We start from the raw sequence: 238,685 nt of genomic DNA, 5'->3' as shown, positions 1-238,685 counted from the left end.
TTATTTGCATAGACACCCTGGAAATCTTTTGGGACACCATCAAACTTTGAGTCAAACAGTCAGGGTCTGTTTATACATCAGCAGAGAGGAAATGTACATTCTCGCAGTTATTTAGATGATACTGCAATGCTTTGAGTAATTGATCTCCACGTGCATGTGCACCACAGTCCCTCTGCAGATCTGAGATAGCTGTGAAACACATTTTAAATGATCCACCTGCTTTGCTCATTACCGCGGGCCCCCTCAAGGCCTAGACACACACACACACACACACACACATTGAGATAGTGACTCAGATTTGCTAAGTGGGGAGATATGCATTTTTCCTTAAAATACAATTTGGGAATGTCAAGGTTTCATTGCCACAGGGACATATGAGCCCATTTAAGAATACCTTTAGGATTTTCAACCTTTCTCGCTCAATCGAAATCACAGCATGCTTTATGTCTGGAGCGCTTTTTTTCTTCTTCTTTCAAATCAGTGGAAAAGTCTTCAATCTTTATATATAATTTCAGAACTAATTAGAAAGTATTTATTAATGAATGCATTTATTATTATTGTCTGTCTAAGAGTCTGAAACCACTGAAAATCCGGACCTTTTTTTCCTTGGAAAGTTTTATAAACGGCTCTTTTGCGTCTCTGATTTTTTTAGTATTTTAATGTTCTTTGAGATTCACTTACAATGTTAAAAAAGTTTTTTGCACAAAAAAAAATTATATGCAAAAAAATGATTATTTTCAACCTTCATTCTGACCCTCTGACTGAAATGATCTGTTTCAGTCCTAAGGCTTGTCAGTAAATGGGCTCTGTTATGATTGGCTGACGTCATTGCATAGGAAACGGTATCAACGCCCACTCGCTATTACACGTGAGTAAGTGTTTTGAAAACATTATCCATGTAAAACCATAATTTAGAGCATTATGAAATTACTTGCGGTTTGTGATGCAGCTGCTGTCAGATCCAGTATGCTGTTTCATTTATCAACAAAAGTTTATTTGTGAACTCTCCATTACACTGTGCCTCATTTACAAAACAAAATGCTCCGAACAAACATATAATCTGGGATGGCATTAATAAAAACCATCCACTTGTTCCCGACGCTGGGATCCTTCTGAAGTCTGCACTGTAAAAAAATATATAATCATGACAACATATGTTTTTACATAAGCAATTTTCTACTTTTTTTACAAGATTCAACTAATTTATTAAAGTCAGTTTAATGTAATTTAAGTTGAAATGACTTAAACATTCAAGTCGATTGTACTTAAAAAATTTAAGACAGCAACTTTTAGTTTTTTACAGTGTGGACAGAGACGCCGTTTAAATTGGACACATCAAAGTGAATGTTCTTTCACTCTTCCATTTGCCCTGTTGTTGACAGACTCAAGTGTATGAAGCATGTCAGAAACTGAATGTGTAATTGTGTACAGTATCCAGCGTAGAGAGCATCAGTGATCATAATGGGTTCTGTCTGCGTTTGAACGTGACGCTAGGCAAATGTCAGCTGTTAAGTGCCGTAATGCCTGTGGGTAAGGCCTATATGCACCATGATGCATATCTATTCGTCGATGTCTTGCTCAGGAGGCAGGGATATGCAAATACGTTTGCCTGTGTGATGCCATAGACCCTGCAATATCAAAACGAGCTGTTTTTGGAGCTTGATTAAATGCTTTGTTTATAATGAGGAGGATGTTTTAAGCTATGAAACTTGCAAGATGTTTTAATGGTACAAAAAAAGGCGCACAATTTGATTTCTCATGTCATGACCCTTTAAAAAAAAAAGGTATGTTGTTTTGAAATAATGTAAGTAATTGAGAAATATTTCAGATTCTGCTCTACTTCTTGGTTGCTAATCAAATAAGTAAAGTAGTGACGTTGATCAAATGACTTCTTGCTCTTTTGAAAGATCATGTTATGTAATTTCTGGAATCCATGTCATTTTGTTACTCTGATAACATTTACGGCAAACACATGGTGAAAATGTGTGTCAGAACTATTGTAGAGAAAACTTGGCTCTCTGGACTGCTTGCATTAGCATTAGCAAACATCACAGCTGACATCTGTAAATGGATTACATTCTTTTATAATTCACATCATAAGTTGACTACACAATATAATAATGTTGACCTACGGGAAAAAAATACATCCTACGGTGGAGCAAGTAAACCCATTTTTTAAGAAAGGAAGAGGAGCAGCAAATGCTTTTTGATTATTAATTGCATTGCCATGCTAACTGTATGACAGAGAAAATAAGAGCATAAGAAGAGAAGCTTCCTCTGTAATTCTACAAAAAGAGTGCCAGAGTGTCTATTATACATGTGTAAAAAATGGACTTCACAAATCAGTAATTTTATTTTATTTTGGATCTTTTTGTCTATGAAGCATTTTTAGTTGATTTCTTCTTGATGAAGAAATATTTGGCCTGCGTTTAAGTCAAATTTTGTATGCCCTTCCCTTGCTAACTTCCCTCTGTCTCGTTCTCTCGGATGCACAATAGTTTGCGTTGCACTAGTGCCCACTACTGACGGAACCCTTGCAATGTGTTTAAACGCCCTAAGCCCTTGATCACTTGTAGGTGAATTAAGTGCGAGCACTGTGAGTTGCTGTTTTGACGTCACAATCGTGTTACATTGTGGGTCTATGGAGGTGAATGCCTGAAGTGAGCAGACTCGGTCAAAATCGAGGGGTCGTTGAGGGTCTGTCCAAATAAACACCCCTTGTCCACTTGACGAAGGTGAACGCACTTCAAAATGGTGGCTGGGATTCAACAGAGGGGAATTTTTTTTTTTTTATATATTTGTTTTATTATAGTATGCAGTGTATTATTAAAAAGACTTTAAGAAGTGTCCCCAAGGCCAAATTTGCAAACTGTGCTTTAAAATCAATTACTCAAACTAGAAATGACACCCATTCACCAGTGTAGATTTTTGTGCTTTCTAACGCTACATTAAATTGACAGCTTACTGTAAATGTACTTATTGCGTTTACATCAATCATGACTCAGACTTTCCTCTAGGCCAGCCCAGGCCAATCAGTAGGGCAAACAGGCCATGTTTGCCCAAGTTCAGAGCTCTTAGACGGGCCACCTGTGCCCACACGGCCCTGTGAACCTGAAACTAACCTTAGCACCAACATCACAACTGCACCTCTCATTACCCTGCAGTGTTTGTGCAAGAGCTTGTGTGTGTGGGGGGGGGGGGGGGGGGGGGGGGGGGGGGGGGGGCAGGAGCTGCACCAACACTCACTACAATTCTCAGTCACTATACAAGACGTCATATTCACTGGAACTGTGAAGTCATGACAATGGTTGTGAATTACAATGTGCTTATAATCTATTATGTGCTTCAAAGACCGCATGTACTTTTTGATGACTAAGAAACGTCCTCTGTTCAAACAAACTGCGATACAGATCAATTCCTGAGATGGATCAAAAAAACTACACAGTGCTGTTTACTTTAAAAGTCTGCATTTTGTTATGAATAACATATGACATTTACACGCATCTCATTGCATTCAAAAAATTATTTGCGAATGTTTAGTACGACAACTAAACCGTAACAGCGCTTGCCTGTCAGGGTCCAGTCTGTTGCATAGTCGTCCATTTGCTTTTCCTTCGTCGAAATCAAAGCAAGCAGCAGCAGAGCTCTTGGGCACCAGCAGACACCCCGGACCAAGGCCATGCAACAGCACAGAACCCGTCCTGAAAGCTGGAGGAGAGGGCTAAACTATCTGCATCATGTTAAACAAACCAAAATGCTTCAAGCTGCTACATACTCCCTAATGAAACATTTATGAAGGGCCTCTAATGCAGTTTTAGAAACAACTTGTAACCCGGGCTGCTAGAGAACACAGTCAATGTGGATGAATGAGAGGCCAAACTGTGTTAGAGTACGAGTTAACGCTGCAGGGGTGCAATGCTCATTCCACTATAGGAAAGCATTTACATTTTACAAGGACAGTTTAAACCTTCTGCTGGGGATCATGTTGTGAATATCTTACAATATTAATTACCATTTATTTATTTTAACGACCTCACCAAATTGTGCCACCTCTGAAACAGTGAGGTTTAAAGTGCTTTAAGTGAACAATAAAATAAATGATTAATTTACTTAAGTCACATACATTTAAAAATGTGACTCAGTTATTATTGGTAGTCAATTATTAATAATGGTTATTATTCTTATCTATATTTAAAAATGTTTCCAGATTAATATTTTTGTGGAAAACGTGATTTCCAGTTATTCCAGTATAGAAATTCTTTGAAATAGAAGTCTTTTATAACATTATAAATGTCTTTATTGTCACCCCAAACCTTTGAACGGTAGTGTATCAGTTTACATAAAAATATTATGCAGCAAAACTGAATCAAATATTGATTTATAAAGGATCATGTGACACTAAAGACTGGAGTAATGATGCTGAAAATTCACCTTTGCATCACAGGAATAAGTTACATTTTAAAATATATTAATATAGAAAATAGTACTGCTTTTAGTCTGCTTTTACTGTATTTTCCATCAAATAAATGCAGCCTTGTTCTAGTGAGCAAGAGACTTAAAATTACAGTGTTCCAAACATTTGACTTGTAGTGCACTTGTGCAAATACATATTGAGGCCATTGCATTTTTTTTTTTAAATTAAGAATATTAAAATGTAATAACCTATCTTAAGAATGCTTGCATGAAGTTCATGACTCTGCAAGTGCAAACGAAGAGATTATCCATGCAAACGTCAATGTTTGTAGGAACATGTTTGCATTGTTGGTTCACCAAGTCATGCCATCTTCACACCACAGAGTGAGCACAGAGTGAGGAGCAAGGCATCTGTTGATCCTCAGACACTTGCTGAAAAGATAAAGGGATTCGTAATAGAAAAGCCCATTTTGGAGGTTAAATTTTTTACAAGTGTCGTGTCATTTCCAGTAGCAGCAGCAGTCTGACTGCACTTTCAGTAAAAGACGTTGCACTGATATCATGAAAAACAGCTGTGTGTGTGTGTGTGTTTCATCTTGGCATCGCACACATTTTGGACGCATTGACTGGCCAAGACGGATATATATGCATTGATATATGTGTGCCCTTTCCAGAACAGGGAAGAAAATGCAGTCACAGATTGGGTTCATCTGTGCTGGTTTTGTGAGGCTGAACTTTATCACCTTCATCAGGGCTATAATATTCATCACATCTCTAAGATTGTCTTACAGATCCCCACAATTCTTCCTAGAACATATCTAATCAATTAACATTTCGCATGTCACACCCGGTGAGGTTTCTTTTATTCACTCGCTAAAAGTGTAAAAGCCGCCAGACCGTCTCCCGCGTGGCTTTTCTATTTGTTTCTGAATCTGAAATCAGCCTGCAAACATCTGCAGGTTGATGTGACAGTCTGCTGCAGAAAGGATTTCAGCTTATTAAAGAGTTCCAGGCCATGTGGAGCTGATTTAGAAGCGTCAAAGAGATATACAGTAAACACGTCATCTTAGCAGAGTGAAATATGGCACGGCATATCTTTGATCTGATGTGGGTCATCTCCAGAACCTGCCGGCTGGGTCAGACGGTACCAGATCTGCCCCTGCTGGGGCCTTCCTAGAAATCGAAACGGTATTATTGAGTGTATATACCTGTAAGTCACGAGAGCTCGTGATCCGGAGAGGCTTCGCTGTGCCGCTGGGCCATATGGAGTCTATCTGAAGCAGCGGAGTTGATGGAGCGGGTCAGGCTACAGGGAAGCAGGCTTCAAAGTTGGGCACATGTCAATGTCTCTCTTATCCTTTCACTATGAGTTACAGGACAGAAGATATTCATTCTTCACAATCGCCTGATCCTTCATGCTGCTGGAAAATCCCAAAAGTGTTTATCAAAGGCAGGTACTTCAAGAGATAGTTCACCCCAAAAATAAAAATGAGGTCATATACACTCACCTTCATGTCGTTCCAAACCTGTGTGAAACGCAAAAGGTCGATATCTTGAATATGCCATTTCAGAATTTTATGGTTTTATGTATTTTTTGGAGCTTGACAGCCCCAGTTATCATTTACTGTCATTATATGGAAAATAGCAGACCGATAATCTTCACAAACTCATCTTTTGTGTTGTATGGAAGAATAAAAGGCATACGGTTTTGGTCATAAATGGTAAGTCTAGGGCTGTCCCCGACTATGGATTTTCATAGTCGAATCAGAATCGTCATGTCTTGCCTATAGTCGACTAATAGTCGAATCATGTGTATGGGGGCGGGGCTTTAACGTTTCAACGATGTACAGAAAATCACACAAAGATATAGAAGAAAATGTAAAAACATTTTGGATCAATAAAACTAAGAAATAACATAAATAACTCCAGAAAGGCCACACTGCAGACAGGATTTGCATTTCACATGCAAATCAAATTAAATCGGCTAAATTACATGTGCGAGCAGGCCAGCCTACAGCACAACATCCATGCACCGAAAAAATAAACAATTCATTTACTCAATTAAATTAGAACAGAATATACCTTTCTAATAAATAAAAATACAAAATGAAATAAATCAGAATCAAGTCACAAGATGAGGAGCAAATGTGTGCAAAATGCCTAAAGTGCAGGGGAACATATATTCAAAACACAAGCCACAAATAGTTAGATTAGATAACCCTGACAGATTAATAAATAAAATAAAAATAAAGAAATTATTAAAATAACGATAGTAGCCAGAATTTTCAACTTTGTCTTTTTAACTGCAGAAACAACAATAAATGCTAAACTGGAGAGTCTTTTTAGCTAAAAATGTTCACAGCGTCCAAAAATCAAATTAGAACCGGCTGAAAAGTTTTGAAATCACTTGTACCCTAACGTTACCTGATCGAGAGAACAAATCCAGTCTTTCACTCTGTCTGTGTCCGTTGGAGTCTTTTCAAATTGTGCGCGCGGATAAAATACATTTTAACGTGAAACCCAGTCTATGCGTGAAACGTGTTAACGTTGGCCGGCAGAAGTGCGATAATGGTTTTCCTGATGCTAAATCCAGCCTTGAAGAATATCCTTTCTGATGGTGTACATTCACACTTTAGATTTTCTTATCCCAGACATTGTTAAAGATTTAAATCGAAGACGAAGCGAAGACGCTCCTCTGTCGGTCACGGATTGAAAGTGAAACTTAAATCTGTCACGGGGTGTTTGGATTTATTCACGGACCTTAAAAAATATTTATTAAAAGTTTCTTTCTTTGCACATTTTTATATACAGCATTATCATACTAGGCTGAATATTAACGTATTGACATAAAAGCTAGTTCTATGTGTAATAGACTTGTGTATTGACAGGTGATACACCACACTATGTGAAATCAGACATTGAGCGCCCTCATATAGCCAAAGGGGCATGATCCTCGTTTCATAACTCCTCCGCGAAGATTCGACCGTGAGATCGGTAGTCGAATCAGGCTCCTCCTATCGAAGCATCGAATCTTCGACTATTCGGGGTCACCCCTAGGTAAGTCAATTATGAATTTTCATTTTTGGATCACCTATTCCTTTAATTCAGTCTGTTAGCGTATAACAGAGGAGATAAAGCAGAAAATTCTATTTGAGATTCGATCTACATTAGGACGTTTTTGAGTTTTATCACTGTTGCGGTTTTTACGTTGTTCATTATCTGAAAGTGCAAAAGCGGGCTGACACATTCAACAATTTTCTAGTTTCTTTATATTAGAGATGCTGTAGCATGTATAACTATAATTGCTTCAAGCTCTTTGATTAAGAAGCATTCATGTTGCATTATCTTGAAGCTCTAAAACCATAAACATCCCTCACTGAAAACCCTTTCAGAACGTCCATGTTTTAACCAGAATGGACATGGAGATCATCTGAGCATCCTCGGGGCTATTCTCGCTGGCTTCGTCCCATGTGTCAGTCATCCGTTCACATGTGGATTACATACATAAATCAAAGGGAAACAAATCTTCTTTCTGAAATAAGGCATAATTTACAATTGAAAACCTTACAAATATGACCAAACTGCTGCCTTATACAAAACATCCCAAAGCCTCTTTTGAACACTGGACACTGGTAAAAGAAATCTGACATGCATTATTATTGTCTTATTCAAAGAGACAGTCCAGGCCTGTGTAAGAGGAAAAAGCCTGTGAGGTTTTGCCAAAAGTTCTTCAAAAAAAGGCTGACTCCTACATGTGTTTAGGGTATTGTGAAACCTTGGACTTATTCTGGAAAACAATAGGGAAAGGTCTTTCATCTGACTTGAAAGAATGGCGTGAAGAGAAGTCTGCAAATTCATCTACTGTGTGCCACATCTGAAAGAGGTGAGAGGCTTTTTGTGGCATTTTAATAACCATGAAAAAAAAAAAAAATATGACCTTAAACATTAACGGGGGACGTACAACAATTTAATACATAATGCGCAGCTTTCAGTCATAAAATCAATCATAGCAGCAATTGCTAATTATGAATTTAAAAGAAAAAACAAACAAAAAACATTTGGACATTTTTGTAAATTCTGACCAACAATATATATATATATTGTGTTTAAACATATATATATACACATATATATATAGTTGTTTTGACAACTAGCCCCGATGACCCTTAAAAAATAATTAAAAAGGCATAAATAAATAAAACTGATAACAATCAGATATTATTATTATTTTATTTAAATAAAATGTAAACAAATGTGTAATACAAGCAATTCTGAAAATTTCTTTTCCTCATAAATTATAAGGAGATTCATACTTTTTTACAAATAAAAAACAATTTCAACAATATTTTACCATATTACACACTGCCTACATTGTAATATTTAAAATGTGAGATAATTATAAAACATTTGTGTAAGTACAATGCACACTATTTTACACTATATATATATATATAAAATATATCTTATAACTTATAATAATTTTTTTTTTAACATAGACTTGACCCGTTTGTACTGCGCCACTTTACATTCCTTTTCCATTAAAATGTCGTTTTTACAGTGTGAGATTGAAACAATGTCTAAAACTGAGAGCATCGAACTAATAGTGTGGTATAATTTGAGTGGCAGCCAGTGGAGAGGTGCAGTGTAACTTAAGACTGGTCCTCCTAGTTTATTAGTCCACCAATCAGAGAGCAGCGCTTCCTCCCCCTCCAGTCACACTAGTATTTAGCATCAGAGACTAGGATAAAGTTTCCCAAAAAATTAGGAAAAAACTTCCTGCGGGAGGAAAACTCAGCCAAGCTCTACTTCTGGAAGTAGAGGCGCAGTCTCGGAACTTTAGGAGGACAGACGAACCCCCCGAAAACCGCACGGATATAACGGTCTAACCACGGATTCAAAGGTGGAGAGCGCGTTTTATCCTCGACCTTCACATTTCTTTAAAAAAGAAATGGAAGAGAGTTCAAGCTCTCCCGTCTCCCCAGTGGACAGCCTGGTGACCAGCGAGGAGGAGTTGGACAGACAACAGAAAAGGTTCGGGAAGAAGAGGAGACACAGTAAAAAGTCGAGCGACGACAGCAGCAGCAGCCCGAGCTCCGTGAATAAACGGAACAAAAAGCCGAGCCCGAGCAGCACTCAGTCGTTCGAGGAGCTGCAGAACCAGCGCGTTCTGGCGAACGTCAGGGAGAGGCAACGGACTCAGTCGCTGAACGAAGCGTTCGCGTCTTTGCGCAAAATCATCCCCACGCTCCCCTCGGATAAACTCAGCAAGATACAGACGCTCAAGCTCGCCTCCAGGTACATTGATTTCCTCTACCAAGTGTTGCAGAGCGACGAGATGGACAACAAGATGTCGAGCTGCAGTTACGTCGCGCACGAGAGACTCAGTTACGCGTTTTCCGTGTGGAGGATGGAGGGCGCGTGGTCGATGTCTGCGTCTCACTAGCAGAGACTCGTCCATATCATGCCAAACGGGTGGGTAGAGAGATGCCAAGACCTATACAATTACTATAGCCTCGAGATGAGTTACTATATAAAGTTAGTGTCGAGATGTGTAGAGTGGATGTGTGACGGCAGTAACCTGCTTTTAGAGAAACCCCAGCTGTTCTGGACCACTGACACTGACAGTTCATTGCAGGAATGCAACACTATATCCTCGTGACACCCCCAAAATTGTCATTTAGATTTGTTTAGATAAAGTATTAGAATTCTTTAAAACGTTATTGTATATATGTTTTACACGTGCAGTAATTCATAGTTTTCTCATATTATTACTACAGATACATGGATGTGTGTAACCTGCAGTAACCAATTCCACTTAAGGAATGTCTATATATCCTCCTCACTGTAAAAAGTTATGACGGCATGTCTTTTTTTTTTTCATTGCTTTAACTCATTAAAACAAAGTAAAAATGTAATCTTTTTTATAAGTTATACAAGATTCGACTCGTTTTTCTGAGTCAGTTTAATGTAATTTGCTTAAATTACTTAAACGTAGTTGTTTGTACTTTTTTTGCCCTCAGGTGAGGCCACGAACACAAAAAAAAGCATTTTTAATATTTTACTTCTTTAAAAAAAAAAAAATAATATACCTTTTTTGTAATAATGATTTTATGCTATGGACTAAGCCCTATTTTTTTATTTAGCATCGTTATAAAATGTCTTCATGATATTAACATAAATGTTCACTATAGGCGACATAGGCCAGGTATCACGAGGATATTCAAATTATTATTATTATTATTATTTGGTTATTATTATGGCCACACCCCCACAAATCTGGTGTCACAGAAAAGGCCAGAAAGTTCCCTTGAAGGAACATCAGGACATAAACCAATGGCATATGATCTCAGAGATTATTATAGAAATGTTCTCTATACAGTGGACAAAATGCTAGGCGTCACGAGGATATCCCGAGGAAATTAATATGGGAACGTGTTCTAATTATTGTATTATGCTATGAAGACAAATGCATCGTAAAGCCCTCTAAAAACAACAGAATCTCGCGCATTTACAGTAAGAAAATGAACGTACAGCACAAAAACAATGAGAATCGGCTGATTCCTCGACTGCTAAAGCAAATATTTCTAGTAAAATCCAAATAGAGACATGGTGAGAACTAGAGCACGAAAAGCTGTGGTATGCAGACTGTATTTGTCAGAAATAACATGGAAACAAACGATGAATTTGAGTTTTTCTCAGTATTTGCGAATATTATCCAGTAGCCTAAACAAATAAACATTCTCATTATATCGTCGATGTTTATGAAACGAATAACGACCCAGCCGTGAGAAGGAAAAATGTAGCCTACCTCTCGTGAATAAAACTCACATTTCAGCGGGGTTTAAACTTATGAAGTTACAGACCACATTCGTAAACGTTAAGCTAAAAAAAAAAAAAAAAAAAAAGAGAGACAGAGAGAAATGGAAAAGAATTATGATCCTGAAATTAAAGCACCTGTGTGTGGAACTATAGTTCTATGGAACGAAAAGATTCTGCTACACGACATCGGGATGTGAAGTCCTTTTTGTCCTAACATGAACCTTTATTTTTAAGAGTGAAGGTGAGCTGCAACCATAAACCATGTTTATGCTTGTGAAATAACAACACAAAAAAAACAACTCTTTAAGATCTTTAAGGCAAGAATGAAATCTTTCAGGCTAAATATGTGTACAATATTACCTTAATTATTTGTAATTATTATTTACGTTTTATTTAATAAGCTAAATTATGCATGGAGTTCTCTTTCCTTGATGACAAAATAAAGTAATATCCTGTGGTGAAAAGAAAGAAGATTTCCTAAATGAACCTGCACACCTATAAATGAATACGGTCCTAGTTTAAATAACTAATTAGCTAATAAAAATGATGAAGTGAAATTAAAGAAGATATCATAATGCATTAACCAGTTGGATAAATCTCTCTTCCTATGCGCCGGATTAGGCCTCTATCAACCAAGACAACACACAGCTGTCATAAAAATGTTCAACACTTGTTACAATATTAGTTGTTTGTCTAATTGATTCTTCTCAATTTATTTGAATAAAGTAATATGTGCTACTGAGAAATTCCAAAGGAAGGCAGGTGTACGGCTTCGGATTTCAAACCAAATGACCTCTTAAAACAGTTATTTTCCAGTGACGTAATTCCACCTGGGATTTGTGTAACATGATTGAACCAAGCCTTTTCCTGTGTAAGCATGTGCTCCCACTCATCATTAATAGCTTCCCATTTTTCTTCAACCTGCAGACAAACCTTGAAGTTTAAGGTCTTCGTTGAAAAGTTTGAGAAGCAGATTTTTTAACCTAAATGTTTCTTCTTCCGCAGACTGTTTACTTCCACTAATTTTGAAGACACCAAAGGATTTATTGATGAACCTCTAAACCTCAAAGACGTGGCCAAGGGACATTCGGTGGATACACCTATACATCCTCATGAAGGACACAACAAAAGGAACTTTTTATATACTTAGAGAAAAAGTAGATGACGTCTCCTGTGTCGTCAAATACATTTAATCTTTTTCACAAGTTATTCTTAAATGTCGCTGTGGTGATAGTACAGGAAGGCCATCTGTTATCTGTATGGAAACTATATTTCGTGTTTGTCTCTGAACAGAAGAGTTTATATATATATATATGTATGAACAAAAAAACTATTGTACATAGGCTACCTGTGAGTGTTGTCAGCTTTTTTTAAAGGGACCAATGCAATTTAGAGCAATACTTTCTTGAAGTATGCTGCATGGATGAACGCATACGTTAGAATTTTTTTCTATGCAACATTTTCGATTTCCATCCATTGTACATTTTGCTTATTTATTAAAACATATTTTTGAACATTTAGGGTGAACACAGTGATTTGCATACGTCCACATCGTCGCTGCAGAAAAAGAGCATTCAGATTTTCCCCTTCTTTTGTGCAGGTTCATTAGCCGAAAAGAAAGTCCAGCCAGCTTTACCCCAAAGCTTATAAAAAAGCCTGTCCGCTCTAATAAGAAGAAATCACTGAATCCAGACGGCTGGAGGCAAATTCTTTAACAACTGCAGATAACCGCAGCATTTAAATACCGGACCCCTACCAGACCTTTTCATTTCTCCTCTAAATCTACACCAACGCTCGCAAATCATTTAATTGTTTACATCTCATTTTCCCAGGCTTAGCTTGATAAAATCTAAAAGAAACGACTCCACTGCTGAGGCATTAATGCTTGGCCTGTTCAAGACTAATTCAACTCTGCTTTTTTATGATATTTTGGAGCTTTAAATAATAAAGGCAAGAACCTTTACATCAGATAGGCATATGTCCTGTATATGAGTCAACATGCTACTGATGATTAAAAGAGAATAGTTATAATAGTAAAACTTGTTATAGGTTTCATACATTTTCAACAACAACAACAAATGATTTTATGACTCCAACAATGTGGGGGTGTTTATGGTTTTCTTATCACATGACTAAACAAATCACTTCCTTTATACTGGTTATGCAACACTTCCTTTGATTTCCCAGACAAGAGTGGCTATATTTTAAATGTCAGTGTATTAAAACATAATTGCTTCACTGCTTTTTTTTTTTTTTTAAGGTAATAGCAATAAAAGATTGTGCCAGAGCACAATCTTCTGATGAAGAGCTGGAATCGAAACCTCACCTGTGGTGAAACCATGAAATAAATATTTTTCTATTCTTTTGGAGCTGTGGTGTGCCAAATTTACCTTCCTTTTTGTAGTTGAGCACCCCATTGAGCTTTTTTGCCCGTTAGATGTACGAGTTCAATATGCCAACATCTTATTATAGCCTATCTCAGGACAGTTAGGCCACCATCACATGAAGTTTTTATCTCCCACAAAAATCTAAATCAAAAACTGAAAACAGGCTAGAAAAGGTAGCAAAACGAAACTGACCCAAAGAGATACACTTACGAGAAAACAGCTGCAGTATAAAGATAACAGTTCTTAAATATGTGGTGATGGGGAAGCCCACAGAAAGAAAAAAACTGCGGTGAAGAGTGAGAACCAGCCTGTTATATACACACCTCTCTCTTTATTCTGTGCACCTGCGCAAATCTCTGCAACCGCAACGGTCTCGAGAACGACTATTTGACGTCGAGACGCGACGCAACTGAGAAAGACGTCCTTCTGACACAAAAATAATTAGCGTAGGGCCTATACGGAAAGCAAGAACATTTACAGTATGTAAGCTATAGGCCTACAATAAAATAAAACAAGTTCACACGTCTGTCAATCGCCCACTCTCAACAAACATATTTTGGTTTCTTATAGCCTACCTACATTTTTAAAATTTCAGTTAGCGATGTCCGATTCGTGGAGGGCTCGTTCTTATGAGTCGGATCTTTAATGGAACAGGTCAAACTTGTTCACAAAATGATTCGTTAAGGAATTGTATAGGCTACTTAAAGGGATAGTTCACCCCAAAATTAAAATGTTGTCCTCATTTACTCACTCTCGTGTTGTTCCAAACCTGCATGAGTTTCTTTCTTCTGTTGAATGAGATAGCCATTTAAAAAGAATGTTGGTAACTAGACAGCTGACAGTGGCTTTGACTTCCAGTAGGAAAAAAATACCTTGGAAGTCAATGGGTGACTTCTGTGTTCAACAGAAGAAAGAAACTCATACAGGTTTGGAACAACATAAGGGTGAGTAGGCCTAAATGTTGACAGAAATTAATTTTTTGGGTGAACTATCCCCGTTCACTAATCTATTGACTTTAACGAATCTGACTGAATCAGTAAGGACAGTTCTCGAATCCGATTGAATCTTTCGAAATAGCCAATGTCCAACTCGTTATAGGCCGAGAAATGAGTGAGCCTGTGAGCTTGAGTGGACCGATAATTTTACTGATGGGGCAAAAAAAATATGTTTAATATTTTTTTTATTTAACACATCAATTCGAAACGTTGGTTTTAATAAATAGCATTTAATTAAATAATTTAAATATTCAGTCGAGTGATGTAAATTGTTTAATGTGAAACGCAAATTATATTTAGGTTCAAAATAACTGTTTTTATGAGCTGAAGTCTGGCAGGAACGAAATTACAATAAATAAACAATCTTATTAATAAACTTTTCTCAGGAAAAATGAAATAAACATCAACGTGTTTCTACATAAGGCTTTATTAGGCATGTACATGCAATGGCAATGCAATTATATCATGGAGGTGTGATTAAATAATTACGTCATGACGTAAAATCACTGAATCTTTTTTTTACTGATTCTAAAGAGCCGATTCACGTAAAAGAGTAATTATTAATAAACGTTTTAAAACGATGTGAGAGGCACATGGATTTAAAAATAAATCAAATAAAAGGTTGTGTGTTGAGGGAAAGTGCGTATCCATCAGCAGCATGTTTGATAATGTCTCATTATTCCCGCCTTCCTTCTGAGCCAGAATGCCGCGGGCCACAGTTACGGAGTGGTGCAAGCCCCAGATGTTTCCCGTAAAATGAGACGGAAAAAGCAACAAAATTTTAATTTGCAGTAAAACGGATAAAGTAAAGGTTTACGCTGCATGCGCCGCAGAAAGGATTTCATGTTCAAGCTAATGCCAAGGTTACATTACACTGTGGGGGTGGGCCCTGGCAGGACACACATTTCCTTCTGCTAACCTAGAATCAGATTTGTAGGCTACCACCCTAGTGGCTTACTTTTACCTTCTGTGTTGATAGTAGGCCTAAACTAGAGCAACTAAAAGACCACAGCTAACTCTAACTTCAGGCTAACTTGATGAGGAGCCACGCTAAAACTGTTGTAAAATGCTGATAAACACAACACACCTGTGACCTCAAATTGATATTAACGCACTAAATTACACTGTAAACAGTTTACAGTGAGCCTAATGAATTATATTAGCATTCTTGGCGGAATAAGTTTTTTCAAATCATTAATGTCTGCTATTAAACTTAAAAGTATAGTTTACCCAAAAAAGAAAATTCTGTCAATTTACTCACACTTGTGGAATTCCAACACTGTATGACTTTCTTCAGTGGATCATAAAATAAGATATGCCTCAGTGTCCATACAATACAATTCAATAGGGTCCACTGATGTTTAGACACCAATATTCTATAATTACCCATGATTTGAGTGGCTTATTGGATTAATATTTAAGATTTTTATAATAGCTTCTAAGAGCTTTACAAAAGTTGGCCATTTTTAGCTAGAATATAATAAAGTACATTCTTGTGATGGAACTCAAATGATCTCTCCGGATGACAATAAGTGGAATCGAGATGAGTAACAATTTGATCCCATAACACTCATAAGGGGCTGATACTGGCCTTCTTGCCCTAAAATAGCTCCACGTGTACAATATACGAACCCGCAGGACCGGATCCGAGCTCAAGGGTAGATGACGTGGCAATGCAGCACATGTTTGGCCTTAGATCGCATACAAACGTCTGCGCTGAATCACCGACCAGCAGATCAAATCAGGACATGGCTGAAGGACGGTGGATTCAGACATGCGTTCTGGGACAGGACATCTACAGCGCAGGTGTGTTCCTCCTGCACAGGTGGAGGGCTGTATACTGAGAGCGTTTCATCTGGGAACAATAGGTGGAGATGCTTACATTTAGTATAAACAATCCAAAAAGCCAAGAGGGGAAGGGATTATGGTGAACAAGAATAGTTCTGGAACGCTCTGGACCTTCAGTACACAGAAAGAAGACACTAAAAAAGTACTGGGAGGTAAGATCAGGACATGCAGGGGCCTGCTGACATCTTCAGAAGACCTGGATGAACTAACTAACTGCATTTTCAAAGACTCTAATGGATTATTCTAACTGCTGAAAATGTCAAAGACCTTAATGGATGTTTACTTACTAACTAACTAACTAACTAACTAACTCACTAACTCACTCACTCACATTTGACCCTAATGGAGGTTTTCTATCTAACTAACAAAAATTTCAAAGACTGTAATGGATTATTCTAACTAACTGCTGAAAATGTCAAGGACCCTAATGGATGTTGGTAACACTTTACTTTACAGTGTCCTTGTTACATGTACTTACCATACTAATAACAGTAAATTATGCATAATTACATGCCTAACCCTCAACCAAATTCTAATCCTACCCTAACCCTAAGTACATGTACAGTAGTTAATAATTTTACTCAATACTTAAATATCTATTACACTGTAACAATGACACCTTAAAATAAAGGGTTACACTTTATTTTAAGGTGACATTGTTACAGTGTAATTCTATATTTAAGTACTGAGTAATATTAATTAACTACATGTATACTATAGGGTTAGGGTAGGATTAGGATTTGGTTGAGGGTTAGGCATGTAATTATGCATCATTTACTGTTATTACTATGGTAAGTACATGTAACAAGGACACTGTAAAGTGTTACCATGTCTGGCTGTCTAACAACTAACAAACCAACCAACCAACCAACCATGTAACTAGCTATCTGTCTGTCTGCCTAACAAACTACTAGCAACCACTCAGTACACCCTAGCACTGCATAGCAACACCTTAGCAACCATCCAAAGTACACATAGCCTAAATAATCTTCAAACATAAAGACACTGCGCTATTGTAAACTTTCAGAGAAAGGTTGTCCAGCCATTATTTAAAGTTTGAAAAACTCTACTCATAGTTTTCATTCATTTTCATTACTGAGCGTAATTTCTGAATTTCTTGAATGAATGTGCCTGTAATTTCACTTTGAAATGACCTTGAGCTTTGGGGGGGAAAGCACTATACAAAATCATACTTATTTTATTATCATCCATTAACCGTGAGAAGGAACAGACTTTCAGTCTTCCACTGCCAGCAACACCACCTCTCCCCTCATCCTGGGAAGCACCAAAAACACTTCTCAGCCACAATCATTCCAAAAGCACCCCCCTCCCCTAAAATTCCAGTCTTTACACCGCTGGAGAGATTTCCGCTGCTCTTGGAGGCAAAATCAAACTGGACAAGAAAATGGCTTAAAACACTAAAGTGGCTGTAAAAGCTGGTGTGGAGAACACATGCAGACCAGGCTATGGAAATTACCTGTGGACGGATGTGGCACTCAGTGAACTCAATGTTCATCAATGGTTTTACATAATTCTGTATTATGATTCACCAGCATCTCTATTCAGTCTCAGGCTTATTTGCTCAAAGTGTTTGAGAGATGTATAACATAGGCAGCTGTGAAACTAAAATAATGTTCTTAAACAGGACTTTCAAGAGCTAAAAGAGCAGAAATTCTTCACCTTAACTGGATCAGGCAACTTGCAATAACGTTCAGTGGTTAAACAAAGGTGCGCTCGGCTGCAGAAACCTGATCCCGTCTCGTCTGTGGGTTCATACTGCGGCACACTCGCACACCAGACCACTTTCCTCTTCATTAGAAGAAAGGTCACACCAGGCCACTGAGGTGAGGAGCTGTTATTCTCTCCGTTTCACCAAACTATGAAACAAACCAGCGTTACGCCACGTCCTAACCAAGCACGGCACTGGTTTCCAACAAGTAATTTGGTAATCTACACTGAAAGTGAATATGTTGTTTAACTCGATACAGAACATATTTGATATTTAATATACATCTAAGTAGAGCATTTGGACCAATGAGATTTCACTGTGGGCGGGGCTATTAACACCATCAAATCTCATTGCGTTGTACAGCATTTTCACTTTCAGAATGAACAAAAATTACTTCGAAACCAGTCAAACCACAAAGTGTCAAGCTGCTTTTTGGTTGTCTTAGTCATGGCTGGTTAAGGCAAAAACTCTTTTTTTTTTCATAAATTTTTTCCCACAGGGATTTTAAAATAGTCTTTGTTATCTCTAAGCCACCGCCAACGTTTTTGACCATTTTCACAAAAATTTCATGGCCTCCAGAATATTTTGTTGAATGAATATCTGAACTGCAAATATATACAAAGAAAGATTTATTCTTGCTTCATACGTTGTTTTTGATCAAAAATGATCAAAACATAGATGGAGTAGATTGAGTCCATCAACACCCCCAAAGCTTCACAGTCCTATAGCTTGTCCTCGGTCGACATTTCATTCAGTAACATTAGGCCGTTTTGATTTATATGCTGTTGGTCATCGTGTTATTTTACATATACATATGATTACATATGTGACCCTGGATGACAAAACCAGTCACATGGGTAAATTTTATGCAATTGAGATATATGCATCATCTGAAAGCTGAATAAATAATCTTCCCATTGATGTATGGTTTGTTAGGATATGACAATATTTGGTCGAGGAGATACAACTATTTGAAAATCTGGAATCTGAGGGTGCAAAAAAAATCGAAACATTGAGAAAATCGCCTTTAAAGTTGTCCATTTATATTCGCGATTGTGCTGCATTCACTCACAAAAATAAATGTTTTATATATTTAAGGTAGGAAATTTACTAAATATCTTCATGGAACATGATCTTTACTTAATATCCTAATGATTTTTGGCATAAAAGAAAAATCGATAATTTTGACCCAGACAATGTATTGTTGGCTATTGCCACAAATATACCCGTGCGACTTGTGACTGGTTTTGTGGTCCAGGGTCACATATGATATAGCTTGTGTTTGCATCTTCTTCGCATGTTTTGATCAAAAGATTTAGTAGGCCTACTCTTTCAGAAGATGCGTAGCGACCCCTCCGTATAACAGTGAAAACACGGAAAGCCGGAAATGTCCGTCAAATAGCGTCGTCTCATAGGCCTAAATGACGGAAATAGAGTTAAAGTTAAGAGTTGTAATCCATGAACCAAGCCAATCAGCTGCAAGGTGAATCATAACACTACAAACTTTGATTTGAAGCAAAAGATGTTTTCGAAAATCGGACGAAAAGACATTATATACAAAAAATATATTAGGATTAATTTAGTTTAGCATGCTTATCATGCTTTTTGTGTGCTTGTTCTCACAGTGAAAGCTCTCCTCTACAGTCTGGTGAATGTGCGTCAACTGAGTGGCACACTCTGTTAAGCCACAGGCCCGAACGTTTCACATGCCCAGACTGCAAACGGGTACCGTGGCCAGAAATGGTGCAAAAGTTGCTTCTGTTCCAAACATTGTTGCTTTCTAAGAATAATCTCATCTGGGTACAAAATGCAGTGCATTTTTTGTACAAATTCTTCATTTTGAGTAATTCTAAAACTATAGAACTTCGGTATCTGTGTCAACACGTGTTTTTCCAGTGGTGCAACGAGCTGAGTGAAAGGCACCTGAGCCCGAGATTGTGGGTTCGATTCCCGTGTAGTACACCTTTATAAAATTGAGCGCTATAAATTATGTTTTTACATTTCGATTACTTAAATATGCAGGTTTTGCTCTTCTTGGCCACGTATCGCAGCTTGCAGTTATACTTCTCTGTATTTTTGTTGTTGTGCTGTTGGTGGAAGAAACACCGGCTGAGGGAGATTACAGAGCAGAGATGCACGGAGATGTTAATGACTTCCTCATGTGAAGCCAGCGGGATAAAACACACAGTCCCCTTTACACGGTTAGCGCAGCCGCGGGGGAATTGCGGTGTGAACGATTTGAAGGGGGGGGCTGAAATTAAACTTGCTCCGAGGGGGTAGATTCCGTCCCGCTCCATTTTTGATCTCATAGAGCCGGAAGGGGATAGGTCACCTGTGTAATTTGGACTAACACAACAGGCATAAATTGGTGTGGGTTGTGTTTGTGTGCTCTCTTAAAAAGTTGTGTGAGCTCTTAATGAGAAAAATATGTCAGGGCCCTCGAGAGCCACCTTTCCCCCGCTCTCTTTTCTGTGACGATAAACATTTATGACAGTCCTGTCTTCGCATGCAAAGTAGAATCAAACAGTGAGGCGCTTTATGTCAATATTGAAAATGATCAAGTAGGAAAACGGAGAGTGTGAACCCAGCGGCGTTTGTTTCCTCTCAGGGCCGCAGCACCTGCAGTGCAGTGACGGGTCAGTACACAGATATCTCCTCCCTGTAGCCTCTCGGGACGGGCACCGGGTTTTAGACTAAACACGGCAAAGACAAGCAAACAGCACACAGCTCTCAAAACACAGCACACGCGAGACTGAAGATGACAGTCGACGCGGAGGACAAGCGTACAGTTTCTGAAAATATTTGAGCATAAAACAAACTCGGCACATTACAAGTGCCATCAACATCCTCGTCTTCAGACAAAATATTATCAAATAGCTGAACAGATGATCAAATAAAACAATAAGCCTTGAGAAGCCATGTGTTGCAGCACACGTCAAAAAGCAGACTGCTTAAATCTCCCGTGGTAAAATCACGGTAGAGCATGCCCTCAAATGGCTTATTGCTTCTTTTTTCAGAAAAAACGTCAATATGACACAAAAATAAAAAGCTCAAGGGATAGGTCACCTAAAAATAAAAATAAAAAATAGGTTAGTTCACCTAAAGAGAAATAAAAAAGAAGAGGAAAATTCTCTCTCACCCAACATGCCGTTCCAAACCTTTATGATTGCCTTTCTTCTGCAGAACACAAAAGAAAATAATTTGAAGAATTTTGGACCAAACTGTTTTGGTTACCAATTGACTTTCATTGAATGGACAAACAAACAGAAATAAAAAACTGAAATGAACAGTAACTGCAATAGTAGGCCTATAGTATTATACATTATTAAATATAGGATAATTATTAGTAAAACATGAATTCAAAATTGATTTGACATTCTAAATGGATGTTCCAGTCCTTATTGTGCACAATTCATTGTTGAATACAGTAAAAAAATATATATATAAAAAAAAAGTACAACAAGGTTCAATTTATTACCATTAGTAAATGCATTAAGTATCATGAACTGCATTTTATTTTACAACATGTGTTAATCTAGTTTAATTTTATAAACCTACTTTTTTTGTTGATTTGTGTTTGTTCACAATAGATTAACTAAAGTTAATTTATTCAACTTGAAATGCTAATACATTTTCATGTGTAGAAATGAACAAACAGATTAATAAATGCTGTTAAAATATGCTTTATTGTTAGTTCATGATGCCTAATTGAACCTTGTTGTAAAGCGTTAGCAAAACTGTTTTTCTTTATAATCTTTCAAAATTCAACTTATTTCACCCCTGATTCGTCTGACTTTTTCATTTTTCCAATCAATTCTCAACGGATTAACTTTTTTCTCATATACGCTGTTTTACTTCGAAATATGACAGATTATTAAACGTGCTTATCGACTATTATACAGTGGCTTTAAAGGGATAGTTCACCCAAAAACTGTTGTTCCAAGCCTGTATGAATTTCTTTCTTCTGCTGAACACAAAAGACTGTTGGTAACCAGACTGTTGATTTGCCCCCATTGACTTCCATAGTAGGAAAAAAACACTATGGAAGTCAATGGGTTCCATCAACTGTCTGGTTACCAACATTCTTCAAAAGATCTTTTGTGTTCAGCAGAAGAAAGAAACTCATACAGGTTTGGAACAACTTGAGGGTGAGTAAATGATGACAATTTTCATTTTTTGGGCAAACTATCCCTTTAAATGTGGCTCATCCAATCTGAATTTACAGTCTGCACTATCTGCTTCACAATATGTGATTTACAGTCTATATTGAGGAGAAGCTCTCTTGAGTAACGCTGGTCGGGATGATGTCCACACCCAGTGGGTGAAGCTCAGGTCTTCCGCCTTGTGTCATATCACTCGGGCTCTGCAAGGCTGATCTGTAATTTGGCTCTGAGATGCAGCTGGCTTCATCCACCACCTCAGAGCCACAATTAAAAACTGCAGAGAAGTGGCGAGCGACGCTCTGGAAGGAGGACCTTCTCTAATATAAGAGACCATAATGACAGACTGAGCCACCTCAATGAGGATGAGCAGAGGGATGGCGGGGAAAAAAGAGAGATAGAGAGAGAACAACATTGAATTGTGTGACCGCAGACCAAATAGCTAGGAACTAGCTAGAGGTTTTTCATCTGATGTGTCAAGCTTGTGTTCTCCGAGACGGGTTTATTGTGGGAACGGAGAGCATGTAGGGACCCCGATTGGGATCAAATGTGGAGACCGCACTGGGTTTACCCGACCCCGAGCGACAGGGCAAAGGTCACGGGGTTCAGCGACCTGATCAACAGTTCCACTGACAGTCTCTAAACGTTTCACCTCGATTTGACTCCCGAGGAGCTCGATACGTGAACACATTCCTGGGGATCACGTCACCTTTGTGCTCGCCATGTTGTTTGGAGACGATCTTTTGTCGACCTGCGAGACGGTAAATATTGTCTCTTGCGTCTCCTTTCACACTATTAGCTTATCCGCGCCACACGTCCCAGGGGTGTCAGATTTATGAATATTCAAATGCCTGCTTTGTGACGTGTTAAATTGTTTTCTACTTCATGGCCTAAAGAGTCAATTCAGCAGCGCTGGACTGGAATTAGCCGGTTGTTTGTTTGACTGGCGCTTAGCAAGCAGCAGGGTGATGTTTTTGTTTGCTTTGGTCAATCCGCTGGATTTCTGTCGCTCTAACTTGCCCCTGTATATTTGGACAGACGTCTGACCCTTGTCTCCTGTAAATGAGCTGCTAATCCCTGTCGTGACTACTGTAAGCTGTTGCCCTCCCCTGGACAGAGGGGGCAGTGCTCCAAACACAAGCACTGGCTCCAACAAACCTTCACCAGAGTACCATAGTATTCATGTACCATGGTATTTACATGGAACGAATTAAAAAACAAAAAAACAGTAATGTCATGGCACATTTTTTTAGCAGTAATTTAAAAATATATTCATAATCATCATTTTTGCGACATCTGTCAATACTTATTTAAATGAATAAATAATAAACAAAATATGCCTCATTAATTCATGTTCTTTGTGCATGATTCAGAGGCCGGCTTTTAACAATACAATCAAATCCAGATTGATAAAATCAGGTCCTACTCAACATTTTTCATTGGGAAATGCAACAGATTATGACTTTAACACAATAGTTCCATTCCCCATTACTGTATCTAGACTACCGTTCAAAAGGTTAGGTATGATTTTTTTATGTTTTTGAAAAAATCTCTTCACCAAGGCTGTATTTATTCAATTAAGAATACAGCAAAAACAGTAATATTGTGAAATATTATTACAATTTTAAATAACTGTTTTGCTGGCAAAGCTGAATTTTCAGCATCATTACTCCAGTGTCACATGATTTGAATATGCTGATTTGATGCTCACAGTTGAAAACCGTTGTGCTGCTTAATATTTTTGTGGAAACGGTTATGCATTTTTCAGGATTCTTTGATGAATAGAAAGTTCAAAAGAACAGCGTTAATTTGAATATATATATACATATATATATATATATATATATATATTGTAAGAATGTATGTCTTTACTGTCAATTTTGATTAATTTAACTTTTGCTGAATAAAAGTATTAAATTCTTTAATAAATTGTAAAAATACTAATATAAATTTTTTATAAAAAAATATGATTTGCACAACAATGTGAATTAAAATAAATTAACATGAATTTCTTGAGTTTTAATAAGAACATCAAAGAGTCACATGATCTATTCCACTCATTTACTTATTTGATTAGTGAATTTAATTTTTTTTATTAAAATATAAATATAAGAATATTTAAATATAAGCTATAAAATGTTTCTTTTTCATTTTTATACATACATTTTCCTTTTTTTCCCCCAAAACGGTCCATTTAAATAAAATAAAATAAAAATAAATAAATAAAAAACATCTTTCCTGGAACATCAGAAAAGATCTCTAATATCTGCTTTATAGGGCAGGTAACATCCAAGCACAAACACTGTAAAAAGTGAACAGTTGGATCAACTTAAAAAAAATTACTTCAATTGGTAACACCTAAAGAAATTAAGTTCTCAACTTAAATTATCACGTTTTTCACGATAAAATTTGATAATTTAAGTTGAGAAAACTTAATTTCTTTAGGTGTTACCAATTGAAGTAATTTTTTTAAGTTGATCCAACTGTTCACTTTTTACAGTGAAGATCTACATTTAATCTATCTCTCTCTCTATATATTCTCACAGACTAAATGCTAAAGTTCTGCGCTCCAGGCAAACTGACGGGAACTGACGCTTGTGACAATAAACCACAGTCCTTAAACACACTGTGGGGACATCTGAACATCCCGGCCCTTCTCTCCCCGCAAACAATTCATCTCCACGAGTTTTCCATAGAACATTACTTGTGGTGCACTGTTGTTTGCTACATAATAGATTTACAAAAAGTCCCTGTCGCCCAAGAGCACACCACAGAATTACAGTGTAAAATGATGAGAAAAGTTCAACGTTCACTACCAGACAGGCCATTAGACCCTTCACAATGTGACGAGAACACTTACGGCGGTCAGATTAACAAGGACTGTAACTTCCTACTGAAACGATTGAGGTTTAACAGCAGCAGACTCCCGTTCTTTTGATTGAAAAGTATTTAACATGTACAGTGCAGATTTTGAGGGGAGAAATCTACAGAAATGTCTTAATAAATGAATCCTAAATATTCAGACAAACACACAATGGATGAGCGACAGGCATTCCAATCATGCAGATATCTGGACCTGCTTATCAGTATCAATATTGTATATATTTACTAGTGTTCAGTAAAAATACATTTATCAACAAATGGTTAAACAATTGTAATTTAGGTATTTAAACACACACATACATATACATATATATAATGTATTATTTATTTAAGATAAATATAATTTATTTGCCAAAAGATGGCAGGTAAAGGAGTCGAGAGTTATTAAAAAAATGCACCCCGACCAATCATTTTCTTTGCCTGGTTCGTTTAGTTTTTTTGTATGAGAGCACATGTACTACAAGATATATGACAGTGATTAATAAACCTAAAATTATGATAAAATATACAAAACATGAAGTCATAGAGAAAGCAGAAAACTATATATATATATATATAAAAAAATCTTCAATTAAATGATCTTAGTAGGAAATATGACATTTAATGAATTTAGTGATTCTACTATTATAATAATTAGAGCCCCTTCCTCATAGCATTATGCGAATCCATCGAGTGATAACGTGCTCGGAAATAAAAACAAGACAGTGTGGTATTCAAAAACAAGGTACTTTATAGTTGATGTCAAAGACAAACATTAGAGCAAAGGTCCCAAGAAAAGTTCTATTGTAACAATGGAAAAACAAAGTGACAAAAATAATATGCATTTCTTACATTTTGTAAACCTAGAACTGTTCTCGAGCCACAGTGGTCACAGGTATTACTGGCTGATAAGTGTGTGTGTTTTTTTTTTTTTTTTCTCCTTTTGGACAAACTGAAGATATTTCTGACAAACATCTGGAAAAAAAGCCCTTTGATGATTCCAGATGTTTCTAAAGGAATGACCCTAATCTTTTCCTAGTCTTCCTCCAGTCTCAAAAACAAATCCTTAGGAAGAGTAGAAAAAAAGAAACCGAGAAAAGAAAGCAAAAGAAGTCACACAAACAGTCTAAAGTGTGACGTAGTGTGTAGTTCACCTAAAACAATGCTCTACATAAATACGATAAAGTCTATAGTCTGTATGTCACAAGTGCTAGATAACTTTCTTCTTCTTGTTGTTGTAAAATATTCAAAAGTCATTTTTCTTTCATTCCTTTTTTAAACGAGTAAAAAGCACATCCGTCGGACACCAAGAGCATCATTCCGTCTGCGAACTGACCAGAAACAGAGGAGGAAAGAAGAGCTTCCATCCCATGCGTTCTCCAAAGCCTCAACCCTCCCGTGTTCCTCCTTTGTGCAAATATGTTACAAGGACAGACAGGCATGCTGACGCACAAACCATGCAGAAATCTACAGCTGTGAAGGAAAGAGAATGAAAGAAACTTCACCCTGGCCTTCAAATAAACAATTGCTCAGGCCAGACCTCATGGCAAATTAGCAGGAATGACAAGAAAGGTAAAAAACAAAACAAATGGAATGCAGTTGGTTTTCTTTTATACAAAACAAGAGCAAAGAAAATGCCCATCCGGATGAACCAGACAGAGACGTCCCTTTGACGAGGCTTTCGACAGGCTGCCGTTTGTATTATTGCAAAGTGGTCTGTGAGTTTGATGGCTGTCCGGTGTGAGTATTACTATCATCATGTCGCTTTACATTTCCAGGACACTTTCAAATCAATGTCAGCCTTCGCACTTCGTTCTTGAAAGTATATTAGATGAGATTTGATGGACTTTTAAAAAAAAAAAGAGAAAATGCCCAAAATAGCTCGGAAAGAGTAACAAGACGCAGATTTTACAAAACATAAGAGTCCAGAGAGTGACCGCATATAAATAAAACGCTTACATTTTCACAAAGTCATGTCCAGGTTGCATTTCACCCTAAAATCAAGAGGAGGTAAATAAGAAAATGCTTATTTAAAAAGACTATTAAGCATATTTCACCCCAATTCTCATGATCGGAATTTTTCGTTGCTTTTTGTAAATTCTCACTATAATTTTTTTAATCATTTAAATGATTTTATATTTCACAAAGCTGAATTGTGTAATTATTATTATTATTATTTTCAAACACTTCTTTTGGAAACTCCCCCGTCTGCCATTGGTCGAATCAAAACCAAACTCACGCTATTGGCTGAGCCAGTGTTGCTTGATTTCTTACATTTTTTCCTTTGATTTTAGGGTGAAATATGACCCGGATGTGTTCTTGATAGGTTAAAATAATTCAAACGAAAATGAAATGAAATCCATTTTGGATCACTGTCAGTATCTAACTCTACTCGGTCTATCCAAATGGACTTTCACCAATGGAAATGTACAGTGTCAGTCAATAATATTTTTTCACGGGACTTTCGTATGAGAGTTTAGAGAGCACTCTGTCAAACTGAAGCCTGGAACCACAAAGATCCGTTTGATCAAGAGTTTACGGTGCCAGAGTAATGCTACTGTGAATGCATGAAACCAATAAACAGTGCCTTCAGTGGAACCAGCGACGGCCGAAGCCAGACCATGTACTGAAATATATCACTTTGCAATCTTTATAATATATAATATATCTATAGATCTTTGAAATATAAATCTACTATGAACAGAACGTAGTAAATACACAATTGTCGTAATCATTATACAAAGTAAAAGCATCTCCCTCCCACCGCATACAAAAAAACAAATAAAAAAAAGGCTTGTTACTCTCTAAAACAAGAAACTAAAGACTTGAGCATGTAAAACACATTGTCAACTACATAAAGACTGACAAATGAACAAGTACATAATCCAAAAAGTACAAAAAAATTAAACGGGACAAATGAGCTCACAAGGCAAAAAAAGAGAGAAAATAACGGGCACGAACCCAAAGTGGAGTAGTCATACGTGACAGGCATATATAAAAATGAAGTCGAGGAACAATGGCAACGGTGAGTCAAATCTCCCGCCTTAATGAGTCTCATATTGAACATGACACACAGAAAAAGAATGCCAAAGGTAGTTGCCGAGAGGCTAAACACGAGTCAGGGGTTGTCAAACAAATCATCGCCTCTTCATCAGTCCAGAATCGAATAAAATTCAATGTACAATCAAAGTCAAGCCAAATGATCTACTGTCAGCATGCATAATTGCGTATATATACAATTCTATGTGCCATTTCGAAGCGTCGGCGACTATGTCAATGTCCCATGCAGATTGTCTGAGTATCACAGTCTTCTCAGAGGCGTTTACGATTGTTTTCTGAGTGGAAGCTGGTGGTCCCGCTACTTCCTGGATTGTGTCATGTGACGAGCACATGTTCAGTAGCACCTGCCCCTAGTGAAAGGCCCGTAACCCTCCTCGCTCAGGCCTGTCGGCAGGAAACCAGCGCTAAATCTCACCAGGTGGCACGTCTGAAGGCTCAGTGGTACATTTAAAATCGGTAACCAGCCCTTTTCCGCTTGTTTCAAAGGTGTCAATAAAACTGACCATCTGCTGAGTAGAATAATAGTAGTGATACGCTAGTGCCCTTTGATTAACTGTAAAGTAACCGGAAAACTAGACATTCATAGCTATATAAAAGTACAACATGTCGAGAGAAGGAAAAATAGAAAGTTTGTCTCGAACTACAAATCGTGTGACGCGTGGTCATCGCAGCCCTATCCTATATGCTCGCAGCTAGTGGGTCGACAGCAAACTCATGCTCGTTTGGCGCTGTCAATCTACGACGGTTGAATTCCTAACTTGGCAGATGGAAAGCTGCATGCTGGTCAACCTTTCTTCGGAGGAGGAGGAAGAGGTGCGTATTTGGTCATTAGAGTTGAAATGAGTCGCTACATTGGCTTGCCTTCTAAAGCGTTGGAGAATTCAACTAAATTTTGCCCTTGGATGGCTGGCAGGCAACTACCTTAAAGTTCGCTTGTCAGTGACACTTAAAGTCATGTAACATCCAACACAAGCACAGTAAAAAAAAAAAATGAAGGAACATAAAACAGGTCATAATGCGTGTGAAACATGAAGATATCTGCAGGGAGTTTCCTGGTAAACATGCTGAGGGTTTCTCGATTCTTTAGGCCAGCCTTTGGCCGTCGCGACAAGAAAAACCGAGGCGGCGAAACGTCTTCCCCTCCTGTAACTAGTTTAAGGCAATGTTCTTCTCGATCCGTCACGGGAACTCTTTTTGAAAAAGGCACAAACTCAAATTGTCACTCTCATGGCTCTCTTGTCGGGGCTTCCCAGAATCCTTCGCCCTCTCTCACGGTCACATCGTCCACCCTTGCGGGTCTCTCGTCGTGAATGTCAGAAGCGTTAACTCGGATGGAGAATGGAACGAGTCACTTTTTTTTTCTCCCCCCCCCCCCCACAAAAAAAGAAAGAAAAACAGACAAACAACAAATAAAAAGACGTAGGCCGCAACGAGACCCCACAGCCGAAATCAATCATGTGGACTATAGTGGCTCTGGAAAATATTGAAAAAAAGTTCATGTCGAAAGCACCAGCTCTCACATCTAACAATGAAACATGAGTCTATGTCCTGCTCGAATGTTAAATGTCCCTGTGGACAGACCAGGATGCACAATCCTGGACTTGCTGCCACGGACAGAGACTAACACGGCTGAGACGTTTGTCGCACTCTGGGTGTCACGGAGATTTCTTCAGGCCGTTTCGGATCCCGTGCTCAAAGTGCGCACATCGCGGGACAAAAAATGAAACGGATGGAGAGAGTAGAGTGACGTCAGAGGCCTTGAAGAGGCTCTGAGCTGAGAGGGTCACCAAGGCATTCGAGCGGACCTTCTACAATGGAGGTTCCTCTTCCATAGGCTCCTCCTCTGTCCTGTGGGGCGACACACACAAACCTTCTGAGTTACATCATACATGAGAGCTTTTTTTTTTTTACTTCAAGACATTCGCGACATTAAAATCACGATTAAATATAATCACCAACTAAATATTTCAGAGTCGAAAGTGGGTACAAATTCATCTATATTCACCATGAATGTTCATGACTTAAAGATTATAATTTTTTTTTTTTTCTCGACCTGGGAATCGCAATTTTAAAATTCCAAAATATTTCCAGGTTTCCTTGCCTCTGGGAACCCTGTACATGCGCACGCACACACACACACACACACACACACACACACACACACACACACACACACACACACACACACGCACACTGATTTAGTGATTTTATTTAGCGTTCATTTTTTTCAGGCTTAGACATTTTAGTTCTTGAAGTTACAATGATTTCGGTTAGTTTCCGAGGAAACGTCTAATTTTCATCTAATATTCATATTTTATATCATTTCAACTTTATTTCAATGAATAAAAATCATTTTTAAAACACTTACACAAATTACTCAAAAATAATGTTTAAAAAAAGACCCATATTACTTCAGTAAGGAGATGCTAATACAGTTATCTATTTAAATATATATAAATATTATATAAATATATAATTATGGAGCCATTCACCTCAGTGACATTCCCATTGAACAATCAGTTTATGTGTTGATGTTAAGAGCAGATTTGACCTAGTATTTGACCTGTAGGTGGCACTGTAATTGAATTTATATAGTATTCCTAGGGAATTTATATGGCATTCCATTGACAGCAGTGTGTACAAACTCATTTCAGAGATAAATCATCACTTCCTGTTTAGTGTCAAATTTGCTGGTATTACTTGAGAATAGTGTAAGACATAAAAACAACACTCAGTCACTTACACTTGTCTTGGTCTGAATATAATCTGAACCAGTTTTGTAGGAGAAGTAGCATAAAAAAAAGGATGCAAATTCATTTAAAATGACAGAATGGTGCATGCCATGGTGGAGATTTACAAAATTTGAATATTCTATGTGAGAATTTTGGAAGAAATCCGGAGGAAATTGAAACAACCAGATTCATGGTACTTTCAAAGGATCTAGAGAGGAAAAAATTATTTTGTTTAAAAAGTTATTAGCTGTTGTCTGGTGGCGCTACAGTGTTTGAGAGACCAACTCCAAAATTGGCACCAGAGTTTTGGAGCTTCCACAATCAAGTGCGGCTGCCACAGACACCAAGCCAGAAAACAGAAAAGAGGAAAATAAAGTTAAAATAGGTGTCAATGCATTTTCGGCATTTGGCCCCTAATAGGAATAACAGGAAATAATGTGAGTTTGAACCTGTGCTGGGCACATGTATATACACATGTGAGAGTGTAAGAGTGTGAGCGTGTAAGGAAGGTCCAGCATCTGTGCTCAATGTTTCCTGAGTGTTTTTAATTAGGACTCTGGCAGTGTGTGTCTCTCAGAAGCCTGATGCTGCTGGACGTCTGCCCCGAACCAGCCGCCTGCCTATCACGGCTCATGCACACACTTGTCCTGTACCTCTGGACCCCCTCACACAACCATAAATACACATGGGGGTCACATAAACAGACACACACAGGAGGCCTGCTATGAGCAAATGTATGACACATTCCAGGAATAAGGTAACAATTACAGGCTGAAACTCATTTTTAAGCAAATTCAATGAAAGGATTCAATTATAATTTATATTTTAACCTTAAAATATTTTTTCTTTTTTGTACAGTAAAAAGTATTTTATAAATAATAAAATAAATATTGATAATTATAGGTAAAACTGTTGTCTGGTGGATCCAAAAACTTGTGTGCCTTAACTGTTTTTTATTTTTTATTTTTTTTAAGTAACGGGACCCAAACCGTATTTGTGGAATGTGCCATATGTCCAACACAAGCACGCATACAAACTCAAATATAACTGCACCTCTTCCCCATGTGCTTGTTGGCCACAGACAGGGAGGCCATGGCGGTCACCGTCTCTGCCTCTTCAGTTTCACATCTCTGAGCCTCCAGCAGAGAGTAGCCCAGAGTCGAGGCAGATCGCTCCAGCGAGCGCCAGTATTTACCTAGGCACAAAACAAGGTCAAAGCTCAGCCTTAAATATGACTAAAAGCTTTATGTACAGGTGTAAGCTGTCAAATACAAATAGCATGTAAAGAGATCACATGCATGCCAGAGTTATGACTAAACAGAAGTCTAGTCCATATTGCAGAATATTCTCACCAAAAACTGCCCACTCGAAGAGGAAGACACCTTATGATATGCGACCAATCACAATTTGTTTTGTTTTTACACATTGTTCAGGGGCAAGTTTATCTAATAGACTATACACTACAAACACAAAAACAAATCTTTTTTGAATGGTGTGTACAATATGCATCAGTCCATCAGTGAATGCATCGTGAAAGTGTGTTTGCACTCACTCTGGACTTCCAGAACTTTCTCCATGGAGTGAATGGCATTGGGGTTCGGCCTCTCTTGAAGCACGTCTTCAGGAAGAGGATCCAACTGGAGGGAAGATCACAGATTTAAGATTAAACAATAGACTGGACAAAGATGCCTTTAAATTAAATAATTGATAAAAAACTCAATGCTTATATATATTATACGTATATCATACGTATGTATGTATGTATGTATATGTATATATATATATATATATAAAAAAGCATTGAGTTTTTTATCATAAATATATAATTGAGTATTTCTATCCTCAATGTTTAGTCACCATGAAATTGACAAATCTTATTTTTTTATGGAATATTGTAGTATTAATTATACATGATTTATCTGTATGCATTTTGTTTTATTCATGTGCCTTCATAATTTTAAATAACTTTTGCAGTGACATCTCTTCTCTGATTACGAGTTTTCTGGAGTGAGGGCGGGGCAACCTGTCACTCACATGAGATCGACCAATAACCACAACCATCAAATCAATTCCCCACAGAAAAAAAGCAAATCCCATCATACATTTTTTCTCGTCTGAGAAGCCATTTCAATCGGATACCCATCACAATAGGAAAGAAAAGGTGATAACTTTTCATGCTAACTTTAACACAAAACTATGTGATTTTGGAGAATATATACAACAAATCCACATCTTCATCAGGTTATTTATGGAAGCAGACCTTGCTAGTCATTGTTTTCAGGGACCACCGATGTCTACCTGTCAATAAATGTATTAACAGCAAGGTTGTGTTTACGCTCTAACGGCGGCTCACAGATGTGCTGAATGCTGTGCTTTAAAGCTAGCCAACAATGCAGGGCTTTGTGCTTTGTCGCAGCGCGTGGGCAACGAGACCTCATGCTCCGGCAAACCCTCACGACAGCTCAGGGACCAGCGAGACCACGGCCCAGAGGAAACAGCCAGTGTGCGACGCTGCATTCCTCATGTGGAATGATTCCATTTCCCCTTGGCTCTCGGCTGCATTTTTTCACCCCCACGCAAAAAAATAATGAAAATCTACAGCCAAGCGTTTCATATGCAAACATTAAAGATGAAGAAAAGGGCATGCGTCCTGTCATTCATCCTTCATAAACCATTTACATGAAAAGGAAAAGAAAAGAAAAAGAAAAAACACATGAAAACAGGGTGGAGTGATTTTGAAATATTATCAAGTGTAGAGAATGAAAGAAGGAGGGAGAGATCATTCTCTACTCCTGGCCGAGCTGGAAGCTTTGGTTTAATTAAAACAAATAAGAGGAGGGCAGGAGGACTGGAGGCGTTGGGAAAGGCCGTCTGAGGAGACTTTAATCCTGCTGTGGCACGACATATCAAACCCCCAGTACCAAAATATTAGAAAACACACAGTGTAAGCAAACTCTTTTTATTTATATGAGTTATGTACATTTTATTTATATAGCACCTTTTAGAGAAAATCTATCCATCCATCCATACATTTATGTATATATAAAGTGTTCATATGAATATTGTATTTGAAATTTGATTTGAATCTTGGTGTTTCCATCCAACATTTTTTGTGTAAAAACTATATGGATGCAGGCCGGCTAACGAAAGCATAAATATGCTCAATATCAATTTGCATCCGCCATAATTCTTCAAACGACACGTTGCCAGCTCAGAAAGTCCGGCCTCAAAGAAAATCCAGATTTTCCCACAGGTACAACATTGCGGTGGTGTTCATCTCGTAAATATGATCGTTCCGACATGACTTTAAGGCCAGCAGTCCCATATGGAGGGGTGAAAAGTCTGCGTGTGTGTGAGGCCAGCTGGTCATTCATTCACACTTTCCCGCTGTGCAGTGTGACTGTAGGTCAACACTCGTCCCCCCGGTACGCTCCCATAGGAATCCTCCCAGTTCAGCCCGGCCCCTCTCAGCTCTCCAGTCCCGCTGCGGTCGCGACCCTGTCCTGCCCTGGCACTGGCCGTGGGGGAGGGGGGCGACCTGTCCGTCATCGTGATGGACGGCCCTGCTGCACGTCTATAAACTTTAATAGGTCTTGTCAGCGCACGCCAAGCTGCTTGGCAGGTATGAAACACATGCCAGTTGCCGGCATCCACCATGACAGTGGGATTTATTTGATTTTCCCTCTCGCCCTCGCCCGCGGCCGCGGCCTGAGTGTGTGAGGACCTTCACATTCTCCAGGAAAAAGAAAAGCTTTTGTTAGGATGGTTTCTGTCAACCTGCCTGCAGCAATATAAATTCTGACTGTTTGAGAACGGGGCACGTCCTTCAAATATGGATGAAGCCAAGCGAACTGCGAACTTCATGCAAAACAGGGTTACCAAAAGAACATGCAATAGTGCAGAGAAGCAAAAAAAATAAAGCTTGATAGTTTGCAATACATTAAGGCAGTGGTTTTCAATATTTTGGGCGATGTGCCACTAAAACCATTTAGTTAGCACTTTCCGATTTATATATTTTTCGGATAAATAATGGAACAGTTTTATCGGTAAAATCAATGAAAACTATATTTTTTCCTCCAAGTCTTCTGTTTACTTTGAATGAAAACAGACAGAAATGATTCACTCACAATTCTGCAGTCAGATCTGCATACTCATCACCAGAGAAGAAGGTGGCGAGAACCCCACTGGTTCTTGTGTGTATTGTCAACATGGAATTTTTATGTATTAATTGCTTTTTGTATTTTGCACTGCAAAAACTTAAAAAACGAGACCTTCCCCCGACTTCCCAGGTTGTCTATGAAAGCCTGTATTTTTATAGCCTGGCTAACGTCAGACCAAGTCTCATTTGAGAACCACGTGTTCATTTTCTCGTATTTGAGGCGTGGTTTACGAATGCCCAGAGCCGTTTATTGGGCGCTATGAATGTCTATCAAATGCGCCTGTACGTAGCTCATAACCAATCGCTTCAATTATACCAGATGACGTATGTAGAGTGACAGAAATTCAACGAGGAAAAAGACGATGGGTCAAAGATTTATTTGTGCACAATGGCGTTTAGCGAATATTACCGTTTGTGCAAGATAAACTTGAGGGTAGAAGGTAACGTCGAGTCTGATGCCATGTTGGATTCATAGATATAAACAAACTGCTTCGGTGTCGTCATCGTCTTGCTGCTCCCTCCCCGTTCTGTGATTGGTTCCCTTTTTCAGGGGAAAATCTGGTCCATGGTGTCCAGACTGCTTAGCAACGTGAATAAAATCGTGCTTCGAGCAAGGCAGTATGGGGAAACCCAGGCTAGTATTTTTATATTTTGGGTCGAAAACCCAAAGAATGTTTCGTTCTATGACACACAAATGAATGCTTATACAATGTTCAGTATAATGCCAAAAGTAATGTCAAAGTCATGTAAAGAAAAGGGATTTATTCAAACTATAGTCTCACATAGCCAGATCTACATATAGTCTATAGTCTCAAACATACTTTATATTCAAACTATCAAAACAGTGTAATTATAATTACTTCATCTGTCGACATGATGCTGGTGAATGATCAGATGCTTTCTTAACAGCTGTGATTTTTTGTTGGGTTTATTTTGTAATTGGATGGAAAGCTCGCAGCTCATATTTAAGTATTCATGTTAATTATTCAGCAGTGTGGTCTGGATGTTCGTTAACAGTATATCGCTGCAAAGGTATTTCCAACTTCTTTTTACTTCTAAGCAATGAACGAAAAGAAACTTCGCCGTGAGTATATCGGGGCACTGAATCAAGTTCAGTCTCTTGTACGTTCCGCTGACACGTTCCGTGAACTGCTGACTGCAGTTCACTTAAAGGCCACCGGTGTCGCTAATAACAAGGGTTTTTGAATTCTACATATAGCCCCTTTAAATGTGTTAAAGTGAACATGATATGGGAACTAGGGCAGTCTTTTGTAACTATAATGTACCACTGCATTAATGCATTGAAAATGATTTTACTAGAAGGACATTCATGACCAGCCCTGACAGAGCTGATTACAGTTTATTTTGAAATTGCTAATTTGATTGCAGTGACCTAACAAACAGTCCTTTACAGGACAGAAAATTCTGGAAATCAAGCCCAGGTCACATAGGTTAAAGCTTGCATGTTTACTGTAGCTGTTGGGTAAACACAGAGAAAAACCTCATGGTGACTGGCAACAATTAGCTTATTAGGACGTTGTTTATCATATAATTGCTAATGACCACAATTTGAGAACAACATCTGCTTGCACACATCCATCAATGAGTCATGGATTCAAGGCTGAATGACGTCAGAGTCGAAGCATCATTCATGAGCTATTTAACCAGCGAAACCTTTGGTTACTCACGGATAACAGTGAGAGAACTGATCATCAGAACCGCCCCTGATCTGACTTATTTTCAAAGGAAACACAATCCTCATTATAACAGCGCCTCTTTCTCTTTACCTGCCTTTAAACAAGAGGAAGTATATTTCACACACACCAGCCCAGGCAGTAAAACGCTCAATATAATGACCACAGTCACACAGGAGGCTGCTGCGCTGTAAAGCGGCTCAATCGTTCACTCTCTCGCTCCATGAACAGCAGGGAACCCGGATAGTGTCAGTGCGGTTCGCTTATAACAATTTGTGTAACGCCAAATATTTTTGGTCTTTATAGGAAACTGTACTTAGGTTTAGATGACATGTACAAAAACACCATAAGATTGCTTGTGATTGATAAATGATATTCAAATGATATTTAAAGACTATATTGCTTTATGTGTAATCATTCTAAATATTATATTATATTTAAATATAAAATAAATATTATGGAGTAGAATATTCCTTAAAATATTATTGAATTATAATGATCATATATATATATATATATATATATATATATATATATATATATATATATATATATATATATATATATATATATATATATATATGATTTTATATTTTTAACAACATATCTTTATATTATTTACATAACACTATAATCTACGATTGGGAATGGATAATGCAGCCAATGCTATCAGAAGATTCTCAATTAATCCTTCTGTAATGATGAACATGATTCATTGTTTTAACTTCATTTGCAAACAACTGCCTTTTATTATGTAGTGTGTTCAGTTTTACTGTAATCATTTTCTCTTTTAAACTACAGAACACACAACATGTAAAAAAAAAAAAAAGGTCTTATTGATTCCTAAAATAAATAAATTGGTTTAGTTTTGAGTGAAAGCACTCTATTGAGCTTGATTTACCTTTCAATTTATAGACGAGCGAATGAGCAAACCAGGCGGAGTGGAGGTTCGGGTAGCTGGAGCACCTGTTATCCCATGAGTCTCTAGTTCAAACACACTCAAACACGCTCTCGAAAGCTCTCAGACTCTATCGACATCATCTACTCACTGCCCTGAACTTCACCTCCGCTACAATGTGGGCTTGAATGCAATGATAAAACACCTGCTTCCTGCAATACTGATTACAGTCTGTGCTCTCGTTTCTTAATATCTGCTATCTGGCCTGCGCTTCTCTTCTCGGGGCATTTGAGACATCTTGCACGGGTCATCAAATGACAGTGTGGTTGAACTGCCCCTTTTGAAAACCCCCTGAATGGGTGCCATGAAAAACATGCATGAATCTAAACAAGGCCTCCAATTTTCATTCTTGGACAAATAAGGCCAATGAACTCTTTGCATATTAAAACAACATGCACTGGAGAGGGCATAAGTTGTTCTGTGTCCAGTGCTCATGGGATAGTCAGTCCTTCCACTCTCGAGCTTTATGACATACGCTTCCTCTGTACTTTGTGCTTCCTAATTTCCTTTGATTACTTTAAGTCTGCATGTGTGTCTCTCCGGTCTGCGAGAGGTGTGAAGATAACTGCTTTCAGATGGGCCGCTGGTAGCGTCTGTAAGCTGAAAGGGAAGAGAGCGAGCGTGAGATACTCCGAGCCCCCCCTGAACATCCCTCCAGGGAGTGCACTCGATAGGCAGCTGAAACGGGCCCTTACTGAGCAGTTTTGCTTGCTCAATGCCTCCGTCTCCTTTATCCTTTTCCTGCTATGACAACTAACCTTCCCATGGGGCAAACTGGAGATGAAGGCAGCGTCAGGCGGGCCTGCAGACTCGCTGTCTGCCACCGACCGAATGCTGGCGCAGGTAAACCGATTATGATTATTGCATTAGGACTGCTAGTATGTGGTTCTACTCTAAAAGCAAACAGGTCCAGATCAGTTAGTGCATTTATTTTCTGACAAGCCTGTGACTGTGGAGACACACAGTGCCTTGTGGGTAAGAGAAAAAGTTCATTCCTATCCCATGCACATGTACAGGTCACACTAGCTTTCTTTCTTTTTCTTTCTTTCTTTCTTTCTTTGATGATGCTGATTTAAAAATATATATATTAATCTTAAATTGTTATAATATTTTATAATGTTACTGCATTTACTGTTATAACATCTGAAATATCTGTAGCATACCAAAAGTGTCAAATAGTGACAGAACTAACTACATAAGTCTAATTTCTGGTGCAGAAGTCAAGGAGAGCACACAAGCACTCTCACCTTGTTTTATTATCCTGTTTATTTTCCTCTCATCCCCAGAAATGGAGTGGAGACAGCTCACTTTTACTGTTCCAGGAATGTATTTACAGGCTTGTCTCTAGAGCTTCAATAACACCAGGAATGAGGCCCGTCCTCTCAGCTGACCGTAAGAGTGGCAAAATGATTGAGCCCGGCTCTGAACACTAACTCCCAGTGCTCAGCTAAGCTAGCCTCTGGGAAGCCGTATAAACTCAGCACAAGTGTAAATGTCGGGATCCACATGGGCTGGGATCGTATTTTAGAGGCTCAATGGGTCTGCATGGATGGTTTCAACAGGTTCTCTCCTTAACCAATATTAGTTAACTCTGTAAGGATGTGCCACATCGTCACTCTCTCAAAATACACACAATTTCTGATGTCCGAAGGCCTGTCAATTCACTTAAACCTATTTTTGTATGCAATTCTGTCAAACGAATCATAGACAAAATATGACTATTTTTATGAAGTCAACATCAGAGCTCTATTAATTCTTGAGAATAAAACATATTTAAAGCATGTATTAAACGAAACAAAAACTGTTTCACACATGGAGCTGCAGTAGTCCCTGTTATCTGTCCTTTGTTTTCTAATTCTATTTCTTTAATCTCAATTTTTTAAAGGGCTCATATCATGAAGGATCAAATTTTGACTTTCAGGATTTAACATTAATGCTTTACTACCTACATATACACGTCAATGCCACTCCTGCATGATCAGAAACCCAAGGTGAGCCTATTAAGAAGGAAGTAGGATATATTGTATTATCCCTAAATAGCAGAAGCAACATAATAACCATGTTTACCAGTCAGAGACCATGTTCACACAGCAGCAGTGTACAGTTGTCAGTCCTGTATTTGAGTCCTTAAAGGGATATGTCACCGTTGGAAAGATGAATGTGTATTTAAACTGGGTCATTTATGTCGTAGAAATGTGAAATTATTTTAGAAGTTGGTGCCTTCTAGACTGAGAAAAGCCAGAAAATGACAACTCCTCCCAGAATGCACTTGCTTCGCTGCAGTACGAGGCCACTCCCAAACCACGCCTACCGGTTACAGAGGGCAGTATCGGAAGAAATGATACAACTAGGCTACTAGTTGACTCGAAACTGAAAAGACGCCGTTTTATCGTGAGATCCCCCTATGGGCGAGTTGAAAACATGCGGAACTAGCTCCTCCTACTGGCTGTAGTCTCTCGCCTCTGGCCAAAAAAGCCTCAGATGAAGCTAAATGACGATTTTTGCGTCATCTGAGGTTTTTTTCCAGACACACAATACAGAAATCTCTCATTTCAGGGGGACATGAGGGAGGGAAGCACGGTCATTTGAAAATACTACCGGGTTTCTACTGATACAAAGCTTAATGCTAATCGGTGAAGTATCCCTTTAATACGGTTACATTCACACACAGTACGGTTATTTACGGGAGTGACAACTGCATTCTTTAAACAAACTCACACCAATACATTTTCAGAATTAACCGCACCCTCAAAAAACCTGTGCCGAGTGAAAGGAGAAAGGAACCAGACTGGACAACTAGTTGTCTGTCACGTCAAATGGTGCGAGAGAGCCTCTCTGGAAGAGACAGAGAACACAAAATCTCCAAGAAAGAATGGAGATAGTGAGCTGCCAACACAGGCAACATTTCAAGGCATCACAGCAGGTCCAACATTTGGTTGTGCTATGTAGTTTTAGCTGATTAGAGTATCACATCTTTAGCTTAGCAACATGCCGATGTCAAATGCCATTGAAATCAATTGAGGATGGATGCAATACGTTGATGTCTATGTACAGTGATCCAAATCACTTATGAGGTTCATTTAGGCTGCTGTTTAGACAGCAAAGCAGAGCCAAAATGAGAATGTATTTGATTTAGAAAGAGAAAGGAAAGGCCCTGAATAAAGAAGATGAAGAGAAAGAATAGCAGTGAAGATGAGAGATGGGAGCATAAAAGAAATTATTCTTCCTCTGACACAGAGACAAGTGGATAAATGACGCCCCGAAGCTTCATTTGTCTTGTTTCTCCATGTGCGGACAGTGAACCGTTCGCTATTCTTTCACTCCCACCCTCAGACTGGACTTTGACTGTGTCAGCTAAACCTTGGTGGCTGGCCAGCACAAAGGGAGTGCTGTTAAACACACACCCTGACAAACATCTAGTCTGTGACACCCTATACAAAAGCTGGGTGGGAGGACAGAGGACAGGGCTTGAGAACAAGGCCCAGGGCCAGTAAAAGAAAGAGCTTCAGCTCAGCTGATGGAACATTCACTTGTCCAGTTTGGCCAGTTATCAGTATGCAGAACTGCTATGCAGAAGACTTGCTCTTAAAGTCAGCTAGAAGACACATGATGGGATTCTTTTGTAAAACTCAAACTTTTTGTCACTTAACACAACATCCATGAAGTGTGACACTGTAAAAACAGCGAGAAAAGATGCAACGGCTAAAGATGTCACCCTGACTCAACACAATGTCCAGCATAGACCGACTGTTAACGCTTAAAATTGGTTATTTAACTAAATAATAATTGTATAAAATTCGTTATTTGGTGTAAATGTGTCAAAAAAACAAATGTATAATATTATTTGAGTATATATACTATTTCTTGTAGGAAAGTGGAGTTTAGTTACTATTTCATTTATTATTGTTATTATTATTATTAATTTAATAATAAAAATAAATAAATTACACACTCTACATTCCAGTTTCCTGTAAAAAATAAATTCTATATGAAATAAATAAAACTTTCAGATAGATAGATAAATAAAATCTATCTATCTATATATATATATATATATATATATATATGTGTGTGTGTGTGTCTGTGTAAACTGTATACATACACACACACATACAGTATATATATGTGTGTGTGTATGTATACAGTTTACACAGACACACACACACACATATATATATATATATATATATATATATATATAGATAGATAGATAGATAGATAGATATATACATACACACAAATATTATATAAACATACTTTTATGTTAGATGCGATTAATCACATTTAATTAATTTGACACATATATATATATATATATACACACTGGAGTGTAGATATGTTGAGTTTGTAATGTCTGTTATCATTGTAATGTCCGCATCATTGATAACATCATTTGTTTAAATAATGTGGTGATCGAGGTGGAACTAACTGTTTGTCCAATTAATGAAAGAGTTGAAACTGTTTGAAACTAGAACAGCCATTATTTCTCCAGTTCTGTTCAGTGTCATTAGTACTGCAGAAATAACTTCACCTTTAAAACTATAAATTTTTCTCTCAAGACAAGTACAACTTGAAAAGCTGGCTCATCTGGATATAAAATCCATATTATTGAACACTGGAGGATGTTGTCATTCTGTAAAATCCCTTCATGTTTTCCTCCATTCATAAAGCCCCGTCCATCCCTGAGTCACCCTTCCCCGTCTGATCTCCAGTCTGCTCTTACCTCGATTCCAAGTAAAGCAGAAACGCATGCTTCGGAGGCATCGCAAATGGCGGTGAGGTCGTGACCCCCCTCCAGCGCGAGCACCAGCCGGCCGCCGGCCAGTCCCATCAGCTGCTTGGTCAGGTAGCCAAAACCTGCCAAAGGAAATACAAGAGAGGGTTATAAGAAACCGGTGGCTGGCCTTTGATCAAAGGAATCAGAGATGAAGAAAAAAATGAAGAGGGAAAAGAAAGACAGTATTACATCACATTCTCTCCGTTAAAAAGACGACACTCTGGATTTACTGGGACTAAACATGTAATCCGAGGCAGGTTTAATTTTAATAAATGTGGCTTAGTTTTTTGGCTCCAGGCGTCTTTTGATCTTTGTTTGAATATATGTATCCGACTATACCTCCCTTTCCCAAAGAATCACATTCAAGGCCATCCTAGATTAATTTATTTAGTTTTAATTCTTTACTGGCATGACATGGTCCAATGGGATGTTCTTCAACACGTCTGCAGTCCATAAGAGAAGGAACCGTCCAGTACAGCTCAACCACTGAGAACCTGATACAAACTTTATGCAACATATCAAATGCAACACAAATTGCACCAGAACCGCAGCTACTCTGAATAATGATGCGCATAATGTGCTTGTGCACATCATTCTTAAAGGAATGGTACTCCCAACACAAACAAATATGTTATTATTTATGCACCCTCGTGACGTTCCAAACTTTTATGCTGTTATTTTGTATGGGAAGACAAAAGGAGACATGTGGAGAATGTTTACGCTGCTCTTTCCCATACAACGACAATTCATCGTGACCACGTCCACCCCAAAAAGCATTGTAAAAGAAGTCTGTACAAAGTTTTTCAATAGCTTTGTTAGATGCGATTCACCGAAAAACCTAATTCTTCTCCAAATCAGTTATGACATGCAAGAACTAATGGCGTTTGCTGTCAATGTTGAAAAAAACGTGGCGTATAATTTGAACCTGAAATTTGTGAGTTCTGGTAGAGAGGAATATTATCAGTCATCCTTGTGGCGTTATTTTTGAATTTGGAGAATATTTACGAAGCTCTTGTCCACACAATGAAAGTTCACGGTGACTAAGTCCACTCCATAAACCATCATAAAAGTAGACTGTACGACACGTGGACTTTATATTTCAAGTCTCCTGAAGTCATATGATAGCTTTGTGTGGGGAAACAAAACCGTTATTTATGACTCCATTTCATGAAAAAAAGTCCATGCTCAGTTATGGCAAACAAAAACCAATGGTGTTTGCAGTCAATGATGCCAAACTTGGTGAAACTAGTCTAATTTGAATTTCACCATATTCACCATATTTTAATTTGAGACTTTTATGAGCTCTTGCAGAAAGGAAGATAAGCCAATAAAAATGTGTTTCATTCAGACTTGACATATGGCGTACAAATAATGTGGCCTTGTTTCTTCGTCCTTGTTAAACGAGACAAAACCACGTACAAATTTTGAAACGACAATAGGGTGAGAGCATAACGTCAGAAATATTTATTGGGTGACTTGTTCCTTTAAGTTAAGCGGAAAAATGAAAAACAAACGCCGGCACAGATCGAATCATTCTTAGATCAGCAGATGGAATGAATCTGATTTAAAGTTCACTTTTAGCTGCAAGAATGGTGCAAATTCAGACCTTTCTTTAGACTCTGGGCAAATGTTTTAAGCGAACAGTGTTTCTACTTTGCGTTTCCAGCACTGACATGACCAGGAGATGTAATCTACAAGAGCTGGCCTTATGATCCCTCTAACAGGATAAAAGCAGCCTTTTGGACCCCAATAGCAAGTGCTGCATAATCATTAAATGTTTGATTTAGAAACAAGCCTGGAATGCTTTCTTGATATTATGCACACATGGGGGGAAAAAATAAAGGAAAAACATCAGGGATCTGGAAGTATGAGACAGGATGACTGGTACAATCCCTCCCTTCAGGGATTAGACTTTGCACACAAGAGTGTGGTCTCTTGTTTTTGTGGTATTAGCACATGATAAATTTGCCTGAAATGAAAGCTTTTAGACATGAGAAATGAGCGAGAGAGAGAGGAGCGGGACAAAGGCTGACTTCCACGTCAATGACTCATCTTTCTGCTCTGAACCGCTTCATTCCACGAGAATGTTCCTAAGTACAAGGAAACGCAGAACGCTTACATTTAGCCGTGAGTTTGTATCCTCCCAGAGGTGGCTGGTGCCCCTCCACAGCGTCGAAGCCTGAAGAAACCAGCACCACGTCCGGAGCGAACTCATTCGCAATAGGCATCACCACCGTCCTTTAAAAAAAAAAAAGACAAAAACAAGACCACATGAGTTTCGGAAAGGAATAGTTCAGCCAAAAACGAACGTCGTTATTTATTCACCGCCATTTTTTCCCAGCTCTTTATTATTTACTTTCTTTGGTGGAGATATTTTTAGATGGTTTTTCAACTATGGGCACTTTTGTCCCTCTGGACATAGAAAATAATAACAATGTCCATTAGTGGATAATATGAATCACATGTGAACTTTTTAATTGAAAAATATATAAATACCACCACAGTGCTATTTCCACCCTCTCACTTTTTATGTATTGTTTTTAACATGGAATTGGTGGTGGAAATGACATTTTAACCAAATCATCTGTCTTGCTAAGACTAATTAGCATTTATTATTTTATGTCTTCTATATACAGACAATTAAATAATATTTTCACTGTCCTTGCATAATTTGACAAAATTGCAGCTTGACTGGAAATCAAATCTTGACTGGTATTTATATTTTATATATATTTTTTTTCAATTGAACAGTTCAGAAGTGATATCTACCTTGCTTAAAACTTCATTAGGGGAAACATTGTTCAGTGTGGTGGAAATAACAAAATGTGCCAATAAATTTGAATTGTTTTTTTGACAATTACAATAGTTTTAAATGTACAAAACATATTTTTATGATGGATTTTCATGTTTTAAGACTGGAAGTCTGTGTTCGGGACAAGGGTAATACAATAAAGTCTATAAATAAAAGGCATCTGAAAAGTAGAAACAATAAATTATGAGTACATGGTATAACGTTTCCAAGACTAAAGTTTTTAACATGACCTTCATTTAACAAATCCCTGGAACGTAAAAGTCGAAGAAACACCCTTATAGCAGAATGTTACAGCTGCATTCCCCCAATACAATTACAGTGAATGGTGACCAAGACATTTTAAGCAAAATTATCAGTGTCTTAATTCTCAGTCAAAGCTATTGTATGACTTAACAAGTCTTTGAAAACAATGTATTCATATGGACTACTTTAGGGAGCTTTTTTTGATGCTTTTTTGGAGGCTAGCAGGTCCTGGTTGACATTTCCTCAAATTGCATTGAAGAAAGCAGCATGAACATTTTGCAAATCGTTTTTTTGTGTGTTTCAAAGCAGGAATAAAATAATACAGGTTTTGAATGACGTAAACGACCATTTTTTTGTGTGACCAACCCAAAGATGATGAAGCAGTGCAATTGTATGTTAAACATAGTCCAAACTCCCCCAAAACACCAGTTGCCATCATGGGAGACATTTAAATTCAAAGAAACAAGACTAGATGCAGTATGATTCATGGGACGAATGTGGTTTTAACGGCTCATTCTGTGGTAAAGTCGCGATTTCTAAACCAAGACTGGCTGTTGCAAAGACAGCCGTTGGACTCAGCAGAGGTCGTAAGACAACATGACTGGGGTGTGTGCATGGCGTGAAAACAATCCCAGCCGTTCTGTCTGTAAGGCACATAACACACACATCCATGCATATACACACGCACACACACCCTCCGATTGCGTTTGTCTTGGCAATGGCGATCGGACTGTAAGGGCCATCAAAGCTCACGTCGGATGAAGACGACACGCACATTGATTAGGCGGAGGATATTCTGACTTTGAGTTTATGACTGCGGCCAGGCCCTGCATTCCTTCTGGGCTCACAGCTGTGAGGCTATATTAAGACGACAGATTTCTCTTTCTGAACTGCAGCTGGAGAAATTGGATATATAACTGGGCTTGGTGGGGCGGGAGGCTTGGCGCTCTGCGCTCAAGTGTAGGTGTAGTTGACGTTACAGACTTGATTTGTGTAAGTCTTCATATCCATGGCTGTTAATAAAGATTCGATGCAGTAGAGGTTTATGGTGTGAGGGAGAGTGGGGTAAGATGTGTCATCTGCCTGATTTAACAGTCTGTGTCATGTGACCATACTGTATTTAGAAAGCTTAAAAGATGCACACGAGAAAAGCGATTATGCTAAAAACTAAGTAAATTTATATGCTGAACACTGTTCAAGATCTTTTATATAATACAGCCAGGAAATAATTTAATATTCAGAGTATTTGATTGCATTGAAATAATGTTCCGATTTTTGAATAACATTATTTGTAATTTCCTGTACTTTATTGTTGATTTCCTGCATTATTAATTGATTGAACCACTGGCACAACTTACCCCAAAGTAATTTACAACAGATGCCTTTTTGGGAAAACGTTTCACTCATTAATTCAGTGGTAATCTTAAGCAATGCATATATTATGTTTTATATATTATATATATATATATTCAATAAAAGTTCATTTTAATTGTATAATTTAATCTATATAATATATACTTTTTTTATTTGTTATATTATATAAAATGTTAGTTGTTCAAATATTCCTCAATAATTCAACATAGCCCTTCACATGATACAGCTTACCAAAATTCAAAATTCCTTAAAAAATAAAAATCAATTATTAGACATGACTCATGTATGCTCCTAGCAGGGAGGTTTCTTTCACACGCATTGCATTAACTGTAGTGCCCAGTTGCACAATATACTTGGTCTCTGGTTGGATGTGGTTGGAACTTCACTGGCCTCTGGAATATGGCACTTGTCCTCTTGCCGAAGGTGGGCAAAAGGCCCAACTCCTAAGATGGCCAAAGTCCACAACTGTGCGTCATATTTTCCATCTTAAAGTACCTAACCTCACCTCAATTAAACCCTGCGCCCCACACCGAGCCCAGCTGACTGCACTGCCTGACTTACTGGAGGTCTAAAGGCTTCAGAAAGGATGACAGAAGGCTTTGAGAGTCCAACAGGGTTTGCGTCACAGAAAAGCGGCTGAAATGCCATCGCACGGCTGCAACGGGAACGCAGTGTTTTCAGTGTTGTCTGGGAAAGCGCAGTGGTGTCTGTGTGGTCAGCTGCTAAGTGAAAACAAGCTTGCTTGATACTATTTTGAGAGTCAACAGTGACTCGTGTTGGTGCATGCTGAGATCCTTAAAACAGTGGTTGAAAATAAAAACTTGCAAGATCAAGTAATAATAAAAAAAAGATGCGTAGAGGTTAGGCATGCACCGATATTACAATTCTGGCTGACATAACAGGCCAAACATAATAATTTTCATTCCATGTTTTGGTGGAACTGTCAACATTAAATTAATTATTAAAATGCTTAAATATGAAAGAAACCCAGAACATTAAAATCAATCATTTTAAATGCTACAAGCAAATTTAGGCATCTTAGCATTAAAATGAACTGGATGGAAAATGGATATTCATTTTGCAATTAGCTAAAGATTACATTTAACAGACTTATTAAATTATTTCCCTAAAAAACAAACAAAAATATTGATATATACTGTCAATGTTAAAATTCTATACTATTTTGTCTAAATAAACAAAAACAACAACAACCCCAGCTCCCCCCCACTAAAATCAATCATTTTAAACGCTAGAAGTGAATTTAGGCGTCACAACATTATAATGCATAGGATGAAAGGATATTCATTTCACTATTTGCTAAAGATTACATTTAAAAGTGTTATAAAATTATTAGAATAAAGTAAATAAATAACTAAAATAAAGATGAACTTTAAGTGAGTGTTAACTGGGAAAATTGAATCACAATGTAAAAAAGGGAAATCAGTACGAACAATTAAATATTTAATATTGTTGAATATAGATGAAACACACACACACACACACACACACACAAAAACTACTAAACTCTCATATTAGCCTATAATCGATATGGCACCAATATATTGTGCATCCCTTTAAAAAAAAACGATTCACATCACCCACTGCTGCTGCTTCTGCAAAATGCAAAAGGAGGCATTTTAATGAATATCCAGTTTAGGGAATTCAATATAATGGAAGCACATAGTGACTCGCAAAAAAGTCTCACTGAACATTGTCCAAGTGCTTTGACAAGTGACAACCCAATATTTAAGCGGCCGTCCAGTAAAAGTGTGCAGGTTGCTGCCGCTCTCCAGCGCTTCATGCTTCTGTCCAGTAGGTGGTGGAAAATTTCACCTGCTTCCTCCATGCAACAAAGTAAAAGGGACATTTCCGGCACAATTTTACTGTGTAAATGTTGAAATATCTGGTTGTCACGGAACACCTGGAAAATGATCAGTGAGCTGTATATATCTAAAAAAAAATTGAGGCTTTTATTAATTCCACTGAAAATAATATTGATTAAACCTGCAAAAAAGTGTTCTGCAAAAGAAAGAAAATCAAACATGTTTTGGAACAACATGATTGTGAGCAAATGAATGAATTTTCATTTTTGGCTGATCTATCCCTTTAAGGGCAAGATCTCAGGCTAGAACGTCTATTAATGAGACCTTTATTCACTAACACAGCAAGAAGAAAAAAAAAAGGCTGAGCTTTGCTCAACGGTCACACTTTCCATCACAGGTGACACCTCACATCGAGAGCCTCCTAGCCCGCCAGAAACAGCAGTGGTGCGCCCACATAAAGCCTTCCTCCAGTCTAGCCCTGGGCAAATCAAAGCTCCACGCAGGCCACAGGCACTCACAGGGCAGCCACAGACTCACAGAGGGGTCCTCGGTACGACAGCAGCAGAGCGGGCGAGCGGCCAGAACCTTCCGTTCTCCACTTTGATGTTCAGAGACGAGCAAGCTTCAGGCGCCCGCCAAAACTGCTCGCATCATCACATTCCCCCCGCCACAAAAAACGCGCCTCTTCTCTAAAAACCGCACGATCAATTATCAAGCCCGCGTGGAAAAGTCTTCTTTAAAGCCCGTGCGCTCATGAATCAGACAGCGTTGATGCGGAGATGAAAAAGAGCTTTACTAATTAGGCCATGGATGCTGAGATTTACGAGCTACGTAGAGGCATCCTGCTCCGAGTGGGAGCCTTCCAAACTCCTGTCTCTGCTGACTGTCAGCTTATTTGGCTGCTTTATGGCCGCTTCTGCTGACGGATATGATCATTCCTGCATTTCAATCCAATTGCCACAAAAAAAGCAGGATTAATCACTGGCGAGACCACACAGACACACAACGAACACAAATCAAATCACACCACGCCACTTTGAAGACCAACAGCATCGCTGAACCAGCGAGTGGCCCCTCTCTCTTAAACCTCACTCGTTTCTGCAGGTCTTATGGGATGTTTTCCTCATGGAGCTCCCGTGTGAGTCTTCCTGAGACCCGGCGTCAGGCTCCAGAGCAGGACACGCAGATGAGAAGCCGAGGGCTCATTTCTCACAAGATGATAGGGCCTCTGCCAGATCCCTTTGACCTTTGATGGGCTTGCTCCAGACTTGGACTGTTACGCCTAACTCTCACACACTCGCAGACACGCAAATACAAGTATCTAGATTCATTCGGCTGCCATTTTAAAGTCTTTTCTTCACCTCTCTTCTCTGTTGCCCATTCAGGGTTCCCACACTTGTTGACTAAAGAATTGCCATGATCTTTTCATAATCATTGGATTGACATCTGATGTAAAAATGCAGACTGATAGTAATTTCATGGCCGAGAACCAATAATTGGCTGATCATACAGTTGTGTATATATATATATATATATATATAAAGACAGCTTTGATGAACTTTTTTGATCCACTTCAAATGTTGACTACTGTATATGCATTTATATAAACACACACATTTATATTTAAGCTTTAAATGGCATGTTTTAAAAGTGAAATTAGGAATCACAACATAATAAAAAAGGACATTCAAAAATGTATAATTTCTGAGGTTTGTTAAAGATGACATCAGTGTTATCAAATAATTGTTTTTTTTTTGTGTGTGTGTGTGTGAGAATTTTAAGACTGCAAAGGTAATCTAAATGCAAAAATATGCAGAAATTAAATATCCGATACCAGCAAACCTGCTAACCATATAAACTACACTAAAAAGTCAAAATTCCTCCCCAAAAGGCTCATTGTGAATGTGAACAATACAGAAGGCTTTTTACTGATTTATATGACTTTACAAGGCCTGGAAAACACCAATTTAAAATTCATATATTTCCATGACCGTAGAACCCCTGTCCATAAATACAGCGAGTGCAGTCCTTCACAAATACTGATCATGCATCATACGCTGCACCTCTCATCAGCCATGAGCTCACCCTTCACAGACAGGTCCGCTGGGAAATGTTCATGGCCTCACACACCGCACCTGAACACAGTATCACATTCCTCCAGAACTCGCATGTAGAGGCCCCTTCAGATCCAGCGGACCATCCGTTTGACAGTCAGATCAGTAAATGACAACACACAGAGAGGATCTCTGCTGCCTGCGGTTTGGGCTCTACATTCACTAATGACACAAGTGAAAAAAAAGAGCAAAGATCTGGATTCTCTCACTATCGCTGCAGTTGAAATTCAAGGGCGAAATAGGAGGAGAGATACTTAAAGTTATGCTGTCAAATAGAACGTTTTTAGAAATTTGCAAGCAGACGTAACGTAATTCAAAACAGAGAGAGATATTGGCCAGGCTGAATATTTTTAGCCAATTTGAGATTATCAGCTTTGGCAGCTAATATGGCTGCACCATGGACGATTAACAAAAATGTTAGTTCCTTCTTGTATCAAATATGCAGGGCTTGACATTAACTTTTTTGCTCACCAGACACTGAGGCTAGTGGTTTTCCAGAGTTATCAGCCACTCAGTATTTTCACTGGCCACAATTTTGACATCGATACCATGGGGGGAAAGCTGCTATATAGATATCTTTAATATCATCTCATAATTTGGCAGCAGGTATATTAGGCTGCTGTCACTTTAAGACCTGACACACAGGCCCATTAACTGTTACACAAGCGTTTTCTTTCTCAACTGTTTACGTTAATTTAAAACAGAACTGAATGCGTTTACGTGAACACTCGCCAAGATGGGCATTTTGACATTATTTTGTGTGTATTTGACAGTTTACGCGCAATAAGCAGCAGAAAATAACTGAATTTAGTACTGAGAGGCGGCTTTATGTGCGCGCACTTTGGGTGTGAGCAAAAAAATCGGCAGGAATGAGACAAATTATGCACAATGTATGCAATCCCACGGCAAAATGTAAGCCCTGTAACACCAACAATATTCAATATTCATCAATACAAAATTAGTATTGGAAGCGTTTCAGATACATATCGATATCACTACACTGCACTTAGTTTATTTTTTCAGATGCCTTTTTAAAAGGCTACAATTTAAAAAAGTTAAAAAAAAGAAATTCACTGCTGAAATCCTCCCGCATTTGGCGGGTGTTAATGTCAAGCCCCACAAATATGTACGTGTTTCTACTGTTCTGGACAATCACTAAATATGACATTTTTTACATTAATTCAGAGGCATTACTATTGCTAAGTGCTACTTTTTTTGTGGTAACATCAGGCCTATACCCAGACCCAGAGGTTGTGTTGTGGAGTCCATTTGATGTGAACTGTTTTTTACTAAGATGCGCAACAGGAAACTGCACCTGAGCCTGCGCCTGCGCCTGCTTGAAACGGTGGCCTGGGGTTCGTTCATGTGAACTCACAATTTGTGTGAGAGCAATCATGATTAACTTGAAGTTAACTGCTATTGATGAAGAAAAAAGAAAGGAAGAAACAAAAGGCGGAATGAATAAACAAGAAAGGAAGAAAGGAAGGAGGGAAGAACAAAAACAAATGAAAGGAACAAAGAAACAAAAAAACAGAACAAACAAACAAGCAAAAGAAAGACAGACATCAACAAACGATAAAATTTGGATTCATGTGAACTCAAAGATGGTACACAATTTGTCAAACTGTGGTTCGGACCAAATAATCAAACCAAGTGTGAAAACAGCCTTAGAGTCTCAGGAACACAAGGCTACAGAGCGTGAGAAGGTCTTCATCATCCTCCTCCTCCTCTTCTCCCCAGTGGCAGCCCATCTGCCTCGCTGTGGGGTCTGTGGGAAGACAGCGGAGCTTGGCATGAGAGTACAGGACCGCGTGTCTGGGATATACAATGTTGCGAGCACTTTATCTTTCCGTCTCACACACAAACACTCTGGAAACGTCTTTGTCCCATGGCATGAGCAAGACAAACGTCGACCTCCATCTCTCTGCTCATCCGCCTTACCCGAAACTCACTGGCTATGAATCCTCTTACAAAAGCTTATTCAGGGAAACTTTCTGTCATGTTTGCCAGGGGGGCACACAGAGAACGGATCCACAGACGAGGAAGACTCAACCATGACGTGCAAGATGAGGCAAGGATTTATGACTGGTAATTAGCATTAGCCTGCGCAAATTTCCTTGCAATGGACTGAGACAAATTACATGGACTGGAACCACAAGGCTCTCGAAAACCGATCCCACCTCACGGGTCCACCAAATCCCAGAGCTGGAACATGCCAAGAGTGGTTTGGAACAGAAGGATCATGCACTTGTAAAACCAAAAAAAAAAAAAGGGCAGTGAAGGGTTAATGCTAGTCATGGCTATCCATCAGTCTCAAAGGCTTTTCCAATCGCTCCCCCGTCCAAAAAAAAAAAACGAGAATGCAAAGAGTAAAGGCGGCGGGGAGGGGGGCACTTCAAAGCCTTGTCATCTGGCATTGCGAAGAGCTGGTTTGAATTAACTTCAATTCTCCTTTCTGTTTCCAAGTTCATGGTGAGAGTGCCTGGGCTTCTGGTTTTCATTAGAGCCAATTTTCTTATCTTTTTTCTCCCTACTTTCTTCATCCTAGGGTTGATCCCCAGTAAATGCAACGTGGCACTGGCTGGGTCTAAATAAGAAGGTGCTGCCCGTAAGGCATGTATTGTCTCGAGAGGCCCACAAAACATCGCTGAGGAGGGGGGGAAAGAGTGAGGAGGAAAAAAAAGATGAGGGTAACCAGGAAAAAGACATGCATAAAAGAGGGAAAGTGAGAAGTGAGAAGAAAGGAAGAAAGAAAAAAAGTCAGAAAGAAAGGTAAAGAAGAAACAAACAAAAGAAAGAAATCCAGAACAAAAGTAAGGTGAAAAAAGAAAGAACAAACAAATAAAATAAAGATACCAAAGGAACAAACAAAGAAAAGACAGAAAAGCAAAATAACACCAAAAGAACACACAACTGAAAAATAGAAAGAACAAAGCAAAAAGGAAAGAAAGAACAAACAATCAAAAGAAGGATACAGAGGGAACAAAGCAAAAATAATAAAATATCAAAAGACAAAATAATGAACAAAATTACAAAGACAAACTGAAGAAAGATACAAACAAAAGAAATAAACAGAAAAACAATCGAATAAAAGAAAGAATAAATGAACAATCAAATGAGAAAGATGAGATAAACAAAAAAGAGAAAGATAAACAAGACAAAAAAAGACAATGAAAGAAATAAACAAACAATGAAAACAAAATATAATAATAACAAAAACAAATAAATAAATAAATGATAAATAAAATCAAAAACAAAGAAAACAAAAACAAAATAAAAGAAAAATAAGTGACAGAAATCATAGAGAACAGGAAGGAAGGAAAGAAAGAAAGAAAGAATGAATGGCGTGAGCAGGAAGGCAGTAGACAGAAATATATGAACTGTTATGTTCTCCCTCCGCAGTCTCGAGGGATCATTCAATCAAACGCTGAGAAACGTTTGTAAAGAGCAGCTGATGACAGAAAACGAGAGAGAGAGAGAGAGAGCAGTGGGAGTGAGACACGTCTCCTCATCTGGGTGGATCATGGGTGGACGCAGGACAGATAACTAAACTATGAACACAACCCGATTACAGATCATTTAAAGGTTGAGTCACTTAACATGGAGTTTCCTTTGACTCAGAATGAATCATGAGCAGATTTGCATGTAATTCGATTAACATAATGGCTCAGGTGCCCCTGTAACTCAAACAGTAGAGCATTACATATGTACTGAGTTACACGCATACTCTCGCGTATGAGGCAAACGCTGACGCAAATATGGTTTGGGTCATTCCACAACTGTGGTGGCATTTTCAACAGAATTTTATTCAAAAATGAAACTCATCCATACAACATTACTGTATTAAAATAACCTTTCTGCATTATACCCTCTTTTTACAATGTTATTAAAGGTCACACTATATAATTGCAATAAATAATCAATAATAATAATAATTAATTATAATAAACGACCACATGACCTTTAACCTAAGAAACAACTTTTTAATCAAATTTACATTGTCATTTAGCAGCAAGCATTTTTCATAAATTTTTTAATTTTTCGTAATTTAAATATAGATAAAATATAGTACATTTCACATTTGAAATAATTAGCGACAACTGCTTTTATGTAAATTATTAAAAATCTTTTGAACAATTTAACTTTTTACTGTGCTTATACATTTCTTAGATGCTATGTTTCACAACAAATCTCTTATTTTTTGGCTAATTTTATTACTGTATTTGAAGTGACAAAATTGTCTCTAATCAGCTGAATAATGAATGGGTGACATGCATATTTTTCAAAATCAAAATAATTGTAAATATTTATTAGGTCATATAATTTATGCCAAGTTGCAGTTAAAAGGTGTTTTTTAAAACTAAAATATGATTTTCAATAGGAATTGTGTGCATAGCAGTATCTGTCAGGGCAACTGTAGAATGACTGGTTACCACTAGTACAGCAGCCGTCTCTACTGGAGGATGAATCAGAATGAATGGACTGATAGAGTGAAGGTGTACATCAGGGTATGAGTACAGCAGCTGGCAACCAATGAGTCTCTGGGCCCTATTTTAACGATCTGAAACGCAAGTATCAAGCGCGAAACGCAAGTAACTTTGTGGGCGGATCTCGGATCCGCAAATCTAAAATGGGTTGGTCTGAAGTAGCTTCATTATTCATAGGTGTGGTTTGGGCGTAACGTGAAATCAACCAATCAGAGCGTCATCTCACATTCCCTTTAAGAGCAGGCGCGCTTGTTCCATGGCGGATTGCTATTATAACGGCGGATTTGCCAGGTGCGCGCCAGGAGCGGTTCACAGCCGAGGAGACCGACGTTCTCGTCAGGGCCATAAAACACAGAGAAGTGACGTTGGGGATGGAGAAACCCACCCAAATTAGCTTCGGTTAAACAGGCGTATAATAATTTGGGTAAATGTGTAAGCTAGATTTATGCCTATTTTTTCACATCTTCACGGACACAACAATGATTTCCCTCGTGTGTTAATATTGTTCCTTGTAATAATGTATGGTTTTCTACAAATGAGAACTGCTGCGTCAGTGTGTAGGCTAGATGAGATAAGCAAAGTGCATGCGCGTTGTGCACACACTACATTGATTACGGCCAAGCATGCGCCCTTAAAATAGCATATGAATAACATGCGCAACGCACCACTGACTTTAGACTAGGTTTTTCCTGGTCAGTGGCGGAATTGTTTTCTAAACCTGCAAAATAGCATCAGGGAATGTTTGTGCCGGAACACGGCTCCTCTTTGCGCTGAACCGCCCCCGGGAGCGCAAGTGTATTTCTTAGTTAACCGACGTGGGTCTGTGGAGGGAAAAGTCCGCTGTGCGCGGGCGAAATAGGAATGATACATGCGTCGGTGTACAAAGTCAATTGTGCTGGGTGCAAGATAGGGCCCTCTGAGTGATACGGCAACGTAAAGCGAGTCAAAGTCTTTACAAAGGTAGATCTCTACAAAACTTATCCGACTGATTCTCAATGGCCAAACTGGAGCATCTTAACATGGGTGCTGATGCAGATGAGATCAGGGGGAGCTTTGGGTCAGACTCAGCTGGCATCACTTAGCGTGAGGAAAAGCCGCTGAAGAGAGGTGCAGCGAATTTATCGAAGACGTGTTGGGGAGAGATTTACGACAACGGCCGGACAGACGGGCTGATTGGGTCAAAGAGAGGGAGGTGGTCTGCTTTTAAAAAAACAGGGATGAGCGAGGACTATCCTGTCTTATCATCGCCCTGCAGCGGGCCATATTTTAGCCATCTACCTGTCGAAGCAGCCTGAACGCGTTGGGCACGGAGGCCCCTCTTCAAAGAGCATCCCGAATCGGCCGTGCGCCCGTGCTGTGAGGGAAGGGGTTATTAATAGCCCCAAACACCAATGCTAATGGGGCTCAGCTTTACTGGCTCACCATCAAAGACTCCCATCAGCCCCTGCTACAGATAAAAGGGACAGTTCAACGGATGAGCAGAGCTTATACAAATTGTTACAAGACACCATTCTCCCACCGATTCTCCAACAAACCACCTACCGTTCATGAAAATCCCTGTGAAAATGGGGCTTTGCCTGGGGCTTTTCACACTGTTTGGCTGTCATATGGGTGTGTTAGTAGGCAATATTAAACCGGTGAGTTGGTTTGGCTCTGTTTTAAAACCTAGTGAGCTGCCTTCTTTTTAAGGGAGCATGAAAATAACTCAAATGGCAAAAAAGTAGGCAGAATAATTCAAACATGTCTTATTTTGACCAAATTTTAAGGGAGTATCGTGTATTCTTTACAGATGAGACAAGTTAGTGAAAAACGACATCCAAGATGGCAGACGATGCTAAAGGAATGTCAGTGATAAAATATAAAACAAAAAATACCGGGAACTGTTATTAAAATGTGTCACAGGGGACCTAATATGGCTTTTTTCAGTCTTGATTTTGTTTTTGAGGTCTCCTGGAATAGGTTTTCATGCTTGAATGTTAAAAAAACCCAAGATTTTTACATTGTTGCAGCACCTCTTTTCCCAGTCCAGCAATAATGCTCTTTTTATTTCCGGTCTCTATGAAGCCCCTCCTTCCGAAAATCGCAATGTGCTCTGATTGGTCAGCTGGAGCAGTGTGTTGTGATTGGTCAACTGCTTCGAGTACGTTTCGGAAATGTCACACTTACCATAACCGCGAGCTTCAACACACTACTAACGCAACTCAACCTGGCCTCGTCCTCTTTATTTGCAGATGCCTTGGGTGGGAATTATTCAAATGAATAATATTGTGATGTAAATGTTCCCGAAAGACAACTCAAGACTACAATCGAGGCGTTTCAGGACGTTCAGAAATAGTGCTTACTGATATAGAGAATAACCTCATTTGGACAGGACCTTGCGGTTTGTAACTTTACAGACTTTTTTCATGATCGAACAGCAACAGCTCACCAGGTTTTTGAAACAGAGCCCTTCTCTTTGAAATAGTTTTTAATGTCTTTCCTGCCAAAAAAAGAAAAGGTTCATTAATCCAGCTGATCAAACTGAAGTGTGTTTAACTTTCAGCTCTTAAGAGTCTGTTAGACTCTTCCAGCATTCTCAATCATCACATCCTATTCTGAGTTAAACTCAGTGGTGAAATACAGTCCTTCTACTGGCTGTGAGGTCACTGGGGTAGCCCATGCCCATCCAATAAAAGGACATTGCCTTGCGATAAATTCAGCCCTGAACAGGCACTCTCAGCCACATGTGCCCACATGAAATCTCTGACTGTGCAGCTGGTGGTAATATAAATAGTTTGAGGGAGTAAATAGCTATTCAAAGAAATAAATATATAATAAGCTCAGTAAGGCAAATTTATCGGTGCATTAGTTATAAGTGCGTCTTTAATCAATATGATGTCGCTGCTCAACCTGGACTGATTCTGCATGTTTCCCAAAAAAAGAGAGAGAGAGAAAAAAAATAATAATATATATATTTTTTTAATTCGACTTTTTGATTGTTTTTCATTACATTTTTTTACAATCCTTAAAACAATCCTTTAAAGCAAAACTTTACTTGTGAAGAAACACTAGTGTTGTTATTGTCAACTAAAACGGTTAAAAATCAGTTTCTGTAATTAAAATAATACAAATGTTATATTAAAAACGTAAAATAAAATAAAAACTTTATTGAAAACTACTAATGTTGGCAACAAACTGAAATAAATAAGTTTAAGTACTAAAATTCCTAAAACTACAACTGAAATAAAAAAAGGCACGTAACAAAATGAAATTAAAACTAAAAACTGAAAAAATAAAAATAAAGCTAATTCAAAATATCAATAAATACTATAACAGTATATAAACAATACTTAAATGACTGCATAATGTATTAAAATTTGTTTTAAGTATAAATGTATTTTCTCAGTTGATTATAAGTTATTTTTATGATTAAAACAAATGTAAAAATCTGTCAGTGCACGAAGACAAAATACACTAATTTTAAAGATACAATCAATTAAAATAAGTCTTAATATCTTATGCAGTGCTGTTTCTGAAATTTCTTGTTTTAAGGATTTTTTTGTCATTTAACTGGAAAATTTGACAAAAATAACATTATAATCAAAAAAGTTGATGTGATACACATGCAGTTGGCAGACACTACAAATCTACAGTTCTCCACACACTTTTGTCTATGTGTCAGTTTAAAATAACTTCCCAGTTTTAAATACATTGAATATTTGGTCCCATTACGTCTGACGCCAACACCAAAGCATCATGGCATAAAGATGCTGAGAGACATTAACAGTTTTATACTTGTAAACAAAGACTGCAATACACTTATGTAGACCGTCCTGCTTGTTTTGGTGTAAAAGAGGTGTATGTGTGACGACGTTACCTGAATGCTGCCAGATACTCAGTGTCCCCCATGGGCGGCTCCAGACCTCCGGTGAATGCCATGTTCACGTTAAAGCCCACGCCTGGACCGATGCCCACCTATACACAGACAAAAACAAGCCACAAATACAATTCTATGAAATATGTGGTGTAGAACTAAGTCTACTAAGCTCCCAGCACAGGTCTTACTGGAGCAGATGAGCAAGTGTTATTATGAATCATGCACATTCAAACATCCTCGGGAAAAGCGCTGATGTCACAGAGCCAATGAAGGACAAATCCCAACAATTACGACCAGAGTTAAACTGTAATGAGGTCTTATTTGAAAGCCAAATGGACTTTGACTAATACCAGAATTTAGGGGTACAACTGAGTCAATTCAATTTCAATCCCCTCATTAGTTCAGAGGCAGGAGCTGACTTATCGGATTAATGATAATGAGCATTAATTATAACCGAGAGAAACTGGAGTCAAATAAGGGGAAAAAGAAGAACACAACTGTCTTTACCATACAGTGCATATATTAGGGAGGCAACGCAATTTGAAAACGGCTGAAAATATATGGCACCCTGCCACGCGCCTCAGTGTTCAGCGCTCAGGTTACACTCTCGCTCTAGCCGTTATCACTGCGCCGTGTGGTGCTTTGCTCAATATTCTGCTTTATGCACGTGCGGAGCTCAGCTGCTCACGGCCTATGCGAACGCTCCACTCATGTACCGCTCATGCTTATCGGAACAGCAAAGTCTCGCTCAAATAACGCGCCAACATGACATTTCTATGTAGTAGCGTATATTTGTTGCTGTTTGCAATAGCCGTATTGCCCTAAAATAATTTTGGGTTTTCGGCCAAGTGCATCCAGAATTTTTCAGCTTCGGTTCCTGATCATGTTCTCCAGAGTGATTTGAGAATTATTCAAAGAGCATCTGCATCTGATCGTCTATGCAAACAACTCGCACGATAAACGTCACAAATTTTCTTAGTAACCTTGAAACAGTGCTGCATATTAAGCACATTTTCCATGTTTTCTCAGTTTTATATTTTACAAAATCCCCAAAACTGTTTATTTTCAGGTTTAAACCTGATTTTGTATCTTTGAATCATTGTATGCCTTGTATTTTGATTTTATATCAAAATTATAGTTAAATTAGGGTTTCTCTTACTGGAAAAAAGTTGTATTTTTTAAGCTGCTTCAAAAGAAATGCATACATAGTGTGATATACAGTACAATTCAAAAGTTTGTGGTCAGTAAGATTTTTTTTCTTAGAGAAAATAATACTTTCATTCAGCATCAAATTGACCAAAAGTGACTTTTCTGTTCAGGTTTTTTTTTTTTATCAAATAAATACAGCCTTGGGAAGCATAAAAGCATTTTGACCGTATATTAGTGTATATCAAATACTGTAAAAAGGCACATGAAACTCACCTCATCGGGGGCTCCGCTTCCGGGGAAGAAGTTCCCATCATCGTAGCGATGGAGAGACAGATACAGGACATTCGGATCACTGTAGAAGGCCTGTTGAGTCCCGTTGCCATGGTGAACATCCTAATGCACAACAGTACAAACAATTCACGTCATCTGTTCTATCCTAAAGTGATCATTAATCTACTCAAAACAACAACATTTGGTTAAGCAATGTAAAAATCAGATGCCGTTAAAAAGACATGCCGTCACTCTGGTGTATTCGCACTGGAATGAAACGCGTGTAAAAATCTATTCTGAGCCGTCAGTGATGCAGGAGGACAGTTTAAGAGTTGATTTCTTTTCATGTCTGCCACAACATGTCACGGTCAGCTTCCCCGTAAACAGCAGGTCTGTCAGAAGAGCCGTGTCACAGAGACGAGGAAATGAAAGCCATTTTAAAAGGCATCCAGAAACCCTAATGACCCCAGCAGAGTCTGCCTTGACGCCACTTGTCATTTTAAGCTACCGCTGGCCCAGGATGAGACAGAGACTGTCCCGCATACCATAAACTCGCAGAGTTTTTAATATATATATATATATATATATATATATATATATAAAGGCAGTTTATTAAATATTTATAAAATATATAAAAATACATCTAAACATGTATTTTGCCACTGGTTATGTTAGCATTATAAATATTTAATTTATTAAATTAAAAAAAATTTGACCTCTGACCCGATGTATGAAAACTCAAGCTCTTCTTCTCTTATCGAAATCCTCTGACATTTTTCTTTAAAACTTCTCGTTTTAGACTTCTAATTCGCGACAAGTGTTTTGTTTTGCATCTGCGTTCGTCAATTTCAGAAGGCATTTATGAACTCACTGGAGTCGTGTGGTACTTTTATGATGGATGCGCTTTTTGGAGTTTCAAATCCATTACAAAGCTACTGTAGGAAGATCCAGGATATTATTTGATATAACTCCGATTGTGTTCGGCTGAAAGAATAAAGTCATACAGTATACAGATAGGATGGCTTGAGGGTGAGGCAATTATGGGATAATTTTCATTTTTATTTGAACTATTCCTTTACATACATATTTACATATTCTCTCTCTCTCTCTCTCTCTCTCTCTCTCTATATATATATATACATATATAATTTATAGTAAAATATTGAAATATTTAATATTAAATATTAAAATTATACATAACTTTTTTTCCTCCACTTTCATGGCACTGGTTATGTTAGCAGAAAAGACAACTGTTGCCCATGCACATTTACTGAAAAAAATGTGTGTAATTTTTTAAATGGTATATGCCTCAACGGCGCCAGTTACCGTACGTGTCCGGATATCAGTTTAAAAATGTTAACTATTTGTGTAATTCAGTTTGGTGACTCTAGTGACAAAGAAATAGGAAAAAGATATTTATGAAGAAAGAACATATGAATTCATGGAATAAAACAAAAATACATCCAATCTGATTGAGCGTACACTTACCCAGTCAACAATGAGAATCTTACTGACGTTGAGTCTCTGCTGTAGGAGTTTGGCTGCAATGGCGACCGAGTTGAAATAGCAAAATCCCCTGTTTTTCGTGTCAAAAACAAAAGCAAAAAAAACTGCACGTGAGAGAGAACACAGAACCAGGGAAGTCAGCTGGTGTGTGTGATCTTGTGATCGTGTGCGTTTCTGAAGTGGACCTCCTGGCCTGATGGATTGTCTCATTTCGCTAATGACACGATTCACCCACTGCGTCCTGGCCTGACATCAGAGCGTAAGAACAGGGCCTGGCCCGCGGCCCACGGCAGAGGCACCAAACCTCAGTCGACTCCCCAAACACGGCATTGATGGAACAATCCTTTTATTTAACCTTTCACCATAGAGACTGAGGAACACTCGTTTAATTTAACCTTTCTGTAATGAGGGAGACGCACTGGGAATAAAGATGGGAGGAGCGGCTGTGATCCTTGAGCCTTTTAGAGCAGCAAAACTCATCAATTTGAGGGAATTTAGTCCCACATTAACGATACCTGACATTCATTTGCACAAACCATCAAGCTTCAAGATAATTAAAATTGCATCCAAGTTGCCTGAGCTTAACAGTGAGAACATCGTGTACCCAAACATCTCAAAACAGTCAGAAGTATGCCAGATCGGGAATAAATGGCACTTTTTATGAATAAAGTACAAAGTATGGGGCTGAAACTCTTACAAAATGAATCATGTAATCATGTTTCAGGGTTTGGTCAGTAAAAGGAAGCACTAAATGTTGAATGACAATGTTGAGGGCAAACTAATGGTCACTTTATGTGAGTTGTGCATTTTTTTCTTTAAACTTTGCTACCACAATTTGAGGAATGTCTAAATAGTTTTTTTTCTGTGATTATTATTTTCTACTAATATAAACAAAACATCAAAATGAAGTAGAAAAAAAAAAAAAAAAAAAAAAAACCCTAGCTATTTTGGGACAAAATGTTAGTTTGTAGATACTGATATACTGAAACATAATTAGCCCATAAATGAAAGAATCATTATTATTATTTTATCATTATTGTTCCTTACATTATCTTGGGTAACAGGGTTGAATGGTTGAATTTGACAATGCGTAAAAATTTAGAAAATTAGTTCGGTAAACAAGTCACAATTTAAGTGGTAACAAAGTTGTGTGCAAAACTTGCCACAGCTACCCAGCTAATAATAATAATAATTGAATTAATGAAATATTTAATTAACAATTTTCATTTATATATTGAATATAAAATCAACACATTATGTCAAAATTATTTGCTGTAATATTTTACATTTAAATGTATGTATTTTTTTTTTAGTTTGTGTGATCCCTGGAAATCAAAACTCGAACTAAAGTCGAGCTACAGGAACCTCTTTAATTCCTGGATCCAGAAAAGACATACCAAAGTCTACCGTACTCCTGAAAAAATGCCGTTTACAACACATGCTAGTCTTTCCAAATAAAACTGGCGTGAGTCTGTCTGGAGATAAGACTGGCCTACTGTGCTGAATTCACCTCACCGACAATTTGCATTACTGTACTGAAGCCAGCGAGAGCGCTGGAAGTCCTGCAGTCTTGGCCAGGCGATCCACTGCAGAGCTGGAATTCATTTATGTGAGAGGAGAGTGTGTATAACACTGATTTATGATGCTGTGCGTGTGTTTGAAGTGGATGCTGATATCGGCTGTGGGGTTTATTTTGAGATCACAGAGATACAGTGAGAACGTACATGGGAGTGCTCTCCTCAGCGTGGTGTCCTGGAGGTCGAACCACAGCAAAGCCGTTCTGTGAACACAAACACACACGATGTCTGAGACCTTAGAAGTGAGAAATGCAGAAGAACCTTAACACAGCAGGGGCATCCCAATTTGCGTGGTTATGCACTATTCTATGCGGTTTCGTAGTATAAATTGTGAGAGTAGTGTGTTCACGCTGAGAATCACAAATAGAAAAAGTTAACTTTAAATACCCGAATGATGCACTTAAAGGGACAGTTCACCCAAAAATTAAAATTCTGTCATTTACTCACCCTCAAGTTGTTCCAATCTTCTGCTGAACACCAAAAATAAGATATTTTTGAAGAAAATGAGTAACCAGACAATTGATGGACCCCATTGACTTCAATAGTATGAATAAAAAAAATAAAAAAAACCTATGGAAGTCAATGGGGCCCATCACCTGTTTGGTTTGGAACAACATGAGGGTGAGTAAATTATGACAGAATTTTCATTTTGGGGTAAACTATCCCTTTAAGTGCATCATCCGGGTATTTAAAGTGTACTTTTTCCGTTTGGAATTTTTTGGGTGAACTATCCCTTTAATTTACCAAAAAAAACAAACAAAAAAAACAATTGTGGAATGTTTGACACTTCATGCATTATGATGTTGAATGACAAAACAACTTATAACATTCATACACTACAAAATTGAGTACATAGTGCATAAGTTCATAGTGTAAAGTGCATCATTTGGGACACAACTAGATTGTTAAACTAATTAATGAGTGTATAATTTTATTAGAAATATAATTTAAAAACAATAAATTAACAATAATACAAATCAATATTTCAAAATAATTATTGAGTTGTTTTTAACTGGGAGTTTGATGAAATAAAGTTTAATTTATTTAGTTTAATCTTACATTACTGTATTTGTTATACAAAAAAAAAAAAAAAAGAATAAACAAGATAAAAAAAAGTCATATTTCAAGATTTCACTTTATTATTCAGTTCTAATTTATTGTAGCATTTTTTAAGTAGCTATCATCACAATGACAGTTGTTTTGGCGGACAGTAATAATTTTTAGATTAGCTGTTATTTTGTCATTTGATGCAGTGGTTCACATTCAGTGAGGACTCAACACTGGAACTTGTTGCATTGCGTCTGGCTTTGGACACAGTATAACGGAGGTATGCTAATGAATGTGGGTTCATTTACAAAAACATAATTCCAAAGTGACTTTGGGAAACGCCACTCAGACTTTCTGTCCCGTCTCTCCTTGACTCCTCACAGATAATGTCTTTTCCATTCAGGCTGATGGACAATAAAGCTCAGTGGATGCTACTATGTGGCTGGGTGTCACCGCGTGGCTATTGAGAGCAAGAGGACTTTAAGTCTGCCAGTGTGTGATACTACTTTACCTCAGGTTTCACACACTGGGCCGCCTGCAGCTGCCTGATTTTATTATCCTTCCTCAATACAGAGGATATTATTTTATGCAGAGATAGAGTGGGAAACAGAGAAAAAAAAGCTAGTGCATTATGTAGGTGTATAGTGTTTTTCTGGGCATGCTGAGGCATGGTTTTGAGCCATGTCATTTTTGAGTGTGTTATGCTGAGATTTCAGTGTGTTATGCTGTTATTTCGGGTGGGCGGGAGCTGAGGGGAAATCATTTGTGAAACGCATAATTCAGCCTCTAAATACTGACTGGAAGTGCATTAAACATGCATCTGTGACCATCAAGTGTGCGAGAGAGTGTCAGTCTTACCCTCAACTCTCCCGAAGCCACCTTGAAGACCAGATCCACTACAGAGCCCACAGCCAGACGAGCAGCACTGGACGAGTGAACTTCATTCCAGATAGTGTCACTGTCAACCTGTTGACACACACAAACACATGTCTGTTGCATTTAGGGTGGAGATGATCCAATACTGGGAATGCTATCAAGTTAATAAAAATTAAACATAAATTAAAGACACACACATACACACACACACACACACACACACACACACACACACACACACACATATATATATATAAATAAAAGCATTAAAATTTATAAAAATTGTAGTGTACATAAAAACATTATAATAAAAAGTGATCTGTGTTTACTACACTAATTAGGCCAACTGATATGATTTATATATCTTTTGTATCTTTTATCCAATACATTCTTGTATTTGAATGTTTTTTATTTTTTTATAAAAAATATATAATGTGATTAAATATATTAAATATCAAAACTATATAAGTTAAAATAAAATAAAATGGTTGACAAAAAGGGAAAAAAAAAACTAATTAAAAAAATTATATATTATATATATATATTAAAAAATTAATAATATATATATGTATAAAATGTTTAACAACATTAAATCTAAAAACAAACGATAAAAATAGTTTGGTGCATTTGATGTTATTAATAGTTATCGTTTCATGACAATTCATACTTTGCTACCCACAAATCATTAGTCCCATTTTAGTTAGCCCTGTTGTAGTGCACTTAAATGTATCACAAACAGCAATTTCTAGTCAATGAAATGATAAATAATGAAAATGGTATGGCATCCTAATTTAGCGAACAATACTCAGCAGTTCTATAAGATGTCTCTCCTCAAGAACCCATGCATACGATGAAAGCAGTGTTTTCTCACTGCTGACAGACTACACAGGACAGAAGTGAGACGTTTACTCAAGCGGACAGCAAACAGAGCCAGAGAGGCTTCATACACACGAGGCCCGAACACCCAACCGTTCCCAAACATCCTCTTATGTACCATTCCCATTCTCACAGAGATGCTTGATTGCCCAGCAAGCAGAAAGAGAAAACGCCACACCGAGATTTACACACAAACCAACAACATGGTCACAAAGAAGACAGAGACCTGTGTGACACCTAATGAACAACCCAAAGGACACGGGCATGCTGGGAGTTTAGGGCAGACAGGCTAAGAGAACGCAAGTTTATTCTGTGACATGAAGGCAAACAGTGGCAGGAGAGACCTGGCTCGGGAAGGGGGGCATTCCCAGAATGCTTAGAGACAGAAAACAGCCATTCATCAGGCACTACTGATTATGCTCACACACGTCTGCCCTACAGCCTGCAATTACTGCACAAATGAACACACACACATACACAGGAACACACACACTAATCCTTAAGCACAGTGCACTTAAATGGGGTCATGGGTAAAACAGGGAATAATTCATGAGGTGTAAACTACTGGCTCTCCAGATCAACAGGTGCTCGAAGTGCAGAATAACATCTCTCACACTGAGAGTTTGACAAGAAGTGCCATTATTAATTAATAGTGTTTAGCTTATGACAAGCATCACTACTACTATTGCTCGTAAATGGGGATAGGGAACAAAACTTCGGCATGAATGAGACTTGGGGACAGTCGCAGACACTTAGCCACTATGTTAAGACTTTGTCTTAAGAACTAGTTTGACCAACAATAAGTTAACCAATGGGTAATCAGTCTTACTTTTCTGATTCAGATGAGACCGATATAACTTTTTATGTAACTGACTTAGAGTTATGAACAGCCTTAAAGAAAAAAAAATGTGATGACTAACTTGTAAGACTAGCCTTAGCAGTTTATGCAACCGGGCCCTGGAATCCATATATATATAGAGAGAGACCAGAATATCATAAAAAACTTGAGCCATTAATCAACCACCATAACCACAATATCTCTTCTATTGCTCATATTTTGTTCAGAAAACATAAAAAAAAAATATTTTTTTATATTTTAAATATTATTTTGTTGCTGTTTTTTTACATACAAAATTATACACAAATATTATTTTAAATAAAATGATAAATTATTGTTTTTTAATATATATTTAATAATAATACATATAAAATCAAATAAATAAATTATATATTATAAATTATAACAATAACTTATAGATTAAAATAAATGTAATATAAAATAAATGTTAAAATACAATAAAATATTATTTTTTTTAAATATTTTTTACTCTGGTTTTCTGTAGTCCAATGTGTATTTGTTCAGAAAACAAATATCTAGTGTCTGTTTTATTTTTATAAAAAAAATTTAGCAGTTTTTTTACATTTAAAATTATGATTTTAAATGATACAATTATACAAATTTAATTATAATTATTTTATTATAATAATTTACTATAATATATAAAAATACTGTTTAAATAAAAACAGTATCCAATATTACAAAAAAGTGTCTGGTTCATATTTTAGTTGCTGTTTTTTATATTTAAAATGATATAAAATGATTATTTTAAATAATAAAATTATATATTTTTTTATTATAAATTCTTTAATAATAATAATTTACTATAATATATGATATACAAAAAATACTATTTAAATAAATAAAATTAATTTAAATGATTTAATATTACAAATATATATATATATATATATATATATATATATATATATATATATATTTACCTAACTTTTAAATAAAAGGGAGAAAAACAGTTTTTACCTTTTGTCTTTCTGTAATCCAATGTGCATTGTACAGAAAAATAGCTTAATGATATAATAAAAATAAAAAAATTAATAAAAAAATAAAAAAAATTATATATATATATATATATATATATATATTTAACCATACAATGTATTTGAACTAGTAAAAGAGATGCGTTTGAAATGGTGAAAAATTGTGCAAATTACAAAATCTTGTCTTGTCTTGAACATCTCTAACAGACAGCCAATAAAACATCTTTCTCTTCCACGCCATCATCACGCTCTACTTCCAGTATGGCTTTCCAATAAACCTGCGACCACTGAAGTCATTTCTGTTAAAGTGCTGGAAACTTCTTAGAGGAAGGAATATTAGGACAGTCTGCGTCTCTGCAACAGCATGAGGAGGAGAGGGCTGAAATAAGCACTTAATGAAACAACGACGAGAAGGAAGTGAGAAATCTGGAGAACCGCTGAGGCGCTCAGAAGGGGTTTACCAACCCTGGGTTTCCCTCTCAGCGCACATATCCTCCATCCATTTATGAATTCAGCTTTTCAATGGCATGAGCGCTCAAGGGCAACGTAAAAAACCTCCGGTCTTTTCAAGCTCCGCCAAGAACGACTTTGTCACGAATTACGAGCCTGTTGTGCATTTTAAAACGAACGAACGAACGAAAAAAAGAATAATAATTTGATTCAGGGAACAGTGAGAGAAAGCTAGGGAACTGAGAGAGAGCGAGCTATTGAAAGAGAGCAAGAGTGCATGATGAAGGAATAGAGTGTAGAAATAAACGAGAGCGAGAGAGCAAAAGGATGTGAACTATAGACGTGACTTCTAGGGTCATTCCAGGATATTCTTTGAGTCTGGAGTGCAACTATGATGCCTTAAAATACTGCCTACATTAGCAGCTCATTAAGTTTAGGAACAGAGCCACTATGAAACACTTTCAAACAAATAATAATGAAAATAAATAATACAAAAAAAAACAGAGAAGAGTCATTTTTATGAAGTGAATCTTTCAATATTATTAGCGTTCAAATTAAAGCTGCAGTCCGCAGTTTTCCCTCTTCGTCGCCATCTCTGTTCTAAATCTGCAATTGCAGTTATTCGTGGAATTATCAACTTTACGTGCGTTGTGCCTCGGCACGGCACAGCGCGGATGAATCCAATGTTTTGAGGAGAATGTGCGGCTGTCAATCAACGCGCTGGTGGTGTGGATACTGTCATTCGCTATCACTGATTCTACTTTTTGGAAGTATGACCAACATAAGAATTTTCACCGGAAAATGTCGTCTGAACAAGTAAGTAAACATCCACTTTTGTTCTGACCAACTAAGGGGAAAAAAGCATTGCAGTAAATCATGCCGATTAAATCTAATGATCGCTTATCATATCATGTCAAACCGTGCAAATTATACTTTGTTCTCAAATTGTTCATGTTAACAACATCAGCATTGCGTGACTACCTTTAATGCCCTTCCGATATTTATCCTTGTTTTCGCATGGGCCCGGTTGCAGTCCGAAGTCTTTTGCATTTTACAACGGGTGAAACTCCAGTTGTCACTGGTGATTGTCGTTTGAACCTTTCTGGATTCGCCATCAAATTGATAAGTTTAATGATATCAAGTGCTGTGAGAAAAGGCTATAAATCTCCACCTCCAACATCCTCACACGCAATATAGCCTACTAGCCGAAACACCTTCTTTATGTGTACAGATGTGACGTAATGATGCAAAGACATGCTCGAATTTCCCACGGAAATCCACCAGTACCACTGGAATTAAAAACATTATTACAAGCTTACCGTTTTGAATCGAGCTAAGGCAAGCAGATAGGTTTGAACACTGACTGGTTATGTACTTGCTCAAAAATGTATTTTGGATAATTTTTAACCCAAAAAACCTACGGACTGCAGCTTTAAAACCACTAAGCCTTAGTGCGCATTTAACACTATTTATGTAGTTTAAAGCAAACGAACAAACAAAAAACTTGGTGAAAGACATCTAAACACTTCAGGCTTCAGCCCCAGGAGCCCGCCGCAGCGTGACCCGTGGTGTAAAGGCAGGTCTCAGGCAGGCCTGGGGAGCGTGTTGGAATGAACAAGCACAGTTTATCTTCACCCTGACAGGCTAATTTTTGCTCTAGAGATGCAGGAAGACAACAATTTTGTTCCATTTCCATAAAAGAGTCCAGAGCCCTTCTGTTTCTCACCATTCAGCTCAAAGACTGTGACTTCAGCCAGACGGGACCGCCTGCCATTTATCAGAACCCCCCGCTCCGCCCCCCTCAACAGCCCTGCCTGAGGACCCTCCATTACACACACACACACACACACACACACACACACACACACACACACACACACACACACACACAAAGTTTGGAGATATTACAATTTTATGTTTTTCAAAGAAGTCTCTTATGCTCGCCAAGGCTGCATTTATTTAATAACGAATACAGTAAAAACAGTAATATTGTGAAATATTATTACAATTTAAACTAATTGTTTTCTATTTGAATATATTTTAAAATGTAATTTATTCCTGTGATGGCAAAGCTGAATTTTCAGCATCATTACTCCAGTCTTCAAACAGAAAGCAGTTATTTTGAAATGTAATAATATTTCAGAATATTACTGTTTTTACTGTATTTTTGATCAAATAAATGCAGCCTTGGTGAACATACTGTAAGAGAATACTTTCAAAAACATATATTTTTTTAATGTTTCCATACTTTTGACAGGTAATGTATACACACAAACTACCATTCAAATGTTTGAAGTTTCTTACAGGAAATACAGTAAAAACAGTAATATTGTGAAATATTATTACAATTTAAAAGATGTGTTTTATATTAAAATATATTTGAAAATGTAATTTATCCCTGTGATGCAAAGCTGAATCTTCAGCATCATTACTCCAGTCTTCAGTGTCACATGATCCTTCAGAAATCATTCTAATATGATTATTTGCTGCTCAAGAAACATTTCTGATTATTATCAATGTTGAAAACAGTTGTGCTGCTTAATATTTTTGTGAAAACCATTTGATATAATAAATAGGCATATAGTTTTATCATTTTGATTATTATTATTTAATAAAAATAAGAGTTTTATTATGTACTGTAACAGTAAAATATTTCTGTTTTATTTTGATCACTTTCAAGTGTCGTTTCCAGGTGATCCGATTAAATTGTCTTTTGATCCAATATGCGCTTCCTCTTCTATGACATTTTGCATCATTAGATTTGTATAGCAGCTAAAAATATATGAAACTAGTTCAATATTTAAACAAAGTCTAGTGCACTTATAAGCAACAGCGGCTTCAAAGCGAGTCACGATCATTGCACTTCATGAGTTTGTTAGAAGCGCTCACACAACATAATACATGCATATTAAATGCATATTTCACATATTTTTTATCTTCTTTTAAAATGTCCTTAATTACATGGTAAAATTAACACAGTATCCTTGTAGCTCAAACAATAGAGCATGCTACAGCAAAGCGATGGGTTCAAATCCCAGGGAATGCATGAACTAACAAAATGCATATTTTGAATGCAATGTAAATTGAATGATCATATTATCCTAAATAGTTATGATTAGGTCCTATAGTTGCAACGGGCTAAGAGAAAAGAATAATTTCCCTTTGACGTATGAATATATCAACAACAACACACAATCACATGAATGACTGAACCATCTCTCCATTCATTACAAGAAACCATTCATGGTCCATCTGAATCATTGACCTAATCCAGGAGGGGAGGGTATGAGTAGAATGAGAGAAGTGAGGATGAGTACTTCCTGTTCCAGAGCTGTGAAAGAGTGTGGCTGACACTGTCCACTCAGCACTGAAGAACAAGTCTATCCATTCATTCATCATCATCAGAGAATACACACACAGCTTGTTTATAGAAAACATCTGGACACAATTACCCGCTCTGCAGAAAGGAGAGCAACAGTTTTTGTTGCCGCTGGAGTTCAGGGGAGGGAGAACAAACAGGGCTGTTATTTACACACGGGAAAGAAAGAGAAACTCACCCCGATTCCTCCGCACGGCAGTCTCACGAACATGGGTGTCACTGAACCTAGAGAGAGAGAGAGAGAGAGAGAGAGAGAGAGAGAGAGAGAGAGAGAGAGAGAGAGAGAGAGAGAGAGAGAGAGAGAGAGAGAGTTGTGTGAGCTCCACAAAATCACTGATCTATGTAATCATCTTCTTCACATGAATATCAAGATGTGTGTACTGTACATGAGTTATTTCAGGCCAGAATTATTTATTTATTTATTTTTTCAGCTGAATCTGGAGCACCACGGTGAAAGAGCTAATTTTTTGGTTGTTAACTTGCAGTTTGATAAGGCAAAAATGATGTCAACACAAGATATATTTGTTTTGCTGGCTGCACAAACATAGAGCATGACTAGTGTAGTTTGATTCATGTATGATACTTATGAGCTCTTTGTAGTGAATTAAAAACATGGTGCAACCAGTGCCATTTGATTTATGAACTAATGGATTCTCATGCGCTGATTCTTTTAGGTGAATTTAAAAACATACAGTGCAACCGATGTCATCCGATTCACAAACTAATGAATCTTATGAGCTGGTTCTTTTTAGTGAATCAAAAACATAGAGTGAAACCAGTGTCATTTGATTAAAAAAACGAATGACTCTTATAAGCCGGTTCTTTTTAGTGAAACCAAAAAAATAGTGCAACCCGTCTCATTTGATTCATAAACCAATGACTCTTGTGAGCCAGCTCTTTTAAATGAAATCGAAAACATAGTGCAAACAATGTCATTTGATTCACAAACAAATGACTCTTATGAGATGATTCTTTTAAAAATGATCAAAAACACCACCGTAGTTTGATTCACAAACAAATGACTCTTACGAGCCCACTATTTTTAGCGAACCAAAAACGTATACAGTAGTGCAACCAATAAGATCTAATTCATGAACCAACCAATGACTCTTGTGAGCCGGTTCTTTTCATGAATTGATCAAAAAGACACACAAACCGTTCGGATTGAATCAGTCTGACGCATATTTCACTACATGAACTCAGTAAATCCATCAGATTGGTTACTGAATTAAAAGAAAAATACTTCTGAGTGTGTATCAGAAGAGGCTCGATGGTGTTTTTAGCCCCCAATGGCTCCTTCCAGGCAGCTAACCCTAACCTCAACCTTAAACCTACCCATCCCCTCGCTGCCTGGAAGGCGCCGTTGGGGGCTAAAAACACCAAACACCTCAGAAGAGTAGACAAGCTTTGGGACACACTACTTCGCCATAACCGCGTCTTTAACGGATAGCTCTGTTGCTTTGTAACATGCACCCCGTCACCGAATAAACTGCCCTGTCAATCATCTTGTCATAGCTCAAATCCTCCACGTTCAATTTAATTTAATTTCCCACTGTTTCGGAGAGAAATATAGTAGCACGTTGATCTGCCAGTCATATGTTTGCAATTTGCATAATGCTGCATTTAAAAGTTAATGACCAAACGTATCATTATGTTTCAAACGTATCAAAATTCACAACGCTGTTGCAGATGAAATATAATGTGGATAAAACTGAATAAACATCTTTTCGTCAGGTTAGATACTGATTTTTAATCACTCAAACCGCTTTATCTAAACCATCCGCCATGTTTGTAGTTTTTCGAACATTTTTTTATTCATGTTTGTATTTCTAATCGAATCCTCGTTCAACGCGCAATGGGTTGTGGGCAATATATTAGATGTAGAGTGTGCACGGATCTGCACCTCAGATCTTTGGGATACTCATTTCAACATACTATGATATGGGACACACCAAATCTAATTTCCAATAGTATTTAGGACGGATAGTATGCGAATTGGGACGCAGAAATATTTCTTAAAAATATGTTGTGCAAGAAAACGCCATTAGTAAACTGAGATGCAATGCAATATCTAAAGACGTCCCTTTGACGCACATAGACCAACAATAAAAAATCTGCACAGATGGACCACCAACTGCAAGTACTCAAAATGACCACATTGACCATCCCTACTTATTAGTGCACAAACACACATGCAATAATCCAACATTTCTCAATGAGGCAAAGCACCTATTGATTAAAATTGCCCTATTTTTCAAATCAACTGTGCTTCTAAAGCAACACATTGTAGCAACTAACATCAAAAGTCTGTTAATCAGATTGTAGAGACGGAAACTGTGAAAAAGTCTAAACTGCGATGTCGTCTCTGTGCCCGACGAGTGTGAAATATCCATGCGTGTGCACGCGTGTGTGTGTGTGTGTAAGCGGGCATGTCGTTTAAGCATGCGTGTGATCGCTGCGCGAGGGGGCCGGAGCTGAAGTCATGGAAAACTGCATGTGTGGTTGTTATTGGCAGAGAGGTGACGGCCCTGACGGACAGCTCAGGGGCAGACTCAGATCAAGGCCGTGACTGATGAAAGCGGAGAGTGAGCTGACAGGGGCGAACAACACGGGGAGGGAACAACAACGGGCCAAAAAAAGAAATGAAACCAATTGCAGCATTTAGGAAACATGCTGTAAGGCGGATCTGGCTGCAGGAGCGTAAATAATGTGGATAATTGCAGAAGTCCAGACGCAGTGCTTCACGGGCTAATAACTGAGAAGGCCATCGGAGGCTCCAACTGTCGCAGATACAACAATGCGCTCATTCACAAAACTCATTCAGATTCAGCCTGTGGTGTAGTCAGGTGTGTGTGTGTTCTCTTACTGTCCAGTTTTTGTCTGAGTGGGTTGGTTCCATAAAGCAGCACATGGGCTTCAGAGTGGACCGTCTGTAGCTCCTCCAGAGTGGCTTTCCTGCCTCGAATACACTGCAAAAAATCAACCATAGAGTTAAGATCTGAGTATTTCATTTGACATGGATGATGGTTCTATCTGTTACACTAGTAGCGACATGAAACAAACATACTGAAATTAATCTGCTGAAATATAGTATTTTCTTCAGATTTTAATGCAACTTTTTTGTGAATTTTGTTACTATTGAAATACAACAATTTTGTGTTTATTTCATGTTCTTAAATTGAACTTTCAACAGTTTAGGGTCGGTAAGATTGTTTGCCAAACGGTACATTCATCTTACCCAGATAAACGTTGGTCATAAACAAAAGATACAAACTGCCATACAAACCATCTAAACTGAACTGCATTTATGCATTTGGCAGAAGTGACTTGCATTGCATTCAAGCTACACATGTTTTCAATTCAATTCCTGGGAATCGGACCCATGACCATTGTGTTGCAAGCACTATTCTATACTGTTTAAGCTACCGTTTACATTTTTAGAGCCTCAAAATTCTGATTTTAACGGTTTAAATTATTTTATGAAATTAAAACACATTTTAACAGGTCGCAAATGCTTTGAGTTTACATTACACAAGACGATTCTGTCCAAAAATATGGATTTTTATAAAACGCATTATCATGTGCACTTATTCAGAGGACAAATACTTTTTCTAAACAACAACCGATGAGTAGTATATGTAACAAGAAAAGAGTTATTTTTTTCTCTCATACGTCGAAAGGCTATGGAATATCTTTGCACTACACATTCTGTGTTTATCTTTGGTTTTGGTTCAGATTTCTTCCGTTTTATTTAAAAAGGCTGTGAAATTGTGCACTACACATTCTATGTTTGTTCATATGTGTATTATCCACTCAAAAAAAACGGCCTCTTGTCTCCTTCCCTGCGTACCGACAAAGCCGAAGCGTTAGCATTAGCCGTTATGCTTTTTTGGCTAAAGGTTGCGGGCTTGCCTTCCAGTGGCTTTGACATAATATAATCAGCCGCTTTCACAACCTTGTTGTGTTTATAATTAACAATTATAACTTGAACTTTCAGGGAAAACGTTTTTAAACAAAGACTGAAAGAGTTGTCGGAAGACATTGAGGTCATGCGACCGCCGTGTAGTTCGTTTAACGGCGATTGTATTTACGCTTCACAGTTGTGTTAAATTGTGAAGATTATCATGATGAACAAAATGTGTAAGAATCATAAGTTGTCACAGAGCCTCTTTTCTGCAAAAATCCAATGGAAAAATCCTATTGGGTTTTTGTCGAGGGAACCAGGGTGACGCTAACTCCGGGATGGCCTGCAAAAATACATCATCCCTGCAAAACTCTATACGCCGACTAAAGTCTTTAGCTGTCATAGCAGAGCTGAAACAGGCCCGCTGTCCACCTCCCACTCCAAACTGGGCCCCACATGCCTGTAGAACAAAGCCACCGGCCCTCGGAGCTGCTTTTCCCTCGTTTAATAGCTCCGGCCATCCGAGAGGGAGGCGGACCTGCCCACCTGTGGAAGCGCTCTGGGGAGGGTTCTGCCGAGGTGACACCTGCAACAGGACGTACTACCTCTCGGATTTAACAGCATGTGCAGTTAAAGAGGGGCCCGCGGGGGCCCGGTGCTGGCTGGCGGCAGCTTAAAACAACCCTACACTCTTTAAGGGCCCCCCTGCTGTAGATTAGGGGGTATTAGAGTCATGACTGCCTTTAATTGAGGCCCAATTCACTGTTTCCATCTCCCAGAACAATAAACATCCCCACCAAGGAGCGAATGTAGGCGAGAGAGCAGACGCGCGGCCGTGCCATTGTGGTGCTTGTTTACTTGTTTGTTTGGAGGAAAACAGAGACTGCAGCTATGCGACTGCCTCGAACAGGCCTGACGCAATGGAGCCAGCGTGGCAGGAGAGATTAGATCCAGCGAGAGCCATTAGGCACCAGCGATCAGGACTCCAGATGATGAGGAGAGAGCTCAGGAATTGCCCTCAGCAGGTGGAGGCAGAGATAAGCAAGCACACACTGCTTTTCTGCGCTAACTTGCAGGGGGAAAATGTGGGAAAGGGAGTAAAATCATGTTATTTATAGCTCAAAGCATACTGTACTGTATTTAGTAAACAAACCGTGTGGAGTTTTGTGTGGGCCCACACACACACACAAAAAAAGTGATAAACTAAGTGATTTAGAATTAAATGAAGAAATACACAATCGTTCAAAAGTTTTTATTTTAATGGAAGTAATACTTTTATTCAGCAAGGATGCATTATATTAAACAAAAGTGGCAGTTAAGTCTTTTACATTGTTACATGCAGCGTTGGGTAAGTTACTCTAAAAAAGTAATTAATTGCTAGTTAATGATTACATCTTCAGCTGTGTAATTAGATTACTGTACTAATTACTCTCTCTACAAAGAATTGCATTACTTATTAATCATTATTTTCAAAATCACATATCAACCTCTACCTGCCTCTTTAATTCTTAAAAAAAAAAAAAAAAATTGCATAATTTATTATTGAACTGACCAAAGCAATTAAACTTAATTTACATTATAAATCTACTTTTTTTTCTTTAGACGTTAAATTTTGAATACAGTACTGACGTAGATATATACTGTATTTAGTGCAATTACATCAGAAGTAACTAATTCAATTAAAGAAAAATTAAAAGTAATCCCTTACTGTACTTTTTCAAGGGAAAACTAATTCAATTACAGTAATTATTACTTAATAATGCATTACACCGAACACTGGATTTCTATTTCAAACAAATGCAATTTTTTTTTTTTTTACTTTATATTCATCAAAGGATCCCAAAAAAAGTATCACGGTTTCCACAAAAATATTAAGCAGCACAACTGTTTTCAACATTGATAATAAGCAGCAAATCATCATATTAGAATGATTTCTGAAGGATCATGTGACACTGAAGACTGGAGTAATGATGCTGAAAATTCAGCTTTGCATCACAAATTTAAAATTTATTCTTTAAAAAAGAAAAGTTATTTTAAATTGCAGTAATATTTCACAATATATACTGTGTGTATATATATATACTGTTTTACTGTGTGTTTGATCAAATAAATACAGCCTTGGTAAGCAGAAACTAATTTTTAGGTTACTAATCTCATTAAAATGGAAAATGTTACTCATCAGTGCAAAGGCCAGATGCGGCTGCTTCCACTGAAACATTAGATGCTCTATGGCTCATTCTCAGATCACGCTGGAGAACATGATCATCAGGGTCTGAGCAAACCTGTAGCGTTCACGCAGCTAAAGTGCTACTGTCGTTATAGGAACAAGTGGAACAAACCAAATACTAAGACTCTTTTTTTTTTTTTTTTTTTTTGTAATGAAAAATTGTGTATTAAATTGAAGTATTTTCACAAGTGGTCTCAGACATTTGGACCCCCTGCAGTAATTCACCAGCACTTCCTCTGCTCTGAACGTTTTATGCCTCTTTTTCTCTCCCGGCTCATTTTTTTTCCTCGAACACACTCAAATCAATCTCGCTCCCCCCTTTTCCGCAGAGTAAAACTCTTTGGTTTATTCATAAAGTTTCATCAAAGAGAGTGTGTGGCTGAGTTAGTGATGGCTGAACAGCGCCCTCTACAGATCGAAAAAATATCCTTCACCTTGATAAAGTTACCAGCAGGAGGCTGAAGCTAAAGACGACATAAATATGTTTAGTGCTGAAACATCATAAAAAAGCAGATAGATGATATCACAAATGGACAGATGTGAGCAAACGAATTACCTCGCACTGGCCGCGCAGTCCCGTCTCCTGCAGTCGAGACCAGATGCTCTGGATGCGTCCGGCGTGCTCGGGGTGGATGTTACTGTTTCCACACATGCACTGGTGTTTCTGCATCAGGGTGTCGTACACCAGACCTGTAGGGGCACAAATACTTATTTTAAGGAGGGATACAACCTAATATGAATATACTTAATATCCAGATGCTTAGTTGTTTTCCTTAGTTGTTTAGTTGGTAATCCCATGGCAATGATATCTAATCCAGTGACTGACCGGTGGTAAAGCGCGGTTTGGCTGCTGGTTCCTGGACCACAATGGGAAAGGTCGCGGAGGCTGGGGACGATTGTGCCCTGGACAGGGGCCGATGGCCTGGGAAGGTCACAGACAGTCCGGCCGCCTCCATAGACGCCTGATAGTTCCTCAGCTGATGGATCCTCTGTTGCTCCAACAGGAGAGCTTGCTGCTCAGAGACAACAACAGAAGTTTTCTCTTGAAATAAATGTGAAACTTTGCAAGTGAATTTGTGGAAACAAACAGGCTTCATCCTTCATACAGATGAAAACCAAGCGCTTTAGGCGTCCTGCAGCTACACAAATAACCAGCAGGTGGCACTCAATACATTGAAAAACACAGACAAGAGCGTTTTAAGCCGAAAATGCTTCATATTTTGAAAATCAAGGAGAAAGACTTCACTTATTATGCTAATTAAGGTGAGAGTGTTTCAAACTACACTTAACATATTCACAATGCTTTGCATCCAGCTGTTCGAGACTAAATTTAGGCTGTCCAAAAAGTGAAGAATGCTGCTTTCTAAGGCAGTATATGAAGGTCTGAGGACAGATAAGTGCATTTGGTCAAGGTAGTTTGTTTAAAGAATAAAAATTGCATTTGGGTTGGAAGATGAAAATGATTTGTAATTATGCAAAAAAATATATATATTTCCATTACCATTCAAAATGTTGGGGTTTGCAAGATTTCTCTTATGCTCACCAAGGCTGCATTGATATAAATATAAAGAAATATTGTGATATATTATTACAATCTAAAATAAATGTTTATGCTTTGAATATACTTTAAAATGCAATTTATTCCTGTGATGCAAAGCTGAATTTTCAGCATCATTACTCCAGTCTTCAATGTCACATGATCCTAATATGCTGATTTGCTGTTCAAGAAACATCCTTTTATTATCGATGTAAATTTTTTTTTTTTCATGATTCTCTGATGAATAAAAAGTTCAAAAGAACAGCATTTACTTGAATTAGAAATATTTTATAACATTATATATTTGCTCTACATTTAATGCATTTTAGCTGAATAAAATTATTAATTTCCAAAAAGCAAAAATCTTACTGACCCCAAAAATTTGAACAGTGTAGTGTAAATTTCAATTTATACTAAGAGACGACGCAATTTTTTCCGTGATCACTGTACAGTATGTAATGTTATGGTTCCTTGAAGCTGGTCTGAAACCTCAGGAAGTTCTTCATACATAAGCTCTGCCTGTTAATTGGCAGCTATCCTCAGTTACGGACACAGCTTTAGCTGATGAATATTTCATGATTGCAGGAACACGCAGAGGGTTTCAAACCCCCGCTGCCCATTAAGAAGAAAAAGAGCTGGACCTAAAGGATCTCGTCGAGCACAAGTGCACACCTCCTGTTCATTTTAAAAAGCGGTGATTAAGCACTCAGGACCTGTGGTTGCAGTTTACAGTTAATGCGTTAAAAAGGATTGCACAAACAAACTCACATTAAGCATTTTTATGTTAATAAAAAACACTTTTATTAAACTATTCTTCTGGCACGTTACTGTTTGCACAGCTGCTTAGCTAGTAATTGCTCTTTTTGTATTTGACATAAACTCCCATTGTTTTTTGGCAGCTTTAAGTAAAACAGACGCATGTCTTCAGCTGAGTAAGTGCTAGGACACACTGGCTGCGTCCGAAATCGCATACTCTCTTGAGTAGATTCTCAAGGTATTTTGAATAAGTAATTTATATGATATGTGTTATTTATATTATACGTTATATATGAATGTGTGTAGTATGAATGTAAACCGGACGTCCTACATTATCATGTGACCAACCAGCGTCAGTTACATCGCTTCACTGCCATTCATAAATCCTGTCCCGTGGCCTCATGGGAGAGTTAAGTGTCCATCGCATGTAGATTTTAGAATCTCACCGGAAGTAGTAGGTCATCCGGTACTTTTTGTGAATTCTGATATACTTCTTTTGTCACATACTGTTTGTTTTGCTGTTGTAAGTATGTGATTTCGAATGCAGTTTCTTGTAGCTACAGATCATTCTTGATGGTTAATAAGCACTTGTTCCACCGACAGGACACTTGTTTCCTCATAGGAGCCTGTTGCTGCCCTCTTCTGGTGCTCAACGTGTCTGTGGTTCATTCTGTGCCATTCAAAGAAACACCATTTATTTTGCAATTCTACATTCTCAAGAGCGACGGACAAAGCCTTATATTTTATTTTATATATCTATATCTTTTTATATCCCCCATTTTACGGGAAAGTCACGAAATTGAGAGCTTTGTCCCGCGTCCTTCAAGACGTACGCTGTATCCTGCATATCGAATATGTCTGTATTATCTAGTTTTAAATATGTAATAGTGCATATATTGAGCAAAATGCCACTCTTGAGAATTATTTTTTCTAGCTTACTATCGAGCTATGGACATTGAATAGCTTTTCTGAGGTAAATGTAGAGTTCTGTGACATTGATCACAAGCCGTTTTATTGACTTCTTTCTGCGGTTAAAACACTGATTGAGCGACTACATGAGACATGATGCATTTGTGGCTACAACTTTCTGTCACGACACATTAACCCTCTGGGCTGTTGGGTCATTTTTGACCAAACAATTGTATGTTTATTTTTATTTTATTTTATTTTTTTACTTCACAGGAATGGTACGAAACTTTGTAAAGGTTTTGGCAATACCTGTGTGAACTCCCACACATACACACACACACACACACACACACACACACAAAAATCATGGACATGATTCGAAAAGGTTAAATGGTCCTGGGAACCATTTACTAAAAAAATATAGTAACATATTGTTTGCGGTCTAAAATTACAGCATTGGAAACAAATGGGAGACGAATTTCATCTAGTGAAAGTGCGCTGCTGCACTCAAACTAAATTTTACTGAAAGCTCATTTTTCAGTTATCAACCTCAAATTTGGAACACAGCTTGTTTAGATATATGGCTTTGATTTTCTCACAGTTTTAGAGTAAAACATGTTTAAAATATATATAATCATTAAAAAATAAAAATCACAAAATAAATATATCTTTCATATCAAAAAGTAACAAAGCACAGAACTTGCTGCGATTTATTGGATGTGAAGAAAGCTACAAATAATGTTAGTGAAGTTGTTCACGCATCAACTGAAAAAAAAGCATAGACCAAGAAAATTATTCTTAAGATATTGGTTCATCAAAATGAGAATCGATTAAGAATTGAGAAAACAATATTTTCAACTCAGCCCTAAAGTTCATTTTATTTAGTAAACTGAATAAACGACATTGTACAGGGTTCCCACACCTTAGTTAACTTCAAATTCAAGGACCTTTCAAGGACTTTCCAGGTCCAATACTCTCAACTTCAAGGACTTAATGTGGGGACAGATTTCAAGTGAGAGCAAGGTTATATCTTGTTACCTTATAAGATACATTGTTACAGTTTTGCGCGCGTGAACGTCATGGCAACGTACAACACAAAGTACCTTACGCGGGAAACACTTAGCGTAATGCGTAAATGCGGGTAACTAAGGTAAATCAAGCAAGCTAATATGGCCACGAAGTGTTGACGAAATAACACATTAGCGGACCGGAATAATATGGAATTTTTTCCAGAAAACTTCTTGCACAAAATAAATTCAAGCACTTTCAAGGGCCTGTATCTATGAGTGTTTATTTTCAAAAACTTTCCAGGGCCTTGAATTTTTTTTGTCAGATTCACAAACTTTCAAGGATTTCAAGGACCCGTGGGAACCCTGATTGTATCACTCGAAGCTGAGTGCCAGTCACAGAGCCAATGGTTACAATTAACAAAGCTTACTGGCGATTTAAAGCATGTTATCACCGAGAAAATAGGCTTTCCTACTAATGGAAATCAATATTTACATAGTCTAAAAGTATTGAATTTGTCTCTCTCCCATGCGAGACAATAATCAGGTGGTCAGCCTGATCCTCACCTGTCTGAAGAGCAGCTCTTCCTCAACTTGTCTGTCTCTCTGCTGGAACTCTTCGTCCTGTTCATCCAGAGGTTCCTGTTTGATGATGACCCCGTGAGGAAGACCCTCCGAGGAGTCTCCCAGCCCCTGGTGCTCCCGCAGCTCCTCTTCCGTCTCCTCCGGGTGGCTCTCGTGCTGTCGGCCCGGCTCGTTCGGCTTAGCCATCATCTGAGAGAGGTGGAGAAACACATCATCACTTCGTCTGATCAATCAGACTTCTACACGTACAAATGAATCATTTTATTAGAGAGTACAATAGGAATGTGTATTCAACAGTGTCTGGGAATAACTAAAATTAGCAATGCTACTAAATTATGCACTAATGCTCAAAAGTTTGGGGTTAGTAACATCTTTTTTCCTTTTTTTGAAGAAAAGCAAGTATCTATTAAACTGCAACAGTTAAGACATTTATAATGTTACAAAGTTTAATTTCAAATAAATTATTTCGTCTGAAGGTTCAATTCATCAAAGAATCCTGAGGGAAAAAACGAGATGTATCAAGGTTTCCACAAAAATATTAAGCAGCACAACTGTTTTCAACATTGATAATAATAAGAAGAAATGTTTCTTGAGTATCAAGTCATCATATTAAAATGATTTCTGAAGGATCATGTGACACTGAAGACTGGAGCAATGATGCTGACAATTCAGCTTTGAATCACAGGAATAAATTACAGTTTTAAATCTATTCAAATAGAAAACTTTAAAACTGTAATAATATTTCACAATATTGCTGATCAAATAAATTCAGCCTTGGTGAGCAGAAGAAACTTCTATTAAAACATTAAAAAAATTGTACCGAGCCCGAGCTCATGAAATGGTAGTGTATTTTTCCGAAGGGTAAAATACAAATATATCTTATTATTATTATTTTAAAAAAGGAAAAATGTCAAAATGATCAGATTTTTTTGTTTTGTTTTTGTGATCAAAAGCATAAGCCCTTACAGTCAGCATAAAATTGACCCTATTTAATTTATTAATACACCTTTTTTAAACATCAAATAGCCTGTTTCATTTAGAAATACATTCCTTAATGGAAGTAAAACAGGTTGTGAAATTTGAACAACAGAAAAGGAATTCATAAGAGGATGACTTCAGAACACATCTGCAACACACAAAGATCTTCAGAGTCAAAGCTACAGTTGCATTAAATAACATTCCTGGAACAACAGGAACAAAAGAAACTGTCCTCTTGGCTCAAGTTCATGCTGTGACAGCTGTGTCTAACCCTATCACCGTGGCAATGACAGCTCTAGCCACGCCCTCACCCCTGCACACACACACACACACTGGAGTCGGGTAAAAACACGGGCCCCTGGCACTGTGCCAAGGGAACATAATTGACGTCAGAGCGCTCTGCAATTGCCTCATCTGTGTGCTTCATTCCAAACAAGCTTTTCTTTTTTCATATTCTCCTTTGTTTTCCTCCCCCCTTCCTCGCCACAACTACATCTCTCCCTTCAGCTTAGTGAACATGTTCATGTCATTTCTTTGGAAAAGGAATCAGCCAAAGCCAAAATGACAGGAATAATCCAAAATTTGGGGACAAACATCATAAATTTCCTCACGAGGATGACATGCTTTTAAACGTCTAGTTGCCACAGATACTAGATACCATTTGAAAGCTTAAAAACTTTCCAAAAACATCTCAACAAAAACATCTCCCAGGCCTTTTTGTCATAAAAGTTCAGTAATTTTCAGAAAAAAGTTTAAGCTAGACCTTCTGTCAGTGTTAGCAGCTCAGCACACAAACGTTGGCAGGTATGGCTCGGGTCATGAATATTAATTAAGTTACTTGAATTTTGTCATTATTTATCCATTCTCGTGTCGTTCTGTTGGTAAACAATGGTAAGCAAAGGCTGTCAAGCTCAAGAAGTGACAATAAAGCACCACAAAGGTAGTCTTGAGTAGTATATTTCTGAAACCAAACGATAGCTTGAATGAAAAGAAATGAAGACATTATTCACTGTATAGCTGTCAAACAAAAATAGAGCAAATCACCTTTTGAAAATAAATTGACCCTTCAAAGATAAATATTGTTTCAATTATATCATTACGCCTCTAGATGGCGACAAGTGACCGTTAAAAAAAATGAACCAGTCATTGAATCATTCATTCAAGTGATTCGTTCAAAAATGCTCATTCGTCCAGTAATTGAGTGAGTCATTGAATCATTCCATCTCCATACGAAACAAAAAAAAAGGTGATTCTCAATTTATCCAGAATTGTGCGGCTCTAATTCTCTTAAATCTCATTCATGGACTATTAAGTTTCACACATGAGAAATAGGCCAAAAAGCTCACATGAATTTATTGTCCAGAGGCCACACATATAAAGTGCAAAAGTGCAAGGAGCGCGAAACGTTTTCGTGCACCTTGCACTTTATTTGTGGCCTCTAAACAATACATTCATATGAGTTTTTTGGCCTATTTCTCGTGTGTGAAACTTCTTTAGTAGTTTCAAAACATTTTTTTTAGCAATTTTTTAATCTGATTCTATTCATTCCAATGCATTCTCATCCTAGGGCGTCATATACTGACGCTTTTGACATTTCGTCTACATCCAACGCACATGGCACCCTTTAGCGTCAATATGAGACGCAGATAGCTTTGTTCGGTTATGGGTAGGTTTAGGTCTGGGGTAGGGTTAGGGTTAGACCGCTAGGAGGCGCCTTCTGGCCCATATCCATCTGCGTCTCATATTGACGCTAAAGGGTGCCATGTGCGTTCGATGTAGACGAAATGTCAAAAGCGTCAGTATATGACGCCTTGGGATGAGAACGGGCTGTTCATTCACCTGTTTTGGACTAATGTCTGGCGCTACGCTTTTCCGTTCTATTAAGTTTAACATTTTACCATGTTTAAATCTATTTCGCATATATTTTCCTAAATGCATTGTATAAAATGCACAAATCAAGGCCACAGATGTCATGCACTGGACCTACTTTGATATGCAGAAAACCACATGCACAGATTCACAACATATGCCTTCTCACATCTCCACAGCAAACTTCTAAAATATAGGAACGGACTGAAATCTAAAACAAGCGTATGCATTGCTTGGGAAGCATTAAATCCTCTGACATCTGCTGAGCAAAGAGGCCGTATTCCCGGAAGCCCCGAGTGTAGCGCTGAGGTGATCCACACCCAGTGATCTCATTCCGACATGTTTGTGTGCAGGCATGGATTACCACCATAACTAATCTATAATGCACATTTGCAGTGGTGGGTGGGGGGGAAGAGCACAGGCATTAGAAACAAACCAAAAACCCTGTAGGATAATGAGCCAACACTAGTAATCTCTACGGACTTCACCACACACTCCGTGAGCAAACATGAGGAGGAATAAAATGGGGAGGTTGTAGTTTTCCAAATTCATTCTTGTCCCATAGGGATTTAAAATCCTTCAATGAAAAGTTCACGAAGCAAATCAACAAGACTTCATTCATTACAACATTGCAAACTTCGTTCCGAATCAAAAATGCAGACATTTAGTTTAGGAAAGAATTAACTGCTCATCCCATCAAGCATTTTAATAAAAAATAAAAAAAGATGGTACAATACAAAAAATACTGATTTATAGTTACTGAATAATGCTTTTTTTTTTTTTTTACATTTATTTGCACAATACTTTGTTATATACAATTATATAAGAAGCTTAAGCACAAAGGTAGACAAGCCATATGCATCCATAATTTTCCAGCAAAACATTAGGAAGAATTTTTTTTTTGTGCAAAACACACTTCAGTTCAAAAGTCTGCGGTCAGTTTAAAAAAAATAAATTAATACTTTTATTCAGCAAGGACACATTAAATTGATCAAAAGTGAGTTTTGTAATGTTATATAAATAATAAATGCTGTTCTTTCAAATCTTCTATTTAACAAAGAATCCTGAAAATATCCTATCACGGTTTCCACAAAAATATTAAGCAAAACAACTGTTTTCAACATTGATAATAATAAGAAATGTTTCTTGAGTATCAAATAATCATATTAGAATGATTTCTGAAGGATCATGTGACACTGAAGACTGGAGTAATGATGCTGAAAATTCAGCTTTGATCACAGGAATAAATTACATTTTAAAATATATTCAAATAGAAAATGATTTTAAAATATATGACTGTTTTTACTTTATTTTGGATCAAATAAATGCAGCCTTGGTGAGCATAAGAGACTTCTTTCAAAAATAAGTAGTGGTCGTGCATATATTTTGTGTATTAATTTTTTTTTACATTTCTTTTTATAAAATGCGAAGGAATTTTTATTGTAATTTTTCTAAAACTTCAAAAATACAAATCTTTTAAGGTGGGACCAGCAGACAAAATAGTTACTTAAACCCAATTTAACGTAATTAATTTAACAGAACTCTGCATTTCGCCCAAAATTCAGCACCGAAATTGCGCTTCCAAGCATGGATTCAGTCTGGGTCCGCAATGACTGCAGTCCCACGTACACACAAACACACTAGCAGAGTGCTTCCGTTCTGACCATATAAGGACTGCACATCCTGCTGGTTGCCATGGTGATTAAGGGAGCTAAAGACAGACAGAATGCTGTACCTTGCTGATGTGAAGCTGCTGCTGCTGGAACTGTTGCTTGTGTTTTTCCAGGAACTGCTGGTGTTGCTGTTGAACCACCAGCTGCTGCAGCGCCTGGGCGTTCTGGGGCAGGGGGGCCGACTGTGTGCGTCCGAGGGGCCGATGCTGCCGGAGCTTATGGATGGGATGGGACTGCAGGGGCACGCCACCCAGGCCTGGGGACACAACACATGGGCTTTAGGTTACACAGCAGATTCTAGTTAGCACTTAGCCCAGAACTAATTAACACCTTTGCCCGCTTTTGCTCTCGGAGGTGGGGGGGGGGGGGGGGGGGGGGGTGAAGTTTCATGAATACACGCACGACTGAAGATTTAAGCGCATCTCCGTCTCAGTTTTAGGCGACATGCCCACGGGTCGCTTGTGAAACATCTAGTGCACACAAAACTGGCAAGATCCTTCGTAAAAGTCATTCAAAAATGCTACAGAATGGAACAGAACACAGACCTTGAGGTGAGATTTTAAAGTGTAACGATTTCAAACTTAACATACCGTCCTAAATATGTGCAACAAAAAGAATATAGATAACATGACATAATACACATGATAAAATACAAACATTGTATATAATAAAATAAAATTGAATATTTATATAGTAAAATATAAAAACTGCGTATGTATTTATGTATATTTATATTTATTTATATATATATATACACTCCGTTAGACTAAACTGGGAAGGGTCACAACACTTTTTGTTATCTATTTTTAGTTTAATTGCTCCTGTTGCTCTCACCATTTGAAAGTCGCTTGGGATAAAAGTGTCTGCTAAATGATTAAATGTAAATGTAAATGTAAATATAAATATATATATATACACACTGAACGATGGATCACCGGAACAAAATCTATTCAGTCAGAAAACGTTTATTTTTTTTTCATACATTTTTTTAATTGCCATTATTGCGCCACTCCGCTTCAGACACACTCTCCGTCCCTCCCAGGGGCTTGACACTTCCTGTTTGTACACTTCCTGTGCACTGCATTTGCTCATCTCCCTGACAACAGTGGCTGGAGAAAAGGTTAGCTCTTTAACGTGATGGTCTATGATGGCACAAATCATTAGTCAGAATTGACTGCGCCAGTGAGGCGTCCCTCTCTCTCATCCTCAGGATAAGTATTGACCTCTCCTTATTGCCAGCCTCCCTCTCCCGTCTCTCGTGAAGCCGTTCCTGGCACATCAGGAGGCTAATTAACACCGCCTATGATTAATTTGATTAAAATGAGCCTTCTTTAGTGCGTATCGGAGGAAATTGAATCCAATTTATAAAGGACGCTGCATAACCTATGCTGGACTAATTACAACCAATAAATGCATGACAACCGCAGGGAGAACGGAGCGCGACGCATTAAGATCCCGCGAGGCCCCGGGGCACCTGCCTGTTTGGAGGCCCCCCTTTGCTGCAATTTTGAGATATAATGTGCAAATAATGGGAAATTATGTCACAAATGTGAGAAATGTCTGTGTATTACGAGAATCAACGAACCATGCGAATAATACATTTGAGTAATACAACACTCGCAAAGATTAATGATTAAATCTAACGTTTTTCCCAAAATGGAAGCAGTGGTGTAAAGTGTGTCAGATGCTTTAGGGTAAGCTGTGCCAATGTGAACCTGCTGAACATTTTTAAGTGGGACCAAACTTCCTTCCTTTCAAAGAAAATAAGACATTTCCTTTACTGAGGAGCTACATCAGAAACAGAGTCTGGAGAACTGCAACATTTCATATTTCCCTACAACCAAAAACATCAACTGAAATCTAAAATAATGCCATAATCTGTTCAATAAATAATAACTTAAGCATAACTCCCCACCCCCTCTTCTTTTGTTAATGTTTAAAACATAATAACTACAAACAAACAAATACATGAATCAAAATGAACATATTTTGAATATTAAACTTTATATGGCTGGTTTACGGATATATTTAAGAAAATGTAAATAATAGCTAATAAAAAAAAAAATGCATTTTTATGTTTTATCATTTTTATATTGCACGTCTCATGCCTAGTTTACAGATATTTAAGAAAAGGTGAATAATGACAAGAAAAATTAAACTTTGAAACATAATAGCACATTGTCATATTGTATTTTTTATATAAACAAATTGAAAGTAAAAAAAATAATTAAACTTTACATGCTTCGTTTACAGATACCTTTAAGAAAATATGAAAAATTTAAATTAAATTAAAATTAAACTTTGAAACATAATAGTGCATTCTTATATTGTATTTTTAATATAATATAATATAAGAAACTGTGAATAATTAAATGTAAAATAAAACATTGAAACATAATAGTGGATATATTGTATTTCTAAGATAGATAGATAGATAGTATTTGAGTAATAATATAATATAATATAATATAATATTAAAGTACCAAGGATTCAATTTACAAGGCAATATATTCTATGGTAATATGTTCTAGACATTCTCTTCTCATTTCAGTTGTCAGCTGATGTTTTGAAAAATAATGCATACATTTTTTCTTTCTTTTACCAGAGACAACAGTCAGCGCTCACCCCATCTCTGCAGGTAAAAGGTGTCCTGGTAACATCAATATTGGTTATTATGACTGAGACTGACCTGCGACCATGGAGTTCTGAGCGGCTGACTGCTCCAGAAGCACCATATGCTGGAGGAGTGTGTTGTGTGCCGAGCCGCTCTCCCGCTCTAAGGAGGAGGCAGTCAGGTAAGACGGCAGGTGGGCTCCTGGCATGAACGGAGTGGTTATGGGTATTCCTGGCACTGCCATTCTGTCACCATCCTGCTGGCCAGATGCCATCTATGTGAATAGAGAGAGAGAGAGATCATAAGCCAAAAAGAATCCAGGGCAAAGAAGAGAGGACATTCCCCCGTAAATAATTCTTGTGTGAGGATATTGCTTGCGTCAGTAAGCTGTGGTCAGCCATTGTCTCTCAAAAGGCTCTTTTTGAAATGCCACTGGTGCTGAAAAGCCACATGTGGCAACCTGACGGTCCAGACAATGGAGTCTCTATGAGCGCACGCAAGAGGGCCGGCCCCCCGATGGAGAAAAAGAAAGATGGACTCACGCTGGAAGGGCCGGTGGCTGGCAGGCCAAGGGTGATGTTGGGAAGGGAGGGCGATGTGTACAGAGACAGCTGGCTAACAGGACCCTCTCTGCCGGCGAGTCTGTGTGCCAAAGATGGCTGGAACGACACACACACACACACACACACACACACACACACACACAAACATATGCACAGATAAATAAACCCCACCGATAAAAACAAACAGCTCTGTCTGGTCGCTCTCCGGACCCCTGCGGGACGCGTCTACAGAAGGAGACTGTCGACGTCTGAAAAACATGCATGGAAACAGCCAGGAAAATTGCAGGACACTTCCCAAAGCAACATGACAAGTGTGACCACCAATAAAACGGAGCTAAAACTAAAAAGTAAAGAGATTTACAGGTCCATTTAAGAATACTCCAATAAGCCAAAAGAAAGATGCCATGTGTTGCAGATATGTAATGCTAATTAAGAGGCTTAAGGCACAATGAAGGAAAGTGTGAAAAATAATTAAAAACAAATCATTTAAAAAGGGCTTTTATAAAACGGTGGCAAAGATACCATAGCACATTCATCTGTATAATAATGCTAATGTAATTTCTAGTTATTTTTTTAATCATCAATCTATTTATAAAGTATATATAAATATGAATGAATGTGATTATATATATATATATATTTCAATTATTATATCAATAATTTATATATAGATATTTATATAGATATATATAAATCTATATCATATGAATAATAATAGTTTATGACTGTATTTATTTTAAAATTATTGATTAGCTTTTTATCAACTTACGAACACCCTGGCAAACCCCAGTTTGGGAAAGTTTACCATGATAATAACTTTACTCACTGCAAACGTCTACATGCTATCGTGATCTTAACCAGTTGTGGTCATAGCTTCATCACCCAAAAAGTCAGAGTCACACTACAGCTGGTGATGTATACCGTGCTCTGTACCTCCATTGGACTGTTGGAGATGGATCCAGCGATGCCATTCTCATTGGTAATGTTGTTTGAACTGTTGTTGGGTGAACTTGGACCGGAACCAGGAGCACTGCTACATGCCGATTCTGAGGGAAAATGGGTGTGGAAAAACGCGCTTAATTTGGTGTCAGTCAAATCTGCACGGATGTTGGAATCATGGCCTAGCAGTCAGGTCATTGATCTGTGGTGAGCATTGCAGGAGACACAACTTCCCCACTCTTCTGCCAATCATTTTTTGACATGTCTCTACTTTCACTATGAATAAAACATGAACTATGTTCAAGATGTATGCTCTCACCTGCCATGTCCAGAGAGCGTTTCTTTGCAGTGGTGACCTGCCCATCCTTCCGCCGAAGCAACGGGCTACTCCTGCGCTCCGTAACTTTCTGCTTCAGCCTGGATCGTAACTTCAGGTTAGGCTCAGATGCTAATGGGAAACGGAAAGAGGACAGTCATTAAAATAAAGCAAGAACAGGATAGATATTTAATCCTGCAACAGTGCTTTCAAATAGCAGGATGTGTGACATTACAACTAAATGGAGAACACACACTTAGGCTTTGTTCCAAAACTGCCTTTTTGTCAACCGCATACCTTTCCTTAGAATGAGCCCTAAAGCCATCTTATCACCTATTACAACTAGAAATGTTTCTCAGTGGAGAATTGGGATGTTTTGGTTGTAGATGGATTTTTATTCATTCATTTTATGTATGAATGAATGTATGTATTTAAATTTGTAATTATTTAATTATATATGTTTTTTTCTAATTCATTATAATTGAAAAATAGATAAAACATTGATTATTTTACATAGTATTTGATGCTTTATGCTTAAGCTCACTATTTGTATATACAATTTACTGTATGACACAAAGTTTTTTAAATCAGTCATTGGTATGTATGTATGTATGTATGTACAGGCATGTATGCATTTATGGATGGAAAACTTAAAAATCCTGATTCTCCACTGAGAAAGATTTCTGCTCATAAGCAGTGAAAAGATGATTCTGCGAAATACAACTGTTAAAAAAGCAAGTAGTTTGAAACTAGCTTGACCTGAACCAAGCAACTAATTAATCCTTATAAAAGAGGCCATCTCTGGTCACTCATTATGTTTGTGAATTCAGATTCCAGTTGAAAAACAATGGTGCAATCCAGCATTTGAACAACTTCCAGCCTGGCACAGCAACTTGCCCAAAAGTTTAATCAAGTCTGTCTAAGTGTAAACACTGTAAATGAATACCCTTGGTTCCGAGTGCTTTCAGTCAAACAGTTTGCAAACACATGCTCTAGGGAGTGCGACATAGCGTGTCAGAACAGGCCTGCCACTGAGGCCACGCACAGGCCTGGCCAGCAATTAATAAAATGAAAGCTCACCGAGAGGGTCATGCCTATTTGAAGCTGTCATCCAGGCACTGACGTTTCTCCCATTAGCCACGGCTGACATTTTCACCTGCTCACATACTCCAACAAAGACCTCTCGATCGCTCTCTTGCCCCAATTGTGCTTTGGCGCTTGATCCTTGCTTTGTTTGTGACCCATTGCCAAAATATGCATGGCCCAGAAATGAGAGCACGCAAAGTTCATAAGGACCAATGCACTCAATAGTAATTTAGAACATAACCTCATCTGCAGACACTAACAAAAGCCATGAATAAACCTGTCAAAGTGTTCAAATCATACACACAGATCTGCCCTGAGTGTTAAGGGGCACGCTTTTCCAGCCATTGAAAAGATATATATATATTTTTTTTCACACACCATTTAATACCCCAAGTATTTAAGCATAAACCTAACAATTTATTTAAACATTTCTGCTTAAAACGGGAATGGGTAAGATATAAATGGGCTAAGAAACTAAAACTTATATATAATTAATATATATTATATCTGGGTAAAACTTATATTAAATGTTGTACAAGATCATATTATTTAATGAATAGCAACAAGTTATATATATATAGAGGGAGGCAGTAACTAAAAAAAAAATTGGATGAGAAAATAATCCATATTACAAAAATAAAACAACACAAATATTACAAAATCTGACATAATTTTTTTTATAAATCACTCGTTTTCTAAAGTAACAGTGTCCAACAGCGACACCAACAGGGAAAGTTACAGCGGGACGCCGCGACTCTCTTGCCTCCCCTGAGCCCATTGACTTTTAACAGACCCCCTAAAGTGTGAGCTGGGTTTGGAGGGGGGTAATTGAGAATGAATGGGGGAAAGTCACGTGAGAGGAGGCAATGCCTCCATCGTGCTATGACTGGATATGATTGGTTTTGATTGGATATGATTGGTTTGTGCGATAAATCCTGCCTCGTTTTGGTGCGCGTTTGCAAATAGGTCTGAATGAAAAACATTACGGTGTTAATGGGAAGACTTATTCAAAAGTAAACAACTCACCCACATATCACTGCTTTGTCACGTAAAACCAAACTCGAAATGGCCTGAAAACATGATGATTGTGGGGTTTTTAAGTGAGCAATCAGTTTGCTGAAATTAAAGTTAGGCCTAGTGTTTGTGACCAGTGTTTATCAAGCTTGATGACTGATGATCTGAAAAATAAGTTAACCATAAAAAGAACAGCTGAACATTAGTTCACAAATCAAATATATTGTTTCAATTGTTACTTCATTTAAAAATGCTTAAAAACACAAACTTTTCAATAAATAGAACATGAATTGCATTGTTAATGTAAAAATACAATATAAAATTGTATTTGGTTTGGCAAAAAATTCGGATTATTTCTTCTTTTTTTGGGATATGAAATGCTGCATTGACCGCTACTGGGTTCGAAAACTCATGCAAGTGATGTTGAACTATTAATGATGCTTATAAAAGTTAACAGCGCAATGTTTCTGCATTGCTTCACAGAACAGAAATAAACATCAGAATGAATGCACATCTTATAAATATGAGTCATAATGAGTCATAACACGTTGTTAAAGATGGGTTCAAATGAATGTTCAATGTAAAAACCTATGCCACTGCCACTAATAGGCAGGTGTTCACAAAGGTTCCATCACTTCTTCTCTCAAGAGCACTCTGTTCTGAAAAGCCAATCTTGTGGTTATACTTATCAAACTAGGTAGATATGAGGATGGCACTTCTGGTAAGTGGTAGGAAACATTCCCAGACATCTATGTTAAAGAAAGCTAGGCATGCTGCCATTAATGCCCTGCATTAGCAAGGGTGGAGAAACAGGAGCTGTAATAAAGACAGGAGTAAATTTAACATAAGCCTTGTTCGGCTTACCATGTGTCAATCTTATGCCATCTGGCTTATAATAAAAAGTAGAAACAAAACTTTTACAATTACAAAACTTTTCACCGCAAGTGAGCAACACCGCAAAGCTAGATTCAATATTGTTTCGTCGCGCATTTAAATTGAGATTCAAAACCCAACAGCCATTGATCTACGAACTGAGTAAATGATGAAACAAACACTGCACCCAACTACATCCCAAGCTGTACAGCTTCAGTTTGACCACTTGATGAACTGTAATAGTTTTAGCATGAAATATAGGCCATAGTAGGCAGCCGTAAAGGGAATGGATGAGCTCTCTCACTGACAGCAAAGAGGACTCGAGGCCCTTGACTCTCACCTGCCTCTTCTAAAAACTGTTGAGATGGCAGAACCGCATGCGAGTGTGTCTGTTCCAGAACTCTGACACGTCCGCTGCAGTGGCCCGTGATATTTGCTGATGTTACACACTCGCACACGTCTGCTTCAGACTCAACTCTTGAAGGGTGACGGTGACCCTACCGGGCAGTTTGATAATGCTAAGATTGAAAACTATTTTCACAAAGTCAAAGATCAACATCAAGGTTGTAACAAGGTTGTAAAGTCACCATGAAATCAAAACTGACAAGTCTTGTTTTTTTGTTTTTGTTTTAAATTACAGTATTTATAATAAATGAATTATCCATAAACATAATTTTTGAACCCATCATGTACCCTCATGATCTTTAATCAAATTAACTTCCCCTTCCTTTTGCAGCGATATCTCTTCTCTGATGACGTGTTCACTGGCGCGAGGGCGGGACAACCTGTCACTCACATGAGATCGACCAATAGCAAACCACAACCTTCCAATCAATTCCTAATGGACAAAATCAAGCCCTGCCCGACAGTTTTTTCTTGTTCGAGAATAATATCATCACAATAGGGAAGAAAAAACTATTGCAACTTCCGTTTCAACTTTAACTAAAATACAGAAAAAGCACTAGGGATGCAGATATTAAAATCGATAAGCCAATATTTCTTTTCATTTTATGGCCGAAAAAACAAGTGACCAAAATAAAAATACATTGTTTGTACATTTAAAATTTAGACCTAAAAAACAATTGTTTCACACGTTACAAGCTAATTTAAGCATCAAACAATTATAAATCTTTGAAATTGGCTAAAGATTACATTTAACAGTGTCGATAAATTATGTTAGATGGCAACAAATGTAACAGAGTAAATGCAAAAATCGGCAAAATGACCGTGCATAAATAAATATCCAATATTGGCCAATATCAAATGATAACAATGCATTAAAAAAATGAACATCAGTCTATTAATAAATATATTATATATATTTTTTGTTATCCCTTATTTTTTGCTTCTTCTTGGCATATCAGCTTCTGCAGAGCACCGAGAAGGACCTCAGAGCACAAGCTGATGCATTAAATCTCAGAACATGAAATACAAGAAACGATTTTGAAGGTACATTTTCATGACGATGATGATTGCTGAAGAGATCTGGAGGAGTTATCAGTCTGATAAGAGCATGCAGGCAGTGTGTTAGCTAGGACAAGTTGTCAACAGAGCCGACAGGAAATGACATGCAGAAGTCATCACCCTACAGCTATTAAAAAAGCACTTAGATCCAGATAAGGGGAATGAGCTCTCAGTCGTGTGGAGTGGACATCATGTTCAGGGTAGGGCATGGATACTCATTAGCGGTAGACAAGGCCGTTTTAAGTCTAAGCATTTTAAGCAGTCTAAGAACTCTTAAACAAGATTATTATTTTCTAACAGGAGACCCCCGTATAGAGTGGATTCAGACTAACTTCAACGCCTACGATTGGCCATTGCGTTCACGCGCTCAACAAACATGTCTGTGATTGGCTACAGTGCTCAATGCTGCAAAAACACATTGTAAATAGAAACCTTTGATGCTCTACACAGAGCGCTCACACAAATACACACGGGAGCGTTTGAAAGTGGCCGCTTATCAGCGGGATATCATCAGTACTCTATACAACAGAAAACTTGGTATTGTTACGCTTTTAAAATCGAATAAATATCAATTTGGTACCGAACGCTAATTGGCCGTCTTCCTCAAGCGCTTTTGGTAGACCTGATAATGAACTATTATCCAAGAAACACAGTAAACCACAGACCTGTGCACTCTTCCATCCAGAGGTCGCATTAGACTTTCTCATTTTCCGTCATTTTGACGGACGGGGTCGTAAAAATTCCGTCATAATCTTTTATTACCCCGTCATTTTAAGTTTCATATTTTAATAAGACAAGACTTTTAGTAACTTTTTGTTTGTTTTTTGTTTTATTTATTTATTTAGGAAGAGATGAACAGTCACTGTGTCACTTTTCATGTTCAACACCACACGAAGAAGATGAAGGTTTGTTTTTCCGCAGTGACAGCGGAGGCCACTAAGGGGCCGTTTAACGACAACGTTTTCAACTAAAAAGGGAAAACTTGGAAAGTTTTGGCCGTTCATTTACACAACAAGAGTGTTTTGGGAGCCTGAAAACACTAACATTTACAAATGGGTTTCAAAGTGCACGTTTTTTAAAATTAAATACTGTTATTGTCTTTTGTAAACTACAAAAAAGCGAATTTGTGAAACCGGTGATGTCATGCACATGCGTATTACGTGTCCAGTCTACAAGCGCATAGTTTTTCTTTACAAAGTGACATCGCCAACTACTGGCCTGCCATGTTTTTAATTGTTTTCGCAAATCCGTGTTTTGACAACATTATCGTCTGTACACGAAAACCGGAAAGTAATAACTTTTCAGTTTTTAGTACATCGTTGTCATGTAAACTTAATCTAAAACAACTATGAACAATACAATATATTTAAAAAATAAAATTCCGATTGTAATACGAACAAACCGTAAAAAATGAACTGAACTAAGCTCATCGCAGCTCTGTATCTTCCTGAACTCAAATCTTCCTCCAGGTCCACATCGACTTAAACTGGATGCTCGCCTGTGTGTAATCTAACACATCAAGGGAGACTAATGCAGAGGCAACTCATTAGATTTTGCATCTTTGCCTCTGACTGATGACTTCTCGTGGCAGTTTTAATTTTGTTCTGGAGGCAGAACTCTGTTGCCATACTGGAGCGCACACGCCACCAACTGGACAGGGGTGGGAATTACAGTTACATGTTAGAATACATCACCCTCAGTGTAATCTGTCAAAATGACGGACGACCTTCAGATTTTTCCATCACTGCTAAAAAAACACACACAAAAAAACAGTCAATGACGGAAAATATTTGGTAGACGCGACATCTGCTTCTGTCCTTTACTGCTGTTCACCAGCCTGAAACCCAGCTGTTATTAGCAGGTATTAGGTCACAAATTGCTACCTCCAGGCTGATTAGTGTAATTGTGTTTAAAGCTCAAGCTCAATTCCTTCCAGATTTCTCCATCCTCGGCTTTCTAATTCTGTACATTCCCTAGTGAAAATTGACGTGTCAACATAAATGTGAAGAGCACTTCAATGTAACCTGCAGGCGATTCATACGGAGTACAAATGAGAAGTGCAACGGCAATGCTTTGTGCAATGTCTCAAACTCATTTTCTGTAAAAGTGTCCTATTTCTGATCAAATTAGAGCAAGTACAACTTGCGTTTCACAAAGTGAGGCATAACAGACTCTACTCATCTACACACTGCCCTAAGGCGGTTAAGAGCAAATCATATTTTGAGCCGGGAATAAACACTTTGTACATGACATGTAAAAGAATGAGTCACGCAGCAAAAGAGTCACAGTTGCTGCAAGCCTGCTCTGCGCAAAAAGTCAGCTCTGTGACCTTCCTGCCTGCTCGAACACGTTCAGAAGAGAGAACGCATGAATGAAACAAAAGAGCTCTCGCTGAGTCACATACTTACAGGATACATTCACACCTAGCGAGGAAAGGAAGAACGTGTCAACACCACTGCTGAAGAATGTTACTTTAAAAAGTAACATGCTCCAATATTGCATTACTTTTTATTGCAAAGTCAGGTTATTTTTCCTCTACTTTTTTGAATCCCCATCTCACATTCACAAGAAACAACGTAAAGCATCACAAATCCAAATGTTACATTTCTGACAAAAAGTTGCTTTTTTTTAATTTATTTTATTTTTATTCTGTGGTATAACCATCAGAAACAAGACAAAGCCAGTGCTTATGACCAAGTTTATGACAAAGACACAGTGTTATTTTTGGCTGCTTCATACTAAAAAAATGGGAAATTAACATTATTTATTTGAAAGTGTAAAATTTGTGTACTTAACAACTATTATGTTATTTTATGCATTACATGTAAAAGTAATGTTACTTATTTGAAAAAGTACCTGATATTGTGTCCATTTAATAAGTGAATTCGTGGAAAAATCTGATTATATAAATTAGTGGAACAAATCTGAATACATAATTACTTGTTTGAAAAAGTAACCGATACTGTGAAAATTATGTGATAAATCTGATTACATAACGTTACTTCTTTTAAAGAAAATAAACTGATATTGTGTAAATGTAATGAGCAATGAATCACTTTCGGCGTAAAAAAATCTGATTGTGAACAAAAAATCATATTACATAAAATTTTACATACGTGTTTCTTGTGGGGTAAAAATCTGATTACATATGTATTTAAAAAAAACTGACATTAGATTAGGAAAAAAATCTGATTATGTAACATGCATTTCTTGTTCGAACAAAATAACTATAAAAGCAACACTCGTTAGTTAAAAAAGCTCTTTGATCACACAACCTCTAACGTATTACCCCCCAAAACACTGGTCACCACTATTAGAAAATCATGACATACATACAGACGAGGAACCGTCTTTGCACCATTCATGGCACTGGACATCTTGCAGACCTCACTGTCCTAAAACAACATCACACTTCCTGCAGCTGCCAACAGCCAAGGTTCCAGATGTCGGACGGTTAGGTGAGACGTGAGAAAACAGACTCTGGCCTGTCCTGAGAGGGGCGGTATGGAGGGAAAGAGAGCGTCAAACAGTTCTGGTTAAGGCCTGGGCCACCCTCCTTCTCCGTATCCCCACTGCAGGAATGCACTCTGCCAGCCAGAGCAAACTGAGGTTTATCTACAGCGGGAGGACTGGAATCGACTCGCAAACGAGCCTTACCGCAAACTCAATCATCAGAACTAAACAAAGAACATTTCACAGTTTGACGTTCAGACCATCAGATCCTCTTTCCCGAAGTTCCACCGCCTGTATCATCCTGCTGCTTTCCCAGGTTAACAGCTCGCATGGGAAATATAACCGTGAAAGAACGTCAAAGAGGTTGTGCCACTCACGGATAATGAAAACAATGATCTGTGGGAACACTGGATCATATCAAACCAAACAGTGGGTTGCAACAGTGAAATCAGGGGCCAATATTGACACTCGCCGAGAGCCAAATGTGACCGGTAACTTGTCAACATCTAAATTATGAGAATGATTATAAGAAGCTCAGATTATTTGCTTAAGTGACATGAAAAAAAAGTCAGCTGAATGAATGAATGTAAATGCAAACTGAAATGAAACACTGACATAATTTATTAAAGAAAACATGCATCTTCTAACAACTATTCCTTGCGTTGTTTATTTGCCTAGGACGGCTTTTTTTTCTTTCTCCTGACCCCCATGTGACAACACATATGGTGAAATATTCATCACATCAAGCCAAAAAATAAATAAAATAATCAGCTGTCTATGAAAGGTGCAGTTTCATGGCACCAAGGCAAAAACAAAAGAGAAGAAATTATATATATTGCTAAGGCGTTATTTATCATTTTTTAAACTTAAATTAATATTAATAAAATAAAATAAAACAAAAATGGCTGTAAGGAATTTTTGGAACCTGCACATTGTCTCAGTTCACCTGCAATTTGGCAGGTGGGGCAAAAAGTTCATTTCGGACTCTGAGTGCAGCGAACGTCAATTGTCATCTTAATGCCGACCCAGAGGTCATAAAGGTTTCTGCACAGTTGGACACTTTGCTTTAAGTAGCAGGAGATGCATTCACCTCCCATCCGCAGTTACGACTGTAATGCACCCGCAACACCCCCCCTCCCCAGGCCTGCACTGTAATTACGCAGGTCTCACCGGGGCTCTGTGTGTGCTAAAGGCCCAGGGCAGGTTGTACTGCGGGTCCCTGACAGGCCCATTTCCAGTGTGATTAATGAGCACAGAGGCCTTACACTACCTAAACCAGCCCAAAGTGAGTCTGCATAGGAATTGCCCTTGAGTGCTCTCCTGCAGCAGAGAGGGAGGGGGTACAAGTTCTTTAACACACACCGTCTGGAGCCCTGATAGTGAAGACAGCGATGCTGAAGCAGGGGGGCACAGGACCAATGCCAGCCCACAGACACTGGAGCCCTTCTTAATACACAGCAGATGCCACAGAGAATGTCTATACCTAACCCTCCGCCTTTTCTCAGAAGCAGAAAACTTTCCAGAATGTTCTGCAAGGTGTGAAGGACAAGAGTCTTCAGTGTTATCCAGGAAATCTGGACAATGTTACCTGGACAGAGCTGTTTGTGAAGGTGGATCTCACAAAAATTGTAAAAAACACGACCTGGTCATGTTTCACAAGTAAAATAAAATAAAATAGTACCATTTATTTATAATTATTTTTTATTTATGTATTTAATCGTATTTTTTCAAGACAATTCAGCACATTTCTCTTCTGAATTCTCATTAATGTGACTTTTTAAATTGTAATTAAATACTTAATTTGGTAAATGTTGAAGTTCATTACAGTACAATTAAAAGGTATACATTACTGCAGTATTTGTTGTACTAAATTTGCTAATTCTATTCTGATTCAATTGTCATAGAAATAAAATGCGTCAATAAATTGGGAATACGGTTACATGCAAAATATCTTAATGGTCTTAAAATAGGTATCATTTATGCAAAACACATTTTTAACTTATTTATTTTTACTTTATTGCTTTGAATTTGAGATCGAAACACAGATTTTTCACCCTTTTTAAGTTTTTAACTACAACTGTTAACATTTTTGTTAATTTAAATAAAGCTGAAATAAAATAAAATAAATATTAGATGAAAAACCTTAACTTATTTCAGTTGGTTGCCAAGCAACATTTCTAATTTTAAGTTGAAGTACTATAATTATAAACTGGAAATAATAATAATAATAAAAATAATAAAATTAAAAATCTAAAAAATTAAACCTATAGTGATAGTAATATTTAAAAAGAACAAAAACTAATAACATTTTTAAAAAACACATTAAAAAAAGGCAAATTAAAACTAATTTGACTAATTTTAAAACTAAATTAAAGCTAATTCAAAATATGAATAAAACTATAATAGTATAAAAATAATTCGAAAATAACACTGTTCAGAAAGGTTTGACTATATTAATTGTTTGCAAATTAAATTCAAGTTTTGCAGCCATTGAAGTTGAACTTTACAATCTTGTACAGTTGTGTGTGGGTGTGAGAAAAAGGCTTCTGCATCTTCAGGAGAAAAAAAAAGGGTTTCCACAAGCGTCAATGGAAGCAAAGGTCACAGAGGTTGTTCCACGTGTTTTGGAACCAGTTCTAAACAAGTAAACCTGAACTGGCCTAAGCAACCCTAGTGAAAGTCTGACGGGCCAGGGCACATTAGGAAGAAGGGGGTTAGTTTTACAGTACCTGTCTTGCGGAGCGGGAAGTCATCTTTGGGGTCGTACATTCCCAGCAACTGGTGGTTGTAAGTGGAAATCCCTGTCTGAGGTGGTGAGCTCTGGTCCAGGGAGCTGTGCTGGGTTTTCCTGTGGAACAAATCACAAACACTCATGAGAGCAAGCATAGGTACTCAAATATGTGCATTTCAAGACATTTCCACACACAGCTGCTCTCCATTCCCAGCACTAGGACGGTTTCTGCCAAGTAACGGGAATGCAAACTCAGATCACCCATAATGCCTCAGCGCAGCCTAAGAGAGGGGGGCGGGACATTATTCTGTTCACAAATTAACATGCTCACACATTCACACTTCAAAACATCAGTGGCAGACTATCAAAAGCTCTGCAAAAATGAAAGAGATCAGCTCCTCCTTAACAGGAAAAACAACTGCACTGGGGCGTCTAAGGTCAGCTGGCATCACCACAGACCCAAGAACTGAATCTGTCAATCGTCAGCTCATCTCAAACAGACCAGGAGCGCCAATGATCTGGTTTAATAGTCCACAGAGGCTACAGAAATACCTCACTTCTGATCAATCCTAGTGCAAATGTTGTAATCAGTATTGTGGATGTCTGAAATGAAGAAGCTATTGGCTTAAACATACAGCGACATTATAAACTTTGGGGGTCAGTAGGATTATTGATTTGTATTTACTTAATTATGAAAGAAAGAAATCAATACGTTTATTCAGCAAGGATGCATTAAATTGATAAGACATTTGTAATGTTACAAAATATGTTCTTTTAAACTTTCTATTCATCAAAGAATCCTGAAAAAATGCATCACGGTTTCGACAAAAATATAAAACAGCAAAAACTGTTTTCAACATTGATAATAATAAGAAATGTTTCTTGAGCAGCAAATCAGCATATTAAATGGATTTCTGAATGATCATGTGACTCTGAAGACTGAAGTAATGAAGCTGACGAATCAGCTTTGCATCACAGGAATAAATTACATATTAAAATATATTAAAATAGAAAACAGTTATTTTAAATCGTAGTAATATTTCACATTTTTACAGTTACAAATAAACCGCCTCGGTATGATCTTTTTAGATACAGAAGTATCAGAAGTACAGAAGTATGTGAATGCAAAAGCCTGGAACATTTCTTTCAAAAGGAACATTCTCTTCCCATTTTCCTAGCCTCACAGATGAGGAGCGTGAAAGGTGGGCTTGATGGAGTGAGTTTTTCACTCCCATATTCACACACACACACACACACTGATACACTGCCTCCTCTTCCCCGTTATCTTCCACACATGAGAAGTGCCCAATCAAAACTTGTTAAAATTTTTCACGAATGCATAGATGACAGCCAGATCTACATCTTTTGTGTGTTGAAGAGGGAAAACAAAACTGTCAATCAATCAAAACAGAAACTTATATAACATGCTTTTATTTTGGAATACTGCTGCAAGCAAAAACTACAGGGATATTCAGTCTGAAGTTTGGCATCAACTTCATGTAGAATGTGGATATTTAGCTGTTTTGATCTGCCATTAAAGGGATACTCCACTTTAAAATGAAAATTCTGTCATCATATACTCACCCTCATGTTGTTTCAAACCTGTATGCATTTCTTTCTTCTGCTGAACAGAAAGGAAGATATTTAGAAGAATATCAGTAACCAGACAGTTTCTGGTCTCATTGACTTCCATAGTAGGAAAAAAATATACTATGGAAGTCAATGAGACCAGAAACTGTCTGGTTACTGATATTCTTCTAAATATCTTCCTTTCTGTTCAGCAGAAGAAAGAAATTCATAAAGGATTGAAACAACATGAGGGTGAGTATATGATGACAGAATTTTCATTTTAAAGTGGAGTATCCCTTTAACATCCGTTGCAGATGATCTGATCACAAGTGGTCAACGTAAAATACGCCCAAACCACTTCAGTATTCAATCGCTCAGAGGTACTCATATTCAGACTTCTGTACTCAGTATTCAGAGTACTACCATATTCAGAGGTAGTTAAAAGTAGAGATGCACCGATCGATCGACCAGGAACCGGAATCGGACGATTTTCCGCATGATCGGCCCAGACCGGGAACCGGCCGATCGGTCTCATGTCTTTCCGATTCAGTTTTGCTGCCAACGGCACAGGCAATAACGTCAGCTGCGTGTTCTCACTCTCTTCTCTCCGACGGTGAAGTGAAACACACACCCGCCTCCTCTCACTCACTCGTCTCATTCGCTCCGGTTAAATAGTGCTTGCATTGTGCATCATTTTACTAATTCCCGCAGGTTTCGTGCTCACACCAAAAGCATGCGCAACACTAATCTATAGAAGTGGAGCGCACAAGCCGCCTATCAAACAGCTTGTGAGTCGTGAGTACCAAAATAAATGGCTTACTGCGATTAAACGGTCAAGTACTCACAAAATTAATGTCAAAATGCCCGTCTTGGCAAGCATTCAGCTAAACACAGTCAGTTTTGGAACCTAATTGGTTAAAAAAGATAAATATGTTGTGGAACAGTATATTGGATCCGTGCATTAACTATTAAAGAGACAGCAGCCTAATATTCTTGCTGCAGTCTGTAATGTTAATAAAAGAACAAAAGACTAAGAAAATCACTCTGCTCTTGAATGAATAACTTTGTAACCTTAATTGTAAGCATTAATCTGTATTTAATTTTTACAATGAAGACTATCCAGTGTTATTTTACATTTGATTACTTTAATTTCTGTAGTATTTCTAACCTGAATTCTGTATACCCACCTGAAAAACTTAAAGCCATGTTTATATCATATCTCTATTTAATGTCATTAATTTAAATGTTGATTTGTTCTTTTTACTTGTTTGTTTTAATACAATTTAGCATTGAAGATGTTATGAATTATAGTTCTTTGAAAGAAAATCGGTATCAGCAGTTCACAACTTCACACTTACAAAAAAATCTGAATGGCCAAGAAAATTGCAATCGGCGCATCTTTAGTTAAAAACACTTGTGGTGTGACCACATCGTATTCACAGTGTAAACCCAATCTCTCCTGATGCATCTCAAACAACAGTGAAACACTGCCTACTCACTCACTCTGCTCATCATTTGGAGAAACAAAAAACATATTGGAGCTTGACTCAAATAGCAATTAACTATCATTCTCAAACTGAAATGTTTGTAAAATTCAGATATATATACACACACACACATACATATACATACACATATATACATATACATATACATATAGTTCAGATGCAAAAGCCTCTAAGTGCCATCTGAAATTTTTATTAAGCTTGTATATTTAAGTTCAATAATTTCACTTAAATGGCAATGCAAATTACCTATTAATTGTCATTTAAGTGAAATTACTTAACTTAAATATACAAGCTTTATAAACATTATCATTCTAGAAGAACATTTCAGATGGCACTTAGAGGCTTTTGCAACTGAACTCTTCATATAAACTAATTTTTTTTTTTTTTTTTTTTTACATTACTGCATATGCCTTTTTATTGTATGCTACTTATTTCACTTGACTTTTTATACATTTGTAATACATTTTTGATAGGTGAAGCACTTGTGTAATTATTTTGTTTCATTTTTATTTTTATTAATAACATTTTACTTTCTTGCACTTTGCAAACATGCACTCATACTGATGTAGTTTGTGATATATGTAGTAGCAAAAACAGAAAAGACGCTCTCCCTGACACATCTGAGTTGCGTGTTAGCACTTAAGTGTAAACTGCATATAAATCTGCCTCAGCTGACCACTCTGTTAAAGTAAGATATAAAAGGGACCTGTAAAATGTTGGAAATATCAGCCCCGAGCAGGTTGTGATACTCACCCGTACCAGTAGCGCGGGTCACTGGACAGGCAGTGGTTGAGGCTCCTCTGGGCCAGCGCTTTCTTCTTGTTGAGGACAAACTCCTGCAACCTCATCTTCACCTCAGTGCTCGCCACAGCGCCTGTCAATCAGAGCTCGCAGTTCAGGAAGATCACAAGCAGCGGGACATCAATGGCATTCTCAAAGCCTCTAGCTGTGTTATCCAGCTAGATTTCTCTAAAAGCCTCGGGAAGGGGTTTTATGCATTTGTGAGTCAATTCCTTCACCATTTCTACACCCTGTAATTTGCAGTGCTGTAATTTCGTCTTCTAAATGGTGTTAACAAAAACTCTTAATAGTCTCTTCGGCATGAGACCGAGAAGATCGAACAGTGCCCAATTGATCAAGACTACAAAGGCTGACACTTGTTTTCTGGTGTCGATAAACAGCTATTCCACTGCAGCCCGACTCGATTCAGATATCTCTTTACATCTGAGAGAAACGGCCCCTTTATCCTGTCTTAAATAGAGAGCACACTCTCTATTCCAATTCCACAGAGACCGCAACGGTTAAACAAAGATGTCTTTTTTCTCACTATTGTTCTCACTCTGAAAGAAACACATCAGATGGATGCATTCTCACAGCTTTTCCTTCAATTACCACCTTTCCCATTGTCTGTAAACATGTCCCCAGAGGCCGTCGCTGGTGTACGTACACATCTGCGTCGCCAGACAACACGCGCTGCTCGCGGGCTACAGGTGACCGCCGTGTCAACAACAACAGCGATGGATAAAAATAGACTGGCTGTACTGCCAAGAACATTCTAGAAAATAAACAGAGCTAGTGAAAGAATCACTGTTACTATTTCTTATACCTGTAACTAAACTTAATGTGCATGAGAGGTGTGCTGGTCCCACTTTATATTAAGTGGCTTTAACTACTATGTACTAACATTGAAATGAATCATTTGATACAATGGACTTATTGTGTACATACATGTTTTTACATTTAGAATTACACTGTTGACCTTTCCCTTATACCTTAACCCACCCTTAAGCTTAACCATACCACCACACCTGTCCCTAACCTTACCCGTATCACACCTCAATAGCAGCAAAAGTGTTTTACAATACAACATGAACACAATAAGTACATTGCACTTAGTACTTAAAGCCACTTAATATAAAGTGGGACTGGATTTTTTTTATAATATCTAGTTCAGTCATGCAACTCTAGAGGGCGCAGACCGATAAGTCCTTCACATGCAATCTACAACCTATCACATAATTACCGCATGGCACAAGCTGATTGGCCTATGCTGATCTTGTAGCCAATGAGATTGCTTGCTCAACATTTTAATAGTCTGGTTCATTGTTCGCTGAAACCCTCCACCTCCCCCAGCTCCACCTGCTGCAGGATTTATTTTATATCTATTTATGCAGCAACAGCCTATCTTACATGTATCTATTAGCAGTAGCAAGTCCATATTTGCTCTGCAGAAGAACAAAACCGTTATTCAAACTGGGAATAAATTATATACAGAAAGCAAAACATTTTATTTTATATCTGCTCTTTTGTGACTTATTGAAAATAACTTATTTTTAGAAAGAAAACAGGAAATTATGGTCAGAAGGAAAGGATGTGAGCTAGACTCAAACTCATAACATCTGCATGAGTGGTGCGATACCTGATCTAACCGCTAGTCCATGGCTTTGACAACATTATGGGCTTTCTGACTACTTCAGCCTGAAACTTTTTCAATTTGGGTTATGAAAAGCGAGTATAACGCTGAGTCAAACATCCACGCCGCAGTGCTAATTAGCCCAATAAATGGAAGATCTTTATGCGTTTCAGTCAGGTAATGAGATGTTGAGTGAGTGTGAGGACACTCACTCTCTTGGCCGCGTTCTTTGTTTTTGAGTAACTGGAGCTTCTGTTCCCGCTGCTGTTTCTCCATCTCCTGTTCCTGACGATGACGCTCCAACTTCCGCTGGTGTTCCAGGAGCTCCTGCTGATGTTTCAGGGCCAGAAGGTCCTGCTGATGCTGAAGGGAAAAAAAAGGGGGCATACATTATTCAAGCAAATTTACTGGACCTTGATTTCAATTGTCTCAAAGTTAACATCAAAAATTCAAAACTGACTCTGTTTGGTTTCCTAAAACGTGATCCTGTTCTCATTTAAAATAACGTGCCAAAATATGTACATAAAATGTAAATATATAAAAAGTGTTTTGTCTTCATAACTGTTTTTAAATAAATGAAACAAATAATAACCTACCATCCAAAAGTTCAGGGTCAGTATTATTATATATATATATATATTTTTTTTTTTAAGAATTTTTATTCAGCAGGGATGCATTAAAATGATCAAAAGTGAATGTAAAGATGTTAAGAATGATTAATCGAACCTACCATTAAAATTTGTTTGACTATATTATATTTTTATGTTGTAATACATATTTTCTGCATTGTGTCTTCAAATTAATCTGGAAACAACATAAAGATGGTATATTTTAAATATTTGAATGAGATATACTGTATCTGAGAGCTATCAGTTAATTTTTTTCAAGTTTATTTTGCACATTCATTTTCACAGTAAGTTAAAAAAATATATATTACCAATTAAAAATGTTGGTATCAATATTCTTATGTGAGGAATGATCCTCTGGATACAACGTCAGTATTGCAAGTATTTACACTTATTTTCCCAGAAATTAACAAGTTATTTGTGACAGCCATGATTAAAATACAAAGCAGTTACTTCAAATCGTATTATTTAAAAATATTTCTGTTTTTACTGTATTTTTGATCAAATAAAAGCAGACTTGGTGAGCATCAGATTTCTTCCAAAAACATTTTTAAAAATCTTTCCGATCCCAAATTTTTTTCTTTACACTTTTTTTTTTTTTTTTTACTATTTGTTAAGAAATTTCTTAATTTCTTAACAATTTGTTTTCACATGGAAACAAATCAGATTACAGTATTAAAATAAGATGCAAAAAGCATTTCACACTGACTCAAGCTGTACCAAAGCTGTACCACTAATGACGGGATGCAATTGCTGAAAATGACATCAAACAAGAACAAAGTTCCTGAATGTGTTTATCGATGTCTTGTTGTGAAGCATAAAAGCATCATTCCACTTTTTTTTTTTTCAGATGAAACTAACGTATGCAATTACCTCGACAAGTCCTCGCCTAAAAAGACAGTCTAAAGATGGTGGTAATCTCTCTCACACTGAGAACTGTAAATGCAGCAATTTCGTCTAACATTTCCCTTTAACTGCATTTCCACTTTGACAGTTATTCAGCTCAGCAGCAGTCACATCCATTACTGGCTCATGATGGGTAATATCAGAGCTGTATAAGGCTGCTATCTCTGATGCTTGAATGTTGAGTGGATACTGGTGATTCTGGTCAGTTAAATCACATTAACACAAGCACAGGGTGTAATAAAGCACATGGATAGCCTGTAAGTAAGCAGTCACCTAAGTAGATGATTTTATCCAAAGAAACTAAAGTCCTCTTTTTGGTTATATAACTCCTTCCTCTCACTTTCCACATCTCTTTCTGCAGTTCCTGGATATCACCAGCGATGAGTCATGGGCGTCTGTCGCTTGGCAGAACGAGGATAGAGGCTATGATGATGACATGTAGAGCGGAGAGCACGTTGCCCGAACCACAAAGACTTCCTCATCAGGCAAAGCTTTGACATTTCTAACTGCAGCTTTCCAATCCATGACATCTACCTCACCCCATCAACAGGGACACAGGTCTAACCATCACTTCACATCACATCTGGGCTGTTTAAGGCCAGAAATATACTTTGAGTGGTTGGTCAATGCAATGTATTTTTTTCATGTGATGTATATTCAAACATCTACTCAATTTCACGACTTCCATTTGCACAAAGCAAAAGGCTGCGAATGCACACGCAAACTTATAGTCAGGAAGGTGTAAATCTAGCCTTTTAACGTAAAATGATCCCAAACATAACTTCAGCGCGCTCGCTTCATTTCTCCTCGGGTCTGCTTTACGTGTTTCGCGGTTGAGCGTCACGTATGCATTTCCATTTACATTTATTCATTTAGCTGACGCTTTTATCCAAAGCGACTTACAATTGCTATATATGTCAGAGGTCGCACGCCTCTGGAGCAACTAGGGGTTAAGTGTCTTGCTCAGGGACACATTGGTGTCTCACAGTGGATTCGAACCCGGGTCTCTCACACCAAAGGCATGTGTCTTATCCATTGCGCCACCACCACCCACATGTATGCGCATGACCTTGCTTAATCGGCGATCGATAGTTTTATCGATAAAATTATTAGCGTTGATTAATCGTTAGCATTCCTAATGTGTATATATTACTGCTGTCAAATCGCATAACATAAAAGTTTGTGTTTATAAAATATGTGTGTAAAAATATAAATAAATAAATATTATATATATATATATATATATATATATATATATATATATATATATATACACACACACACACACACACACACTTAACTAGTTATGGAAAAATAACACGTTAAAATAATTTAACGCACCCATTTATATGATTATCCTAAATTTTACTGTTACATTATGTAACAATAAATAATAAGTATATAAATTGATTTAATTCATTTAAAAGTATTGAATGGATAAATATTATATAAATATATATATATATATATATATATATATATATATAAAGAAAAGATATAAAGAAATAATGTTTTCATATGATGTATGAAAACATTACATATAGTGTAATAGTTTTATACATATATGTATAAACATAAAAAAAAAAAATATATATATATATATATATATATATTTAGCATCTTATCAGAACTGTTGGTAGTTGCAGCCCTAGATAGAAGCCATTGATTTTACATATGAAACAAGAATGTTTAAGCGTCTTAATGCTTTTCTAAAAGACAATCAGCTAACAGCCTCAAGCAGGACTAGACCATCCAACAATAATTACTAAATAATGAGAATGTGTTTCATAATTAAATCTTTGACTGCACAGGACACTGAAAAATCTCTTTCAGCATTGCTGCAGTTTGCAGCTAAGTAAGAAACTGCTGAAAAATCCAATCGGTTCTCTTCTCCCTCTCATCAGCAAGGTGTCACGACAAAAGCACGGCATCCATCAAACCCCTACGTTACATTTTGTCCATTTAGCAGTGAGATTAGCTCTGACACTGCCCGCAGCCTGTGAGGCTATTTATAGCACACTCAGGGCTGCCTCGCTCCCATTGGCCAGAAACCTCTCTGTGGCAACACAGCAAAGCCGGAGGTCTGCTGAGCTCACAGGCTCCCGGTGTTTCCCAAGGACAGAGTTCCCATGCCGAGATTGCAGTCACCCATTGGCCGTCCTCATTCCCCGCTGCAGTCGCCGGACTCACAATGAACGCTCAGTCTGAAGGCCAATGACAGCAGCGCTGCCCCAGAGAACCACAGACATGACAGAGCCGTATGATGCAGACATTTACCAAATGCTCGGCATCTCACTCTCCAATAATATTCAATTTCCAAACAAACTTCATTCCGCAGAAAGAAATGGAAAATCGAACACAGAAGAGTGGGAAGCCCTAAAGGAAGGGAGGAACGGAGACGAGAACCGCATTATTTACTCCCCCTCATGTCATTCCAAGCCCATGCGCTGTTATTTTATCCATCGTACAGAAAATCGGACATTTTAAGCAGTGTTCAAGCACCACTTGTCCATTCATACAATTCACAGTGACCACTGTGACTGTCAAGCTCAAAAAAGCACTATAAATGTATCATAAAAAAAGCAGTCTATCTGGCTTGTGAGCTTTATTTCTTCTTCTCAATCTATATAATAGCTTTGCATGAGTAACACATCAAAATCTCCCAAAAGCCAACAACGCCACAGCTCTTCAGTTAAGTGTGTGCCTGGGATAAGGTCTGTGGTTAACACAAGCTCAAGATATTTTCACATTTTATTCTATGACATAAAATACATTAGAAATACCTTGGGGCTTCCCACATTGAGCGTTTAACGTTTTCATTTTTCTGGATTCCATTTTAATGGTATAATTAAATTTTAGTCATCAAAAAGCATGTCTAATTAACTCTTTTCCTGCCATTGATGGAATTTTCTGTGATTTCACTGTTATAAGGGGGCGTTATTATGCATTTTTTGAAAGAGTAGAGAATCTCACAAAGGCAAATAAGGAGCAGAAACAAGTGATAAAAGCATTGCACGTCGTAGCCTTAAAAAAAAAAAAAAGAAGCAGTGGCTCTGTATTTTAAGCAGAGGCTCTGTTATTTCTTTAAATATATTGCTTATTTAGATATTCATTAGGGATGCACCGAAATGAAAATTCTTGGCCGAAACCGAAAACCGAAAAAGATTAAAATTTTATGCAAATATTTATTTAGCATTTGCAAAGTATAAAATTAAATGTTTAACTTGACCCCACTCATGTGTACATTAATGTAAAAGCCTACTGGCCTGGAGAAAGGTTTAAAAATGAAATGTTCTCTCATAAAAAACAAAGTGCATTTAGGTCAATACTGTCATAGCCCAAAATAATATCTGCAGTTATATGCTCATGGACGTGAGTTGCAAAAACCATAAACAGCTCAGGTAAACCTCTGAGAAATGACGGGTGCTCTGCACACACACGCAAAGGTATCTCGCTCCCTCTCTCTGCCGCGCGCGCTACGTATTCGCGCTCATGCTCGCTCGCGATTCCGGGAGATTTAAACTAATTTGCGGGCATTATGGAGCCGGTATCAATACGCGGGAGACTCCCGGAACTTCCGGAAGACTTGGGATGTCTGTGTTTTGAAAATCGCTGTCCGTGGGTCACTCTTAGATATATTTAAATACGTCCACACCGCAGATATGTAATGTTGCTTCAGACAAGCACGTGCAGGTCGCGGTGTCTGCTGTTTGCGTCATCACAACATTTCGGCCGTATTGTTTCGGTGATAAAAGTCTTTCGGCCGAAAACCGAAAATGCACTTTTGGGCCATTTTCGGCCGAAAATTTTCGGTGGCCGAATATTCGGTGCATCCCTAATATTCATACAACTAAATATTCTGGAGGCCAAGACATTTTTGTTAACAAATTATCAAAAATGTTGGCGGTGGCTGGTAGCCTGACTACGTCAGACTTCCTACTTCCGCTCAATTTCATTTCGCTTCTGTACTCAGTCTGAGAAAGCGTAATAGCTTTCCGTTTTCCCCCGGCCTGAAAACAGCCGGCCAATCAACGAACAGAGGGCGGGCTGAGAGCCGTGACGTAGACGCTGACTGTACCGTGGATGCGTAGATTTACTTCACATAATCTGCAAAAGTCGTTCACAGCCATGTTCACTCCGGTATTTCGCTCGATGGTTTTGTTTTCGCATCACACATGTGTTTACAGTGGAAGTTAGATGCGGCTGAGCATGCGCATAACACACGCCATAACCAAACGTTATGTGATTGGCTTACGGGTAACCAATGATTTTAAACCTCCGACAAGCGCCCCCCCCCCCCGCGAGAAAGAAAACGCTTTTCAATTATGCCATGCCAGACTCTGTCTACGAAGCAAAGCGAAGTAGCATAGTTTGGTATTACCAGGCTAGGTGGCTGGCACCTTAAAAAAAAAAAAAAACGTATTCAGTTTAAATAAATCTTTTTTTTACCCAAATTCCATTTTTATTCTATTTAAATTTTTCCGGATTCCATTTTCATTTTAATAATCGAAAAGCATGTCTAATCAATTAAATTAATAAAACTTGAACTGCAAGTTATTTTAACTCAAAAGTTCAGGAAAAATGTAAAGAAAGAAAGAGTTGTCGGAAGCTTAATGGTGGTGGATACTGAAGACATGCTAGTCTTGCGTAGCCAGACCTTCAGACCGATGGCAGAATCTCAGCTTTCATTGGCCGAGGAGGGCCGTCCAACAGGACATCTGACCGACATGTAAAGTAACCAATCACAGTCCACTTTATTTAGCATCATGTTTAAGGGCGTGAAAATGTAAAGTCGACGTCCCCACAATAACAGACCGCCGTGCATCAAATAAATGATTAATTCAAGAACGTTGTGCAAGTTTACTGCAACAATGTCTCCTGGAAATCCTGATAAATTCAACCAATCAGACGACGACTTGTTTCCCATTGTGTGTGCCTTATGTAACAGATGTTCAGCCAACGGTCCGTCGGCGTGAAGTCTTGAGGCTGAGATTAAAGTCATGCGACCGTGGTGTATTTCATTTATAGCCTACGCTTAGCTTTTTACTTCAGGCTATTGTATTTATGCTTGAAAATTGAAAATCATGTGTGAAGATTATCTTGAATAAAATGCGCAAGACTCATAAACTTTTGTTGGTTGCAGAGCTTATTTTCCGCACCCTTCCAAAAGCCAATGGAAAAATTCTATTGGCATTTGTGGAGAGATCCAGGGTGACGCTAACTTCCAGGGTGGCCTACAAAAATACCTCAGCCCCGCAGCACTGTTTACCGCCCACCCCGGGTCAGGAGCGCTCGCCTCACCTTCACATGCTCCTGCAGTTGAGCTTCATGCTGGCGCGAGAGCTGCTCGTGCTGCCGCTGAAACTCTGCGATCAGGAGCTGCCTCTGGATCTGCTGTTTCTGCTTGAGGGCCAGAAGCTCCTGCTGAAGCTGATGCTCACGCTGGGCCGGGTCCGTCGGCGCCAGGGCGAACTGGTGATCTACACGCAGGTCCATGGGGATGGCAGAAGGCGGCACTTGAAGTGGCAGCGCCACACTCACATCAACTGCGGAAAGTGAGAAAACAGACAATAATGAGAAAAACAACAAACTCAACAGGACTTGGAGAACATGAAGCTTTTAAAACTGTTTTAAACTTTCATTGGTGCTGCAAAAATGAGTCTTCAGAAATCATCATCCTATTGATGTCGCAACAGCGTACACATTAACATACAATTTTTTACATATTGTCCATTTAGTGTTCACCAGAATGACACGAAAACAGTTTGAATTATGCGAGTGCTCAGAGGTTAGCCAATCACAACAGAGGCCATTTACATATTGTCCTGCAGGAAACACTGATGTGTAAAAAGATTATACATTTTGCCACCATACGCATTCCCAACATTCCAGAAATTCCCAACAAAAAATTCAACAATTCAAATAATGAAGTAAAACACAACTCATTATAATTATATAACTAAATTTGTCATTAATAAACAAAGTAAAAACTAAATAAAAATGAATTATAATAATTTAAATAAATTTGTTTTTAATAAAGATAAACAAAACTAAAATATAAACATTAATTATAAATGTACAAATAAAATGATTAATGATTAAATTTTTTTTGTACATTTTCGAATTAATCCAATACACACACATATATATGAATATTATTGGCTCAAATTGTAATGTTCCTTTTCTTTGTCGTTATGAATAAAAGTGCCATAATTCATAATTCATTTTAATTTAATTTCTTCATAAATATACAATTAAAATAATGGGTAACACTTTATTTTGATGGTTCCTTTTGAACATTCTGTTGACTGTAAGTAACTTTGCAACTACATGTCAACTTATTCTAACCCTACCAGTCTACTAATACTCTAATGAGAGGTAGTAGTGATGTACTGTAGGTGCAACGTTACTTAGTCAACAGAATGAGTTAAAGGGACCATCAAAATAAAGTGAAACCAAATAATGAATTTTATGAAAATTGAAAATTATTAATCAAAAAGTAATACAAATATTTGTTTTGATGACAAGAATCAAAGATATCACAATACTGTGTTGCACGTGCAAGTGTGAGATCAGGTGATCACTGAGCCATCTCAAATCCTGCCAGTACCAGAAAACAATGATAGTAAGAAGCAATTGTCCAATCAAAAAGCATCTTAAATATCCCTAAAAATGTGCGCACAGAGTACAGGACTGCAGCAGCATCGCACCAGACATCAGAATAAACAGAGCAAAGAAACATTATGTTCCTGAGACAGATCTTGGTTGGATTCACTACTGACGAACATGAATCGCGTCACTGGAATCAGGAAGCGGCATCTTCTTCAATCATCCCTCTCTCATAACAGATAAATCTGAAGAAAACTGAGGAACTGAGCAATTACATTCCGCAGTGAGGATGCTTGCGTTGATAAGTTAAGTGGCTTTACGACCGTGAGTGTACCAAAAGGTTTGTGGGTTAAATGAGCAATGAATTTCAACACAAGAATAAGTAGGACATCATTAAAAGACATTTTATGTTCGTTCCTTTTTAACCGTGTAATTAGAATAAACAGAGAATGGAGGCAAATTAAGCTTATTCAAGCATTACTGCAAGTCCCCTGAATATCATCATCACATCACCATAAACTAGAACTTTTACCATTATTAGGACTGCTTTACATTTATCTTATATAATACTGTCTCTTTTGCCAGGCTAAAACTAGGCCAAGGTGAACAAAGCAGACAAGTGGTCTGCAAGAAATAGCCTCTCACTGCATATTACGTCCATACTGCTGGCATGGGACCTCTTCATTTGTGCATTACTGAATAGGAGAGGTTTTAGGGGGAACACTGACCACATTCATGCTTTAGGTGTCAGCTCCACTCATGTGACGTCACGATGCCCCTAATGCCACAAGTTCAAGGATGCTCCTCTGACCCCTTAGCAGGCGAAACAAAAGCCCTCAGCGGAAGCCCTGAGGCCACACAAAGGCCAGCGTCAAAGGCTATTTGATGTCATGGAATTAAAACTGCCCTGACTAAATCATTTAATAAAATCATATTTATGACGCAAATCCTTGGTCACAAAGGGGCCGTTGATGCCCTACCCCCTGGAATTGACACTACGCTCTTTGGCAGCCCACGCTCAGCTGGACAGGAAGCCGTCAACTAGTGAACTACTTCCTCCACGTTTACTTTGCATAAATAAATGGCGATAAGAGCGTTGTTTATCCGTGCCTATGCCGTCAGGAGACATATTTGCATTCGCCGCCCAGTCCAAACAAAGCCCAGTGGCCAAACAAACACAAACAACTATTAGCAGTAATTAAAATGCCAAAGAAAACAAAAGTGCACTAGCAAACAGAAACTCTAATTGAATTAATAAACACTGTTTTATTGTCTTTTATTCAAAACAGACTAATTTTGGTCTGCTAAAAATAGAAGAGTTTAGAAGAGAGCTCCGATGGGAAAAACCATTGGCTAAAACCGACATTATGCGGCTCCCTTTCAATTTATGAGAATGAATTTGAATTGCAATGGCCAAAACTCACAGGAAGTTGAACTGGAATGTCAAGAAAGAGGAATATAATGAATCTATCTACAGTTTCTATCCATCCATCCATCCATCCATTGGTCTATCTATCTGTTGGTTCATCCATCCATCCATCCATACCTTGAAACTTCAAGTCTTTTTAAACTTTAAAACTTTTCAAGCCAACATTGAACATTTAAGTTGTCTTTTCTAGCTATAAAAAGTTATTTGAATGTCTTTGAATTTGAGTTCATTTTTATTTTTCTTCTTTGCATTCAAATTCAGTCCAATCCAGGGATTTGAAAAATCTGAATGGCACACAACCAAACTGAGAACTGTAAAAAAAACACTCCATGGCACCTGAATCTCACCAGAGAGCGTGATGAGCCTTCCCTGTGAGTAAACCCCAGATGCAGCGCTACAGTTTGTTTACTAGTGTAATTATTTCGTACAGGGAGGATTAGGTAACATTTGCATTAGGAGTTTGCTGACAGGCCTGGGTAATCCCAGTCTTTGCGGCGCTCTCTGAGGATTGACGCTTGGCACGCGCTTAGGGAGACTGTACGGACATTAATAACAACCAGGGCACTGCATGTTACAGTTAGGAGGCACGCTGGGAACAGAGGGGATATGCATTTCTACCCAATTAGAATGATGCAATATAAGTGTAAAGAGAAATAATCACCCCTGCAGCACTAGTTCTGAAAAAGGGGATTTGCTGACACGCACAGCACTGGCTGAACATACACGCGGATACACACCCACACGCTCTCTCGCCGTTCTACAGCATTAACTGATGGAGATTGATTCACCAAGGCCATGAATGCGGCGGTCAACCATTACACCATGTACCTTGTGAGGAGTGATGCATCCTGGGACAGGGAGCACTCTGCACTGCTATCCATCACATTTAAGTCCGGAAATGGGTACAGGTGCAACTCTACTGAGAGTAAGTTCAGGCATCTCTACTACACCAACGGTCCTGCCTAAAACACTAGCATCCGCATCTACAATGCTCACTAAAACAAGACAGAACTTATGGACAGGCACACACACACACAAGCAGAAATTAAAAAAGGTCCAAAAACAGCCATACTTTAAAGTTAAAAATTAAAGTTATACAAATGTTTTTATATATATATCTGGAATACCTGGAATCTAAAATTTCAGCATAAATAAATAAATAAATAGTTATTTAGTCAAGAGCAGTGTGATTTTTTTTTGTCCTTTGTTTGATTAACATTAAAAACACAGACAGCAGTGGGAATATTAGGCTGCTGTCACTTTAAGAGCAAATGCACAGATCTAATATACTGATTGTGTACATATGCATTTACTTATACTTACAAGTATAGAAGTACTTCGCATTAAAGACACCTACATTATATTCAATTCAGTTTGATTTGGGACAAAATAACACATCTTGCGAGAACTACATCCAACACTAAACCAAAACCCTTTGATACCAACAGCGTTTGAGTAACTCAAATCTCATAATTTTCCATTCTTTTCCCCCAAACAGCACACACAGGCCTTTCCTGAGAAGCCCAGTACGGCTCCGGCCCCTGGCCCAATGCCGCCTCCTCCAGAACAGTGTCCCTGTCTGAACCCCTGACCCTCTACTGGGATGCCGAGGATAATGAGGTGTTAGGGAAACATCAGAACTGCGTGCTGATTACGTCAGAGGAGCCCCAGTTACCGCAGGCCACGCTCGGGCGAATAGAGGGGCGTTTGTTCTGTACCATGGAGAGACAGGCCACACTGATGATCACAGACCAGTGTCCAGAGCACGCTGTAAAATCTGGAGTGACTAAATTCAGAATGAGGACAGAAAAAGAGGTGGCTAATACAGTGCACTATTTATTTATATATTTTGAAAATGCACATATATAGCCTATAAATGAACAGAAATAGGCTAAATAAGTTGCTGACGTGACAGAATTCCAATTGAATTTTAGAAAGTGAAATATCTTAATTGAATTATGGCAACCTGGTTTATATGACATACATAATTGGAAGATTACATCAGAATTTCCCATGTGCATCTAAACACAGTCATTGAGAGAAAAGAGAAAAAGACAGAGAATTATAATGAAGAATTTAGTCATTCCAAACAGAAGCCACTATAAATAGCCCATGGTAAGCTGTCTTGTCCATAAACATTGACTACAAATGGCATGAGTCACTTGTTTTTCAGTTCCCCTGGGCCTTCGCAGGAACAGCACAGGAGTGCTCATCAATATGTCTGTGTGTTGGCAGGTTACCGTTGCACCAAAGCTGATCAATGAAATCATGTGAGTGAATGTCCATTCATACAGTGCATGACATGTAAGGCCAATTTCACATGCTTTGAGCTGTTAACCTGACTCCAGCATGCAGCAGGGATGACATATTTCTATAGGCCAAAACCTATAAAACCCCATGAGTTAGCATTTTAGCACTTCCGGTTCCATCGCCCCGAAGTCAATCCAATTTTCATGTTTTGTTATACGACATTAAACACACCAGTAATACCCCACTAATGATTTTTTTTAAAGCGGTTACGCGTTGCTAAATGGGACTAAAAAGGCGGTGCCAGGGACATTAAACTTCATCACGCTGAACAGATAAACTCATCTACGCACTAGTGCGCTTAGTGTATCATAAACTTTTGTTGACCACAGAGCTTGTGATAATTCAAAAGCCTATGGAAAATCCATTTAGGTTTTTGTCGAGGGAACCAGCGTGACGCAAACTTCCGGGTTGGCCTACAAAAATGCGTCCTCACTGCACCACTCTATGCTTACAGACCAACAGTTACTTTTAGCACGCTACATCTCTGATACCACTTTTCCACCAACATGGCTCCGGTGTAGGTTCTCTGCCTTTGTCCATTCTCGAACCGTTACACGCATTTCCACTGCAGAAAAGGGTGTTCGGGGCCAGAAAGATTGGTTCAACTCCAGCCCTGAAAAAAACTTGCCGGTCTCGAAAGGAGCTGGAGAAATGCTGTTGCTGTCTTTGGCAGTCTCGTTGAGTAACGTAATAACGTCGCACTACATTGCTCTTTATATCTAAATATGTAAAACTGTGCGTGCGAGAGCGAGTGATTCAACGGTTATAGATTCAACATATCTCCAAAAAGAACAGATGATTGTACCGGTAGTTTATGCGAGCTGCCATTATGTTACAATCACTCCCGGTACTGTGAACAGCAAAACAGAAGAGCCGGACCACCTGCACAAACACCGGGATGCGCACGGTTTTATTTTAGACTGTTTATAATCAGGTAAACAACACGTAGCAGCGTTACTTCACCGGCTGCAGTTCGCGTGGCCGAGAACAGGCTCTGGCTCAGAGAACCCGAACTGTTCTGGTGGAAAAGAGCTATGTATGCCTTTTAAAGCACCAAAGCTAAAATATTAAAGTCTATTTTTTTTAAAGGTAATAAACTCATTAATTGACTGGTCAGCTGTTGGATGACTAATCGACCAACCTTACCAAAGCCCAATTTATACAAAATATAATTCATTTATTTAATTCGTTTTTTATTCCATTGGATCATTTGGGACATTTATTTGACATGAGCATGTTTTGTGAGATTCACATCGAGATAGAGAGAAAGAGGGATGAGAGGGAGAGTGATGGGGTCTTTCAGTTTTCCATCCACACTCCTCCGCCCTCCAGTCTTTAAATAAGCGAGACATGAAGTCGCTTATGAGGTCATGATGACATCAGTGGGGTTGCCGTGGTATCGGCGCGTGTGTTTACCGGCCGGGTGGCTCTAACGACTCCTGAACGCGGCGGCCCCTGAACATCCGCTTGGCTACGCAGGCTAAAAGCCAAACGCGGGCAGCTAGAGGAGCATTCTTCAAAAGTCTCTTTTAGTCTAAACAGCCGCTTAAGTAAAAGGCCTACACACTCAGCTCTTCCATATAGACGTCCGCACTTGGCACCAACCACGCATCTGGCCTTGAACAGCGGAGAGAAAGTGAATTGCAAGTGTGTGCGTGTATAAAATCATAATTCCACCAACAGGATACAGCTCCCATTAAGCTTCGCTGCAACATGTTTATTCTTCATAAGACCAGAACAGTCTACAGCACTACCGAAATCAATCGATGCTCTTATCTTCCCCCGGCTCATGCTATCATCTACAGGACAATTATCTCCTCATCCAGTCAACTACTGGAAGATGACAACAAAAGAATAAACCCTAAATGTTTCTGAACCCCAGCCCTGAGTGCTATCTAAATGCCCTGCTAACTTGTCCACCTGGACGGATGAGGCAGTAAAATTGCACTTCACTGGAAGCCTTGAAATTTATTCCATTAATTCAAGTACAGCGAAAATCACTGGTCACTGGCACCCACGCTTTACTCAGAGGCTTGCGATGAATGCACAATTACAGCCTCTCATGCCGGGAGCGCACTGTAATCACAGCATAAAGAGACGTACATGAAGAACCGGTCGCTATCATTGAGGAGTGTCCGCCGAATCTCGCCGCAATGATGGCATCACCAATCCAGCCACCAGCGAGCCAAAACAAACAGAAAGAAAGTGGATATAGACACGCAATCCTTCGTAGCGTGCTTATTTCTGAGAGCGGGTGCTCAAAATGCTGATCGGAAATGACATGTTTACAGTAAACAGAGGATAATGTATAGCTGCCATCGCCAATTATCCCAGTTAATGAACCACCAATGTGTCCATTTTCTCAGCCCAAACTTGCTAACGTGCCATTATACTATATCACCCAAATGAGTCCTGACCCATCAGTCACCCTCATTATGGTGAGGTCAAGGGGTCAACAGCAAGTCCTGGAACTTTTGACAGAAAAACAATTGGGTTCTAGTATTAATGATGCACTGACTTGTTTATTTTGATCATAAAGCAGTTTAACTCTTTCCACGCCATTGACGGAATTTTCCATTATTTATTAGACAATGCTTACCCTGACATTGACGGAATTTTCTGGCTTTCCGTGTTTTCACTGTTATACGGTAGGGGGTGCTATTAGGCATCTTGAAAGAGTAGAGCATCTCCATATCAAAACACAGGCAAAAAGGAGCAGAAATAAGTGATAAAAGCATTGCTTATGTACGGTTTTCTCAGCTTTTTGTTAAAAAAGTTCCTTTTTTTAATGAAACTCACCCACATTCAAGTGGTGATAAAAAAATAAAATAAAGCATGAAGCTAGAATATATATTTTTTTCCTTTAAAACCAGAGGCTCTGTTCTTTCTTTTGATATATTGCGTGTTCAGATATTCATACAACAAAATATTCTAGGGGCCATGAAATGTTTGTGAAAATGATTTAAAAATAAAACACTGGCTGGCAAAAAAAAAAACGCTGTCGGGGAAACAGTTTAACGTGATTTGCTTAGAATTAAACTATATTTAAATCAGGTACTATTTTCATACTAGGGCTGGGTGATATCACAATATATCATTCAAAATGTACTCACGATTTTTTGCAATCCTTTCATCATAGCAGATGTTTTAATAACATATCTGATGCAAACCTCAACACAAACAGTTTGTACGTTGAAGCTTACATTTCTACAATTTGTTATAATAAATCGATTCAAAACAGTGCACCAATATGTTTTTTGTAACTTATATTTAATATAAATTATATATTCATCCATTTTAAATACAGTAAGTATTATTGTATTGGTGTACATAATATTTAAAGCCTTTTGCATTTGGCTAATTGGTCAAAAAGGTTGTTCTGATGATTAAAAAAAATCATTTTATGTCATTTTAGAGTAATTATATCAAAATGCGTTGAATATCAAAATATTAAAGAAAACTTCTGATAACTAAAGTTCTGATTATGAACAGCTATATCAGGACATAAAGAGCCCTTCATAAGAAATACAGACACAAGTTTGTATCAGATCTCTCTCTCTCTCTCTCTCTCTTACTGTGAGACAAGGTCTCTCGCCCTCATCCAGACTCCACCTCTAACAAGATGCTCCAGGCATTTCCCTCCAATGGAGGGAGACACCAGCAGCTGGAGCTATTTATATCCTCAGGTCCCCTAGCAGAGTAGCAGTTTGACTCAGCATGGCCGGATTAGGATTAACTTGTGCTTCAAATCTGTGATATTGATATTATGAATGTCCTGCTCAAGTCAGGTCGATATAGGTAAAATTACATATCTTAACATCTTTCTTTACTTTGTTGATATTAATTTTCTTGATATTCCTGTATTCATTCTGAATTATTTTTGTTTTTTTCTTCATCATCATTTCAACCTAACAAACACTTCAGCCACAGTAGATTCACAATGTTTAAGGCAAGAAGTAAAATACAGTGAAAATCTGCGCCATTATATAATAAATAGTAAAACAAATCACAATATTTATCTATCCATATCGTATTAAAATATTTGAATTCATAAAAAAAAAAAAAAAATCTTTTTTGAGTCATGACACAATTAAACTGTTGAATCAAAACCTAATCAGATAAAAAAAATACACATAAGCCTGCCACTAAACGACACATAAAACAAAAACTGTTATTGGTTGATTTCACTTTGATTAGACAGTATCTTCATGTCTAAGTGGGCAGTTCTTGGGCTGAATAAACAGCAAACCGATGTTATACCTTAAGGCGATAATCAGAAGTCTGTCTATGAGACTAATGGATCGGTAGACCTCTCAAACCATCTCTCTCAAAGCAGATGGTTTGAATGAAAGCTTTCCCTCATTAAAACTTGAGAAAACTAATCTAAATATAAAGAGACGGACATACTGAAGGTGAATGAAAACAGTGCTGCATGCTGGGCTGCTCTGTGAAGCCACCGGACGATTGTCACATGTGCTTTTAATAGGGAGAGGAGGAGTGAGTAATGCCCATTCAAATGTGAATGGCACTGAGGTAGGACACTGCAGGCTCCTGGATGACTAAGAGAGAGCGAGAGAGAGAGAGAGAGCGAGAGAGAGAGAGAGTGTGTGTGTGTGTGTGGGGGGCTGTGCACACACTGGCCAACACATTCATGACAACCACTCTTCAATGACAAAGATACTGAGACACCAAAATCATCTTCAAATCATCTCTAAAAATCTCTAGCTTATATATACACACTGTACTTATATGTATACACACTTTATATAAGTCACTGTTCGGACTTAAATAGGAAAATCTTTAAAAGTCTATGATTGGTTCATTATTGCAGTGATTATTATGTTTCTATCATGTTATATGTCTGGCAACAGTTCTTCTAACCCTAAAGATGGAGTGTGTAGCTTTTCATTTCTTAAACAACCATGTAGGAAAACACATCATGGCCATATTCCAGGATGACAATGTCAAGATTCATCAGGCTCAAATTGTGAAAGAATGGTTGGGAGGGAGCATGAAGAATCATTTTTACACATGGTTTTGCACCTCTGAGTCAGGACCTTAAATTGATTGAATGCTTTTGGGATGTGCTGGAGGAGACTTTACAGAGAGCCGGACTCTTGCATTGTCAATACAAGATCTTGACCAAAAAAACGTATGCACATCTTGATGGAATACCATCACAACATTTATTTCCATCAAGAGGTGCATACATTTATTTTGGTAAAGTTTTAGTAAATTTGTTTTGTGCTTTTGCCATTTTTATTAGTACTTTCTATATAGCTTTACATTTGTAAGTTTTAGTAAGTTTAGTAATTCAACTTTATATATTTCCGTTACATACCAAGTTTAAGTTTTCCATCAAATTTCAGCTTTATTTTTCAAATATCGATGAATGATTTTGAATAGTTTTAGTATTAGTTAACAATAACAAGACAGGTCGTTGTAAATTCAACAGTTATGTTATATGTTAAATAAGAATGTGGTTTTGGCTATTGGATAATCCAGTGAATTAAACACTTCCAAATTAAACTGTTCATATCAATATATATCAATATATCAACTGTTATATTCAATTAAGAACAGAAATCATACACAGCTAGTTTTGGCTCTTAATTGTGATTGGATGAACCATTTTTCGAAGCCATTGTAAAATAACCAATAAACGTGCACATGTGACCTCATCAGTTGAATTCTATATGAATGCGGCAAGTTGCGATGTTACTTGGCAACCGTAAACAACAAAACTGCACTTTGCAGTGCCAAACACCTCGTAATAACAAGTTCCCTGTCTTGACTCGTTCGGGACACGTCCTGCTTTGCATTTGCATTAATCCATGTTTCTGTACCGCTCGCAGGTGTAAACAACGTAACGCAGTCCTGCCCACTGAGTAGACGCATCTACCACGGTATAAACGGTACAGCGGTATCTCTACCGGCTGACACGTCCAACATCACGCTGCCCAGCCCTACTTTCCATCCTCACCAGACAGATTGTCCAGGACAGAGACCCTGCGCCACAAGCACAGCCAAGCGGAACACCTCTCTCTCTCTCTCTCTCTCTCTCTCTCTCTCTCTCTCACACACACACACGAAACAAAACATTGACAATAAAGTGCATTGAAAAGCTCTCATCACTCTCACCACTCAACAGAGAGCGTTCAAGGATGCAGCGCGCGTGTACACACACCCACACAAGAGTGTTAGCGTATCTCAGCACCATGCAATAAAGCCATAGTCTTCACACACCCGTCCGCCCACTCAACCTCCCTCACTCAGAACACCCTGTACAGAAATGGCACTTACCCATCAGCCCCTCAAGTCCAGAGCAGGGAGGCGGCAGACAGTGAGCCGGAGGGGTTACGATGCGCTCGATGCCTCTAACAGCGCTGAGTGTGGCTCTCTCTCGGTCTTTCACATTCCCCGTCTCACTCTCACTGACTCTCTTCCCTCCGGCTGTGTCTGTATCTCACTCCGTCACCCTTGCCCCTCCCCTCTCTCGCTCTCTCTCTCTCTCTCTCTCTCTCTCTCGCCCGCCCGCCCTTCCTCTCAGCTGGTGACATCACAGAGCCGTTGCAGGCATGCTGAGTGTTTATGTGCACTGCTGTAGTTTCCTGGAACACGGGGCAGATTCACAGAAGCTCCAAGACTCTCTCTCTCTCTCTCTCTCTCTCTCTCTCTCCCCCTGTCATTAGCACACTACTCTGAAGTTTACATAGAGCGTAACGGCGTAACGGTGACCACCCACTTTTTCAGTGGCTTTAGTTTGGCAAGAATTTTTCCTCATTAATTTTCTCCCAGCGATTCTGCAATTAAGAGCTCGGAACCAAACCAGCAAGCTCTTAGGTAAATGACAACAATCATTTGGATCAAATGAAAAAGGTGTTTGAACATCTGGAAAAACACAGAAGTGCTTAATATGAACCATTCAATCCATAAAGCACTGTGGATAAAGTACAGTAAGTGAAATAATCAGAAATAATGGTATGATAAGTGAAAATGCTGACTAAAGTTGAAAAAGTCAAATATAAGTTTGAGTTTTTAGAATATAGGTTAAAGGGATAGTTCACCCAAAAATGAAAATTACTCAATGATTTACTCACCCTCAAGCCATCTTAGGTGTATATGACTTTCTTTCAGAAGAATACAGTCAGAGTTATATTAAAACATGTCCTGGCTCTTCCAAGCTTTATAACCCTTTTGTGCGATTAATCGCGATTACATTTTTAAATCTATTGACAGTCCTAATAAATATGTTTCTAGTGTAGTTCTTCAATAAAAAATAATGTAAAAAAATGACGAGTAAATGAAAAAAAGTGTGATTTTTACTGTATAAAGCTCCTAGATCACTTATAACTTTCCACAGCTCATGTTGTCTGGAGTTTTATGTCTACTGAAGCTTCTTCGAAAATATATTTTTGCAGTTTTTTGTCAGTAGAACAATCCAAAAACACATTGAATAACAGCACAACCCACTGAAGAGATGCGCGTCTACACCTCATAGCCTTGCTTTCATTCACATTAAAAAAATCAAAGATGAATAAGGTCTATAGGACCAATGAAAAAAAATCTCTAAACATCTTAAAGTAATCCCAGAGGTTTGAAATAACACAAGGTGTCAAGTTTAATTTTTGAGCTGACTAGGAATAGGAAAAAAAAAAAAAACATGTGAACACATCTCATCTTACTACACATTTAACATGCCCATTCCCTGATGGCTTTATGCAGAGCTCATTTACAGTTCCTCTTGAGTTTTATTGATTGATCGATTGACTCAGGAATATCTTGACGATCATGAGCTCAAACCCTGTGTACGGCTATTGATCATCTCCAGCACACTGTTCAGGGAAATCCCATAACTCTAAAAATACTAATATCCCATTCCCCAGCCTAGTTTGTCTGTCACCTAATTAATCTGGAAGACTTAGGTCACCATTGTTGGGAAGAAAAAACAACACGCATGATTAGCTCTTTCGTCTTTGAATAATTGAAGGTAATAAGAAAGCTGGAGAACGAGGTGCTTGAGAAAAAATAGCAAATGAGAACATTAGAGTCGTGATGGATGGAGCGTGGTTGGGATTTTGAGCGGCAGACTCCATCATGTGACGCCACACACGCCCCGTCCATGAACATGGTATCTTTCGGAAGATTGTGTGTTTTTCCAAAGGGTTCGGGAGAAGTGAAGAGGAGGTCCATCTTCACAGGACAGCCTGCCTTGACAGGCCACGTTGGTAAAGCCTGGCGCTTAACAAAGCAGAAAATCAATGGCACATTTACTTGGGCTCAATGTTAATCAATACACAGTGTGTACAGATATGGGCACAGAAAGACCAAGAGACAGGGAGAGAAAGAGAGCGCTGAAATATTTATCCTACAGATCCCTTTCATACAGAGACGCCAAGCAAACAATACCACACGGCCAACACCCAAAACGAAGTGCTGTTGGATCCTTTACAAAGAGCCTGGAGCATTAAAACTCAGCTCAGCCCAAAAATAAAGAGAGAACACAATCTCAACTCTCACATAAACAAACACGCAATCAGATAATTATCTTCCACATCACAAGAGATCAAATGAAATCAACATTCCCTCTTCTTCGGATTAGTCAGAGCACTTTAGAACAAGGGACAGTGTAGTATTAATTAGGGATTGGCATATAGTCATATTTCATAACGCTAGGAATCATTTTATGAATGCATCACTAAATAGTTATTTTTGCTGAAGAAAAAACAAAACACAAGGTTGATTAATATTACTTCTGGAGTTAGGTAATTTAAAAAAAAAAAAATTAAATAATTAAAAATAAGTTCTGGGAGCTGTTTCTTTGAAATAGAAACAGCCCAACCTGTGCCGTTAAGGCCTGGGTACTTCATTTTCCACCTTCTGCTCCTTCTCAAAGACCCTTTCAAAGTAAACTCTTTTAGCAGTGAGCATGGAAAGATGCGTTCGGCGCGTGCACACAACACTGTTGTATATGGACCGTCTGTGCATAAACACAAAAATTGGATGTCCGAGGACCCTCCTGATGACGAAAATTACATCACACGGACAGTGTGACCGTTGCAGAAAGCGGACGGCCGAAGTATACTTTAAAAAATAGATATTCTTCTTATGAACTGATTCTTTTTATTTAAACAAAACATACAGCCCAACTAGTCTCATTTGATTTTTTTTTCTATGTTCCCGTTTAACTAAATGAATCAGTTCATACGAATAATTAAAAATATATATATTCATATTAACTGATTCTTTAGTTAAACAAAAACATAGACACCAATCAGTGAAGTTTGATTCCAGAAAGAATTATTTCTTGAACTGATACTATTTAGTGAAACAAAAACATGCAGCCCAACCAGTGCATATTGATAAAAAAAGATTCTCAAAAACGGATGAATTAATTTTAATAGAGCTTATGCATCCATCCAACACAACATGATGATAGATGGATGGATAAGCTCTATTAAGTCAATCAAAAGCTTGTGAATCAGTCAGGACAGTTACTGAATTAATCTGACTCACTTTACTGAATGGCATGTTGTTACTTGCTTATTTTTTGCTTTTTTGCTCAATTATATATGTAAGGTTTTTATGCTCACCATGGCTGTATTTATGGATCAAAAATACAGTAAAAACAGTAATACTGTGAAATATTATCACAATTTAAAATAACTGTTTTCTATTTGAATATATTTTAAATGTAATTTATTCCTGTGATGTAAAGCTGAATTTTCAGCATCATTACTTAAGTGTCACATGATCCTTCATAAATCATTCAAATATGCTGATTTGGTGCTCAAGAAACATTTATTATTATTATTATCATCGATGTAAAAAAAAAAAAAAAAAAAACAGCGTTTTTTTTATTTTTATTGTTCAATTGTTAAATAGACCCTAATCCTTTGGAAGTTAGTGTACTGTTTAAACATTTGCGGTCAATAAGATTTGGAATGTTGAAAAGTAATCACAATCTGAATTAGAACCCTATAGCAACTGCATAGCAACATACTAACAAACACTCAGAACACCTTAGCAACAGCAAAGCAACGTCCTGGAACATCCCACAACACCCTGGTGAGTTTAGCAAAAGGCAATCAGAACTCACTTTTTCTTCACATAATGTAAAAATCTAGTTTGACCTGAATGATCAGAACATGTTGAAGGCCATGACGCCAACACATCTTCACTACAAACTGATTCCAGAGATAACAGGCACGTAAACACACGGCAGTGGACTAAAATAGCCCATCTGTAAACCTCAGCTGGGAACGAGCGAGAGTCAAGAGTTCTAGCAGTGATGTCAGCGAGGTACTTTGATCAACAACAAAAGTGCCCATTGAAAAAAGCACCTGGGCTTCATACACATGGAGCTCGGCCAAAAAGAGAGCCAGAGCTCATGCAAAGCAGGTCCTCTCCCCAAAGCAGGTCCTCTCCCCGAATCACGCACTCGTGAGTAGGAAGGCCTTTTCCATGACAGTTTTACAGCCCATGATGCCCCAGGATAAAACTAGTTTTAACAACAGATCTGCTGTGATAAACAGGGCAGAAATAGAAAGCACTTAAAAGGCAGTGGAAGAAGAGAAAGTTTACCAGGATGTGTGGAGGTGGCCGGAAATCTTGCTGGCCTTCCACTACAATGTACGAGTTAAAAAACACTTAAAGCACAGGTGCCTTAAATATCCTATTCTGTACGTAAACAACTTCAATGTATAATTCAAGTGCCTCAAAACCTAGTAATGGGATTCTGAAAAGAAGCGTTGAAGGTCTTTAGAGATCTTTCAGAGGAACGAGACATTGCGCAGCTTTGCTACGGGAACTCCTCCCTTCTCCACTTTTGTTGAAATCTTATGGGCTAACGCCAGCTTGGAATATCTGGCCAATTGTCACAAAGTATGCAAATACTGACAGACTCGAGGGCAGGATAAAATGCATGGGTGCGACAATTGAGTCAGAATCACGACTGAACGCTGCAGCTGATTGAACAGCGAACACGGCGGCTAACGCAATGTCTCGTTCCCGCCTCTCAGGGAACCGAGGTTACGATAGTAACCGGAGACGTTCCCTTTCGAGAGCGGTAACTCTACATTGTGTAACTACACTGCGGGAACTGTATTAAATCCCGCCGTGAGACTAGTGAAGATAAGCCCGAGCAAAACGGGGCCAAGCTACACCAGTCATGGATACGTCAGCGGCCGTATCGGCGACAACTGTGAATATACGCAGTTAGATCAGAACAGCCAGTTGCACTGAAGGATACAGGGCAACATTACAGCATAAACACAAATCAGTATGTACATAAGCACAGCGTCAGCAGCCGAAGCGGCAACGACTGCGCAAACTCGTAGTCAAGACTCAAGACTAGGAGATAATCGAGGATAATCACTCACCGAAAGCACTGTTCTGTGAAGATCAGCCGGTTGCAAAACATACAAACCTAAAGACGCGCCTACATGGCCCATGAAGAGGCGATAGGACTCGACGAGTGAGCTCACGTTGAGGGGGGTCTTTCCTCCTGAATGTGCACTAGTGAAGTGCTCGGTTGATGGTTCTCGGGTCCAGTACCAGACGGAGTCCTCCATTCCTCTTGGGCACCATGAAATATCAGCTGTGCACTTCCATTCTCAGAACGGGGCGTTTTGAGGCAAAGTCAGTGACGGACCCACGCCTGACGTGGGGTGGTCTGCGTCTGGACTGAAGAGAATACCTGTGTTGAATTATCCCCAGTAGCCAAGATGAAATGCCTGGAATAACTGTCCACGCATCTAGAAAATGACATCGTGGCCGTATTAGTTCTATGGCCGCTGTTGCCAGTCTGTAGACTGGAGCCCTGCCCCAGCCAGGCTGGCTGCCGATCGGGTACGTGCAATGTCGTGCACGGTGGGGGAAAACTGGCACTCTCGTGTTTCATCGGGAGGCCACTATATGCACGGACTGCGACTCTGCGCTGCTCGGGGCAGGGCGAGTGACACGGTGTTGAGTGTATGAGGAGAAAACTGCCCTTTGTGTGAAGGGATATGTGCTCTTATTGTGGAGCTCACACAAACAGCACACAAACACTGCAAATGTTACCTACAGGAACAGAGGGGATATGATGCAGAACACAGCGCTTGGGGGCAGGGCCTCCAACGAACTCTCCTCCTTTTGGATGGTCCGTAGGACAAAGGCTTGGCAGCCGAGGATGGTGCTTTCCGTGGTCAGTGACGCTACATTCCCGGTCCCGCCCACTACCTACGGCGAACGTCCGGCTCAGGGTGGAGAACCGCAGCGGGGTGCTCAGCCAATCTTAAGCAGTTGCCGACGAAGAGAGAGACCTCGACGAGGGCTGGAATGAGCGACGGGGCAATATTCGTGACTCATAGCCTTCGCGCTTCTGCTCCTCAGAGAAATGCTCTGTAACTGACTCCACGGCGTCACCAAGGAGGCCGGAGGGAGTGATTGGAGCCTTTCTTTTTTCAGCCAGATGAGCCATGAACTTGCACGACTTGGACTGCAAGCTGAGATCCGCGCCCAGAGATGAATGGACGGGCACAAATGCACGGCAACGGTCTCCTTGACAGGGGGCATGCGCACAGAGCCATGGGCTTCCACCTCGTCCCTTTGGACGCGCAACGATTGTGGTGCAGACCACGACTTTACCACGTGCTCGTGGACGGCGCAGTGCACACACGTGGAGTCCAAGAAGGCCGCCTCGCCGTGGGCCAGGCCCAGGCAGGCGGCGCTGTACTCGTAGGTGTGGGGCGGCTCGATGGGGGCCGCACAAATCCTGAAAAGGTTAGCCATCGGATGCAAGGAAGAAAAGGTAACTAGTCCTTAGGTGCAACTTCAACAATGACAGCATGAAGAAAGAGATTCTGACACAATTGTCGCACCCATGCATTTTACACTGCCCACGAGCCTGTCAGTATTTGCGACAATTGGTCAGCTGTTCAAAGCTGATGTTAGCCCATACGATTTCAACAAAAGTGGAGGAGTATGTATACATATGGTTTATTGAGCACTCAAACATTAAAACAATCCTTATCAGTCATAACAAAACAACATCTGTCGATCTCTATTAGAGACACTGTCACTTACTCCTCTGTGCCACTTGAATGTGCTAAAATGGGCTTATGGATATAGGACACCCTTTCTCTCCCCATTTCTCGCCTCCTTTCAGCGTTGCGGGCCAGAATGGTAAATAATGCAGCTCCTCTAATGATCAACTCTGAATGGAGAAATCTGCAGCCAACCAAACAGATGAGGGAAATAAATAAAAGATGGATGCTACAGTATAAACAAGAAGCCTCGCTGTACTCAGGGGGGATCGACAGACCTGAAATACAGAGAGAGAGAGAGAGAGAGAGAGGGAGAGGGAGAGGGAGAGAGAGAAAGAGGGGGGAGAGAGGGGAAGAGAGAGAGACTGCAAGAATGATATTTTCATCCTTCCCCCTTAGGGCACTGAAGCCCAACTCCAAATATGTGAAATACTGTGTCATTTATTATTGATTTACGCTATTTATAATCCTGCCTTGGTGTGTGTGTGTGTGTGTGTGTGTGTGTGTGTGTGTGTGTGTGTGTGTGTGTGTGTGTGTGCGTGTGTCTGTGTGTGTGTGTGTGTGTGTGTGTGTGAAACTGTCCAGCTGCAAACTCACATAGCACTGAGATAGATATAACAGTGTTTCATTAGAATAAACACGTGAGGCCACAGTCTCCATCTGTTTTATACACCAACGTTAATAGTGCTCCCTTCAAACTTGAAAAGAAACATTGATTCAATGATTTGAAGCCAGAGACATTTACTTAAGCCCATTCAGAGCAGACCTAGAATGAATGGCTGATAGGGTAAAATAAAATATGAGCAAATTCAAGCCAGCAAACATCATCTTTCAAATCACAAGCCTAAGAGAAAAGGTGTACACTACAGACACACACACCTATTCTTTATTAGTATTATTTAAAACATTTTAGGACAACGGTAAGATGTTAAAACTAAGAACTTGCATAGATTTTTTTTTTTTTTTTTTACATTTTAAGTTACCATCCTCTGACATGAGTTTGGATAATTTGTCCAACCAATGTTTGTCCAACTAATGGAAGATGCACTGATAAATTCCATTGCGATTCCATTGAATGAAGCTAACAGAACAAAAATGACCTTTAAGATAGTAGAAAATAAATTCAAGTATGTCCAAACCAGTTATCACAGTTAACTAAAACCATAACAAACTATTCTACTTGAAATAAAGTAAATGTTAAATAAAATAAAATATATTTATTTTATTTCAGCCAGTTGTCAGACACATTTGTCATTCTTATTTAGTTTTACTTGATGTGCTAAAATAACTAAAACTGAAATAAAAATGAACCAAAACTATATAGATATTTCTTAAAAAGTAATAAAAATGAGGGGGGGGGGGGGGGGGGGGACAAAATAGAATACAACCTAGAATATTATTTCAATGATACTAAAATTTGACTTTTTGACAGGCAGTCCATCAAAACGCACACAAACAGAGAGAATCTACTACAAATGAATGTCCACAGAGAGCAGACCACATGAATGGGATGCTTCCAAATTTTACTTTGGTTTCCACAAACAAGATAATTGCAGCTTTTCATGCACAGTTTGTAGTACAGTTTATTTGCTCATTGTGGCTAATTGCTACTTTGAATGCTGTTGACTCTCCTCTTGGATCATGCCAAACACACACAAACACACAAGTGTGACAGACAGAGCACTGATCAACATCCTGAGACATGGACCTGGGGTACACCACAAACTACTCCCAACAGGTCCAACACAAAACACTTGAAATCCAAACAGCTCCATATGATTCTGCTTACAACTTCGCAATTGGGGGGGATTTTTATATATAAAATCTATATTTGGAGTCAATCCTATAGATTCCTAATGGGAATTTTCTTGTAAGGAAAAAGTAGTTCTCAACAGACGTGTAACGTGTTCCTGTTGAATTGACTGGATTGTGCACTGGATTGTAAATCCTGCAAGAATTTCAGTTTATCCAGTGATATCTTTTTTTATTCAGTTAGGACTGGTTCTAAATGATGACAGACGATCCCAACGGAATCCTGTACAAGTTCCATTAGGATTTTTGACTTTCAACAAGTTTTCAGAGTTAAATCATTTTTCTGTCCAGATGGAAAGTGAAATACTGCCTGAAGAGACAAAATCAAAGTCTATACTAACATACTTTTAATATATTTACAGCAACCTTGTTCAAACGTTTGAGGTAAGAATGATTTTCTTTTTGTTTAAGAAACGAATACTCTTTTTTTTACTCAATTATAATATTACAAAAAATATATATTTTGCTGTTCTTTTGAGCTTTCGATTCATCAAGGAATCCTGAAAACGTTTCTGCAAAAACATTAAGCAGCATAATTGTTTTAAACATTGATAATAATAAATCTTGAGCAGCAAATTAGCATATTAGAATGATTTCTGAAGGACCATATGACACTGAATTCAGCTTTACATCAAAGGAACAAATTACATTTTAAACCGTATTAATATTTCACAATATCACTGTTTTTACTGCACTTTATAAAATGAATGCAGCCTTAATGAGCAGAAGAGACTTAGTATAATGCTGAGCAGGATTTTGGCCAATGAGACAAAACAAACACCCATAAATGTCTACTTTTATGACTGATATATTTTTAGATGAATTTACAACAAATACATTTTAGTTAAAATATTTAAATAAGCATTAGTTTTTACAATATAAGTATTTAAAATCATTTTTAATGTGCCACAATGTGCATTCTGTGACATGCAGTTGTGTTGACCTGTTCTTCAACTTAAGATTGCGCCCCTTCACTTTTTTGCACCTCTGCTCATCCGGCTGTCATCTGTTCATCAACAGCAGCTCTGTGTACGTGCAAACTGGCAAGGCTGGACAAGTGACTGTGACGTCAAAAGACCCAAACAATTTTCACACTAGGAACGTCAGGAATTAACTTATGTCATAACGAAACCTCTGTGAATAGTGTTTGGCACTGTAATGGCTCTTCTAACAAAGAACGTGCATGCTCGAAATGTGATCCGTGTCCACTATAACATTTTATGCATTTTTGGAGCCTTGGTGTTCATTATTTTTTTTTTTTTGGTCTTGGTGGTTTAGATATGCCAGAAAGACATGCTGTTGCTGTATAAAATTGCAAACATGAATTACCCATAGCAGATCTACACAGGTGGAGCTGGGGAAGATGGGAGGGTTTCTGAAAGCTCGCTTGGCTCGCATTGGCTACTGATACGGCAAGAACCAACCAATGCCCTAATCTGATTGCAAGCAGATCGAGTTTGACAGACCCATCAGTCTACGCAATCTAGAGATTCATGACAGACTTTGTATTTCGCTGTTCTCATTGAGTTGTTTTATTCTTTATTTCTGAAGGAACACTTATTTTAAACATACAAAAACACACTGTTTGTTATTCTTTGACAAAAATGTTTCAATTTAACCAATTTATTCAAATAAATTCTGAATCATTTGAACGATTAACTTGGCCTAAAATAGAATTTTAAGAAGTGCATTAGATATTCCATCAGCTAAATACACTTCACTTCCATTACAGGTGAAGTGTGAAGGATAAGAAATAGGTAAATGACGGAAAAATCTGGGTTTTTTTGTTTTTTTTTTGCAAATCTAATACAAGGACACACTTTATTTGAGGTAAAATAACCAATTTACTAAACTAAATTCTGAATCATTCGAAAATTTTGCTTGGCCTAGAACAGAATTTTAACATTTGATATTAGCATACACATTTTGCATTTCAGTGGCATTTTTTACCCCCATTCATTTCTGACCCAACGCCCCGAGCCGTACTCACAGTCAAGTTCTGCTTTCTCAAATCACGCCTGGATAAGACACGTGTTGGTCAAGCTCACTGGAAGAGCCCAGCCCTGTTCAGTCTGCTCAGGCTCTGCTCCTTTTGTTCTCTCACACTCGGATGTCAAAACAACATCAATGGCTTCTGCAGCGAGGAGCACGTGGGAGGAAAGACCTCATTCATATTTACTCAGTCCCTCAGGCTCATCACACTCTCTCTCTGTAGCTCTTGAAGCTGAGGGAGTGTGTGTGCTGGTCCATTAGCCCCGCGGTGTCTTCACTCAAGAGCTCCAGGCCCCCGCGGACCCTGGCCTGGCCGGGCTGCGTAACCTCGCTGGTTTTGACCAGAGGCTTCAGAGGTGCTTAGATCCTCTCTCTCTCTCTCTCTCTCTCTCTCTCTCTCTCTCTCTCTCTCTCTCTCTCTCTCTCTCTCTCTCTCTCTCTCTCTCCCTCTCAGAAATGTCGCGGGTGAAGCAGACCAATGTACTGCACACATGCACGTGCAGTGCTGAGATGAGCATGAATAATGCAGACAGTAAGTACATAAATGCGTGAAGGCTTTTAAAAGCAGAAAAATAAGGCTCTCATATGGCAAATGACAGCAAATGATGACCGTGGTGCCATGCAAATCAAAGAGAGGTTGGTAAAGTGCTCAGGATCATGCAACAGCCTTTTACTAACCCTATGCTGTGAATTAGAAGATAGCATGTTGAAGGGATCTGTGTTACGCTCTTAACAAACATGCAAGAGGCAGGGACTTTGTGAACCACTTCAGAAAAAAGCTCATTTAGCTCTGGATTCTTGAATCAGAGTTTAATGAATGGATGGCATTTCAAGCTGGAGTTCCTCCAAATGCCCATTCATTTTCAGTATGGAAAGCTGTCAGAAGCCTTGCGCGGAAATATGCTGATTAATTTGTGCGATAAGGACCACATCCGAGAACAGCTTTGTTCTACAGATTTCAAGTTCTTAATGGCACCAAATAGAATCACTAAAGCTTGCAAACAAGCTTGAAAAATATACATACAGATGCGTAAATACACAGATACTTCCAAGAACCAAAATGATTTAGTCTGTCGTTATTGTAGAAAAGTCCACTTTAAGGTTTTCACAATTATCTTTTGAATATTCATAGACTGGGCTCATCTTCAAAAGAACTAAACCCTGAATTGCAGTATTACAGGCAACATACAAATGCTCTTTTTCTCAGCAAGTTGAAAATAACAGCAAAACCATCCTGCTAAATGGCATTCAGTCTAGACACGACACTCCCCCTAATACCCATACAAAACTCACAATCCACTAAAACGCATCCCATCCATTTGCATGGCGCGTAGTTTCTGCTCTTCAAGAACAAGACAGAGGCGAATAAATTAGGTTTGGTATCGTCCACTCAGCCGGAAATCAAAAGTCAGTCTGGACCTCAGCAGCCATCAGGAAATAACGGCTGTTTGAAAACATGCTTGTGGGGAAGCACATGGTCTGTGTATCCGCGGGTAACTTTACAGCAGGATTGTTTTCTCTCTCCGAGTCTTTGCAATAACGGCCTCGCCGCTTCCAGGAAAAGACCTATTCCTCAGCTATTAGCCCATCTAATATCCTGCTCTCATCTTGTTACGGACATGTGATCGTGGAAGAGCACACGACAGGAGCCCGACCAGAACCAAACAGTCCATTCCATCCGTTTACATTACTGTATTTATATGATGTTAAAATCATTCAATAAAGAAAACGAACATTTTTCAAACATCTAATAAAAAATGGGAACATATTAGATTTCAATTTAAAACATTTTTAAATGTTAGCAATTGGTTATTTTTTTTATTATTTAGTTCTGAAAACTGACGCACAAAAAAAGAGTGCATCGAGACAAAAAGGGTTATTTCTGCATTATTTCTATAATATTAAAGTGTTTATTAAAATTATCAATTCGTTTTTATCGTCGCTTTATGTGCTTTTGTCTTAAAAAAAAAAGAAGTACTATTTAGCTTTAATTTATTTTTTATTTTTAGTAAGTTTAGTGTTCAGCCTAAAGTTATTTTAGTTAGTTACATTTTTTCATCTAATATTTTATTTCAACTTTAGTTCAATATCTGAAAAGGATTTTTAATAGTTTTAGTTTTAGTTAACAATTACACTGGGCAATACAGAGACCAGATAAATAAAACAAAGCCACCATTTTTCTTTCTCGTTGACTATCCTGTTTGACTTAAAAAATAAACCACATCACGGATGTAAAATGGGTTGTGAACGCTGTTTTATGTTGACTATAATGTGCAAAGACAACTTTAAGTAAGCTGTAGATTGGTTTCCGAATAAAGTCTAAACACTGTGGTGCTTTTAACATTGCACATTGGCTCAACGACTGTCATCTGTTTGCCCAAACAATTGAAAATGGACGTAACGTTCGGGAAAACCTGTTTGAAAAGTCATTTATTCTACAATTCCATTTGGTGACACTAGCATTACACAACTGCAGTTCCACTTCGAGTTCAGCCAGACAATCATGGGCGGCAACTGTTCTCCTGTAGGTCTTAGAAAGGCCTGTGTGTGTGTGTGGCGTGGTGGACGGAGGTTCGTATTGATCTGCTCCGGTCCTGGCAACATTTAGAGCATTACGCAATGCCCTTCTAACAAGCCACTATGGTCAGTTTGACAGACAGCTGGACTCATACACTTGGACTGCTGAGGAATGATACATCCGTCAATCAATCAAAACACTCGGCCAAGCTGTCAATCCATCAGTGGCGGCAGAACATACAGAGATTGATAGATGTGTTTATGTAGAACGGACACCACCATAGTCACGACGCACATCTGGACAGCTGAGTTCTGATTGAGAGGAACTGACTGCTAGAAAGAAAGAAAGAAAGAAAGAAAGAAAGAAAGAAAGAAAGAAAGAAAGAAAGAAAGAAAGAAAGAAAGAAAGAAAGAAAGAAAGAAAGAAAGAAAGAAAGAAAGAAAGAAAGAAAGAAAGAAAGAAAGAAAGAAAGAAAGAAAGAAAGAAAGAAAGAAAGAAAGAAAGAAAGAAAGAAAGAAAGAAAGAAAGAAAGAAAGAAAGAAAGAAAGAAAGAAAGAAAAAGAAAGAGGTAACTAAATTACAGAACAAACTGTTTAATCCACAGCTTGGTGAAACTTCACACAACCTGTCAAGAACCTGGTTTTATTCCAATATATATGTATATAATTGTTTTTTTTTTTGCATTGTTATATTTTTTCATGACAATTAAGCACATTCATCACCCACCGCATCATTATTGTAACGCATCATAATCATTAATCAGAAATGATTAATGTAAATACTTAAATGTAACAATTTTTTACTAAAGCAATTACTAAAAATATTAAATAAATTGTACATTAATAAATTGTTAAATTAATTAATTAATGAAATTAGATGTTATATGATAGTATTGTTGAAATGGATTTAATTGTTTAATTGTCATGAAAATAACGTCATATTTCAAAAAACCTTGATGGTTCAAAACCAGAATAATATGAATAATAATAATTATTATTATTATTTGTTTTTACAATTAAAATTATTATTAATATTGTTCAAATATCACATTAAATGATCAATTAATCTGTGAATACAGTTTTTTTTTTTAAATATATATTATTTAGCAACCCATCACATTTATTGTTTATTCTTACTATTTAATTAGAAACTAATAATTGATTAACAACTGCTGTAAAAAAAAAAAATTGATTGCTAATACCTTGAAAAACAACTACTGAGGATAATGTGTAGGAATCAACACCAGATGTAAGATCATGTATGAATGAGATCTGTCTCGAGTGCAACAGTCCTGACAGAATAGCCGTCTACTGCCTGCCGACCGCTTTGCTTGGCAGCTCCGACCTGGACACGGGTGCCACGTTCAGAGGGCCAGGCAGGAGGCATGATGACCATCTGTGAGGGCTGGCACCTGGACCAGGCAGCATTCTCCCTCCAAAAACTCATGTACTGTACACGGGTGACTTCCTCTGAAAACCATCTCCCTCTCACAGCCTACAGAGCTTAAAAACATTCTGCTGAAAAGGCTGTTGAAGACCTTTTCACAGTGACTTCATTTAGGACTGGGTGGTATGACAAATGTTTCAAGTGGTTTCCCCAAATTCAACTGAAAATGCAACTTTTAATGATCTCTGCAGTCTCAAAATTATTCAACCCCTTCATGGCAAGCATCTTTAGTACTTAGTAGAACACCCATTTGCTGTTATGACCTGCTGCAAACGAGATGTAAAACCAGACACCAGCTTCTGGCAGCATTTATGAGGAATCTTAGCCCGTTCCTCATGAGCATTGGCCTCCAGTTCAGTAATGTTCTTGGGTTTGTGTGCTGCATCAACCTTCTTCAAATCCCACCAGAGATTGTCTACGGGGTTCAAGTCAGGTGACTGTGATGGCCACTGTAGGATCTTCCAGGACTACTTCTGCAACCAAGCCTTGGTGGAATTTGAGGTATGCTTGGGATCATTGTCCTGTTGGAAGGTCCAATGACGCCCAAGCTTCAGCTTCCTCAGTGACGGCATGACGTTTTCTCCTAGGATTTTCCGACACTTCAATTGATCCATCTTGCCTTCCACACGCTGCAGGTTTCCAGTGCCAGAGGATACAAAGCAGCCCCAGAGCATCACCGAGCCCCACCATGCTGAACTGTAGGCAGAGTGTTCATTTCAGCATATTCTTCATTCTTCCTCCAGACATACCGCTGATCCATAGGGCCGAAAAGTACCAGTTTTGTTTTATCGCTCCACAAAACAGAATCCCAAAACTTTGGTGGCTTATTTATATGATTTTCAGCAAATTGGAGCTTTTCTTTGTGCTTTTGGGTCTGTAGTGGTGTGCGTCTTGGAGTTCTGGCATGGAAACTCATGCGTTTAGTACGCGCCTTACTGTGCAAACTGAAACCTCAGTGCCTGTTGCCACCAAGTCTTGCTGCAGGTCTTTTGCAGTCACTCAAGGGTTTTTCTGAACTTGCCTTCTCAGAAATCTGGTTCCAGCCGTTGATAGCTTCCTTTTTCAGCCCCATCCAGGTAGTGTAACCACTGTTCCTTTAACTTTGAACTTGCAAACGTGTCAAACATGACACCCAACAAACCTAAACAAAGAATTAGCGGTAACACTTTATAATAATGTTCAGTTGTAAGGCATTTATAAGTGGTTAGTTAATGATGAACTAATCATTTACAGAACATTCATAAATGATTAGCAAGTGATATACTAACATTTTATGTATGTTTTGTAAATTCCGTTACAAGTCATTTACAAGTGATTAGTAAATGATTAATTAATTATTCACGAAACATGACTATGCATTCATAAATGATTAATAAGTGATATATTAATTATTGTATGTATATTTTGTAGATTCAGTTAGAAGTAATTTACAATTGATTAGTAAATGATTAACTAATCATATACAAATGTTTAATAAATAATGTATTTTTTGTATGTATGTAGCAATTAGATGGTGCAGAAAGTGCTGTAAATGCCTTGAATACATGTACAGATCATTAGTAACATATTTACGAGTGATGAATAGTTTACACTTTAGATTAGGGGATGCAGAAAGTGTTGTAAATCATTTATAACACATTCTGCATCCCCTAATCTAAAGTGTAAACTATTCATCACTTGTAAATGTGTTACATATACATTCGTAGATTCGATTCGTTGATCTTATGCCTTTTTGGTTCTTGAAGTGGTAATCTACGAATGATGTGTAACACATTTACAAGTGATGAATAGTTTACACTTTAGATTAGGGGATGCAGAAAGGGTTGTAAATGATTTATTCATTCATTTACACATCTATAACAGGTGTTGAACACTGTAGTGTGTACTGCAGTGTAAGTGCTGACTGGTGAGAGTATAGACAGCTGTCTTCTGTAGTGTAGTGTGCACTGCAGTGTAAGTGCTGACTGGTGAGGGTATAAACAGCTGTCTTCTGTAGTGTGTAGTGTAGTGTAGTGTGTAGTGTGCACTGCAGTGTAAGTGCTGACTGGTGAGGGTATAGACAGCTGTCTTCTGTAGTGTGTAGTGTAGTGTAGTGTGTAGTGTGCACTGCAGTGTAAGTGCTGACTGGTGAGGGTATAGACAGCTGTCTTCTGTAGTGTGTAGTGTAGTGTGCACTGCAGTGTAAGTGCTGACTGGTTAGGGTATAGACAGCTGTCTTCTCTGAAACACATGGAGTCTTTAACCACTGTGCACCTGATGTGAGCAAAACATTTAAAAAAAAATGTAACATAATTTATTAAACATTTATGAAACGCATAGTCATGTTTTGTAAATGATCAGTTAATTACTAACTAATCAATTGTAAATGACTTCTAACTGAATCTACAAAACATACATAAAATAATGAACATATCACTAATTAATCATTTATGAACGCATAGTCATGTTTTGTAAATGATTAGTTAATCATTAACTAATCACTTGTAAATGACTTGTAACGGAATTTACAAAACATACATAAAATGTTAGTATATCACTTGCTAATCATTTATGAATGTTCTGTAAATGATTAGTTCATCATTAACCAACCACTAAATGCCTTACAACTGAACATTATTATAAAGTGTTACCGAATTAGCCAGTTCAGATATTTCATGTGTTCTAGCTCAAACACAACTGGTGCAACTAATTAAGCCCTTGATTAGTTGCATCAGGTGTGCTTGAGACAACACCTGTTTTGCAGATTTGTGCTGTTGTGAGGGATTGCAGGGGGTTGAACATTTTTGAGACTGTCATTAAAAGTTGCATTTTCAGTTAAATTTGCAGAAACCACTTGAAAAATGTGTTGTGTTGAGCTATTTCAATTACTCTTGTTTGATTTGTTCATTGCAAACAGCTGAAAGTCTGTAAATTTGTAATGGGGGTTGAATAATTTCTATTACAACTTATATGAGGACGGCCAACATCAATGCAAATGTTAATTTGAAATCCTTAATGCATCAAAATAATTTAACGCAAATAAATTACTGAGGCATGCGAAATTGTGTCATTATCGTAACTTGCGTCACATAGTTAGATGATCTTAGGAGTCGGGAGTTTATTATACTGAGCATCTACGATGGCGTAAGCACCTGTAACCCTGGTAGGTGGAAATTTCTATACTAACCCTTTAACCTGATTTCCCTTCTCTGTTTGTGATCAGATCATTTTAAGCCATTAAACTCCAGGAGAGTTTTCAATCCTATGAACCAGTAAGCGAATGCATTTAAACAATTAGTCCAAAACAGTGGTAATGTAAGAAAACCATATATATATATATATATACACACATATAACACACACACACACACACACACACACACACACACACACACACAAAATCACCATGATTTTGGAGCAACAAGACTTTTTGACATACCACCTAACTCTACTTCATGACTCAATTGATCTCTCTTTCGATAATAAATAGACTAAACTTGTGTCAGCAAAAGTTTTGGTCAAATGCATTTTTTGGTGTTGAATCAGCAGAGTGAGAAATCGCTATGCAATATGGGTTTCATAGTAAGCACTAAAACTTGTGCTGAATTGTTGTAGGATTGCGCAGGGCAGTTGGGATAGCAGTTAGGCTCCGCCCTCGACCCATCCCGCCCTCTTGGCTTTAGCGGTGCGTATCAGTCCGCTTTACTGACCTGGCTTGACTCCATCCCCTCTGGAGTTCAGCCAGTCCTGGAGAGAGAAAAAAGAAGAGAGGGATAGAGAGAGAGGTGGAGCAGTGCAATGACCCTTTTCTTCAGGGAGAAGCGGACAGGGAAGGACAGTGAGAGAAAGTGAAAGAGAAATGCACCGTAAGCCAAAAGAATCTTTCAGCCACACAAAGAAAGTGTCCTTATGGTGGAGACAAGGTGACCGTTGAAGCTCCATAACTCTTAAAAACATGCCACCATTTCAGTGTGCAGATTACATTAGTGCTGCAAAATGTGTCAGATTTCATCATCTACACATCCTTTAAAACTGTCCATAAGTTATATTATTATAAATGTGTTATAGCAGTTTGCACTTGTGCTGTGCGCAGTGCTCACACAAGAGATGCAGGTTCAAGTCATATATATCTATATATCTATATTTATTAGGGGTGTAACAGCCACCCACATATTCATTGCGAGTGCCGTATGCTCTAATATGAGCAGTCATTTACGCCGTCATCACCCGGGTGTTGATAGCGCGTGAGCGCAGGTGAGACCTGATAAGCACGTTGCGTTGCTATCTGTTTAAACTATACTAATTTAAGCCTTGTCAATTTAAACATTCAAGCGCAAGACGCAAAAGAGAACTTGTGCACGCAGTGAGAAGATTTGTGTGTGCACTCATCCAAAGCGCACACACAGAAAGCCGCCAGACAGTGCGCAAATACTGAGTTCTCTTTCCAGTCTTACGCTTGAACGGGCAAATTCACAAATTGTCAACGTGCCTGTCTTGGTGGGTATCCTAGCAAACGTAGTCGGTTATGTCTTAAGTGAACAAAAACAGTAGAGAAAGACAACGCATGTGTATTAGTATCAGTGTATCCGTGAATTATGTCTTAAAGTGACAGCAGCCTAATATTGTTACTATATTGTTTTTAATGTTAATAAACCAACAAAAGACAAGGAAATCACTCACTGCTCTTGACTGGATAGCTTTTGTAACTTTAATAATGATTAATCTTTATTTAATTAATACAGTGAAGATTATGCAAATATGTTGTTTTACATTTGATTACTTTATTCCATTTCTGTATCTGAAAACTACTGTTAGATACCTAAATAACCTTAAAAGCACTGTTTATTGTATTTGTATCTTTGCTCTATTGTATTCATTTGTGCTGTTGCTTGTAGTTTGATTATTTTATTTTATTTTATTTGACAGTAGTCCGTTTTCCCTGAACATAGCACATACTGAACCGTACCAAGACCGTGACAAACTAATATATAATATATCCCTGGAGCGATTTACTTATTTATGGAAAAACAGGCCAGTTTTACAAAGTCTGGACCCCATATCTGGACGCTTCGGAACCTTGTCTTCGCCCTATTATATTACAAGGAACAATGTAACTGTGTAACTTTCTGGACATTTAACCTTTTTTTTTTTGTCATCCTCTTCCTCTTTTGGAAATGTTATTTTATACATGTTATACATTATATAATGTTGTTGCTATTTTTCTTTTCACAAATCTGCCTTATTATAGTATGGTCTTGTTTTATATAAAAATCTGAGTGTATTTTATTTATTTATTTATTTTGTATTGGGGGGGGGGGGGGGGGTGTTGATGTCTTGTTATATTTGTATCTAAAAATTCAATAAACATAATTATAAAAAAAATATATATAATATGAGGCTTTTGCATCTGAAGTCTTGATAAAAAGAGATGGAACAAAATAAAAAGGTAGGGGGAAATCAGACTGAAGGGGTTAATAAGGTAGGGCATTTCAGGCATTAGCATACGGGTCACGCCCATTCAAGAGCCAAGCTCTGTCCCTGTTCTGTGTTCTTATCTGTAGTGCTGTTTGTGTCTCTCTCTTCCACTTAAGAGCTCATCTATAATTCAGTGCTCTAAATAAAGAGGCAGCGCTGTGATAAAACAGGACTGTGGGAGCACCGGGTGGACTATCCAAGCTTATCGCTGTAGGGCCTGAACCCCAAACACACACACACACACCACCACATAACACACATCACTGGATGCAATATTCTCTCAATATTTTCCAGCTTTCTGATGATATTTAATATATCTATTGATAGGTGTGGATTAAAGGGGGGAATTAGAGGAACCATCAGTTTGATCTAACAACCCCTTTCGCCAAATAGATTCAAAAGGTTTAATGCAAGAAGTAAAATACAGTAAAAATCCATTTTAAAATAGTTAGGGCATGTTTTCAGTGAATTAAGTGTTTTGAAAAAAAAAAAAAAAAAAAAAATCAATGAAATATTTCAAAATGATTCATGAAACCGATTTTAAAAACTAATGGCGTTATTGAAGTTTATATTAGAGATAAAAATATCTCTCAAGAAAACAAAATTACAAAACGAATGAATTATGTTGTCTTTAAGAAATGTAATTGCCCAATAACAAGTGCTTTAAAATCAAAGTTATTGTGAGCATTAACCATATTGCTCAGATACACGACCATCTTTAGAAGACATTTGTGGTGTAGGAGCCTCAGATGCATACCACATTACACACACACACACACACACACACACACACACACTTCTTACTGCCACCCTCTGAATGAAAAACTCGCTCAGTCAGGCTACTTAATATGCAAACAAATCTGTCTTCATAAAGTTCATCATCTCTTGTGTGAATCATGTTCTCAAAGCCTCCTCTTCTTCAGACGACCAGCAATCACACACAAACATCATCTTTATGACAAAACTAAACCAGAGTTGCTATTAATAATGATACATAATGGCAGTTCACTTTTTATGATACACATGTGATAGACATAAAATGTTAGATTAAACAAAATTAATAGCTTAAATAACCCTTAATTTTACATTATTTTCATGAATTATTTACATTAGATGAATATAATTATGAAGATCAATCCTATTAAAACTTTATTACTTACAAAATAAATGTAAATATTTATTTCATATTGAAATAAAAATATAAAAAAAAAACGATATATGAATCTAAAAAAACAAGCTGCCAAGGCTGCATTTCTTGTTTTAGTTTAGTTACTAAAATAAACTAAATTAACTAAGACGTATAAACAAAAACTATAAAACTATATAACTCTCCCATGATAGACTTGTGAGGAACAGACCAAAATGTATATTATTAATACACAATCCTCTCTAGGCCCACCCATCTCTAATCTAAAGTTACCATGAAATCAAAATGAATCTAAATAAATGATTTACCTGTGCTCATAATTTTTTTTTAAATCATGTGTCATATAATCTTTAATCAAATTAACTCTTGTAGCGATACCTCTTCTCTGATGACGTGTTTACTGGCGCGAGGGCGGGACAACCTGTCACTCACATGAGATCGACCAATAGCAAACCACAACCATCCAATCAATTCCCAATGGAAAAAAACAAGTTCAGCCCTACATTTTTTATAGTTCGAAGAGCTGTTTCACTCATATATACATCACGATAGGGAAGAAAGGACTATCGCAACTTCTGCTTCATGCCGACTTTAAACATGGTAAAATGTGTTTAACACACTTGTGTGTGTGGCGAGCGCCGTTGTTCTGTAGCTGTCGTTGCATCATCCAAGTGGATGCTGCACAATGGTGGTGGTTGAGGAAATATATGATTGTAAAATGCTTTGGATGTACAGTAGTACATGGTAAAGCGCTATATAAATGCATCATTCATTCATGCTTCCATTGGCTAACCACAAACAGATAGCCCAATTGTTTTTTAAACGTATGCACAAGCAAGGTGGATGGCCTCGGTTCTCACGCTTGAGATGCAAGTTTGAATTTGACTCCCCATTCCACTGAGTCTATCCAATAAAGCTGCAAAAAGCCTCTCCAAAAATGCATCGGATGAAATCGCTATAAAGAGCAGATGCATTTGCATGTTTTTTTTGGGAGAAGGCCGGTTTGGAGCTCAGAGGTGTGGGCGTTTAACAAGTCGCCAACAGCTCATCTTCATTTTCAATTCATTTTCCGCCCTCGTAGCAGGAGATCTGCCCAGCACGTTTGCGAGAGCCAGTACGCTTTCACAAGCCTCCTCTGAGGAAGAGTGTGTATGAGTGAGCGAATTATGTGTGAATGCATGAAAAGGTCATAGCATTACTTGACCAGAATGTGTGTGTGTGTGTGTGTGTGTGTGTTGTGTGTGTCTAAGAGGCTTTAACACACAAAAACTGTAAGAATAACACACTGAGATGACTCAAGCTCTCAGCAGACACACAGATGCAGACGAACATGCTTGAATGAACTCGCACGCCAGGGCCGCGCAAAGGCCGTCTACAACATAAATAAGACATAAGACAGACAGACACTCAGGATACTCAGACATTCAACCAGTTTGGCATGTAAACAGGACTCTTTTCCTGATGCATTTTCCTCTCTGAAAATTTTAAGAGATTCAATTATGAGCATTTTGGCATTCTTTGATATGATTTTTTTGTCTTCTGTGGAACAAAAAAGTAGAAAATTGCATGATTGGTTTTTCAATGCAATTACAATGAATGGGATGCAAAAGCATTAGAGAAAACAACACAAAAGTAGTTCAATACAGGGTTGTTATCGTTAACTAAAACAAGAAATAAAATAGTTTTTTTTTAATTATTGTTATTGGTGTTACTTAAAAAAAAAAAATATATATATATATATATATATTAAAAATAAAAAAAATATAAAAAAATATAAAAATTAAAAATATATATATATATATTATTTCAGCTAGCTGCCAAAGCTAAATTAATCTCTTTCATTTAGTTCAAAGTACTAAAATAACTCAAACTAAATTAACTTAAACTTAAATAATTAAATGTGAGTGCTATGTTCCAGTGCTATATTAAGACTTACGATAACAAACAATGTATTACTGTATTATAAAAATATAAATAAAATATATATGAATAAATGCTAAATATGTAAAAAAATATATATGTATTTATATACTATTATATGTAGCTACATACATTTATTGCTTTTTTTTGTAATATTATTGTAAACACACATATATACACACAATAAATAAAACTGTTTTACTGTATATTTTTTCAATACAGTAATGAAAATGAACACTGTGAAGTAAATTTAAATGACTTTTTTACAAAAGTTCTGATTTGTTTTTTACATTATGCTAATGAGAACGAGTAGCAATGCCTGGTATTTTGTATAAATAGCTTCCTCTCCATGTTTAACAGTGTTTTTCTTCTTTTTTTCAAAAGGAACAGCGCAGACAGCCTAATATCTAATGCTTACATGTCTCACACATGTTGAATAATGCATGAAGCTGCATATGGTGGTTTATTATTGCGTATTTGCTGCTCCGACACAAGCATTGGACAAATGAAGGCATCGTACAGTAACTACAGTCCATTTCGGCCAAAAACACCAGTGCTGGCTGGGAATGTTATGATCCAAAAACAGCAAGCACGCCTTGTCCACGCGGACTCATTAAACATACGGTATAAAGTACCATTGGTCCCTGCTCAGAGAGCATGTTTACAATCAATACTAATTCAGCATGGAGGGGAACAGGGGAAGAGAGACAGATAGAGAGGGAGAGTGAAAGAGTGGAAAGGCGCCGTTGGCAGTGAGCAGGTCTCCAGGCGAGACTTTCAGCACCATCTGTTTCCTGCTCCTCAGTTCCAGTCTTAAACCAGTCCTACACAAGACTAAAGCCAGCTGAACCAGCCTAGACAGGGTCTAAACCTGCACCCCTTAAACAGGTTAAAGACAAAACTAAAGTTCTTCAAGTTCAGTCTCAGACATGAACAGAAAATCTGTTAAATGATCCGCTATCTTCTCCCCCTCCTTCCTTTCTTACATTATTTACCTTTATTATTTCCTTCCTCATTGCCTGCTTCATTTCCTTCTTTTTTCTCATTCCTGCCCCGTCTCCCTTTCTGTCATTCTGTAAAGTTCTTCAATCCTTCATTCTTCCCTTTTTCATTTATTGTTTCCTTTTATTCATCTTACATACTTTCCTTTCCTTCCCGTTGAAAGGGATTTATTAAAAAGGTCCACAACTTTTCACTCTGCCAAGAGAAAAGCTATTTCCATTGCATTATTGTGTGTGTTCTACATGGCCATAAACCTCTTCCTAAGCCTCAGTGTAGTACCAGAGTCCTCAGACTACAGCGGTCTGTGTGTGGCTCTCTGGCCGGGCCAACATGTGTGAGTGTCTGTACACAGATGCCACGCTCTGTCTCTTTTAGCAGGAGCGGAGGGAAACCACATCGGGCTAACCAGTGTGTTTGTGGCTAGCCAGCAATCCACTGCTATTCCACTATTCCAGCTCCAAGAGGAGAGAGCGCACATACACATACACATATACATATATATGATACAGAAACAAATATAGAGAAATAAATATACATTTTAAAAGACAGACAGACAGATAGACAGATAGACAGATAGATAGATAGATAGATAGATAGATGGAATGACAGACAGACAGACAGACAGATAGATAGACAGACAGAAGGACAGACAGACAGATAGATAGATAGATAGATAGATAGATAGATAGATAGATAGATAGATAGATAGATAGATAGATAGATAGATAGATAGATAGATAGATAGATAGATAGATAGATAGAACGACAGACAGACAGACAGACAGATAGATAGATAGATAGACGGAACGACAGACAGACAGACAGACAGATAGATAGATAGATAGATAGATATAGACGTAACGACAGACAGAGATAGATAGATAGACGTAACGACAGACAGACAGATAGAGATAGACGGAACGACAGACAGACAGACAGACAGACAGACAGATAGATAGATAGATAGATAGATAGATAGATAGATAGATAGATAGATAGATAGATAGATAGATAGATAGATAGATAGATAGATAGATAGATAGATAGATAGATAGATAGACGTAACGACAGACAGACAGATAAAGATAGACGGAACGACAGACAGACAGACAGACAGACAGATAAATAGATAGATAGATAGATAGATAGATAGATAGATAGATAGATAGATAGATAGATAGATAGATAGATAGATAGATAGATAGATAGATAGATAGATAGATAGATAGATAGATAGATAGATAGACGGAACGACAGACAGACAGATAGAGATAGACGGAACGACAGACAGACAGAGATAGATAGATAGACGGAACGACAGACAGACAGATAAAGATAGACGGAACGACAGACAGACAGACAGACAGACAGATAGATAGATAGATAGATAGATAGATAGATAGATAGATAGATAGATAGATAGATAGATAGATAGATAGACGGAACGACAGACAGACAGATAAAGATAGACGGAACGACAGACAGACAGATAAAGATGGACGGAACGACAGACAGACAGACAGACAGATAAATAGATAGATAGATAGATAGATAGATAGATAGATAGATAGATAGATAGATAGATAGATAGATAGATAGATAGATAGATAGATAGATAGATAGATAGACGGAATGACAGACAGACAGATAGAGATAGATGGAACGACAGACAGACAGACAGACAGATAGAGATAGATAGATGGAACGACAGACAGACAGATAGAGATAGATGGAACGACAGACAGACAGATAGATAGAGATAGATAGATGGAACGACAGACAGACAGATAGAGATAGATGGAACGACAGACAGACAGACAGATAGAGATAGATAGATGGAACGACAGACAGATAGAACATCTGATGCTATATTTTCCACTGAATGAAATGTTTTTAAAAGGCCCGTTAAACACATCTCCAACTCTACAGTGTCACATAACCAATCAGACGTTCTGTGACCCTGTGAGACACACACACACACACACACACACACACACACACACAGTCCTACCAGAAGGAATGTGGTTGACTCCAGATGGCTTCAGAAGTTCCAGTGGCTGTTCTTTACTGGGAAGTCCATCTGCGGGAAAGAGAGAAACAATTCCAACTGAGAAATGGCGTGTAGCGCTGAGGATCAGGGAAGCAGACGTCATCAGGATATTCTCTTACGGCTCTGAACACAAACTACATATGCAACATATGGACCATTGCCAGGGAAGACGCCATATTTGTTAAGCAAATGAATGTGAGGGATTGACGTGCACTCGCTGTCTTAAAGGTAACAAACCCGCCTCTATTTCATTTCTTTCTAATACATGTTCCTGCTTACTCTTTGTAATCCTTCATCAAAAATGTAATGTCTTGTTTCACATCTAAAACAACTTTCATATCAGGTCCCAAATGTTTTTTCTCTGTAGTTTCACTTAGGTTTTTTTTTTGGGGCATATTTTCAATATTTCATCAGCTAAAAAATCCACACCGAAGCACAAAACCTACTGAATATAAACTATCTCTCACAACCACATTTTTATTTGAATCAATTTAGATCTGCCCTCTATCCTGAAAAAGGTCCACAGCGCACATGAAATGAACACGCAACAGATTTCCTAAAGCAGGATTTATAATTACGTGAAAAGGCAAAACAACATCAGTAGGCAAGATAACTCAGGGAGAACCAGCTATAAATAGCCTAGATCTCTAAAAGAGGGAGAGGGAGGGAGAGAGAGGGAGAGAGAGAGAGAGAGGCTCAATGCAGAATACATGAGAGCATTAGCATGCACAAACACACACACATACAGTAGCAGAGGGATCATAAAACCTGCACATCTCATATTAATCCACCATAACAAAGGAGAAAGTGTGCATAGGGGGAATCTCATAAAACCCTTTAAGAACAAACCAACAAAAAATATTTTCCATTGTGATATTTTCATTAAGACATGTATGCATATTCTTCTCAATCATTCATTACTGTAATGTAAAAAAAAAAAATCATATGGTACTATAAGCATTTATACATCAGTAGTTTTGTGTGATAGCTTGATAAATTGCTTAGATTAGTCTTATATAATGATATAATCTTATATATCTTATAATATCTTAATGTATATATATATATATATATATATATATATATATATATATGCATGTGTGTGTGTGCTTGTGTGTGTGTATACACTGTATATACATATTACTATGGTAAATGGCAATTAAGGTAAATTGAAAATGAAAGAAAATATTAATGGTACAAAAATAGTCTATTTTCTCAATACTCAATTTGCTGGACACTACTGTTCAAAAGTTATGGGTTGGTAAGATTTTTAGCAAAGAAATTAATTATTATATTCAGCAATGACATTAAAGTGATCAGAAGTGACAGTAAAAGTAATAGTAATAAATTAACAAAATATTTATGTTTCATATAAGTGATGTTATCACAGGAAAAGATTTCTAAAAGGACCCAAATAAATACCTTTTAAAATATATTAAAATAGAAAACTGTAATTTTACATTTGAATAATATTTTACAATATTCGTTTTTTTCTGAAATTTTTATAAAAGAAATGCACACTTGGTGAGCATACCAGACTCCGACCCCAAACATTTTAATGGTTGTGTTGTGTATCCTTATTTAAAATTCTTTTAAAATTAAAAAAATGTAAAAAAATGATTGAAATAGTAATTAAAAATATTATATATTTTTTGAACATGTGAAAAATAACTCCGACAGCCGGTTTGGTGGCATTCCATTAATCTCACGGTAATGAGCTTCAGATGCACTTCACACGAGTGAGCTTCCTGACACACTGACCCCAATGTGTCTCACACCTACTCGCCAAAGACAGACAGTGAATCACAGCCTGAGAGTCAGAGGAGGAGGAATGCGAAGACTTCACAGCGTTTCATTCATTCGGCATTCCAGTCACAGTCTGGCCAGCGGCGGCAGGGTCGTTTCCACGGATCAGCAGTCGTCAGTTCCTCTGAAAGTGAGACCGGAGGGCTTTACGCGTCAGTTTGCACAGAACACTGCAGAGAGGACAAACAAAAGCCTCGCAAAATCTGGAGGGGTTCAGATTTTGTTGTTGTCTATTCAATTTTTCTACCCCAACATCACTTCTGTAGACGCCCAATCTGTCCTCAAACCTGCCCGGAGCGGCAGAAAGACAGGAAAAACATTCCCACACAACTGACAATCAGATGATGACAAATCAACCCTGCTGTACGGAGGTCGACGGCAGTTCTGAACAGGAAAAGTGGATTCTTCAACAAAACACTCAGGAATACTTCGATCTGTTTGGTCTGGACTGAAGACGACAGAACACACATTTTCTCAGTGTTTTTCCAAAGCCGAGACAATGGTTTCCTACAGAACTGTGCTTTTTACAGCAGGCTCCAAACACCTTCATTTGTCCAACTTGCATACTAAAACTAAAGGAAAAAAAGTTATATTTTGTAAAATATTTTAGTATAGTTTATAATAATGAAGGTTTTAAAATTAAATTAATATAATATCATATAAAATATTATAATTAATATAATATAATATAATATAATGTAATATAATGTAATGTATATATATATATTTTTTTTTTCTTTCTTGTGGACATGTCTATTGCTGTGGTTTGATGACCAAAGACCAAAGCAAACCATGGTTGGTCAATTTGCATGTCATCCAGGCAGTTTCTTCCTATCTAAGTGGGTTTCTCTTTGTCCAAAATACGCTGCAAATGCCTATGATCAAAAGCCTGGATAGTCCAAAGACTGCCAAAACAGAGACGAGAGCCAATCCTCCAAACTCCCAGCCTCAACTACTATCAACCGATCTGCCTTCATACATCTCGACTTAATCATATCTCTGGATCTCATTGAATGACAGGACCCAAGTGACCTCATCCATTCATGTAATACACACAGCAGCTCAGATAAGAGCTACACTTATCCCTGTGAATTCAGATCAGAACAGAGTGTATCAATCATCCTGCTGATAAGAGCTGTTCCACAGGAACGTGCACGGAATGCTGCGTGGACACGGTATTCCCAGACTGAGGTGTTCAACAAAACTGAAAATAAAGCTGTATTCAATGATTATTTTGATTAATATGCTCATGAATTGCTTCTTCATTACTTATTTAATTAATCAGGTAAAAAAAAAAAAAAGCCTGTGTGCATAAAAAAAGTTGTACATAAAGAATGTATCCAAAAAAGATCTCCAAAACATGCAATATATAAAAATATAAATACGTACAACAAATATATTAAAAAAGTAAAAAAATATTGTAATAAAGTTAATTATTATTTTTATTTGCTTTCACAATTACTGAGTTATAATAAAAATAACCAGTATTAATAAATCGCCAATTTAAAAAAAGATCAAAGCATCTGGATGCATTGCATGTAATGTGAATTTAGAGGGACATTTTCACTCTCACATTTTCATTTTTATATTCAAACCCATGAAAATGTATAAATAAATTTACATTACATTTAAAAATAATAATTTTTAAAACATTCAAAAATTATTATTATGTTAAAATGAAGTAAAAATACACACATACATATACACACATATATATACACACACACACATATATATATATATATATATATATAGAGAGAGAGAGAGAGAGAGAGAAATAATGACTTTTTTGGAGTCAATTATTTTGATTAATTTCAATTTTAATGTTTCTTGTTGCAGCCCTATCTCGACCCTCGTGGCAAAGGATTATGGGATTTCAGCTGACAAGATGAAGACATCTTAGCAGATAAGATGTTACACAACCACTGAACTTGAACATGTCTCGATGCCTTCCTACCTCTGTTTACTGTGCGTGTTTGTTCTCTCCGATACAGGGTGTACGAGTTCAGGCTGGAGGAGCAGGAGGCAGATAAACAAGACAGCCCACAGCATTACCTCGCTCAGCCGTGATTATCCGCCTCTGTAACCCAGCACGCTCCGGCACTGAGCCCCGCTGAGTCCGGAGAGCAAGGAACCCGAGGAACCTGCGGCACATCGGCACACGTACGACGATGAGCCTCGAGCCGACGAGGATCTATTGAAGGCGCCTAGCGCACAGGCCTCAGGCTTTTAACAAACTTTTGTCTTTCCATGATGCTATTTTCAGCCATCCAGACAGAAGTCATGATTAATACATGCTGCTGCACAGCAAAAATAAAACATTCATGGAAGAGCCCTCCGACGGTGTCCCCTCTGAACAAGGAAGCTTTTTAGATTGTGGCAGCACACCTCCTGCTTTCTCCTCCTGAGAGGGATGTGGATGGGAGGAGGCAGAAAGAGGGGCATTAAAGAGAAGACAGAATAAACAAAGGATGGAAGCTGTTTGTGCTTCCGCCGCACGTTCCTGGGCTCGTCTCGCTGCATGCGCGCTCTATTTTTGGAAGCCTCCCTGGACCAGACAGGAGCAGAGCCTGTACCATCATGGCATTTTAATCAGACCCACAGTGCATCTCCAACTGCACCCTACAAAACAGCACTGCAGTTACTTAAACATGCATGCATCGAGCATCAAGCTCTGCGGTCAGGGGTCAAGGGTTCGAGTCAAGGGTTAGAGCAACTAGTTATAATGACTTGGCGCATTAATTGTACAAAAGTGTCAAAATCAAAAATGGTAAATATGCAATGTGTTAATATTTTCTTTCTTTCTTTGAGCTTTGGCTATCTGTAACACATGTAGTCATTTATGTGTTGTATATTTGTATTTGTATATTCTCACTAGTAAAGTATTTGTTTGTTTTACCTGCTTAGGGACTACAGACGTCAGTCGTCAATTATATAATGCAGTATGTATTGATGTGCATTGTTAAATACATATATATTAAATAAATTGATATAACATTTAACATAGTACAATAATAACAATTAATATTATTTAAAAAAAAAAGCAAAATTCAAACTACTTGTATCAATTACTTGTGTAAACATATATACACAATAAATGGCTGATATAAACATGTTATACAACACTAAAAACTAAAACCATTAAATGCATCACAACATTACAATGTACAGTATAAAAAAAGGTCATTCATTTAGTGATTTGCTAAATATTATATTTATCAGTTATTCAATTATTAGTGTTTTTAAAGATCAAAATAATTGAAGTTTTTTAGCTTTTAGTATGAATATGTTAGCCTTAAGGTTATAAATAAGCTGGTGTGTTACAAAACAATGACACATTTCGAATTTAGGCAATATAAGCATTCAAAACTTACAGTCTCTCACTTCTGCTAAAATTGATCACGGATTTTTATGACATCACCCCGGACTTCAGCTTCTCATCCCATCTTCTGTCCAATCAAATGCTTTCTAGAATCTAAAGTCCCGCCCCCATGCCATAAATACCACCTATCCAAAGCGTCCGTTGACACGTCACGGAGCAATATCGGTTGGAGATGTGTGTTCGGTTGCTCATTTTCTCGAGTTTTATTCCGCTTTCCAACTGTACGTTGGTTAAGAATGAAATGGATAGAATTTATGCACACCTCTACTATTGAATCCAAGGTATCATCAGCGCTCGGATTCGCTTCCATGGTGCTGTCAACTGTACGCTATTGGATATTTAAAAAGGGGGAGGAGCCATTCAATATGTCCCGCATTAGCTTCCCGTCTCAGAAATTACGGAAATTACGTAAACGCATCAACCAAAGCTGCGCATTTCAAGGCACTTCAGTGTGCCTTTAAGTCTACATTAGATGTGCATGCACAATTACATATCCCATATTGTCCAACATTATTTAATAACCCTTATGATATTGATATATTGTTATCAGGACAAAAGTAAGGAAAAGATCAACTGTACCCTGTAGACCAGAAGCAGAACACACTGACATAAACAGACAGACAGGCAGGCAGAGACGGCACAGGAGCCCCCTGCGTCTAAGACACATATGTCTCTGTCTCTGTGTCTCTGTCTGTATCATATCCTGATCCAGATTCACATATGCAGACACACACGCACAACAGATATGGTAGCAAACATTAATTCACTCTGGCACTATGGAGATAAAGTAACAGAATTCCCACATCTTTTTGACTCATGACTCGTGATAAAACGAGGATTTTTAAAGTCCCTCTGTAGTCAACAATTGTATCCCTTAAATATCATCTTTGATCACCAAAATTACATATTTAAACGTTTTTCCTTGAAAAAAAAAAAATGTCTTCATGCCCCCTGAGGTCGGCGGTATCGCCGGCGATACCAGCTCGCTTTTTTTTTAGCAGTGTAAAAGAAACTCATGAATACTCTGTTGACTTTGATTTCTCATTGGAGTTTCATACATCAATAGATTCTGTTAAATGTGTATTATTTTTGTGTATACTCACAATAAAAACAAAGTGTTGTGCTTTTTGCCAAATAAAGAAAAATAAAAACGAAGCGAGTTCTGCCTCCTCTCTTTCAGTGTAGTCCATTCTGAAACGCGTCCGAAAATGAACCATAACTCAGCGAATACTCAGTCAAACAGGCATACAGGCATACAGACATGAAGCTTGAATTCTCTCCTTTTAAATGAAGTATTTTTTATAAAAAAACAAATATTCACAGTTTATGTAATATGTATGCAAAGAGAGAGATGTCAGTCGTTCTCATCTCAGCTAATTACGTTATAATGTGCTCCGCCCACGGAGAGCGCGCGCTATTCAAACGCAAATCTGAGGCAATCCAAACAAACCTGTGAAACGCCCACATCAGCTGGATAACACACACCGCGAGTTCACTTTCAGACGTATGTACTTTACGATGCTGTGAGGAATAATACTATCTTGATAATAATCCTGCAAAAATGTACCTCAGAAGTTCTGGAAGTATCATTTCGAGGAGCAAACGGATCCCGTTGAGGAATAGGTCAGTTCTGTTTGCTTTGTTCTAATCGGAATGAATGAACGCACAGATGCGCGCTGTTGTGGAGCTACTACAGCTGGCAAAAATACTGTTTTAATATGAATCGCGAATACAAAGAATGATTACACTGGAAATACTGTTACAATTTTAAATGTTGTTGTAATTGTATAACCTTAAATATATATATATATATATATATATATATATATATATATATATATATATATATATATATATATAGGCCTATATAAGGATAGATGTAAACAAAATCTTAAAAGGTCATTATAAGCCTTCTCTTTAAATAATTTTATTATGCTTTATTAGTGACACATTTGGGAAGAGAATATATTCCAAATCTGACAGTATGAGAACAATTAACTGCACAATTACTAGAAATGTTTACCTTGGATATTGTACAATTTGCAAGCAAAATTTGTGGAAAAAACAACAAACCAGTTATATATTGTCCTTGCATTCTTGTGGCTCAGTCACACACCTGAATGAAAGGCTCATTACGTATGCAGCCTCATTATGCGGGCCCCATTGACTCTGCAGGTGTGAATCACGCCCACCCGCATATGGCCTTTCCAAACAAAAAGTGTTTTACAAGATTTAAATCAATGTATTGTGTTATGTGAATGATTAGGCAGGATGATTTTCACATAATTCTGAAGAAAAAACAGTAGGCAATGACATCCATTAGTCAAAAGTCTTATTTACATATATTTAGAATGTGTTTTATGGCCTTATTTCAGAAACTTTAGTTTTTTGTTTTTTAAAAAACCATGCATAAACATTATTCTCTCAAAAATACAAACATGTACATGCAAGTTGTTCACATATTATGGTAGCCCTGTTTGTGCTAAATAGAGTGAATTTACACCTTTGCCATTAATATGTTTATAAGCAACTGAAAAAAGCACAAATGTCAGGGCATGTCAGAACATCTCAAGGACCCCAAAAACCTCTCAGACCCCAGAGGGTTAAAGGGGTCATATAATGGTACATGCACTTTTACAAGTTGATTGTACTGAAATGTGTGTTGGCAGTGCCTGTACACAACCATCATATAATGCTAAAAATCCATCCAGAGGTCTTTTTTTAATCTCCTTATATGTTTTCCCCCGTCTCAAATCGAGCCGTCGCCGGTCGGACGCCCCTCCCATGATTGTTAATTGACAGCAGCGTTTCAACACAGACCCGCCCTGAGCGAGCTGTCATCATAGTCCGCGCGGACATTGTTGATACGCTGGAGCAGAATGGCATCTAAGCGATTGTGGTGTTTGTTCTTGGGTGTAATAACGAACACAGCAGTCATTTTGATGTTCCTAAATCCGAACCGCTGAAGACGCAGTGGCTGAGTTTTGTTTTTGAAGGGAATATTCCCCATGATCAACGTCAATGCTTTCATGTTTGCGTGAATCATTTCTCACCAGACTGCTTTACAAACGAGGGTCAGTATAAAGCTGGTTTTGCTAAGAAGCTGCTCCTGAAAAAAGGATCGGTACCAACTATTCGTGTTCCTGCTGCACCTCCAGAAGACGTGAGTGTAACGTTTTATTAATCTTTATATTAACCTTTGCAATTCGCTAGCACGCTTCACGATGAATGCGGCTAAGGTTTACACTCAGGGTACATTACGGCATGTTTTCTATGTACGACATTCTCAATATAATTCATAATCCCAAGTTTATAATGAACAACGCGTTATGGTTATTGTGTTATTACAAACTGTGTACGCACAGAACAGAGGGGCGGGGTGAGCAAAGCTCATTATCATTTAAAGACACATGCACTTAAATGGCGTGCTGAAAACAGAGCTGTTTTTGACCAGGTAAAATGAGTGTTTTCTTACAATACTAATGAGAATTTTTAATTAAAGTGTATTACAAACTTTTCATTTAGACCCTAAAGAATCATAATAACTTGTACAAAAATGGCATTATATGACCCCTTTAAAATAGCTTGAATCTCCACCCTTGCCTCGTTAAGTATACGCGGTTCTGTGAATATGCAAATGAGCCCCGCCTCCACATAATCACACCAGCTCAGTGATCCACTCGTTGATGATCACACGTTGACATGTATATTATAAAATTTATACATAATACATGTTTATGTCTCGCTGGGAGATGTATACACACAGACACACACACACACACACACACATACATATATATACACATATACATAAGTCACTGAGTTCAAAAACATCCAAAAAGTTTTTGTTCTCAATCAAAAATCACAGCTAGCATACTATCCATCAGAATGATTGAGAGTTTAGAAGGTGTTCAAGAAAAGTTGAGTGAAATGCTAAAGACTGATAGATGTAGTAGCTGTGTGTGTGTGTGTGTGTGTGTGTGTGTGTGTGTGTGCGTGTGTGCGTGTGTGTGTGTGATACTGAGATGGACAGACTGGCTGGCGGTGGCAGATGGCAGAAAGACGACACCAGAGCCTGATGGACTAGATGAGGAGAAGTCCGTCTGTCTGTGTGGCATGAGAGCCACCATTACATGATCACACACACACACTATTTGTCCCTCTCTGCTAGTACAGTAGCACATGCCACATCACACAGAGGTACATTAGAGTCAACATGAAACGCCATTCACAGCCCATTTTACTTCTGTAATCTGTAGGGCTGCCCCCAATAGTCGACTAAACGTTAGTCAACGAGAAGAGGTTTAGTCAACTACATTCATAGTCCGTTATTTGCAGAAGAAAACTCCACAATAATAAGCAAATTCATGTAGTTCAAAAATAGTTAACACGACTGGTCCATGCAAGAATATGTCGGGCAGAAAATCCAAAGTGTGGGAAGATTTCGAGAGGGTAAAGAATGACCACAAAAAAGTGAAGTGCGACCTCAAACATGACTTATTTAAAAGATGCAAGTAGCCTAACATTAGACACTTTAAATGTGTCCTAAGCTATTAGGTGCATTTTCAAGTGTGTGTGCGGAGTGTGCAGGTAAATTAGTACCGCGTTTACTGCACGACATGCCATCGGAGAGCATCTTCTCAAAGGCCGGCTTCATTGTGAGCAAGACATGGAGCTCACTTCTCCCCAACAACCTCGACAAACTCGGGTTCCTTTCTCATAGTGTACAACTATGAGAATACATAGCAACAGTGAGTCAGGTATAAATGAATTGTCTATATTGTTATAGTGTTTCAGTTTCATGTCTAAACATTATGTTCTGCATATTGAACATGTCAAAACCATCAGGTGAAAATTCTAAAGAATTTCTTTGGCTTTTGATGAAAAATGATGAAGACAAACATTGTTCTTCTTTGGAAAATGCACCAATGACTAAGAAAGACAAGAATTGTGTTTTAGGAAAGTAAAAAGGGTCAGTTCTGACTTCTCCTGATACAAGGGTCCACAAGCAGGGTTTATGGGCATTTTTACAAGATTTCTTTCAGACCAGCACAAAAAAAAAAAAAAAGAGTTTATTGAAGCTCAAACCTGAAACCATTTGAGTGCTGGACGGTTACACTGAATCTTATCTCCATAACGCTCCTGTTCATGGGACATCCCCCTCAATCAGTTTTCAACCACTATTACCACTGCCTCGAAACATCAGAAGAAGAGAGCGGTGGGTGGGTGTGTGTGATTCCAGTGAAGTTTTGAAAAGCTCTTCTAGGAAATGATTTCCCAGGAAAAAGAGCTTGCAAGTTAAATAGAAGCATTTTAATCCGGAAACCATGACGCACCATTTCATTAGATATCTATCATAATCTTCACAACAGGTTTCTTCAAGCATCTTTGGAGACGTTCCCGCAGTTCTTCTGGATTTAGTTTGTCTCAGGTTTTTCTGTTTCTTCATGTAATCACAGACGGACTCGATGATGGTGAGATCAGATCATCCTGGCTGTTGTCAGATTTCTTGTGCATACAGAAATCTCACTGGATTATTACAATTAATGGCAAAAAGAATGTTTGGAAATGTAAACTGATATTTCCTACTGACACACTACAGCAAAAGATACAAATAACTGACTTAAAAACTTTTTTGGGGGGGGGGGTATTAACAAGCCTAAGACTTTTGCACAGTACTGTATATGTATGTGTATGTGTGTGTGTGTGTGTGTATATATATATATATATATATATATATATATATATATATATATATATATATATATAAAAAAAAACATTAGCCTTTACATGTATATATATATTGTGTTTCTTGAGTATAGAAAACGCTACTTATTCAAAGAACCAGTTCTCTATTTACCTTTGCTTTGCAAATAAGCAGACAGTCCAAACTGCGTGCAGCACCTCATTCACAATAGAGGTGGAGTCATGAGGTTGTATCGACAGCTTGAGGATCCAAAGGAGATACAAGGTATATAGTCACAAGCTATTTATACTTTTCATTGGTTAAATATTTGCAAAACCCACAGACAGATACAATGAAAGTGAGTATAATACTGTTCTCAAAGTGCAAAGCCCTTCTATTGATGGGACTGTAGCCACTGTACCATAGCAAAGCTCATCGCCATATGTTTACAGTGCAGAAGAAGCTTTGAAGACAGATGCCTTATCAGCTCCAAAAATATGCATCTTCAGTCTCCAAGCAGATAAAGTTCTGCTGTCCCACCCTGCACCAGATCTTTCTCATCGGCTGCCATCGGAACCAGCAGACTGAGGCTCGATTCCTACATAGTGGGTATACTCCAATAAGCTTAAAAAACACTGGTTGAAATAGCTCATTATATTAAGAATAAGCGATTTATTTTTATTTCTTTCGATTATGAATGTTTATAATCAACATTTGTCTCGCTTTGTCCGCCATCTTTGGCTGCCTTCAAAAGACAAAGCCATTTACACAAACAAACACACAGGGGCTAATTACATCCTCATCTACAAATGACTCCAGCTTAGACTGTTATTAATAAAACTCATTGTTGACATGAAGCAGGGCTTCCTGAGGGCTTAACACATCCGGACTGCCGCACAGAGATCCAACGACAGGAATATTTAGGGAATTAAGGCCTGATTCGGGAACAACCAGAGGCACAGAGCTAAAAATAGAGCCTGCAGGCTGCTGGTGACACGCTCTTTGAGGTCACCTCGTCCTGCCTCTCCAGGGCAGTTTGTATTTGTGTGAAGGGTATTCGTGTACAAGTGTATAACATGAGATCAGTGAAGCCAAAAGAGAAAGTACTCTGTATTAACTCTGCATTTGTGAGAGTACTCTATGCGTAATGCTCTGTTACATAAGCATCACTCAATCCCTTTACATATAGCATATACAGGGCAGCATACTGGATGTCAAATGTTGTTATATTCCCCACTCCCATGCATGCTCAACCCAGAATGTCTGGACTAATCACAGGATACGCCTTCCTGTAATGGGGTGATCAAATGTCCAATCTAATCATGTGCTTTAAAAAACTGCTCCACTCCGAAACCTTTCTGTCTGCCTCCAATATAGGCAAGCTGTCTTCAAAGGCATCAATTTATGTTTTTATTGAATATTGCTGTATTTATTATAAATGAGTTATCCATGCACATAAATTTTTTTTTTAAATCATGGGCCGAGCTTAGTCTCAGCCTCAGATGTCACACCCATGGACCATTGGCTGAACATCTGATGCGTTAGGCACACCAAATTGGAAACGGTGATTGACAAATCGAAGTCGTCGTCTGATTGGTTGCATTCTACAGGATTTCCGCGAGACGTGTGTGTCGCGTTCTTTAACGGTCCACCTGGAAACAAAGCCGTAGTGACGCCAAACCCCCTCATGGAAAAAGAAAGCCGTCGTGTTTACGGCAGTGACAATGAGCGCCTACCAGGGTCAACTAAACGCTTGATTTTCAAAAGTATGTGTAGTTTGCAGTAAACTTGCACAACGTTCTTGAATTAATAATTAATTAGATGCGCCGGTCTGTTATTGTGGGGATATCGACTTTACATTTTTAAACGTGACGAGGAACCAAACAAACTGTGATTGGTTGCTTTACATGTGGATCAGATGCCCTGTTGGACGGTCCTTGGCCAATGAAAGCTGCTATGGAGTCCAGAACTCCCGCCGTCAGTCTGAAGGTCTGGCTACGCGAGACTAGGCCGAGCTGGTCTAGCTATTGGAAGTGTGCCTTACAATGCTGTCTAGTAGGCAGCTTGCTAGGTTTTGGAACAGAGCTAAAATGGGATCAGAGCACAAAATGAAAAGCAAGATTTTCTAAGGAAAGGTCTCTGATTTTGTCACTTTATACATTTGTCTTTCACTGATGTTAGACATACCAAATATGCTCCTTATGTACCTTGCTAGCTGGCAACCAGTGTTATTTTAGTATCATTGAGACACTATTACAGTTTTTATAGTTACATTTTTTTAATTAGTTTTAAGGGGCCATGCCCTGAAGGGACTGTAGCCCCTATTGGAATTTGTCAGTTTACTTTATTATTATTCCTCCCCAATGGGAGTCTAAGGCAGCCCTATAAACAGAACATAGGAAAATTAATGCTAATTAATTAGTAATCTGACCAACTTTGAGGTCTCTTGGAAAATTCACTTTTCAAATGGTTATAACTTTTGAACCCTTTGTTCTAGAAAAAATAAACTTAGTACACCTGATTCCTCTCATCATGCAGATCACATATTAGGATAAGTATCAGCAATGACCCTCCGACTTCTACATAACATGAAAACTATATAACAATTCAAAACTTTAAAAGTCACAAATATAAGTCGTTATATTTCTTATAATGGTTTAGCCATTTTTTGAACTCATAGCTCCCTTAGAAGGGCTTGGCCCCGTCATTGCTGCTCGCAGCTATATTTATTTTTGTATTTTTTATTTTCATTTTAGTTAAAATTTTTGCAATTACGTTGTATCTTTGACCTTTTTATTACTGTTTTTTTATGTCTCTATAGCTTTTAATCTTTATTTCAGTTTCGTTGTAGTTATTTTAGTACGTCAAGTTACACAAAATCACAAATGTAGCTTTGGCAACTACCTGGCAACTACCTGGCAACTATATATTTCAACTATATTCCTGGCAACTATATACTATTTCTTTTATTTATAGTAACACTTTTTTTCTTGTCATTTAAGTTATACTTAACCATAATAACCCTGCTGGAAATTTCCCCCAGCATGAGCAGTAAATGCTACATTACATTACAGTATGACACATAGTGCTTCCATTACAAATGTCATACGAGAACCACCTAAAAGTCTCTAAGACACACTGGACACCATTTAAGCCAGCGTCTGGTGCAGTCCATTTATGATCAGAAACAGATGCTAATGTCAGGTATTAACAGGATTTAAGAACAAAGTCCCGCATGATTGACCATCCATTCAATGGGAAACACCTTGCAGATCCTAAGGGAGGTGGGCAGACTGTGGCACAGTGCAGGGCTCATGTGCCAAGATCCCGTTCGCTGGCAGGAGACGAGTGTTTGGCAGGAAGTAAGGAAGATGGTGTGTGTTGAGGGGGGCGGCACCTGCCCATCACCTGGTGAGACTGACCAAGCGCACACCCGGTGTACGAGCACAGAGCCACGGCTCACACATTCACGCACACACACCTGCAGCCTTCAACTCTATTTTCAGTCTAACACAATTCACAGTGGACAAAAACCAAGACTGCTTCATCACACTATCCTCCTGAGAAGGAGCATCAGCCATATGCTGTTATACATCATGTGAGAGGAGAAGATGAATGAAAGCAAACAAAAGCACAGCAATAAACAATATAGGGATGTGCAATTAATCGAAATTAAGTTTCGATTTTGGCCACCATCGATTATTAAATTGCGAGATAAAATTATTATTGTGCCCTTTCCGTAAAATGAACGTGGAAAGCAGTAAAATCACGTAACATGACTTTTGCAAAAAGGGACATGACTTTTGTAGCTTTAATAAGAATTAAAAGCAAATTGAATTCTTACAGTGAAGACTATTCTGTGTTTTATTTTACATTTGATGAATCAATTTCTGTTGTAGGCTGTTAGCTGTATACTTATAGACTTGCATAAAAATGAAGCACTGTTTGTTTCAATTGTATATTTTTTCTATTGTATTTTCCTATTGTTTATACTTTGCTTTTTGGTTTTCATTGTAATACTGACTGTTTACTTATTTTCCAATATTTTTTGGAGTTTTTATTTTATTTTATTTTTTTACATTAATTAGCCTAGTATTCTACTGTGCTATCGAAAAAACTATCGAGAATTTAGAAATTTCACTGGTATCTAAAATTTTGATGTCACAGAAAACTCATTTCTAGAAAATACATACTTGATATATAATCGCTAAATAAATTACTCGTATAAGTCCACTCTGCCCACTCTTAATCATTTTAAATAATCGTGATTACAATATTAACAAAAACATTTGTGAATTAGATTTTTGCCATAATTGTGCAGCCCTAAAACAATATTATGCTTATTGTGGATTTTTACTAATATTGAGCATGGTAAGTGAACTGAAAACTTCTATTTACACATTCAACAGTTTCCGGTATAAATGGCCTTAGATGACTCAGGCCATGGTTTTCTGCCAAATCGTAGACCGATACAGGCTGATTAACTGCCCAAATATCACCCCATAATCTAGAAGACATGGCCAAAATGTTAAATGTTTATTTCCTCACTTTGTCAGTTCCAAATTCTACTGACAACTTTGTCAATAGAAAGCAAATCTGACAAAATTATTTGGCAAAAAAATAAACTACAGCTACAGGTTTTATTTTACTAAGCAAAAAAATGCATTTGAAAACAAAACGTTCAAGGAAAAAGCATACATTGACTACAAAATAGTCAGTTATTAATATTTTGTAGGTTCCCTCTTGTTTTTGCACGCGTTCATAATTTCTTTGAATGAGAGCCCAGCCAAAAATTATGTCTGCACAATTTGGCATTTCATTGCGTTTCTACAAATAAAGCAAATGACTCGGATAACAACTACGCAATATGCTTACAAAATCGTTAACACATTTTTAATTGTATTTGAATAAAGGATGAAGATAAAAAAAAAATCAATGATATCAATTTTAGCCAATACTGAATATATATGTCACTCAGAAGAGCTTATCGGAAGAGAGCTCAGCTTTACACTCCTCCATTTTCCGTCATACAGCACTGAAATCCCTCTCCTGCGGCTCTGATGAAGGCTGGGAAAAAGATCCAGGCCACTTTAAGCAGCAGGCAGCCCTTCTGCAAATATCACAGCAGAATGGATAGATTTGAAACCCAAGCTGGGTTGAAAAAAAAAAGCTGGAAGAAAAGGGTTAGGGGGTCTTTATGGACCCCGAGAGGGGACCTGCCAAACGCAGAATGATAAAATGTGCCATCCGAGGCAGAAGCTCTTTCGCCGTCACTGTACGGAAGGCTTGTTACTCAGGGATCACTCAAAACCTTATGGTCATTTCAGCTGGTTAGCAAATGCATCATATGAGCAACAGGGCCAGCGTCCCAGAGGCCCAAATGTCTGCACGCACACACAGCCGGGGTGTTGAGACTGCAGTTGAGAGGTGACAGACGTGATATATGAGAAGAGGCTGTTGAGCGGGAATATGAGGAACGATATGTTAATGGAGATCTCTAATAGCAGCTACTAGAAGATCTACAGTGGAAGTTATTAGATCTCTCTTCAATCGTTCTTTCAGAACAGTGAAAACTGTTGCTGAAACCGCTGCTGTTTTTGACTTGTGCACTCAGTCATCATTACTAAAAAAAATGTACACATAATTAAATGAATAGTACCGAATAATAGTCACTTTATCGTGTTAACCCCTTTGTTTTCGAACACTTTAACTTGAACTAATTTCACTTGGAAAGAATCAATCATGGCTGACTGAAAATGAGCACTTCTATCTACAAAGGCACTGGTAACAGAAAACGTATTATCACTAAAACTATTAGGCCGTGTGTCCACCAAGCTTTTTTAACCAGCTGAAAACGGTAGGCACTCTTCTGAAAACGCCTAGCTGGAGACGCTTGAGTTATTAGTTGAGATGATTTGGTTGCTACGATAAGCAATATCTGCGTAAGTGTTAATAGTATCGGATTTCGCAGACATTTTGTATCTAAATATATAAAAAATTCGAAACAATGTAATGTAATGTAATGTTCCGTTGTTGTGCTTGTCTGTTGCCGTTGTACAAGCAGGATGGGATGGTTGGTCGTTGTGTTATTTGTCCCGTTGTGTTATTTGTGTTATGTGGGTAAAAAATGACAGTGATGAGAAAATGTCAAGCGCTCAGCGTGAAATAGACGTTCAGTGCCCCGTCACGCTGCTGGCCTTTTTAAATACGCAACGCTCACATTGAAAACAATTTTAAAAAATACACTGGCATTAAGAAAAAAATGCTTTGGTGGACACAAGGCCTTAAAAACATTTGTATTAAATAAAATAAAATAAAAAATAATACTAAAATAACACTGTTCTGAAAATCCATGCAGCTGGTATCATTAAGTAAATCTTTAAGAAAGACAAGCAAGCAATTCGGTTTCTAGCAACAAGTAATATGTGTGTGTGCACCATGAATTCAAACCTGCTCACGACAAAGACTACTCAGAACATGCTGTAAAGTACACAGTTATTAGGGGTGGGATTTTGGAATTATAAAAGATTTGTCGATAGAGATATAGAAAATAAGGAAACAGGAAAAATGCCAAAAACCAACACAACCGTCAAAATCCCCTGCCACTTGTCGTGTTTGCGGCTGACACAAAAAACTGGCAAAACAAGATTTGCATTGAAAAGGTTCTCTCAATAAGCATAAATACAAAAAAAATATAGACTGAGAATTATAGAATTATCCATAAAAAAAGATTTGAATAATTCCCATGACTTTTCCAGGTCTGGAAAGCACAGTAAAAAAAAAAAAAAAACCTTTTCCAGGTTTTCTTTGAGCTGTTCATGTGAAAAAAATAAAGAAAAAAGTGTGATGTGATGTTTTGTTTGTTTGCAGGTTATATAGTTCCATAGTAAATGATGTCATTATTCGGCTCTCAGGTCAGCGGAAACCCTTTTGAAGCAGGTTTGCAGATCCTCAGGCTGACCATTTTGGTGGAATAGGGGTAACTGAAAGAGAGCAGGGGAAATGCCAACAGCAATTTCACATGCCATTATTCTTGTCACCACCAGAAAGTGTGCAGTTTGACATTTCATGCGCCCACAATCTTGAACACTGTGTTAAAAAAAGTATTAAAAACAACCTGTGAGTGCTGCAAACACAATAGAAGTTTGATAGAAGCCCCAATCCGATGTGCTGGCAGGAGCTGATAGGATCAGCGGGAGCCCGGGGCCTCCCTAAAGCATTTACATGATTTACTCTGAGTGGCTGTGAACCTGCAGGAAACAGGGCTGTTGGAATGAGAAGCGAGGCGAAGGGATCTGCACCACTAGAGGGCTTCCTCCAGGCTTCACCGATGTTGGGAATATGGGGAAGTGTATTTTAACACACACTCACGATTCACTTTTACGGCCTGCAGACTCTCATCTCTGCAGGGGACACCTGTGATGAGAGCAAACACACCATCATCTAACCAAATAATCTGATTTAGTGACTCCCTCTTGTATTTCACAGATGTGTGATTTAGTGCTGGTAACTAAAGGCAAACGACGACGATGTATAAAAGAATTTAAGAAAGGCTTTAATGAACAAAAATAAATACACCGTTCCTCCAGCATTCATTAAGATTCATTTACACGTCTCTCTAATCTACAAGTGTCTCATGAGGAAGGTCGGTAGCAAATATGTGCTAATCTTCAGAGGTTAAACACACCAAAATTAAATTTGAACGCAACACTATGGTTAAAATTGCACTTCACAACTACAAAGGTCAGGTTTTATAACAATATAATAAGGATATTAGGCATATAACAGAGCAGGTGACCCGATATCCATTCCATTCAAAGTATATTGTAAACAAAAAATATTGCAAAGTGTATTATAAAAAAGCAGTAGCAGAAATATTTAAAAATTATTATAAAATATGACATATATAATATAAATATTTAATAATATCATTTATATTTAAAATATATCAATGTTAATTAATAGTGATAGGAACAAGCTTGGTATAAATTATGATAAGCAATTCAGCTTGGCTAGAGTTGGGAAGGTTGGCACGTGGAATATAAAATAAGAATAATTCATGATTCATAGCCGATCTGAACATTTGGAAAAAAAATGAGGGGGAAAACCCTTCTTAGTAGAGGGATTTGCACTGTTAAAACCATCATAAATGGTTGTTAGAATTGTTAATTTATCATGCTGTACATCATAAATTAATAATGAAATAATCTGGCATTAAAAAAAAGAACAAAGTAAATATTTATTTTAAAGCTGTAGTCATTTTAAATTGTACCAACCAACTCCACAAATGCACCACACAATTGTATTCGGCAAATTTAGAAAATACTTTAATAAATAAACAAACAAATAAACAAAATGCTTGCATATGCACTTAGTTCTGTTATCATAATGTTTATTCCACCACAGATATTCAACAAAGTATGAAAACTGCGCCCATCAACCTCTGTTTCCCCTACAGAGGGCACGTCCTGAATATCGAAAGCTGGCACAAGGATATAAACATTACGTCAGCCTCCGAAACGGTTTAAAGCACTGCTGATAAGATATTCCCACTGTCAGTCTTCACAAGTGGGCTAACCAGCAGCGGACGTCCCAAAGGGACTGGAGTGTTTTCCTTGAGGCGCCCCTAGAGGAAGTGATGACATAGCCTCCACTGCATTACAAGACTGTTAATAGAACATGTTAATGCAAGAGTGCTATCGTGGGGTGGGTTTAAGTCCCACACACCTCTAGAGAGGATAACAAAACAGATAAACAAGCAGTTTACCTTCATGACTGCATAGAGATTTTTTATTTTATATATTTTATTGGTAACACTTTAGTTTAGGGTCCAATTCTCATTATTTACTAGTTGCTTATTAACATGCAATTTACTATTACTGGCTGTTTATTAGTACTTATAAAGCACACATTAGTGCCTTATTCTGCATGACCATATTATACATCCCTAATCCTACCCGATATCTAAACGTGACAACTACCTTACTAACTATTAATAAGCAGTGATTAGGAGTATATTGATGCAAAAGTCATAGTTAAGGGATAGTTCACCCAAAAATGAAAATTCTGTCATTAATTACTCACCCTCATGTCGTTCCAAACCTTTAAGACTTTCGTTCATCTTCGGAACACAAATGAAGATATTTTTGATGGAATCTGAGAGCTTTCTGCGCCTCCATTGACAGCTACGCAACTACCACTTTGATGCTTCAAAAAGTTGAAGATCGTAAGATCGTAAAACTAATCCATATGAATTGATGAGTGTTTAGAACAAATTTTCTGAAGAGACTCAATCGCTTTATATGATGAACAGATTGAATTTAGGCATTTATTCACATATAAACATTGATCAGCGAACATAAATAGAAGCTCAATCGAACATGCTTGGTGCGCGGAAACAAACCTCACTGGTTCTTGCGGAAGCTCAAACGTGCCGCGTAACACGAGAATGAACCTCATTGGTTCTTGCACGTCAAGTGAACATGTTTGAGCTTCTGTTTGAGGTGATGAATGCTTAAATGTGAATAAAAGCCTAAAATCAATCTGTTCATCATAAAAAGCGATTGATTCTCTTCAGAAAATTTGACCTAAACACTCATCAATTCATATTGATTAGTTTTACGATCTCTTTATGAACTTTTTGAAGCGTCAAAGTTGTAGTTGTGTAGCTGTCAATGGAGGGGCAGAAAGCTCTCAGATTTCATCAAAAATATCTTCATTTGTGTTCCGAAGATGAACGAAAGTCTTAAAGGTTTGGAACGACATGAGGGTGAGTAATTAATGACCGAATTTTCATTTTTGGGTGAACCATCTCTAATAATTAGTTAATAGTGAGAAATGGACCCTAAACCCTTTATTTTATATTCTTTACTTAGTTATTTTATTTTATCCCGTTTGATCATCAAGTGCGCAAAACCCACCCCACAAACGTTCTGTAGCACAAACTGTGCAGGAAGAGTCACGCCAAAATTTAATACCTGTGGTTAGAGGTTTGTCAAGATCACTAACCCCAAGTATGAGCAATAGTATTAGCGATGCTTGCAAAGCACCACTAATAAGCATTTTCAGCATTCTTCCTATCACTAACAAACACCCTTAGCCAGCCAGGAAAACGAGATCAAACAAACAACGAGAGCCTTTAATAATTATGTGTTAATCAAAGACGGCCCTCTAATGAGTACTTCTTCTGGTAGGTAGAATGTCTCATGTGGGGTCGGGAAGTGATATCAAGTGTAAGTCACTCAAATAATCTTCTGTAAAAAGCCTTTAGCTTCTCAAAGCAAGGTCAAATCAAAGGAGGAAGAAGTATTACATCATGTACCAGGATCATGGACAAACCGGTAGACACAGAGAGAGACGATGCTTTAGAAAATGAAGGATGAAAGAGTTCGTACAGCTTTTCAAGCAGTTTTCCCAAGACTTTCAGGGTGCCTAAATCAAGGCCATTGTAACCCATCAACGTCTTTTTATATTAAGTAGTATGTCGGTCACATTGTTAAACTGAATTGAATCGTATACATTTTTCTGAGCTGCGACTACCTGGATTGTGTAAAGAAAATGCAGTAATATGTGCATTTAAGCAAGACTAGTAGAGACTGTTGCATTCACAATAAAAGTAGCACATATATAATGATTAGATCATTAATTTCATATGCGAAGTAATCAAGCATTTTACAGGAACATATTCAAAGTTCAAAAGCATAACTAACCTAGAAAGCAAATCCCAAAAACGCTCTGACACATGACCAAAAGTTAAGAAAACGTTAACATTCACTGCAACGCACTCTGACAAACAAATTTTCCATGCAAAGGATCTATTTTAGAAATATACTGCAGGGATGATGTATTTTTGTAGGCCAACCCAGAAGATCGCATCACCCTGGTTCCCTCGATAAAAACCCAACAGGGTTTTCCATTGGCTTTTGGATTATTGCATAAAATAAGCTCTGTGACCAACAAAAGTTTATGATTCTTGCACACTTTGTTCATCATAATCTTCACAGATGAACAACTTTTATGAATTTTGAAGCAGTCAAAAGCTAGGCTATAAACAAACTACACCACAGTCACATCACCACCACCATTAAGTTTCAAACAACTCTTTCAGTCTTAACATTTTCCCTGAAAGATTGAGTTAGAATAGTTTGCAGGAGCGTGATTATTAACACAACAAAGCTGTGAAAGCAGACTAGTGAGTAAATGAGTTTACCTGTTCAAGCACGGTCAACCATCAAGCTTTAATAAAAATCCCAAAAGGGCATTACAGATGTATTTTATGTTGTAGAATAAAACGTAAAAATATCTTGAGCTTGTGTTCCCCACAGACCTTATTCCAGGCATTTAACCAAAAACCCATTCAAAAAACACACTGACTTCAGGACGATGGAACTGGAAGCGCTAAAATGCTAATTCAATACTCTATTTGCTGTATTCCTGCTTGATTTCAAACTGACCCATCTCATCATACACCGTCTAAACGCATCTTACCCATTCCAATCCATTAAACACTCCGCCAGAGCTTTCTCAAAGACCAAAGAAAAGCCTAAAACAGGATGGCGGTGCTGAAGTCTGACCCTTTCAACCATGGATTGGACGTTCTCATCCAAGCACATTGAGACGGGCTCATGCTGATCCTGTCCAAAGGCAGTCTACATCTTTCACTCCAGCAGTGAAATTGTGGGTTTGTCCCAGGAGGAAGATGAAACAGTCAAGAAAGCAGCTGAGAAGACAAGCGAAACATAATCAAGGCGGTACACATGCTTTTTGAAATCTCCTTTCACAAAAAGATAAAAGGACAGATTCCACGTACACATCATAAAGCAAATTCTGTACTCGTTAAAAACCATTCATCGCTGTTTTTGCCCCAGGCCCTGACTACAACTCTGGATGTGTTCTGCATGCAGATCTCACAGTTAAACAAGTCAACGAACAGACATGAAACCGGGGCTATGCAATATGACCAAAATCCTATAATCACACCAGGATTCAGTTACCCAGCATCATGGCCACGACATACAGCCAAATATTCACTGAAAAATGTGTCTATTAATAGAATATATTTATTATATCTTTCTTCTGTGCATCACTAAAAGCATCCTAGACCTAAATAGATCATAAATCATTGTCTCTATACGTTATACTTGAGCATAAGCATGCTATGCTTTTGAGTTTTTCCTCATGCATACAGTTAATGCAGACTGGAGCTTTTAAGCTCAAGATAAGTTTTTGAAAGAAGTAACAATGTCCAATTCCTGAACAAATCAAGTCTTCATAAATGAATCAATATATCCAGTTCACAAAAACAGTGAATGATTTGTGAACAAATTGGCCTGATTTGGATCAATTCACCAACTTAATGGACCCTTTTCACAGACTGTGATGATTAAGTTTTTTATATTTTCATTTGTACATTCACTAGAACACTATACTTGTTTATACATGTTTTCATACCACGGCACTGAATTAAAGTAAAATAGTTTAACACTGTTGCATGAGTGTTTCCTATACAATGGATGAAATATAGCAAATGTGACATTTTTCTCTATTCTGACCACTGTAATATTTTTTGTCCCTCTCTTTTGGAAAGTCACAAAAATGCTTATCATGGATTTTTTTGCTATTGTACAAAAGGGAATGCAAAAATGATATGTAGTTATCGTTCACAACTATAGAAGCTTACACAACTGATTACTTCCACCGGGGTTGCTGCACATTTAAAGTCAAATTTATGGCTTTTTAAGACCCTTTAAAGACCTGAAGAAATAAAAATGAATACTGTACATTAGGGCTGTGCACTTTTTAAGACTTAAAGGATCTGCGGGAACCCTTCTTCCAATTCTGAGAACACCGGAAATGTGAAAAGGGTCCATGATCCAATTACAGTGGTTAGCAGCTCACTTGAGGTGGAGAAAATGAATGAACTTATCAACATCACATGGTGTATATATACGGTGTACACCGTGATACTGGCACTTCTCAGGCTGTTTATAAAACATCACAGGTTGGAGCACATGGCTGCTATGTGCATGTGTGTGGAGTGTGAATGAGAACATCATGATTTCAGTAGGACGGTCCACCTCTGTGTGTGACAAACAGGATGGATGAGTCAGATGCTTCAATCGCTCACTCCTTCCTGTCCTTTCGAACATGCTGTTAAACTCTGAGAGACACCAGAGAGACACACACGTGTACGCACACAGGTGTTAGCAGGGTCCAAAATTAACTTCAAAATGAAATGACAAAATGTACCGACTTATATATTTCTTACCTGCCATGAAACTAGTTTGCAGGGAAAACATTATACAAAGATATTGCTATTTCGTTTTCATATTTTTTGTATATATTGTTTAAAAATATAATACACAACACTACCATTCATAAGTTTGGGGTTGGTAAGATTTTTTAAATGTTTTCGAAAGTCTCTTCTGCTCACCAAGGCTGTATTTGTTTGAACAAAAATACAGTAAAAAAAAAAAAAAAGTAATATTGTGAAATATGATTACAATTTAAAATAACTGTTTTATTTTTAAATACACATCAGTTATTCCTGTGATGCAAAGCTGAATTTTTAGCATCATTACTCCAGTCTTCAGACACATGATCCAAATCATTCTAATATGCTGATTTGTTGCTTAAAAACATGTTTTATTATTATCAATGTTGAACAGTTGTGCTGCGTAACATTTTTTCCCGAAGTATTGTTTTATAAATAGAAAGTTTAAAAGAAAAGCACTGATCAATTTAATGTGCTGAATAAAAAAATAAAAAAACTCCAAAAAATAGTGAATATATTTAAAAATATGTAAATCAGAAAATAATAATAATTTATTCTGTGCATATGCCATTATTTTCACAACAATTAAGCACATTTCCTGCCTAACTGTCAATAATACTGTAATGAAAATGTCTATTATACAAAAAATAAATAAATAAATAAATGAATAGATTATCTAAAAACGATATAGTATCTTTATACATCATGGTAGTATTTGTTCTACTTATTTTAACATGCGCTGATTTCCATTCAAGCACCAGATTGTTTCCAAGTATCAAGGCACGGTGAGCCTCTCCAATGGGAGTCTCTGGTAGTCCATTTCTGAAAATATTTCCTTGACATTCACCCATACATCAGCGGCCTGTACCTCTTTATCTGTCCTCAGGGCTGATAGCCCTCTGCTAGTGGGGCTTTCTCATCTGAAGTCCTCTCACAGGACCCCAATCCACCATCTGCCCTCCAATCAAAGCTCTGATTAAAAGAACCAGCACTCCCAGTTGCGGGGAAAGATCCAGCTATGTCATCCAGACAATTAACGCCACTAAATATCGCGGATTTCGCTACAGAACGGAGCCACGTTGCATCACAGAGGGCATGTAAAGCTCTGCATGAAGCCTCAGGGATGTGCCATGAGATAATGGCATGAGCCTGGGTGAATAACCCTGACAGTCGCCCTGATGAGAGCCAACAATCCCGTACTAATTGCTAAATGTCTAAAGAGCCTGTATACGGTAGATGTAATGGCAGGATGAGAGCAATTACAGAATAACAGAGTGCCCGGAAATAAAACACAGCTAAGTAAGTCTGTGTGACTTTTTCATGACTTTTCCAGTTAGTTGTGATGTCTGGAAATGGATTTTCTGAAATCATTTTACAGAGAATGCACTCACTGAAAGCAATTTCTCATCATATTTTAGAGCAGTGTACATCCACAGGTGGGTCATGACCCAAACAGAATAAAACAATTCTAAAAAGCAACTAACCATTTAATTGTATGCAGTAAGGAATACATTTGCAAAATAAATAACTTTAATAAGAGAGGAGAAAATGTTAACCATAGCTTGTGTTTCTGATGGCTGTGCAACTAAAAAACAAAGCATTTTATTTTACATAAATCCGACTTAAATTTTCTATGAATTATTTATTGAACTATTTTTATTTTAACCAATCCCAAAATCATTCTAAGACTAAAAGACATGCTCTGACTTAGTAAGTTAAATAAAAACAAATGAAAATATACAATATAATTATTAAATAAATGAAAGAAAAAATGCTATTCATTATTTATAGTAGGGCTGGGTGATATGGCCAAAATTATTATCACGATTTGTTTTTCCATATCATACAATATCATAATATTCATTTACCATTAACGGGAAAGGAAATGCTTTCCACATATTTGTTAGACCTAGAACGGATGTAAATGAAATCCCTAAATGTTGTGTTTTCCATTTAAATTTTTGGGGATTCTTTGTTTAATACAAATTTATATCAACTTTAACATTTTAATTAAGCTTTTAAAATGAAATCAAATGAAAACTATTGAAAATATTATTTGTCAAATAACAGAACTGCATACATTTAAAACAGATGAAACTATATCTTGGATGTATGATATATTATACATCCAATAATAATAATATTGTTTATTATTACTTTGAGAAGTACATTTTAGCATACAGTAGTAATATGTTTCAGTCATAATTTCTTGAAGTTAAACCAAACTTTTATTTTGGCGGTTTGTCGCAAAGATCTTTCAGTTTTAGTTTCAGTTTCAGTGTTTCTGTCCTTTTCTCAAATGAATCAGTGAAAAGCTTGAGAAGTGAGTCTCAAAGCAGCTCTAGAGATGAAGTTTCATGTGTTCATGTCCTCATATATCGAGACAGCAGACACTGAATACACCGTGAGCGTCACGTGTAAGAGTTTGTGTTTTAGACAGAGATGCGCAGAATTTACTTATTAGCAACATGCACTACCTGGCTGTTGTCGCGTTTGTATCTGCTGTGTGATTGGCTGTTAGATTAGGCTAATGCATATCGAGTAAATTGTCCAGAGATTATCATCACCAACTTAAATTTTATTGTGATCTCAATATGATATCGTTTGTCGCCCAGCCCTAATTTATAGATTATTGAAATATTATTTATTTCATGTATAAATCACACATTTATTTTCTATTCATTTTTGAACCCACTGCAAAATAGGATTGTCTTATTTGTAAAAAAAAAATTAATGTGTGATCCTGTAAATGGTACGCAGTACGCAGTGGATGGCCTGTTCACGTGTGGGTCATTCCTCTGGGTGTCCACAGCCTCAGGTGCTCGTCAATTCATGCTCCAAATCTTCTAAGAATAACACACATGGCCAGTCAAGCAACACAAACAAGACAGACCTGACATATAAAACTCATTAGAAACACCACACTCCTGTTTTTGCCTGCGCTACGGCATCCTTTCAGCGGCACAAATTAAAAAATTTCACCAGAACACCTACATTTTGACATATGGATGTGCAAAAAGACATTTTCATATGTTCAACAAGATGCTGAAAAACAGTGAGACACAAATGCCAAAGTTGTCTGTCTGCAAGCCAACATAGACTAAAAACAACAAAAAGTGACACTTAACGGCTTTCACACCGAGCGTGATTAAATGGAGATTTCACTGCTGGAAAGATGGATGTGTATTTAAATTGGGTCATTTATGTAGTAGAAATGTGAAATTATTTTAGAAGTTGGTGCCTTCTGGACTGAGAAAAGCCAGAAAATGTATTTTTGGCTCATGTGGTTGAAAGACAACAACTCCCAGAATGCACTTGCTTCGCTGCAGTACGAGGCCACTCCCAAGCCACGCCACGCCTACGCCACGGTTACAGAGGGCAGTATCGGAAGAAATGATACAACTAGATGGATTAACCACACAAATATACCTACAACTATACTGTTGTGTCTCAGACTGGCCACCTGAGCACTAACCCAGAGGACATTTAAAGTTTGCTACGGACTGTTGATTGTCACCTGAATCAGCATACATGGTGGTGGCCATCTTGATTTGGGTAAAAGACTGGAATGGACTTTTCTCCTGCTTTTTATACCTGTGCTGTGTTGCATCATGGGGAGTGGGAGATACCAAGTATGGTGGGAAAGGAGGGGGAATTGTTTGATGTTCATGTTTACTTCCTCTAATTATTGCTGAAGTTTACTTATTGAAGTTTGTACTGTTATTTAAATTTGTGTGGTGAAGGAAATGGAGTTACTTGATCACATAATACTTTTACTTGATATTTATTACATGTTCAGGGTTTTTATTAATTCCCCATGTGATTATTGCTGAGAAATGGTTGTACCCAGTTGTATAAATTCTCACATAATGAAGTGATCAAGAGTTGAGTACTCTGATTGAAGTATTAGACTGATGCAAGGTTATTGTTTTTTTAGTGTATATTGAAGTTGTTGATATAACCTTTTTGAATTTTTCATGCTTTGGCACCTGTGAGCACCTTGCACTTTACTGGCTTGGGAGAACTTAAATATAAGCATGGCATTTAACGTCCTCCATGTGTTATTTTGAAGAACTCTGGATATTATTGTGACAGGGCCTTAATTGTCATTAAACTTATTCTTAAAGTGGTGAATATATTACAAAAGTTGATCTTTAAAAGGCTATAGTGGCTAAAAATGGGATGAATTTAAAGACTTAACATGCCAGCAGTAAATCAAAAACTGTTATCAAACGAACCCATATTAAAAACCCTGTCCGACAAGACAGTTACAAAACGAACTTTTAAAAAGCACCAGCACAAAAAACGAAACTTTAATTTAAATAAACTCACTGGAACTGGAGGGTCATGAGGCAAGTTTGTTTTCATACGATGGACAGTGCTATCAATACAAATCACAAAACAAATATTTTATTATATTCCTTTAATGACAAAATCAGTCCATCCAATCAAACTCTATGATATGTTTGTGCAAATATATTAATAAATAAATATTTAACAGTGAGATACTTCCATCCCAAAAACAATGAACAAAACTATGCCAGATAAAAGTAAATATGACTTCTTTTTTTTTGTTACTGAAAATGTTCCTATTCAGCCTATACCAGGTAAAAAAAATTACACATTGTTGAGTCCATGCATGAGAATATTATGGGAATATTCATGAAATTGAATATTGGAAATCTTTTGCTTATTTTTTGTACAATGTCCAAAGTCAAATCTGAGTTCTAAAGCAAAACCAGCTGAGAACTAGTTGGTTGTCATGTGACTAATCAACCATCCTGATTCATCTATAATAAGAAAAGGCCACAATCATCATCTCATACAACACAAAAGAAAAGACAAATCCAAGTGTTGTATGCCATTAGCATGTCTGCCATCAGGGGAGAATGTAATATTCATTATTGAATGTGCAAGCTTATGAACTTATGAAAGAGAAAGAGCATGCATTATGAATGAGGAATCTCCAGCATGATGGATTGGGATCAGGAGTACCTGGAAATGCCCTGCCAAAGGCTGTAAAGGCTTCTGAAAGTGTGTAGCACGATGGTGAGGAAACGGCTGGCATCCAGCCTCTTTATCGATGTGAAGCTTTTAAAACTCAATCGAACTGCCAGTAAAAATGAATAGATCTTTAAATACTGCTCTGGAGGGTGGCGATGCAAAATCTGGTGAGCCATCCAGAAAAAAGAGATACTGGTAGCCTTTCTCTTTCTTCTGGTTTCATTATGACAGATATTAAGACAGACGAAACACAGGAAACGTCGGTGCTAATGTAGTACTTTCACCCCTCGGGGAGCCTGAAAGCTTTTTAAAGAATCTCTTTCCCAAGCGAGGAAAAGTAGTTGAAAACAAAGAGGAGCGTTTGAAGAGCTGACAGAGGTGAAGCGTTGTACAATAAACCGGCACATTCCAGCTAATTACAAGATATTAGCCAATTCTTACATTTGGGTACCTCTGACGTCAAAACTGTACCTTCCCAGACTCTCTTTTTCCTCCCAGCCTTTTGCATAACACTGCTTTTGGCAGGCAGTTCAGGTCATGAGATAACAGGCAAAACAGGACCTGCCTCCCTCTTACTCACTACTCTTGTTAGAACACCTAAAACGCCATATATAAACTAACAAATGATGCACTTTTTAAATGGACTTACATGATATAAATGGGTGGGTTGACATTTAACAAAATTAGTGCACAATACTTAAAAAAGACTCAAGCCACCAAAATAAAAAACTAAACTCCAATTTGAGATACACTACTAAACATAAATTTTTCCATGTCTTAACTTGTTTGGGACACGTCCTGCTCTGTATTTTTGTTCTGTTTGTTGCAGAATAGACACTGAAAGTGATAAATGACAAAATATATACCACTATGTTGCCTTACTGTTAAGTAAATTAAGGTAAAAGTAAAAAAGTTAAAGTAAAGTAAAGTAAAGTAAAGTAAAAGTAAAGTAAAGTAAAGTAAAACAGAACAAACATTATTTATGCTTAACCTTACCAAACCCTAAAATCTAAAGTTACCAACAATTTTCTACTATTCTTTCCTGCTTTGCAAGCCAAATTAAATCCATACATACACAACAACAAAACTACAGTGTAGTGGAAAAAAATGCTAGATTATGACCGTTTTTGATGTAAAAATCATACTAACATTATAAGTGCACCCCATGACACATTATAAAACAATAAAACAATGCAGTTCATGACCCCTGTAAAGGAGCCGGCCCTTAAAAACTGATAATTTGAGACAGAGGGTCAGAATGAAGGTTGAAAAGAATCATTTTCCACATATATACTTGCTTTTTTCTGTGTGCAAAACTTTATTAACATTATAAGTGTACCTCAAGAATATAAAAATATAGAAAAATGCATGTCATGACCCCTTTAATATGCTGGGGAAAACATGGGGTGTACTTACTTTTTCACAGCACAATTTATTACCCATCAGCTCAGGTTCGTCCTAGTTTACCTTCACAGAAGCACATGTAACACGTATCTGCTTCAGTGGGTTGTGACGAAGGCGGAGAGCTTTTGGAAGAATCCCACCTTAAGTCTGTTTGTTATGCATTTCCAAATTTGTGGCATAAAAGGGTCCAGAAGGGTTTTTGTTTGAGCCTACGATGAGCTCATGAAATCTGGATCCCATCTGACAACAAAAGCCCCCCCAGTTGCATCTAATCTGGGAAGAAGCAAACATCAACGGCGTGACAACAACCCATGGCAAATGTGTATGACTATGACCCTTCAGCAGCTGGACTAATGTTCAGAATGGTTGACCCAGGCCATCTCCTCTAACAGCAGGAAGGATGAACCTTCACTCGTAACACCAACATGTTTGGCTTGTTTAACAGCCTGGCCGTTTCCTTTCCCAGCGCTATGAGCGAGCATTAATGAAGTTTCGCTGTAGAACAACAGAAGCAATTCAGGATGGAGGGGGACGCGGCCAGCCTGCCTCTTTCCAAAGCTCTTCCTACGCGCACCACTCAGCTCCATGGCAACTCGCAGCGAGAAGGCCAGCGCGTTACAATACGGGACTCTCACTTCCTGTCATAAAAGCCTCAGCGCTCTTTTTTTTTTTTCATGATCCTTTGTGAAACAATAATAGGCCTGTTTTGGTTTCCACACATATCGCTCAGGGTCATGTCTCATCTGAACCTCCACTGCAAAGAGGTGAGAAATCGTCAGTGGAAAGATAACCTTTACTCCACAACGGTCTGAAAATGAGAAACTCGCTTTCAAAACTCCCAGCATGCCTCGCACTCTAAAGAGGGTCTCTGAAGGCCTTTTCACATGTTTCGCATCAACTTGTCCAATGCATCGAACTCTATGGACTATGGAAAGAAGTCCTCAAAAGACTTTTTGCCACTGACTTTGTGAAGTGCAAATGATTGTTCGATGATAACAGAACAATTCAAATTTTGTACTCAATGTGACTATTAGTTTTCATGCTAATAATTTAGTTTCAATTTAGTGCAAAGCAACAAGAAATGTATTTTAAAAACAACAAACTGTATCCAGAACTCCCGAATGTCTCAATTTACATTTATGCCTTTATATTTACCTTCATATTTTTGCTATTCCATATTTCACCATTTTTGCTGCGGTGCCCAAGGAACGATTGGGGGTTAGGTTAGGTTAGGTTTCTTTCTTACTGTCTGTCCATTCATCCGTCCGTCCATTAATCCATCTATCCATCCATCTATCCATCTGTCCATCCATCCATCTATCCGTCTGTCCATCCATCCATCTATCCGTCGGTTTATCCATCTTTCTGTCCGTCTGTCCATCCATCCATCTATCCGTCGGTTTATCCATCCATCCATCCATCCATCCATCCATCCATCCATCCATCTATCTATCTATCTATCTATCTATCTATCTATCTATCTATCTATCTATCTATCTATCTATCTATCCATCTTTCTGTCCGTCCGTCCGTCCATCCATCCATCCATCCGTCCATCCGTCAGTCCTTATATCTTTTTCATTACTTTCTTTCTTTCATTCTTTCTTTCTTGTAGTTTTGATTTTCAAAGACATACAGAGTTCTATTAATTTCAAGTCATTTAAATTCAACATTCTTCCATTTAAATTCAAATTCAGGAATTTAACTGGAATTGAAAAGGCATTATGATTTCAATTCTGAATGATGCAAAACCCTGCTATCATTCAACGACTTGTTGGTATAGTTCCCCTGTAACTTTAATTGCAAACAATAATGTTGTGAAATTTTAAAGATCACATATAAATTCCTTCACGAATACAGTAATTTCATCTTTCTCAAATAGACACACAACTAATGCATTGAAGCCATGATGCAAGTCATGTGAACGGACCTAGAGATTAGCGCAGTGCTGTCTCTCAGAATCACATCTGCTCGCAGTCATTAGCTGGTCATCGCAGGAATCAGTTGTATGATATTTTATAAGCTTTTAAGAGCCACAGGCCACTTTGGCCTCTCCTTAAGCACTCAACCTCACTTCAACAAAGTACACTTCAAAAGGACCTGAAATGAGGTCAATTAAGATGTTAAAATTAATTCTAAGAATTAAGAAATGTACAAAATAGGCCACATAAATGAGTAATGTTTATACAAGTGTGCTTTTGGTAATGATCAAATGATCTTTACTTCACTCAACTTTACCTTGTCCCACACTGTACAAAATATTTGGCCAGTAAGCAACCAATAAGAAACCACTAGAAACGGCCCCAGCCATCCACCTAGCACCCCAACACCCAAGCATTGTGTTGCCAAACACTGCATGCAAATAAGCATCACTCGCATAATCTTTTTTTTTTTCTCAAAAACATTTCAAGCTCAATTCTGGCTTGCACTTCATACCGATCCAGCTCCTCCCCCTCATCCTTCCTGTCTTCTCTTTTAACTTTAGCTGAATTAAAGTGGCAGAGGCTCCCCCAGAAATGCAAATGTAATGGTACTGTCACTATAGGTTATATGACGAGCAAGAGATACCCATTACTTTCATCGCAGCGATGTTTTAATTATAAGTGCAGCATTCTTAAATAGTCCCACCCCATACTGCGAGGGAACTCAAACCAGCAATTAGGAAGCCTTTGGATGACAGGTAGTTTATGCAGGGGGTGAATTCATATGAAGAAACTCGTGCATACAATTATAAGATCAGAGCTGAATTTCAAACAAAATATTGAAATAAAATGTCACTGCTCCTTTTTTTAAGCCTCTGACCTACTGAGTCAAGCTTTTGGGTAAATGGGTTTGGTTAAATATTAGGGCTGAATAAAAAATGACAACTGTATGTTCTTTCAGTTCCCTGCATTAACAACCCCAGACAGATTGACAAACTCGGTTGAAAAATGGATAATGGCACTAATTTTGCAACACTGACACCAATATTTTTAACTGACTTGAGCTGAATAATCACTATAGCCTTCTATAAACCTGCTTATAGCTGAAATGAATTCAATTTATAATTGATTAACTTTGCAACTATCTTATGTAGAGCTACTTTACAGCTAAAAGTGAATTTGTTTCATAACTGATGAATTATACAAAATTATAACGGTTATCTTCCGGTTTAATAATGTGAAGCTGTTTTGAAAAAATCTGAATTGTTTCAATCACTATGAATGTAACTTGACTGCATTTCACATCAATTGTTATTTTAAGTGCCCCATTATGGTTTTTCAAAAATTACCTTTCATGCAGTGTGTAATGTAGCTGTTTGTGAATATAAAAGGTCTGCAAAGTTTTAAAAATCAAAGTGCACAATAAATAAAGCTATTGTCTCCCAAGAAAAAGTAATTCCAGTCTTGCTTCATACGTCCAGTCATTTTTTTATTCATACATTTGCAGTCTGTAATACATTTGCATAATAGCCACCTACGTTCTTCATTGGCTGCCCGCGAACAATGTCTACTTTGACCCGCCCTCAAACACTGATTTGGGTCTAGGGATGGGTATCGAGAACTGGTTCCATTTTAGAACCATTTTAGAATGCTTATCGGTTGCGCATTCTAATGACTTTAAACCATTCTGTGTTGCGCACACATCCAAAACGTGCGCTCAGAAAGCCGCCTCTCATACTGTGGTGCGCGATAGTGAACTGAGTTCTCTTCCGCGTCTTTTTGCATTTGAACGGACAAATACACACAAAAATGTCTAAATATTCTCGTAAACACAGTCAGTTACAGTTGTGGTCACAATTAATGGCACCCCTAATAAATATGAACAAAAATGGATGTAAAAATTTTGACCTTTCATTCCTTTCATTGAAGTAAAATAATTGAAAGTAGGGGGTAAATGCTTTTCTCCAAAACATGCTGGCCATAATTATTGGCTCCCTTTTATTAAATACTTTTTGCAACCTCCTTTTGCCAAGATAACAGCTCTGAGTTTTCTTCTATAATGCCTGATGAGTTTGGAGAACACCTGACAAGAGATCAGAGACCATTCCTCTATACAGACTCTCTCCAGATCCTTCAGATTCACAAGTTCATGTTGGTGCTTCTTCTCTTCAGATCACCCCACTCATTTTCTATAGGGTTCAGTTAAGGAGACTGGGACTGTCATGGCAGAAGCTACATTTTGTGCTCAGTTACCCATTTTTGTGTTTGATGTTTGTTTTGGGCCGTTGTCCTGATGGAAGATCCAACCATGGCCCATTATAAGATTTCTAGCAGAGGCAGTCAGGTTTTGATTTTTTTGTATCTGTTGGTATTTGCTAGAATACATAATACCATGTATCTGAACAAGATGTCCAGGACCTCCAGCAAAAAAAAATTAAAATATAGGCCCACAACATATAAGATCCAGCAGTATATTTAACCGTAGGCATGGCGTATGTTTTATCCCTGTTTGCACCAAACACATCTTGTGGGTTTGCTGCCAAAAAGCCAGTTTTTTGTTTCATCTGACCATAGAATCCAGTCCCTTTTGAAGTTCCAGTCATGTCTGACAACTGAATATGCTGGAGTTTATTTTTGACTTTACTTTAAACCCTCCCAAACAACATGTGGTGATGTAGGGGTTGTTCAATATATATTTTTTTGTCTTTGACTCCCAAGACTCAAGTAGTCTCTGCAATCTCCATCTTTGATCCTAGGAGAGTCTTTGGCCACTCAAACTTTCCTCCACACCGTGCATTAAGACAATAAATTATTTTAAATTTGTATGCATTTCACAGACGTTTTTATCCAAAGCGACTTACATTGCATTTCAAGGTTCACACATTTACATTCTTATCAATTCTTGCATTCCCTGGGAATCGAACCCATGACCTTGGCGTTGCAAGCGCCAACACTCTACTGTTTGAGCTACAATATAGACACACATCCTCTTGTGTCTATATTGTTCAACAATCTTTTGATGCACATCAGAACTATATTCCTTGGTTTTACTCATTGTGATGGATGATTAAGGGAATTTGGCCTTTGTGATTCCTCATATTTAAACTCCTGTGAAACAAGAAGTCACAGCTAGACAATTTCATGTTCCTGGTGTGCTAAAAAAAAAAGGTAAATATTAATGGGATACTTCAGAGAAGTAAAGGGATACTTCATATATATTTCAGAGATATTTTACTCGTAAAAAAATCTAGGGGTGCCAATAATTGTGGCCAACGTGTTTTGGAGAAAAACATTTATTTCATAATGTGATAATTTGACCTTATTGGAATTTAAATTTAAAACGAATTTGAATCGATAAAATTCAAACGATACCCAACCCTAGTTGTGTCATGGAAAGGAGGGGTTTAGAGAGACTAGTTTTTTTACCTTTGGTGCATGAAAACATGTTGTAGGAGACTCCAAACCTAAATTAGTAACCTTTAAAATAGCATAATAGGGGCACTTTAAAGTCTCAGAAAAGAGTTTGCATACAATACTGACATACAGTAGCCTGTTTATGACAGAAAAAGCATGCTAAAAACTATCGCTTTCACAAATGTTTTGGCTCTTGGGCCTCTAATTAGAGTAATGATCACGGTTGTGCCTCAAAAGTGAATGGGCGACAAACTGACATGTTTCGTTGCGTGATTAATAGCCGCACACATACAGAGAAAAGCTTGTTTGTTTACAGTAAACTAAACAAAGGCAATGGCATCAGCATCAGCGGCAGCCTTGAATGACACAGGCCAATGAGGGCAAACGCAGGGCCTGGGCCTGGCTTCACCCTTCCTCTTTCTAAACTCATTCCCCAAAAGGAAAGTACTTGCAGAACTAAACCTTCTAGTACGCTTGAGCGTTGGCAGCTGGTCAATACCAATGCTGCTGTGTGGGAGGGATGTTCCTGCTCCTTCAGGCCTTGCCTGATTCCCACAATCCTGTTCTGTTTTGGGTAAGAGACTGCGACCTAGGGGTCACCTAACCCAGAAGACCAAACATCAGAAGTTTGATTGAATGAGAGAAGAACAATGGCGTGTAAAGACGCAGAATCTATACGGTCCTTTCAGAAGAGTGCTGACGCTGTAATGAGCGCAGTCATGCTTGAAATGTGTTCAGCCTGAATGGAGCAGAATCAGTATGAGGGAGGGACCCAAAGAAGATGGAAAACAAGTGAACACATAAACAGAGACATAGTTAAAGGTGAAGTGTGGCATTTAAAATAATGACTGTTTTTAATAAGTTTTAAACAAACCCACAGTCTTCCATTTTTAAACCAAACAGCTAGTACCTCCCAAAACTCACACCATTAGTCGAGTCATTGTACTTTTGTAAGGTCCAGTCTGGTTCCTGTTTAGTACCACAAGTATGTGGCACAAAAAAGCCTATGGTTTAGTTTGTCTGATATCAAATACTTCCCTACAATACATATTGCGGAAAAACAGTACACCAATAGCAGTATGTCCAACTGCTAACTTGCTAACTTTATGTTAGCATTAGAAAAACGGTAGGTGAAAACTACCCTGAAGCCATCCTAGGTGTATATGACATTCTTCTTTCAGACGAATACAATCGGAACTATATTAAAAAATGTCCTGGCTCTTCCAAGCTTTATAATGGGAGTAAATGGGTTTTTGTTTTTGGAAGTCCATCAAAGCGCATCCATCAAAAGTGCTCCACGTAGCTCTGGGGGGGTTAATAAAGGCCTTTTGAAGCGAAGCAATGCGTTTGTGTAAGAAAAATATTCATATTTAAAACTTAAATAAAAATAAAATAAAATAAAATAAAATAACTAGCTTCCGGCAGACAGCCGTATGCAAGTTGAGTAAGAGTAACACTTGACGATGTATGACGTAGTTTCGTAAGCTTTGACTCCTCTCGCGGTTCAAACAAACAGGGCTGGGCAACCACATTCGTCATTAAGTTGTGCGTCAAGTTCAAGGGTTAGTCTTTCGCCTTAAATCGATGTGTACGGCCATTTGCCGGAAGCTAGTTATTTTACTCGATAAAAACGAATATTTTTCCTGACGCTTCACTTCAGAAGGCCTTTATTAACCCGCTGGAGCCGTGGGGTATTAATTATATATAATTAATATAATATATAATTCTTTACTTTCATATATGAATTTTATAAGAGTACTAATTGTAATTAGTTTTTCTTTACATGTTTAGATTTTTATAAAATTACTGTGCAGATTTTTGCTGCTGATTTATACACTCACTGGGCCCTATCTTACACCCAGTGCAATGCAGCGCCAAGCACGACGCAAGTGTTTTTTGCTAGTTTCAGCCCGACGCAATTATTATTTTCATGTCCTGCGCCACGTTGTATAAATAGCAAATGCATTTGCGCCCATTTGTGCGCCCATGGGCGTGCTGGTCTGAAAAAGAGGTGTGTTCAGGTGTATTGTTGGCACGTTGCTATTTTGAGGCAACAGAAATAGACTGCAAAAAAAAAATATTGCGCCATTGACTTTAGACCAGGTTTCAGTTGGTCAATGGCGCAATATTTTTTTATGTGGCGGGTCCACAACGCGCGTACACTCTGCTTATCCAAAAGTGGATTCGGACACGCCCTAAGTGTACTTGCGCCGTGCACTTTAAAATAGGGCCCACTAAGTTTAATAAAAATAAAAAATAAATGTCAAAGCTATTAAATACATTTATTTAATATTTAAAAGGTGTTAACTGTAATCTTAAACTGCAAAATTATAACTTACAAAGCATTAAAATCATCACAATTATTTAATGAATGAAGCACACAAAAAAAAGTATGACAAAGCCCTAAAACAGACAATTAATCAGCATTATCGTCAAATCCATAAAACAGACAATTAATCGTCAAAGCCCTAAAACGGGCAATTAATCGGCATAACCGCAATTATTTTTTAGACAATTAATCATCAGCCAAATTTCATAATCGTGACAGGCCTACTTCCAAAAACCCATTCACTCGCATTATAAAGCTTGGAAGAGCCAGGACATTTTTTTTTATATAACTCATGGGCTAATTTTCGATTTTGGGTGAACTATCCCTTTAACTATCCCGTGAGGTGACGGGAGAGAAGTTGTAAATGCCGGTGAAGCGACATTACTGGCGTCGTAGATCGCATGACAGTGACAACATGGCGGATGTGCATGTCCGAATTCCATTCATACCATACACATTCATACTACATAGAACACACTTTTGTAACAGTCGCAAAGTAAATTCGAACCAAATATAGTATTTACTATTTCAGATTGTTATGCAGTCCCTAAGGTGTTCTGAGTTGGTTTTAGCACAATGCATAAAAAAAAAAAAAGTACAGTAAAACCTTCATTGAACAGTAGAATATTAATATTGCAAAATTATACTGTTACAATATTCAACTAGGGGTTTTCTGCAAGTTTATACGATGCAAAAGTAGTTGCTAAGGTGTTCTATGTGGTTGCTAGGCTGTTACTAAGGTGCAGTGGGTGGTTGCCAAGGCATTGCTATGTGGTCGCTAAGATCTGACTGTTTGGCACATTTCTGTATGTTTCTAAGGAGTTCTGAGAGTTTTAAAAGTGGTTGTTTATATATGCACACACACATATACATATATACATACATACATACATACATATACATACATACATACATACACACATACACATACACATATATATATATATATATATATATATATATATATATATATATATATATATATATACACATATATACATATATACATATATATGAGGGGCCATACAAGCCAAAATCCATTCTTGGACTCTCACACACATACATTCTCCTTTCACATACATACATTTCTACTCTCTCACACACATACATTCCTACTCTCACACACATACATTCTCACACATATACATATATATATATACACACACACACATAATATATATATATATATATATATATATATATATATATATATATATATATATATACACACACATACATACACACACATACATACATACATATATATATATATATATATATATATATATATATATATATATATATATATACACATATACATATATACATACACACACACACACACACACACACACACACACACACACACACACATACATACATATATATATATATATATATATATATATATATATATATATATATATATATATATATATATATATATATATATATATATATATATATATATATATATATATATATACACATACATTTTAATTTATAAAAAAATACTTATGTAATGATCCTGTGCGTGATCTGACCTCCCGGTCCTGAGATTACCATGTTGACCATTGCCACGTCTGACGTCAGGCAAGATAAAGAGACGAGGACAGTTGCGCACAAAACTGTAATAATCTGGGATGACGCTTTTACGTTGGTCTTTATGCTTTTTTTAATGCTGCATTATTTTGTTAGATTAATGTACCATGGGGATGTGGACGGGGAGGGGACAGCAAATCCTCTAAACGCTTAAAACTGTGGTGGGTATGGAGGCATTAGGAGTAAACAAGAAAATTCCTTCTTGCATCATATCAGAGAACTAGATTCAAGGCAGAAACAACATTAAAGTGGGATTAATGCAGAAATATTGAACACAAACACAATAAGGCAAAAGCCTGGACACATTTGTCTGAATCTGTTTCTCTTGATCTTAAAAAAACATTTCATATAAAGTCTTTTGATTAAATGTTTTAAATAATTGTGTTATCTTTCCTCCCAGGATGCACCTCAAGAAGTAACTTGAGAGAAGGTACAGATTGAGCAGAGCTGGAATCTAGACAAAGTAGCTCATTTCAATTTATAGTGTGTCATTAAATACTCTCCATATTTCCATTTATGTTATTGCAATGACTTTACAGTGTGAAAAAAAAAGCAGGTGTGTCCAAACATTTGTCTGGTAGTGATTCTTCTACATTTATCCTTTGGTCATTGTGCTCAAGTAGAGGTTTTATGGGACAATGTTGGACCTTGAATCCTCTTTATGTACTAAACAGCATATAAAAGTCATAAAAAGCAATCTGACTGCCACACACAGGCATAACACTCATGAGAATGACATCCACACAACGTTACGCATTTAAAACTCTTTATAGTTATTTTAGCCTCTCTCCACACACACACACACACATTTAAAGTGACAGTTCATCCAAAAAATGAAAATACTGTCATCTCTTACTAACACTCATGTCGTTCCAAACCGTACGGTTATTATTCTTCTGTTGCGCACCTCCGAAAGAATATCGTGTCTGCGTTTTCCATATAATGAAAATGAATGGTGGAATTAAGGCTTCAGAAGATGTGAAATATTAAGCATGCGTCACACAGATCATGTTTATGGTGCTTTTATGATGCTTTCTGTCATTTTTGAAGCTTTACAGCTCCAGGTCATCATTGACGTCCATTGTATGGAAAAGAGCAGTGTCAATATTGTGCTAAAGAATGAGTTTGAGCTTGGAATGACATGAAGGTGAGCAAACACATTTTGGTTGTGCGAATAACTGTAAGTCTCTGTTGACAGCACTTGTAAACACATGTGTATATTGTAAATACAATGTAATGAGCATGTGTGCAATCTTCTGTGCCATGGCTCTGCCCAAAATGAATTTTCAATCAAATATGAAATTTAAACAGTTTATTGACGCTGTTTATTTTGGCTGTTGTGCTGTTGTGCCATTCTCTGGTGATTTATGCCCCTTAGGAACAGGAATGTCCAGGAATGCTCCACACCCAGACTTCACCACAGTCTCCATCCACCACAAGCAATATTAAATCTGGACAGTTATAGGAATCAGAAAGTGCAGTCTGGTTCTGATTAAGGCCGATTTTTCTCTGGGGAAGGAGGGAGGGAGGACAATAAGGACAAGGTCAATGCAAAGTATCACTTCCTAAGATAAAAAAAAAATTGACATTTTATGTGTGTGTGCTGTTATGCTAATTACAATAACATGTCTTTAACATAGTAAAATTTGTTGGAATCAGTAGTGAATAGAGATGCTGTCTGTGTTGAGCATTTTAAATCAATCAATCAAGTGCAATTTTGGATGCAACCTAAGAGGTCAGCTGCCTATCTAGACCACTAGGTTTGGAACAGTATTCTATGCTGGTTTACTAGCTGTGTGTATTTGATCATTAACAGGCCGAGGTGAAAGCAAATAAAATCTTGGTCCAGCTTTAATGAGCTCCGCAAATCCCTCTGGAAGAGGTGAGGCGGCACGGCTGTAAGCTTTACTCATATAGGATTGAAGTAAACAGTGAGTCATTAGGCCAAGAGCCAAAGATCAGTGCCATCGTGTCACTAACAGCTTATGCTAAGGTGTGTAACATTTGAAGAGATCACCACCACCTCTGTCAGGGAGATGATGAACATCTAGGGCTTCAGCATGTGGCCCTTCAACACCGTTAACAAGACTACAGATGCTAATCCCATGATCCCACCAGAGGCATTGAGAGCCAAAGTCCAAAGTTCAGATTTGAAAGCAGAGTAGTTGTAGGCCTGTGTGAAGACCAGCCATTGGACTTAATCATATATTAAAGAAATTCACAGTTCTGAGATATATCTATATATATAGATATATCTCAGAACTATGAATTTCTTTAAAATATGAAATTCATATGCATATGAAATATATATATATACACACACACACACACACACACACACACACACACACACAGTGGTGGCTAAAATGATTAGACCGGTAATATATATATATATTTTTTTTATGTTTTAAAAGAAGTCTCTTCTCTTCTTCATTTATTTGATCCAAAATACAGCAAAATCAGTAATATTGTGAAATATTTTTACAATTTAAAATAAATGTTCTATTCGAATATATCTTAAAATGCTATTTATTTCTGTGTTGGTAAAGCTGAATTTTCAGCATCATTACTCCAGTCTTCAGTGTCACATTATAATCATTCTAATATGATGATTTGATGCTCAATAAACATTTATTATTATTATCAACGTTGAAAACGGTTGTGTACAATTTTATTTTATTTTTTCAGGATTATTTGATGAATAGAAAGTTCAAAAGAACAGCATTTATCTGAAATAGAAATATTTTGTAACATTATCACTACCGTTCAAAAGTTTGGGGTCAGTAAGAGTTATTTAATTGTATTTTTTCAAAGAAATTAATAATTTTATTCAGCAAAGATGCATTAAACTGATCAAAAGTGACAGCATAGCCATTTATTATGTTGCAAAAGCTTTCTATTTAAGATATATGCTGTTCTTTTGAACGTACTATTCATCAAAGAATCCTGAACAGAAATTGTACACAACTGCTTTCAACATTGATCAATAATAATAAATGTTTCTTGAGCAGCAAATCGGCATATTAGAATGATTGCTGACTGCCTTTCTAATAATTTTGGCCACCACTGTATAATGCACAGTATGTATATAACCATTCGAGTGTGATAAGACACAAAGGAGAACACAATATATACAATAATATAAGTCCATAAGTGTTGGGTTTAATTTTTGTCAAGTTCACAAAATACAAATTATGTATAAAATAAAAATGGTTAAATAATAATGATAATATATTGTTATTTGTTAATTGTAACAATTTACGGTTAAAATTTTACATTTAAAATTTCTCGCTCTTGTCAATTTGATGTTACAAAAGTAATGACTAATGATCAGTAAAGACCTGCCCGGAGTCGTTAAGAGAGTTTCAAACAAAAACTCAAGAGCTGAAGACTCACTGCTCTGGTTACCCCACCAGTGAGGACAACATAATAGAAAGTAGGGATGCACCGAAATGAAAATTCTTGGCCGAAACCGAAAACCGAAAAAGAGGAAACCAAGGCCGAAAACCGAAAACCAAAACACCGAAAGAAATTATGCCAATTATTAGTACGATTGCATTTATGGCTATGACTTTATAACTATAACTTGACTATAACTTTACTAAAATCAAGGCATTGCAATTGCATAAATTAATATTAAAGTTTCAAAGAATAAATCAATTAAAATTTTATGCAAATATTTATTTAGCACATTGCAAAGTATAAAATTAAATGTTTAACTAGACCCCACTCATGTGTACATTAAATAATAATGTAAAAGCCTACTGGCCTGCAGAAAGGTTTAAAAATGAAATATTCTCTCCTAAAAACAAACTGCATTTAGGTCAATACTGCCATAGCCCATAATAATATCTGCACCTATATGCTCATGCACGTGAGTTGCAAAAATCATAAACAGCTAAGGTAAACACACACACACCTCTGAGAAATGACGGCTGCTCTGCACACACACACAAGGTCTCTCACTCCCTCTCTTTGCCGCGCGCGCTACGTATGCGCGCTCATGCTCGCTCGCGATTCCGGGAGATTTAAACTAATTTGCGGGCATCAGGGAGCCGCTATCAATACGCGGGAGACTCCCGGAACTTCCGGAAGACTTGGGATGTCTGTGTTTTGAAAATCGCTGTCCGTGGGTCACTCTCAGATATATTGAAATACGTCCACACCGCAGATATGTTGCTTCAGACAAGCACGTGCAGGTCGCGGTATCTGCTGTTTGCGTCATCACAACATTTCGGCCGTATTGTTTCGGTGATAAAAGTATTTCGGCCGAAAACCGAAAATGCACTTTTGGGCCATTTTCGGCCGAAAATTTTCGGTGGCCGAATATTCGGTGCATCCCTAATAGAAAGAGGTCTTGTTTGCTTGTGTCATTATTTTGGCAGCATCCACTCTTCAATTTGGACTCCATTCTTACAATTCAAATAGGACAAAACATTTTAGCTTTGTTTTGTCATTCATTAGTGGAAGAGTGCCCATTTGAGAACCGGTAACAGAGCCGAATGTCATGAAAATCAGTGTTTTTAAAACAAGAGGAACCCAATTCCCATCCTAACTCATTCCGAAATCAGGGCTCATTCTGCACAGCTGGTCGTTGCGTGATCCAAACCGAGCAGAGCTTTTGAATGAGTGATGGCACGGTTAGGGCCTGTGAGGTCGTGGCCTAGTGAGCAGTGACATATATATATATAACCCCAATCAGAAGCACTGACGTCGATGGCCTGGCTTTGCTCTACAGTGCCTGCGTGTAATGTGCTATGATGAGGTCAGTCCGGGGTCTGGAAACAGCATCAGACCTCTGACTGGCTCATCCATCTCTTACTGGATTATGGAATATTAATCCCTGACCATCATTATCCTCAAAACAAACAAACAACTTTACTGACGTCAGCAGAACACTTTCTTTTTTTGTCAGGACCTTGTTCTTCGTATTTGGGTTATTCAGTTTGCGAGGTGTAATTGTTGACAATTTGACACAGATTTGGATTGGTCCGTCAGTCATCTCACAGTTGTCGTCAGATCCACAAGATTACATTTATTTAACATGAACAATTTTGTTCCAGCTTAATAATAAGGTATCCATTCAACACACTGATTCATTTACAGCTATACTTTCATTTCAAAAAGCAAAAAGTTAATTTAATGCACATTTTAATGCAGGCAGCAACCTTGCACAGAAAAAAAAAAAAAAATCAACACTGATAACAATAATAAACTTTTCTTGAGCAGCAAATCAGCATATTATAATGATTTCTGAAAGGATCATGTGACTGAAGACTGGCGTAATGATGCTGAAAATTCAGAAATAAATGACATTTTTAAATTTAAATCCTAAAAAAAATAAAAATAATAATTCTAAATTGTAATAATATTCAGGGTTTTTTTTTACTGTATTTTAGATTAAATAAATGCAGCCTTTGTGAGCATAAGATACTTCTTTCAAGAACATTGAAAAATTGTAATGTTTCCAAACTTTTGACAGGTACCGCATACATACATATATGCATATATATTATGCACACACATTTTGTGTACAGATGTTTCAAGGACTATTAACGAAACCGAACGTCACTGAAATAATCAGGTTTCAATATATGGAACATGGAAGCAGTTCAAAACATGAACTTTGCGGAGAGGCCTGCAAAGCCACAGAAACTGAGTTCTCCCTGGGTAAAGACAACAACAGTCATCCACCCGGGGGCCTCCCGGGGACAAAGAAGCCCAATGAAGCTGTCAGCTACAAATGAAAACTCGCTTAGAGGGGAGGAATGCGGGGGAGTTGCGCTGCCATACGGCCCACAGCTGTTCTCCGACACAGAGCCGGCCCGTGACGCCACGCATGGAGAGATATGGCCCAGGGGCCCTCGGGGGACGGAGGTGGATGATATTCTATATACATAGGCATTTGTAGCAACACACGGAAACAAAACTGTGTCCGCCCGCCCACATTCACTTATAGAATTAAACACAAGACATGAACCATGCTGAACTAGACAGGACATGGCTAATGGTATACATGAAGAAAACGTGAATGCAACACCATGAAACTGAGCTTATTACAGCCGTATGATGTAATTCAGATAATTTCTTGAGAAGCAACTGGGGAATACATTTTCTAGTTTGTGTGTTTTTTAAATGCATATATTTTATCTTTATTGGACAGCTCCATAAACGCCCATTCTCAGGAAAACGGCCAGAGAAATAGAAAAGCACTAAATGTTTTCCCGGAACAAAAGCCATAACACAATGATTAATCTATGCATTGTTTTTTAAATTTTCATATAAAAAATATAAACCTTTGCAATATTTTATTAAAATTGAATGACTTGCTCCACCTCTGCAACAACCTTCCTCTTAGTTATTTTAACTCCTCACCTCGAAGCACCTGTCTTCCTTCTGGAAACGTTTCACAATCCACTCAGTTACTCAATAAAATTAAGTCTGAAATCACAGAATATACTGTTTTATTAGGAAAGTGTTTCAATTATTAGCCTAAATATTATGGCTACATGTAATTGTGCTTTCAGCTGCCAATAAAAGTATAGTACTCTCCTCCTTTAAAACATTTTACCATGAATTTATTATCATTATTCCAGCACTATGTTAAGGCGAGACACTACAGGTGAATAGGGTGAAACTTTTAACTAGCAGATATCACCATGAAACTTTCCCAGTTGATTACCTACATTAAGATGAGAAAAAAAAAAAAATGTATTACAAGTTTTCTGTAATTTAATGTTTAAATATGCAAATTAGGCAATATCTAATTAAATATGCGCTAATTTGCATATATATAAAAAAAAAAAAAAAAACGAAATCTGAGTATTGGATAAATCCAGGTTAAAAATAATTTTTTCATTGTAATTTTTTCCCCATCTAATATGTGAACACAGAGGGATTTATGGATATCTACTTTTGTTATTCTGTAAATCAGAATATACTGTCAACAGCCTTAAAAAAATTATTTTCGCCATGTTTCTTTGGAATGTTATATAAATCAGGCTAGGAATAATATATTTACAAATCCCTCTGTAAATGTCTTCATATAACTAGGTACAAGTCTGGAAAGTTTGGTGTATATAGGTGCTACTGAAGTGGAGATTTCGGACTTGGAGTATGAGAGAAAAGTCATTTTGAGAAAACTGGCTTTAAAGATTTATCATCAGCCAATGAGATTGCGCATTCAGCCCTTTTACTTTCACGATTGGTTGCTGATAAAAAGGAAATGACCATATTTGGATCCGACAGCATTGTGCAGGAGAGAGAGAGCTTTCTAATGGTGTATGTGATGATAGGGTGCCGGCAGCGATCGCGGAGCAGCGGCGGGATGATTTACAACGCCAACTTTTGTTGAATTTATGAGAAATCTACAGACGCAAACAGACAAAATGTAGTAAAATAAAGACCTAAATGTGTATTTCTGACTTTTTTTTCACCACAAAGTCTGAAAGAAGACATGTTATCAAATATCCAAAAACCTCAAAATTGACCAGTACAAAAAAAAACCCGATGTTTTTGCCTGCCGTGTCTCGCTTTAAATCCAGAATTCCACTGATTTCCCAGAAAATCTGCATAGAAAATATGGTTATGTGAATGTGTGTTTTACATCTGAATTGAATGTGAAACACATCTTTCCGGTTGCTCTTATGGGCTGCGTGCAAAAACAAACATATTGTAAGACCACCAGACCAGTGTCGTCTGATTCACGAGCAAATTACTCTTAAGAGTCAGGTCTTTTAATGAATCGTTCCAACTCAGGATTTACTGGTTTTAATCAGTCTGACAAATCCTTAACCGAATAAACTCACTGAATCAATCAGAGCAACTGAATCAACTGAATCGTGCCTACATACTGTACTGCAAGTTATCATTATCATATCAAAATCTCTCAGAATCAAAACCAACATAAGCCAGCAGCTAAAATGAGTGTTATATGTGCAGTGTACTTACTTCTGAATCTGCTGAGTTGAAACACTGAGTGTGTGTGAGAAAAGACGACGCTGGTGAAGGTACCGCAGACCTGTAGCAGTAATGAGCCTGTTCTTCCACTCCAGCTGTCCGTATGCCGTTCCCTCTGCAGGAAAGCGCTCTATCAGCAGCATTGTCTGCCTCTCCATTTCCCCTGCCTCTGTTTACTTATGCCTTCCTCCACATCCTCATCGGATCTTCTTTATAATGGTTTAACAGTCGATGGCATACAGCGGGTTTGAAGGCACCTCCTCAGGAAACTGGTTTCAGACTTCCAAAGCACCAGAGCGTCACGTCTAACGACCAGGCCCACACTAAATCTGCACAACTGCACCTGTAAAAACGGTGTCTAAACAAACTTGAAAGGTTTTCTATCAAATGAGACCATGTACTTATGATGGCGTTTTTATATATATATAACCATTAAAAATGCCTTGAGGAGTGTAAGGGGTTAACAGTGACAGTCAACAGAGACCTTACATATTAGTCAAGTCAAGTCACCTTTTTTATATAGCACTTTTTACAATACAGATTGATTCAAAGCAGCTTTACAGAGATAACAGGAAAATAATGCAACAAAGTTTGTTTCTAAAAGAAAATAGCATCACAGTCCAGCTTAACAAAATTCGGTGATTTTTGTAAAAAAAAGTTATTCATTTAGTTCATTTATATAGCCGCTCTGGAGAAAACCGTGATGTCATTGTCTAGCTCAGTTCAGTTCTCATATAAATGATGTCAAAGCAGGCAGATCAATAACATTGTTGAATATTAAATTAAATGTCCCCAACTAAGCAAGCCAAAAGGCAAAAGGCGAAAAAGGCGACAGTGGCGAGCACCAAAACTCCATCAGGTGACAGAATTACTTAAATAAAGCTTAAATGATCAGGACTGGGATCGGTATAGGCTGATCCTAATGACTAAATCGGTAGTCATTATCGACTGCAAAAATCCTTTTCAGAGACAGTATCCCTAACCTACATCTTAGTAGGCAAGTTGTTATGCATATTTCGGAAACAGACATGCTTTGTTGCCTTTCTACCCCCCAAAAACAGCATTTTTCAGTATATGGACACAGCCGGAAACTATGCCAGAAACCTTCCACCGGAAACCGATACACAAAACACTGGTTGCTGAGAGGGACAAGCCACAATCTGCATGGCCAGGTCTTAAATTGCAGGTCTTAGAATGATAAACACTAGCCGAGGGACGTTTGCGTTAGCGCACTTGAGAAGCTGAGTAATCACAGGTATATGAACTGCTGTACACAGTGCTATTTTAATCCGATGATTGATGTGAGGTGGCGTAGCTCTCCTCTTCCTCGACCGGCACTAAGGAGCTTGAAACAGATAAGAGCTGTGATTTTGAGTTCCTGTGGTCTTATCTACAGCTTAAAAAATGAACAAGGAGGACTGCACACTATCAGACTACAGACAAGTCTTGTCAACCCCCACAGCAGAGCAGGAACACACAGCACTTTCCCTCTTAAAGCATGGGTGGATGGGTCAGTTTTGACATCCATGTCGGACACCGTGACACGCCATGAAATCTATAAAACAATGAAAGTTAAATCCATGGCTCTGTCCCAAAAGCTAGTGAGGAACTACCTACAAAAGCAGCATTCAAACTGAAAAGAAAAATAGCTCAAATATTAAAAATAAAAAAAATATTACAAATAATCTAATACTCTAATTCAATTTTAAAATAATCAAATATTGAAGAATGAAAATATTCAAATACTGAATTAACATATTAAAATCAGATATATTATCAAATAATAAAATCAAATAGTCAAATGAAATTACTGAAATGCTAAAATATTAACATCAAATATTAATATTAAAATTATAATAATATAATAAAACACTAAAATCAAATAATCAAGTATTAAAATAATCAAACTCAAATAATCAAATAATGAAGAATGAAATTACTTAATCAGTATAAGTATAGTTTTATTTAATGCCATGTCAGCATCTGTGGCTAGCCTGGAAATCCAGACCTAAATCTAAAATATTAATGGTCTGGCGTCGTCTAATGAAAATCGGCCAGCTCGAGGGGCGGCACCAAGCATGCATTTGAAAATCTCACTGCACGCAATTGGATAACACTACGACCAATCACAACAATAAACCTCATCCGCTTAGCTACCAGTGGAGCTAACTGGTAGATTAGACTCTTACCGTATCCGGTCGGCAAAACAGCAAAAACGTCCTTCTTGCAAAGGAATGATTCGAGGGCCGTCTTCTGTTCCTCTTTTAGATAAAAAGCCAAGCCTAACTCGTTCATTGTAGCGGCCAAAGCCGTTTCAAACAACTGGTGTTCATCCATAGGCATCTTGCAATGTTTACTAATGACTTCGACGTCACAGTGCTGTCGTCATCTGTTTAGCTCGCCTCTGGCCCGCCTATTTCAGATAACCCGATGTGATTGGTGCAGCTCAGATCGAGGGGCATATTTAATGAGCTCCATTGCTCGACACCAGAGTAACTCGCTGAGCAAATTCAACTTGTGCTCTCGCGAGAACTCTGGATTACCAGGGTAATCTGTGGCTATCTTCATGGCAAAAACTGAATTACAAAAATACAAGGGTTAGATATATACAATAAAAATAAAAACCAAGCATTGAGGAAATAATACATGAGATTACTCAAATACTGAAAAAAAAAAAATCAAATATTAAAATACTCCAAAACTCAATGACAGAATAAAAACACAAAACACACAAATATTGGGTGAAACAGGTCGAATGCCACCTTGGATGCATAATGCAATTGCATTACCTTTTCCACAAAGCTTGCCTAAGTTTGAGCTGTCAAAGATATCTGTGAATTAACACCAGTCTGGTGTACAACAAGCATTATGCAAATAATTTTGCAACATTTCATCAACCAAAAAAAGTCCCTTGTTCTGATGAACAAAGCCAGCAAGAGCATAATTTAGGAAATTAAAGAGGTCTCTAATAGTACATTTCTATTTGTACGGCTCAATGAAGGTCACAAGTGCTTTCATCTGTCTGATGCGCGGTGGGGATGATGAGGATTCGGAAAGGTCACACCAATCATAACTCCGTATGGGAAAAGACTGAGATGCTGGAAAACACAGGGAGAAATCAGACACGTGTACATTCACGGATCTCGCTACTCAGCCACAAGACATTGCAAGCGAATTTCAGGGCACAGGAAAATATGACATATTGTCGGCATGTTAGGGAAAAGGAATGCGCTCCTTATTTTTGTTTAGGAACAGTGATTTGAGCTCGTGCTAGACTGAAACGCTGATGGAAGAATGTCACCGGCTCCATTAGTTCTTTTCCGAGGCTTGAATTGTGCTCATTTTGAAGGGTGTGCAGGAATACTGGGTCCCGCCATCATTACTCAAGCTAAGATCTGGTACACTTACGATACATCATCGATGTTTAAAACAGCCCATTACTCAAACTTTACCAAACCAGCACTCGCTTTTTGGCGTTCAATAGATGAACCACTCACCAAGCACTCATGAATTTTACAAGAGTTGCCTGCTGCTTTTTTTTTTTTTTATTCAGACAGGAGGAAAATATAAATCTATACAACAGAAAGTTCTGGTCCTTGAATCTGATTGGCTGAGGCCTTCCAGGAGTGCTGATATTTCACAGTATCAGCACAGGGACTGTTTACCACTTGTATCACTCCGCTTGTCTCTGCACGTTCTAGACAGGCTTTTTTTTTTTTTTCAGAGTTGTTAATGGCGAAACAGAAACCCAATATAAATTTCGAAATACTATGTTGTTGTGTCAAGGAATGCATTTTTTGGTGTAACATGATCCTACAGAAATCATTCTAACATCCCGATTTGTTGCTAAAGAAACATGTCTTATGATCAATATTAAAAACTTCTTGTTTTCAGGATTCTTTGATAAATATAAAGTTTAAAAGAACAGCATTGTGTGTGTGTGTGTGTCTATATATATATATATATATATATATATATATATATATATATATATATATATATATATATATATATATATATATATATATATAGACACACACACATATACACACACTTTTCTGTACTTTTTTATACAACGTTAATGCCACACTGTGCACAAAGCGAGGTGCATAGAAATAGTTTTCCGGACCTGAACTATAACTGAACACCATTGAATTGGAACAGTAAGCCAGATCCCACTGCCTAACATCAGTGCATGATCTCACTGATGATGTATTGCTGAACATTTACATTTAAAAAGAATGACAAAAAAGCATGAATCCCTCCCTTCGCTGCTCTAACAACTTCCAACTCTTCTGGGAAGGCCTGTAATGTTGGAACATGGAAGCAAGGATTTATTCCCATTCAAACACAAAAGCACCAGTGAGGTCAGGTAGTGACGTTCAATGACGGGCCTGGCCTTTCCAATTGATCCCAAAGGTGTTCAACAAATACAACTCTCAATAAATACAATAACTCACAAACTTTAAACATGCTTTGTGCAAATGATACATTATCAAAAGCTACGTTTGTTGAACACATCCCCACATCACCCTGCATTCATAACATTAGCTTAATACTGACACGGTAACGTAAATGTTTCTTACCAAATGATAAAGCGGTAGATGAGGTAGAACAGTTGCAAGACTATCGGCCAGGCCAAGTTTGGAAGGATTGTCTTTAGTAGCTAATCTGTGGATTAGTGCCTGGAAAGTTTCAGTTCCATCAAGGAAACCGTTTCGATTGTATTCCCTATTTGGCCAAAAGAGCACAACAGTAACCGTCCCATCGTGAAAGTTGTCTTTGCGTCTACCTTAACTCTTAAACTCTTTATATTTAGATATATTTGGATACTGTACAACAAAGATGACATATATTGTATTTCTTGCAACCTACTCGCTAGTTTAATACAGCATTATATAGTAAATTGGAATTCAATCGCATCATTTGCAATGCTTCATAGGGATGAGCCTGAAGCCTAAATCCAAATTCGGAAAGGAATAGAAAATGAATAACGCACTCTACGGAGCCCCTAAAGGGACATGGTTAGGCTTGCTGCGGGTATATCAGATTTCACTTATGTGAAGATAGTTAAGAAAAATGACTGACAGGACAATGATGATAATTTGATGCGCAACAGATCCTCAGCGTCATCAAATATCTTATCTTGTAGAAATGTGTGTTCAGTAGCATCACTCCCTATACACAGAGTAAGCGTGATCGTGAATAGGAAAGTGAAAAGCTAGCATTTTACAATGAATTTGAATACCCCGCATATTGATGCCTGCAAATTATGTACAATATAAATACATAATTATATAATTGTGAGATAATGCAAAACCATTGGAATATATATTTCCTCTTATCTCATATTTTTTCCTTTCTGAAGATAGTATTCAGGTTCAAGCACATCCCTAGCTTCGTGGGATGTAATTCCCACAATAAATTATATAATCTTGTGACTTTTTACCAATATTCAAGCACTTTTTCTGCTTTAAATCAAACGTTGTAATGTTGTGATTGGTCACAGAGATGGTTAGTTTGATTCAAGATACAGAACTCTTTACTAAATATATTATTTTTAAATCTCAATGGAGACAAGGTGCAAACTACTTCCAAAACCAGTGATAAAGGCGGTTTCCCAAGACTTTTTTCCTATCCTGCCAAAAAAAACCTAAGCCACAGTCTCATCTGGCTTGCTCACTGGAGGTACTGAAGCACTATGTTCTGTAAAGCTGCTTTGAAATAAAACATATTGTGAAAAGCGCTACACAAATAAAACTGACCTGACGTTTGCTGAAGGTAGGCAAGGGACTTCACCTAACTTCAACCCTTAATTGTCTTTATTCGTTGAGTCATCTGCACAAATATCACAGCATAAACACAAACAGAAGAATATTACGTGTTTCTGGCATCATGCACAAGAAACAAAACAAACCTCAGGATACTTTAAGAGTAAAGGAGTAATTGGTGTCAGATAAGTGTTTATACTTCAGCCAGAATTTTCTTAAAAGGGGTCATAGCACCTATTTTTTAATAATTTTGTTTTTTTTCCCCTCTGTGATCCAATTACAATTTTAGTCTGTTTTTTGTCATCCAAATTACATTCAGTTTTTCATGACTGTTATAAATAAACAGGTCATTTTTTACTCTGGTTGGTCGGTCCTAAGAGTAACGATTCACAAAACTATCAACGCTAAAAAAAAAAGGTAAAGAAACAAACTGGGAAGATCAGAGTGAAATTATCAAATGATATTGTTAAAAATAAACAATGTTCTTGTTTAGAAGCAATATAAATCTTTCCTCTGTATTAGGAAGTTGAATGACAAAGAGGAAGAGGAATTGATTCCACCTAATTTACTAAATGTGATGAAATATAAGCTAATATAAACCTGTCTGTCTGTCTGTACCTTCAAATCTTTTTTCAATATTCAAAGTTTGGCGTGACAAACTTTGCTAGTTAAAAATTAGTTCTATGAATTTCAATTCTACCTCCTTACATTCAAATTTGAATTGCAATTCTACATCCTGTTGTTCTGCATCCTGCAATTCTACAACCCCAATTGAAAAGGAATTTAAAAGGCATTCTCAGTGGAAAACATTTAATTAAAAAAAGTCATCTTTGTGGCTTAGTTTCACTTGGAAAGAAGCTTCGAGTTCTGAAAGTTTCAATGTCCTTAAAGCACATGGAACGGATTTCATTTGATTAAAAATATTTGATTAGTCATGATATGACCCCTTTAAACAAATCATTTTAAACATCCTCACTGACATGACTGAATTGTGGCGTTCCTGAACACAAAGCACAATTCACAGAGGAAATGGAAACAAACTGTGGTGGCCTGTGAAACAACCCTGCTTGTAAAAAAACAAGAGATGTTGAGGATTATTTAAAGAAAACATCTCGTCACATCTGGCTCCGGGGCTTTGAAGCTGGTGAATTTCCCACAAGTGCTGGTTAACTGCACGGTCCTCCTAACAGTGGCGGGCTGGTGGGTTTGGCCAGCCGTCTGCCTCGTAATGGTGCGGCGTGCCTCATCAAGATTGGCTGCTCGCTCTGGTCTCTGAAGCTGTAATCGAACTCGTCTGGGAGACAAACTAGCATACGTGTGCCTTGATGTGTGTTAGATGCGGCTATAAAACATGTTTTAAATGGCGTGCACAGCAAGTGCTAGGCTACGTCAAAATGCTCTTAACTTTGCAATTAGCTGGTCTTTCCTGCCACATTCATGTGGTACATGAGGGCCAGACTGTGGGTTTACAAATCTGCGTAGTTGTGTGAGATGCCATCTGAAAAAATGAGTGGAATGTGATAATGCCTCAATATAAAAAAATATATAAAAAATGACAAGCATGCCATCTATAGATGAGACATCCATAAACACATGCAGGATATGCATGAGTGCCTATTCATAACAGTCATATTGCATTTTGAAAAACTCATAAATGAACGATTAACGTCCCTTTTGGCAAAGCGGAACCCGAGGCATTTCTTAAATTCAATACAAAGGCAGAACGCGGGTATATTTCACCCCGAATTGGATTAGCAGAATTGGATATTATGGAAACCGAAAAAATGAGACAATGACAGCATATAAATCTCATTACTCTCTCATCATTTCCATTGTTCTGAGGAGGTTTTGTTTAAACTAGTCCTCCCCTCTCTGGCTTCCGCCAACACATCTATCTTTCCACAGCGGCGAATTTTCCAGAGCACTTGTTTGGTAATAGCAATGACATTTTGGTGACCTTACAACACTAATTCTACACTTCGTAGACCACAGACTAATATTCACACTGATTTACCCACAAACCCCCCTGAAAATCACCTCCTGATTACAGTTTTACGCAAGTAATACAGGCCACTGCACACTTTAAACAAACACACTGGTCTCCAATATCACTGCCTGGGTAATTAACTTCCTCCAAAGCCTTGACTCTGGCCCTGATAGATGCTGTTTGAGACTTCTTTTTGTTGGTTTTCTTGGTAAATAAGCAGTTTAAAGATTCAAAAAAGTACAAAACAAAGAAAAGTTATGACATAAAATGAATAAGAATTTCTATGTGACTAATCGTTTAAGCAAAATAGTGACATTGATCATTTAAAGGGGTGGTATAACGCCCTTTTCACAAGATGTAAAACAAGTCGTTGATGTCCCCAGAGTGTGTATGTGAAGTTTTAGCTCAAAATACCCCACAGATATTTTTATATAGCATGTTATAATAGTCCTTTTTTGAGGGTGAGCAAAAATGCACCGTTTTGTGTGTTCCTTTAAATGCAAATGAGCTGCTGCTTCCGGCACAGAGGGCGGAGCTACAACAGCTTGCACTCACACAGACATGCACTGAAAATTTCTAAAACTTTTAGCCTTTTATGTTCAAACTGGAGTCAGACAATGATGGAGAGACTCAAGAAGAAGTGACAACATGTAGAATGCAACAGGACGTTTCTGAATGGTTAGTTGATGAATTTATGTAGCTTATGTGTAGTTATCTTCTAGTCATTGATTAGCATATTCTGTCTTGATTATCTCTAAATCGTGTTCAGGGGGCGGGGTTTATGTAAATGTTAGGGTTAGTGATGTCACTAACCCGGGAGGAATGTCCTGTAGTCTCTACCAGCCGTTTGTTGTAGTCCTTAAAAAGCAATTTCTCTAAAAGCAAATATCTCCCTTTGCTTTGAACTTTGAGCATTGTAACTTTGCAGATGTTGTTTATGCTCAAACAGCACCTTTACTCACTAACTAAAGTTAAAAAAGTGAAATCATAATCAACCACCCCTTTAAAAAAACTGCAGAAAGGGGCCAAAAGAAGATATTTTGAAATGCATACTTTTTTTCGGTTGCACTTTATTTTACAGTATGCGCACTTAAGTGTACTTACCTAAGAAACTACAGATTAATATAAGGTAACCAACTACATTGGTAATAACTATAATACATACATAGTATGTACATAGGGAATAGTACAGTAAAATAAAGGAGTGATACCCTTTTTTCAATACAACTTTAATCAAATTGTTATGCTGCTTTCAAATTATAAAAATGCTAGGTTACACTTTATTTTAAGGTGATGTAGTTACATTGCACTTAAGTACTACTGAGTAATATAAATTAACCACATTTACTTAGTTACGGTTAGGGTTAGTTACGTAATTATGCATAATTTACTGTTATTACTATAGTAAGTACATGTAGGAACGTGTAACTACGTCACCTTAAAATAAAGTTACCAAATGTTGAATTAAAGCAATTTCAGTACTAGTTGTCTCAGACTTGAATCTATTTACTATCAATTTAATTCTCAAATACACCCTGTTCCCAACTTTCCATTCTTCTCCATATTTTACACTCTTTCATTGAACCCACATAGTATCTCCAATTATTGTGGTCATTTTTAAGTAAAAGTAAGAATAACAGACACTTAAGACAATTTTATGCAAAAAGCTCTGCAGATTTCCATGTTACATGGAAATGTTACAATAAAAAAAAAAAATAAAAAAAAAGACTTCTGGGGAAATTGCCGCACTTACCATTACCAACATCACACACCACTTGTGTCATTTTTGGGATGAGGAGAACATTTTTGAGAAAATTATGAACTCTAACAGTCCTCAGGATAAATGTGATGCTGAACGCTACCCACAAACTTGTCATGAATTATTCAAAACCATCTGCTACCGAACTGGAGCTGAAAAAGGATCGAGGGATATTTTGGGTTTCAGTGCATCTGTGCGTGCACTAGCGTCTAATTCCCTTTCCTTCAAGATCCTTCTGCATGAATGTACTGTAGCATTACCTCTCCAAAAGGAAAGGAATGAAGGAATGTAGAGCTCTCGGAAGGTTAGCTGCGAGTAGTGAGCTCAAATCAACAGGAGAAAGGCTAAAAATATTAAAACCCTATGACGATAAATGTTTTAACAGCACAGTATTTTATATGTACTTGTATAAGAGCTAGGCATACCATACCAAAACAAACCATAATTTCAATCAGACATTGTGTTCCAGTAGTTGACATAAGAACTAAAAAACTAGTTAAAATTATGAACTGAATATTTTGTAATTGAGTAATTTACTGCCAAATGAATAATTACATTTCATTTATATACACACAATTCAGAACAATATAATATTTACCAACATAAGGTTGGTTTTAGGTCGTTGAAACTTTTTTAAAGTTTTTTGAAAGAAGTTCCTTATGCTCAGTGCTGCATTGATTTGATCAAAAATACAGCAATACTGTAATATTGTGAAATATTCTTACAATTTAAAATACAACCCCAAATCAGAAAAAGTTGGGACACTGTACAAATTGTGAGTAAAAAAGGAATGGAATAATTTACAAATCTGCCAGACAATATACTGCATCAATTACAATATCATGGCTGTGTAGAAGGAGGATCCGGGTACTGAAATGGCCAGCCTGCAGTCCAGATCTTTCACCCATAGAAAACATTTGGTGCATCATAAAGAGGAAGATGCAACAAAGAAGACCTAAGACAGTTGAGCAACTAGAAGCCTGTATTAGACAAGAATGGGACAACAGTCCTATTCCTAAACTTGAGCAACTTGTCTCCTCAGTCCCCAGACGTTTGCAGACTGTTATAAAAAGAAGAGGGGATGCCACACAGTGGTAAACATGGCCTTGTCCCAACTTTTTTGAGATGTGTTGATGCCATGAAATTTAAAATCAACTTATTTTTCCCTTAAAATGATACATTTTCTCAGTTTAAACATTTGATATGTCATCTATGTTGTATTTTGAATCAAATATTGAAATTTGAAACTTTCACATCATTGCATTCTGTTTTTATTCACAATTTGTACAGTGTCCCAACTTTTTCCGATTTGGGGTTGTAACTGATTTCTATTTGAATATATGTTAAAATGTCATTTATTCCTGTGATGGCAAACTAAGCTAATTTTTCAGCAACCATTTCTCCAGTAAAAAGTTCAGCATTTATTTGAAAAATACAAATATTTTTGCATTTAACAAAATAAATGTCTTTATGGTCACTTTTGCACTTTTGATGTCTTTTTGTCCTTGCTGAATAAAAGTAATTTCTTTAAAAAAAAATCTTAACCTTAATCTGTTGGTAGCGTAGATAATATTAAAAGAAATATTGAAAATAAATCAAATCACAATAACATTCAACAATATTCACTGACATTAGTCAATCAACATATGAATCTGTCTATAAGATCCATCTACATAAGTGTAAAACAGAGACCACCCAATAGCAAACGCTTTGCTGGATAATAACTGAGAATGAAACTATGATCTGGAAAGAAAACAAGACAAAAAGGAAAGCTAACAGCAAAAAAAAAAAAAAAAAAAGTCACTGGGTTTGAATTAAATAAATTCGCCCTCATTTGTTTGAGACAAGGACAACTCTTAGACTTCACAAATCCAGGCCTTGGCTTTAGTTAAATTAAAGAGCCCAGAGAGACCTGTGGCTAGATCTCCTCTAATAAAATTTGGGTGTTAAATAAACTGCGCTAGCGCCTCAAAGGACCTGTAGAGCCCTAACTAGCGCTGGCCAGGCTTCAGTCACAACCCGGCCTGTCTTTGTGTTTATGTTTGAAGCAGGAGAGTTGCCTTCATGACGATTTATTGACGCAAGATCCCCACAGTTCAGCCTGCCAGCAATTAATCATGGGGCTTGTTCAGGCCTGTGAGAGCGATCTCCCCACAACCTGAGCCAGGAGACTAACCTACTTGTGAGATCGGCACAGCGCTTGATCACTGGAACAAAACTACCACCCAAAATTTGTTACCAGCAAAGAATATATGATCTGCCATCCTTCAACACCAATCAACAGTTCCTCTTGCTGGAAAATAATTGAGCTTCATGACAGAAATGATGTTTACACAACTTACATGTTTCTCCATGAGCATGTGACATGGCAAACGTTCACATTTCTGAGGAAAAGGGCCCTGAGAAACCGGATAAAAATAGGTTTCGTGATGAAAGACCACTCCTATATCATTTACTTTTCTATCAACAGAGGTTCCCAGAGCATGGGATCCCTTCATGAGAAGTGAGGATGTAACGTACAAACAAGCTTCACACGACATGCAATTCATAAACAGAGAAGATTAAGATTTAAGATCTGAAGAGGGAAAAAAAATCTCTGCAAACCTCAAGGTATGACGCAAAACAACAACTGAACAAACATGAAAAATGAAAACAACTTACATAATACAGTTGCTATGATCTATATTACAATTGCACGACCACACTTGAGATGCACTCTAGAGACAGATATATGGGCCAATATTGTGTATGTCTCATATACCATGATTATGTGCAGGTCTATTTCAATATTATATCCACCATTCCGCTCTTGTTTTGGTGTGAACGCAAAACCTGTGGGAATTAGTAAAATGAATCACAATACAAGCACTATTTAACCGGAGCGAATGAGACGAGTGAGTAAGAGGAAGCGGGTGTGTGTCACTTCACTTCATCGTCGGAGAGAAGAGAGTGAGAACATGCAGCTGACGTTATTGCCTGTGCAATATTCCTAATGTAATATTGGCTGATTAATCTCTAAAACACACACACACACAAAATGCATATCACTGTTTAAGCAGAACCAATAGCCAGAACTACATATTTGCTACCTTTAACAACACTCAAATGACCTCACATGGTCATGGCCTTTTGGCAATATGGCAATTCTCTCTTACTCCCAACAACTTAACCAGCATTAAATTTGGCAGAGAAACAAAACTCCTAGCACAAGGTTATTTAATGAATGGACAAACTGACTGGAACTCATAGAGAGAGACATAGTTTGGGTTTTATGGGGGATGGAAAAATTCCCTGAAAAACCTGCCCTCTGAATGCCGAGAAGGAAATAATTACACATAATGAGGCACAAAAAGCACTCAAATATCATGATTAAACTCCGCAAAACAAGATAGTTCCAACACAAATTGGTTTAATAGTTCAAAACAATGACCGCAGGTCTAGAACAAATGAAGCCACCCAACAAAATGTCAGCTCAAAATAATAATAAAAAAATTAAATAAAAAGCATAGCAACAACCAAAATAGGTTTACCCACTATTTGTGTACTGCACATAATGTGGTAATGCGTGTAGGCTTACTAAATAAAAACATATAACAAGCATTCCATCAGGCCAGTGGAATTCAAAATAATAGGAATTATTGATGGCAAAAAAGAAAAATTCAAGGAAAACATGAATCTATCACTGTACCGTGTACTCACATTTTACAAAAAACACATTAGGATTCACATTTCAACCATGTAAATCTGTCCGCCCCTCGTAAACATCAGGACATGTTTTCCACATTCTCATTTTAAATCTCAAACTTGCAAGCAAGCAAAGACTGATACAAGAAAGAAAGAAAAAGTCAGTGACGCAAGTTTACAGGCACGGATTTCCGTCAATCCAAATCATTTTAATCCAACTGAAGATTCCAAAAGTTTATAAACTGCTGTTCAATAGTTCAGGGTCAATAACTTATTTTTAAATGAATACTTTTATCCAACAAGGACACGTAGGGATGTGCACGAATATTCGAATTTTCGAATATTCGATCTGTAATTATTATTCGAAAAATAAAATACTATTCGAATTTTATCGAATTTATGAAGCCGTAAATACTTTGCGGTTCGTGAATGCAGTGAATCCCTGATAAATCCCAAGCACTAACTCGCAGTTATAATTAAATGCACTGGGTGGCACTGTGGCGCATGTTTAACAAGTTGTTTGTATTTGATCATAATGCCGTCGTCTGCCTCGCGAAGTTTGGAATTACTAGTCGAAAATGAGGTTACTAAATGATTTTACAAAATGGAATTACTTTTGATCAAATTAATTTATTAATCTGGAGTTATAATATCATCACCACAATGAGAAATCCCATGAAATCCAAACAGCAGTCGACTGAGGAAAGACAGCTGTCTATCATTGCATCACGACTGCAGGTAAGCGCAGCTGTAGTGCGAGTGATCCGAGATGATAACTTATCTAATAGTAAAATTATATTGAGGTATATTCTTCCTTTAAGTTTTCTTTGAGAGAGAGGTTTAAGAACATAAAACGCAAAGTGCTGTTAGAAACTTATAGAACACCGTTATCTTTGTTTCTCTGAAACGTCTGTCAGCGCAGCGCGTTTTCTCACTCGAGCATAAATTGCTCGCGGCGCCCCTCCATGTGGATATTATTGTTTTTCTCAACATAAACGTGAAACAATATAAACACGATGATCATATGCTGACTCGAGTGTATGTGTACGTTCTGTACGATAACTGGCGCAATCTGCTACTCTGCTTTATTAGGCGTTTTTTTCCGTTCGCGCTGCTTGAGCTTATATCCTTTTGTTCTTATATTTTTTTGTTTACACATAGGCCTACTGTTTAATGTTTTCAATTAAAAGAAAACTTTAACACATGTTGTAAGCTTGTTGTGTATATTGCCTAATCATAAGCTTCTTCAGAAATGGTGACAAAACGTTAAAAAAAATTACCTTAAAAAATAACGTATTTTTCGTTAAACGTCATTTAAATAAACGAATATTCGAATATTCGAATTTTATGACCCCGAATATTCGAATGCAATATTTTTGAAAAATGCCCATCCCTACGTTAAACTGATCGAAAAAGACAATTATAATTTTACTTGTGCTGTTCTTTTGAACTTTCTATTCATTTAAATCTAATCTATATTAATCATAAACTTTTGAGTATTCTGAAATAAATAAATAAATAAAAAATCTGTTACCATTACAAATTACCAGAGTGAAAGCTTGTGAATCCTATCAGAGAAAGTGACCGATTCAGTTCACTTAAAAAGATGATTTGCTGTAATTGTTATTTTCATCTTTCTAACATTTCTAAAATATTTTTTAAAAAACATAGAAAAGTCTCAGGATAAGGCATGATTTATAGTTTTGAAATGAAATTGGAATTGTTTTCCAATTTGATACTTTAACCAACAATTTAGGTAGAATCAGATTATTCAAGGATTATTAAAACGCGCCAATCACACTGTGCAGCACTAGGTTCTTTCATGCGAGGGGATTATGGGTTAAGACTTCTCAAGAGCTATTCTTAGACTCGATGGTGGCAGTAATACGGAGCAGGCAGGTTTGCAGCTGCACGGCCCGACTAAAAACAGTGACAGACTGCGATTACGTGTCTGCTGTAGGGGAGTTTGGTGCACTGGCGTCTGCATCTGGATCAAGTTGCGTTCCCCATCCGCCTACCCTAGGGCAAACACACCATTAGTGCCAGTTGTGTGGAGCAGTAAAGCCTGTAGGCTAGCAGCCATGATGTCAGCCTGCTGGGCTAAACTGGGCAGTCCATGCAACTGGGTACACAGAAAACAATGGGCTCCATCACCCAGTAACCCAGCAGAATGGAACCGCCTGATATTCCCAAAGGAAGTCTGGACTTTGATACGGCCGGATCAAAAACCTGTTTGCCAATCCAGAAGCTCTGGAGAGAAATGAAAGTACATCAAGCTGTCCACCTTCAAATGCACAGAGATATCAGAGCCTCAGGCAAAAGCTTCTAAGGTACTGAAATAAATACAAGCCCAGAGCGCTAAAACGATATTCATCGTTACTGGCAAATCAGCCATTGCGTTTCATGTGGCTCATGGGACGAGGGCAGCAAGCTGACAATCAAACAGCTGCTCTCCATGGCGCAAGTCCCGAGACTGAGCGCAAGCTTTCTGTACCACAAATAATAAGCTTTAAAAAACATTTTTGCTTATAAAGTCCTAGACCAGTAGTGTCTAAATACTTTCTCTGTACAGATGTGAAGGAGGGGTCTCGAGAAGAAAGTTCACATTGAGGCACGCTGGGTAATGTCAACAGATGCTGAAGGAATGTGATGTGGATGAAAATTCAGTGAAAGAGAGATCAGGGAATGACCTCCTCTGATGAGAAACAGCAGATTAGACTGATGCTGGCGATCCCCGGCTGAAATTGCTCTTTTGGACCAAAAGCGGATTAGTGGATGGGATGTGTGAGAGGTGACATCAGGCCTCCAATCTCCAATCCAGCTCAGAGAGAACAAAACTATTACATCAACCCTGGATTAGCAACACAGACCACCAACGAAGTCTTTAACCCTTTGAGAAGATCAGGAGTGAGATGATTGGCTAATGAGTGTTGTTTCTGTAATCTACTCATGTGGAGCAAAACACTGCTCTCAACACCCTTACACGAAACAATATTCAGATGAAAACCTCTCAATATTTCATGTAAATATTTGAATATGCTCATACATAAACTGCTGTTGAAAGGTTTTAGGGTGTGCTCACACTTGTAGTTCGGTTCTCTTGGTTCTTTCGGTCCAGTCCAAGAAAGAAAATCATACATTTAGTCCTGGTTCGCTTGGAGTTCACACTGTAATTTCTAACAGTGATAAAATGTGTAAAGGAGTCAAAACAGCAGCAGGAATCCCTCCATCACACACGCAAAACAAAGATCTGCTGTGAGGAGACGTGGTTCTGATGCCTGTGACGGGCAACATAGTGACTATGACGGGGAAAAAAGGGTATGCTTGAACATTCTGTCCTTTTTAGGGTCGCATCTTGTGACATCATGTCCCGTTTTTGGTTCGTTTACACGTCTTTGGTCCGTGTTGCGTTCATATTTCCAGAGTTCGTTTGGAAGCAGACCTAGACCCACATTTTCAGCGGTCTTGGACCGCTTGTTTGGTGCGCACCAGAATTCGTTTTAATCAAACCAAACCTGACAAATGTTTACACACCCTTAAAGAAGTCTCTTATGCTCATCAATGCTGCATTTATTTGATAAAAAAATACCATAAAACAGTAATATTGTGAAATATTGTTACAAATTCAAATATCTGTTTTCTATTTTAATATATTTTAAAATCTTATTTATTCCTGTGATGCCAAGCTGAATTTTCAGCATCATTAGTTACTCCAGTCTTCAGAGTCACATGATCCTTCAGAAATCATTCTAAGATGCAGATTTTGGTGCTGAAGACACATTTCTTATTATTATCAATGTTGTAAACAGTTGATAATAATGATTGATATTTTTCAGTATTATCATCATTAATGAATGTAGCCAGAAACATCAAGCACAGTGATTTTACCACAGTTAAGGCAGGGTTAGGCTAAGAACTCATTAGCAAAATAAAATATGGCGAAATTTTGCATGCAAAAAGGTTGATTATCAATTGTCAATAGTGTATCAAACAGAAGTCACTAACCAAGCTGCTTTCTGTTGTCCGCAAGATTAACTTGAACCCGTTGAGCCTGAAATCTGCGTGCTGAGATCTTTCACCCTCACACAAAATTCACAATCACCAAGATTCCTATTGAACTGCCTGGATTTCAACCACATCATTAATTGTTGCATAATCCCTGAAACTGACCTCTCATTGCTTTACTAACCCAATGGCTCAGAATAAAGCAGTACAACTACCGAGTGCTCATCTGTCTAGCGGATGATTCAGTGAAAAGAAACCATCTGAAACTCTCGGACCTTTTCCTCTGCGAACACAAAAAGGAAAATATAAGCAGAAAGAGAGAAGAGGAAAGATAAAGGAAGAGAAGGAGCCAGGGAGAAACAGCACAGCTTAAAAAAAAATTCCAAGAATAATCAAACTCCTCCTCGAGCTGACAGTTGGACAAGGCGGCCTTGGCAAAGTCGAGGGGACAGATATTTGAGTGCGAATCAAAAAGCTGCTCAAAAGCCTTTTCTGGCATCTCAAGGCTGATTCTCAACCCTCGAAGCCCAATCACGTGCTATTCCTGTAGCTGAGAAACACTATCCTCTTCTACAGAGAAAAACGGGTTTGTAATGGCACATATCTGGATCACAAAAGGTTTATTTACAGACAGACGTAACTGAAACCCGATCGGAGCTGATTCCATAGTGTTTATCTTGTTCTGAGAGGGGTAACCTAAGATGAAAAGCACTGAAGGGCCACAAAGAGCTCTTACCTGGGCGGCTGTGGGAACTCATTGTGGCTGCGACGGCTCTTTCTGAAGTGATTGGGTTGATAATAAGAGGAGTGTGTCCTGGCAAATGAGGATGTGAGAAACACCTCACAGCTCCTCTGGGACTCGTTGGCTGCTCACCATCCACGGTTGAATGGAAAGACGAGTCAAAAGAGATGCGGGACAGGAAAGAAAGGACAATCTCAGAAACTCATAGCGCCCCCTCTGGACGTAATCCAGCTCTGCGTGTTGGTTCCTCTTCGCTAGGCTTGAACTGTCAAAAGAGTAAAAAAAAAAAGAAATTATGTAATGGCTGTGTTTTATTACCTAATGAGCTGCTTTGCTGTCTGCTGCCTATATTGAACTGAAATATTACCAAGACAGTGATTTATTTACAATTAGCACAACATATGAAAAACACCTTACCTTCAGTATAACACATGCAATGTTAATTTAGCTTTTGGTCAACGGGAACGCCTTATAATGTTCCCTATGTAGGCAGCACACTAGGTTTTGTAACAGAGCCAGAGATGAAGTGCACGTCACTCAAGTGGGCTTTTCCTCTACAGTGTAAATGCATGACAAAGGCCAGAGCAGAAGGACGCCGTGACACATTTTTGACACGCGGCGGGGCGGGTGTAAACCACCCTTTACCAATCTGCCACGCTGACACATTCCCTCCCAGCCTTCCATATTTGCTGTCACAAAGCTCAACAGAACTGACAATAACAATCACATGTCAAGCAGACATAACGCAGCTCGCCCCACAATAAGAGTGTGTACATTTCTCCTTATGTCCACCTGGAACAAAGGAACCTGTCTGTCAGCATAACAACAGTATCTGGAGCAGTCTAGCACACAGCAGGACTTCACAGTTTAGCCATGTTATGTAACCATAAACATCAGCTGTTCCAAGAGGAATGAGGCCTAGAGTAAAGGAAAAATCACTCGGTCTGTGAGGGTAGGCTTACCCGAATACCATGTTTCTGGCAAGTAGGGCTGGGAAAAGCTAATAGGGATGGGAATCTGAGAGAATTTCTGATTTCAGGACCTTAATTCAAAACAGTTCTTTTTTGAGAAGTTCTTCAGAGTTTTGAGAAAGAAAACCACATCACACAATAATAGGTCACAACGATAGAATCAAAAAAAGTACACAATGCAACAACAGTTTTCTGGTTCATATTGAGTTGAACGGGATAAATAAATTGACTTATTTTAATGAAACTGCTGCGTCCGAAATCGAATACTTCCCTATTATATAGTTTGCGAAAAACAGTACGTAGACAGAGCAGTATGTCCTATTACAGTAGGACAAAAACAGTTACTAAATTACTAAAACAGTAGGCAAAAGGTACCTGGATGACCTACTTCTTCTGGCAAGATTCGGAAGTGCACATTCAATGGACACTACTATCCCATCAGGCCACGGGAGAGGATTAATGAATCGAGGTGAAGCGACACAACTAACCCTGGTAGGTCACATGATAATGACAACATGGCAGATGTCAGATGAATTTCATTCATACTACCCAAATTAATTTATTAATGGCCACGAAGTAAGTTCAATTTTCAAATGTAGTACCTATTCAGACAGTATGCACCGTGTGAGTGAGTTCAAGACTGATTCAGGAGTCTTTTTAACAGATTAACTCAAAGAACCAGTTCCTAAGAGTAATCCCTTTTTGAACCAGAAAAATACAAAATAAAAAATTTACTCAACCCTTTAGGTTAAAGAGTTTAAAAGGTAGGGTTTGTAAAAAAAATTACAAGTAAAATGTGCACGGCCACACGGGCATTCACAATGACACCGGTATTACCGGAGTTGTCAAACGTCGATTAACCGGTGGGAATATGTCCTGTTTCAAATCCCTAGTTTAATCAAAATTACATTTTTATTAAAGATTATAAAGACAAACAACATTCCCTTTAGAATAACAAGCATTGGAGAAATAGGACCAAGAACGTACATTACTACATTACAAAGTTTAATTTATAAATTAATAATAAAATTGTAATTATAAAACGGATAGTTCCAGTCCTTGATTCTGATTGGTTGAGCCGCGTTCAAAGCCGTTGTGAATTACTCAACAAACACACACCTGTGACCGCATTACATTAGTACTACTGCGCAACTGCCGTTCGTGATTCTTAGCAACCTCATCGGAACTACATTGCTTGGCGGAGGAATAAATGTGTTATAACGTTATATTTTTTGTTGCTGGTGTTTATTTTATGAATAAAATAATTATTTATATAAATAATATTTATATATTGAAGCCGCCCCTTGAAGCAGTGTTTTGCAGTGGATTTAAAACAGCTATGGGGTGTTGTTAGGACCCCCTTAGCTGTTCTAAATCTTCGCGGGGCTTATTGCTTTATTTTATAGTGACCCATAAGAATACAATTAAGCATAAGATTCATATGTCAGCAAATGTCTCATCATAAATTATGAAAATGTATCCTACAGCACGAATAATTGGGATACGCACAGGTTTTACTATAGTGCTGCTCTAAATTCTGTCAAACCCATCTGAAAAACCTGCTGAGACGAGGGAAACATCACACAGGGCATGCCTGCTTTTAAACGAAACCACTCCAAACCACACATCTATGCCCTCAAAAATCCCAAACTGCAAGTACTCGGTCCCAACTGAACGTGCCAAGAAAATGTGATTTAATCTTTGCAACTCCCAAAGCTGACGTGAAGTTTTCCGCGCACACCAGGAAAAGGTGTTGCATCACAGGCCACCGGAATTAAGTGAAGCATGTACTCTATAAATCCGTTTGTTTTAGAGAAGCACGTCTCCGCAGAACCACACACAATCTTTACGGGACATCTGATTTTCCAGCTTTCCTCTCAAAGTAACTATGGCTTCTCACTGGTGCCAGGTGGCATGGATTACATGTACTGGAGGGAGTTTAGTTCCAGTTCCTCCGGCAGGCGTTTGCACTTGCTGTCATCACATGTCTCACATGGCGCCCTTCCCGCCCCGTGAGCGCAATAAACAGAGCGAAAGTGGACGTGCACGGACACAGTGGGTAAGGATCTCGAGTAAATGTGAGAAAGCAAGGGCAGAGACTCAAGCCACAATGACATATTTGTAGGGCTGGGTACCGAGTTCGATACTTTTTAGGTACCGACCGAATTGCCTCGATACTATCGAGTATCGAAAAATGACTTGTTTTTCGGTACCAGATTTCGATACCTAAGGGGTTAACTCGTCAACGTCAGCGCTCAAACAAATACATATGAAATGCACAACGACACGCCTAAATTCGCTCACGCACATACACGCAAACTCTACACACACGAGACGCGCGGAACTCTCCGCACATACTCTTATGAGACGCGCGCGCGCACACAAACTGTCCACGCACATTCTCATGAGACGCGAGCCTATGGACGCGAGCACACACACACAAACTCGCGCACATACTCAATGACACGCAAGCACACACACTCACAATACCCTAAAGATGTGGAAAAGTCGATCAAAAGTGTGGCTACATTTCTTCAGGCTCGATGCCAACAGCGCGCGATGCAGTATTTGTGGTAAAATAATGGCTGCAAAGACGGTACCGCGACAGATATGATGAAGCCCTTGACAGTGCACGGAGTAAACATAAGAGCAGAAAGTTGCTGCGTCTTCGACTGGTAAATGAAGAGATACCTTGTTGATCACTCTGACTGTGTTTATAATGCAATAATGACCTACTGAATGTACACTGCCGTTCAAAAACGTGTTGGTCAGAATTTTTTTTTCAGTAAGCATGCATTAAAGTGATCAAAAATGACCTTCCAAAAACTGTTCTCATATTTCAGCTTTGACAACACAGGAATAAATTACATTTTGAAATATATTCAAATAAGATTTTAAATTGTAATACTATTCCACAATATTACAAGTTTTACTGTATTTTTGATGAAATAAATTCAGCTGTTGTGAGCATGAGCTCTTTATAAAAAAAATATTTTGTACCTTATGTATATGTTATGTATAAGGAATATTTTGTTCCTTTGTGCTTTTTTTGTTCCTTTGTGCACTGACTAAGGAGCATGAGTCAAACTGAAAAAATAAAACCAAAGTTTTTCTGAGGTAATGTGTTATGTAATCTTGTTAAAATGGATTTCATAAAATTGGTATCGAAAAAAGTATCGATCAGGAACCGGTATCGAAATCAAGGTATCGGTATCGGTATTGGTATCGAAATTTTTTGAACGATACCCAGCCCTACATATTTGTGCAAAGAACTGTAGGTAAAGTGTGCAACTGAAGAAACAGCTATTTATAATACTTTTATCGATGCATATACGAAGGAGGATGTAACGATTTGGGTTGCGATTATGATTCCATGTAAGGATTGTAAGGACACTGTGTTTGTGAACTTGTGTGTTTGTAATAAGATGTAAAAGAGAAATGAGTTTATTTTTCCAGCTTTCTGTGCGCGAAAAAACCCATATCAGAAGTATAAACTGATCTGGCTTTAAAATGCATGCAAATGAAAAACTTTCATGATGACAAAGAACTGCAATGTCACGTGACCCTGGCCATGGATAGCGATGATAATCAAAACCAAACAAATGTTTTGTTCGTTTTTGGCAGAGTATTCAAGTCACAAGCTGTACAGGCTCCGCCCTCTTCTGGAAAGCAGGCTCAGCTCATTTGCATTTAAAGATACATGCACGAAAACAGCATGTTGATCCTTTCACTCAAAAATGGGCATTTTCAACATGGTGTAATAAATGATCTGTGGGGTATTTTGAGCTGAAACTTCAGACACATTCTGGGAGCACTTGAGATTACATCTTGTAAAAAGGGAATAATAGGTCCCGTTTAATGGGTATAGCTACAGTAATGTCTTCAGCTAGTCAGCTTGAGATCCTTTCCATCTAAACTGGTTATATCTCTTAAGCCTGGTAGTGAATGTTTTACGAGCAGTAGGATAATCATAACCATATTAATCCGCAAAGCCAAAAGTTACATAGTATACCTTTAATGTGAACAAATGCCTATTTGCGAACAAATGATTATTTTGAACTGGTTCTGTTAATGGAGCTCACTGAATTATTCAAAGAGGTTCTTGACTTATTCATCAAACCACAGTAACTATGAATATGAAAAAAATTTTCATTCATTAAAAAGAACCATTTCAAAAGAGTTACTGCCCCTTTAAATTCAGTGAATGAACAATTTTACTGAACAGTGCTTGAACAGCGGAAAACAGAAGTTTCACAAAAATTACACACTTCACCTTTAAGAGCTGCCAAAGAAACCCACTTCTCTAACATCATTTGCAGTTCTGTCCGTCTACATGAGGCGTAATGTTTTCCTGAGAGTGTTTAATGGAGTGAGCTTCCTCCCTGACCCGAACTGAACACTACAGCTCAGTCACTTACTCCCTCACGGCTCAGAGATCGCTGACCGACTACATTCGTCCCAAACCACAAATGGCCCCAGCAGCAAGACCAGAGTGACCGTGAGAACCGCAGTGACGCAGGGTTGACTTGAGGGAAACCCCTGATATAAAAGTCAAAGTGGCATTTGAAGAGCCACAAGGAAGGAGACGTTTCCCCCTGGAGTACCGCTGCTATTCTCAGCTCAGACCTATTTTAGTAGGGGGTTTCTCATGAATTGACATTTCCCCATAAAACTGTCAAAACATGTTAACTGCATGCAAGTGCTGATCTTTTCAAGCGGCTGGTTTTCATGCTCACTGGCCATCGCACACTATGTCTGTTATTTCAGTCATGTTGCTCACGTACCAAATCATTGTCATTCCTACTTCTCAAGTGTCAGTGGCGTCTTCTAACACAGGATGAAAAAACACCTTCTGATAAATGATAAGATAATGCACACACACACAATGGATTTAAATGAAACATATCTGTCTAAGACGGGTTTCTGACGCATGAAAGTGCACTAGACTTGGCTCGATACCAAAACGTTGGTTTCGGAATGATTAGGAAATTTCAGATCAAGTCAAATAATAATACAAATATTAATAATATGTAATATTAATAATTTCATTAACATTTGGTACCACAGTCTGAAAATACATAATGCAAAGACAGTATAATACTACCATATATATATATATATATACAGTGCAATGCATAAGTTAATACACCCATGCTAAAGTTGACTAAAAAGAGGAATAAAAAAATCATATTTTGGAAATTGAACTTAATGCCTTAATTAAAAAAATTAAAAAGCTAGTTTGATTTGCATTGCTCTCATGTATTTTAAGGAAGAACATTTATTTATTTACGATACATTATTCATTCACAAAGAAAATTGGTGTCCTTAAAGGTTGGATTTTTACTAATTTTTTAAATTAAGGCATTAAGTTCAATTTCCAAAATATGATTTTTTATTCCTCTTTTTAGTCAACTTTAGCATTATGCATTGCACTGTATATATATATATATATGTTTTTATCTATATTTTATCTATATTTATTTTATATATTTATTAGAATTATTTGACAACAAAAAATGTAACGTAATTTTAATATTTCAGTTGTGGTTGGTCTGATGCATCTTTAGACTGATGACAAGTATTTACTAACTATATATGAACTATATTGTAGAAACAATGATATTGAATATGTGTGTGTGTGTGTGTGTGTGTGTGTGTGTGTGTGTGTGTGTGTGTGTGTGTGTGTGTGTGTGTGTGTGTGTGTGTGTATATAATATATATATATATATATATATATATATATATATATATATATATATATATATATATATAATATATATATAAATAATTACAGTATCCTTCTTTCTACAGTATCGTTAACTTGTCGATTATTTGTTATCATAGTATGAAGGTGGATAGTCAAGCCAGCCATAGCTTAAATTGTATTTAAAAATGTATTAATTAATAAAAAAAAGCATACGAAAATTATGGTAATCACCAAGGAAAGAAGAAAAAGTGTACCTTTTCTGTTGTCAAATACTTTTTAGATTTTTTCTTGGGATTTTGAGTGTTCGTCTAAATTCAGCAATTTCATGGCCTTCATATTTGCTGTTAATAAACTGACATATCACCATTAGGGTGCTTCAGCTCTGTAAATATCAGCCTCGGCCATTCAAAAACACTTATTCCAGGTTTTCCAAGATTTTGGGAACCCTCCGATACATAACAACTAGACAAACACATTAAGACATTTTTAAAAACAGGAATAGGAGTAGGTGGCCTAGTTTTACATAAAAGTGTGTCAAGGAAGCGGGGCGCAGCGTTAACAGAACGCTTCAGGACAAAAATCAGCCAAAGTCGGTCAAGCGTCCACTGGCCCTGACTGCTCATGTCTGGGGGTGCGGGTTTATCCTGAGGGAAAGGGAAGAGACTCATAAACCCTCAGCGGCATTCAGTCTTACGTCATCCCGTCTGGGACAAAACAAACCCAAACACGGCGGGCCGGTCAGCCGTCTAGAGTGACCATCACAGAGGAGCAGATCTGACACAGGCTGACAGGCCCGAACACCGAGCTCAGCAGGAAAACGACACTCAATCCAATATGACAGGATATCGCCTGTGTTGGTACAATACTCACCGCTGCTCGCTCATGTACGCCACAGGACCCAACACTAGCAGGACAAATATAATACCAGTTCGCCATTACACTGCACCAGAAGAGCTAATGAATGCTTAAACGTTAAATGACTCTGCTTTTGATGAGAGTGACCATTTAACACGAATAAGTCTAAGCTGAGAATCATCAAAGAAAGCAATGCCATTGGGAAGTCAGTTGTGTCTCTTTTATCCTGATGTCTTTGCCTCAGCTAAAGCTCTGTGTGTCACATTCCATTAAAATGACAAAGTTGCACAACTTTTGAGGGAACCGTATTGCAAAGGAACTCCACATCTTACTTGCAGGCAGTGATTTTCAGCGTTTCTTTCCAGGACTGACGTGGTACCGTGTTCTGTGCCATTAAATTCACTCTCATGCCGCTATGGCCAAATGCTTTAAGGAATTCGCTCAACCACTGACGTCTTGTTTTGGCAGAGTAAAATAGTGCAAGGCATGTTAAAAAAATGGGATGGTGAGCAACAGATTGCGTATGTTTTAACCAGTCATTTGATGCAGTAAGTGTTCATTAAAGGAATTAGTTCAGCTGAAAAATAAAATTCTGTCATTATTTATTCGGCCTCATGGCGTTCCAAATTCATAAGCTTTTTTTCTTTCTTTTTCTTTTTTTCTTTTTGCACGGAACACAACAGAAGAACGTTTTTGAAGAATCTTAACGCAGCTTTTCCAGTAACTACAACTGTCATCATGGTTATTATCGTTAAGTAAAACTATTAAAAACTTTCTGAAATAAAATAACATATTAGATGAAAAACTGAACAAAAATGAGACACGTTGCCTTTGGAAACTAACGGAAGTTTAAGTTGAAGCACAAACTGGAACAACAGAATTTTTTTTTTTTTTTTTTTATTAAACCTAAATAGTAATATTGAAAAATAAAATAATGAAATTACAAAAGCACATAATAAAATTCCTAAAAATAAAAGCTAATTCAAAAATGTAAATAAAAAAACTATAATAATAATAATAATACTAAAACAACACTGGCTGTCATCAAGCTCCAATGTGCACTATTAGTCCAAGTCTTATGAAATCATTTAGGCCTAATAGTTTTGTCTAGAAATAAATCATTTGAAGCCATTTTTCTAACCTGAATGAGATTTTTCATATGGCACATTTATGGTTCTTTAAAGAAATAGTTCCCATTCGTGCAACATTGACGCACACTCATGACGCATCTATCTGCATTTGAAGAACGTTTAGGAATCAAAATTCCAACTGACTTGAATTGCATGGGGGGGGGGGGGGGGGGGGGTCATAAATGATGACAGTTTCATTTTTGGGTGAACTATCCCTCTAACAGTGTTTATTAATCTGTCTATTTTGGAGCATGACACCAATGAACTCTATGAACTGTTGAAAAAGATACATCATGACATTAAATACTTCACCTGAAAAAACAACAGCAAACAGGTTTGGAACAACATGAGGGTGAGTAAATACTGACAGAGTTTGCATTTTAGGGTCAACTATTCCTTAAATAGTCAGATGAGTATCAAGAATTCAACATCTCCATTTCCATACAGGCCTGAGTGTTTCCAGATAAACAGAGATCAGGAAATGAGTCTTGCGACTGTGCGACTGTGTGGACGAAACAATCATCACTGACTTTCCCTCGGCTGTTGTGTCCTCCGCTAGGACTGCAAGGGTCACAGTCAGGTGACGATGAGGTCACCACCTTGACCAACATACACTTCGTTTTCATTAAACCCATCATACAAACAGACAAGCTTTTCATTATTGCAATCTTGGGTTTCGGACAAACACAGATTGCCAAATGAACCCTGCCAAATGAAGCCTCGCCAAGTTCTGCCAGAGCACAATGGAAAACCGAACGGGCGCTTAAACAAACCAAAAGTGACACGGACACCAAACGATTCCACACTGAGACGACAGCACTCAAACCACTGAATCTAATACCCAAAAATGAAAAGTCTGTCATCATTTACTCATCCTCATGTCGTTCCAAATCTGTATGAATTTATTTCTTCTGTGGAGCACAAAGAATATTTATTGTTCTTTAACTATATAATGAAACTAAATTGTGATGGGTGCTGTAAGGCTCTAAAATGATAAAGCAATACCATGAATGATGATATCACATAAATAAATATCATACGGGGCTGCATGGTTTGGAGAGGTGAAGGGAATATAAAAATTGTGAATGCGATTAAAATGCCTTTGCTTTGGAAAAAAAAATATTGATATTAGATTATACATCAATATGACTATAATAATAATAATAATATCGTTATTATAGAAATATTACAAAAGAGCATTTAAGAAAATTTTAATTTGCAATTGCAATTAAATTACAAATTAATTGCTTGTTTGAACAATTTGGCCAAAAATAAGAGATTATAAAGTGATAATAATAACAACAGTAATATCATTGCATTGTTATTATTATTATTAACAATTGTTTTACTAAACAAAATTTTAATTTAAGAAATATACTAAAAAGAGTATTTAAGAAAATTAAAAATTGTGATTGTGATTAAAATGCCTTTGCTGTACTTGTTTGTACAAACTGGCCAAATTTTTTAGATTATCAATCAATATAACTGTAATAATAATATCATTATTATTAATAATAATAATAATAATAATACTTTTTTATTACTAAACAACATTTGAATATATGATGAAATATTGATTTATAAAAAAAGAGTATTTAAGAAATTTTGCGATTGCAATTAAAATGATTGTACAATTTGGCCAGAAATGTGAATTATATATCAATATGACTATTATAATAATATTTTAACTAGTTAAAAATATTAAAATAAGAAATTACAAAAAAAGAGTATTTCCATTTTTGAGTATAACCGATAAGTTAAAATACTTATATATGTTTATTTCTTAAATTATACATTTACATTTTTTATAAGCGCTACTCATTAAAAGTTTGTTGCATTCTCAAATGCACATTATGCATATGACTCAATATGACTATTATAATAATATTTTAACTAGTTAAAAATATTAAAATAAGTCCATTTTTAAATATAAATTATGTTAAAATACTTATATATATATATATATATATATATATATATATATATATGTTTATTTCTTAAATTACACATTAACATTTTTTATAAGCGCTACTATTGTGTTCTCAAATGCACATTATAAGTGACCCAAACTGCAGAGTTCATGTGAACCGAGCCGCTCCTGAGACACTGAAAACACTGGATCATGAGCTGTTGGGGTTAAAAGAACACAGCGCCACGCTATATTTCATTAAATCAGTTATTATCACATTTGATAATCACACAAAGCAATATCGCAATTCCGATCTTATTCGATTAGTCGTGCAGCCCTAATATCTGACTGACTGACTTCTGAGGAACACAGAATGAGAAGTTTGAGTATAACATTTCTTTAAGATGAAAGTGAAACAAAAACTGTCAAGTTCCACTAAGGACAAAATAGCACTATAACAGAAGAAAAATAGCAACTCTTGCACTATATTCCAGTCTCATGGAGTCACACGAAAGCATTATGTGAGGAATGGACTGAATTTAAGTCAACATTCATTCACATGTTGCTTGACTCATCGTTCATTTTCACTGTGTGGAAAAGAGCAGCTTCCACATACTGTGTAAATATCTCCTTTCGCATTTCATAAAAGCCGCAGAGGTTTGGAAAAACAAGAGAATATATATAAAATGACAAAACATTCATTTTAGGAAGAAGCACCATCCTACAAGTATCCAGAGACTTAGCTTAGCAGACAACACAAGGCCCTCAGGGACATTAAGACAATCCTCTAAATAACACTGCTTGTGACAAACATCCAATTTTCCAGTTAGGGGACAACCTTTCCACGGATCGCCAGTCACACTTGTCATCTGTCCAGCCGCATTTCCCACCTACAGTTACGCCCCGTCTCCTGTTAACACTTTCCCTCGGAGCCAAACTCTCGCTCTCTTTCCTCTTCAGTCACAGATGCAGCAAACGGTGCAATCTGCCAATCTCCATGAGTCATCCAGCACTGTTAATTATGTACCCTAAGGAGTAGAATTGATTAGCGAGGGTCTCAAACTGATTTAAATTGTTATTTGAGACTATATAAAGCGTGGGCCTAAACATTGCCATTTAGTCACATTCACTAAGCGCTGTCGTTTTTCAGAATCCTACTTTGCCAAGTCACACAGATTGGATCTGTGGAGAGAGAAGCACAGACAGGATAAACGATGCCGGTGCATTCACTGACAGTGTGTTTCAAGGGGAGAAACTTTTTCACTTTAGCTTTCAATGAGAGGTGCTGTGTGATTTCAATAATTATTCAACCATAGATTAGTCACTACGAGTTGAGTAGAATGTCAATCATTTTGGCAAGCCATACAGTTAAACTGTTAGCACATGAAAGGAGGTGCGAACTTAATGGCAAGTCATTCATGTTAGCATAGGAGCCTTTAAGTTTATTTTTCCTCACCAAACTTTTTTTTTTTTTAAATAATACTGTAAAAACAGTAATATTTTGAAATATATACCGGTTTTAAATCCGAATGCTATGATGACAAAGCATCATTACTCCAGAATGTCACATGATCCTTCAGAAATCATTTTAATATGCTGATTTATTGCTCAAGAAACATTCCTTATCATTATCAACAGCTGTGCTGCATTTCCATCAGGATTCGTTTATAATTAGAAAGTTCAAAAGAACAGCATTATCTTAAATATAATTATTTTTGTAGCATTGCTTCACTGTCACTTTTGATTAAATTAATGATACTTGCTGAATAAAATATTAATTTCTTAAAAAATAAATTAAAAAAACATTTAAACTAGTGTAGGCCTATATGATCAAGTTTACTCGAGTAATTGGATTAGCTGACCAGTGCATGAATTCAACAAGTTAAAAAGCATACAGGTTAATCTCACATTTCAGTAAATCTCACAAGAAATTATATTTTGCATTAAGAATAAAAAATAAATAAATAAATAAATAAATAAATAAATAGCTCTTTTTAATCAATAAATCTTTACGACCATTATTTTTGTATGCTTTAAAACGTTTTTTTTAATTCTTAATACCATCATGCATCTGGATATGAAGCCAGTACAACGATTTTAAATTTGTGTTTACTTATTTTTGCATTACAGTAATGGAATGATATTTTGTGCCATGAGAGATGAGACGCCAATGGTATTTAATTGCCATGAAAATAATAAAAAAACAGAAAATCTTAATGGGCTTTTCTTTTTAAGGCTTCAAGTGAAACATTGGCAAAAAAAAAATATATATATATATATTTCAAGGAAAGAGCAAAAATATTCCAAAAACAGTTCAAGCAATATAAACCCACACAAAATCACATGTGCACATTATTTTTTTGTTTGTTTCCAGAAATCCAAAAGTGCACAACTAGGGTCAAGCAAAACTAGATTAACTCTCTGCTGCCAAGTTCTCAGAAGGCTGCTTTGACCTTCTTCCTGTGGGGCCTGGAATTTACAAGGTCTGAGCGCCGGTCCTTGAGAGCCGGAATGTGGAAAGACGAGCGAGTTTCCTACAGGCTGTGATTAAAGCCTGGATGTATATGCCTGTGCATGATGCCACATGTTAGAACTTCAACCACCAGCTACGTGTGACAGCAGCCCAGACCGACAGCGTGATATAACCACCACCACCACCACCACCGGACAACACAGCCGGCATGACTCAGCTCAGAACATCAAAACAGCCCAGGGAACTCGTCAGCCCTCATGTTCTGTTTGGTCGTTTACGTCAAGACCGTTTTGAAAGCACAAAAACAAAAATTTCAACCTAACATAAATAATACACCCCAGTAGGGCTGCAACAACTAATCGATAAAATCGATAATAATCGATTATGAAAATCGTTGTCAACGAATGTCATTGTCGATTAGTTGGTCTGCTCACGTCACGGGGAGCGTTACTGATGACGTCACTTTCATGACAACGCAGTCACGCGAAATGGCAGAGAGTAATCGGAGAGAAACATCAGCACGGCAAGCAAAAACTGTATATTCTCATTATATGAAGATGTGAAAATGGGATAGTCTAGTTTAATTCAATGCTACTGTGTAAACAGCTTTGTTTACTAACTTCGGGACAGTCACACTAACGTTAGATCTATTTTGTATCGAGCATCAGGTTGCGCAATCAGTTCGCTCGCAACATAAGTGATGGATTAAAATAGTGCTACCGCAGAAATAGGTTAAATTAAATGGTGTTTACAAAGTGAAGCACTAAATATAAAGGCAGTTAATAACAGCAGCAGTAAAATATTGTTTTTTAGTCACTGTAGTCAGTGGTTTTCAGCGAATGCTTGTGCAGTAATACATCATTTTTCCTGTACTTTTAATCAAGCCTGTTGTCAGCTGCGTACCTCCATTCCGCTCTCTTTTTATAGCATTTGTCTACTATGTAAGGGATAATCCCGCTTATTACATGGCTACCCACCAAATAAATCAATAATTTTACACAAAATATTGATTTAAAAAGGAGTTTCTTGATTTAAAAATGATTGTATTGCTTCCGCTAAGAAAATAGTCCGTTCCGTCTCTACGGTTAGAATCCTGTGTCCATAGCAACGCTCTGTTTTTCTGGTGTGTTATACTTCGCAGCGGTCTGTTATCAAGAAATAACAGATCGCATTCTACATTGGAATTCAAAATCTGCTGCTTAATATCTTATTACAAACATGTTTGTGTCCTAATTTCATAATGTGAAGTTTAAATGAGCAGCGCAACTCAATATTTTGTTTTGTTTATTTATATTTTGGATATTTAAAGAAGTTTTACTGTTTAAAAACTGGACAAACTTTTGTGTTTGGGGTTTAAAATGTAAAAATTTAAGATTATATTAGTAAAACTCAATGTGTGGCTTTTGCACTTTTTAAAGTACACTTTTACACATAAATACCCTGATTTAGGGTTTTATTTAGTTATAAACAAAAATCAAATTGAATTTTAAAAAAACCTATCCGATTAATCGATTAATCGAAAAAACAATCGTCCGATTAATCGATTATCAAAATAATCGTTAGTTGCAGCCCTACACCCCAGCAACTTTTAATCTGCTGGCAATCTCTGATTGGTGCACAGGGAAACAGAACATTCCAGAAACGGCAATGAAATTGAACGCGTACTCATTTCTTAAAGTATCAATAATGTCTGCATAACCATATTAAAAGAATTGAATGGGAATGTTCATTTCAAAATTTATATTTTTGTTTTTTTACAAATATAGAATTGAGGTTGCTGGTCGGTACTAATCGGAAAAGCAACAAAAAAAATTCTACAAAAGGAAATCTATGAATACTGAGTTAGAAAATAACATCTAAATTCACTTTCAAAACAATTTCACCCATTCATTCATGCTCCATAGAATGACTCTTAAAGGGATAGTTCAACCAAAAATGAAAATTCTGTCATCATTTACTCACGTCAAGTTTTTCCAAACCTGTATTTGTTTTAAAGAATTGAATGAATGAAAGAATGTTGGTAACCAGGCGTCTTATTTTTTGCTCAACAGAAGAAAGAAACTCATACCGGTTTGGAACAACATGAGAGTAAATGATAACAGAATAATTTTTTTTTGGGTGAACTATCCCTTTAAGTGATGCATAACTGACACGAGAATCAGTTATGCATATGACGTCAGAACTTCCATTGACAGAAAGGAACACGCTGTTTATTGCTTGGAACCCCACGGGAAACAAACTGTATATCTAATGTTTAACCAGGAGTTGAAACAATGTAGCATTTTTTATTTCTTTTTTTATCAACCACTGGGGGATTTGACTCAAAGTGCACAAAACTACCAGGTCCTAAAATGTCTCTCATGAACATATGTGTAAAGAATGACAATGAAAAGCTGACGACTGTCATACTGATAGCTGACCCTGTCAAGTAAAACTGTCAAAATTATGTCAAATCTAAACTGTCAAACATATGCATATGCAAACATATAGTCAACATAAGAGTAAAACACAGCGCATATGAGATAGGCCTATATATACACACTTTCAAACGTTTTCTGACAGACAAAATGTTCAGACCTTTCAAAAAAAATTCAGAATGAAAAGATCACACATTTTGTGGAACGGCCATTGTATAGTTGAGTAATAGGTTATGCCTTAGTTATAATCTAAAATATCAGACTTTTAAAAATCTGCCTTTATGATTCTCCTGCAGGTATGAAGTAAACGCATACACATTGAAAATGAAACGTGATACAACTACTCCGAGAGTTACGATTCAACACACACACACACACACACACACACTGTTTTGATTGTTTCATCTGATCGCCCACAAGTTTCTTTCTCTTACTGAAATGATCGCTGCATTTAATGAGAAAATCACAGGGTAACGCATGCGAATCGTCGCTGCTCACCTCTCCGAAGCTCCGCCGCGATCGGACGCAACGCTCCGGACTTTATTCCCGTTGGAGAGCGCGCCAACGACGGATCCACTCACCGACGGGTTCCGCCATACTGGATTGTGTCGAGCGGATCACGTGCGTGTCGAGTCCCCGGCGCATGTCCTCCAGAGGCGGGCGCTCACAGGCAGTCGAGCCCGCGTCTTCATGTTTCTCACATGGGATGAGAATTATTGACCGATTCCGATTCCTTAACAGTGCAGTGCCAATAACGATTCGTTTGATGAACACATACTTGAAATAAGAAATGAAGTTCTTGTATAATACATATAATCTTGTAGCTTTGTTATTGTAGCCTATCGTGATCATCACAGATTTCAACAGATCAGATGTAAAAAAAAAAAAGAAATGAAATGAAATAGATTTAATATAATATTTTCAACATTTAAGATACTTTTTAAAGGCGATACAATCATTTGTCCCAGTGACGGCTGGTGCAAAAAAAAATTGGCGGGGGCGCAAACTGCAAACAAACTGAATTATTAATTCAGGACTGAATGTAGGCTAATTGTTAAATAACCATTTAACAGTGATCATAATGTATCATTACTGCTTAGCTAAAAATGGAAAATTCAGCATTTAAATCATGCCATAAGGTAGGGTTGGGCAATAGCTAATGGGCAAAAAATTGGGCTAAATGGCGATGTATGGTAGGCCTACTGAGGCTAATCTCAGTATTTAATTTAATTTTTTTCTATTTGAATAAAAAAAATGTTTATATTGAAGGCTATGAAAACAAACATAGTGTATGTAACCTTGCAATATTTGCTTGACTTTCTAACATTTACAGATGGAGAATATGTCCGTGAAATGTAAGTTATGCACTGAGGAAATTATTGGATGTCACTTCAGTTTAAAGATTATTAATAGAGGTATATTTGTTTCCACCAATCGCTGCAGAAGTTAAGGTCACGTATGATGACGAAAGCACGTTAGTGCTAGCCCTCCCGGAACCCATAGAGAATGCATTGCAGTGCCTGCAGTTTGAAAAGTGGAAGTCTATGGGAACACTCTGGGCGATTCTCGGCCAGAGTGAAATCGCCCAAAAAGAGGCGGTACTCCACAGACCGTAACTTGACGTTGATTGGGCTATATCCAGAGGCAGAACAACAGTGACGGCTAGCGTAACTCTGTGGTTGAATGTGAATGTGATTGAAAAAGTCCCTTTCGCACTTTGGTGGTGCGTCGCCCTCGCCCTAATGAAGAAACCGCTCCCTGCCTATATGTGAAATTAAACGTTATATTTCATAAATGTATTTACTTTTATACAATTACCACTGATTACAACAAAACTCATAGGCTATTTGTGCATCTTTCACTAGGCCTACACATTGTCATATGAACAACCAATAAGTAACTACAATGAATTAAGTTTCACGAACCTTGAATTTAACACAACTGTTCTTTTGAATCAGACATGTAATAAGTCGGTAAGTGAGTCAGATTAGTAATTCAGAAACCGCTAAATGATTCACAAGTGTTCCCATTCAGTCGGTCAATTCGATACAACACATGACTATGGGATATCGCGCTCTTGCGCCATCAGCTGAAGACACCTCTATTCACGCCCGAAAGGCAAATGACGCATGACAACGTGGGCGGAGCCACCTGCCCAAAGCATATAAATGCAGTCGAAGCATCATTCCCTTTGTTCTTCAGCTCCTCACCGTGCTGTTAGAACACCATCGTCCCACATCTTCGCAAGAATAAAAGCCCACAGTGGTGATTCTTGTCGAAACGAAGGCAGAAAGAGAAAGCTTTTAGCACAAGTTTAGCTTTGCTAACGAAGGGCTAATACGTTTTTTCTCAAACAAAATGTTCAAACTTGCCACATTCACAAGAAAACCCACGGTGGTGACTCTTGTTGAAGGAAGGGCATAAAAGGGATTTTTTTTAGTTTAGCACAACTAACAAATGGCTAATTATCATTTTCATAAGAAATATATACGTACGAGCACTGTCCAGTGTGTTTGGAATTGTCTGCGCTAGGCTAGATCTCTCCAACCCCAATGCATGTGTGCACGGCTGGCAGCTCTATCGTTCCGCACTCGAGCGGTGTGTGCTCAGTGGGGCAGTGGCCAAACACGGCCCGCTCCTGTCTTCAGGTGCTAATCCAGATGCGGCGATCGCCGTTTTTGGAGGCCACGGAGAGTTGGGACAATCGTGTAAAGGCCGAGGACTGTCAGTGTAGTGTCCACGACAAGGTTCCTCTGTCTGAATTCTGTCTTGCTGGATCACACGGGCGAGGAATTCTCTGACGATATATACTGTATCTTTTTAAGCAGGGCAGATCACGGCTCCCTCGAGGCGGGTGGAAGTGAAGTGATGGCTCTTGCATTGATATGTATTGGAGAGCGGTAACAAAGTTTGTCGGTCAAGTGACCTGCCCTGATCCAGTGAAGCTCGCAGGTTCTATTTGACTCCTGTAGAAACAGTGGTGGGAACTCACCTGAAGATCTATCCAGATTGGGTAGAAATAACCCTGCAAGATAGCGGGTTCTGTTTTAAGTATGTTTAGTAAGTCAATAATAGACGTGTGTTCAGCATACAAGGCCTCATGCAGGCTTGTCAAAACAGGCTTGTCAAAACAATCAGAATGCACTAGAACCGCTAACCTCACAGTCTGGCTATGTGCCGACAGAGGAGGAAAATGCAGTGATATGCAATATACAGCAATGTTTGCAAAAGGATTCCCCTAGGTGATGCCTGGGAATCCTCCCTGTCTGCCTCGAGCGGTGGTGCACATGCACTAACACCGTGGCTTCTTCGCACTCTTCTGCGGTTTCTCTCGCGCCCCCCTCTGTTTCGGCGGAGTAGCTGCAACTTTGGTGTCGGAGAGGGCTTCCCCAATACTGAGAGGGGAAATCCGTGTTCTCCTCAGCAATGTGGCAATTCAGGTTTTGCCACAAGGGAAGATGGAGGAACAGGTTTTCAGCCGTTAATTCCTCTTTATCTTAGATTTGCAGCAGATTAACAAACACTTTAATGTGTTACAAGTTCAAAAATGCTTGCAGTATGTCACCTGTTATGCCCCTCTGCATCCTCGGGGATGGCTTACATCGGTGGATTTTCCCGATGCACATTGCCACAATCCACCCGGAGCACAGAAAATCTGAGGTCTGCGTCGAGGGGATTCCCTACAAGTTTAAGATCCCTATAGCGCCGTGCATATCTGCAAGATGTGCAGAAGCGGGGTTGGTTCTGCTGTGCCATCAGAGCATAATATTGTTCGCCTATTTGGAGGAACTGCTCCTGGCTGCAAACAGCAGAGAACAAGCAGTCTTAAAAAACACATGCGCTTGTTTTACATTTAGGAGCTGTCTGGTTCAGTTCTGGCTGGGGAGGCAAGCGTGTTTTCTCACAGTATTAAGACTGCTGGGGCTCATGGCCTCAATATCAGTAGTACAGCTGGATTCTACTCTTTGTGTGTGCAGTTCCGGCGCTGGGCGCTCGGTAGCTTGCTGTGTACCACGCAACATTTAAGCATATGTCATAACACCGTTGTGCGTTCAGGCCCTGATACCATGGGAAACCTGAATCTGTTGTCAGAAGGAATTCTCCTGGGCAGGGTAACATCATGTGCAGTAGAGATGACAAATGCGTCACGACACGGACGAGAAACTCTGTAAGAGAAGAATGGTCGACAGTGCTGTCCAACTGGGCAAACGTGTTATTCTGGAAGTTTGTTCAGCGATCAAGCAATCAAGTCACTCATACACTCATACACTGTCGTAGGCGCACTGTAGACCGTCCTGTTGACCATCCTGTCCTGCCTGGAACGTAGACAGCCGAAGTATACTTTGAGCTTAAAGGTCTGCGTTTTTAGGCTTGTTACAAAATGTAATAGTACTGTCATGACCTAGTGGTAGATCTGGAGGCTATGTGTGAACCTCCGTTTGAGCCTTTAGAATCCTTAAATATAAAGATGCTGTCTTGTCATTGGTACTGGCACTAGCTAAGGACGTTGGTGATCTTCATGCACTGTTGGTGCATCTCTTTTGCGCCCAATTTGCGTTTGGTGCTGTTGCTTCCGAACGTGGCGTATATGCCTAAAGTCAAGTCGCCAATGGGAAGCCGCTATTAAGCGATGTCTTTCACATCGGATTGTAGAAAGCTATTTCTATAGCATGTAAGGAGTTGGTTCTGCCAGAGGGGTGTGTGCGCACTCTACGAGGGGCATGGAACTGTCATAGGCTTGGTTTAAGATTTTTGCACGTTTGTCCGGTGTGCCAGCTACTTGTCACTGCGGCGACGGTAACTTAGGCCGTGCTCACCACAGGTATTTTTTTTTAACAGGGGCCGTCTTTTCCCTGTTTAGTTCAGCGACTTGGCGAGGCGTGAACATTATGTCCCATAGTCATGTGTTGTACCGAGTTAACCGACTGAATGGGAATGCTGAGTTATGCACTGTGGTACCAGAAGGAGGGAAAAGAGGTACAACATTTC

General features: G+C 37.8%; 2 protein-coding genes across 5 annotated transcripts; one reads left to right on the top strand and one right to left on the bottom strand.

Annotated features, from left to right (window-relative positions):
* The first annotated feature begins 9,181 nt into the window (after nt 1-9,181).
* On the top strand, nt 9,182-13,571 carry twist2. The gene is made up of 2 exons (XM_084422007.1): nt 9,182-9,885; nt 12,238-13,571. The coding sequence occupies exon 1, from the start codon at nt 9,362-9,364 to the stop codon at nt 9,854-9,856; it is 495 nt and encodes a 164-aa protein (XP_084278133.1). The 5' UTR covers nt 9,182-9,361; the 3' UTR covers nt 9,857-9,885; nt 12,238-13,571.
* Nucleotides 13,572-29,933: 16,362 nt separating this feature from the next.
* hdac4 (histone deacetylase 4) lies at nt 29,934-234,386 on the bottom strand. Of its 4 annotated transcripts, none has more exons than XM_084421602.1 (27): nt 234,195-234,386; nt 218,229-218,499; nt 152,467-152,535; nt 115,090-115,334; nt 108,469-108,619; nt 106,597-106,717; nt 102,765-102,883; nt 92,149-92,277; nt 91,812-91,936; nt 90,870-90,986; nt 90,403-90,601; nt 87,776-87,969; nt 83,176-83,382; nt 79,226-79,412; nt 78,956-79,089; nt 75,135-75,237; nt 72,447-72,493; nt 65,710-65,817; nt 63,952-64,007; nt 62,210-62,297; nt 60,725-60,844; nt 59,303-59,400; nt 44,713-44,831; nt 42,540-42,673; nt 32,558-32,642; nt 32,059-32,200; nt 29,934-30,121 (listed from the first exon to the last, which is right to left on the bottom strand). In XM_084421602.1, exons 2-27 carry the CDS (start codon nt 218,248-218,250, stop codon nt 30,082-30,084), a joined length of 3,159 nt encoding a protein of 1,052 aa, XP_084277728.1. In that variant the 5' UTR covers nt 218,251-218,499; nt 234,195-234,386; the 3' UTR covers nt 29,934-30,081. The 4 variants fall into 4 exon arrangements, with proteins under 4 accessions (XP_084277728.1, XP_084277729.1, XP_084277731.1 ...); XM_084421603.1 differs by having other exon boundaries at nt 91,824-91,936; XM_084421605.1 differs by lacking the exons at nt 152,467-152,535; nt 218,229-218,499; nt 234,195-234,386 and adding an exon at nt 126,440-126,592.
* Between the last annotated feature and the right edge of the window lie 4,299 nt (nt 234,387-238,685).

This window comes from Rutilus rutilus (assembly GCF_951802725.1).
Source record: "Rutilus rutilus genome assembly, chromosome: 10".
NCBI classification, from domain to species: Eukaryota; Metazoa; Chordata; class Actinopteri; order Cypriniformes; family Leuciscidae; genus Rutilus; species Rutilus rutilus.
This window is presented reverse-complemented; position numbering and strand designations above follow the sequence as displayed.

Bases quoted from the DNA above. Each gene is read 5' to 3' on its own strand.
- twist2 (XM_084422007.1), top strand. From the start codon at position 9,362: ATGGAAGAGAGTTCAAGCTCTCCCGTCTCCCCAGTGGACAGCCTGGTG.
- hdac4 (XM_084421602.1), bottom strand. From the start codon at position 218,250: ATGAGTTCCCACAGCCGCCCAG. The intron at 72,494-75,134 runs GTAAGAGAACAC...CTCTCTCTCTAG, and splicing joins ACTCAGACAAAAACTGGACA to GTTCAGTGACACCCATGTTC. The intron at 30,122-32,058 runs GTGCAGTTATAT...GTCGCCCCACAG, and splicing joins AACAAGCACATGGGGAAGAG to GACAGAGGAGGAGCCTATGG.